The sequence below is a fragment of the Ursus americanus genome, chromosome 7 (genome assembly GCF_024610735.1).
Source record: "Ursus americanus isolate L20-20 chromosome 7, mUrsAme1.1.p, whole genome shotgun sequence".
Lineage (NCBI taxonomy): Eukaryota > Metazoa > Chordata > Mammalia > Carnivora > Ursidae > Ursus > Ursus americanus.
The window spans coordinates 48,680,122-48,892,391 of record NC_142133.1 but is presented as its reverse complement, the minus strand read 5'-3'; the positions used below and the strand labels follow the sequence as shown (position 1 = coordinate 48,892,391).

Sequence of the window (212,270 nt, the reverse complement as noted above, 5' to 3'; positions counted from 1 at the left end):
CTCATAGGTAGTATAGATATCTAAATGTGTCTTGGATTTCCTAGAGACCCGAGCCCCTAATAAGAGTGGATTTTGACGCTATTACATCTTATCCCCAGAGCTACCATAGAGGGAACTGCCATCACTACATGGAAGAAAGCTCAGACTCTGAGAATCACTCAAAGTAATTTGTCCGGGGTTACACTGGAACCCAGCCCTGTCTCCTTCCAGGCTTGAGGTTTGAACTCTAGCCCTGTAGGGAGCTGGGATAGAATCTGTGAGGAGGTGTGGTGGGTAGGGGTACCTGGCAGATGGGTACTGGCTGGACTTCACAGGATCTAGGGGCTTCCTGGAGGGGCCAAGAGTGAGGAAACAGGTTTACCATCCATAGACCTTGAAGGGAAACAGGGAGTCACCTGAGCGTGTATGAGAGAATACGCAGAGAAGGTGAGGGCACAGAAGGCCCTGGAGGGCTTTCGAAAGTGAGGTCAAAGTCTTGGTCTGATAGGAAAGGGGTGATGGGCTGTTTCTAGGCAGAAAAAGAGAGCACTGGACCAGGTGGTCTCAAAGGTCCGCCTCCAAATGGGGAGAATGGAGCCAAGCACCATGAAATTTCACCCTTTATCATTAGCTGTCTATCAAAAGATGCCACAGAGAGAATGAAAACACAAGGTAAAGAGTGGGAGATCTCACAACCAGCAAAGGGCTCATTGGCAGAATACAGGGAAAATGCAAACAAGGCAGCAGGAAAATGTCCAAGAGACCTCCACCAGAACTTCACAAGAGAGAAAAACCCGAAAAAGCCAGTAGATATGAGGAAAGGTACTTGGTATCCTTGGAAACTAGGAAATGCCTGTTTCTTGGTTTGGTTTGGTTTGGTTTTGGTTACTCTGAATTTTACTTCAACTATTACAATCAGAAACAGAATTTAAGGTCTGATAATTCCAAGCATTAGAAATCATGGGAAGCAATCAAACACTTCTGGGGGAGGATTTCAGTTGGTAGAACCTCTTTCAAAAACTATTTGGTGTTACCGTGTTTGACAAAGCTGAATATTTGATGCTGTGCTGCACAGAAATTCTGCTCTTAGGCAAACAGCTTCTAGAGATGCAGACTTACGGTATCAGAAGATATGTATCTGAACATTCATGACAGTGGTGTTTAAAATGGCCCTAGACTAGAAACATTCATAAGCCCATGAATGGATAGATGATCTGTGATTATGTATTTTTTTAACAGAATGGAATACTGTACAACCATGAAAAGGAACACATTGTGGAGACGTTCAGAAGTGTGTTGAACAAAAGAAGTGCACGCTGTGTGATTCCACCTATGTAAAGTTCAAACAGGAAAAACTAGGGGCGCCTGGGTGGCTCAGTTGGCTAAGCATCTGCCTTCGGCTCAGGTCATGATCCTGGGGTCCTGAGATTGAGTCCTGCCTCAGGCTCCCTGCTCCATGGAGAACCTGACTCTCCCTCTCCCCTCCCCGCCCCCCCCCCCAGTCCCCGCTCATGCTCTCTCTCTCTCTCTCTCTCAAATATATAAATAAATAAAATCTTATAAAAAATAAATAATTGAACAAACTAAACTAAATTATTTCGAGATGTCTTAAGGGATAAGCTCTACAGAAGGACGAGATTCCCACAGAAGTCAAGCTAGTGCCCCGCAGTTAACATGTGAAGGCAAAGGAGCCAGACTTCTGGGGTGTGGGCAATGTTCTATTTACTGACTTGAATGTGGTTTGATGGACATTTCCTTTGTGATAAATCATTGTGCTTTATATCTCTGCATGTGTGCCATACTTTAAGAGTGGTGGATTTTATTTAAAATTTTTTTCACAATAAACTTTAAACAAGCTATAAAAATGTTGATTAGGCTGAGAGATCGCATTCCAAGGTGATGAGGTTGGATGGCTTGGGTGTTCCTGAATCACCTTAAAAACTTGACAGGATTTGTTTCTCCCGATAGCCTGGATCTGTAGGATGGTGGGGTCTAAAACCCAAAAGCCTGAGACAAAGGAAGGGGCGTGGCTTGCTGCTTCCTGACTTCCAGGGGCCTGGCTGAGAAGTCTGAGCCAGGAGGAAGCTGGGATTCTTCCCCTGGAGCTCGGAGTGAAGCCCAGCTTCAGCTAGGGCTCCTTACTTCCTCTTGAGGTTCTAGCCTGGTGACCTCTGCTCTCTGTGGGCCCACAGGACTTCTTACATGACCTCAAAGACTTGTAAGCTGGAGGAGGGGAGGGTTCCATCTGTCTGTGGAAATTGCTCTCAGTAACTAGTAGATTCCAGATAAGAGGTGAACCAAACGTGTTTGTCTGTAGCTCTGTTTGGTGGCATTTGGAGTGCTAGTTGGGAGGGAAGGTGGCTGAGGTGTGAACCCGAGGAGGTGGGGGGGGGCAGGTAGGACTTCCTGGATCTGGGCTTCCCAGTGGGCCCGCACATTGAAGATGAAGTGTCAGGAGAGGTCAGGGCCTCTCTTCACTCACGTATTCATGGTCATCGGTCCTACTAAGCATCGGCTTTATGTCAAACACACTTTGATATGGTAAGGAACTTCTTTTCCAGGGTCAGAGATAGACCGGATTTCCAAGTTAAATTGTATTCAGATGCCTGCTACTCCGAGTGTGGCCTGGGTACGATCAGCATCAGCATCACTGGGGGTTTGGTAGAAATGCAGAATCTCAGGCCCCATCCCAGACCAACGATGCAGAATCAGCATCTTCACAATTATCTTGAAGCACTGTGTGAGGTCACAGAAAGTGCCGTGGAGAAAAAGTAGGGAAGGGGCCTAGGCTGTCCCAGGGGTTTGGGGGTCGGTCAACGCTGTGAGAAGGTGACATTCCAACTAGGACTAGGAAGGAGGAGTCTTCAGAAGGAGATTAAATAGATAAAAGAACTTTGCAGGCTTCAGATGGAGAAGGACAAAGGCCCTGAGGTCAGGGTGTGCCTGCTTGTTCCACTCCAGCCTGGAGAACAGTGTGGCGGAGAGACCTCTCGTCAGTCAGTGGGACCACCGGTAGTGTCAGGGCGTTCAGGCACTTGGGGGATCCGGGCTTCCTCCTGTGTGAGGTTGGACACCTGATGGACTTCGAGCGAAGGAGTGACTTTAGGCAGGATGTCACTGGAGTTAAAGGATTCTTCTGGCTGCCAGTTTGGAAACAGACTTGGTAAGCAGAAGCTAGGAGACAAGTCAGCGGGCGACCCGCCTGATTCGGCAGAGATGGGGTCTGGCCCGGGCAGGAGCCGTCTGAGTGGGGAGAAGTGGTCCGATTCTGATGTCCTTTGAGCGTAGAGCAGCAGGCAGGACCCCCCCCCCCCCGACGGTGCTGCGGGAGCCCCGGGAGAACAGCAGGGGAGCAGCACGTGTCTCCTGTGGTTCTAGTCTGAGCGTTGTAAGCAAGAACAGGAGTTGAAGGAGAGGAAGAGCCTTTAGGAAGAGCAAGCCCCCCACGCCTCCCACAGGCTGCCTCGGAGAAGCACGGTCTGCAGTCTCCCGGCTCTGGGGCGAGCCCGACGCAGAAGGAAATGCCTGAGCGAACTTGATTTCACCTGCACGTGAGTCTGCACATCCTGCTCTCCACGGTGTAGCGTAGCCACGTGTGTCTTAATAGGCGGCACCCCAACTGAGAAAACCAAGCCAGAGGGGCAGACACGAGGCAGAGAAGCAGGCAGGGCCGTGACAAACTAGCAGACGCTGGAGAAACATGGAGAAACGTAGCAGTTGAGGGAAGGACTCAGGAACGGCCTGAGGGAGCGTGGCTGTTAGAGGGAGGCTGGAAAAAATGGGGGACAGCAGTCGTGGCTTGTACTTGGAGACTGAGGAACAGGTCCAGGCCAGCCTGGGGGACTTACTAAGGACTATTTTAAAACAATAGGAAACACAAGGGGTTTGGCTGGAGGAGGCAGAATCAGACTGACTTCAAAAAAAAAAAAAAAAAGACTCTGAAAAAAAAAGTAATTCCTCTGGCTGCTCCCCAGAGCGTGAGTCGAGGGTGTGTTGAAGTGGACAAAGGCTGATCTGTAGCACAGGTGAGGGAAGACGGGGCTCAGACCGGGAGGGAGCAGCGGGGACGGAGGGAAGGCAGGGGGTAAATTCCAGGGGCCTTTCTTTGGTAAAATAGGCCAGACATGATGGATCCCACGATACAGACAGTTCTGCCAACACCTGAGAGCTTTCTAAGCAGGGCCTGCTTCAGTCTGCTCAGCACGCCTCCCCCCTGCTCAGGGGCCCTCCCGTCCACCTCCCAGGGCACAACCAGGACCTCGCTCTCCCTACCCGCATCTGTCTTGGCCCGTGTGCACTGGCTCTTGTGCGCTTCCCCGGGGCAGGGAACGCGTCTGTCTAGTTCACATACGTGCCCAATAGCACGCGTGCCACCGGGCTCAGAGCGCCTGCTCAGGCGAGCGTGCGTGCCGGCCGGGCAGAGAGCAGTTGCACACCTCACACCACCGGGGACCCTGCAGGGGAGGAAACGGCCCGGAGGGAGGAAGACAATGATGCAAGTCAACCCGTGCGGAAGCGGCCAGGCCGGCTCCAAATCCACGGCTGCCCACAGTGGTGGCCTGCCCCAAGGCACTTGCACCTGAAGTGAAACCCGGCCCCGCCTGGGCCTGCGGGGTGAGTCCTCCCAGGGGATGGGCCTCCCAGCGTGCACTCTGGCACCTTCCTCTCAGGCTAGGTGCCCTGGGCTCTTAACCACAGCCTGGACTAACAGGCCCTTCGCTGGAGTGTTCACTCTTCTTCCATTCTGAGGAAGTGACCGAAGGCCTGTCTTGAAATTATTATTTCACTAGGATCCAGAATCGATGAAAAAACCTCTACCAGACATTGAACCCCTCTCCTGGCTAATTCAGTCTCACTTTAGGTTCTATTTAAGGAAGGAGGTTTCCCTGCTGACCAATGACGTTTTAGGACCAGACCAGCCAGACCTTCCCCAGGCTGACAGTCCTGGCCCTGCAGCCCTCCCTCTGGGTGGGCCCCCAGAGTGGGCCCAGAGCTCTGGGTGTGTGCAAAACACTGCTGCCTTGCCGATCGGTTAAAAACTAGGAGCACCTACATTTGCAGGGACTTGATTTTTTTTTTTTTTAATCACAGTCCGCACCTGTCACAGCAAGCAGCCCTCTTAAAAAATGAAGTCAACCCTTTGTGCACTGAAATAGAAAACGGGTCTAGACAGATTGTTTGGGAAGAAAAGCAGAGTTGAGAACCAGAATGTACCCTCTGACCTCACACCTGTTGGATCAGAGTTTAGATAAAAGCCTGCAGGAATACCGTAGTTACCTCTGGAAAGGGAAACCAGGGAAATTTGGTTTTACAGTGTGTAATTGTCACTGTGATTTGGTTTTTTTGTTCATTTGTTTTGGGGTTTTTTGTGAGGTTTTTGTTTTTTGTTGTTTTTACTTCTAGCACAAACAAGTATTTATTTTGATTAAATGAAAAGACAAAAACAATAAGGTAGAATGGGTGCAAGTTCTCCAAATAGACCACCGGTAGCCCGTTTGCCGTTAACCTGATTCCATCATTCCAGCATCCCGCCGAGAGTGTTAATCACTAACGGCCGCTCTCTGTACCCAGCACCTTCCAAGCCCTTCATTTGTAATCGTTCTTTAAACCTCACAGCACCCATAAGGTTGGTACCAATGTTGGAGCGGTTAAGTGAGCAGGCCTTTGACCCTGTCTGCCTGGGTGCAAATCTTGGCTTTTCCACTTCCTAGCCGTGTGCCCTTAGGTTCTTTGAATCCTCTGTAACTCGGTTTCCTCATTTGTAAAAAAGGAATCATGATAGGTCTAGATCGTGCGACAATTAACATCTTCCTCTTCTTTCATGCCAGCTATGAAGATACACACACACACACAGAGACACGTGTGTGTGTGTGTGTGTGTGTGTACATACAAACATACAGTGTGTGTGAGAGAGAATGTTTGATGACCCCTATTATTTCTTGGTGCATAAGCATAGGGACAAGCCAGTTCTGTTTTTATAGAATTTATGAATGATTTTAGTTTAAATTAGTTGCTTGATATTTTTTTTGTTTTCTTATAAGTAACTTGATTTTTTTTTCATTACACAAGTAATAGTATTTATGGCAAAAAAAGTTATAACATACAATTAAGTAGAAAAGCTAAAAGTATCCATAATCCCCAGACCTAGGGATACCCACTGATAAATTTTACACATTAATTCTATATTTCTAACTCTCAAATTTACAGTGTTTTTAAGACTCATTTTCTTAGTCTATTATATTTTATGATTCTCAGCCTCTGTCAAAAATATACACTTTCAATATCACTGGCTACACAGTATTTTTAGTACATGAACATAATACAATCTCCACTAGAAAACTGAGAGCCTGATCTTTTCAACGACAAAGACCACATCTTGTAGCAAAATGATACATTTAACAGAAACTTTTTCCTCCGTCTTCCCTAGCAGAGATTCATCCCTAGTCAACATAATTGAAAATTCTAAGATTTATGACTCTTTTCAACATGAACTTGAGGATTATGTTAGAAAGCAGAAAGCCAGAGGATTACAACCAGAGGTTTGCTTTAGAAAGGTGACGGAAGACTCTGAGTACAGAGAAAGGGGCCACCCCGCACCCAGACCGCTAATGCTGGAGCAGGGACCCTCCTTCACGAGGACCCACACGTTCTCCAGCTCCCACACAAGGCCAAGAACAGCGGAAAACCAGTTACCCCCGTGGTCCAAACTTCAACACTCCAGACTGGAATCTCTAAACCACTGTCACAAAACGCACGACCATTTCTCCAAGCACCTGTGGCTTCCAAGCCCACCTCTGCAAGGAAAGACCCCTGACCCCCATGCGGCACGACGCGGGAAAGATACCAGCCGCATCCGGGAGGAGGGTCCCACCAGAGCCCATCAGGCCGGAGATCAAGATCAAGGCCAAGGGAGAAGGTCCAGGGAGGACACAACAAGGGGGAGCAGGGAGAGGGGAAGAGATAGCATTGCGAGGATGGAGATTCCCACAAAGAGGCCAAAAAAAAGGCCAAGGTACAGCCAGTCGGCACAGAGAAGCCCAAACTCAGGAAGAAGCACAACCAAGGCACCGCGAAGGAGGGAAGAAGGTTCCAGAGGGCAAAGAAGCGACCTGGCAAAGAAAGCACGCAGGAGAGGGACCTGTGGGATGAAGCTGTCCTTGGCAGTTGTTACTGATGGGGGGGGTTTGGGGTCGCCGATATTAAATTATTTGGATAACGTTGGAAAGGCTGGATTAAATGGCATTGAAGCAATTCTGTGGCCACCACTTGGAAGAAAATAAAATTTGATCCCCACCTCAGACTCTGTTCAAATATAAAACACAGGTGGCTTAATGATGTCAGTGTAAAAACTAAAATATAAAACCGTTATGAGAAAATATAGGAAAATCGTTTTTAATTTTGGAGTGTGAACAGCCTTCCTGAATGAGACACATTATTCAGGATCCATAAAGACAAAAAAATAATAAATGTAATTGCAGAAGCATTTAAAATCTGTCTAACAGAACATCTTTTTGCAAATTTTTTTAGAACAAATTAGAAGATAAGCATTGTATATATGCATAGAGCACCCCCAGAAAGATCACTGAACTGTTGACTCTGGGGGCAAAAACCAAGTGGGTGGGGGACAGACGTGGCAGGTAGACTAACTTTTCAAAGTGTTCATCTTTCTATTTTGAATTTGGTAATATCTACTACCTTTCTTTTTTTAAGATTTTTAAAATTTTTAAGTATTCTCTACACCCAACGTGGGGCTTGAACTCACAACCCTGAGATCAAGAGTCACCCACTCCACCCACTGAGCCAGCCAGGTGCCCCAAGATTATTACCTTTTAAATAAACAAATATTTTTTACAGGCAAGCAACACACAGGGAAAAATATTTGCAACACTCTATATTAATATCTCTTGTGTCAATTATCAAATTATTGCTTCTTATCTCCAAACAGCTTCTTTGCCCCTTTGTGAAACTGGATAGTGAAAACTGGTCTCCTTCGCCAGCTAGCTCGATGTTATTCTCAGCCAGTAGAGGGCGCCGGAGGGACATTGTAAACTGGGAGGAAGAGGGACTTTTTTTTCCTTTTCTTGAGGTTGCTGGTTTCCTGTAGCCACAAGTCCTTGCCTTTGTGTGTGTGATGTAGCTGCAGTCCATGCCCTGTGACAAATTTTTTGTCCCTGGTAGGCTGTGTGATCTGTGAGTTCCATATTCTCTCTGCAGCAGTCCAAATCTCAGCCCCTCTTCCAAGTTTCTCTCTTCCATGTTCACCTTCCTCAAGGTCAAGGGTAGGCAGTCCAAATCTCAGCCCCTCTTCCAAGTTTCTCTCTTCCATGTTCACCTTCCTCAAGGTCAAGGGTAGGCAAACTGCAGTCTGCAGTCCAAATCCAGCCCCCCGCCTGCTTTTTTATACTGCTCCTCATCTAAGAATAGTTCTTATATTTGAACCTCAACTAAGCAAAATGTTATCCCAACAAAGTGCATCCCATTCTTCTCACTAAAGAACTTTATTCCAAAGCTTGTACTCACTATTATATTTTTATTTATTATTTTAAAAAGATTTCACTGATTTATTAGAGAGTGTGTGAGTACAAGTGCAAATGGGGGAGGGGCTAAGGGAGAGGGAGAGGATCTTAAGCAGACTCACCCCCCCCCACCCCGACACCAGAACCTCACTCAGGGCTCCATGTCACAATCCTGAGATCATGACCTGAGCCCAAATGAAGAGTCAGGCACTTAACTGACTGAGCCACCCAGACACCCCTACTATTATATTTTTAATTTTATCAGTACAAAGGTTGTGGAGATTTGTATTCTGTATTATTATACATAAATATTCCACAGAGCCTATACTATTTACCACCCGGCCCTTTACAGAAAAAGTTTGCCAGGGGCGCCTGGGTGGCTCAGTTGTTAAGCGTCTGCCTTCGGCTCAGGGCGTGATCCCGGCGTTATGGGATCGAGCCCCACATCAGGCTCCACCGCTGGAAGCCTGCTTCTTCCTCTCCCACTCTTCCCTGCTTGTGTTCCCTCTCTCGCTGGCTGTCTCTCTCTCTTTGTCAAATGAATAAATAAAATCTTAAAAAAAAAAAAAAGGTCTTTACCAAAAAAAAGAAAAAAGAAAAAGTTTGCCAATCCCTGCCTCAGAGTTGCCTTGTACCACTTTTGGTAGTTAACATTTTATTAGTTTAAATTTTTTTATATTTAATTTTCTCTGTTTAAATTAGTGGAACAGTTTGTGTTCTGATGGAGCCCTAACTGATAATAGCCTTAATAGACAAATAGCATTTACCAATTAATAAGAAAGTATAAATAACTCAACAGGAAAACAGGCATTTACCTCTACATTTAGTTAACAAATATTAAATTCCAATTGTTGTTCCAGGTACTAAGATAAAAAAGAATGAGATACAAAGACAGAAAGAAGCAAGGAAGGCTTTGTTGATGTATAAAACGGAGCTCATTTCTGGGCTCGGGTCATGATGGACGAGTAACTCACCTGGATGTGGGCCTGGAAGGACTTTGAGAATCTTGGAGGTTGGGGAGTATTCACTGTTTGCTGATTGGTCCCATCCCACAGTTGTAGAACCTCTGGCACCCCTGCTCCCCACCTACGAAATGCCAGTGGCTCCTCCCCACCTAAATTTTGAGACAATCGACATAGTCCCCCGGGAACTGACAGAGTGTGCCCCCTGCCAGAGGTTCCTACTCACTCAGAAAGCTTGGCTTAGCTTCTGGAAGTTCAACTGACAGTTTAAAATCAGATCGCTGATTTCCTCTGTCTCTGATGACAACCCACTTACCAGCAAGGCTGGTATCTTAACCCCATTTAGCAGATGAGGTATTCAAGGCCTGGGGGCTAGAAGAACCAAGAAATTATTCTAATCAAGATGCTCTGGGACCTGACCCACTGTTCTTTCCGCCCGCCTTTGTTTCCAAATGTTACCTTAAGCAGTGCACAGCCATATTAAATGACACGAAGAGGTTGCTCACATTGTTCTCTTTCCCTCCATATGCTCTGCAAGGAGAAGTCTCCATTCAGTGCAAGGAGTGAGACCCCCCTCCAGGAACGCAAGGTTGGTTCAACATAAGACACTCGATCTACCACATTGATAGAACAAAGGGAAAAAAGCCTCAATCGAAGCAGAAAAAGCATTTGATGAAATCCAATGCCCTTTAATGGTAAAAAAAAATACTCAGAAAACTAACACTGGATGGGACTTCCTCAACATGATAAAATACACTTACGAAAAACCATAGCTACCATCATAGTCAATGATAGAAGACTAAAAACTTTTCTAAGATCAGTAATGAGATACAGATACCAACTCTCATCGCCCCTATTCAATATGATATTGCTAGTTTTACCAGAGCAATTAGAGAAGAAAAAGAATTAAAGCCATCCAAATTGGAAAGAAAAAAGTAAAACTATCTCTACTCTCAGATGGCATGATCCTATATATAGAAAAATCTCAATCCACAAAAAAACTGCTAGAGCTAATAAAATCAGCGAAGTTGCGGGGTACAAAAGCAGCCCACAAAAATCAGTTGTGTTTTTATACCCCAGCAATGAACAGTCTAAAAAGGAAAATTTTTAAAATTTTCATTTATAATAGAATCCCCCCAAAAATATCAAAGAATAAATTTAATGAAGAAAGTCAAAGATTATACATTGAAAACTAAAAAATACTGCCGAAGGAAATTAAAGACGATTCAAATAAATGGAAAGACATCCTGTGTTCATGGATTATAAAACTTAATATTGTTAAGATGGCAATACTATCCAAAGCAATCTACAAATTAAATGCAATCCCATCAAAATTCCAATAGGTTTTTTTGCAGAAATGGAAAAGATGATTTTCCAATTCATATGAAAATATTAGGGACCCTAGATGTTAAAGCAATATTTATTTTTATTTTTTTAAGATTTTATTTGTTTTATTTGAGAGAGAGAGAGTGTGTGTGAGAGAGAGAGAGAGATCAGAGTAGAGAGGAGGAGCAGAGGGAAAAGCAGACTCCCACTGAGCAGGGAGCCCTATGCAGGGCTCCATCCCAGGACCCTGGGATCATGACCTGAGCCGAAGACAGATGCTTAACTGCCTGAGCCACCCAGGTGCCCATAAAACAGCATTTAAAAAGAAGAACAAAGTTAAGTAACTCACACTTCCTGATTTTTTTTTCACACTTTCTGATTTTAAAACTTATTACAAAGCTACATGTAGTAGTAAGGGTTCTCCAGAGAGATAGAATCAATAGGATATATATAGATAGATTTATCTATCTATATATATCTCATAGGATACCTTATTATATATGATTTATTACAAGGTATTGGCTTATGCAATTATGGAGGCTGAGAAGTCCCATGAAACGCTGTCTATAAGTTGGATACCCAGGAGAGCAGGTGGTGTCATTTGAAGGCCTAAGAGCCTGAAGGCCAGTGATGTAAATTCCAGTCCAAGTTCAAAGGGCTGAGAACCAGGAGTGTGGAGGGCAAGAGAAGAAAGATGTCCCAGCTCAGGCAGACAGGCAGAGGGAGGGCAAATCTAACTTTCTTACACCTTTTTGTTTTATTCAGGTCCTCAGTGAATTGGAGGATACTCATCTATATGGGGAAAGGCCGTCTACCTTACTCAATACACCAATTCAAATGCTCATCTCTTCCAGAAACAACCTCACAGACACACCCTTACATAAAGTTTAATCAGATATCTGGGCATTCGTGGCCTAGCCAAGTTGATATAAAATTGACCCTCCCATTATAGCGATCAAAACAGCATGTTGCTGGCATAAAGACACATATAGATCAGTGGAATAGAACTGAGAATAGAACTGGAATAGAACTGGAATAGAACTGAGAATCTAGAAATAAGCCCATACATTTATGGTCAATTGACCTTCAACAGGGTGCAAAGACTTTAATGGGGAAAGAAGAGTCTCTTCAATAAATGATGCCACGACAACTTGCAAAGGAATGAAATTGGATTCCTACCTCACACCATATGCAAAAACAAACTCAAAATGGGTCAATAACTGAAATACAAAACCTAAAATTATAACACTCTTAGGAGAAAACATCAAAGTAAATATGGATTTAGCAATGGATGCTGAGATATGACACCAAAAGCACGAGCAACAAAAGAAAAATACATAAATTGAACTTCATCAAAATTAAAAAGTTTTGTTCATTAAAGGACATTAAAAGTGAAAAGACAACCAACAGTACAAGAGATAATATTTTCCAATCTTATATCAGAGAAGGGTAGAGTATTCAAAATACATAAAGAGGGTAGAGTATTCAAAATACATAAAGTAACAAAAAGGCACCCCAATTTTTAAAAAGAGGAAAGAATTTGAATAGACTTATTCAAAGAAGAGATACAAATGGCCAATAAGCATATGAAAAGATGTCTAACATTAATCATGTGGGAAATACAATTTAAAGCCACGATGAGATATTACATCACAGCCACTAAGACGGATATATTAAAAAAAAAAAAGTAACAAGTGTCGGTGAGGATGTGGGAAATTAGGGCCCTCATACATTATTGGTAGGAATGTAAAATGGTGCAGCTCCATGGAAAACAGTTGGGCAGTTCCTCAAAAAGTTAGACATAGAAATACCATACAACTGAGCAATTACACCCCTACCTATATACCTGAAAGAATGGAAAACAAGTACTCAAATACGTGTTTGTACAAGAATGTTTATAGCAGCCTTACTCACAATAGCCAAAAGTAGAAATAATCCAAACGCCCATTAATAGATGAATCTATAAACAGAGTGTCTTACAGACATACAACAGAATATTACTCAGCTGTAAAAAAGAATGAACCAACACACGCTACATGCAGCATGAATGAACCTCAAAGTGTTATGCTGGTAAAGGAAGCCAGACACAAGAGGCCACATACTGCTGGACTCCATTTAGATGAGATGTCCGAATAGGTAAATCTATACAGACCAGGGGACGATTTGGAGAGAGAGACAAATAGAAGGTGACTACATAATGGGTACAGGGATTTCTTTTGGGGAGATGAAGATGTTTTGGAGCTAGATGGAAGTAGGTGGTGGTTTCATGACCATGTGAATGTACTGAATACCCCAGGATTGTACAATTTAAAATAGTTAATTTTATGTTATGTGAATTTCACTTCAATTAAGAAAAAAAAAAAGCTCACACTAGTGTGGGTCTCCCCAGGGCTATCTGCCCTGTCTGTGCTCAGCCTCACAGTTGCTCATGGGAACAAGGGAAATATGGAGGGAGACTCTGGCCTCTGGCTGGGCCTCACAAGTGCGCACCGCTTAGGGCAAGGCCTGGGTCTTTTTTTTTTTTTTTAATTAGTTTCAGAGGTAGCATTTAGTGATTCATCAGTTGCATATAACACCCAGTGCTCATCACGTCACACGCCCTCCTTAATGCCCATCACCCAATCACCCCATCCCCCCACCCACCTCCCTTCCAGCAACCTTCGGTTCGTCTCCTAGAGTTCAGTGTCTCTTACTTATGGTTTGCCTCCCTCTCAATTTTCATCTTATTTTATTTTTCCTTCCCTTCCCCTATGTTCATCTGTTTTGTTTCTTAAATTCCGTGTATGAGTGAAATCATACAGTATTTGTCTTTCTCCGACTGACTTATTTCACTTAGCATAATACCCTCTAGTTCCATCGTTGCAAATGGCAAGATTTCATTTTTTGATGGCTGGGTAATATTCCATTGTGTATGTATGTGTGTGTGTGTGTGTGTGTGTGTGTGTACCACATCTTCTTTATTCATTCATCTGTCGATGGACATCTAGGCTCTTTCCATAGTTTGGCTACTGTGGACATTGCTGCTATAAACATTGGGGTGCAGGTGCCCTGTCAGAAAACCACATTTGTATCTTTGGGGTAAATACCTAGTAGTGCAATTGCTGTGTCATAGGGTAACTCTATTTTTAACTTTTTGAGGAACCTCCATACTGTTTTCCGGAGTGGCTGCACCAGCTCGCAGTCCCACCAACAGTGTAAGAGAGCTCCCCTTTCTCCACAGCCTCTCCAACATTTGTGGTTTCCTGACTTAGTAATTTTAGCCATTCTGACCAGTGTGAGGTGGTATCTCATTGTGGTTTTGATTTGTATTTCCCTGATGCCAAGTGAAGTGGAACATTTTTCCATGTGTCTGTTGACCATTTGTATGTCTTCTTTGGAGAAATGTCTGCTTATGTCTTCTGAGGGCAAAGCCTGGGTCTTGGTCACCCTAGGCCCCACTGAGCCGGAGGGCCTCTCGGAAAGAAAAGAAGTTTAAAAAAAAAAAAGAAAGAAAAGAAAAGAAAAGAAAAGAAAAGAAAAGAAAAGAAAAGAAAAAAGAAAAGAAAAGAAAAGAAAAAAGGAAGAGGGAGGAGGATGAGGAAGGAAGGAGAGAAAAGAGTGACCAGAATTAGAGTCCCGCTCTACCCTGCATTTCTGGGGTACCCTGAGTATCCTGACTTCTGTGAGCCTCAGTGGCCTCAAGTGTCACAGGGAGTCATGACCCTCCCAGGGCAGAAGGCGATCACACACCTGCAATTGCGTGGCGCAGGACAGCGGTGTCACCTCCTCATCGGAAAGCATGGGGTCCTAGCGGGTTCTTTGGAAACGCACCCAAGACCTTTGAAATGCCGGGAGGATGAGGGCGGAGACCTTGCCAAGCTCACACCGGACTCCTTCCCCCACCCCTCCGGGCCGGTCCTTCCCGTCCCTCCCCCCACAACCCGCCCCAGCTGCCCCGCTCCGCCCCGCTCCCCACCCACCGCCAGCCTGGACCGTCTCCGCCGCGTCCCGCTGGGACCAGGTGTCCCGGGCGCGCCAAGATGCAGCCGGGGCTCTGGCTCCTCCTGGCCGCGCAGCTCGCAGGTAAGACGGGGAGACTCGCGCGGCGTGCGGGCTGGAGCGGGTGGTCAGCCCTGGACCCGGGAAGAGCCTGAGCCGTAAAGTTTAGAAAAGGCTGTCCCGGTAGGATGCAGATCCCAGATGCTGTGGCCCCCGGGAGGCGGACGCGGTGGGCACAGACCCTGGGGGTGGAAAAGAAGTTCATCCTTCGACTTCATTATTCCAGGGATCCCTGAGCCCCAGGATTGAGGCTAATCTCCCCCAGAAGTCTGGAGGAGAGGGAGGGGGGGTAGGATTTAAGAAGGAAGAAAAGGGAAAGGGGAAGGAGGTACAGAGAGGAAAGAAAAAACTGCCTTTGACTAGGGTTCCCACAGGGACGTGCCCCCCAGGAAGGTTCCAGAGGCTCGGCTCTGGATTTGATGTCCCATACTTGGCCCAGGGTTCTGTATATACATTTGTAGTACTTCCGGGGAAGTACTTGGGGTACACTCTGCCAGACACCCGGCTACTGCCCGTTCTCAGACCCGTGTGGCAGAGGACTCCCTCGGGGTTCCCTCTGTCCCCAGCTCTCCCTGGCTTGTGTGTGCTGTGTGCTAAGGCTCCCAGAACCAGCCAGCCATGCGGGACTCGGAATGTTGCCATCGGAATGTAGCAGGGAGTCTGCACTGTCCCTCTCATAAGCCCAACCAGGCTGCCTTTTGGGAGAAGCTCCTCCACACTCCAGGCTCCCCACTAACCTGCGGTTGATTGCTCTCTTCCCCAAAAAGCCCAAAGCTAGTCATCCTGCCAACGGTGACAAGGTCTGCCAGCCCCCTGCTCTGACGCGGTGAGCTCAACCGCATCTCAAATAGAAGCTAGTCCAGGCCATTCAAAACCAGCTGCTGTTGCTGATCCTTTTAGAAACAGCAGGTCCTTCTGAGTGCGGGATCACTGGGAGAGGGTGAAATGAATCACATGAGACCGCATGGGTAGGGAGGCCTGGCTCTGCGTCCGGCACAGAGATAGACTTGCCCCTGCCGGGTGTTCAGCCTCCAGAGCCACGAGAGAGACCAGGGTGTGTCGCAGCTAGCAAGCCTGCAAGTCAGGACACAGGAAGGGGAACTTACACACAAAGCCCAGGGTGCTTTTGGGCCCCTTTATCCCTAGAAGAGTCGCTTCTGGGCTTTCTTGCAAGAACTTCAGGAGTCTGCATATTTGCAGACCCACTATGTGCACAGGGGGGCATGACGGCGATCCAGGAGGGAATCACAGGTCTCCTTGATTCAGGGAGTGGCTCAAAGCTCAGGTTCTGGGGCCCAGACCTGGATTTGAATCTGGGTCCACCACATACAGGCTGTGTGACCTTGAGCATGTCCTTAGCTTTCCTGGGCCTCTGTTTCCTCATGCGTAAAATGGGTGGAAAACAGGATCTGGTGAGGATTACGTGACATAATGCATGCACCGTGCTGGGCACAGTTCAGTGAAGATTGGCATCCTCGTCTCTTATTACCTCCCCCAAGATGTCAGTGACCCGGAAACAGCGAAGAAGCTGTACTCTGCTGAAAAGGCAGGACGGTGTTTAGGGAGAAAAGAGAAGGCCAGCAGGCATGTGGGCACCAGGCCCCTTGTCATTCGGGATGCACGCAGAAGCTCAGAGTGGCCTGTCAGTGGAGTGCAAAAGCTTACATTTATGGCCCACTATGGGGCCGTGAAGCCGAGACACAAGCATCGGCAGGATGGTGACTCTAGGCCGCTGCCTCAGTAGGCTAGCTCCCCTTAGGTACACACACACACACACACACACACACCCTCGGGACTCCTGTGCCCTCCCGTGCCTCGCAGTTCCTGAGTCTCTGCCCCGGGCTGTAGGATCTCCCTCTGCCCCACTGCTAACATGGAAGGCTCACCAGGTCAGATTCAGGGTGTTGGACTTGGCTGTGAAGGACCCGTTCACATCTGTCCTAAGATGTCATCTGGTGCCTGTAACAACCCCTGGTGTGTGAGCCACGTAGACAATGATGTACCCGTGTACAGCGCTTTACAGTTTGCAGTGGGTTTTTTGGACGTTCTAACCCTCGCAGGCAAGCAGGACAGTGCCCCCAAGCTGCCCTCCTCTTAAAGGGCAGAGACAGGCTCCTTGACTTCCTGCAGTCCCACCGCGGGTAGGGGGCAGAAGCTGGGTTCAAGGCCAGGTCTCCGCGTTCTGGTCTAGTTCTCCATGAACAATCCCCTACTCATCGATGCTTCCCACTGTGAGACTAAAATGAAATCCCCGGGCTGTTTCCGGGCTGTCTGTCCTTTCCTGCGGGAACGGGGAGCCAGCGACCTGTCACACTCTGACAGGCTGTAGTAGCACCTGTGACAATAGCGGTTCCTCTTGCTTGAGCGTGCTTGAGCATATCTTGCAGAAAGGGCGGCTGGCCCTCTTTTAGATTGGCCAGACCAGCCCCGGGCTCGGGCTCTGATTTGGGGCCCCTCCGGGCTGCTGAGTCTCCCGTACCTGCTTGGAGCCTGTTGAGGGTCTGTCCAGAGAGTGGCAGCAGGACAAGGTGAAAGGCAACCGGCTTTGACTTCAAGAATTTGAATCTTTTGAGTTTGAATCCCAGCTCACTTACTAGCTGTTGGTGGGACTTTGAACAAGTAACTTCAGGCCTCAGTTTCCTCATCTGTGTAATGGGGATAAATATCCCCAAATAAGTTTGAGATTGGATTAAGATCATTTACACGAAGAGCCGGGCATATAAGCAATCAATAAATGGCAGCTATGCCCCTGTGCCCTCTGTAAAGCCGGTCAGAGGAAACACCAGCCTTGCGGATGGTCTGCTGGGAGGTGGGGTGTTCGAGCTCTGAGTCGGGGAGCCACCCGAGGCAGGTCGCACAGCCCCTGGCCCTGCAACTGGACTGGTTCTTCCACGGCTCTCCTTCCATGCTTGACTCTGTGTCCCTGAAGCCCCACAACCGTGGCTGGGACAACGTGCTGATGATCTCTGCCCCTTCTGCTTCTCCCAGCGTTGCGTGGCAGCTCGGCGCTCCAGCAGGTGCCTGCGTCCATCATGATTCAGACCAAACAAATGGTGACAATGTCCTGTGAAGCCAAAACCTCCCCCACTAGCACGCGCATCTACTGGCTGAGACAGCGCCAGGCTCCGAGCTCGGACAGTCACCACGAGTTCCTGGCCTTCTGGGATTCCGTAAAAGGGATTGTGTATGGCCAAGAGGTGGACCAGGAGAAGCTCACTGTGTTTCCGGAAGCAACCCGCTCCATTCTCAATCTCACAAGCGTGAAGCCTGCAGACAGTGGCATCTACTTCTGCATGACCATTGGGACCCCTGAGCTGACCTTCGGGAAGGGAACTCAGCTGAGTGTGGGTAAGAATCTAGCTCGATGCTGTCCATGTGCTTGGAGCGCCTGCTCTATGCTGGGTGCGTGCCGGGCCCTGGAGCTTCTCCGCTCTCCACGAGCCCCGCGCTGCAGGACAGGATGCCAGCCAGGAGCAATAGCGCCATAGCTGGTAGGACCAGACTGACCCAGGGCCAGGCAGAGGCCAGCGTTTTATGTGGTCATTTCAGTTCCCGTGGCCATCTACCCTGGGAGGTAAGAAGTTGTTTCCTACTGCAGATGGGATGCTTGGAAGCATTGCTACTTGTTCTGGGGCCAAGGCAGTGCTGTCCTCCAGCCACATCAGGCCTACCTGAGGCTCTGCCCAGATTGGGCTGTATCCCCAGACCTGACAGTGGTCTCGGAAATTCCCACCAAGGAAAGAAGGTCCTCACTGCCTGGACATACCCAGTGAGAGCATTTCTAGGGCCGGCGGATGCCCTTACATTCTGAATGGGGGAGCCTGTGGCTCAACCCTACACCCAGAGGTACAAGGAGGAAGGAGACTGGACCCCAGGACTAGCTGCAAATTCTGCTGCATATTCACTGGGTGCCTTTGCCCCAGTCCCTCTGCTCCCTGGGCCTCAGTTTTCTCATCTGTTTCACGGGGCTGCCGTTGGCCTCCAGGGCCCCCTCCAACCCCGAGAAGCTGCAGTTAAGTCAGCCCGCCCCATAGAAATAGATGATAAGCCACAGATGGGATTTAAAAATTTCTAATGCCACGTTAAAAAAAGGTAAAAAGAAACAAGCAGAATTAATTTAAATACTATATTTGTAACCCAGTTTATCAACAATATCATCATTTTAACTCGTAATCAATATAAACATTATTACTGAAATATTTTGCATTCCCTTTCCATTCTAAGTGTTCGATGTGTTTCTTACACACCGTACACCTTGAGTGACACTGGCCAGGGGCACAGGGGGCAGGTGGCCGCACTCTTGGACAGTGAGGAGTAAGCTCTGAGAGGTGTGAAGGAATCATGGCAGAAGTTCTCAAAGGCCTGCAGCTGCCTTTTGCCCCCTCTGCACGTCAGCCAATGGCCGGCAGGCCCCCTGCGTTCCTCCCACTGTCCTGCTTGTCGCTCACCTGGGTTCTCCTCAGGCTGGGGGCTGAAGAATGACAAGGGGACCCCCTGCCCCAGGAACTGGACCACTCAGCATGGGAAGATACAGGGACCGCTGGGACAGCAGCACAATTAGGAAGACAGAAACAGAGGGGTGCTGCTGTCCCATCTCACCAGCTTTGGGTCTTCATCAGGAGGTAGGGGCGGGGGCGAGAATCTGGGCAAGAAGCGAGACATCCTCAGCAGGGCGTTGACTGATTCCTGTATTGAAAATCGGGCTTTGGGGGGTTGGGGTTTTGGTTTGGTTTATTGTTTTTGTCTCTACAAGCCCCACATTTTCCCACTCATGAGATTTTGGGGTCTGAGAAAGGTAGATGATGAAATAAACAAAACTGGTTTCTAGAAGCTTCCCTTCCACCTACACCACCACCCACTCGCTCCTGGCTTTGATATTTCCAAACCCCTCGTGCTGCTCAGCTCCCTGAGAATAGCGGACCCTTCCCAAAGCACGTGCCCGCACCTGCGTCACCTCGCCAGAGTCAGGGTATCCGGAGTCGCACCCCACCCCTCCTGCCAGAGGTCAGCACGTATCCAAGGAGGAAGCTCAGGTGTAAAGAAAGTATTTGGAGAGAGACGGGGCCTTTTGGGGGCCGCTTAACCACACCATGGGCTCAAAAGTCCTGTCCTTTTCAAAGAGGGGAGAAGTGGGGAGATTTGAATGGGGGGCAGGGGGAGTCAGGAGTCATCAACAGGACCCAGTTCTGGGCAAGAAGAAATTAAAATGGAACAAGCCTCCTGTCAAGCCCCTCATCAGACCCAGGCCACGGAGCCCAGCCAAGACACTTCAGGTCCTACAGAGCTGGCTCCCCTGCAGGCTTCCTGCTGACTGGCCGAGAGACCTCGGTGCCTCCTCGTGTATAAAGTAAAGGGAAGGGACTTCGGGGCCGTGAGGAGGACAGGAGGGAACACTGCTGGGGCCCCCAGGCAGAGGGCCAGGCTCCTGCACACTCTGGGAACACCATAGCTGGTGTCCTTTTCCCTTTTACACTAGTTTCCCTCAGCATTGCGACGGTCCAGGGCCTTGAACTGATGGGCCTAACTTGTCGTCAAGAAGCCTTTGCACCTGAGGCGGTGTGGCGTCGTGACAGCCTAGAATCAGGGTCTCTTGGCTCAGATCCTGGTAGAGCTGTTTGAGGCTTCCTGAACTTTGGACAAGCTATTCCAGTGCTCTGAGCCTAGGCCTCCTTGGGGCTCAGACGAGGGTCCTAGCGCTTGTCCCCAAGGTTGCCGGGCTCGATAAGCCGAGGCTGAAGCGCTTGGCTGTGCCTCCAGCACGTGGTGGGACTTCGTAGGTGTCTGTTCGAGTTAGTCGGTTCTTCCCAGAAACCTCGAAGCAGGCAGAGGAGAGCGTGTCATCTCCACTTCCAAGAGGACACTCAGGCCGGCAAGGGTCCAAGTGTCCGCTTTTTATGGGGAAGATTGGCCAGCCCCGAAATGACCATTTTGTTGGCTGCCCCTCCTTGTCCCCTTGACACTGGAGTTTCAATTTATGGTGTCACCATCTTCCCTCTCCTACGGTTTTGCAGGAAGTCATTGTAATGAAGTGTCTTTGCTCACCTCACCGACACAAGGGTTGGATTCGGCAGCACCCAGTGCTCACACCATTCTTAGCACCTCAAGCCTCCGGTGCCTCCCTTGGCTCCGTGTGCTTGTCCCCCTGCCCTGCCCCAGCCCATCAGAGTGTGACACTGGACTAGAACGAAAGAGAGGAGTGACCCGCCCAGGTGTCAGGAGAGGGGTTGGGGGGCCAGAGGGGCACTTTGCACTGTGGGGCCTTGGGCCAGCCCCTCATATCGCTGGTGTTCATCTTTGAAATTAAAGGTTCAGACTAGAGGTTCTTCCAGCTCTGATCGTATATGATTTGTCAAGACACTTGAGAAGGAAAGAAAATCCCCATTGCAACCTGCATGGTATTGTACATATGGTAAAGGGCACCCACCTCCTTTCTGCGAGCTTCCTCCAACCACTTAGGAATTGGCAGGTTGGCTGAGGGGCTGGTCTTGTCAAGGGCTTGGGGACTCTGGCTTCCGCTCAAGGTCTTTGGCCAGGGGGAACCTGCTGCGGCCAAGGGGAGCACAATTTGCTGGGCATGCTGTCCCCTTTAGTTTTCATGATGATCCCGAGAAGGAACTGGGAGTCATCTTTATTTCAGCAAATGGGGAAACTGAGGCACAGAACAATGATAGGACTTGCCCCAAGTCACACAGTGGCTAATTAGGGCGGCTGGGGCTCTGTTCAGGACCATGTGGGTGCAGAGCCCCTCTCTTTCCTGGACACCAGAGCAACCCCCTGCCTAGGCACTCAGATAGGTCTGAGAGTTGGGGAAACACCTAGAGAATTCTATTGCTGTGTAACCTTAGAGCCTGTAGCAGCCCAGGAAACAGTCATAGGGGCTTTTTAGTACCTGGATGGAAGTAATGAGATTTTAACTTTTGGCTGGAACTCCACCCACTGTTTACATGTGTCTTGCTTGCTTTCTGTAGTTGATGTTCTTCCCACCACTGCCCAGCCCACCAGGAAGCCCAGCACCAAGAAGAAAGTGTGCCGGTCCCCAAGCCCAGTGGCCCAGAAGGGTGAGTTCTTCCATCTTCCTGGACTCTCAGAAGCACAGCAAGCTGTCTTTCTTCCCTCCCTCTCTCCCTCCCTCGCTCCCTTCTTCCTTCCTTCCTTCCTTCCTTCCTTCCTTCCTTCCTTCCTTCCTTCCGCAAGCCCTTCCCATGTGTGGACTCTAGCCTGTTTCTCTGGCCCCGGCCAAGCTGGGGTCAGAAGGGAAGTTGAGTATGACCACAGTGCTGTCCTCCAGCAGCTCACAGTCTCGTGGGAGACACGCTTACAAATCATCACAGGGAAAACCTAATGGAGGCTATGGCCGCCCGAAAACCTGCACACCAGTGTTCCCAGCAGCATTATTCATAATCCCCGAAAAGTAGAGACTCAGAAGTCCACCAGCTGATGAATATGGAATATCCATACAATGGAATCTTATTTGGCCGTAATAAACAGTAAATTACTGATATAAGCTACAATATGGATGAACTTAGAAAATATCACACAGTGAAAGAAGCCAGACACAAAAGATCGTGTATTACGTGATCCCATTGATAAGAAATGTCCAAAATATGACATTTATAGAGACAGACTGTAGAGCAGTGGTTGCCTAAAACTGGGGAGCTGGGAAAGAATGGGGAGTGATTGTTAATGGGTACAGGATTTGGGGGGGGGTGAGATGAAAATGTTCTAAAATTAGATTGTGGTGATTGATGATTGCACAACTCTGTGAATATACCCAAAACCATTAAATTATACACTTGGAGCAGGTGAACTTTATAGGTAAAATCTATCTCAGTAAAACTATTAACAAACAAAAATACCAAACCCAAAGGACTGGAACTTCAAAGTTTCTCGGTTTGGACGCTTACCAGAGGACCTAACACACCGTATGTGCTGATATGTGTTTGTGAAGGAGTGAACACACTAGCCTGTCTGTGCTATACGCACCAGACACAGCAGCTGGAGCGCACACACACACACACACACACACACACACACACACACACGCTTCGTGTTTCTGGAAACATTCTGACCTCCGCTCCCCAGAAGATACTGGTGACAAACAAAGTGTCATCTGCTCCTACCCATAGGACGGACGGCAAGCCGCCACACTAGAGCTGCCTCGAGCCCCTGGGGTTGCTCGGTCTTAAACACATCAAGTAACAGAAAGAACCTGAGGGGAGGCATCTGATGTGATTCAGGGGATGAGAGCAGGAAGCTTCCCCATGGGGTCACAGCGATAAAGGAAATCAGAACCCATATGCAGGAGGGCAGGGTCTTGGGGAACATAAAGGTGGAGATAGAGTGACCTCATTTGATAAAATATCCATGCCCCGCAACTTCGCCTAAAGGATTTCAGGTAGGTTACAACAAAACAGCGACACAAAGGCAAATACAGCAGCGCCACGAAGTTGAGGGCGCCGAAACTGGGTCTAGACAAGCAGCAAAGCCAGCTTCACCAGAGGGAATACTCCAGATAACCAGGCACCAAACCCCTGCTCCCCACAGTGATACAAAGAAACAACCCCAGACGCCAGGCTTCAAAGCCTTTATCCCAGGGTTAAACTCTAGAAGAAATCTGCCCTGTTCATCCTTCTGGAAGGACTGCTAAACAATAATGAATTCACTAACATTTCTATAAGTGATGAGAGCAAAGGTCTTTGAAGTTCTTGCATCATTTCTTATATTGACCCTCAGTAAAATCCCAGGGCAGGTATGCAAATCCAACATTAATAGGTTATTAAGAATAACCAGGATGAGTGTGAAAGTGGCCAGGTGGGCACTGGGGAAGAAGCAGGTGGAGGTTGCTTTGGGGGTGGGGGCCATGGGACAGGGTACCAGGCTTAGGTCTGAATCCCTATCTACCGCCGCCTATACTGTGTGACCTTGGGCAGGTGATTCAGCCTCTCTGAACCTGTTTCCTCATCTGTAACATTGGGATGTTTGCCTGGCATGATGAAACGAGGTGCTATATATAAGGCACTCATCTTGGGGGGCACCCAGCTAGAGCTCAAAGCTTGTCATCGTGAATGAAACCGCATAGCCACCTTGGGGAAGGGCCTGCTCCCTAAGGCTTCAGGCTGTCCCTCGAGATGACACTGAGAGGAACAATGTGGTGACTGCTCGGCTTCAGGGGACCCCAAAACCCGGGCAAGGCAAGAAAGGCCAGGCCAGGTCGTACAAGTGGCTAACATATGAAAATACGCTGACACTGACACATCATCGGGGAATGAAAGTGACATATCGTGTTAAACCCACTACTCTGGCCAAAACGAAACACTTTGATAATATCGAGGGCCGGCGAGGTACAGAACAGGTGGTTAGGAATGAAGAGCAGTGCAGGCTCTTTGGAGGGCCCTTCACAGTGTCTGGCACAACTTTGAATGGACATAGTCGATGGTTTGGCGGATCCTGTTTTCAGTATCTGCCCCGAGCTGGCTTCTACATTAGGAAAAATGTACCAGGGTATTCTCTGCAGAGTAACTTGTAAAAGTAAAACACAAGGAGCAAACAAAATGCCCGTCCGCTGGCTAAATAATCCATGGGATGTCCAAACTGCAAATGCTACTCTGCAAAAACAATATCTTTGGGTGCTGAGATTTTTTAAAGATTTTATTTATTTATTTTAGAGAGAGGCGGGGGGACGGGCAGCGTGAGAGGGAGAGAGAGTCTCGGGCAGACTCTGCACTGAGCCTGGAGCCCGACTCGGGGCTCAATGTCATGACCCTGAGATCACGACCTGAGCTGAAACCAAGGGTCAGAGGCTCAACCAACTGTACCACCCAGGCACCCCCCTGATACATTTAAGTGAAGAAAAATGGTTTGCCAAATAATTTGTACAGTATAAGCCACTGTATGCTTAAAAAATCCTGTATGTGTCTGTTTAAATTATGTATGTGTAAATGCAAAGACAAAGGCACCAAATTACCATGGGATTTTTTTCCTGTGAAGGAACTAGCGTGCCAAGGAGCATTCTAACCATATACTTGAATCCTTTACAATGAAAATATATTCAGCTATCTCTTGAGTAATTAAAATAAAAGCTTTAAAAATAAATAGTAAAAATATCGTTACCAGGCATGAAAATGATCTCCTTTGAACATAAGTAGCTCCTGAGTTTAATTAGTTTTTAAAATGATGATGCGGGACAAAGCATTTTCTATGTAAAACTATGTCAGTGTGTTTAAAGTACCTAGAAAGAAAGACGAGAAAAATATGCAAACGGTGGTATTCTCTGGAAGGTGGGACTTCCGGGTGATTTTTCCCTCTTTGTATTTTCATGTGCATGCCTCAAATGTTCAGTAAGTGTGTCTTTTCCAGGCCTGTCCTGTGGCCCCCTCATCCTCGGCCTCCTGGTGGCCGGAGTCCTGCTTCTGCTGGTGTCCTTGGGAGTGGCCATCCACCTACACTGTAAGTTGTGCCCTCTTGGGCCACCGTGGCGACTCCTTTTGCTGCTGGAGCGTCCGTCCTTCTCTAGGGAAGCCGGACAGATAGCAGAAGTTTCTACCCGCCTCCAACCCATGGAAGCTGCAGAAGTGATTTTTAGCCTGAGGCCACACTGCAGGGGTCAGAGACCACCCTGTCTCTGGAGTCAGACAGACCTGGGTTTGAATCCAACCCCACTATGTGCTGATCTAGGGACCATGGCTTCTCTGAGCCAGGGCCGCCCCATCCAGGAGTAACGATATTACCTACCTCCTGGGGTTGCCGTTTATAAAGTCCTGCCCCGAGCCCTGGGCTCTACCCTTGGCCCTTCTGCTCTCCTGTGCCACCGGGAGCAAGTCACTGACCTTCTCTGGGCTTCTATAAAATAGGAAGGGGTGGCTCACAGGGGCATGGACTAGATCAGTGACTCTTTTATAGGTCACAGACCCCTTGAAACTTGTGACAGCAGTTGCAGACCCTGTCCCCCAGAAATACGTCATGAACATATTTTTGCATAACATTGCCATTCACAAAACGATCCTTTTGCCCCCATTAAAGTTTGGTGGTCTGCAAACTTTTTTGATCAAGGATCTCATCAGTAAAAAATTGTTAAATAATGAACCCCAACTGCAAAGAGATCTCATTAGTAAAAAATTGTTAAATAATGAACCCCAACTGCAAAGAGATCTCATTAGTAAAAAATTGTTAAATAATGAACCCCAACTGCAAAGAGATCTCATTAGTAAAAAAGAGTTTTTAAACTCAAACTGCAATTAGGTGTATTTATTGCATATATTAAGTATGCTATTCAAGGTGCTTCATAACTGAAAAGTAATAAAAGATGGGATAGACCTGTAAATCGGCATGCTCACACTTTCTTCCGCATCCCAGTGGGAACCCTTGCAATCCCCCCGAATGCACACACTCTAGCTTAAGACCACCTGTCTGCACACCTCTCGTTCCTGACCTGCTTCAAAGGGCAAACTGACCCAGTTAAGGACACACAGACCAGAGTAGATTCACTGAGTTCAAATTCTACCTTTACTGCTTACTAGCTGCATGACTTTGGGCAAGTTACTCTGTACCATGCATGCTCTGTGACTCAGTGTCCCCATATGCCCTGTTAAGAGTAGTAGTCATACGTTTGCTCTGAGCTTGAAGGGAGTTAAAGCACGTAAAGTTGGAGCACAGCCTGGCACTAGGGAAGTGGTCTGAGGTGCTGGCTGTCCCCGTCATCTCCCCCCTCGCTCTCTGGGGCTTGGTGTCAGCGGCCCACAGCCCACAGCAACCCACGTCCTTGTTTTCTTCTTCCAGGTCTGCAGAGAAAAGCCCGCCTTCGCCTCCTGAAACAGTAAGTGCCTGGGGCCTTGGAAAAGTGCCCGGGACGCGGCCCTGGGTGAGGTCCTGGCTTCCTCGGCCCCTGCGGCTGCCACAGCCTCTCCCAGCAGGGAGCCAAAGCCAGACCCCACCTGCAAAAAATCTTAGACTGTATAAATAGTTCAGGAGGAGAAATCGTCTAAACAAACGAAAATACTGGGTGGTGGTCGAGCGTATTTCAAGCACGGAGAGAAGCTCTTCGAGGTGGTCACAAAGAATTCTTGCAGGCGTAGAACACAGTAGGGCAGCCCGAACTCGTTTCCACCCAGCATTTCATCTGACCTGGTCCTGCAGGACATAGAGGGTTACTGTTACAGACCAGCTGAAAGACTTGCTCAAAGCATTTGGGATAACAAAGAGCAGGCCTGGACTGGAAGCCAAGTCAGTTCACTGCTTCCTTCCCCGCTGGTGTGGGCTGTTGGGCTGCCTCGGTCTGTCTTCCACCCTGGGCCCCACCTGGGTCGCAGGAGTTGGCAGATCAAAAGGCTGAGTCACACAGACATGGGAGCTAAAAAGCACTGGCTCTTCGGGCCCCTGAGCTGTGTAAGCGCGGGCAGACACCCGGAGGCCCTGAGAGGCCAGCGGCCAGAAGCTGCTCCCAGCCTCAGGGACTGCCAGGCCTCAGCCAGGCCATGCGCGGTGTTCTTGGATGCTTTCTCTTCCTCGAAATACTATTCCACATCTACCTCTCTCATTAATGACAATCTCCTCCATCTAGAGGTGTTTGGAAAAAAAGAAAGCCCATCAAGCCTCTAGATTGAAGAGGGCGACAGGGCCTGGTGGTTTGGAATCCTGTCTGCCACTCACCAACCATGTGACCGTAGGCGAGTCACTTCACCCCTCTGAGCCTCTGATTCCTCATCTGTAAAATAGGATCACAGTACCAACCTCATGGCTCTTGCGAGGACTTACTGGGTAATACCCATAAAGCGCTCAGCCCCGGTCCCACAGAATCAAAGCACAAACTCACATCACTTACGAAAGTCAGCTCTACCACCCAGACAACCAAGGCACAAAATGTACTCCCCAATACTTGGAATGTAAACTCCATATAAACTCTGTATTATATTCTCTACATTATTATATACACCATATTTGTATACACATTTGCTTGACTAGAGACAGTCACTGAAACATGCCTGCTGTTTTTTACGGGCGAGTTTCAGTGATCATTTTAGTTGTGTACAGTTTTCACAATTTTACGTGCTGGCCTTAGAAGTTATCCCCTACGTAAGAGACAGTAACCTGAGTGTATTTGTCTGAGCCTAGATCTGCAGAATGTTCTGTTCAACATCTTCCCCATGGTGACCTCTAATGGAGAATGAGTCCCCATCAGGGGACTGCCCCCACTCAGCCCTTCATTTTAACTTGTTCCGCAGTGATTTGATGCCAGTTTTAGGAGACCTCATGCGCTGGCAAAGTTAGGGGTTCTGAGAATCCACTGAGGTGGGGAAGGAGCTGGGGGGCGTCATGGGGGGCTGTGAGCTCCCTCATCCTCTGTTCACAGTACTGCTGTCATCGGCCACCTGTAGTTAGCTCGCCTGTGAGACATCATTTGAACAAAAGGGTTTGTGGCTAAAACAAAGTTTGAAACCACGTCTAGTTTTGCTACCATGATCCAGGTGTGGGCGAAAGAGTCCACAGGCCTCGCAGAGCAGCCATTCCAAACTCGAGTTGCGATTTCGGGCAGATGCTCCCCAGCCCGAAATTGAGCCTAGAAAATCTTCCCATCAGCAAGCCTCCTTCTTCTGGCCCCTTAGTGTACATTTGTGAATAGCTTCTCTTAGAAAGTACTGGAGGAAGTAACACTATTCAAAGCTAGACTTCTTTGGGCTTTGGTTTTTGAACTTCTTAAAATTTTTTTTTTTTAATGACTAAGTTGGGCCCTAAAAACCTACTAACAGAAAACTCCTGGCCCCGGGCTCCTTACTGGAAGTGCAGCCCTCCATCCTCATGTCATTTGTCTTTGTTACAAGAAATTCATATTATTTCCCTGAAAATAAGTGGTGTCTCAACTTGCTGTTGTTTTCAGGTTTTATAAATGAGCAAAAAATATGCTTTTGGGGTCCTGCTACAAAAATACATTGGTCAGTAATGAGCAAGATCTGGAAAAATGAGAGAGCAGGGCCATGCTCAACTCACTCCACTGTGGAAATTTCACTGACCTGCTGAAGTTGCCTGCTTTTAATTATTGCAAGTTCGTTCTGTGGGCGTCACACATGGGAGCAACTTGTTAGTTGGTCATCGGGAGTCACGGAGAGAAGGCTTCAGAGCCCCCGAACACTTCCTGCAACTCAGGGACACCGTGGAGGATGGAGTAGGAAATGCCGCCATGACACCACTTCCAGCCCCCCAACTCCCCCTGGGATGGGCTGGGACCTTTGTATTGGCCGTCCAGCCCCAGGCTCACAGGTTGTTTTGCCCTGGTACGGCAGTGACATGGAGTCCTGAGTCTCTCATGGGATGGCGCTGGGATGGCTCTTCCTTGGTCTTCCCAGACTGGGCTGACTGCCCTCACCCCAGAGACCAGACCCAGCTTGGAAACCAGCTTCTGTGAAGGGCTGACCTGACTCCCGTAGTTACTTCAGTCTCTGGGGACATCCTTTTGGGGCTGGGGACTTGTGACTTTGAGAATGGGAAGTCACTTTATCTCCTATTAGGAATTTCCCCCGGCTTTCACTTCTGCCCTCCCATGGCTTGTATATTTCTCTCTCACTTTCTGTTCTTTTTATGAAAATGTCTTGGTTGTAAAAATAAAGTCCTGAATAAAAGATGCAAATGGGTCCTGTGATGGAAAAGCACAAAGCCCATCTGTACAGCAAAGATGTTGATGCTCAGCTGAAAAGAAATACCAAGGATAAAATGCGCCTGTCCTCATTTGTCCCCACGACATGCTGTCGTCCGTGTTGTAGACATAGAGAGAGTCTCAGAGGTTGGGAGGCACCCCAGCGACCCAGCGCCAGGCAGCAGGAGCCCCAGGGGCTGACCTCCTCTGGCCACTCAAAACCACCTTCAGTAGCCTACAGACTGGAACCCCAGGGACTCCCAGCCACAGACGGGTGACCTTATGCTGAAGACAAGGTGAGAGGCATCAGGGTCTCTCTCTCTCTCAGCTTTGACAGGGGAAGAAGATGCAAGGGGAAAACGCTGAGCTGGAAGAGGGAGTTGAGATGAGGCTCTCGTGCCTTCTGAGAAAGCCCCGGGGGATCTGGTCTTAGCCCCCCACCCTGGGCTTTCACAGTATAAGAGCTACTGAGCCAAAAATGAGTGCAGCCTCAGGCTGCGTTCACAGAAGCACCAGGCGCAGGCCAACGAGCACAGAGCCCCACCTGCTTTTCCTGGCCGGCTGGGAGGTGCGCTTGAGGAAGGGCCGATGCAAACCAGGCTCTGCCCAGAGGCCACTGGCAGCTGCAGAAAACAGGAAAGGAAAGATGGCTCGAGGGGAGGGAGGGGGCACCGGAGATGCTGCCCGTGGAGTGAAGGGCGCAGAACTAGGTGCGGCGGGTGGGAGTTAGACGGGTGTGGGTGCAGGAGGTGCTTGAGAGAAGCAAGCGCTCTCTGTCCGTCAGCTCTGAGGACACCAGGACAGGCTGCCTCCCAGAGTCCCGGGGAGCAGGGAAGGAGCCAGGGCGGCCGGGGCCAGGTCCCCCTAGGGTTCATGTTTAAGGTGGGCTTCTTGCTCCGACACATCCTATTTCGTGATCAGAGACTAAAGCCCAGGGGCGCCTGGGTGGCTCCGTTGGTTTTAAGTGTCTGCCGTCAGCTCAGGTCATGATCCGGGATAACTGGGAGTCTCTCTCTGCCCCTCCCCCTCCCCCTGCTTGTGCTCGCTCCCTTTCTCCCTCTCTCACACTCTCTCTCTCAAATAAATAAATAAAATCTTAAAAAAAAAAAGAGAGAGGCTAAAGCCCAGCTGGGCGACCTGCCCTCGCTGCAGGCTCACACCCAGTCCACAGCGGAAGTCAGAGCAGGCCTCCAGGCCCCTCTTCCCGCTCTAGGCTCTGCTGTCTAACAGCATCTCCCCGTTGCTGTCTCTGCAATTGTGTTTAGTTGTTTGCAAATTCACACAGGGGTGAGGTTGGGGGACCAGGGCCGGGTGGCAGAGGGGCGAGGGGGGTGCACCTCCGTCTCTTTTCTGTGCAGCAGGCCCCCTGCTACGGCTCGGTCTGCCCAGAGAGCTGGAGCAGGCTTGGCTGCCAGCAGCAGGGGCTGCGGTGACGAGGTCTGCACCCAGCACCTGACTTTTGTTTTGAAGAAGGAACTGAGTGTTTACTACTTTCTGGAGGTCCGTTATGGAGAAATATTTTTTAAATTTTTTTTTAAATCTAGCTATCATTTGAACTAGCAATTCCACCTCTCTGCAATTATCTTTTTTTTAAAAAAACATACACATCTCAAAGTTATATGCACAAAGAAATACACATCAAATTGGCTTTTGTCGTGCTGCTTATCAGCCAAAAATTGAAAATAATCCAAATGTCCATCAGAAAAAGACAGATCAGTTATGATACAAGGGACTCCATGCAGCTGTTCGGGGATGAGTGAGACCCATACGTGCCGGCATCAAATGATGGCCACTACACCTGCATATATTTAATAACATCTGTATTGATTATCCTCGTTTTAAATGCAATATCTGGTCACTGTTAAAATTCAAGCACAATAAACACAGGCAGAGCAAATATACGTTAAAGTCAGGGTATGCTCACCCTTATTGCAGGGGTGCTCTGTAGGAGGGAGTATGAAATTGGGGGGTTGGCATGTCCTGTTCCCCCATCTCGGGCTGCTCCTATGGCTGTGTTCAGTGTGTGGAAATCACTGAGCTGTACTCATGAAATGCCAACTTTCGTATGTATATATGGAAATAGATATAGTTATACGCCAACAAAACCGTCTTTTGAATATCTAAGTACAGAACATTGCGGAAATATGTAAAATTGGCATTAAAAGTCTCTTTTCTCCCAGATTTTTCCTGCATGTACTCTTTTAAACAGAAAATTGAAATCTTATAAAGTGTAATATGTAATAACTAAGATACAGAATATAAAAAAATCGAATCTTATTATTCTGCAAATTTGATTTTTTTTCTCTAATAATATATCAGTGTCTCTGCACGTAACTGTGTGTGCACAGAAAAAGATCCCGAAGGATATACTCCAAGCTGTTAATGGTAATTACTCTGAGGAATTTCCACTTCTGCATTGTATGTTTCTGTGTTGTGTGAATTTTTACGACAATCGTGTGTGACTTTTATAATTGGGGGTAAAAAAAGTTTGGAAAAAAACAGCATTTTTTTAAAAAGAGGCTCTGATCATTGTAATATTAAAAAATTGGAATCCGTTTCAATAGCCATCGATAAAGAGATGTGTTCATAAGTCACGATTTTTAAAAATCCATGCAATGGAAATCATGTGATGCGTTCAGGGGCTGCCAGACAGCAGAGCCTGACCACCAGTTGCACAAACTTGGGCAAAGCCCCTGTAACTTCTGGGGGCCTCGGTTCCCTCTTTTGCAGTGGGGGCAGCCACGGTCTCTGTCTGCCTTGCCGTGGGGCTCGCCCGTAGCAGGGTCTGGGAACAGTGCTGGCTCCCTGGGCCGGCCCTCCTCTCAGCAGGAAGCAAGGGCAGCGAATTCTGGGCGCCAGCCTGCAGGTGTGGCACCTGGCAGCTTGAGTTCAAAGGAGGAAGGGGGCTCCTACACCACCCCTTCCCTTTCATCCTTACTCACCCCCACCCCTGCCCCCGCAGCTTGTGTCTCTCTATCTGTAGGAAGTGGGCAACTTGTTTTCACAAAGTGATCCCCGGTCCTGTGTGGGCTGCAGAGCTGATCGAATCTACCACCCAGTCAAAGGGAAAGAGAGAAAGAGCCCTGTCTTCAGAGGCCTTTCCAGTTCTGGAAGACCAAAGAGATTTCCTCCAGCGCTTCTTGGGAAACCTCCCCAGATACGTCACGGGCACTCCTTGGTGACTGTGACTCACTGGTTCCTGGAGTCCTGCGGGCTACATAGCTCGGTGCCTCAGCCCCAACAGAAGGACACTGCGTCCCCCAGCACCGCATCAGTTTGGGATTCACAGACATATGTCTGACCGGGTGATTCTCGTCCTGCTGAACACCCAAGTGCTGAAAAAGGATTCTATCCCTGCGCGGTGTCATTGGCTCTCCTGGATCCTGTTTTCTCCCATTCGTGTACTGCCTTTTATGTGCAAGTACCCTTCTTTAGCTTAGCTTGGGCTTCTGAATTTGAATAAATAAGTCTATGTTTCTTTTCATATATATATTTACACTTTTTTTTAAAGATTTTATTTATTTGAGTTAGAGAGTGAGAGAGAGAGAGAGCATGAACCAGGGCAGAGGGAGAGGGAGAAGCAGGATCCTCACTGAGCAAGGAGCCTGATGTGGGGCTCGACATGGGGCTCCATCCCAGGACCCCAAGGATCACGACCTGAGCTGAAGGCAGATGCTTAACCAACTGAGCTACCCAGGCGTCCCTTTTCATAATTTTTTTTTAAGATTTTTTTTTTTTAATTTATTCATTTGACAGACAGAGACAGCCAGCGAGAGAGGGAACACAGCAGGGGGAGTGGGAGAGGAAGAAGCAGGCTTCCCAGCAGAGCAGGGAGCCCGATGCAGGGCTCGATTCCAGGACCCTGGGATCACGCCCTGAGCTGAAGGCAGATGCTTAACCAACTGAGCCACCCAGGCGCCCCTTTTCCTATATTTTTAATTGCACACTATCTCCCTTCCTGTCCCCTTTGACAAGTGAGCTAATCACCGGCCCCCTCTCTGCAGTTAGTTCTCCTCTTCCTCAGGCTTCTCGATGCCAGTTCAAATGTATTTGTTTTGGGCACCTTCTGTGTGTCCGGCTGGCCCGCGCTGGGACAGGGGGAACCAGGACAGACACAGCCTGCCCCCCCCAGATCCCTCCTTACTGGCCAGTGCCTGATCTCCTGAGGAGACCAAGGCCTGTGGGAGCCCTCTGGCCCTGTCCTGCCACCCGCATACACAGTCAGCATTCCCGAGCCTCGAGGCCACAATTTATAGGAACAAATGAGCCAAGCAAGAAGCCCACTTACTGAGCAAGGAGCACAGCCCGCCCTAGGCACCCCCTCTGCCCTCTCTGCTGGCTCCCCAGCCCAGTCTGTCTGGGCTCCAAGGCTGCGAGGACTTGACCTAGCCACACTTCTCAGTGTTTGCTCTGACAGGTACAGTCAACAAACCCCTTGGAGAACATACGCTCAACAAACCAGTTCTTAACTGAGCACCTAAAGAGTTGCTAGCATTAACGACGCGTTCAACAGACACCATCCTAACCGCATAGGCTCACAGCATGTTGGGGACTCAGACACAGGCCCGGCTCCTGTGCGGCTCCAAGAGTGAGTGCCCCACCCTACTGCCCTGGACAGACGGTGGACAGGTGAGGACCCAGATGACATTAACGCCAGCCGAAGGCATGGGTCGGACCTCACAAAAAGGTGTGCTCTGCTGTTGAAAGAGTAGGATGCCTTTCACAGAAGATTTTGTGGAGGTCTCTGTGGTTGGGTGGGGACAAAGTTGAGGGGAAGATTTGAAGTGTTGGTGGGGAGGCGGAGGCCCACCTTCCCCAACACAGCCCTCCCCAGCCCCCCATCAGCATCCTGTGGGCCAAAAGCTGGCTGCTTGGCTAGACCTGCTGTCTAGGTCTAGATGCCGAAGGAGTCAGGCCAGGCAAAAGGGAGGCCGTGACTCCTGTTCCTCTCCCCTCACTCCCCCCCAGGCTTCTGCCACGCGTGGGGAGCCGGGGAGGCCGAGGGAGCAGATAGCAATGGGAGGCTCACCCAGCGCAAAAGATAAGACTGGCCTGAGATCACCGAGCCTCTGGGTCGGCAGGGCAGGAGAAGATGAATGTGAGCTGCGCCTTTTTCCCCACCGTTTTTCCCACAGCCACACTAACACTTCCGGTTTGGGAATAGGGACAGAAGGGCAACTTCCGCAAAGCAAACAGGCCTTTGTGGAAGCCCTTTCCTGGACCACACTCAGAGCCTCCCTGGCCAGAAACTCAGCATCCCATCTCCGGTGGCCCACCTTGAGGCATTGGGGTGGAAGGAGGTGAGAAGGAAGGCTCACTGGGGCTCAGACGGGAGCCAGTGCTTGCCTAGCAGTTCTCCTCATCTTATCCGGCACCTGCGGAGTTTAGCGATGGAAGAGGGAACACACTGTTGGGATTTAATTTATGTCACTTCAGAGGGAGTGTGCCCCTGCATGTTTGCCTCCTAAACTATTCCTGATTATTGTGACATACAGGGTCTTTCAGGGGACAGCTATCCCACAGTGGAGCCTGGACAGCCCCTACTGATGTTAACTCAAAACCTCCCCACCCACCTCCCTGCCCTGCATTTAGTATCCAAATACATGAAGACCTTTGAGTGTGTCTGAGTGTTTAAGAGAGGATGGTTGGTTCACATGGTCTCATCGCACCTGCCATGACCTCTACACCAAAGGTTCATCTTCAGAGAGCGAGTGGTGATTCAGTCAAGGTTCAGAACACATTTTCCAGGAAAATGGAAATCTGTCATTGGCATCCAAAGTCCCTGGGTAGGTGGAAATGTAAGCGTGACAGCCCTCACTGCTGGAGGGGACATGGACAAGGGCACTCACAGGGGTTGCTGATGGTATCATGAGACACTACAGCTGTTTTCCTTTCGGAAAGCTGGCTTGGTAGTTATCTAGTGATGTCTAATATAAATCACATACTTACCTCAGCAATCCGGGGAGTACGCCCCCAGAAAGTAAAAGCATTATTGCCAAAGATTAAGTATACAAAGATGATTCTTTCCATTTCGTTGGGACAAATAAGAACTGGAAACAACCCCAAGTTCATCGACAGGGAATAACTACATAAAACGTGATCTGTACAAGCCCTGAAATAATATCACGTAGCCATCAAAAGAATGACTCAAGAGAAGGACTTGGTGAGACTGCCAGGAATTCCTCGGGAGGAAAAGGTGGACCCAGGGAAGAATATAAAATATGATCCTATTTTTGTAAAGCAAGTAATCACGCGCAGAAAACCATACACATGTCTAGGGCTGAGGGTACACGACCGCATGGACGAGATGACGCCGCTGTAGGAGACACTCCTCCCCGCCCACGCTGGGCATGAGTGCTAAGAAGCCAACATTTCCCTGGAAAAGGAACTAGTTTTACTGAAGTAAGGAGAAATGGAAACAAAAGAATTCCTCCTTTTATTTTTTATTCACTTGACTATTAAAGTTCAATTTTATAATACAGTGGAAAGCACCTAAGAATAGATATTTTTTTTCATTCTTGCACTCCCGGGACGCCTGCGTGGCTCAGTCGGTTGAGTGTCTGCCTTCAGCTCAGGTCATGATCTCAGGGTCCTGGGATCGAGCTCCCCCTGGGGCTCCCTGCTCAGTGGGGAGTCTGCTTCTCCCTCTCCCTCCACCTGCCCCTCCCCACTGCTTGTGCACTCTTTCTCTCAAATAAATAAAATCTTAAAAAATATATATCCTTGCACTCGCTAATTTCAAAAAGGATTTGGGGGCAGGTGACACAGCTACATGCACAAAGGGAACAGTACAAAAGGGCGAAGCAGCAACGGAGTGGGAAGTGGGGACAACACAGCGGCACCCGGGTGGCTGCAGCACCTGTCAGCCTTCCACATACATTTATTTCCCCCTCGAGCTGAGTCGTTCGGTACTATGTCAAGACTTGGTGCTACTGTGGCTTTCGTCTTACTTGATGTGTTATCACCTCTTTCTATTTTTAGTTTTCCAGTCACTCCAGGTCATTTGTTTTCTCCTCTCTATTTGCCTGAAGTTGCCATTCACCACCCCAGAGCCACTGTGCTGCCGTGGCTGTGGGCTCATGGTGTGAGCGCCCAGGCTGCTCAGGAGGATGGCGACGTGAAAGTGTGAGTTTCCACTGGTTCAGACTTTTGTTCTCAGAAGTAGAATTTGTACAGTAGCTAGACATAGTATCAGTTCCTACACTTTAAAAGATGGCATTTCAAGCATAGGTACAATGAGGTTATTGACTTACTCAGGCATGACCCTATGGATCGTTTTGTTTGTTATGTAATTAATTTATTGAAAAGCATGAGAACAATACTCCCTTCTCCTCCCCAAACTCTTGGTTTTTTATTTTTTTCTCGGGGTCCCAGAACTTGGCTGGCTTCTCAAAGTGTCAGAATCCCAGAAGCTGATCTTCAGTTTTTACTGTGACCCCCTCCCACTGTCCCGCCCAGGGAAGGGGGGTGTGCAGTTTTCCCACAAGCTTTCTTCTTGGTCACCCAGGTTCTGAATTTTGCATTCCTGCGTCCTCACGGTGATGCCCTGTGTTCCCCATCCTTCGGTCCTAGCAGAGGGAAAAATTGCAGAGATGGAGGAATGTGACTCACCTATCTTTTTGGAATCAAGAAGGTTTTCTTTCTCAAAGGCAAGAAGCTCTTCCTCCCAATAGAGTTATCGGCTACTAGATACATTCCGGCCCATTTACAATTACTGATTCCAATAATTAAAATAAAGCGATAGGAGACTAGACCCCATTAGAATATTTGAAGTTCATGACACCAGTGACATTCACATACAAGGGGAAAGAATGGATTATATAATAAAGGTGCTGAGATCACTGGTCAGCTAGTTGGAAAAAAATTAAGTTTTTGCCTTTCACATCTTACATGGGAAGAAAGTCCAGGTGTCTTAAATAAGTGAATATTTTTAGAAATATACTGAAAGCAAGAAACCAGGAGGTCAGTAATTGAATGAATAATAAATTCTAATAAAAATTAAATAGGAACTGGTTTCTAATACAAATTGGAGTTGTTCAAACAACAAATTTAAAAAAGGAATGCATTTTTTTTAAAGATTTTATTTATTTATTTGACAGAGAGACAGCCAGCGAGAGAGGGAACACAGCAGGGGAGTGGGAGAGGAAGAAGCAGGCTCCCAGCCGAGGAACCTGATGTGGGGCTCGATCCCAGAACGCCGGGATCACGCCCTGAGCCGAAGGCAGACGCTTAACGACTGCGCTACCCAGGTGCCCCAAGGAATGCATTTTTTAAAAGGCAATAGACCTGATAGATAATACCAAATATAATATTTCAGATAGATAAGAGTGCTGATAAATAGTGCTACCATTGCCAAGGGCAATTTGGTAACAGGTTTCAAGAACCTGAGTTGTGTATATTTTTTGACCCAGCAAATCCACTTCTATCAATCTATCATGAAAAGGTTACTATGGATTATAACGGCAAAAACTCGGGGCTCAATCTCATGACCCGGAGGTCATGACCTGAGCCAAAGTCAAGAGTTGGACACTTAACAGACTGAGCCACCCAGGTGTCCCCATAACTTTTTTAAAATACTAATTCCTTTCTTATCATTATACATTCTCCTCATATATTTTTTTTTCCAAAATTGAAATTGCTTTATAGTTTTGTCTGGCTGTACGTGTAACACACAGATGTGTAATCCACACACATGGACAAGAGGGTAAACGTCACCTGTGATCTGCCACCAAATATCACAGGGTCATTATCTCCGGCTGCTCTGGGGGTTTCACTCTGAGCCCAGGGCCCTTCGAAAGGCATCTTCAGAGGCGAGATCATCCCGAGCATGTCCCGCAGCTGCAAAATCTCCTTTAAGATGAGAAAAATAATCATCAAATAACAACCGATAAACGTAAATTTTAAATTTCCAAACTATAAACGAGATGATCTACTTCGTACCCCTATTTTTAAAAGTTGTCTGTGGGTCTGACCATGCACATGCACACGTATGCACACGTTTCCACTTGTTTCCAGAGAAGGGTAGCCCACACCCAATCTCACTAAAAGTTTTAAGTGACCAGACGACCCATAGCTTCCCACATTGTTTATTGACATTTGCCCTCACTGGCCAGCCACCACCCCTATTTATCAAACACTTGTTATGTGCTTAGTGATCTGTGGTTTTACCTGCATTCTCTCAGTTATCCCCTTATGCACACATGCACTCTTACCATTGCACAAGCAGGATCAAGCCACCAGGCTATAAAGCGAATGGCAGAGATAGGACTTTCCTGAATCCCACCACCCAGTGACACCTAGTGAGCTGTCCTGTGCCCACACCCCAACCCGTGGGGACAAAAGAAAGAGCAATTTAATCTTAGGTCCTGCACAAGCTCACCTAGTCTCGTCACTATATGAAGGCCCAGAGTTCATGATCGCTATATAATAGCCATTCTGTGGGCTCTTTTCTACTCTGGTTGTGGCTGAATCTTCAGGACTGGTAAAATCGGATCCTTTAGGATTTAGACCTCTGTGTTGGGAAAAGGACTCAACTTCCAAAGTAGTACTTGAGGACCGTCTATGGCAGCCCTGCCAAGCGCTTGTCCTCCCCACACTTACATACCTGCTGTGACATGGAACCCACACTCTCTAATTCTACCACAAAGTGCTTTTCTCAAAGGAAGTCCCTGAGAGCTTCCAAGAACCCCTCCTAAAGCAAGTCTACTCAATGGCTTATACTTGACTGCAGTTTCGAATCACTAGGGCACCAAGATGAGATTTTGCTGCCACAAAATTCACATGGATGTCCACGCGTGACCATTTCCGTGGCCAGGTCCCAGCTGTCACTCCATCCCTTTCGAGCCCACTCAACGAAACCTACCTTGATACAAGTAAGCAAGTGACGCTATATTTTATAGGAATAGCCTTGAACCCGCTCTACTTACTTTAAGGAAGTGGGTATTTCTAGTTGCTGCATTTCAGAGCCAGCAGTGACAAGGTAAGCTACCCACACAGGGAAGGTTAAGAAAGTAAGCTGGGGTTCTTTCCAGGTGACAGGGCCCAGGCAATGCCTCACTTCCCGGGTCATCTGCTTTCCCAGAATGTCTGTTGGTGCCCCCTGGCCTAGAACTAATGCAGCTTTTAATGGTATCATTATGATCAGCGGTTCCTGTTTCCTCTTCATTTACAAACCCACAGGTATCACAGATCCTCCGACTATTTCATCGTTTGCAAGAAAGCCACTATTCTAGAATTGCCCCTTGTTCAGTTTTGCTTTGTTTATTGGAAGGAACAATTTGGCTTTCGAACTCCATCACCCTGCTCCATAACTGGGGAGGTATCGCTGGCTGACCAAGGGGATAGGTGTGACTTGCCTTCATTCCCATGGCCCAGATGGACTCCTCTGACAGCAAGGGGCAGAGCTAAGAAGACAACACGGGCCCTGGTGTTGCCTGCACAGCGCTCCCCCACAAGACCACACTTCCTTTCAGTCTTTCAAGGGTACATCAATATAACATAAACGAGACTTTCTAAAAAACCACCTAAAAATGCAGGTGTCTGAGTCGGCTTGGTCTACAGATTCATCAAAGCTTAGAGGAGCTGTTTTGGATGTTTTCCTCCAAAAACTCCAGGCGTCGTATCCACACATTCAGGTAGGTGCTCCCCTCCGTGACTGAATCGTGCCCGGTGTCCCTTCCTTGAGGACAGGGCCTGCAGCTGCTCACCAGGGGTGTGTGTCTTTGGGGGTGTCTGACACACACATGCTGAGTCATACAGCTTGATGGAGTCAGGTAAGGGCCATAAAGGGCAGGGGTGGATGGGCTGGAGGTGAGCCACTAGGAAGGGAGTGGCCTTTTCTAGGAAGCTCTGGCTCCTTGGGTTACGGTCTGCTGACCATGCAGACTCGGAGGAGGCAGGCACGAGTGGGTCACAGCACTTTTCTTCTCCTGCATTGCTTCTGCATGAATTTTGTTGGTTTCCTCCTAGAAGTGTTTGGGCCCTGGGAAATCAACCAATGGGAGGCCGAGTTGGCTGCTGCCCAGGCTTCCAGGGCTGGGGTCTCTCTCAGAGCCTCAGGACACCCACCTGGGGCAGGGCTCTTCCCACTTGGGATGTGCTCAGTGACTTCTGCCACGACAGTGGTTCTCTGACTCTGGTGTGATCACAGCAACCGCAAGCCAGCCACAAGCCTCTGTTTTTTGCGTGCCTGGGGTTTGCTGCGACAGTTACAGACGCTGGGGCTGTGCTTCAAATGGGGTCAGATTGAGATATGCAAAGAATCCCTGAATGTGGGACTCTTTCCTAAAGGAGTTAAAGGGAATAGACCAAGGAGGGGCTGGAGAGGAGCTGACGCAGTCGATCGCCCCCCCACAAGCAGGGGGAGTCGGGCAGAACTGCTATCACCCCAGGTCCCACCTGCACACCTGCCCTTTTATGTGGGGATGCTATGTAGGGCAGCCCCTCCCTGCTCCAGCAGTGCCCCCCACCGCACCCCTACACCACTGCTTGGGCCTGAAAGAACAAGTCCGTATACAAACACAGATGCAGTGCCGTCCCGGCTCTGTCCCCGGCCTCCTCGGCCTGCCCACAGCCGCTTAGGCACCGTGGGGAGTCAAAACTGACAGGGCCCAAAGAAACTACTCAGACCTTGGAAACCCAGTCTGGAGATTAATCCTCAGGAAATACGACTCTCGGTGATGTTAACACTATTCAATAACGTTATTTATGTATTTCAGAAATATCGAAAGCAACCTAAATGATTGACAGTAAGAGGCAATTTTAATAAACTGTGGTCCATTTACTTGGTAGACGATTATTCAAAGCTCAAAAATGGAGGTCATAAGGATTTTGTAAGAGACTCAGAATGTTTATGCAAATCATCGAGGAAAAACAGGACGGAACATTGCATTTGCTGGAAGTAAGGTCAATACAAGGCTCAGAAAGAAGCACAAGAAAGCATATTCGAGGGTGCTCTGGAGAGACTAGAATCTTCTTGTCATCTTCTGTGGCAGGCTCTGCTCCCCCCCTTTGCTCCTGCCTTTGCCTGCAGGCCTCCCTCTCTCTTCCCTGGGCCCAGTGGAGCCATGAAAAGCCCCTCCTTTGGGCCCCTAGCGGGGGATGTTGGGGGTAAGGATGGGGTCAGACATCTTCTCTCCCCATTTGCTCATTCAGTGGCAGGTTCACTCCTCATCCACTTACTTGCTCCTGGACCTTGGCCGGTGGCTTCTTGCCTCCAGGCCTCAGTTTCCACTTCTATGAACTGGAGATAACAATCGCCCTCCTGCTTTGACCAGACACTGCACGCACAGCTGTGCAGCAGCCTTGAGCAGAGACACACAACCAAGGGGTAGACCTGGGTGTGGGCCGTGTGCATTCGGCAGTCTGTGACCGTGTGAGAGGCTGCCCTGAGCATGGCATCCGAGGAATGCGGCCTCTCGGGGTCGCTGGCCCAGGAGGTCATGTGGGTGAAGAGTGTGGCCATCAGTGGCCAGCATGAGGTATTGGCGTGTTGGCTGTGTGCTCCCTTCCTCCTCTCAGGGTGGCGGGGGGTTCCCCCTGCAGTTCCCACTGCGCCTAGAACACACTCCGGCTCTCTCCCCAGTCACCACAGGCCCCTGCACACACACTGGGAGTCCCCTCCCCCTCTTTCTGCCTGGACCCCCAGGGCTCCTCCTCAGCCTTCCTCCCAGATCATTCCCCCATCCATCCAGAAGACCCCACGGGGTTCTCAGTCCCCACTCCTCACACTCTGCCATTCCTTCCTCTCTGTCTTCCCCGTTATCTCTGTCCCGCCACGCTGTCAGCCTCAGAGAGCACACGTGTCTCTTGAGCGTCGCTTAACCCTCCGCCTGGCACAGCACATGTGAAATAAATAAGCCAAGAAACATTACGTCTAAGGTGAAAACGAATCAGGGCTTGGTCCTTATCCTCAAGGAGCTTTACAAGTGGTTGTGGGAAAGGGGCAACGACTGTATGGTTCCACTCGGTGAGGTTCCGAGAGTCGGCCAGTTCACGGAGGCGGAAAGCAGAGCGGGGGATGCCCGCGCTCGGGGAGAGGCGGTAAGGGGGAGCTGGTGTTTAATGGGGACAGGGTTTCAGTTTGGGAAGATGAGAAAGTTCTGGAGACGGAGGGTGGTGAGCGTGGCACAGCATTTTGAACGTGCTTACTGCCACCCAGTTGGACACTTAAAAACGGTTAAAATGGCTAACTCAGCATTATATCTGTTTTGCCACAATTTAAAAATTTTTAAAATAATTATGGTGAAAGAGATAAACATAGTAACAATTGGAGCATGATAAGATGTCTGAATAAATGACACAGACAGTATCAGGCGAGGAGTGACACACACTGCTCGGTCCAGCCCCTAAAAAGAAAAACGTCCAGCCCTGAAGACTGTGCGGAGGGCCGAGGGCGGCTTTGCACTGAGCCTTGCTTCCCCAGAAGGCAAGTGAGTTCTTTTGAAGCCTTCCATTTGTAAAAGTAATAGAACCGCGGTATTATACGTTAGAGAAATTTAGACATTAGCAAAAAGAGCAAGGGAAAGGAATCTTGATGCATTTTCTTCTAATGTTTTTTAGATATTGCTTGCATAGCTGTAATCACATGGAATGTGTTTTTATAAAGTCTACTCTAAGCATTTTTCTTGTTCCCACATCGTCTTCATAATTTTAATACTTCAAAACTTTAATGTTTAAAATTGCTTTGCGTGGAATATCACACTTTACTTCAATAATCAGTTACTTCTAAATGTTTCGGTTGTTTCCAACATTTAACATCTCTGTCCATACCCTGTTGTACCAAATCAAAGGTTATATCTACTGGAGAAATGTTCCAGACCGGAATTACTGAGCACATGGGTATAAACATTTTATAGCTTTAAATGTTTTCCCGGCCACCAGCATGGGCCAGTTTCACCCCACGTTCACCCACATGTATCACCTTTTTTTTTTCTGCCGGGTTATAGGTGGGAAATATTTTCTCAGCATTGTATGATAATTCTGTATTGGAAGAGGATGACATTTTTTTAAAGACTTTCTTTTTTAGAGCAGTTTTGGGTTCGCAGCAATATGGAAAGGAAGGTACAGGGATTTCCCATGCACCTCCTGCCCCCACACGTGCACAGCCCCCCGTGATCAACACCCCCACCAGAGTGCTGCATCTGTTACAACCGACGACCCTCCGTTGGCACACCACTATCGCTCGGGGCCCATAGTTTAGGTTTGGGTTACTGTTGGTGTACGTGCTGTGGGTGTGGACGAGTGTGTGAGGACATGTCTCCATCATTACAGCATCACACAGAGTAGTTCGCGGCCCTCGGCTCCTCCGTGCTCCGCCTATTCCTTCCTCCCTGCCCCCTAAGCCCTGGCAGCCTGTACTCTTTACTCTCTCCAGAGTTTTGCCTTTGTTGAATGTCATAATTGGAATCAGGCAGCATCTGTCCTCTTCGGATGGGCTTCTTTCACTTCGTAATGTGCACGTAAGATTCCTCCACGCCTTTCCATGGCTTGACGGCTCATTTCTTTTTAGCGCTGAAGGACATCGCATGGCCTACACCTACCACAGCCTACTGATCCAGTGGCCTACTGGAAACACATCTTGGTTGCCTCCAAGTTCTGGCAAAGCTACTATAAATATCTACACAGGTTTTTGGGTAGACATAAGTTTTCGACTTCTCTGGGTACACACCAAGGCATGAGAGTATGTTTAGTTTTTTAGAAACTATCGAATTGTCTTCCACAGTGGCCATGCCATCTTGCGTCCCCAGCAGCAAAGGTTGAGAGTTCCTCTGGCTCCACATCCAGCATGTGGTGGTGTCAGTGTTCTGGACTCGGCCCATTCTAGTTGGTGTGGAGTGCTGTCTCGTTTTAATATGCATATGTCCCTGATGACACAGGACGTAGAGTGTTGTTTCTTCTGCTCCCTTGCCATCTGTATGTGTTCTTCGGTGAGGTGTTAGCTAAGATTTGGGCCCATTTTCTAACTGAGTTGTTTGTTTTCTTATTGTTGAATTTTACGAGGGCTTTGTAACAGCCTTTTCTCAGATGTGTCTTTGCAAATACTTTCTCCCAGGCCACAGCTTGTCTAATCACTCTCTTGACATCATCTTAGCTGAGCAGACGTGTTTAATTGTAATGAAGTCCGGCTTATCAATTCCTTCGTTCATGGGTCACATCTTGGAAGAATGTAGCATTTTAAAACTCTGTTTCCCAAGCGAAACATCTTCCCTTGTAGTGCACAGACCTGCCTGCTGTGTTATAGAGCTAAAGGAGAGAGCTTGTGCTGTAAACAGGGCAGGACTCAAAACCCTGAATAGGGTACCTGGTTCGTCTCCGTCTGTGCCTGGGGAAAATCAGGACAGGCTGCTCGGAGACAGTCATCTACGCACAGTGCCGTGCGGAGTTGTCCAGGGACACAGCAAGAGAGACTGCCCCAAGGCTGCTGGGGAGCGGGTCCTCACCAAGGCCACGGCAGACAGACCATCTAGAACCTGCGAGCAGAGCCAAGGCTCCACCAGCCCTCCAAAGTGAGAGAGGAGCGGGGCTGGAAGAGGCGAAAGGATAAAGGAGGCAGGACAGGACGGAGCGAAGGAATTCAACAGCGGGAAGGCAAGAGTGCAGTCAGCATGGCAAGCGTGCAGCCCCGCCAAGAGGAACCCCCTTTGGAGAGGACTGGTTGCTATGGGGGCTTCCCCCCACGGTGGCAGGGTCTTGCTAAAAGTGAAACTGTGATTTTCCAAGGGCTCTGAAGGGGTTTGCCCTGGGAGGGAAGATGTTCCACTTGAGGGTCCGCACTGGCTTAAAAATAATCCCTCCACCTGCTTTCTGTGACAAAGGCTCTGGGGCAGTGGCCCCAACACGTCCGTCATCGCAGCCTGGGCCAGGGTGTGAAGGATCCCTTGTGTCTTAACTCAAGTGTGCCCGACAGGACGAGACTCCGTCTGCCTCCTCAGCACAGGACAGACAAGAATAATAACACTCCCCCTGCTGAGCGCTTCCCGGGCGCCAGCACCGTGCGGTGAGAGGTGCGTTCCCTTTCTTGCTTTCTTTCCGGACAGGCTCACAGGGTGGATGGTAGTAACTAACCCCTTTAACAGATTAGGAAACTGAGTCCCAGAGGGGCTCAGCAGCATGATCGAAGTCCCACAGCATTTTTTACTAAATCAGAGAGCTAGGATTCAACCCGGGGCAGCCTGAGTCCAACGCCTTACCTCCTCCCCATACTCGCCAGCCATCGCGGAGCTGTTCCCGTAGACATGGAGCAACAGCGAGCCAGCCCGTTTGGAGAAACACTTGGGGCAAAAACGTGTGTAATCTGATAAAACGTCTGAGGTTTTGGATTATTTGAGAAAAAGAAAAAAAGTCAAGCTGGCCCTCTCAAATCAGGTAAACCCAGCTATACAGATGGTTCAGGAGAAGAGGTGAGGCTGGAGGGGGTGAAGCCCAGGCCCGAGTGACAGAGAGCATGGCTCGACACTTAGGCAGAGGCTGGCGTCCAGCAGAGCTGGGCTGCCTGTGTGATCCCAGGCAAGTGACCCTGGCTATTGTTTTTCCCGGTGTTGTTGAGAAATAATTGATATACAACATGATATTAATTTCAGGTGTACAACATAATGATTTGATATTTGTATATATTATGAAGGTTCAGCACGATAAGTCTAGTTAACATCCATCATCTCACGTAATTATAAATTATTTTCCTGTGATGAGAACTTCTAAGATCTATTCTCTTAACAACTTTCAAACATACAATACAGTATTGTTAATTATAACTAGAACTTATTTATCTTACAACTGGAAATTTGTGCCTTTTGATGTATGGGTTTATACCTTTTGAGAAGAGAAAGCATACCTCCAGCCCATTTCACCCACCTCATACAGTATTTGTCTTTCTCCGTTTGACTTATTTCACTTAGCATAATGCCTTCAAAGTCCATCCATGTTGTCTCAAATGGCAAGATTTCCTTCTTTTAAATGGCTGACTATTTCACTGTGATATCGATATATATATATATATATATTTATAATATATATATATGGGATATATAGATATAGATATGTCCATTCATCCATTGACACTTAGGTTGTTTCCATATCTTGGCTCTTTTAAACAATGCTGCATTGAACACGGGGATGCAGATACTATTTCAAAATAGTGATTTAATTTCCTTTGAGATATATATATATATATATGTAGATACACACACATGTACACACACACATACACGTATATATATACACACACAAATTTCCTTTGATATATATATACATATATATATATATACATATACACACACACACACATATATATATATATATATATATATATATATACCAATTTCAAAAGTGGAATTGTTGGATCACATGGTAGTTCTAGTTTTAATTTTTTGAGGAATCATTATATTGTTATCCATAATGGCTTCACTAATTTACATTCCCACCAACAGTACACAAGAGTCCCCTTTGTCCACATCTTCACTAGCATTTTTATCTTGTCTTTTTGATGATCGCCGTTCTAACAAGTGTGAGGTGATATTTCATTTTTGATTTGCATTTCTCTAATGATTAGTGATGTTGAGCACCTTTTCATGTGACTCTTGGCTATCCAAATGTCTTCTTTGGGAAAATGTCTATTCAGTTTCTCGGCCCATTTTTAAATAGGATTGGGTTTTTTTTACTTCTGAGTTGTGTGAGTTCTTCGTTTTTTTGGAAATTAACCCCTTCTCAGACAGATGATTTGCTTGCCTATTTTTTTAAAAAAGATTTTATTTATTTATTTGACAGAGAGAGACAGTGAAAGGGGAAACGCAAGCAAGGGGAGTGTGAGAGGGAGAAGCAGGCTTCCCGCTGAGCGGGGCTCGATCCCAGGACCCCGGGTCATGACCTGAGCTCGATCCCAGGACCCTGGGACCATGACCTGAGCTGAAGGCAGACAGTTAACGGCTGAGCCCCCCCTCCCCGGCACCCTGCCTGGCTATTTTTGAATAACCTGAAGTTTACCTTCACTCAAGGCGGGCAAAGCCTGTTTCATTAACCTTGGGAATTCTAGTACTTTCAACAGTGCCTCGAACACAGCAGATACTCATTCCGTGATTAGTCTATCAACCTTCTAAAGAGGACAGAATTTTAAAATATTTTGTTCTAAATGATTGGAATATTTGATATATAAATAAAAGTACTGAAAGTCATATAATAGATGCCCAGATGTCCACTGTCAGATTTGCACAATTTAACATTTCGCTAAATTTTCTTCAGTTTATTTCAAGATGTAAAATGTTAATACTTTCTTCACCCCATTCCACCCTCCACTACCATTCACCACCAAAGTAGTCCTCATCCCAAGTTTGTGGGTTCCGCCTGGCCCCATTCAGGCTCTTGTATTTTTATATTCACAGTATTTTTATTATATAAGTATGTATTTATAAATAATGATATAAGAAATAATACAGAGCATTATTTTGCATGTGATTTTGTGTGTGTTTTTTATAAGATTTTATTTATTTATTCGACAGAGATAGAGACAGCCAGCGAGAGAGGGAACACAAGCAGGGGGAGTGGGAGAGGAAGAAGCAGGCTCATAGCGGAGGAGCCTGATGTGGGGCTCGATCCCATAACGCCGGGATCACGCCCTAAGCCGAAGGCAGACGCTTAACTGCTGTGCCACCCAGGCGCCCCGATTTTATGTTTTATAAATGATGCCAGATTGTACGCACACTTTAGAAATCTGCTGCTTTCATTGAACGGCACATTTTTGAGATTTATCTGTGTTGATGCCTGTGGAGCTAGTTTGCTCACTTTGTTATTTAATTTAGCACCATTTGTCTAGCCATTCCTTTATTATTCGATATTTAACTTTTTTCCAATTTTTATTATTCCAAATTTCCAGTTTGTGTTCTTTGTTACCTCCGTGAACATTCTTATACTTCCAAGTTTCTCTGAGTGATAAACCTGAAACCCCAGGTCCTGGGGTCGGGGAGGGAGGTGGGTTGGGGGGAAATGGTGAGGAGCTTCATTTTTGCTAGTTATCGCCGATTGGTCTCCAAAGTGGACGTACCAATTCACATTCGCATCAACACTGCACAAGAGCTCTTTGGCCCTGTCCTCGTGCTTGATATGATTAGTCTTGTTAATTTGTGCTAATCTGGATATAAAGTGATTATCAGTTGTTTCAATTTGCATTTCCCTTATTCACTTAAGCTTTAGTGTCTTTTTATATGGATACCGGTTGGTGCGTGTCCTTCGTTCCTTTTGAATTGAGTCTCGTGTCTTTCTCTTTTTAATTTGTAACGGTCTCATATGTTATGCGTTATTATCCTCTGTTGTTTCTACGCATTGCAATTATCTTTCCTTAATCTGAGATCTGTCCGTGAAATTTGTGCTTAACTAGTTTTTGTCCCACCTTCTTTTTTAAAATTTTAATGTGGTAATATATTGTCAGATCTTTATGGTTTGTGTTTTTATGTCTTGATCAACATATCTTGCCCTTACGCTATGTCATAAAAAATATATTTCTTCAAAAGTTTTAAAGCAGTTATTTTCACATTTAGCCTCCATCCATCTGGGATCTACTTTTGCAAATGATTGGAGATAGAGGCCAAATTTTATATTTTTCCCATGGAAAGCCAATGGTCACAGCACCATGACTAAATCTTTTGCCCGCTGATGTGTCCAGCCACCTCCAACATTTTCATATGTATTTTTTCTGGGGCCTCTACTCTCTACTATCAGTTTATTACTATTAAAATTACTACAGTTTATAAATCCTGATATTTGAAAAAGCGGATTCTCCACTTACCCTTCAGTGAAATTATCTTAGGTTTTTTTGCTCCTTTAGACTTCCACGTGAATTTTTATAATCAGTCTGTTAAGGACATCTAGTTGACATTTAGAGCTCACGGACTCTATATTAACTGGGGAACACTGACATCTTGAAGTTGCATCTTCACGTCTAATATGGTGTATCTCTGAGAGGACGTTTCCCTCAGAACAAGCTCACTGACATCTGCGACAGACTGGCTTATCTTCCAACCTGAGACGACAAGACCAACCCACCTCACAACTCAGCTGGGAGAAATGTTAAAAGCATGAGGATGTCTCTTGCACGTACACACCTTTACACCCTCGATCCCAAATGTCAGGAACTAAACTGCGGGTCACACAGAACCGAAATTCCCCTTGACTAACCACGGGATGAAACCCACCATGACGCCCGGGGGGGGGGGGGTAAAACCCTCACCCACCTTTCCCAAATGACGTGAACTTGCTTCCTTTGGGGGCGTGATTACAATAAGTGATTCAGTGTGTGTGATTTCCTCCTTTTGAGGAGAATTCAGAAGAACAGAAACTGTGGTTCTGGCTTCGGGTCCTAAATTAAATGAGGGTGGATCGTCTTGTGCCCCTAGGCTTCTGGAGTGCCACAGTCCTCCCTCCTTCTGTGTAAGTTGACGCAACATCGAGCTGGTTCACTGTCTCAGATTAAATCATATGTCACCCACAGCAAGTAACTCACAGACTATTGCCAGTTTGGGGCGTGTCCTGAGCCCTCTTGTCCTTTGCAGGGCCTCGAGGGGAAGGCATGTCAGTCATCCCCGTCTCGTGATGCCTGCCTGCAAAATACAGCCATGCTGTGACCTCACCAAAGCGGCTTGGCCCCGGGGTCCCTGAGAATCAGGGGCAAGAAGCGCAGGTCCACATGAGTGGATCATTCACATTTTCACCAGATTCCCTCCCTTTCCCAACACGAAGTTCCAGCACCCCACCCCCACCCCAATCCTAGCAGACTCTAGCTCTGCCCTGGCGAGCCGTGAGCCCCGTCCTGGTGACCTACACAGTGTCCACCACTCATAAAGTGGCCCAAAGCCCTAGAGGATGGGGAACAGGGCAGTGCTGGAATTGGAAAGCTCTTGGGGACCTCTCTGTTCCTGCATCTCTGGCCCCGGGATCACCACGGGTATGGTTCACTCACTTCAGATAAGCAGCCCAAATGCTGAGGTTAGAGCAGGTGGCTTATGTCATGTGACCTCCTGAGGAACAGCCCTTGTACTCTCCTTTCATTGTTTTAAAGCTTAATAAAAATTTTATGGATCCGATTTTGTCAGAAAAACTAATAGTTTGCTACTAGTAACTAATAATTGTTTCCCAAATCCACCATCACCACATCAGTTGGCATAATATCACAGCATTTGCTGTGCATTTACACACGGGCACGCACACACACACACACGTGATTTTTATATAAAATATGAGTCATAACATATATATTGTTCTGCAACTCATTTTCCACTTAATATATGTTAGAATTTGCTTTATTCCAGAGCTTATGAATGTATTGACTTACTTTTAACTGTTACATGGTATTCCTTTAGGTCAGTGAACCATAATCTAAAGTCCCACTACCCCATTGATGAACAGTAGGTTTTCTCCAAAAATTCACTCTATAGGCAGGGCTGCATGAACATTTTTGTAACCGCCCCATTGTGTACAGCTGTGAAGAAGCACGTTTCGCTGCACACATAGCCAGTCACAATGTTGCTCACGCACGTGCTGGAAAAACGTTGAGAAACAGTTATTTATATGGACGCCACAGGGCAACAAATAAAAACAGTGATAAATATGATAGATATTAACCAACCACATCAACATTCACTTTCAATGGGAACAGTCTAAATACACTAACTAAAAGACAGATTGTCAGGATATAAAACACAAGATCCAACCATCTGTTATGCACAAGAAGCCTAAAGGTAAAGTCCCAGATGGGTTGCAAAAGGATGGGAAAAATTGTATTATGCTAATACTTACCAAAACATAGTTATATTAATTTCAGATGGGGCAGACTTCAGAATAAGAAAACTTACCAGGATTAAAAGGGGGCATTACATAACATTTCAAGAGGTCAGTTCTCTAAGAAGATTTAACAATCCAACAGGTATGCACCTAAAAACAGAGTGTCAAAATCTGTGAGACAAAAACTGGCCTGACTGCAAAGAGAAAGACGCAAATCCACTATTATTGTTGGATATTTCAAATCCTTCTCTAAGCAATTGATAGATCCAGCAGGCAGAAAGTCAGTAATGAGTTCACTGACATGAACAATACTATTAACAAACTTGATTTAGTTGACATTAATAGAATACCCCATCAAACAACAGCAGAATACAAATTTTTCCCAAACTCTCAGAGTATTTACCAAAACAGACCACATTCTGAGCCATAATACACACCTTAACAAATTTTTTTTTTAAGATTTTATTTATTTATTTGACAGAGAGAGACAGCCAGCGAGAGAGGGAACACAAGCAGGGGAGTGGGAGAGGAAGAAGCAGGCTCATAGCGGTGGAGCCTGATGTGGGGCTCGATCCCATAACGCCAGGATCACGCCCTGAGCCGAAGGCAGATGCTTAACGACTGTGCCACCCAGGCACCCCACACCTTAACAAATTTAAAAGACTAGAAATAATACAAAGTATGGTCTCAGATTACAATGAAATTAAACTAGAAATCAGTTAACGGAAAGATATCTGGAAAATCCCAAAATATTTGGAGCTTAAACAGCAAGCTTCTTAACAATATGTGGGTCAAAGAATAAATCTCCAGAGAAATTTAAAAATATTTTTGAACTAAATGAAAATGAAAACACAACTTACCAAAATGTGTGGGATGCAGCAAAAGCATGCTTTGAGGGAAATATACAGCACTAAACGCCTGTATTTAAAAGGAAGGAAGATCTAAAATCAATAACCTAAGTTTTCACCTTAAGAAATGAGAGAAAGAAGAGCAATTTAAGCCTAAAACAAAAAAGAAAAAAGAAACAAAAATGAGAGGAGAAATCAATGAAATGGAAAACAGGGAAACAATAGAGAAAATCAACTAAGCTAAAAGCTGGTCCTTAGGAAAGATCAATAAAATGGATAAATCGCTAGCCAGGCTAACCGAGAAAGAAAGGAAGAAGACACTAATTACTAATATCGAAATAAAAGAAGGTCATCTCTACTGTTCACATGGACCGTAAAAGGATACCGAAGGTATACTATAAAAGGATGGGGCCACTTGTGTATGACAGACTGGCCCATTCCCCATCTTCTTAGGCCTGGAAAAGAGCAAAAGACTCCAGCGTCCTACACCTTACTTTCCCCTCCCTCTCCACTGAACCCCCTTTATTTTAGGGACAATGAAACAGGAATCTATCAATACCAGGAAAATCATGTAATCTCACTGGACATTACTTTCTCCCATATTTCAGCCCAGTTATCCTAAAATCTCACCTCTCTAAAAAAATTTTTTAAAGCACCCCTCCCCCCATACACACCTGAGTTGCATAACCTTGAGGCTCCAGAGTACCCCCACCTGCTTTGTGGCCGCACCGAAAGGTCTGCTCATGACCAGGGGCAACAGAGTGAGAGGGAGAATTCGTGGTATCTGGTTTGATGGGCTGGATTTTTTTTTTCAATAAGGTGTTTTGCAGTAAGACAAACATAAGCACAATTCCTAGAACGTAAGACTTGAAAGAGATTAACCTCCTCACATTACAAGTCAGAAAACAGAAGTACAAAAGAACAACAACCCATATACAACAAAGAAAATTCAATGATCACCAGACTTGCAGGGGGGAAAAAGTCAACTTCAGTAAAAATCAAAGCAAATTTTTAAAACGTATCCCATTTCTTACCTCAAAAATAACCTGTCCTGCTTTTGGTTTTGTTACTTTGACACCTGCTATGGACCAGAGTTCAGTGAAGCAAGCACCCCCATGTGGCCGCCAACCGTGTACGTTTCTCAAGTCCTTAGGAAGCCAGTTTGGCTTTCAATGCCATTTCCCTCCAAATATCCAGACCAAGAAAATAATTTATTTTATTTTTTTAATGTTATTTATTCATTTGAGAGCGAGAGAGAACAGGCAGTGAGGAGGGGCCGAGGGAGAGAGAGAATCTCAAGCAGACTCCACACTGAGCAGGAAGCTTGACGCGGGGCTCGATCCCAGGACCCGGAGATCATGACCTGAGCTGAAGGCAGATTCTCCACCGACTAAGCCACCCAGGCGCCCCAAGAAAATAATTTAAAAGCCAAAAAAAGATATATGTGCCAATTTATTTATTTGTTTGTCATCGTAACAGCCATGTGGTTTTCACACTTCATAACATCACTTTAAAATACGGAAATAAAGTGGTCAAAAGATACAAACATCCAGTTCTAAGATGAATAAGTTCTGGGGATGTAATGTACAACATCGTGGCTATAATCAACAATACTGTTGTATGTTTGAAAGCTGCTAAGAGTAAATCTTAAATGTTCTCAACTCACACACACAGGGAAAAAATGTAACCATGTGAGGTGATAATCATTCCACAATACATCCATGTATCAAATCCTCATATTGTATACCTTCAACTTACACAATGTCACCTGTCGATTATATCTCAATAAAGCTGGAAAACATTTTAATAAATAAATAAAATACATAAAGCACAAACTGTTAGAAATATAAAAAGGAGGGGCGCCTGGGTGGCACAGCGGTTAAGCGTCTGCCTTCGGCTCAGGGCGTGATCCTGGCGTTATGGGATAGAGCCCCACATCAGGCTCCTCCGCTATGAGCCTGCTTCTTCCTCTCCCACTCCCCCTGCTTGTGTTCCCTCTCTCGCTGGCTGTCTCTCTCTGTCAAATAAATAAATAAAATCTTTAAAAAAAAAAGAAAAAAGAAATATAAAAAGGAAATGGTAAATCCACATAGTTTGAAAACTTAACAGTTCTTTCAGAATTAGCATATCAAATAGATAAAAATAAAGGACATAGTAGGTATGGATAACATATTTTACTAAACTTGATCTAATGTATAGAATTTTGTACTCAATCATTCATTCAACACTATGCCTAAAGTTATTTACAAAATCAATCACCAATCAAAAGCTCAAAAAATCCAGAAAACTTAAATACAGGCCACATTCTCAGACCTCAGGACAGTAAAATGAAAAACCAATCTATCCACTTAAAAAATTGTTAACCCCTTTTAAGAACTGTCGGGGTAATTAAGAAATAAAAATTGAAATTACATGCTACTTAGAAAAAATAAATAATTTAAAAAAGAAATTGCATGCTATTTAGAAATCACTGTATCATAACGAAAAAGTAGGCACAACCTAAATGTCCAACTAATTGGGGACTAATTGGGCAAAATATGAGCAGACTATTATGCAAATACCAGGTGAGATTCATGACAAATATGTTATAAAAGAAATGTGTATGGCATAAGAATTTTTAAAAGCAGCCTGGAAACCTGAATAGAAAATATGATGACAATGATGGGGGAAAAAATTGAAAAAATACATCATTATAGGCTTAGAACAAAAAAAGGACAAAAAGTAATTTTAAAAAACCCACAAAAAACTATTGAGAGTGATTATAGTTCCATATTGGCACCATGGGTGATTATTTTTCCTTTTCTTTTCTATTTTCTATTTTCCAAAATATTTTTAGCCTAAAAAAGAAGGCAAAACTTCTTAGGTTAAATATTGATTGTATACATCTGAGGCAGAGAGAGATTTAGGGATCTGTCCAGCCACAGTTCAGCGCAGCACCCCCCCCCCCCCCCACACACACACTGCACCCCCGGGCCATGGGTCTAATCAGCCCTGCATCCACGTGAATAACCAAAAACGAGGATTGCTGTTACCAAAAGAAAGAGACTGGGCCTAGCGACTTGTTAGTAGCTGAGAACGTGACGCATTTTGACCAAGGGACTCTGGTGGCAAGCACCGCCTTCCCAGTAACTAAAACCAAACGCAGAATGAAGTCGGTGAAAAGGCCAAAGCAACCTCCCACCTTAGTGCTCCGAGGCTGTCCCCTCTCCCAGACCCGCCGGAGCCCGGGACCCCTCTCCGCACAGCGACCTCCGCGTCCCGCGCGGGAGGCCGGGGACCGGATGCCCCACCTGCCCCCAGGACTCCTCGAGCCCCCCCCCCCCCGCCCACCTCCGCAGACCCCATCCGCTTCCTGCCCTCTGCTGCCCTCCTCCTACTCTTCCCCCCACAGCCCGGTCCAGGGCCCCCTCTTGGGGCTGCAGGTCCGAAGGAGCGAGTGAGAGGATCCCCGCCCGCGGCCCCTCCGCGCCTTGGGCGAGCCGTCCTCGCCAGGGGACCCCCGCACAGCAACCAGGTCACCCCCCGGCCGGGCCTCCCGGCTCTTGAAACGGCCCAGGATCTCCTGTCCGGCGCCCCAGGATCTTCAGCTGGTCCCTTTGCAGGATGGAGAATTGGGAGAAATCCTAGCCTGGCCCAAAGAAGAGGTGTTCTCAAATTGAGGATCTACCCACCGTTAAAGCGTTGGCATTCTAGCTATTTCTAGGGAGGAGGCATTGCACAAAGGGCTTAAGACTAAAGGTAGCTATTGAAGCATTGGGGACGATTAAGAGTCTACCCCAGGTATCCATCTCCCCGCCCAATACTGGGCCAGAATTCCACCTCTAACCAGGTATTTGATGCCCTGTAAAAAGGCAAATCCCGCCCTCCACCCCACCCCAGTCCCCTGTAGTAATCGCGGTCACCAAAGAAAAGTAGGACTGAAAGGAGCCTGTAAGAGGACTTGGGAGTCGGGGTGGCGACCCTGAGAAAGGCAGGGGCGGGAGCTACAGCCGGGGGACACGGGCTGGGTGGCGAGGTCCTGCTGGCCTGGACACCGGGTGGCTGGGCGGGAAATTGCCCCTGCCGCAGTTCTGCTTGTAGTCCAGCGCCGGCTGAATTCAGATTACCTCCCTCCCCCCACCCCCGCACCCCCAACAGGGTCAAAACTAGAGCAACATCGCTCCCTGCTGGACCGAGTGATGCGTTAGCTTTCATCCAAGGAGGGCGACGGGTGGGCCTCCTGGGGAGCTAGCGTCCTGGGCTGTTAGTCCCCGCCCAGTGAGGCCTTCCTGAGTGGCTTGTAGTAAAATGCTCACCCTCCTGGAACTTCTGTAACATAAATGTGTTCTACTGGGTCTTTTCTGAGTTCATCTCCAACTCTGGATTCTAGATCCCTCCTCTCTCTTCCCCTGCCAGAGGCCCTGAGGCCCACCTTCTTCTTTCCACCCCCATCTCGGGGTCCTGCCACCCCGCTATGGCACCTCAATTTCTGCCTCTGTGCTGCTCTGAGCTCTGCGCCCTATGGGGGCGGGGGCATAAGGCCAGGACCTGACCTTCTTCTTTTTTTTTTTTTTTACTTCAATTAATTAACATATAGTATATTACTAGTTTCAGAGGTAGAGTTCAGTGATTCATCAGTTGCATATAACACCCAGTGCTCATTATATCAAGTGCCCTCCTTAATGTCCATCACCCAATCACCCCATCCCCCCACCCACCTCCCCTCCAGCAACACTGTTTGTTTCCTATAGTGTAGAGTCTCTTACGGTTTTTCTCCCTCTCTGATTATGTCTTATTTTATTTTTGCCTCCCTTCCCCTACGATCCTTTGTTTTGTTTCTTAAATTCCACATATCAGTGAAATCATATGATAATTGTCTTTCTCTGACTGACTTATTTCGCTTGGCATAATACACTCTAGTTCCATCCATGTCATTGCAAATGGCAAGATTTCATTTTTTGATGGCTGAGTAGTATTCCATTGTGTATATATGTACCACATCTTCTTTATCGATTCATCTGTTGATGGATATCTGGGCTCTTTTCATAGTTTCGTGGACACTGCTGCTATAAACATTGGGGTGCAGGTGCCCCTTCGGATCACTACATCTGTATCTTTGGGGTAAACATCCAATGGTGCAATTGCTGGGTCATAGGGTAGCTCTATTTTCAACTTTTTGAGGAACCTCCATACTGTTTTCCAGAGTGGCTATACCAGCTTGCATTCCCACCAGCAGTGTAAGAGGGCTCCCCTTTCTCCGCGTCCGCACCAACATTTGTTTCCTGACTTGTTAATTTTAGCCATTCTGACTGGTGTGAGGCGGTATCTCATTGTGGTTTTGATTTGTATTTCCCCGATAAGTGATGGTTAGCATTTTTTTTATGTCTGTTGGCCATTTGTATGTCTTCTTTGGAGAAATGTCTTCTGCCCATTTCTTGACTAGATTATTTGTTTTTTGGGTGTTGAGTTTGATAAGTTCTTTCTAGATCTTGGATACTAACCCTTTATCTGATAAGACATTTGCAAATATCTTCTCCCATTCTGCCGGTTGTCTGTTTTTTCGACTGTTTCCTTTGCTGTGCAAAAGCATTTTATCTTGATGAAGACCCAATAGTTCATTTTCGCTTTTGTTTCCCTTGCCTTTGGAGACATGTCTAGCAAGAAGTTGCTGCGGCCGAGGTCACAGCGGTTGCTGCCTGTGTTCTGCTCTAGGATTTCGATGGATTCTTGTCTCACATTTAGGTCTTTCATCCATTTTGAGTTTATTTTTGTGTATGGTGTAAGAAAATGAGGCCCTGACTTTCTTTAGGGGCCACTGTTTCCTGGGGTAAGAGTGGAAAATATGCTGGCTGGCCTGTGAAGGGGCTTGCTATGCACAGAAAAAGGAATTCTGTGGGAAATGGTGGGAGGGCTTCAGGCTTTGGATCAACCAGGGTAGGTATTGTAGACTTCAGCCAGGGCTAGCCCAGAAAATGGTGCAGAATGAGCAACTGAGAAGGGAAGAGGGTTTGCACTCCTTCCAATGACTCCACTTCCTCTCCATCATCAACTCTGCCTCCAGGGGCCTGGAGCCGGTACCCCAAACACACTGTGCCCTTCTAGCCACCGTGCCTTTGCAACAATGTGCCCTCAGCCTGGCTCCCCAGCTCTGCACCTGGCCTCCTTTAAGTCTAGATTCAGGCACAGCTGCGCCCGTCGCCCTGGCCGCCCTCCCCCAGCCTCCCTCCGCCCTCCTGTTAAAGGGTGGTGACTTCAGCTGGGCTCCTGTCCTGGCTGCACCCACCACATCCTGGCACCCCCATCTGGCATCATGTGTTTCCTTGCCTGTCCCCGCTGCTGGCCTGTCTCTCAGCACAGAGACCTGCAGAACTCCAGGCGGTGCCCTGAAGCACGACACCAACTGCACACCCCACGCGCACCCCTGCTCCATGTGGCTCCTCTCCACTGCACAGCCCCCTGGGGGGCCAGGGACATGTTCTCCCCAGTCCAAGGGAGAGGCTGACCATGGGGCAGAGGAGAGTCCTATTTCACGGCTCGGCCTCTGGGCACATGGAGGAACATTCCTGGTGGACAGGTCACCTTGGTGTCTGAGGTGTGGACAGGCAGCTCGTTTCCCTCATCCCTGCACACTGAGAAGGCGCAGACCATCCTGAGAAGCCGTCTTCATCGCGCCCCCACCCACCAGACAGAGGCAGGAGAGGCTGGAGGCCTGCAGGAGGGAGGGAGGGCAAGGCCTGGGGGTTCTCGGTCGTCTCCCCCCTTCCCAAGCTCCGCCTTTACTGCCTTCCTCTCGGGGCGGCGTTCCCAAGCCCCGTCCTCCCCTTCCCTTCCTGGAGGAGGGACTTCTGAACCGGGCAGCGCGCTGCGGGCCCAGGTCGAGCCTTTTCCGCCGGCGCTGTGGTGAGTCGTGGAAACAACCGCCCTCGTCTCTCGAGATGTTTCCATTGCCGCGTCCTCCCGCTTCCACCGCTCGCCCCAGGGGTACCTGAAGAGCACCGCGGAGAGCCCCTCAGAAGGTTGCGCAGGGGGCTTCCCACGGGCAAGGTCACTGTTTGTAGAACGTGGGAGTGAGAGCTTTATGGTTGAGTTGAGGTTTCTTCATGGATCGTCCACCAGCGCCCGAAGAAAGAATGAACCGTCTGTGTAAGAAGAAAAAATTCCACTGACTTTTTAAAGTTTCTGTTTTGGATACACTGTATCAAGAGAATGAAAGGAAGGAAGGAAGGAAGGAAGGAAGGAAGGAAGGAAGGAAGGGAGGGAGGGAGGGAGGGAGGGAGGGAGGGAGGAAGGAAGGAAGGAAGGAAGGAAGGAAGGAAGGGAGGGAGGGAGGGAGGGAGGGAGGGAGGGAGGGAGGGAGGAAGGAAGGAAGGAAGGAAGGAAGGAAGGAAGGAAGGAAGGAAGGAAGGAAGGAAAACAGAGGAAGGAAGGAAGGAAGGAAGGAAGGAAGGAAGGAAGGAAGGAAGGAAGGAAGGAAGGAAGGAGATGGGGGAAGGAAGAGAAAAGAGAGGGATGGAGGGAGAGAGGGAAGGAGCAAGGGAGGAAGGAAGGAAGGAGAAATGAGCCTTTTTATTGGTTTATTTTGTGACTGGGTGTTTTTTGCGGAGACTTAACTGCGAGTACTCAGGACAGCCCAGAATCAAAAAGAGGAGCTGAAGCCTCATTTATTGTAGAAATCAGTGCCCGACAATTGGTCAGAAATAAGTCAGGTTCTCTAAGCACCAACAAAATGACATTCAGAGTGACAAATTGAAAAGACTGACAAAACTAAGAATTATAAAGCATGTGGGTAAATGGAAACTCATCCACAGCTGGTGTGAAGACAAACCGGTACCACCACTTTGGAGAGAAAATTGCCAATAGCTACGTAGGGTGGAGAGACGCTCGTGTTCCAAGTTAGTCACTGCTCTCAAGGTCGATATCCTCTTGCAGTTGTTCCTCTTCCACGCTGACAACCTAGGGAAAACCTTGTACACAGACTGTAGGAAGGGTTTACCAGGACGTTCACGGCAGCATCGTTTATAACAGCAGAGACCGAAAACAGCCACAAGTAGAGATCCATTCACAGAAGAACAGATAAACAGTGGCAGCTCTCATCACCTCTTAACTGCTCTTGCATCCCCCCTCTCAAATATGAAAGACTGTGTACTCCTTCACTCATTTTTTTGAAGTTTTTATTGTGGTAAAAATGCATATAACATATTTACCATTTTAACCACTTCTAAGTGTAGAGTTCAGTGGTCTGAAGCGCATTCACACTGTTGTACAAACACCACCACCATCCACCTCCAGAACTCTTATTTTGCAAAACTGAAACCCTGCACCTCTCAAATAATAACTCTCCATCCCCCTGGCCCTCAGCTCCCGGCAACTCCCAATCTACTTTCTGTCCTGTGAATCTGAGTACTCGATGTGTCTCCTGTCAGTGACATCATACAGTACTTGTCTTTTTGTCACTGGCTTATCTCACTCAACATCAAGGTTCTCAGCATTCATCCATGTTGTAGTATAGGTCAAAGTTTCCTTCCTTCCTTTTTTAAAGTTGAATAGTATTCCATTTGTGGATATACCACATTTGCTCATCCTTTCGTCTGTTGCGGGGGGCGGGGGGGGACACTGGGTGGCTTCCACCCAGTGTAGCTATGGCGAATAAGACTGCTATGGACATAGGTGTCCTCCTTCACTCAGTTTTAACTTGACAGCGAGCATTTTTCATCCTACAGAGTTGTGAAATACATAGTGTCCAATATGTTGTAAATATGGATGTTTTAAAATAAAACCTTTACGTCACTCTTTTCAATTGTTTCTGATACAATGTAAATAAATATCAATCTTATTTCAGCCATCACCTGTTTTTAAAAGCAAGAACAAGTTCTTCAGCTTTTGGAAATTTTTCATCATTCCTTTTCCCCCTCTAATTTATGAATTCTATCCATCTTCCTGTCTGGAAGTTTATCCTAATGTAATATGTATTTATGCTTGAAGATCTTTTATTGATCATACTTCTCTGCCAGAAAAACATTTAAATTGAAATTTTAATTTCCTATAACCATGAATTTCCAAGTATTAAAATTTTGTTTAGATTATGGCATCATTACAGCTCTGAGTAGTGTCGATGGTTCAAAGATAACATAAATTATGAATAGTGAAAATTAAGGGTTAAACATAAAAAGTAGCCTTTGGTGATAGTGTATTGCAGTGGCAAGATGTTACCATTGGGGGATACTGCGTAAAGAGTATAGGAGATCTCTGTATTATTTCTTTTAACTGCAGTATCAACCTACAATTATCTCAAAATAAGAATTTTTGTAAAACAAAAAATAACTCTGAGGGAAAATTCGGCTCTTAAAGAGATGGATAAGGCCCATTTAGTTAATGAACTAATAGAAAGTTATTACTTCTTCCTAAAACAGACAGGGTACAACACCAATTACCTTCCTACTTTTTTTTTAATACAATGTAAGCACTGAGAAATCTTGTCCCTATAAATAAATAGTTGGTTTTGTTATAGCAGAGTCGCTAAATCTTCTTTTTCCAAAAAATTTTTATTTATTTGTATGGCAAAACAGAAAACCATCATAGTGAGCCACCATCAGGAGTTCATCTGAATGATCTATTAGTTGCTCTCTTAGTTTTCTAGGGCTGCGGTGACAAAGCACCACAAACTAGGAGGGTCAACAACAGAAATGTATCGTCTCACAGTCTGGAAGCTAGAAGTCTGAGACAGGGGCTGAGTTAGTTCCCTCCGAGGGCTGTGAGGAAGAATCTTCGCCGTCCCTCGCCCCTAGCTTCTGGCTTCTTGCCGCCATCTTTGGGTTTCTTGGCTTGTAGAAGCATCACCCTGATCTCTGGCTTTATTTTCACATGACATTCTCCCAGGATATGTGTCTGTGTCCACATTTCCCCTTTTTATAAGGATGCCAGTTATACTGGATTACGATCCACCCTAATGACCTCATTTTAACTTGACTTTACCTCGGATAAAACCCAATCTCCAAATAAAGATTTCAACATATGATTTTTGGGGGGACACACACAATTCAGACCATAACAGTTGCCAAGTCTAGTAGGTCTTCTTTCAATTGTGTTGAAAGCAAACACTTGGGAACCACTGACCTGTAAGTGGATTGATTACCATCTTTAGAATTATCCACTTCTCAGTTTCTGGAAGCAGACTCAAATAGGCTTTACCAGTGTCCATTCGGTAGCTATGAACTGTACCATTCTTATCTCACCTAGAAGCCATTGCCTTCACTGATGAACTTAGAAGAGGTTGGGGAAATAGAAATATTTTTAATTTCGACACAAATTTGCCAAGACAGCATTTTAATTTAATATTTGTTTTTTATCATAGACTTTAAACTTTGTTTTCATCAAAACTTTGGAGCTAAGGATTTACCTCATTTGATTCATTGCAAATAAAAATGCTGCCAATTAACCTCGTTGGCAAAGTCAGTCTTCAATGTCAAACCAATTAACAAATCAGACTTCGTGTTAAAAAAGAAAGTGAGGGGCGTCTGGGTGGCTGGGCCACCTGGGTGTCTCAGTTGTTAAGCGTCTGCCTTCGGCTCAGGGCGTGATCCCGGTGTTCTGGGATCGAGCCCAGTATCGGGCTCTTCTGCTGGGACCCTGCTTCTTCCTCTCCCACTCCCCCTGCTTGTGTTCCCTCTCTTGTTGGCTGTCTGTCTTTCTGTCAAATAAATAAATAAATAAAAACAAAAATTTTAAAAAATTTAAAAAAAGAAAAAAAGAAAGTGAGGTTCTTTTTGCAATGCTGATGAACGTGCCAGGAATGAGCACACATCCCATAACAACCATCTGGCTCCTGCATCTAGCTCCACACAGAGAGGTGAGTCAAGGGATGAGGGCCAGGAGTTGGACAGAAGGTGGTCCAGCTCCAGCATTTCGCCCAGACACCCTCCTTGCCAGGTTCTCGGGAACTTTCCTCAGGAGAAATGCTTACTCATAACTAAGGGAATGGGCACGAAATGAAAAATGCCTGGGTGTTTCCCTTTGATTGTTGCCCCAGAGAGTTTTGCACCTCCTGGGCATTGCACCACAGTAACATACAGGACGGGCCTTTTTGTTCTAAAGCAAGAAAAGAGTGATAATGAAAGAGGAGGTGGGGAAAGAGAATCAGCACGAAGACTAGATACAGACATTTGAGATCTGTCGAAAGAGAACGAATGGGAGCTGAAGATCTGGGAAATGAGCCCTTTAAAATAACGTGTATCCCCAAAGACAGCCAGCTTCTTGTCCCCCAAGGGTATGAGTACTCTGGTTTGAGGACCACTGCACTGTGGAATATTCACAAGATAATACTACCATACAGCATTTGAAATAAATGACCTAAATCTATAGGTATCAACACAACTCAAAGTCATACAGTATGACAATGTTTCTATATATTGAAACATTCTCCAGAAAAAGTGGGAGTGGCACAAGTGGGTGAAATTGACAGGTATTTGTCATGGAGATGAAGCAAGGCCCTGTTAACTCTAGAACTCAAAGGCCTTTCTAGGCCCAAACAAGCTAACTTTTTCCAAGGAGACAGTATCGTCTCTACAGTCCAGGATTGGCAATTGGAGGCAGCAGGCCGTTGATTCCAGGTTGCCCCTACAGTCAGTGTCTTAGGAGCTGCGGTACAGAGCCCTGAGGAATCTCATACCATTGTCCTGCCTGGGTACGTGTTCCAGAATGGCTTCAATTCATGTAAATTAAGATTACTTTATTTCCATGCTTTAAGAACAAACACCTTCAGAAAAACAAAGACTTGCTTAAATTTGGCACAGAAACTGGTTACTCTCTTACCTTCTCTCTCTCTGGATGTTTTTTAAAAATAAGGGACTTGCTTGACAGAATACAAGTTGTTGCAGTTGGTCCCATGCCTTCAGGCCATCCCACGTGAGTGCCGCAGCTTGGGGTATGAGCTCACCTGGCAGTGAGGAGCAGGCCCCGCCCAGCCCTCTGCACACCTGACCCTACTGCAAGCAAGCATCTCCAGAATTTTCGCAAATTGCATCTGCTCTCCCACCTGCTGCAAGGCGGATGTCGTTGTGGTTGCTCTGAGAATCCGCCACATTCTGTAAAAAATATCATTGGGGTCACAAAGCCTCCTAGGTAGGTTTCACATGTTGCCTTGGCATCCCCCCACCCTCTGTCACGCTCTGTACAAAGGGGCTGCCAGCCCCATGGCTGACACTTTTCTTAGTTGCAAGGCTGGAAGGCCTCCAAGCCAGCTGCAGCTCTCTTTTAGGAGACCAAGATGGCCGGCCTGGACTTGACTGTTTCCTTGTCACCCTCAGTCATGTGGGTTAACGGACAGCACTTTGTCTACACAGCCAGGGGCACACACACACATGCATACATCTATATGCCAGGGGATGCCCTTCTGTGAGTCACGGTCATCGTTACAAAGGGTTTTCTCTCCCCAGCCTCCCTCACCTTCCATTTGGAAATGTAACATGTACCGGGCAAGTCTTCAGTAATACAGATACATTGTATCTACTACAGCCCACTTCCATGTCCGTTAACAGGAAAACTAAATTATGGAACACCCATAGAAAATGCACCCATCTGGAAGAATGAGGTAGATCCCCATGTGCTGATATGAAAACTTTCCTTCTTCTGCTATTAGCTAAGAAAGGGCGGTTGTAAAAAAAATACGTGTGTGGTACAACCCATGTGCCTGACGTGACATATAGAGGCGCCTGGGTGGCTCAGCTGGGTGAGCAGCCAACTCTTGATTTCAGCTCAGGTCATGATCTCAGGGTCGTGAGATGAAGCCTCACATCGGGCTCCACACTCAGCGGGGAGTCTGCTGGAGATTCTCTCTCTCCCTCTCTCTCTGCCAGCCCCCCATACTCGTTCTCGCTCACTCCTTCTCTCTGTCTCTCAAAACACATACATCTATACGTACGTGCATACATACATATACATAAAATAAAATAAACGACGTATTAACATCTGTTTATGCACAGACCACAGCTGAGGGACACACTCCATTGTCACAGTGGTTTTCTCTGGAGAATGGATGACAGTGAGGAAAGCCAAGACAGGGAATTTTCCTGTATAAGTTTTTGTATAGTTTGAAGTTTTTCAAGAATATGTAACTCTTGTAATGTAAAAGACACTTTAAAAAACATTTCTAAATATATAAATGTTAAATGTTCCCCTCTTGCACTGTTATTGGGAATGCAAACTCGTACGGCCACTGTGCAAAACAGTATGGAGGTTCCTCAAAAAGTTAAAAATAGAACTATCCTATGATCCAGTAATCGAACTACTGGGTATTTATAAAAACAAACAAACAAACAAAAAAACACACACAAAAAAACAACTACAAAAACAGAGGCAACTGGGTGGTTCAGTCGGTTGAGCCTCTGACTCTTGATTTTGGCTCAGGTCAGGTCATGGTCTTGGGGTCCTGGGATCAAGCCCCAAGTGGGGCCCCGGGCTCAGTGGGGAGTCTGTTTAGGATTCTCTCTCTCCTTCTCCTTCAGCTCCTCCCCCTGCTTCTGCTCTTTCTTTCTCTCTCAAATAAATAAATAATATCTTAAAAAAAAAAATGCAGGGGTGCCTGGGTAGCTCAGTCAGTTGAGTGACCCACTCTTGATTTCAGTTCAGGTCATGATCTCAAGGTTAGGAGATTATGCCCTGTGTCAGGCTCTGTGCTCAGTGGGGAGTCTGCTTGAGATTCTCTCTCTCCTTCTCCCTCAGCCCCTCCCCCATCATGTGCTTCCTCTCTCCCTCTAAAATAAATAAAATCTTCTATAAAAAAATACAAAAACAGTAATTCAAACAGATACATGCACCCCTAATTTTATAGCAACATTATTAATAATAGTCAAATTATGGAAGCAGCTCAAGTGTCCATCAATAGATGAATGGATAAAAAAGACGTGGTATATTTATATATGGAATATTATTCAGCCATAAAAAGGAATGAAATCTTACCATTTGCAATGACATGGATGGAGCTAGAGAGTATAATGCTGAGGGAAATAAGTCAGTCAGAGAAAGACAAACACCATATGATTTCACTCATACGTGGAATTTAAGATACAAAACAAATAAGCAAAGGAAAAAGAGAGAGAGAGACAAACCAAGAAACAGACTCTTAACTACAGAGTATACATTGGTGGTTACAGGAGCGGAGGTGGGTGGAGGGATGGGTGAGATAAGTGATGGGGATGAAGGAGGGCACTTGTGATGAGCACTGCATGATGGATGCCGGTGCTGAATCACCATATTGTGCACCTGAAACTAGTAAAACACTGCATGCTAACCACGCTGGAATTAAAATAAAATAAATAAATGTGTTAAATGTTCCATGTAGGGGTAAGCACCTTGGATGATTTGAGAAGGGTGGGGAGCACACACTGAAATCAAAGTAATTGTAATACTTAAAAAAAAAAAACAACCATTCAACACTCAAGTTCTACAAGCACAGCTCAGCCCAAGCTATGATATGACATGGTGGGGAGGGGTGTCTGCAACACAGTCCTCACCGGGCAAAACCCACAGGTAGGGCAGACACATGGAACAGATAATGCCACGTGGCTTGACTCTAGAATCAAGGAGCAACAGTGTGAGGTATATGCATTATGGGATTCAAAGTGGGAAGGCTCGGGCACCCTGAAGAAATGAGAGGAGGGCATCCACTGGGGCTGGAAGGTTCCAGGACAGCAATAGGCAAGAAGGAAGGGGATATGATGCGCCAGGGCCTGAGAGGGAAAACTGCCTCCGGCCAGGCATTCACCCAGGCTTCACAAGTGTCCCTGCCAAGCGCCTAAAGCCAGGGATACAGAAGAACGAGGTCCACATCCTACACCCCTGGAGCTGGCCCCCAGGGCTTAAACAGAATGGTATTTCAGGCAAAGGAAACAGCAAAGACAAGGAGCCCAGAGTTTAGACAACCTCAAGTTCAGTGAGAATGCAGGGCCAGGGAACTGGGCAGAGGCTAGAAGGTGCCGGCATCCAGAGGCTCTGAGCCGAGCCATGTTTTAGCTTCCATCCAGTCCTACAGGTCATAGGAGGCTGCAAGAGTGACACTGACAGATCCTCTCCATGAGAATAATGATCATGGCAGGGTGCTGAAGGTCTGGGCGAGGGAGGTACTTTTGTGGAAGCTGTTGCAGTGGCCCCAAGAAAAATACTGAGGCTGTACGGTGATGTCTAGCAGCAGGGAGGAATCGCCAAGGGTGTGGTCAGCAGAGGACCTCCCCCCACACAAGGCAGGTGGCTGCGGCCCCATGGCATTCTCCTTCCTGCTAACCATGCAGACCACCCTGCGGGACAAGGGTGCAAGTCACCACTGCCTCGCCCTCCTCGGCCCTCAGTGCCCACCTTGCTAGAGCCATTCTGAGTGACTACAAAGGAAGTGGACACCCTGCTTTCCTGCTTACTCTCACCTTCCTCACCTCTTGTAATCTCTCTTTACTCTCTGTCTCTGCCGCCCCCGCAAGAGAGCCTTTGCCAAGGGCCATTTGCCAGCCTTTTACTTCACCGTCAAGCCCGCAGTTCTTAACCGTCCCCAGCTGCCCTGCGAGCCCGCTTCGACGGCCCCGATCATGGACCCCAGCCTCCTCACCCGGCTGGAAGGTGGCAACCGCGAAAAAGAGGGCGACTCTCCTCCGCGGGGCTTCGGGGCTTCGGGTGACATCACATCCTCCGAACGTGCAATCTGGTTCCTCGGCTGGCCGAAGGGCGCAACTTCCCGGCTCGGCGTCCCACCGGCTCCAGCGCGCGTCCGCACGCGTCGCGCAGCGCCGAGCACGCCATGGCCTCTCGGGTGACCGCCCTGCTCCTGCCGCTGGCCCTGCTGCTCCGTGAGTTGGCGACCCTCGGGGAGGACGGGGGGCGGGGCAGACGAGGAGCGCGGGGCTCCGGACTCAGCCTCCACGTCTGCCGCCCGCAGGTGCCGCCGCGGCCGGCGAGCCGAGCCAGTTCCGCATGACGCCGCGGAAGGTGGTCGGACAGCTGGGCAGCAAGGTGGAGCTGCAGTGCGAGGTGCTGCTGTCCAGCGCGGCGCCGGGCTGTTCGTGGCTCTACCAGAAGAATGAACCCGCCGCCCGCCCCGTCTTCCTCATGTACCTCTCCCAAACCCGGGCCAAGGTGGCCCAAGGGCTGGACCCCAATCAGATCTCGGGCAAGAAAGTCAATGACACCCTCTACAGCCTCACCCTGCAACGCTTCCGCAAGGAGGACGAAGGCTACTATTTCTGCTCTATCCTGAGCAACTCCATGCTGTACTTGGGCCCCTTCGTGCCGGTCTTCCTGCCAGGTCCGGGCGCCCGGGGCGTGGTACCTCGCGGTGTGGGGTTTAGGGCTCGCCTCTGAACCCGTTTTTTCACACGGACGCCCCGCTTTTGAGCCTCTTAGCGCCCTTGGGGGTAGGGGCTACTTAATACTGCTTCCATTTCACAGACGAGGAAACTGAGGCTAAGGTGCGGCTGGGTCGGGACTGAAGACGGCTTCCTAGGTCCGGCAGATCTGGGCTCGAGTTCGGGTGCTTGTCTGCTCCTGGGCAGTTACTTAAATTCTGGGAACCTGCGTTTGCTTGTCAATAAAATACGGCTATCAACCCAAGCCCACAAGCTTGCAGGTTGAGCCCTGGAGAGAGGCTGGGTGACCGGGAGGGCGCGGAGGGGTGAGCGCGAATCCTAGAGGTCCCCAGTCCATCTCCCCTCCCCGAGTGCAGAGGTCGCACGGGCAGAGGAGGCGCCCCCTTGGGCAAAGGCGAGCCAAGCAGTGGGGAGGGTTAGTGTCGATGTCCCCTGCCCGACTCCAACCACGCTGTTTCTCCCGCAGTCAAGCCCACCCCTACTCCGGCGCCGCGACCACCCACGCGGGCGCCCACCAACGCGTCGCAGCTGGTATCTCTGAGCCCGGGGATCTGCCGGCCTGCGGCGGGCAGCGCAGGTGAGACGGGCGCAGGGGTCCCGGGACGGGGACCGGCCAGGGGCAGTGCGGACCGCGGGGAGCGTCCCTGCCAGGCTCAGCCCTGATCCTGGAGGTGGAGCCGAAAGCTGCCCAAGTGGTGGGGAAACCGACACCCGACGGAGGGACAGGCCTGAGCTGGTGGTGTGGATTGGAGGATCCGGGGCCAGCTCTTAAATGTCGGCGTCTTCGGTGTCTTCAGGGGAAAAAAGTGGGCTGGACTTCGCCTGTGAAATCTACATCTGGGCACCCCTGGGTGGCATCTGCGCCGTCCTTCTCCTGTCACTGGTCATCACTGTCATCTGCAACCACAGTAAGTTCAAAGGGAGCACAGAGTGGGGGGAAACAGTTTGCCCTACTTTCTTCTCCTGCGCTGCTTGCTCCAAGCAGCCCTTGCCCGGAGATAGGATGGAGAGTTCTGGGACCGGAGCTGCACTGTAGGGTCAGGCACAGCCCATTTCTTTCCTGGAGGCAGAACTCGAGAAACCCCTTCCCATTCCTCTTTCCACTCTCTGGGACGGTTTTGGGAAGACAGAGCCCTTATCCCAGGAGCCGCAGCAGCGTTGTGTTCCATTGGCGAAGGCGAAACCTGTAGCAAGTGCAGTTTCTGGCTTATTACAAACGCCCCTGGGAGAGGGTGTGCCCCTGTGGCCCTGGGACTAGCGCCCAGGAAGACTGGGTCAAAACCATGACCGGTTGAGATTTACTCTGGGCCACCCCCTGGTGAACCCCTTACTACTTTGGGTCCTACGGTGGGTGAGTGTACTAACCCATCTTAACCCACATCTGTATTTGCAATGCTTTTAAAATTGATGAGAAAAGGGATGGAAAAGCAGCTCTTACCTGACTCTCAAGAGTTATAATCCTAAAGAAATAGGAAAAAGGAAGGAGGAAATCTGTTTGAGGACTATTGATGGTGGTGAGGCAGTCACTTTACTCCTCTTTTTTTCTTATCCAGGGAACCGAAGACGTGTTTGCAAATGTCCCAGGTGAGTCTTTTATAACCCCTGGGCCTCCTAACCCTGGGCAGCCCTATGCACAGGTCCTAGCTTCCCAAGCAGCAGTTGGTGGGAACCTTTCCCAGAGAGAGACCATGGCAGTAGAATTCTGGGGGCAGGGAGTCAGCATAGTTCCTGAGCAAAGAGAGGCACAAGGCTGGTAAGGTGAGGACATGGGAGGCACTGTTTGGGCTAATGGGGAGAGCAGACCTGAGGTCTTTTTATCTGGATGATTCTAACTGGGTTTTGTTGTTTTCTTAAGAAACTTTTTTTTCCTATTTACTTGTTCTAGATTTTTTTATAAGTATTCTTTTTTTTAAAGAGCTTATTTATTCATTTGACACAGAGACAGCCAGTGAGAGAGACAGCCAGTGAGAGAGAGACAAGCAGGGGGAGTGGGAGAGGAAGAAGCAGGCTCCCAGCAGAGGAGCCTGATGTGGGGCTCGATCCCAGAACACTGGGATCATGCCCTGAGCTGAAGGCAGACGCTTAATGACTGAGCCACCCGGGCGCCCCTACTTGTTACAGATTTTTGAGAGACTAGTGTTTTGAGAGCCCATCTTTTATCAGGGAAACAAATAAACAATGGCCTAGGCTCCTAATTTCCCCGTGCCAATGTAGTGCCTAGATTTACCACCAAAGACTAGAATGCGACAGCAGTTAGCTATCTGGCAGCTCAAGTGACTCCCCGATCCAATTCCAGCCCATGATCATTCTGAGCCGATCAGGAAAACAAAGAAACAAACAAAAACAAAGACCAATGCCTGGAAGAGGACTCTCAATCTCCTCTGTCCTTTGAACTTAGGCCGAGGCAGCCTGTGCTACCATCTAACTAGCCCCCCTCTAGCCCTGCACCATGATGGGGGTTCCACTCAGGATCTCTCTTTCTCCACACAGCAACCCCTTGTGGTAGATACTATGGTCCCATCTCACAGATAGCAGCTCAGATCAGGAAACCTACCCAAGATGGCAGAGCCAGGATGCCTCTCAGATTACCAAAATAATACACCATTTAATAAAAGCCTGCAGAGTACCGGTTCCTTGTTGTATATAGATTTCTTTTTAAATATCAAGTTTCATAACAATCTTTCAAGTAGTTACCATGACCACCACTTTTCAGATGAGAAAACTGAGGGTTAGGACATTTAGTGACTTGTCCAAGACCACACTGCAAATAGCAGAACTGAAACTTCTATCCAAGCTCAGGCTCCTTCCTGCTTGGGGGATGGGGATGTTTAAGGATAACCAGTTCCTTTCACTAGATGAAAATATTTTAAATTTTATACCTCGGGTTTGCATTTCACACTCCTTGGTATTTCTCTGCAGGAATCCAATTTCAATATCTCATATAACATTATTTTTTTTTAGTAAATATCATGATTTTTAACAGTGGAAATGTAATGAATTTCTGAGGGGATAAAGACCCTTTAACAACAGAGAAAGATTTGTAGCATTTGCAAGTATTTGGGGTGCAGTTGGGAGCTTTGGAGGAGAAGCATCCCTTGTCTTTATCTTCTCTGAAGAGTCTCATTTTGAAATGAACCGAGAAGAAAACCCTGCCCTAGCACACGAAGGACGCAGAGCAAACGTATCCGGGGGATGCACGTGCCTGAGTTAACGTGCTCTGTGATGACAGAGGGCAGCTCAGCTTCCAGACAGGTTTGGAGGACGGTGTGCACAGACATAGCATGCATGATGAATCAGCCCATTTAGGAGGTGCTAGTCCAGGTCTGAACTAACACACATTTTTAGTGGGACATCAAATTTGGGTTGTTTGTGCGAGATAAAGTAGCTCTGCTTGGCTGATGGTGGTGGTTTGCTCACATCCTCCTCTCCGGGGCTGAGAATCAGCTCCACAGAGGACTTTGGTTATCAGCCTCCCTCTCTCACCTCCATGGGTACCCTGACAAAGGCTCCCAGCCTGGCTCCATCACCTCCTAGTTATGTGACCCTGGGCAAGTTCTTTCATCTCTCTTTCCCAGTGCCCCCCACCCTCAAGTTGCTGTGACAACAAGATGGCAAGCGTAAGGCACTCGACAGGGTTGCTGTCGTCATTTGCCCAGTCCCACGCTGGTGTTCCAGGGCCAAGTGCGCAGACCCCGTAGGGGCGGGGAGGCTGGGGCAGGCGGAGAGGCATGGCTGGATGCAGTAGGACGCTGTGGCAGCCCTTGCTGCAATCATGGTCGGTCGTCTGCCTCTCTTTCAGGCCCATGGTCAGACCAGGAGGCAAGCCCAGCCCTTCGGAGAAATACGTCTAACATGGAGATGGGCCCTGTGCAGCAGCCACTACAAGACCAAACAGAACTCTCTCTGTGAGAACAGCAACAGTCCTTCCCATTTGGTTTTTCTAGCCTTTCTTCCTTATATACCCATGCTCATTATTATTTTTGTGGGGGTGGGGCGGGAAGGGTGACTTTTTCTTTATGTGTTTTCCTTAGTTGACACAAAACAAGACTTGTACATCTGCAATACACCACAAGGGTTACAACACCATTGTGGGCACGCGTTGGGGTAAAGGGTGAGCAGGCGAGAGCTACCACGAGCCATGTTCTCAGAATCTGGCAGTTAGAGCTGGGAGGTGGGGTGCTCAGCATGACTTGGTCCAAACCTCTTCAGTTGACATCCAGGGATGGGGAGCAGCTTGATCAGAGTCACAGCAAGTCTCAGCGCTCTTCCTCCAGCCATTCAGGTCTTTCTTCTGCAGGCATCTGTCTCAGCGCCGGGGTGCTGTGTCTCAAACCGTAAGGGCGCAAGTGATTTCTTGAGCAGCGTGATAGACCCACGACTGCACCCTCAGCCCCGAGGAGGTTATAAGAGAACTTCTGCCTTTCACAGAGTTCTGTAATGCCATTGAATACTATCAGACTTTTTATAATCAAATGTGGAACTGCATGGCATAGGAAGTCCTCAAATAAAGGGGAAGGGGTACACTGAATACTGGAAAAGGAAAAACTCAATCTCTAAAGACCATCTCTGGGAAATCCCCAAGTGGAGGCAAAATTGCTCTCCCCGCCCCTGCAGTGCCGAGGGGCCTGTGAAAGAGGCGAGACCACCCCTTGACAAGCATGATCTGAGCATCAGTGCAGTTGAGCAGAGGTCCTCTGGAGCCTCTAAACTTGCGTACCCTCTCTGATCATGCTCCTGGAACATCGATGACTTCTGACAGTGTGCAAAGGCAGAATCGTTCCAGAGCTGCCGCCCCGGCCCCAGCCTCCCCTCGACCAGCAGATGTGGGGCTGAGACAGAACAGACTCCGGTGAGGCGGCCGAGAGCCAAACCTGCTGCCCTACACACGCATTTCCTCTCATACGGAGTTGAACAAGCAGCGAGTGCTCACTGGAAGAGAAAACTCCGATGAGGAAGTAAGAATGACCCGTTATTCTTTACCTCAGGTGTAATCCGTTGTTAATATTGTGGCGTACATTCTTCCTGATGATTTTCTATGCATATATGTGAGGTATATACTTCCGATTTTTAACAATGGGATTGTGCTCTGCTCTTTATAAATGGCTTTAATAAACATCGATGGCATCCTTTTTAATGACAAAATAGCACGCCATTTTTTATTGTGTCAACTTTTGTTCAGTTATTATTCAGCATTTCATTTTCCAGTTTCCAGTTTTTCACTACTATAAGACCACTGCCAAAACTTTGCACACATCTTTGTTTCTTTAGGACAAAACCCTAAAAGTAGAATTATTGGGCCGGTCCCCACTTTCACTGTGGACTCCCCATGTTCCCATCAGTTAAAACTGATGAGCCTCTTCTGGCATCACCGTGTCTTGTTCTTTCATGGTGACAGATGAGCTGATACTCCTCTCATAATAAACCATAAAATCTTCACTCTTGTTGAGGTAAAATATACACACTGGCAAGTGCCCGAATCCTACGTGTACAGCAGCTCCAAGACAGCATCAAGTGAATACACGCACATAGGCAGCACCAGGGCAACAGAGACCTTTCCCTGCCCTCCTGAAACTGCCTTTGCAACCTCAATTTTTAAAACCAAGACACTCCTAAAGAACAGAAATCAAGAGGAAGAAGTGCCTCAAGTGTGAGAAAGCAGAAGTGAAAGCTAAGAAAGTTCCCATGAGACAAAGTCTTGCCCTCGTCCCCTTCCTCCCCAAACCAATCCAGCCACGAGAACCAGGAGCCACTCCAGGGACTGAGACCCTGTTCAGAGTGGGCTCCAGGCTCTAAGGCTGCCTGTGGAAGCTGTCCCTAGGTTCCCTGGAAAGGGGGACAAGGAACATCCTGTCTCCTCATGGGAGACACTTCAGAGGATGGCTGTGGAGGGCTGATCTCAAAGAACCTGAGCCAGGGCGAAGACAGGAAAAGGGCTTTTCCTCTCTAACTTGCAGCACAGGTGATGAGTGGCTGGGAAGCCACCCTGGGCAGGCTCGGAGAGGGTTCACTACTTACTGATTTTTTCATACCCCCTAAAAAGTTTCACTTACCATGACTAAAATGGTAAACACTATTTTGAAGATTAAAAATATCAACATGGGGCTGGGGGCGCCTGGGTGGCTCAGTCGGTTGGGCGTCCGACTCTTGATCTCAGCTCGGGGTTGTGAGTTCAACCCCTGCGTTGGGCTCCATGCTGAGCTTGGAGGCTACTTAAAAAAAAAAAAAATCAACATAGGAAAAGGTATTCATTAGAATTGGCCCTCAGAACCAGGGAGAAAAGAGAAAAACAAGCTGCAGGCCAAGGCGGAAAGCATGCTAAAGGGGGGCTGTGAATTTAGGGTCGGGGCTTGCTGGTGACCACAAACGCCCAACCGTTCATTCTGCACACGCAGAAGGAGCACCTGACAGTTCAAGGCTGGCAGCCTCAGCCCCAAGTCATATTTCACTTTCCAGCTTCTAACCCGAAGCATTGGTTCTACACATGGCCCCAAGTGGAAGATGCCCATGTTTTTTTGGACCCTGAGAAACAGAAAGTAGAGAAATGACTTCTCTATTATGCAGTTAGCTTGGTGGTTCATTGAACAAATATTCATTCATTTAACAAAAAACATATTCCATTTGTGGAAGAAAGAAACCAGAGGACGTTGTCATTTGTTTCTCCAGTTGTGCAACTGCCCTTCAGAGAACCCATGCTACACTTGACCAGCCCCCATGACTCTTCAGCCAGTGGGACAGGGAGAAGTCTTTCTTTTTCACCAGCAAGAAGCCGCCCCTCCATCCTACCCGGGCCCGTGTGCAAATCTCCACCTCCACCCCCCTCCCACCTTCCGCCACCCCGATATTGTGACCACCAGGGGCAGGCAACACTTACTCTGCTCCTAAAAGCAGGCTTGAGCTGTGTCTCTCCACCGGAGGAACTGACGGAGGCCACAACTGCCTTAATTTAGGTTAAACGCAAAGTTCTGAAAGCAGCTTCCTGGCTCTGCTACTTGGCCTGTGACTTAAGGTCTCAAAACCTCGGTTTCCCCACTTGTAAAATGAGGGTAATGACAGTTCCTACCTCAAAAGGTTGTTGGGAAGAATATATGAGTTTACATGTATTTTTATTAAGTGCCTAGAAGAGTTCCTGGAACACAGTCACAAAATGTATACTGAAAACAACGCACCGCGTTTTTCCAAACCAGTGTAGTACCTGTTACACTTCGAATGCAGCCCTCTGTCTGATTCTCCCAATCTCTCTTCTCTAAAAGGGTAACCATTTCTGACGGAACACATTCATGTATAAACCAGGGATCTCAGCATCCCCGTGCTGAGGAGGACGGTCACCCTTCATACACATACACATACACATCTCGTTTTGAGAGAGCTCGGTCCCAGATACACACAGCCTCTGCTCTGTCATTGAAGCTCTCCTCGGCCTCACATCCTGAGGGCCCCCCCAGAGCCTCCCACCCCCTACCGTCCTTAGAGCCATTGGATAAGCATGCGCTCTACTATTTGTCATCTCAGCACCTACGAAAGTCCCCATCCCTTTGGACAACCTCACTTCTGCATGCCCATTGCTAGTTCCCCTCTTCCACTGTCCCTTAGGCGGTTGTGATCTGTTTCCCTGACTTAAATAAAATAATAGCCACCGGTTAGTTAGCACTCACCATGGGCCCAGTACCTCATTTGGGCTTCCTCCGAACTATGATGTAGGAACGATTACCATTCTTCTTTACAGATGAGAAAACGAAGGTACCGGAAGTTTCAAACGTTTGCCCAAGATCACACTAGAGCCTGGTGGGAGCAAGATTTGAACTCAAGTCTAATCCTACAGCCCAGATGCTTCATCTGCTCTTTTCTGTAACTGAAGTACAGTGGACACGTAATGTTAGTTTCAAGTGTACGACACAGTGACTCAACAGCTGTGTATGTTATGCTGTGACACCACAAGGGTAAGCACCTCAAAACCATTGTTTTACACCTATGCAGCCCATGGTACCAAACAAAGCTCACCACCTGCTCCGGATTCAAACAAATGGGGTCCTATTTGAAATCAGGGTAAGGGCCCTGCTTCTAACACAAATACCACTAGGGGCCAAGGAATTCAGCTCAAGGAGATGGTTCCATGACCGCGAACTCTTCATCTGTCTAGTTATCTCAGGGCAGTGGAAGGCTGCACCAGCTGCTGGTGCCAATGGCTTAATTCCTTTAAGTGAACGAAATTTCATCTGTTTCCTAGCTCCGAGGGATAGGCACATGTGGTGGAGACCGCAGGCTGCTTTTCAAACAACCGTTCGCCCTTTCTTCCTCACCAGCAGAACCCTCATGGTACGACAAGTGGTGACATGCTCAGACATTCCCCAGACTTCCCTGCAGCCAAGTGTGGCTAAGAAGTCATTGGATGGAGCTTCCAGGAAAGACTGTTCGAAGGGGCAAACTCAACTGGAGGCTGCTTCTTTTCCCACTCTCTTCCTCCTCTTCCTGCCTGGAGCACAGTTATAAAGAGGTGAAACTGAGGCCACGTGTGAAGGCTGTGGAGAATGACAGGAGCCTGGGCCCCTGACGGCATGAAGCCACCCGACAAACCCTGGACTGCCTACTCCTCACAGGCAGCTAACTGGTACACACTAGTAAAGTCAGGTCATCTGCCCAGATTTCCTGATCTACTTCTCCAAGCTTTCAGGACAATTTAATAATTTCCTGTGAAATTCCTCTTTAAGGCTGATTAGCTCACTGATCTAAAACAGCTAAAGGCAACACGGTCTGAAGAATGAAAAAAAACCTAAAATGCATTTCTAAACTGTTCAGAAGGGGAGAAAGCTCCTGAAATGATTAGTCTTGAACACTGACAAATAAGACGCTTCCTTTTAAAGAACACTTTTTAGAGGGGAAACGACATCAAAGCCCTTTACTTGCATGGCGGCCCTTGCATGGTGGCTGAATGCAGTCCCCAAATGGAGTTAAAAAGATCCCTCCTGACTAGAAATTGGCAGAAAATCACACAACCCACATAGTGTAGAGACCAAGAGAAGGAGAGCGTGAACTTAGAAATTCACCCTTCTAGGAGCGCATAGGTGGTTCAGTTGGTTAAGCGTCTGCCTTCAGCTCACATCATGACCCCAAGGTCCTGGGATCAAGCCCTGCATGGGGCTCCCTGCTCAGCGGGGAGTCTGCTTCTCCCTCTCCCTCTGCCCCCACTTGTGCTCTCTTTCTCAAATTAATAAAATCTTAAAAAAATAAAAAAATTCACCTTTCTAGAAAATGAAGACAACAGAAAGACTTGGGAATATATTTTAGAACACCAGAGCAAGAAAGCCCATCATTTAAGAGACCCCACCTTATTGCTTCTCTGAATTACAGAAGGGTTCGGAGCACTGACATTTTATGACAAAAACATCTTTTTGCTAGATTTTCATTATATTTCTCATATCTTACGTTATCTTGGTCCTTACTGAGTAGAGACAAAGTCTGTCTTGTTCACAATACTATACAGGACCTACAACATTCAACATTCACTTTAATTACGCACTGTACCGGGCTCCCCTGCTCTAACCCCATCCCCTCCCCAACCACCTCTCATGCTACTGTAGCCAGAGTGGACCTTAAAAATACACAACTTAATGCATGTCTCCCTTCTCTTCCCTCCCATTGTCGTTCGATAGTTAGGTCACTGGTGGGAACTAACCTCACTACAAGGGCCTTCGTGCTTGGTGCTCTGCTTTTCTCTATCTACTGGCAGTCCCTAAGCTTCAGGACACCAAGTATCCTGTTTTCTCTCACTGCCTGGCACTTAAAAAAAAAAAAATCCCACGTTGAATGACGGAAGGTGCCATACCAAGGTATGTTCAATGTTTTCTGCATTTAACGTACACACATCTGTTTGAGTTATTAAACGAAAGGATTCTAAGCCAGTATTACGCATGAAGCACTTTGACGTTCTCAAGGAAACTCAAAATTCTCTGACACACAGGACTCTTGCTTAGACAATACTTAATAATGTTTAGGTGTATTTGTTAGCATGGAAGACTCACAGGAGTGTAAGAAACACTCCACAACAAGGAAAGGTTTTTGGAAATTTTTTTTTTAAAGAATGAATAAAATACTTTTTCTCATACATATTTTTTAATAATTTTTATTTTGTTATATTAGTCACCATACAGTACATCCCCAGTTTTTGATGCAATGTTCCATGATTCATTTTGCATAGAACACCCAGCGCACCATGCCACATGTGCCCTCCTTACTACCCATCACCGGCCTATCCCAATCCCCCACCCCCCTCCCCTCTGAAGCCCTCAGTTTGTTTCTCAGAGTCCACAGTCTCTCATGGTTCATTCCCCCTTCTGTTTACCCCCCCTTCATTCTTCCATTCCTTCTCCTATCGATCATCCTAGTTCTTATGTTCCATAAATGAGTGAAACCATATGATAATTGTCTTTCTCCGCTTGACTTATTTCACTTAGCATAATCTCCTCCAGTCCCGTCCATGTTACTGCAAATGTTGGGTAATCGTTCTTTCTGATGGCTGAGTAATATTCCATTGTATATATGGACCACATCTTCTTAATCCAGTCATCTGTCGAAGGGCATCTTGGCTACTTCCACAATTTAGCTATTGTGGACAATGCTGCTATGAACATTGGGGCGCATATGGCCCTTCTCTTCACTCTGTCTGTATCTTTGGGGTAAATACCCAGTAGTGCAATTGCTGGATCATAGGGTAGCTCAATTTTTAACTTTTTAAGGGATCTCCACACTGTTTTCCAGAGTGGCTGTACCAACTTGCATTCCCACCAACAGTGTAAGAGGGATCCCCTTTCTCCACATCCTCTCCAACATTTGTTGTTTCCTGCCTTGTCAATTTTTGCCATTCTAACTGGTGTAAGGTGGTATCTCAAGGTGGTTTTGAATTGAATTTCCCTGATGGCTAATGATTTTGAACATTTTTTCATGTGTCTGTTAGCCATTTGTATGTCTTCACTGGAAAAGTGTCTGTTCATATCTTCTGCCCATTTTTTGATTTGATTATTTGTTTCTTGTAAATTGAGTTTGAGAAGTTCTTTGTAGATCTTGGATACCAGTCCTTTATCTGTAGTGTCATTTGCAAATATCTTCTCCCATTCCGTGGGCTGCCTCGTAGTTTTTTTGACTGTTTCCTTGGCTGTGCAGAAGCTTTTTATCTTGATGAAGCCCACAAGTTCATTTTTTCTTTTGTTTCTCTTGCCTTTGGAGATGTGTCATGAAAAAAGTTGCTGTGGCCGATGTCAAAGAGGTTGCAGCCTATGTTCTCTAGGATTTTGATGGATTCCTGTCTCACATCGAGGTCTTCCATCCATTTGGAGTTTATCTTTGTGGATGGTGTGAGAGAGTGGTCAAGTTTCATTCTTTTGCATGTAGCTGTCCAATTTTCCCAGCACCATTTATTAAAGAGGCTGTCTTTTTTCCACTGGATGTTTTTTCCTGCTTTGTCAAAGATTAGTTGCCCAAAGAGCTGAGGGTCCATTTCTGGGTTCTCTATTCTGTTCCATTGGTCTATGTGTCTGTTTTTGTTCCAGTACCGTGCTGTCTTTGTGATCACGGCTTCGTAGTATAGCTTGAAATCCGGCAACATGATGCCCCCAGCTTTGTTTTTCCTTTTCAACAATTCCTTGGTGATTCGGGGCCTTTTCTGGTTCCACACAAATTTAAGGGCTGTTTGTTCCAGTTCTTTGAAAAATGTCATTGGTATTTTGATCGGGATGGCATTGAAAGTGTAGATTGCTCTGGGTAGCATAAACATTTTAACTGTGTTTATTCTTCCAATCCATGAGCATGGAGTATTTTTCCATCTTTTTGTGTCTTCTTCAATGTCTTTCAAGAGTGATTTGTAGATTCTAGAATGCAGATTCTTTATGTTTCTGGTTAATTCCGAGATAACGTATGATTTTGCTGCTATTGTAAATGGAATGGATTCCCTAATTTCTCTTTCTTCAGTCTCATTGTTCGTGTATAGAAATGCAACTGATTTCTGAGCATTGATTTTGTATCCCGCTACATTACTGAATTGCTCTATAACTTCTAAGAGTTTGGGAGTGGATTCTTTTGGGTTTTCCATATAGAGTATCATGTCATCTTTGAAGAGAGACAGTTTGACTTCTTTGCCAATTTGAATACCTTTTATCCCTTTTTGTTGTCTGATTGCTGTTGCAAGGACTTCTAGTACTATGTTGAATAATAATGGTGAGAGTGGGCATCCTTGTGTTCCTGATCTTAAGGGAAAGGCTTTCAGCTTTTCCCCACTGACAATGATATTCACTGTAGACTTTTCATAGATGGTTTTTATGAAATTGAGGAATGTACCCTCTATCCCTACACTCTGAAGGGTTTTAATCAGGAAAGGATGCTGTATTTTGTCAAATGCTTTTTCTGCATCAATTGAGAGGATCATATGGTTCTTGACTCTTTTCTTGTTGATATGATCTATCACACTGATCGATTTGTGAATGTTGAACCACCCTTGCATCCCAGGGATGAATCCCACTTGGTCTTGATGGGTAATCCTTTTAATGTACTGTTGGATCCTATTAGCTAGGATCTTGTTGAGAATTTTGGCGTCCAAATTGCATCGGGGAAATCGGTCTGTAATTCTCCTTTTTGATGGGGTCTTTGCCTGGTTTGGGAATCGAGGTAATACTGGCCTCATAGAATGAGTTTGGTAGTTTTCCTTCTGTTTATATTTTTTGAAACAGCTTCAGGAGAATAGGTATTATTTCTTCTTTGAATGTTTGGTAGAATTCCCTGGGGAATCCGTCAGGCCCTGGACTCTTGTTTTTCGGGAGGTTTTTGATCACTGCTTCAATCTCTTCATAATTAATCGGTCTGTTTAAATAATCAATTTCTTCCTGTTTCAGTCTTGGTAGTTTATAGGTTTTCAGGAAGGCATCCATTTCTTCCAGGTTGTTTAATTTATTGGCATAAAGCTGTTGATAAAAGTTTCTAATGATCCTTCCTATTTCATTGGTGTTGGTTGTGATCTTTCCCCTTTCATTCATAATTTTATTAATTTGGGTCCTTTCTCTATTCTTTTGAATAAGTCTGGCCAGTGGCTTATTGACCTTATTTATTCTTTCAAAGAACCAGCTTCTAGTTCTGTTGATCTGCTCTGCTGTGCTCCTGGTTTCTAATTCATTGATCTCTGCTCTAATCTTTTTTTTTTTTTTTAAGATTTTATTTATTTATGTGACAGACAGCCAGCGAGAGAGGGAACACAGCAGGGGAGTGGGAGAGGAAGCAGCAGGCTCCCAATGGAGGAGCCTGATGTGGGACTCGATCCCGGAACGCCAGGATCACGCCCTGAGCTGAAGGCAGACGCTTTAACGACTGCGCTACCCAGGCACCCCAGATCTCTGCTCTAATCTTGATCACCTGCCTTCTTGTGCTGGGCTAGGCCTGTTCTTCTGTTCCAGCTCCAGCTTCCTGAAGTGAGAATATAAAACTGCATTTTAGATTTTTCTATTCTTTTGAGTGAGGCTTGGATGGCTATGTATTTTCCCCTTAGGACCACCTTTGCAGTGTCCCATAGGTTTTGGACCTATGTGTTTTCATTCTCGTTGGTCTCCATAAATTGTTTAAACTGATTTTTAATTTCCTGGTTTACCCAATCACTCTTGAGCAGGATGGTTCTTAGTTTCCAAGTGTTTGAGTTTCTTCCAAATTTTTCCTTGTGATTGAGTTACAGTTTCAAAGCATTGTGGTCTGAGAATATGCAGGGAATAATCTCAGTCTTTGGTATTGGTTGAGACCTGTTTTGTGACCCAGTATACATCCTTTAAGAGAATTGCTACCCCAACTTTCTTTTGAGGTCCATTGGCATGCAAAATGGTTTTCCATCCCTTCACTTTCAGTCTGGATGTATCTTTAGGTTCAAAATGAGTCTCTTGTAGACAGCAAATGGATGGGTCATGTCTTTTTATCCAATCTGCAACCCTGTGGTGTTTTATGGGAGCATTTAGGCCATTCACATTGAGAGTGATTATTGAGAGATATGATTTTAATGATGTCATGTTGCCTGTGAAGTCTTTGTTTCTATAGATTGTAAATTTCTGTTCTGTATCACTCTTGGGGCCTTTTTACTTTTATAGAACCCCCCTTAATATCTCATGTAGGGCTGGTTTGGTGGTTACGAATTCCTTCAGTTTCTGCCGATCCTGGAAGGTCCTTATCTCTCCATCAATTCTGAATGACAGCCTTGCTGGATAAAGGATCCTTGGCTGCATGTTCTTCTCAGATAGAGCTTTGAAAATACTCTGCCAACCTTCCTAGCCTGCCAGGTCTCTGTAGACAGGTCTGATGTTATTCTGATATTTTTCCCTCTGTACGTAAGGATTTTCTTCCCCCTGGCCGCTTTCAATACTGTATCCTTGGATCTAATATTTGCAAATTGCACTATGACGTAACGTGGTGTAGGTCTGTTCTCATTGACCTTGGGAGGGGTCCTTTCTGCTTCTTGGACATGAATGCTTGTTTCCTTTGCCAGATTAGGGAAGTTCTCAGCTACAGTTTGTTCAAATATCTCTTCTAGACCTCTCTCTTTCTCCACCCCCTCGGGGATGCCGATGATTCTGACATTGGAACGTTTCATTGAGTCAGTAATCTCCTGTAATCTACATTCTTGAGATTGGATTTTTTTGAGCCAAGTTTCTGTTTTAACTTTCTCTTCTACCACCCCATCCACCAATTCACTAATTCATTCTTCTGCCTCATTTACCCTGGCCATCAGAGGGTCTAGTTTAGACTGCATTTGATTCATAGCATTTTTAATTTCTGCCAGACTCGCTCTCATTTCTGCCCTTAGAGATTCTATATTCTTGTTAATATTTTCATTAATAGTTTTTTCAAGCCTACACATCATCTTGACCGTTGTTACTCTGAACTCCATTTCTGACGATTTGGTTATATCCAATATCCATCAGTTCTGTGGCAGAGGCCACAGACTCATTATCTTTTCTTTGCTGGGGGGGGGGGATTTCTCCTCCTTGTCATTCTGATGAGGAGAGGTTGTGGGGATGCCCAGAGCCCAAATTATTGACCAGGACCCAGGCAGTGTGCACTTGTTTTATAGGGACCTTAGGGATGTTGGCTTCTTGATTTTTCAGCCTGCCTTCTGGGGTAGGGGCCTGCCACACTGATATTCAGGCAACCCTGTTTGGGTAGAGTTGCCCCGTCCCCTGCGAGGGGGGATGGGGATGGGCACAATGTGAGCTGGTATTTCTGGGCTTTTGCTCTCTGGTGGCTTTTCCTGGTGGTTTTCTGTGCCTCTTCTGAGAGACAGAGCAGCAGTGGCCAAATCCCAGCCTCTGTCTCAGAACAGAGAGATCGCAGTCCACTCTCCTGGCCACTTTAACTCTGTTTCTGTTGGTGCTGCCAAAAACCCTGCAGCGTCCCGGGATGTGCGCTCCACAGCTGGTGTCCCAGCCCTCACTTCCATGGCCGGCACGTCTCTGTCCTTTGTGTTTCTAACACCGCCAGCCGCCCCCAGTTCCTGTGCACACTCCCAAGCTCCCTGTTTCAGTGTGGTTCACGCGCACTCTGGAGCGCTGGTTTTCAGTCTGGTCACGTGCGTTCCCCGGTTCATGGTCTCAGTCTGCTCTCTCGCGGGTGCCGTCCGCGAGTCCGCCCACTCCCCAGTGCAGGTGGCTACTGCTTCCCAGCGCCCGAGCACATCGGCTCCCTCCCCCTTCCTTTTATCTTCTGGTATCTGTGCACGGATTCACGGCTCCCCGCTTCGTACCTCAATATTCAGCGCTGGAGATATTCATTTGTAGAGATCCAGATGTATCTTCCCGTGTCTCAGGCTGATTCCATGGGTTTTCAGGATGGTCTGGTACCTATCCAGCTTGACTCAGGGCAGCTGAAAAAGGTGTCCCCTACTCCTCCACCATCTTTCCTCCTCCTTGCAGAAAGTGGTCGCTTTTCTGTTCATAGAGTTTCTGCTACTCTTTTCTTCATTATCCAGTTGCATTCATGGGTATTCAGAAGGGTTTGGTAGCTCTCTAGCTGAATTCCTGGGACCAGATGAACTTTAGGGCTCCTGCTCCTCTGCCATCTTGGAACGCCCCTCCTCTCATACATATCTTGACAGAGATTTCAAAGTAGCCTTGTGAATGGATCATCATTCTACCATTGTCCCTTAATGCAAGGCTTTTTAAAACTGTGGATCTCGACCCATTAGCAGGTCATAAAATTAACTCAGAGTCTTGATGAACATTAACAAATAAATTGAAAATATCAGTGTTATGACACATTAGAAGCATTCATTTTGTAAAACGTGTTTCAAGAACTATAAACTTCGTGTATATAGGGTTATGAGATTTTCTTACTGGGTGCCGGAAAACAAAGTCAGGTGGGTCCTCTGAAGTGACATTTCTATTTGCTAGGGTACTATCACCAAGCCTCTACCAGGGGTGAGGGGCACCAAGCTACTGTTGGGTTTAAAGGTGTATTTTAAGTCTCTTATCTTGCCATTACAAAAATCCATTATTTTACATCTTTGGTGATCATCCTTGCCCATTTTGGTGGGGAGGGGATGGGAAATGTATTTTGCCATGCTGTGAATACAACATCCCCTTCAAATGCCTGAATGCTTGAAGAAATGCACTGATTTTTAAAATCACTGTACTAAAACAGAGTTCAAAGCACACTAAATTTAACTTTTCTTGATGACTCAGAACTTAGTCATCAAGGGTAAATTTTGTTAGTTAGATGTGATCCTCACCTGTCATTGAAGAGGGAGGATACTTCACAAAATACGGAGCATCCAAGAGGCCCCTTGTAAGGGAAGCCAGTTTTCTCACAAGCGTGCAGGTTCTGATTCGGTAGGTCTGGGCTGGGGCCTGAGATTCTGCATTTCTCACAAGGCTTCAGGTGATGCCGCTGCTGCTGGAGATCACACTTTGAGTCCTAGAGAGCCCCAAATGCTGCAGGATAGGTGGGGAGATCTTTGGCCAGGCCTGCCAGGCCTCACCTCTACCACCTGAGCCACCTGCTCCAAGTGCAATTGGGTGGGACCCACACTTGTTTCCAAGTAGAAAACATTCTAAAATCTCAGATAAGAATGAGTCTAAAAAAATCTACAAAAGCAGCACAAATAGATTCTTGGTCTCCACCACGTTAGCTTGTCACTAAATAGGACAGACAGCTCAGCCCGGTTTTCTCCCTGGCAATGCTGACCGTGTATGCCCCACTCCACCAGCAGCCTGAGGGCAGCGGCTCCAGGGCTCCTCCTCCCAGTCATACGCCACCGCTCCAGCCAAAGGGTCCCAGCCATCCACAGGACGCAGCGCGCACAGGATGCAGGAGCCTGTAAACCCGAGCGCAATCCCCTCCTAGAAACTGCGATGGTGCCCAGCCACCTCCTCTTCCACTGCTGGGGGCACAGACACAGGAGGGAGACAAAGATACTTTCTCAAATTCTTTAGCAATTGCAGGCAAAGTTCTTCTTACAACCGGCACCTCCATACTCCCTCCCTCACACCTCTGTGACCTGGCACATTTATACAGACTGGTTCCACAAAACACTTTTTAAATGTGCATCTCTTTAATTTTTAAAAATATACACAGGAGAAGCCATGTGTTTTACATAGGAATACACACATTAACAAAGCATTTGTTATAGTTTTCCAAAACTCTATTATATCAGTCTGAAATTTATAAATTAGGTATATCAGAAGTTTTTAAATCAAAATGAAATCCCTGAAACTACTGGATATGGTGGACTTTGTCCAAAATCAAATGAACAGAGAATATGAATATGGTTTGTGTTAAATAAGGTTTATTGTTAGCTTTATTGCCTATAGTCTATAAGATGCAACTTTATTGTGCCTTTGCAAACAAGATACATTTCTTAAAAAACTGATCAAAATTTTCCATACATATAGCTCTATATGATAGATTACAGTGCAACACTATTCTTGTTACATAATTATAGAAATACTATAGAACCCAAGAGCACAGCGTAAGCAAAAGAAATACAATCCTGAGCCATCTGAACAAGATGATTTGATGAATCCTTTTAGTCTAAGTTTAGAAAACACGGAGGAGGAAAAAAAAATACATGCACGCTGCAGTCGTGAGCAAAATACATTAAATGCCTGTTCCTTGCTGGACACAGGTGGGGGGGAACGGTGAGTCTTGGACACATGCACGCTCACTCACACTCCCATTTTCTTCTCCTGCTTCCCTCCCAACCCCGCTACATTCACTCCCACCCCTTCCCAAAAGAAAAGATCAGGCACTAAGTCCTAGTGAACCCCACATCTGCCTTGCTGGAGAACGTGAAGTGACTGCTAAAATAAGAGTGTAAATCCTTACCCACAACATGAAACAAAGCGTGTGCTGTAAGCCAGTTCCAGCTGCTGCTGCCTCTTTGGAAGTAAACGAAGCATATATTCACTATAGTTTAGCACTGTAGAGGGAAACGTGTTGAAAACAAATCTTTGTTTTCTCTCCCTATCTCTTGAAGTAAAATCAACAGCGGAAAACTCACCCTAAAACTAATTGCCTCATCTGCTATTAAAATACATTTGTCATTCTATTTTTGGTATCTATTCAATTATAGTTCAATAAGAACAGTTCATGAAGTTTGTACCTGCTCATGGTAAACACTATTGTACCACATAAAACCCACCACAGCTGGACAGGCTTATGGAGCACCAAACCTTCTACGTTTGTGTTCCTTGCCAACGTTCCCTCAAGACCACAGCATTCTAGTGTTACCAAGGATAATGTACGTAGAGTTAAGTAATGAAAGGTATTTGGTTTGTGTCTTCACCTTACACATCCTAGTGATGAAACTAACCAAACCATGCCTTCCCTGAAAATAACCTGAGTCTGCTGACTAAGCAAACTGACCAGCTAGACTGTCAGTCCGCTAATCAGAGTTGAGCTGGAAAACCAGAGGGCTAATGTCTACCAGCAGCTTGTCTTGTGCGAATAACCAAGAGTCCTTGGTTTTTGCAATATCTGTTGTCCCAAAGGCTGAACCACTGAAGTGGAAATAACTCACAGCATAAATACTGAACGAACTACATACCTGTGGGACTACCTGGAGAGAAAAAGGATCCTCATTCCCCACATAATTTGGTGTGGGTTTTAGTGTCTCTGTATACATCAGCTGCTACAGAAAAAAATCAAAAGATTAACTTCATACCTTTCTTATTTTCAATTAAATGCTCATACACTCACAAAATACTCACACGCCCTATGAATATGAGGTGGCTCTTCTCTTCAACATTTTTAAAATCAAGAGGCACCAATACCCGTTCATTTATGTATTAGAAGTCTCACATAATCACCACCAAAACAACAGAAATGGTATTTGTGATGATCACACGAAGGAGAAAAAAGATTGAAAGACAAACTTAGCCACTGTACTTCAGACTGTACTTGAAAGCACAGACGCTCTGGCTAAATCAGAATCTAAGGTTCGAATAAGGTTTTATTGGTTTAGCATAGTCCCATGGCCTTTGTCCATGACTGATAAATGGAATGGTTCCTAAGGAAATCGAGGAAACCACTCTGGAACTCTGTTTGCAATGTATGTTATTATAATGAGTCGGACTCTAAAAAACCGTGGCTCTATCATGACCTTTTGCAAATGGAGGCAGAACGCGACAGAGCATCCTCCTGCACTGTGACACACAACAGCCTCCGCGATAAGGTCCTGACACCACTGCTGCAGGTGTTTCTAGAGTAGAAAGGACAACATGTTGTATTTCAGCATCTTTGGTTAAGGTCTGGCCTTTTCAAATCCACCTTTCCTTCACCTTTAGTCACCAATATTTTAAGTCCATGCATTTAGTTAAAGGTCACAAGATATAATTTTCATGTTCAATTGTCAAATCAAGAGTTTCAAATTTCTGGCCCTCCCCTGCCCAGTAGGACTACAAGGACCTTACATAGGAAACTGTAAAATCAAATGCTTTAGTTAAAAGCACGCTCTCTTTAAAGTTTCGTGAGCTGACTGTCAACAAGATTCCCAGCACTGGGAGAGGGACAAAGCAGAGTTCTGGCTTTTGTCCTTAAAAGTGGCCTGAGCCAACTCTGTGAAGTGTCTGGCCCCCAAAATATTTACCACCAGCCTCTTGCACGACATATACATTGTACAAATCTTATATGAAGCCTAAATGTTTTGTAAGTGTTTGAGATTGAAAGGTGAGAATAAGTTGTGAGTAAAGCTAAATCTGGCCTAGTGAGAAAAAAGGAGTAAAAACAAAAAACAAAAAACATACTCTGGATTGTAACTCAAAGGTAAATATAAGTCATAAACCAGGTTTACATCCTCAGCCAGAGTTGCCTGGAATTCTCTACCTTCTCTTTCGGAGTCCAAGGAGCTTCTCTCTGCTCTCTGCCTTCACTGCTTTAGTGGAGAGAAGGGAAAACTTTAGAGAGGGTTCCAACAGGAAAGCAGAAACACAGAGCTAGAGTCCCACTGGGGCCAAGAAGACGGAGGTCGGACAAAGCAAGCACTCTGAGCAGGCCAGCCGCCATTCCTGGCTAACCTAGCCAGCACACAGTAGTGCTCAGAGGAAGCCTGACCACACACAGCAGTCACACAGGGCTTTCCTGCAGTACCCCTTTCCTTTTAGACAAATCCCTGCTCTCCGAGATAAACACTTCAGGACAAACCAGGCGGGCTGGTATTCGACTCTGCACATGCTGACACTTTCTAGGGAACTCAGCACCAAACCTGTTTTCTCCCTCCCTGCAAAAGAAACCAATCTGCAGTTTCAAATGCAAAGTGTCACGGTCCTCTTTCCTTCTGTATTTTCTTCTTTCTTTGTTTTCTCATCAAAGTTTTCCTATAGTGATGTTCAGTTCCATGTCAGATGAAATAAAGTTGCAAAATATTTGGTGATTTCCATATAACATTCTTCTCATAATGAAGTGACTTAATGGGTATAAGTCAGAAGTATGTCCGCAGAAGTCCTTTCCATGTAGTTCGTTCATCATACAGAGAAAGACTCTTACACATGGCTATTTCTGGACAGTGCATTAAATGAAGATACCTCACAAGAGAAAAGATCATCATCTGTATCCATTAGAGTAATATACAGATTCACAATGAGATGATACACTTTGCAGAAGAGAGGCATTGAACAGTATACTATTCAAATACAAAAACAGCAATAAACATATTCTGCGCTACAGAAAATCTGCTAACTTCTAACTTTAAGGATTTAAAGTAACGAGTCTGGTAACTGCATTTTAGGACTGGAACATGCTTCTTCCCTTCCAGATACACAATGTTTGATGCTGGTGCACGTATATACACACACAAACAACACTGTGCCTGCAATGATATACAAATGAAACAGACAGCCAAGTCCTGAAGGCAGATTTCAGAGAATAGGGCTACCAAGACCAAGAGAGCAAATAGTAACTTAAGAACACCTCTAACTTCAGAATTTCATTTTATTGAACACGCTTTTAAAACAAGCACCTCTTGGCAATAAAAGCAAAGAAACAATAGTACTCCTTCCACTCTGTTCTAGTGGAAGACTTCTCACACCAACCTGCTAAATTCATGATGGAATTTGAAATAGGCAGCCCGCTGGGGCTATAAGCAGAGCTCAAATGCAGGTCTGCTGACTTCTCGGTGAGAGCTGGAGCAGAGGAAAACATCAAAAAGCAAATTGGGAATCTATCACAGCTTTCTTCCTTAAGCAAAAAAAATGCAAATTAGTTGTATAACCACAATTCAGTTTTTCAAACTTTTTCTGAAGAATTTTCATTTAATTATGTATACATAACAGGAAGTAAAACTTTCACAAACATTCTCAAACCTCACAATTATCAAGAAATGACAAAAGTAAAAGCAGGAGAAATATTAAACACATGGCAGGGAGGTTGATTTCTGTTTCTGCTCTTAAAAAGTAAAAAAATCACCATATAATTAAGTACAAAAACCTGCATTGAATGACAACTGCTGGTGTATTTACTTGATCAAAAATGAAGACCAAGAATATAATAAAGCCCTATGATAATATTCATCTGGAGCACTCCCCTCAGTGTGTGCACACTAAATGTTGGCGAAGTTTCTGGAGCATTAGCTTATATAAACACGGGAGTCCTCAGTTAGCTGCATTAAATGGAACGTTCTCTTCTGAAATGCGCCACAATTCAGTCTCACTTACAAATTGCAAATTAAAGTTATTTCTTCAGAAAAATATCTGTTTGGCATCTCCTGGACTTTGTTCCATTGGACAATATGGACATTTTAATCTAAAGACAAGAAAGAAAATACTGAATCAAGGAACAGGATCAGTACTAAGCATTCAATTTCATCTATAAAATGTCTCTAACAATTACACACACACACACATCTGTATTTTGTTTGAAGGGTTAACTGTGCTTTCCCTTCATGTAACAGCCAGGCTCTAGCTCTGAAGGGTCACAAATACACACCGATCAAGCCAGACACTAAACTGAAGGCTCCTCTGCAGTAGAAATTAGTGAAAACTGTTTTGTAAACAAGACAAAGACAACGGTTTTGAAAACTGCTTTTGCGGTTTTAAAAGTCAATCCAATTCTTCTCCAAAGTTTAGGTTTTTCCTGTCTTTACACGAGTTTCCAATGTACCGGCCACACAATGCAGTCCCGTGCAGCAAACGTGACACGAGCTGCCGAGCCGTGCAGCACACAGAGCGGCAGGCCCTAGGCACCATCGGTGGCACCAGCAGGACTGCGGCACCGTCTGGGAAGGGCACAAAGAGCTGCATCACACGCCAGGACCTTCTTTCAAAAGAAAGACTTCACCATAATGGGTCTGAAATGAACTCCAATGAAAAATGTTCTAACTGCCTAAGCTAGAGATAGGCTTTTGAGACTTTTTTTTTTAAATAAGGAAGGCCCATTATAGGTATAAAACTTATAAATGTAGATACTCTTCCAATTAGCAAATCCAATTCTACAATTTACGTATCACATGTAGATAAAATAATTCACTTTAAAACAACAAAAGTTAAGTGCTCATTGATAAGGAACCGGTTAAATAAATTATCACATTTCCATATGCTAGAATACTCTGCAGCTTTAAAAAAGAATGAGGGCTCTCTCTGTAGCATATAAAAGACCTCCAAGATATACCATTAAGTGAAAAAAGCAAATTTAGAACCGTAAGAAGTGTATTACCATTCATATAAAGGCAGGGGAACAACGATAATGTACTGCCTACCCCAAAGTTAAGATTAAAGAACATGCTTATAAATCTAATCACCAAGTTTACGAATAAAAAGACTGGCAAAAAAAATCAGATACCACCCTCCCACTAAGTTACGAATGAAAAACGTTTTTACCAACAGTTAAAAAGTCAGACACTTACTTGCTACCATTAAACATTTTATTCAGGGCATCCCTTGATATAATATGACCACAGACCAATTTCATGGGTGGATTGTTATCTGTTGTTTGCTGACGAAGAATGGGACAGGCAAATATAGAGTGATACCAGCACTTTTTACCAAGGTCCACTTCAATCTTAAAAACAGTAAAAAAGGTTCAAGTTATATTTCAGAAAAGCATCTGCATGTTAATATGCATGGGCAGCAAAAACATTCATCAGTCTACTCATGTGAATTTAACTTTTTACAGCACTATCACCTCAAAGACGCGTAGTCTCAGGGATCCACGTGTTACTTCTGAATTCTAATTAACCTTCAAAAGTATTTGTAACACTATTTTTCAAACCAAATTCTGATCTTTGAAGAGTCAAAGGCAATGCTCTAGAAGTCAGACACTCCTGAAAATTTGTCGGGATACACCCTAACACCAAAACCAGAAACCCTGTTCTGTAGCACATTTAGGTAGGTGGTTAAGATTCAGTGTAATAATAATTCCTTTAAAGGCAGACTAAACAAGGTTTACTTTTGTGCAAGCTTCAGATCTGAGTTTCCCATGTTTTGTGTATAATGGCCAGAGAAACCACCTGAAACAAGGACTTGAAGCTCAAGTTCAGCAAGACCTTTCATAATCTGTACGTCAGACCCACGGCAGGTGTATCAATTGTTTCTCTTCACAGTGAACGAAACAAACAAAAGCTATGAGATCACCTAGCATGGTGGCTGGCACCCGACAGTGGCTCCAACAAATGTCTGTCCTTTCTGTTTTCTTTTTTCTTTCTTTTTTTTTATAATAAGAAATGGTTATATCAATATAAAGTCTATTACCCAGACTCTTCCAAGAATGTTGACAAAGTGTAACAGAATAATCCTGAGAAAAAAATGGCCAGATCATCACCTCCTATTGCTTTGCTACCCTACACACAGGCTTTCTAGGCGAATTCAGATTTCAGTATGCTCTATGCTAGTGCCAAATGTCAGAGATGCTCGTAACATAGCTGGGAAACTGCCACATTCTTAGAGGCACCTGCCTCAGCACAGCAAGTGAAGGCTCAAGTTCTTGTCACTTGTTCCAGTGAGCAGCAATGAAGCAGGGCTGCTGCCTGTATCCTGACCACACCCAGCACTGGGAATGCACCTGTGCCTTTCATCAAAACGGATCTCTGAGGAGAAGCTGGGGCAACCAACTGACAGTTACCAGCGGGAAGGGAACTGCAGATAAACCTGTGCACAAGTGTGGCAAAAAACCAGCAAAAACCCAAATGCATAATTAGCCTTTTAGGATCTATGACACAACCACGACAGGAATGATAATTCTAGTCAAAGTTTTAGTGCCTACTGTCAGAGGTCTGGTGGAAACTCAAATACAATGACCTTTGTCACCCCATGTCATGACGACTATGGCAGCAAAACTGGAGTACCTACTGTGCGTCCCATCCCATGTTATTCTAACCATACCAAAGTTATCCTAGACTTTAACAGTCCCATAAAGAGAAGGATGATCCCCATTTTAGAGATGGACCAACTACTGCTTAGAGAAGTAACAGAGTTGGCAAGTGACTGGAGCTGATGTTTAAAATCATGGTCTGCTCCATGACAGCAGTGGACACACAGCACTGGAAGGCCACTGATGACTGCAGGTGTCTCAGGCACAACCTTTATTTTAACAGCTATATGCTTATTTTAATAAGTACAAATCCATAATCTCATGAATACCAATGCTTAAGACAAAACTAAATTTAACCAACTGACCTCACTACTTTTGTATTTTAAAAGAATCACTGTATTCTTGAGTTGAGTGGCTTGTCAACTACGTGCAGGACACAATGCGTGCTACAGTGTATACGCCACACACCTGTGAGGTCCTCCTTCATGAGCTTTCGCCGCCATTCTAAGTCAAATTTTATTATTTTTTTTCTAAGTCAAAATTAAAACAAAAAACAACAACAATTCAGTGCCTCCAAAATGTACTGGCTTCCCATTTCTATTGTTTAATCACGTCTACACATAACATAAAAGAATCCTGGCTGAACGGCTACAATAATGTTCTCTGGTTAAAAGGCAAAACAGGCATTTTAAACCCTTAACATCCATGTTCTTCTAATGGCAGGAAAAAAATAAAGAACCAATAGAAAGTGGAACTCACGGGTAATTCATCTTTCTGGTTCCAAACTCCAGTGCACTGCCTCTGTTCAATCACAGCTTTGATATTAATTAAAGCTGGCAGCGCCACACAACCTGCTGAGAAACTGGGAGAGCAGAAGAGGAAATGTCAGTGCCAGGCCAGGTGTCAGACAGCCTGGTCCTAGGAAATGTCAGTTCCTCCAGACTCCAAGTGCCGAGAGCCCTGGCCATTGGAGAGGGCACAGAACCCTCTGCTTTGCTGAATTAGCACCCAAAAACAGCTTTAAATTTTACAAAACCACCAGATTCAACAGGCTCTGCTTATGACATTCTGAAACAGTTTTTGCACATAGACCAGGATACCCCTGTCCAGGGCAGAAGTGCTCATTTCTCAGCTCTGGAAGTGCTGGCAGTCAACTCTCAGCTGAGTCCCTCTTCAGGACTGTCCTCACTTGAAGCAAATCACCTGATCAATGTCACATGTGATGACTGCTCTCTGTGAGGATACAGAAGCCCACCTCTGTTGCCCCAGTTCGGGACAATTCCACAGGCCCATCATATAGCTCCAGAGCTCCTCGGGGAAAGGCTGAGGTCTCTGATAAGATATCGCCGTCCAACTTACCCTCTGCCAATCCTGCTGCTTTCATTTCCCAACAAACTTCCTGCATGTCAATTTCCACCATTTCACAATCTCTTCCCCCCAGAGAACCTGACCTGCAGCCTGGTCATGCATTCTAAGTGTCTCCTATGCTCGGGTGGAACACCCTATGGAAAGCAGATTATACCTTATTTGTGTCCCACACAATGCCTGGTACATAGCAGGGATTCAAAACACTTGAGGAATTAAATAAATAGGAGAGAGCTGAAGAAGTTATTTTCTTAAAACAGGTTCATAAACTTCTTGGTTTCAGGACTCACCTACATGCTTAGATATTAAGAATCTCAAAAGACATTTGTTTTTGTGGGTTATATCTATCATTATTATACTAGAAATTAAAACTGAGAAATTTTTAAAATATCAATTCATTTAAAATCATAAATATATTACATGTTATCAGTAACATTCTTACCCCAAAAAACCTCTATATTTTCCAAACCAAAAATAAATTTGTGAGAAGACTGGCATTGCTTTACATTTTTAACAAATCTCTTTAATGCCTAGCTTGATAGAAGACAGATGGATTCTTATATCTTCTGCATTCAATCTGTTGCAGTGTGTTCTTTTGATTGAAGTAAATGGGGGGAAAATCTAGCTTTAAACAGATATGTGGTAATTTAATTGCCTTTTCAGATAATTGTGGTATTTCTCTTTAATGCCACACCAAAACTCAACAAGGAATAGTTTATAAGGTTAGTTGCAAAGTGGAATCTGAATCCTTTTGACTCTTTTTGTACCCTGCTCCATTAAAATCCGTCTGTCTCATACTGTGAATGAATCTTTTTCTCACGCATGGTTTTGTAAGATTAGTGAATTAAGATCTTCTGTTAACACATTTCATTATACAAATATCAAAAAACTCAAATTCATCAATATCACCAATCTCATCAGAAGAGTATGGGGAAGCTGTCAAGCCCACAGTGGCAGATACAAGTTTCCCAAAATGTCTATTTTAGCTTAAACTCATGAATTTAAAAGATACAAAAAGATAGTTGTTTTCCTTAACATGGCAGACTCACTTCATACATGCGAAAAAACATCTGACAAAAACCTAAGTGTAATTAACTGTAGTATCTTTTTAACTGTGTATCTTTTAGTGATTCTTTCAAGTAAGAACTGTTTCATGAGGGGCGCCTGGGTGGCTCAGTCATTAAGCGTCTGCCTTTACCTCAGGTCAGGATCCCAGGCCCCTGGGATCAAGCCCCGCATTGGGCTCCCTGCTTGGCGGGAAGCCTGCTTCTCCCTCTCCCACTCCCACAACACCCTGCTTGTGTTCCCTCTCTTGCTGTCTCTCTCTGTCAAAGAAATAAATAAAATCTTAGGAAAAAAAAAAAAGTTTCATGAAAAAAAAAAACCACTAGTTTATTGGCTCATAAAACTCAAACAACATACAGGTATTGTTTGAGACAAGCATGATACTCTGGCTTGAAGCTGAAGTGCTTTATGAGAACTTCCCACCTTGTCACGTAGAATATTAAAAAGATGTGTACTTAAGGGTCAGGATGTAATAAAACTAGGAAGTTTTAAAGAACAGTCTGGAGTAGAGCCAGTGTGTGTTAAACTGCAAGTGTGTGGTGGGTTCAGTGTGTGAGTAATGCAGCGAGTCCTGTCAGGGTCCGGGACCGCTGCACTGACCTGTGCTAAGGCTCAAGCCGTTTAACCCACTACTAGTTATGCACCATCTGTGCAAAAATCAACACAGCGGGAAAGGTTCTCAGGGACACCCAGAGGTTCACAGGTCACACTGCCCTAAAACTGGTTTCACTGCCAATTGTGATGACCTCTTGAAATACCAACTATACTCATCCTCAGAAAGACAAATGTTCTCTTCAGGTTTAACATCAAGAACTAGACAAGAAATTAAGAAAAATCGAAAAAAAAAAACACAGTGCCTATTTTAACAGCACGACCAATCTCCATACCTGACGCTGAGAGGGGACTCCACCGAGAGCCCCAGGAGGGCACAGGCATCCCGTGTAAAGATGTCACAGATGTCAGCCCACTGGTTTGCATCAAGTAGGTGAACATATGGTGAGTTCTCAATCCCTTGTCTCAGGTACACAAGGCTTCCCATCAAAACCTGAATGTCTACACAAAAACGGCAGCAATTTTTAAGTGTGAATGGTCACACCTGAAATAGGGCTGGCTTAGGGGTAGGAGGCTGAGAAAGGCAAAAATTCCCCCAACTGACATAGCCTAAATTATTAACTAAGTCTTTTAAAATTCTCGTCCTTGAGCTTGGTTTCTCCCTTCAACCTAAATTAGAGAGATGGCATAGAGAGAAAGGGGAAGAAAAGGAAAGCACTAAATATGAACTTCAACTTATTCTTATACACAGCATAGTATGACTACCATTGCCAGAGCAGTGAAGACGATGTCATAAATGAGTCCACCACAGATCTCTGGCCGTAGAACTGGCCAGTACACGGACGCTCAGTGTCACTGCTGCCACCCTGGCGTGCCCTCAGACACTTTGTGGGGGCAGTAATAGCAGCATGAGGGGTGGCCTCGCTCTTTCTTATATCTCTTACGTATGGAATCCCAAAAATGCAATGTCTCTTTCATCCAAGAGGCTTCAATGTTTTACTTTTATTCTAGGTCCAGACTTTTTTCCTAGGTGATTATCATCTACCGTTGTTTCAGTTCATTAGCAAATATGTATTACATCTCTTTAAGATAAACTTAAATCCCAGTGGTCACTATAGGTCTGTTCCAAATATCAAAAACATTCGGGGCGCCTCAGTGGCTCAGTTGGTTAAGTGCCTGACTCTTGATTTCAGCTCAGGTCTTGATCTCAGGGTCGTGAGTTCAAGCCCCATGTTGAGCTCCACGCTCAAACAAACAAACAGAAAAGCAAATATCAAAAACACTTGGCTCCAGACTCACCTTTCTGATGATTTAGGGCAAATGGCTGAAAATTTTTAGCATATTGTAATGCCTCTCGCTGATTTGTAGTCCCACCCATTAATAAGCTAATAAAATACAGTCTGTGTAGTTTAAATTCCAAGGAGCTGTTTTGGGCTATGAGCATTTCTCGGTTTGACACTGCCCATCTAAAGAAAAAGCAGAAAAGATTTTAATGCAATTCAGAGCATAGGAGAGCGTCAAAAATTCTTTGAAACCTAGCAATATAATAAAAGGGTTTGGTCTGCCATCTTGTGGAAATCAGTGGTAACATCAATCCCCTGGCCCAGAGACTTCTGTGAAGAAAATAAACGTAACAACTACACCCAAAGAGGCACTTCAGCCAGTGAAAGAAAAAAATATTAAGTCAGATGACAGTTACATATTTAGTAAGGTTTTACACCAAGACAAAATTGACTCTGATGAGTCACATGATATTTTTGGAACTATACAAGGCCACACTTTGAAGCAGGTGTCAGCCATGAGATTCACTCTCAATTGCCCATAACCACTACTCTTTTCCTGTTAAACTGGCATATTTATAAATGAATCACAAGATTCTGAATGAGAACCATCTATTTTTAGATTTTTGTTGGGTGCAACATTTTGTGTTACACACTCTGAAATTTAAAACAGCAAACGTCAAGGTGCTTTCAGTCCAATCAGGCAGATAAAGCCACATATATATGTGCCAAAACGATTTGTACAAACAGTGCTAATGAGGGAAAGAATAGTATTCAATTCTGAGTGATCCAAAGTACAGGGACTCATGCCTTTACAGTGCAAACAGTTGGGATAACCAGCCTTGAGCTGGGACTGCCACTTCAGGTGGGCGCTAAAGCAGAAACGTATACCAGGCCAGCTGTTAAAATCAACTTTGCAATCAAGTGGTAAGGAAACATTACTTTATTTCCGTAAACATATTAAGATGTAGAAGCTGTTCACTATTATATTCTCCTTTAATTTGACCTTTAGCTGGACAATTAGTCCCCACCTAAGCCATTTCACCAAGGACCACTGGAACCTGAACTGGGTATGAATATAAACTTGGAGTAGCTCCAGAAACTACAGAAGTAAAACGTCTCAGGTTATTCATAATGGATTGGCTGACTGAGATTAGACCTCAAAGAACTGTACTTTTACAGGATCCTACCCTAAGGGTTGCACACACACATGAATATTCTAATCAACTTGTGGATGCATCCACGTCTTAGAGTCCAATCATGAAGCTTCTCTGACCTAAAAAGTGATTGTTAATATTAATCACCTGGACTTTGGAAATATTTACTTAAATGTGAGTAAGCGCTGAATCATTGCCTGGCGCTAACACAAATGCAGTCGAGCTGCAACACCAAGTCTGGGATAAATCCCGCTGACACCAACAAGGTACTTTTGGCAGCAATCTTTCATGAATGCCCAACACCAACCATCAGTACCAAAAGTATCGTGCTTTTGGCAATCTCGACTTTGTCAGGCACCTTCTTCTTGATTTCCAATTCCAAGGAGTACCTTTTATAAAAATTTAATTCCAGTACAGTTAACACACAGTGTTATATTAGTTTTGCGTGTACAATATAATGATTCAACAATCACATACATCACCCAGTGCTCCTCAATCCCCATCACCTATTTCACCCATCCCCCCACCCACCTCCCCTCTGGTAACCATCAGCTTGTTCTCTATAATTAAGAGTCTGGTTTTTGGTTTATCTCTCTTTTTTCCTTTGCCTATTTTCTTAAATTCCACATCAGTGAAAACACATGGTATTTGTCTTTCTCTGACTGACTTACTTCACTTAGCATTATACCCTCTAGCTCCATCTATGTCGTTGCAAATGACAAGATTTCATTCACTATTTTTTATGGCTGAATAATATTCCACTATGAATATATACCACATCTCCTTTATCCTTTCATCTATTGATAGACACTTGGGGCAAGGAGTACATTTAAATCAAGTTACTTACCAAAGGTTTATCCTGCACCCTCTCACTCATAAAAGCATGAGTATGTTTTCCTACTAACAAGTAAGGAAAGGCAGCAAGCTTTTTCTTTTTTCTGCTTCTGATATGAGGTATATGTGTAAGAGTTTGTAGAGTCAAAGAAGGGAGCTAATAGAAAGTAACTACAAATTTTAATAAAGAAAGCCAGCAGAGAAAGGGCAAAGTTCTTAAGTAGGCAATTCACAAAGGAAAAAAATCTATTTCATCTTCCCAGGCAGATGTTCAGGATATAGTATTACAGGGGGGAAAAGTTGTGATAGGTAGAAAAAATTAACTTCCAGTTGCCAGAATTTTTAACAGTAATGACTGCAGAGAAGCTGGATTGCACACATTATTTACCAACTGCTATGGCATGGGCTATGACAACCCAGAACAGGGCACCAACTATCAGAGCAGCACCAGGAGGCTACAAACAATGGGAGGACACACCACCAAGTAGTAGCTAATGGCAGTTAACTTTTCTATAAGTTATAATTATAAATTTTCTATAATGAACATATATTACTTTTATAGTTGAGAAGGTAATAACTTTTTAAGCGAATGCAAAAGTAAACAGAATTTAACTTCCTTTTTTCATCAAAGTGCTTACAGAGTAATTGCAAATTACATTTCCTAAAAGTAATTCAAGCCATGAATTATGAATTTAAGCTCTGCAAACTCTAAATATATGTAACCCATTTAATAATAAATACCTTGGAGAAGTATTTACCTAGACAGTGTAGTTCCTAATTTACCACTTCTTTTTACCCACCTTCAAATTTAGCTATAAACAAGGCCACAAAATAATCAGAAAAAACTAACATTGCTAGTTCCTGACCGTAAATAGATATTCCATTACAAAAAGAAGTTGGAGGGGTATGGGGAGAATGGAAAATCCAAATTCAAAGAATATAAGTTATCACGTGTTTCTTAAATCATATTTCTTGACATTCTATCCTTAAACAGTGTATTATCTTCATTTAACTTCTGAATATTATATTAAGCCTAAATCTCACAAAGCAAGGGATTAGATTAACCATTTCTAAGCTTCTCCCTTTCTGGCAAAATGTTATTTTCTAAACTGCCCTCAAACATGTAAGCACATTTAAGGACTAAAATGAAAACCTTGCCCTATGGCACCTCTCCCTCATACTCCAAGACTGTACCCCCAGGTACCCACATTTGTATTTTCCTGACGCTAATTCCTTGGCCACAATTAACTGGCCAGGTAAACATGGGTTTTAAATTCACGCTCTTGTGTTGTCTCCTATAAGCGAGTTCATCTATCCCTTATATCCTTCATGATCACTTCACGATCCTGTATCTTCTGTTAAGTTCTTGATGGTTGCCTTCCTTGAAAATCAGACCACCTGCCTTAACTCATCTTTGGAATCTGAGTACAAATTTCACAGCAGCATTTTTATCCACACTAGCAGCCTCCCCAGAGAGCTCAACATTAGTCAATTCATCATGACTTCTGAATTGATGAAACCATCTTTGACTGGCAATGAAGTTCTTCAACATCCTTGTAATCAAGGTTTTCTTTCAAGGAGGCAACTAACTTCAACACAACCTGAATGCTAGCCAAACTGATGGACGCTTTTTTTTTTCCTTAATCTTCAAACTGAACTACAAGTAAATGCTCCATTTAAACAATAGGCAGCTTTCTGTTCCTCATGCAATTTAAATTAAAAGATGTCAAAGTACCTCTACCTTGGTTTTTATATTCATTGGGCTTTTTCAGTATGGCTTGTATCATAACTTCATGTAGGCCGACGTCTCATCCTAGTTTCACCCTGCCATTGTCATTTTTCAAACCTTTCCAATCACATTCAGTTTCACTTCTAGCAATTCACCTTTGTTGACCAAGCTCCTCTTTCAACTATCCATTTCTGTAACATGTTGTGGGTTCACCTCTAGGAGATGAGCAGACAGCAGCAAGACAAATACACACTTGCTACGCGAGGGTAACAGATGCGCAGTGACCAGTCACTGACAGACCTGGAGAAAAGTGGTGTGGTCGGCTGTGATCATGATGCACATCTGTTATGTACGTAGTCACTGTGGGCCGAAGAGCTGGGAGGACACTTCGCAGTCTATGCAATTACTTACAGTTAATATGCTGTGGTAACTGAGATCTGAACCTTGTTGTTGGGGGGAACTGGTATTATTTACCTCAACAGTGGTAAATGCAATCTGGGCATACTGAAATTGTACAGAGAAGACAGCCCATAGGCTCAATAGAGAAGACAGAGAGGGGAGAAAGAACATCTCACAGGGAGAAGGTTACTGTATATAGACACCAGGAAGGCCCAAAGTGGCACAATGGGGACAGATGCAACGTCTGAGGACCTGAGCAAGTCCACATTGTCTATGGCACAACTCTTCGAGAATTAGAAAGAAAATTCTCACCAAGATCCTGTCCCTCCGCTTTTCTTTTCTGAGAGGAAGAGAGCTCAGATGGAAAACCAAGAGGTTTATGCCAGGAGGGGAAGTTATGCAACACAGGGGTGGGTGTCGAGGGAGAAAGCAATGGTTGGCCAACAGGATGAACTAGAGGCGTTTGTCATGTGGTGTGAAGAATGAAAGGAGGAAAATAGCCATGCTGAGAATAGAATGGAGATAGAGGTGCAGGCCAAGAAAAACACACAAACATATTCAGATAACCTGATCTAGCAACTTTCGTTACCATCGAGTGACATGTCCAGGTGAATTAAAGCTGGTCTAGATAGGAGACCTGTTTGCTTTATGACATTAGAAGCTATGATCCTACCTCCCAACGTAGGTGCTGGTTAATTTTTACAAAAGTAAAATCAAACAGAAAGTGAGCAGATGAGAAAAAAGTTGAAAACCTCAAGGCCCAGGCTCAATTACCCCATTTTCTATAACTTTCCTAAATAATCTCTCCATCCACAGAACTCTAGATGTCCTTTACCTGAACTTCTCACAGGCTCATCTCACAATCTATTTGGTAGAACAGTTTGTGGTCTTTCATATGGCAGGAACTCTGTCTTGCTCATCTTGGCACACCCCCTTACTTTGAAGGGGGAATACTGATAAAGGGTACAGGTTAGTAGAGTCTACTACGCATGGACTTCAATCTTAGCTCTGCAGTGTGAATTTGGGCAATCTGTTACGCAATTCTCTAAAATCTGTTTCCTTACTGTAAACTGGGGGTAACCTCAAAGGGCTGTGGGAATCAAATAAGGGGGCGAGTTAAAGCACTGAGCACAGAGAGAGGCACAAACAGATACTCAATAATAAGCTTCTTAATTTGTATTTACTGAATGGATGAACTCTAATGGTTCTTTAAAGTCATTATTTTTAATAAGAAAATTATACTTAAAAAACAAGAGTTATCTGGGCACTTCCATGTAACACTCAGTGCTGTTTTGATTTTTATAGCACCAACTGTGTGGGAATACAATGACACGCATGTATCATTTAATCCTCTTCAAAAACTGTCAAGGTATGTATGTATGTATATATGTATTTATTTATTTATTTGACAGAGAGGGAGGGAGGGAGAGAGAGAGCACAAGCAGGAGAAGCGGCAGGCAGAGGGAGAAGCAGGCTCCTCGCTGAGCAAGGAGTCCGATGTGGGTCTCGATTCCAGGACCCTGGGATCATGACCTGAGCTGAAGGCAGACACAACCAACGGAGCCACCCAGGCGTCCCAAAACTTGTCAAGTTTTTGTAGCTAGAAGTTCACACTGAATATTTGGGTAATTGATTTGCTGAGCAGGAATAAAGGGTAGAAGACAATCACAGCCTTAATTAACCTAGTAATAACCAAATCCAAATACTACGAAGCATAGGAAACTACAAAAGCATGAAATATAATTGGCCCCCAAAACTTAACTGTCTATAAGCAACAGAAGACGCATGACCCAAGACACATAAAAAACCAGTGGAAATATTAAGGAACAGAGTGCTGTATTCTCAATAATGGCATTTCTAGCAGAAAACTTTTGATTTTAAATTTTAAAAAGAAAACAACTACCATGATACCACAACCAAAAAGCTAACTATTCTATTAAATTACAATTTCACTGTTTTTCGTTGTTTTTTTTAAATCCTGCTCCCAAATCTCGAATGTGTCCAATGTGGGCCATGAGAGCGCTGTCAGCTTTAGAACTATTCCTTGTTTAAACAAACACTGTAGGAGAACAGCCCCCCACCGCAAGGCACCAGTAAGGTCACTGATGTCACAATTATCACTGTTCGCTGCCATTGCATTCTCTGATAAAGAGATCTTTTGTGCCTCTTCCATAAAAAGACCTCAAAACAATACTACTGACTTAGGTGACTAAGTTAGAAGCAACCCACATCCACACAATTATCCCACAAAGCATTAAGCATTAATTATCCTAACTGCCAGGCCTCTGAAAAGACTTGGCACATTGTTAGCTCCATATTTAGAATTTCCATGTTATTCCAAAAATAATTAAAACAAGATCCCACCTCCACAGTTAGCTGTTGTCCCGCAGGAACCTAGCTGACAGCCTCATCTATTTACCCCTCTCCTCTCATAATTTTGCCAATCTGGGTCGGTGTCTATTTCTGGTAATAATGAAATAAAAATACCTCTTGCCAATTCGCACAGACACTCCACTACAACCTTTCACTGCATTTTTAAAGGCTTACAAATATATTATTTTTCTGGTCTCCTTCCGGGGTATGTTCTTGGGGGGGTAAAAGCTGAAATTCTGGGAAATGAAGGATGTTTCTTTACTCCACAGGTGTGGACTTGGATGAATATTACTGGTGACCAAGTAAAGTACTTAAAAAATTCAGAGAATGGCAGAAATGACAAAAATCAAAGTTCAGCCAAAAGAGTTAGAATCCTGTAACTTTGCTTTTGAGACCAAAAAGAATGGCTAACATTTCATTTCTGAGATATTTTTAAATGGCAGTTTCTCAGGTATGGATTGAGTCCAGCACTGGGACTACAAACATTTTACTCACCTCAGAACCGGTGTGAATCTTTGTCCTTCTTACATGGTATTTTAAAAACAACACAAACTACAGTATTACACATTTGGATCTACTTAAGAAAACGACACACGCATTTTTAACTTGAGCCTCTCAGTAATGCAGCGTCTGGTAAGAGGGCCCGACAGCTACACGTGGCAAGTGGTCACTATACAGGACAGCACAATTCTACAGATTAGTGATTTTTTTTTTTTAAGTACTTAAATATGGAGCGTCTGGGTGGCTCAGTCGGTTAAGTATCCAATTCTTGGTATAGGCTCACGTCATGATCTCAGGGTCGTGGGATCGAGCCCCGCTTCAGGCTCTATGCTGGGTGCAGAGCTGACTTGGGATTCTCTCTCTCCCTCTGCCCCTCCCCCCGACTCACACTCTCTAAAAGAAAATCATTAAGAAAAAAAAAGGTACTTAAATATGACATGTTTTATTTACTGCTAATTTCCTACCACAAACCCAAAAGATTTTACAACCTAAATCAACCTAAATAAGAGATCAGCATTTTATAAACATAAACTCCAGAGTTTTTCTTCTTGGTTCCCATTCCTGGCCTAGTTTAGCTCCTTATTCTTTTAAACACTTAATCTCAAGGACAGTTTGTTTCAGTTTTGTCCTTCTTTTTAAGAAGATTCCCAATTCCTCTATAGTCATGGTTCACCCCATTCATTTCCAACATGCTCAAGTCCTTGGTGAGGATATACCCAAATAAGAGACGGTCAAGTCTACTCTTCCTCCTGAAGAATACCTACTGTGCTGGAACTACATATAAACTTTGTGGAGCAACAAACAGAAAACAGATAACAGAAAATGATGTTACCACCCTAAGTATTTCTTCCCTTTTGGCCTTTATAGCCCACTACACTATCTTCTGTATCCTTTCCACTGGGTACCTCTATTTTCAATTAGCTTCTTTTAAGTAGAGTAGTTCCTTCTCCACCAGACTTAGTGCATGGGCCCAGGGAGTTAAAAATGTATCCCTTAACTTACCTCTTCTGCCTTTTCAGAATCAGAACCACCCTGAACAAAACAAAATAAAACAAAATGAACAAAAATAAAAATAAAAACTCAAGCTCTGGAAAAAAATCCAACTTGTTCAAACTTTCTTTTTTTCCAATGGCCTATCTATCAGAGCCTTCCTTCTTCTGTGGTTCTATGTGGCTATTAAAAAAAATATACCTGAATCAGCAAGACTGCCCACCTATAGGAAGCCAAAACTAAAAACAAGAAAACAGACACCAGAAACTGCTTGATCACTGTCACCTTCATTTCCAGTGGTAGTCAAGGCTCTCTGATCAGGTACTGCAGCTTGCTCCCTTCATTTTCATTTTCTAAAACCTTTCGCCATGTAGAAACTGTGTTTTCTTCACTGATACTACAATTTCTCTTCAGTCTGGCAAGCACTTTCTTCTCCTAAGATCCACCATTCACACCACAAAGACCACAATGGCAAGCTCATCCCACGTCCCTGGTGGTTTTTATTTCTAGCCCCACCTAATCACTAGGCTTGGAGATGGGAGTCCTCTCACTTTTCAACAGCCTGCCTGATACTGTTCCTGGCCCGTCCAATCTAAAATCCTTCTGCGGTCTAAACTAACAAAATCTTTCTCTCTCTTCTGTGAAAAATTCGTTAACTTCACTCTCTCTCTTTCTCATAACCATTCGGTCACCTTCTGTTCCCTCATAGCATTCTACTGAGGCTTTCCAAACAGAACCGCAAATTCTTCTAAAGGAGTGCTAGGAGGCCCCTGGGCCTGCATCTCAGTGTTGAAAAACCAGGTTTCCAAGTCTGCAAGGTTGTAAAGTCAGACCCTAGGCTGTGGCAAATCCACCAAGGTAATACTACTCTTTGAAACACCCTTAGAAAGGCAACCAACTGGTTTCTCCTGAAGATAGCACTTTCAAAGTGTCAGTAACTGGCACATACCTACAAGGACAGTTTCTATTCTTCTAGTATTTCTCCATCTCTTTGTATTAAGTTACTATTATTCTCTCGCTGACACGAGTTACTTTTGGCTTTACCTCTATCTACCCACATGAAGGAGAGGGTCATGTCTGTTCAAAGTTCTCCTTCAAACTATTCCACCATTTACTGAAGTATGGAATAAGCTATCTAAGTAAGTACCACGTTAGGTGCCAAGAAGAACTTAAAAAATAGATAAAGCAATCTGGATGAGAAGAAAAATCTGTACACAAACTCAGAAATATAAGGGGCAGGAACAAAAGAGTAGGCTGTGTCCTAACTAGATCTGTGTATATAATTAGCTGTTTTGCCACTTCTCTCTGTCATAGCACCATTCTTTTCTGCCTTCTTTCCATTGTTCATTATTTGTAAATGATAGCTAATGCTCTCCAAAGCTCCTTCCATGGCTTCTATTCATACTAATTTCTGTGGTTGGCCTCTGCCCCCTCAACTGCCTCGCCTGCCTGGAGGACTGGCTGCAGCCCCTCATGGGGGTTCCAGGACACTGCCTCCCAGCAGGTGCAAACAGAAGCTGCCACATGACCGAAAGATACTCTCTGCCTTGTACCTGAACCACAATTCTCCAAACTCATGTCCCATATTTTTCAACTTTTACTACAAGCTGAATGAAGTAAATTCTCTGCACCTTGCACACAAAGGATGCTGAGGAAATACCTGCTTTGTATCTACCAGTAATAGGCAAGAACTGGAAAAGTCTGAGTTGCTGTAACAGACATCTCTATTAAACTACCATTTCAAAATTTCTGTTCTGTAGAACTCAATTTTGTGGGTTTTAGTGTTTTGCGGGGATGGGGAAAAGAACAAGGACTCTTTGATCAAATATACATGGAAACAAGAGTTTGGCAAAGTTAAATGAGTTTCTTTAGGATTGTTGATGGCCCCTGGAATGTGCTAAAGTGAGTCTCTTGAAGAAGCGTATTTCGGGGGACATCACGTGAAGCGTTTCTCATGTGACCTTTTGACTCAATATCCTTTTCTTCCACAAAGCACTTCCAGGCCGTGATTCCTCCTCTATAAAACGAGTACTTATTTCATAGGGTTATTTATGAGGATTTAATAAGTTAATACACATAAAATGCTAAGAACAATGCTAGGTATATAATAAGCACTCAAGAAGAGTTAACTATAATTGCCGCTACATTCCCCTATGCTGATACTATTTAATATGGCAATATTCCCAGAAGAGTGAAGTTTTGAAAAAAATTTTCACTGTGTAGTAATTTCCACTGTTACTACCAAGTGGACAGAATGAACCCTCCCTTTGCCTGAGAAGCACTGTTTGAGGCTCCAAATAACGGAAAACATTTATAGAAAAAATTGATATATATGATATAGTTATCAGTAAGAAACATCTTACAGAAAAAGCACAAAGTGAAAAGGGTGTTATAAATTTTCTTCATTCCTAAAGGAAAAAGCCTTGAGCACTTTGAGAGCGGAGGGGATCTAACCGCTCACCAGTCTCTGGCACACAGTAAGCACTCAATAAAGTCTGATGAGAAGCCTGAGAAATTAATGGATTACTATTACCTTGAACAGCTCAAATATTATTTCCAAATCACTATAAAACAACTGGGAAACCCATTCATTTCTCTGTTTAGGCCCCCTCATTCTTCTCTATAGACGTTTAATCACGTAGGTGAAATACGAAAGTAGACAGAACAGTGGTTGCCATATTCTGTTTAAGAGCGATCAGTGGTACTTGGCAGAATTTAATCTCCCAACTGTGTCAAAATCTAACATCTGCTTAAAAAAAAAAAAAAAAAAATTAAAAAAACTGTAAAGGTAATGTGCACCATACACAATAGTACTATTTGACGTCTTTTAAAGATACAGTACCTACCTACCTCATAATTATAATTTATACAGGAATTTATCATTCATAAACTTACACAGGAATCTCTCTCCACATGTTCATCTGAGCTAGTTTCAGAACTCTGAAAATTTTTTAAGACCTGATAAATGATCAGAAACAAAACTATGAAGAATTAAATGGGTTAAAGGAAGAAAAACTGGTGCATTTTACAAGAATCTTCCCAGTTATTTTTTTTCTGAAAACAATGATCTCAAATACTTCCAATTTTAAAATACCAGAATTCTATGGCTAGAACCTCACACCCGTACCACTGCTTCTATCATCTAGGTTCTTTCCTTTATTTTATGGGCTTTTCTTTTTTAAACCTGGTAATCCTCACATTAAAAAATTCTCAGACAGGAGTCAGCAAATTATGGCCAAGGTCCAAATATGGCTTGCTGTCCATTCTGTACACCAGATGGCCAAGATGGGTTTTTTGCTTGCTTGGTTTTTTACATTTTTAAAGATTTTTAAAATAAATTGAAGAAGAATATGCGACAGAGACCTTATGTGGCTTGCAAAACCTAAAATATTTACTCTGGCCCTTTACAAAAAACTTTGCTGATCCTGCTCTAGGGTATTATTCATCACAGCTTACTCAGTAATTCAAGGTAATTTGTATCAAAGACAAGTTCACAGTGAATCATTACATTTTACAGTGATAATTAGCACAGAACTCCTTCATAACAATATCTGCAGTCTTCATGCACACCATTTAGTTCCAATAATCAATTAAGTTGGCTTTTTTTAGAATGCTAGCACAGAACCCCACACAACAGTATGGAAGTTCCAATATCAAACTCAGACCACCCAAACAATAGTACTTCAGTTATAATGCTAGTCTAAAGTAGTGGAATAGCTTGGATATAGGAAATCCTTTTTCCCTCTTGCGAATTCAGATCAATTGATAAGCAAAGAAAGCTCAAACCATTTTCTCCTATTTGTACACCCCCCATTCTTACTTAGTTAAAAGAAAGAAAATAATTCTTCCTTGCTTTCTCTGAAGTCTACCCCAGGTGAGATGTATAGATATATGTATATATATAGATATGAAAATCTTAAATGTGCTTTCTACTTAGGTTTCCTTATAGAGAGCTCTCCCCAAGTATTCAAAAGAAAACAAACACAGAAACTTACTCCAGAGCAGGTCTCAGAACTCTGACTTTTAATGCTTCTAAAATTCGATTTAACTCCACAAATGGTTCTTTCTGACTTGGGTCTACAGAAAGACCAGATTCCTGAAAAAAAAAAAAAAGAACAAACTTTTGTTAGCAGTAATCAGGTAAAGAGATATGGTAAAAACATATTCTAAATTATAAAATATGGGGCAAGCCATTAAAAATAATTTTTTAACATGTATTTATATGGTACAGACTGATGACTGAGCCCTACTATCATTCTTTCCAATAGTAGTAGAATTCCTATGTATTCCATACAGAGCCGAGTACATACAGTTATGTATGGCATAAAGCTGGGTATGACTTTGTAAGACATAAGTTCTGGCCAGTGAAACATAACATGTACTCTTTGCTGGAACACCAAAAGCTGCAGCTAGAGTTCTGGCTGTTATCCTGGACCACAGGACAAGGGACACCTTAGAAACAGCAGAGCTACAAAAAGACTAGGTCCCTAAAACCCTCATGGAGCACAGCTCCTATATATGCTGTGGATGGCTTACCAACTTCTATTTCTGTGCAAGAGAAAAAAACTTCATTTTTTTTAAAAGCCACTGGTATTTTGGGTCTTATGTTACTTATAAATAAGCTTAATCCTAAATGACACAACTCCCTTTAGGAAATTTATATGGTCACACACAAAATTCCCATAAGGTACAGGGAAAAACCTCAGTTACTATTTTTCTCTATTGTTTAAAATAGAAGGGGTGAATGGCTGGTTCAGTAGGTAGAGTATACAATTCTTGATCTTGGGGTTTTGAGTTTGAGACCCACATTGGGTGTAGAGATTACCAAAAAATAAAATCTTTAAAAAAAATACAATACAATAAAATAGAAAAGGCTTAGAGATTTGGTTTACAGACTGGCTTTACACTATTTAATCTTTGTAGTCCTTCATTTTTCTAAACAGAAAATACAGGGGCGCCCGGGTGGCACAGCGGTTAAGTGTCTGCCTTCGGCTCAGGGCGTGATCCCGGCGTGATGGGATCGAGCCCCACATCAGGCTCCTCCGCTATGAGCCTGCTTCTTCCTCTCCCACTCCCCCTGCTTGTGTTCCCTCTCTCGCTGGCTGTCTCTATCTCTGTCAAATAAACAAATAAAATCTTTAAAAATATATATATATATAATAGCACATGGTGGCTTAGAACAGAGTTTGAAGACGTGAATTTGGGACTGAATCCTAGTTTCTTCACTAAGGAACCTGTATGGCCTCGGGCAAGCCACTTCTCCAGACCTCAGCTTCCTTAGCTGTAGAATGGAAGCAATTTCTACCTCACAGGATTGCGGTGAGGAATAAAGGCAGGGGGTTGGCTTGTGGACTCAATACATGGCAGCTGCCACCATTACGATTAGGTGATACTGATACTGGTAAACTATTCTGAGATCCCTAAGCTCATGTCTACTAGCAATAAAAGACAAAAGCTGCTCACCAAAAGTAAATTTTAGCTTTAAACTCATTTGATAAACAAAACGCTACAAGTTGTGCCAGATTCTTCTTCTCTGCTATCCTACCTTCCCTTTTAAAAGAGGAAATGGAGATAGCAGCACTTTTGACCCCTTGGTTGATGACCTGGGACCAATGTGATGGGGAAGGGATAAGGAAAAAACAACTCAATAAGAAGTTCTAGGACTGTAGTTTTCACACACACACAAAAAATCTCCTAGTAAAATGAGGCCAGCCCTGACACTTAAAATATTAAAAATCCATCAAAAAGAACGATTTCTCAACATTTGCTGCAACATGGACGGCACTGGAGAAGATAATGCTAAGTGAAATAAGTCAAGCAGAGAAAGACAATTATCATATGGTTTCTCTCATCTATGGAACGTAAGAACTAGGAAGATCGGTAGGAGAAGAAAGAGATAAAGGGGGGTAATCAGAAGGGGGAATGAAGCATGAGAGACTGTGGACTCTGAGAAACAAACTGAGGGCTTCAGAGGGGAGGGGGTGGGGGAATGGGATGGACTGGTGATGGGTAGTGAGGAGGGCACGTGTTGCATGGAGCACTGGGTGTTATACACAACTAATGAAGCATCGAACTTTACATCAAAAACCAGGGACGTACTATATGGTGACTAACATAATACAATAAAAAAAATATTAAAGATCTATCCACGGACAGAAGAAGGTTCAAAAACTCCAAGGAGCCCTCTCGTTTCTGTTTCATCTCCTCACACACCGGCACACTGTTAGCAGGCACACTGTTACCTGGCAGAGCTCTTCAGCTACATCCAGCATTCCTTGTCGGAAGAAGTGCTCCACCATCACCTCATTGAGAAGCCTCTGACTGTCCGCCTGCCAGCAGCCATCTATTCCCACACTGCTGATGTCAGAATCAAAATTCTGGAAAAAAGAAAACAAATCGTGAATTGACTAGGATTTTTCACTTTACATGATTTTCACCCCACCTAACAGAAAGAGTGTCCTTCGTTTCATTCAAATATCCATAGTAAGGATCCAATTCAAATCAACTGCAGCCTATGAAAGAAAGTCGTTTCTCACTGCTCCTGCTCCTTCCTAAAACTTGTCACTCTCATTGACTGATTACTGCTAGAAGAGAAATAAGTACATTTTCAAGAGGGTATTTTGGGAAAATACATACATTCAATAATTTCTGTGAATAAACTGATTTCTACGCAATATAGCATTTTCAGGTGTACAGTGCTACCTATAAAAACATATTCAAAGCAGCACTGTCTAAATTGGAAAAAAGAGAAAACCCATATGCCCAACATAGAATTAATCATGGCACAGCCCAACAACTGCTGTGCCAAGGTAGGGGTTGGGAGAATGGCCAGGTAATTAAGAGAGCAGGCTCTGAGGCCAATCTACCTGGGTCTGAATCCTGGTTCTTTTACTAGCTGTGTGATCTTGGCCCAATCAGTCAAGGTCTTTGAGCCTTAGCGTCCTTATCTTACATGGAGAAAATAACAGTACCTTTCTATTATGGGCTGCATCTTCTTACAATTCCCACGTTGAAGTCCTAATTCCTAGCACCTCATTAAATTAAGATGATGTCATTATGGTGGGCCCTAATCCAACAGGGCTGATATCTTTATAAAAAGAGGAAATTAGGACACAGGTAAATAGAGAGGAAAGACCCATGTGTTATGGACTGAATGTCTGTGTGTAACCAGTCCCCACCCCTCCCAAATTCGTACATTGAAGCCCTGACCACCAATGTGGCTGTATCTGGGGACGGTCTGTGAGGAGGAGATAAAGGTTTAATGAAGTCATAAAGGTGGGGCCCTAATCCGATAGCGCTGGTGCTCTTATAAGACAAGGGGAAAACACCAAAGTGTTCTCTGTCTCTCCACCCTGTGAGGACACAGTGAGAAGGCAGTCATCTATAAGCCAGGAAGGAGGCTGTCTGCCCTCAATAGGAAATGAATTGGCCAGCACCTTGATCCTGGACTTCCCAGTCTCCAGAACTGTGAGAAAAATAAGCTTCTGTTGTTTAAACAGCCTAGTCTGTGGTATTTTGTTTTGGCAGTTCAAACAGACTAAGACACCACGTGAAGACCAGGAGAAGACGGCTATCTACCAGCCAAGAAGACAAGCCTCAGAAGAAACCAACCCTGCCAGCACTAGGATCTTGAACTTCTCGTCTCCAGAAATGTGGAAAAATAAAGGTCTGTTTAAGCCACCCAGTCTGTAGCATTTTGTCGTAGCAGCCCTCGCAAATTAATATACTCCCTTTTGGTTAAATGAAAAGGTAGTTGCTACTATTCTAGTACTACTATTCATAATGAAAAAGTGAGGTTCATTACTATGTATCTACTAACATGGAAAAATGGCCATTACACTTGAGTGAAAAAAGCAAGTTTTACAAAATTATGACCCCGTTTTTGTTTTTTAAAAAAGGAATACTTGCAAATGCTTAGGAAAAAATCCAAAAGAATTAAGTATTAGCAGAGATTATCACTTTTAAAAAAACTTTTAGTTTATTATAAAAGAATATTTGCTCCACACAAAGAGCAAATATTCCTTTTATAATAAACAAAAAGATTTTTTTAAAGCACATGTTAAGAGTTCCAATTCTGGATAAGACCATGTAAGCACATTCCACCCTGTCCACTGAATGCAGATATAAAATCAGGACAGAATGAAGGCAGCAGCCATTTGAGGACACTAAAAGGTTAACTATAGATCTTCCTCCACTGATGACGGGGTTACATCCTGATAAACCCATCATAAGTTGAAAATAATGTAAACTGAAAATGCATTTAATACACCTAATCTACCAAACATCATAGCTTAGCCAAGCCTATCTTAAACATGCTCAGAATGCTTACATTAGCCTACAGTTGGGCAAAATCACCTACCACCAAGCCTATTTTATAACAAAGTACTGAATATCTCATGTAATTTATTCAATACTGTAATGAAAGTGAAAACCAGAACGGTGATCCGAGTATAAAACGGCTGTGAGTGTATTGGTTGTTTACCCTCGTGATCGCGTGGCTGACCGGGAGCTGCAGCTCACTGCCGCTGCCCAGCATTCACAAGAGTAACATACTGCATAGCATTGCCAGCCCTGGAAAAGATCAAAACTCAAAATTCCAAGTAGAGTTTCTACCAAATGCATATCACTTTCACACCACCATGAAGTAAAAAAACTGTAAGTCGAATCATTCTGTGTTGGGAACCATCTATAGTAGTAAGTGGATTGGGAAGAGGCTCACAGAACTAGTGGTGAGTTTACTACTTTTCTCCCTCCAAAACCTCTCAGCCCAGATACAATACAGCCAAAACACAGAACCAGGTACCCAGAATGTGGACACAGAGTTCCAGGAGAAGCCCTCTAGTACTCGCATGAGAAACAGGAATGGGTTTCTCCTACCACCCAGAGAGGAAGGGAAATCACATGTTTCCCCCCCCCCCTCCATTTTCTTGCACCTCTAGCTCAAGGCAGTCTGATGGTACATTAGTTTTCTATTGCAACTTAAATCAACACAATTTTATTATCTCACAGCTTGACAGATCAGAAGTCCAACAGACTCACACATTTTCTCTGCTCCAGGTCCCACAAAGTTAAAATCAAGATATCAGTGACCTAGGCTCTTATCTGGAGAATACAAGATCTGCTTCCAGGCTCGTTCAGGTTGTTGCAGAACGCAGTTCCATGCAGTTTTAAGATCAGGGTCCTTGTTTCCTAACTGGCTGTAGGGGTTGTTCTCAGCTTCTAGAAGCCACTCACATTCCCTAGCTCATGGCCCCCTCTATCTTCAAAAGCCAACAACAGAGGTGACATCCCTCACACTTTGAATCTGCTTTTTCTCTTTCTACCAACCTCTCCTGCTTTTAAGAGCTCTTGTAAATTATACCTGGCTCACCTAGATAATCTCCCTATTTTAAGGTCAACTGCTTAGTAACCTTAATTATACCTACAAAGTCCTTTCACAGCAGTGCCTAGATAAATATCTGAATAACCAGGGATCAAGAATCTTGGGAGGATAGCTTTAGAATTCTGCCTACTACAGCAGGCAATCCAAAACTCTGGCAGAGGGGGTCCTTTCTCTTCAATCAGAGGAGCTGTGGTCCCAAGAAGGGGTGAAAACCTCTACTGCATCTTTGCTTTCTGTCCTTCCACCACCTAGCCCCAGATACAGGCATAGTCATAGTAAATGTACAGAAGAGTAGGGTAAACAAAGCCCCAGCTTTCTGGCCAAATGACCAAAAAGGTGGCCCCCGAGAACCATGAACTCCCAGTGAGATCACAGAGAGGGAAGAATTCAGAAAACTGACCCCTTAAAGTTAAAGTTGTTTATGAACTCCTGGGCTCACTCTCCAGTTGCACATACATAGGCTGACCCTAAGCAACATACCAGACTTTAAAAACTGAACTAGGGACAGAACTAGATTCCAGGTCCCAGCATGGCCACTGGTTGGCACACAAATAAGACCTATCTGAATAGCTCTGACATTGAAACCACAACTCAGAGAAGACTGAACAACTTGCAGCCTGAACTCAACCAGGCTGGTTGTCTGCTAAAACGGAAACATCAACATTCTCCATAGAATTTAAACAAGACCCACAGTCTTGTAACATAATAGAGTTGACCATTGAACAACATGGGTTTGAACTGCACAGATCCACTTACACATGAATTTTTTTTCTAATAATTACACTACAGTACTATACATATATTTTCTTTTCTGTATGATTTCTTAATAACATTTTCTTTTCTCTAGCTTACTGTAAGAATATATATAGAACATATACGAAATATGTGTTTATCAACTCTTTACGTTATCAGTAGGGCTTCCACCCAACAGTAAGTAGTTAAGTTTTGGGGGAGTCAAAAGTTATATGCAGATTTTCAACTGTGCAGGGTGTTGTTCCAGGGTCAACTGTATTAAAAATGTCCAGGATACAATTCAAAATCATCTGGCATACAAAGAACCAAGAAAATCTAAACTCACATGGAAATAAATGGTTCAACAGACATCAATGCCAAGATGACAAAGATACTGAAATCATCAAAGACTTTCGATATAAAGTTATAAAACTGCTTTATAAAAGAAGAGCAAACACTTTCAAATAAAAGAAAGTCTTAGCAAAGAAACAGAAGACACAGTAATCAAAATAAAAAACTCATTGAATGAACTCAGTATCAGAATGGAGGTGACAACACAAAAAGTCAGTGAAGATCAACAGAAATTATCTAATCTAAACAACAATAAAAAAGACTGGAAAAAAATGAACAGAGCCTCAGAGACCTGTGGGACAAGACATCTAACATGCACATCATCCGAGGACCAGGAGAAGAGAGAGTAATGTAGAAAAAATATTTAAAGAATATTTCCCAAACTTAGCAAAAGACATAAGCCTAGAGATTCAAGAAGCTCAGCAAAGTCATAAAAGGATAAACTCAAAGAAATCCACACCCAGACACCTCACAATCAAACTGCTGAAATCTAAAGACAAAGAAAAAAAATCTTCAAAGTGGCTAGAGAAAAGTGATGCATTGCTTACGGAATTCTCCAAGGAAAGCACAGAGGCTAAAAAGAAGTGACTCAACATTTTTCAAGTACTAAAAGAAAAGAATGGTCATCCCAGAATTTTATGTCAAGTAAAAATATCCTGTGCAAATGAAGATGAAATAAAAAATTCTCAAATGAAGGAAAGCTGAATATGTTGCCAGAAGACCTGCTCTAAAAGAACTGTTGTAGTAAATTCTTCAGATAGAAAGGAAATGATACCAGAAGTAAAAGCTGAACATCAAGAGTGAAGAAAGAACAAGTCTTCCTTGTGGTCTAAAAGCTTTCCCTAACCAGATACCACCTCACACTTGTCAGAATGGCTAAAATTAACACAGGAAATAAAAGGTGTTGGCAAGGACCTGGAGAAACGGGAACCCTCTTACAATGCTGGTGGGAATGCAAACTGGTGCAGCCACTCTGGAGAAGAGTTTGGAGGTTTCTCAAAAAAAAGTTAAAAACAGAACTACCCTACAATCCAGCAATTGTACTACTAGGTATCTACCCTAAGGATACAAAAATACAGATTCAAAGGGATACATGCACCCTGATGTTTATAGTAGCATTATCAACAACAGCCGAACTATGGAGAGAGCCCAACTGTCCATAACTGATGAATGGATAAAGATGTGGTATATATACACAATAGAATATTACTCAGCCACCAAAAAGAATGAAATCTTGCCATTTGCAACAACATGGATGGAGCTAGACTGTATTATGCTTAGTGAAATACGTCAGTCAGAAAAAGACAAATACCATATGATCTCACTCATATGTGGACTTTAAGAAAGAAAACAGATGAACATACGGGAAGGGGGAAAAGAAAAAAAGGAGAGAGGGAGACAAGTCATAAGTGACTCTTAATGACAGAGAACAAAGTGACAGTTGATGGAGGTGAGTGGGGGATGGGCTAGATAGGTGATGGGTATTAACAAGGGCACTTGTGATGAGCATTGGGTGTTGTATGTAAGTGATGAATCACTGAATTCTACTCAAGAAGTCAATAATGCACACTACATGATAACTAATAAAATTTAAATAAAATAAAAAATAAAATAAAATAAAAGCTTTCCGTAACCAATTTTACTTTCACTCCCTAAATCTTTCATAGGCATTACCCCCAATAAACTTCTTGCATTTTTTTAAGCACATAAATTTACTTAGACAAGATCATTTAGATTTAACTGAAATTAAAATCCTAGGCAATCACCGCTTAACTCAGACCAAGAAACACAGGATTACTTTATAGCACATACAAGAACAGTCAGAAACTGCTAAGCACCCACCATTTACAATTACCACAATGCAGGAGAGTTCTCCTCTCCAAAATTGAGCACATTTTTCTTTAAAGGGCTATCTACCCTATTTCTGGATGCCAATTCAGTAGCCTAAAACAAAAAACATATATTAAGACTCGGAATTACTCTAAAACCAAAAATGAACAAGCAAAATTACGGTCAGAATCTTAATTTTTACTTACTTGCTTTTTATAGACCTCTTTCTTGGTCTAGGACTTAACCTAAAGAACATTAATAATACAAAGTACCTAAATGCTAAAGCAATAGCTTCCACACACATACTAAGGCTGTCCCTAGCACTGAAGAAAAAGCTACCACTGCTTGCAATAAGGCTAATTTCAAATCAGTTTATCAGATTCTGCCTGTTAAGAGATGACTTTGTAACAGTTCACCAATGCTTTTGAGTAGATTATTATATCTTTACACCATCTATGACCACTAGAGCGCTGAAGTGGAGATCGTGCTACTCTTTTTCTCTTCCAGACTAGAGCAGAGGCCATAAGGGTGACTGATGTCATAGATACTGTCCCATATTTTCTGCCCCAGACAAATGGCCATTCAAATGAATAAAGGAATGGGTATCTGAAGATGACACAAGTTATAACAAACTCCAGAATCTGCCTGTACTTCTCTAAATGTCTACATGTACCCTATAAGCAAGAATCATCGAGACTACGTAAGAAAGATTCTTCACTGACCTAGCAACCTCATTCAATCCAAACATAGCCTTCAGATTTCTATTTATTCATTTAGTAATTATTCTCCAATCCCATAACCCCCAACACATTTATAAGGTGTCTGTTCTGCAGGAAATAAATGAAACAACTTTGGAAGACACAATGGTCACCTCAAAGGACAGACCATGTTAAAAGAGACTATTTTATTTGGCAGTATAGATTAAGCCCAAATTTTAATAGCTACCATCAGCTAATAACTGCTCAAGAAAAGAATTCCTTCAAATTTCCCTTAATAGACATAAAAAAGTTAATGCTGACCATGTAAGACTTTAATATTTAAACAAATTTAAGCAATTTTACTATGCTCCTTACGTATCTTTATTTCCGTAAGGTATACCCTGGTCACAGCTATATGGGTAAGAAAAAAATCAAACACCCTTACACTCAGGATATCTTTACTACATTCAAATTCTATAACTTATTCAATAGTCTTGGAAAATATAACTAAACATGAATAAGCAATGCATTAGATGAAATTTTCTGAGCTCCCTTATACCCTCCTGACTTTCCAGTTTAAACTATCAAGGTAGAAAAATAAACTTACTTTCACAGCTTATTTTCTGCTCACATGTAGTAAAAATTAAAGTTAAAATTGTATAAAGAGGTTGAGGAAATGTAGCATAGTGTTAGAACTCCTTTTGTTATAACTGTATGTTCTTACTGTTGCATCAGTGCTAGAATCAGTTCCAGCTTCTGTTGCTAGGTGACCAAACTCGTTTGCATGGCTGCAGGAAATCAGTAGCATTGCAAACAAGCCAAGAAGTGGCTAATAAAAAGAAATATCTCTTATTAGTACTTCTGTTATACTATACTTCTTCCTTTTACATTTTTAAAGAAAAAACTCGAAAAGATGTTCTTAAATGTGAAAGCAGGATTCAAACAAGAATCAAAAGCAAAAAAGCACACATTCAAGGGTGTGTCTGCCTGGCAAGGATGTTATGGCTTAGAAAGAAATTCAAGGATACATTAATTCATATACTATCTCATGTATGTATTTTCAGTGCTATTCACATTTTTGATGATTTTAAGTTTGAAAATCTGGAAGCTGAGGGGTGCCTGGGTGGCTCAGCTGGTTAAGTGTCTGACTCTTGGTTTCGGCTCAGGTCGTAATCTCAGAGTCATGAGATCAAGCCCCGCATCCGTCTGTGCTCAGTGTGGAGTCTACGTGAGATTCTCCGCCTCTCCCATCTCCCGTGCCCATGCACCTGCTCTCTCTCTCTCTCTCTCTCAAATAAACAAATAAATAAAACCTTTTAAAATACATATATAAATAAACAATTACATAAGTAAAATCTGGAAGCTGAGACAGAGGAGGAGTAAATAACTTTAATAAAACATTATGAAACTATGAAATCTAAACAGAGCATCCTATCTCCTTGGCCACATAATGAACATGCTTACAAACTGGTTAGACTTTGAGGACTGGCTTTGATTGTTCACCATCCAAAACCAATACATTTCTGAAATACAGTTTATGAAATTATAATTTTATTTTTTTATGTTTTATTTTTTTAAGATTTTATTTATTTATTCGACAGAGATAGAGACAGCCAGCGAGAGAAGGAACACAAGCAGGGGGAGTGGTAGAGAAAGAAGCAGGCTCATAGCAGAAGAGCCTGACGTGGGGCTCGATCCCATATCGCCGGGATCATGCCCTGAGCCGAAGGCAGACGCTTAACCGCTGTGCCACCCAGGCGCCCCTATAATTTTTTTTAAAGTAGGCTCTATGCTCAGCAACCTTAAGATCAAGACAGGAGCTGAGATCAAGAGTCAGATGCTTAACTGACCGAGCCAGTGAGGCACCCCTGAAATTACAATTACTGAGCACAGACAACAGTAACGATACATGATAAAACTCAGTGTTTGTTTTAATTCTTAAGTGCCAATTCTTTAATACTGTTAATAATTTTTTAAAAAACCAAAAACTCCCCACCTACTTTTGAAGAAAAATTGTGTATGAACCTAACAATGTGCTATTGTTACACCTACCAGGAATCATTTCCCTTCTAAGCATCCAGTTAATCTGGTTTAGCAGTGAGGGACAGAGATAGACCACAATGGATACTTAACAGGGAATTAAGAAGACCTGTATTCTGGTTCCACTCAGTCTGGGAAAAGATAGCTACTTTACATACATACATACTTTACATGCATCAAAAAGAGGTGTGGTTTTTTTTTTTAAATTCCTCCCAATATGAGATAACAATCAAAATTCCTCCCAAACAATAATAAAGACAAACAACCTAACTGAAAAAAAAAATGGACAAAAGATGAGCAAGAAATACACAAAAGGGAGAAATTCTGATAGTCAAAAACATGAAAAGATGCACAACCCCAAAGATGATGATGGAAATGCAAATTTATACAACTAGATAAATTAATCAGATGGATGTGAAATAGCCAGAAAATTTAAAGTCTGATAATACCAAGTGTAGCTGAGAACGAAGAAAACAGAACTGTTGTTTAATACATGTTTGGTACGGGGCGCCTGGGTGGCACAGCGGTTAAGCGTCTGCCTTTGGCTCAGGGCGTGATCCCAGCGTTATGGGATCGAGCCCCACGTCAGGCTCCTCTGCTATGAGCCTGCTTCTTCCTCTTCCACTCCCCCTCCTTGTGTTCCCTCTCTCGCTGGCTGTCTCTGTCTCTGTCAAATAAATAAAATCTTTAAAAAAAAAAAAAAAACATGTTTGGTAGGACGGTAATTTAGTATAAGACCTTCAGGGAAAAAATTTAGCAAACCTAGTAAAGTTGATGATGAGGCACATGGTCTCAGATGAAATAATCCATATTTGGGCACATACCAGCCAGCGGTGCCTTGCAAACTATGGCTAGAAAATAAATTCAGTAGTGTGTCATAATCAGCATTTGTAGATGCATTTCTAGATGGAGAGGCAACCTTCTTAAACATTCCATTCTGTCCTCTGTATGATATTCATTCTTCTATTTCAGTTTTCAAAGTTAAGAGAGAGGCAGGTTGTGCCTGATCAAGGAAGGAGCTGGGTGGGGGGCGGCGGGAGGGTGGGGGAGCATACTGGTAAATTCTTACTTTATAAACAAAGGGGAGAGTAATGTGATATGGTCAGAGATATGCCAAACTAGTGCACTGCACTTTTAAAATCCTTAAAATGCTCCAAAGTCTAACCATCTGTCACATTTGCAGCCTTACCCCACACAATTATTTTACATATTATTTTACACACCTTTCTGCTCTGGTCAATCTGCTTTCCCAACTGCCTCCTTATCTGAACAAATGACAGAAATCTGAGGAACTATTTTACTAATTCTCCCAAAGATGGCGCATACCTCTTACTAATCTCTTACTAATCTAGATGCATAAGAGAGAAATTCATACATACAGGGGATGCCCAAGGGCACTCACCAGGAGTTAATTCTCTCCAGGAACTCCAGTTGAGGAAGTTTCCTCAAAGTCATAAAATCTGAATATTTACCCAGTTCCTGCATCTGTTTTCTAGTTCTTTGATCAAAGCTTTCTGTATCTGTGGACAATAATCCCTATCTTACAAAGTGTTGGTAAAGACTAACTAAATAATGTACACCAAAATATCTACCAGGACCTAGCCCACAGTAAGCCTTCAATACAACAGTAGCTGAACTGGAGAACCAGGCCTTGCCACCAAATCTTCTGATTCTACATTAAAAAGAGTCTTCACTTTAGAAAACACAAATAAAAACAAAAAACACATTAACAGAGGCATTAATAACAAATCCATTAATTTAAAAATCACTTGAAAACAATTACACACTGCATTAGGTGGCACAACTTCATGGGTGTAAGGTCCCTTTTCCCTCTCAACCCAAACTGACTTGGATGCTAGACCAAATAAGCTATTTCATCTTCTAGCCTCGGGCAAAAGTGGGTCCATATCTCCAGGCCCAGTGGGATTCTCTGATCCTGCATCCTAATATGAGACCTGATTGCAAAGGTCTAGGCTTTCTTCTGTGGACTGGACTATAATGCAAGCAATTATCATTATCAACTAAAGAATGTAGTTTCATTCTGCTCAGAGCAGAGTAAGAACAAGATAGGCCCAGAGCTTAGATCTAATGATGTTGTATAACAGATGGCAAAGAAAAGAGAACTTATCTTCTCTTTTGAGAATGATCTTCAGACTGAAAAAGACAAAACCAATACTGTTTCACAGAAAATGGAGTCCAATATAGGTGAAGAGACCCAGAGAGCATCTAGCTGCTTGTATGAGTCAGGACTCTTGGTTCCTACAAACAGAAATCTCCTTTGCCCAAACAAGCTGGATTTGAAGAAAGGCTCAGGTACCCAGAGGTAGGTCAGAGGGTAGCTGAATCTCAAAAGATGTCCCCTCCCCACCTCTTGCCTCTATTTCTCTCCGAAGAAGAATTTTGTTTCCCACAACAGACCAGATTCTTTCAGGGGCTACTAATCACTTCTAGGCGCACATATTACCAGCCCTTCTTTCTGTAAGAGTTCTAAAGAGAAAGATCCTAGGAGAGGACTTTGAGGTACCCACCCTGGAGCAAACAACTGTGGCCAAGCCTGGGTAGGTCAGATCTATCCTCAGACCATGTAACTGTGGCAAAACCCAACAAGATATCAGAATGTACCTGCTCCTAGTCCAAATCACATAATTTAAAAAGAAACGCCTTGACCACAAAGACATGACATTTTTATTAAATGCCTTGCAAAAATTTAGACACATAGTCTACTGCATTTTCTTGAATTACTCACTAGTAGTTCAGGGAGAAGAGTTAGTTTGACATGTTTTATTTTATTTTTAGGGAATATGTTCCTGACTTTTTTTCATTGTTGTCTTTTTATAACTTTGTTGACCATTTCTTTTCAGTAATTCTAAAAATTCAATACTCAAAATACATTATCAAATTATCTGTCTGTATTTCAGAGCTCAACTTAGCTCTTTTTCTTAATCAGAGTGTATTTTTCTATTTCTAGTCATTTTAATTTCCTTTTTCCTCCATTAACAGTAACATCTCTCTACTATATAAAGATTTGTCCATTACATAATAACAGAACTTTAGAGCTAGTACATACCTGATCTCACCCACTCTGTATCTCAGCTACTATTTAAGGCCAAATCCAACACCCTTTCTCCCATTGGTATCTTTTTCTCCTCTCACACCCCAGTCATACCTACATAAAAGGCAGTCCCAGATGGCTCACCCAGAACTATCTTAAATATTCTGTATTTTGCTTTTTATGGCATTACTCCATTTCTTAACACTCAGCATTCTGCCTCACCCATGTAGATGCTCCATCTACTGGCAGAAGATCAGCTTAGGCTGATGCTTTTTAGAAACTATTTTTAACCCTTATTTCCCCCCTTAAAACGCTATCAGCTCTGCAATGGCCTGATTTCCTAGCATAGCACTAGCGCGTGAGATCTTCTTCCAAACCCTGATTCGCCACTTCCAAGCTGTACACCTGGGGTATGTTACTTAATATCTGAGTCTTAAAATGGGAATAATGTACCTATATCATGGGATATACATATATGTACAGCACCCGGCTCAACAGCTGGAACATGGTCAACACTCAATAAGTGACAGCTATTATCTTCCTACTCCTGACATCTCCTTGGTCTAATTTCATCCTATTTAATGAGGGCAAGCAAATCCTCAACTGCTTATATCATTCGCTCCCTTTTTCCCTATCTCCTTGAATCAAACCCTTAGGCATTCCATCAACCCTGTTCCGGATAAGGCAGCCATTCCAATAGAGTCAGTCCCTGAGAGTCTTTCACAGGAGTCCAGCATTTCTCAGTTGTTTAGCCACTTTCTCAGCCCTACACACCTCACTCTGCTGTTTGAAATCTTACCTGTTCTTCCAAGTCAAATTTTTAAAAAGATTTTATTTATTTATTCATTTACTTATTTATTTAGAGAGAGCATGCATGCGAGCAGGGGGAGGGGCAGAGGGGGAGAGAGATGGAGAGAGAAGCAGATTCCACAATGAGCACGGAGCCTGATATGGGGGCTCAATCCCACGACCCTGAGGATCACAACCTGAGCCAAAAGCAAGAGTCGGACACTTAACCAACTGAGCCACCCAGGCGTCCCCCAAGTCAAACTTAAGATACCAACTCCACAAAACTTAGATTCAATAAGAGCACAATGATCTTCCCTTTGCTTTACAGTAAACAGAGTGTATCCCATGCAAATTTATCTTACGGTGCCTCAGAATTTTGCCAGCTCCTTCATGTGGACAAGGAGCACTCTTACATGACCAAACTAGACCATAATCTTCTAAAGAACATTACTGTGTATTTTGCTTTCAACTCTCCCACAACAATGTCTAGATTTAGACAATTTAAAATCTTAGCACTATTTATTTTAACATACACACACACATAGCTAAAGCAGTAATGGTTTTATTGACTTTTCTTACTTAGGAAGTAAACTCAAAAAAAAAGTCAAAAGACTTAAAACACTGAAGTAAAAGCCCTAAGCAGGAGAGAATTCTCAATGTTCTTAAAACGGGAGAGGAAATTAAAAATAGGCCAACACATTGTTTTTACTAAAAGTAATTTGCCACAGAACCCAACAGCTGATATTATTTATTTTAAATAGTGATCATACTATGGGCACCTGAAAATAGTCAACACATTAAGGCAGAAATCTTCAAAGTTTTTTATGTTCACAATAATTAAAAGCCAGAAAGTGCCTTGGCTAACACCACGAACTTCTTTTCTGCTTATATTAAGCGATGACTAAAGAACTTTAAAACAAGTATTAAAACATTAAAGGGAAAAAAATCATTAAGCACGTCAAAAATTTACTAATGTTCCTCACTCAAAACCAGCCTGCTCATAAAGGAGTCACCAGCTTCTCTGTCCTCCTCTTGGCAGGGTGGGAACATGTGTCCATAACAGGGTACACTCACAGGCTGCTGGACAGCATTCCGGTTTATTGCTCAAGTCTGTTTGTGGTACTTAAAGGCCTGCGCCATAATGGCTTCAGCTTCATCCTGTTTGCTCACCACCAGCCCATAGGAGTCCACCCAGCCTTGTTACAATGGGAGGCCCTAGAAGCTTGTACAAATTTACCAGGTCCAAACTACAAGTCAGTGGAATCTTATACGACAACAGCTTACACAGAATTCCTCAAGTATGTGAGAAGCACAGTGTCTAGGTAGTTCTAGTCGGGTAACTGCTTCTAGTTACAGCTCAGGCCAAACAGATGCTCCCACCCCAAAAAAGAGGGAGAGAGGGAGAAAATGCACTGAAAGATGGTAGAGAACTGGGTTAAAAGATCCAGGCTTTCTTCTGTGCCCCAGGACCATAATTCAACAAACGCTTAACAGTACCAACTTAACAATATAGTTTCATAGGATGGATCAGAAGAATCTGGAATCCAGGTCACTTAGAACCTAAACTACTTTCACAGCAACATAAATCCACACAAAAATATTTTTTTTACCTGAAAAAGCCCTTATAACCTCCATGTGCATGACAAAAATGTCCTCAAAAGAGAAATGAATAAATTAAAATATATAATTAGGAACATTCACCTCAAACACATCCCCACCAAAAAAGCCAGAATATAGATTACTCACTATGCATTTCCTTGGTATCCATTCTAAAAGGGATTCTTTTGTTTCTAAGACCAAATACACTTAAATGTTTTATCTCAAAGATTAGCCAAAATATCTGACAATAATTATGAATATTTGTAAAGACTTGCTAGCTAAGGAAGACATGCTCTGCAAGTCACCATTAGCTAGGGGGACAAGAGTAAAAAGAAGGTTCTAATAATATGACAGGACAACGGGCACAATCTAGGAAATGGGGACACACAGTCACCCTATGAGTGGTAGAATACAAAGCTGGTGAATTACTGGCCCAAATGCTCTAGATCCCAGTGGCCAGCAGTCTACACACTTGAGATATGGCTGCTAAGGCCATCCTCACCTATCTCAAATCTGGGATCTCTTCTCAAATACTTTCTCTGATTGGCTGCTATGAAAACTTCAGCTCTTCCCACTACGATGACATCTTCTGGTCTTGCTGTCCCCACCCTCTGTCAAAACTACAAGCAGCCTGGTGGTCAAGCAGATGCCTCCTGTTACCTCCAAGGGTTTGAACCATCAGAATCACTAGATTGCCTTGGTCACTGTCAGCCACCAAACTTGAAGCTTCCTAAACACCACCTAGAGAACCCGAAAGTCCCTCACCCACAGTGACTTAAGACCCTCTCTAAAGTGCCCCGCCACCATTTTAGTGAGCCCTTAAGATAGTACATACCAACTGAAGATTTCCAATGCCATAGCCCCCAAAAAGTCTGATGCCAAAGCCACTTCCAAAGCTGTGCACATTCTCACACCAAACAGGCATCACAGCCTAAAAGTTATTTCAGAGAATACTCACTGCCTTCCCAGCCTTTGCTAGCAAATGCCGTCACTAATCCAAATATGGTGTTGCTGCTGCCAAGACTACTTCTCAGGCCTCTTTTGCCAAGTTGAAACCCTCAGCACTATGGCAGTGGTGAAAGCTCTCTGAAAGGCCACTAACACTTCTGTAAACCACAGCTAACCAAACAATCCTTAGAGCCCCTGCCACACACAGTCCAGTCACACTGTACCTACCAGTTAACAATATCTCCTTAGAAGCAAACAGTTCTGCCTTAGACTGCCTCGAGTCTAACCCTTCAATACTACTGCTCTACAGGATAATTTCTAACAAGTAGGCTTATCCATGAGTTAGACAAAGTCACCCTCTGGATTCCATGAGTTTCTATCTACATCATAGCTACTAGCTCTCCTACATTCAGACTAAGCAGCAACTCATAGGACTGGGTTTTGCTACAAAGAGCTCTCCCAAAAGTTCTTCCTACCTTCCCACAAGTTTACAATGTGTCAGAAAAAAATCCATAAACAGTTATAAATTCCCCAATTGCTGATGTAGTCAGAGGTATCATACAGTAACCTTAGGCCCTGTGTCTTAGGCCCCACTATGAACTCCAAGGGCAAAACTGCCCCAGTGCTAAAAATTACCGCTTATAAGTAAATCACTAAGTCAAAGATTCAAGAGATGTCACTGGAATGATCGCCCAACAGAAGTGGACTGGCCTTGCTAGCTAGCAACCAAACCACTCACTCACACAGAAAGCAATACTGGAGAAAAGCGACTGGCGTGCACAAAGGAAGGGAACTACTCAGGAAGTAGGAAGTTACTTCTGTAAACATACTCTCTCATAGGAGTTAAAATTCTTTGGAAATTTAGTCATCATGATACCAGGAACTGTAGTCATATAAACAAATGTTTTTATTTTTGTTTTTTTAAATAGCAACAGAAAACTTTTAAGAATAACATAGTAAAACCAACTCTGAAAAAGCTAATAAAAGCCAGGATGAAAGGAATAGCATAAAAGAACTGAGGAAAGCAAATGTTATCAGAGCAATGATAGGAGATGGAGGATGATGTTTAAAAATCCCAGACACTTCCCTCAACACCATACCTTATCAATGGCTTTTCCAACCCGAGAAACACTGCTGTGGATGTCTTTGTGGTCTGAGGCCAATTTTTGAACAGTGTCCTTTATTCTCTTACAGCACTGTGTCAAAACAAGTGAAAGTGTCCCTGATAATTCAGCATCTTGGCCTATAAAAAAAGAAGGAAAGAAAGATTGGTTACTCAGGAAAGCAAACCCAAAGATGGCAAATTTCAAATAGGCCCTTTAGAACATGAAAGTTGGAAGAAAAGTGAAGAAAAACAAATATCTGCTTTGAAGCAGATGGTCACATTCATAGATAACATTTTTCAAGTGAATGTTAAAGTTATCTTAATTTATTTTTTGGAATAAATAAGAAAACTTTACTATGAAATAAGCCACTTTTGTAATTACTAAAATAGCACAGACTGTGAATGATACTGCCAAGGCATTTTTCAGAAAATATGTCTAACTGAATAAACTCAGTTATTCAATCCACTTAAAGTAAACTGTTCAAATTATTCTCAAAACATTTTCATTGTTACTCAATTTCCTAAAAGAGAGATTCAGTCTAAATGCTTTATATTCTTTTTTTTTTTTTTTAAGATTTTATTTATTTATTCGACAGAGATAGAGACAGCCAGCGAGAGAGGGAACACAAGCAGGGGGAGTGGGAGAGGAAGAAGCAGGCTCATAGCGGAGGAGCCTGACGTGGGGCTCGATCCCATAACGCCGGGATCACGCCCTGAGCCGAAGGCAGACGCTTAACCGCTGTGCCACCCAGGCGCCCCTAAATGCTTTATATTCTATATAAAGAAATAGAAAACCCAACAAATTTCTTTGGATACCATGTTGAAAAGAGTGAACACAGCAGAAAAAGAGTTAACATATCCCCATCTATAAGGCACAGTGAGCCATTCTTATCAGGGTTCCCATCACCCTAACCGATAAGAGTGGCTCACTATGCCTAAACTGTACAATGAGGTTTATGCTGAACTCCTGCTTTCCTTCTGAGAGTCTGGAATTTTGGTATGTGCTACGCAGAGGGTGTCTATAATGACCAGTTCCCAGTGAACACCCTGAGCACTATGTCTCTAGTGAGTTTCCTTGGTAGACAACACTTCACACTTGCTACAATTTGATGCTGGAGGAATTAAATGTGTCCTGCTTGTGTGACACCCCACTGAGAGAGGACTCTTGGAAATTTTCTCCTGGTTTCCTCTGGACTTTGCCCCATAAGACTTTTCCCTTGGCTAATTTTGCTTTGTGTCCTTTTTGCTGTAATAAATCTTAGCCATGAGTGTGACTACATGCGAATTCCTATGTGTTCTCCTAATGATCACTGGAACCTAAAAGTGGTCTTGGGGACCTTGATACACACGATAAATCAACTAAAAGTTACTACAGTTTATATCATCTTTCCCAGTGGTACCTCCTCAGGAAAAAGGGAGGAGGAGAAGATGGGAGGAAGAGCAAACATTTGTCAATTACTTCATACATCTACATATCCCCACGTGTGAGAAAGAGGCCTGGCTTCTGAACTACTCACTATGATATAGCAGTGGTTCTTAAACTTGAATTTACATCTGAATCACCTGAAGGTTTAGTTAAAACAAAGGAGTTGGACCTCTATCCCCTGTATCTAATTCAAGAGGTCTGGGATGGGGCTCAAGAACCTGAACAACCCCAAAAGTACAGCAGCCCTACGATGTTCATTCATTCAACAAATATTTACTGGGCAAGATACCTTCTGGTGAGCAAGATAAACAACACAAAATAAGTCAATTATAGTACATAGTATGACAAAAGAGAATATAATCTACTGGGGAGAAAAAGCAGAGTAAAAGAGATGGGGAGTGTATGTGAGCTGAACAATCTTTAAACAGAGTGGACATGATAGGCCTCACTGAGAAAGTGATATCAGAGCAAAGACTTGAAAGAAATGAGAGAACCAGCCATGGGGCTACTGTGGGGATAAAGGGTAGCAGAATTTGCCACCCCAAAATATGCTTCTTTGGCATAAGGATTATTTTGATCATAGTATTGTGAGAAACAGCAGATACAGGAAAAGTTCTAAAAACAGAGAAGTCACCCTTTTGTAAGGGAAATTTACATTTACGAGGGAAATCTCAATTAGTAAGAGTGTCTCCCTCTCTACACCAGGAAGAGAAGCTCTAAATCATAAGAAATGTATCAATGAAGAAGGTTCAGACAAAAATCTGCATAATAAATCTTACTTTTGTTTACTGTGCTTCTGCTTACTGTGTAAACTGGCCTCCCCTTTCTTTTCATCTTTAGCTGAAGATGGTACTTAAGCCTGAATTCTAGACCACCTCTTTGAGTTACTCATTTTTCTCTGAGACCCTCCCATGTATACATAAGGTATATATGTTAATAAACTGTTTTTCTCTTGTTAGTCTGCCCTTTATTACAGGGTCTCAGCCAAGAACTCACAAGGCTAAAGGAAAAATTATTTCTCCTCCCCTTCAGGGGAAAGCATTCCAAGCTGAGAAGACAAAAGCCCTTACAGAAATACACCAAGATTATTTAAGGAATAGCCAAAAAGCCAGTGTGGCTAAAGCAGATGTCTGGCAAAGAAAAACAGGAGGAGAAAAAGTTTAAGAGATAATGGGAGTCCAGATCTTGCAAGACCTTTCTGGCATTGTAGACTTTAGCTTTTATTTTGCGTGAAAGGGTATCCACTGCAAAGCTTTGAGCAGAGCAGGTACACAAACTGACAAATTTTAGTATGGTCATTCTGGCTCAAGACAGGAGTACAAGAACAGAAACAGGAAGAGAAGTTAGGAGGCTGTGGCAGCAATCCAGAAAAGAGGGCAATGGCTCAGCCCAGGGTGTTAGATGTGGAGGTGGTGAGAGGTGGCTGGATTCTGCAATATATTCTGAGGGTAAAGCCACAGGATTTCCTGAGTATGAGGGGAAAAAAGGACTCACAGATGACTCTAAACTTTTTAGCTTAAGTCAACTAGAAAGATGGAATTGTCTTCAATTAGAATGATAAAGATTAAAAGCTGAGCAGCTATGAAAGGAAGGAAGAGATAAAGAGCTCAACCTTGGGCTTGTTAAATTTGATATATGAGTAGTCACTCTAGCGCACATGTGGAGTGAGTTAGATTTATAAACCTGGAGTTCAAGAGCAAACACAGGGCTGGATATACAAATTTGTGAGTCACTGGCATGTGGATGATACTTAAAGCCATGAGGCTAGAGGCGCCTGGGTGGCTCAGTCGGTTGAGCATCCAACTCTTGGTTTCGACTCAGGTCATGATCTTCTGAGTCCTGGAATCAAGCCTCGTGTTGGGCTCTGTGCTCAGTGGTGAGTCTGCTTGAAAATCTCTTTCCCTGTCCCTTTGCCACCCTCCCTGCATTCTCTTGCACTCTCTCTCTAAAATAAATAAATCTTTTAAAAAACTAATAAAGCCATGAGGCTAAATGAAATCATCAAAAGAGTCAGTACAGACAAAAAGAAGTGATAAAAGATGGAAGTCCTAGAAACTCCAAGTTTATAAGACCAAGATGAAGTGAAATTGGAAAAGGAGACTAACAGACTACTGAAAACACTGTGATGTAGGAGGAAAATCAAGAATGGTGCTGGGGAAGCCAAGTAAAGAAATGTGCCAAAGAGGAAGAAGTAAACAACGTGTTAAATGCTCTGCTACGTCAAGTACGACACAGACTGAGAACTGACCCTTGGATTTACAATGTGGAAATTATCAGTGATCATGACAAAATAGTTTCTCTAAAGTTTCAAGAAAAGAAACTAGAAGGTTGTAAGGACTGTGAAGAGGGAATATAAGTCTAGTTCAGTGACAACCACTGAAAGAAGTAAAAAGATAAGCAAACAGAAGATAGTACCCATAAGATACTCAATCCAATATGACGTAACCAAAATGAAAACTGCCCTCTTCTCTAGATACAATTGCACAAAGTAAGTATGAGGTGCTTCCAATTCCTAATAACATAATTTAGGCTAAGAGAAGACTTGATAATTCAGGAAAATTTCAAAATCTGTCAAAAGGTATTCCATACATACCTTGAGCCAAATGAATCTAACGGCTTCAGGTAGTTCTACTCTGGTCATTTCTGTATCTAAACCTTACCTAACCTCAGTACCTTCATCTCCTCTATGAACCTCTCTGTTCATAGATTTACTCAGTCTTCTCAATTCCTAATGAATTCTGTTCTTTCCACCATTCCTCTAGCACTGAATTGTATCCCACTCAACAATTTCATGTATAATTCCATCATCAATCTCAACTAGATATACGTAAGTCCTGAAGGGAAGACAGATTCTTATTGTAAACTACATATTTCAGTCTTACCACATGCCTTGCACAGTTCCATGCACTATAATATAAGTATTTGGATTGATGGTATATAAAGCAAGGAAAGAACAGTTAAAAAGAATGTCATATTCAACAAACAGTGCTGGAATAAGCAGATATCCACACGTAAAAGAATCATACCATATACAAAAATTAACTCAAAATGGAATGAACACCTAAATTTGAGAGCCAAAACTATCAAATTCTTAGAAGAACATGGGTGTATTCTTGACTTGTATTGGACAATGGTTTCTTAGGTATGATACCAAAAGCACAAGTAGCAAAAATAAATAAATAAACAAGTAGATAGATAAATAACCCCTTTATTCATTCAATTGGACTTTATCAAAACTAAAAACTCTTGTGCTTCAAATACTACCAATAAAGTGAAAAGGCAATCCAAAGAATGATAGAAAATATTTAAAACCCATATGTCAAATAAGGGTCTAGTATCCAGAATGTACAAGACCTGTTACAATCCAACAAGACAACCCCATTTAAAAATGGGCAGGGGCACCTGGGTGGCTCAGTAGGTTAAGTGTCTGACTCTTGATCTGATTTCAGCTCAGGTCATGATCTCAGGGTCCTGGGATTAAGCCCCATGCTGGACTCTGTGCTCAGCATGGAAGTCTGCTTGTCCCTCTCCCTCTGCTCTTCCCCCTGCTTGCTCGCTCTCTCGCTCAAATAAATAAATAAATAAATAAATAACTTAAACAATAAAAATGGACAAAGAATTTGAATAGACATTTTTTTCCCCAAAGAGGATAAGACAAATAACCAATAAACACAGGAAAAGATGTTCAACATCATTAGTCAAAAGAGAAATGCAAATCAAAACTACAATGAGAAACTACTACTTCACACCCACTGGGATAGGTATAATGAAAAAGATGGACAACAAAAAGAGTTGGGGAGGACTGGAGAATTTAGAACCCTCACATATTGCTGGTGGGATGTAAAATGGTGCAGTGGCTGAAGAAAACAATTTGACAGTTCCTCAGAAAGTTAAACAGAATAACCATATGACACAGAAATTCCATTGCTAGGTACATACCTGAGAGAAATGAAAACATATGTCCACAAACAAACTTGTGTAAGAATGTTCACAGCAGCATTATTCATACTAGCCAAAAAGTAGAAACAATCCAAACGTCCGAATGATGACTGGATAAATGTGGCATATCCATATAATGGAATATTATTCAGCCATAAGAAGGAATGAAGCACTGATACAGACTACAACGTAGACAAAACTTGAAAACACTGTGTTGACTGAAATAAGCCAGAAACAAAAGGCCATACATTGTATAATTCATTTATATGAAATCTCCAAATCCACTGCCAGAAGTAGATTCATGGGGGCCAGAGGATGGTGAAGGGTAGAATGGAGAGTGACTGTTAACAAGTATGAGATTTCTTTGGGAGTGATGAAAATGTTCTGGGATTAGATAATGGTTATGGCTGCACATCTCTGAATACACTAAAAGCTACTGACTCACACCCTTTAAAAGGATGACTTCTATGGTATGTGAACTATTTCTCAATTTAAAAAATCTTAAAAATGCAAGCCATACGACTTATCCATTCTAGCATGTTTGTTTCTACAGTCGGTAGACAACAAAGTAAACAAAAGGTTAAAGGACAAAAAAGCAGAGACCAAGCTGGAGGACAGAGATCATCTGGAATTTACCAACTGAACTTCCATGCCCCAACCTTGAAATTTATTGATATTTTCAAATCTCAGCAACTTAAATGTCTGAAGTTTGGTGCTGCTGTCATTTCTTCTTTTTCTTTTACCATCTACAAGACCCTTCACTTTTTGCTTTTCAAGTTTATAAATGACAGATACTAGTAGTATAAGGTCAATTAATTAACATTGAGAGTTCTCAGTATGCCCCAAGGAAAAATAATTTCTACAATGTATTTGGAAGCATAAGAAAAGTATAATGGAATAATCTGAAAGAGAACCCTGGGAAAGCCCTGTTCAAAGAGAAAGATTCCACTAATGCATTTTCAAATGGATTTAGTGGAAAGCGGCCAAAGGTAAAAACAGGTTTAGAAATCGCTATAATAATCAAACTGACTGGGACCAAACCTCTGAGTCCTAAAGGAAGAGAGTTCTAATGTTCTTCTGATTTCTCTGTCTGAAAACAAACCCTGCTTCTAGAAGAACCTTTCTGTGAAAGAAATCTAAATGGATTCAATTCCTAGAAATAAAGCTGGGGAATTACTAACAGCCACCTCTACCATAACTAAACTAGATGTGAGGTAAATGTTAGAATCCCAGTTGACCACTGTGCTAGTCACTTTTTACCCACGATAAAGTCCTATGCCAACTATCTTTTTTCTTTCTTTTCCTTTCTTTTCTTTTCCTTTTTTTTTTTTTTTTTAAGAGGGAGACAGAGCAAAACAGAGTTGGGGGTGGGGGGGTGGAATCCCAAACAGGCTCCAATTCCCCGCGTGGAGCCCAACACAGGGCTGGATCTCACAACCCTGAGATCATGATGAGATCATGACCTGAGCTGAAATCAAGAGCCTGAGCCACCCAGGTGCCCCCAACTGAATCTTTCAATGCAATAAACCTCCCTGGATTCGTGACCCATACCTAAGCATGAAAGAAATAGTTCTGAGGCAGTGCTCATCACTTACAGTGACCACATGCACTTTTAAGATTTTTTTAAGATTATTTATTGATTTTATTTGAGAGAGAGAGAGTAAGAAAGAGCGCAAGCCAGGGGAAAAGGCAGAGAGAGAGGGAGAAGCAGACTGCTGAGCAGGGAGCCTGATATGGGCTCAATCCCAGGACCCTGGGATCATGATCTGAGCTGAAGGCAGACGCTTAACGACTGAGCCACCCAGGTGCCCCAAAGTTTGTTTGTTTGTTTGTTTGTTTTAAGAGTAGTTTTAGGTTTACAACAAAATTGAGTGAGATACGGAGATTCCCCATATTCCTGCTACTACCCCCCCAACAACTACAGCCTCTCCCATTATCAATATCACCCATCAGAATGGTTTTGTTTTGTTTTTTTAACAAGGAGGAACCTACATGGACACATCATTATCACCCAAAGTCCACAGTTACCTGAGGGTTCACCCTTGGTGTTACACCCATGGATTCTGACAAATGTACAACGGCATATATCCATCACTATAGTATCATACAAAGTATTTTCACTGCCTTAAAAATCCTCTGTGCTCTTCCTGTTCATCTTTCTCCTCCCCCCACCCCTGGCAACCACAGATCCTTTTGTCTCCACAGTTTTGTCTTTCTCAGAATGCTGGATAGTTGGAATCATATAGCATGTAGCATTTTCAGATTGGCTTCTTTCATCTGAGTTAACTCCTAAACCATTTTTTAGAGAGCCCAGCTAAGACTTCAAGCTCTGCCCTTGGGCTTCACTGCCTAGCCATTTCAGGAGTTATGTCCATTAGTTTCAAAGAAACAGTAAATTGTTTCCATAGCATCCTGTACTTCTCTATCAGAGTTTCACACTTCATTGTAAATATTTGTCTATCACCCTCATGAAATTACTTGAAGTTAGGAAATATGATTGTTGAATCTTTAGTGCTTAGCTCCACACCCAGTGTGGGGCTTGAACTCATGACCCCCAGATTGAGAGTCACATGCTCTACTGACTGAGCCAGCCAAGGGCCCCTAGTAAATTACATATTCTTATTTTCAAGCCCAGCATTGGAGACTCTGGCACGACTAACACACTAAACCAATACCCTCTGAACTGCCAGCAGTTTCACACTCAGCAGCTCACTGATCTTCTACTCCCTTCCAGAATATTTAGTGTGTACTATGCAAAGCATTATGGCCTAAATTTTCCAAATACCAAATAAATAATACACACACACACACACACACACACACACACACACACACCAATGTCCAAATAAAAACACACTCATAGAATAGAGACCCCCAGTTGTAAGTTCCTTTCCTTTTCCAAATAATGACCATTCCCTTCCCTCAAAAACCTTAAATATGCAGGTAAAGACTTGGGAAAAAAATTAAGAGGCCTGTGTTTTGAGCCATAGTTTCTATGTTTGTAAAAGAAAACTATGCCAAGGTGTGTCCAAAAAATGAAATATATTTCAACTTCAGCACATAATGTGTTTCTATAAAATTATACCCCAAGTCAGAATGTAGGAAGGTAGAACAAACTTTTACACAATAAAAAGAGTGCCCAATTCCCACACGGGGAAAAATTACAAAATTCCTAATTATATCTTGGTTTTATAAATAACTTTCAATACAGTTCATTTTGTACATTTATTTGTTCAATTATTTTCCTTTATTACTAATCACATGGCTTAAGATGACCATAAGTCCAATTATGTGACAAGATTTACTCATCATTTTGGCTCATCTAACAACAAGGCAAAGATATTAAGACTGAAAACTATGTTCTCATCCCTACTCAGTGTTTGCATTTGCTATTTTGTTTGCCACTTATTTTTAGGACATCAGAAGGGAAGATAACCCTCAAACAATTGTATACACTATTAAAGAAAAATAATATTGCTCAAACTAAACAGCTGGTTGGTAGGCAGCACTATAATGGTGTAGCTTGATATATCTGCTCATGGACAGATAATCAAAAGTTCTAATCTGGCATAAAAGGCAGTTTAAAGGTGTCAATTAGACCATGAAGTGCATGCTGCCTAAGAGTCAACCACATGAGAGATGAGACCCCCTATAATTAAGAGCACCCTATAAAAAATGGTGAGGCACAACACGGAAAGGTGATTACTATGATTATTATTCAGATGTCCAAAATAGCTGAAAACATCACCACCTAGGACTAGAATATTTTGGTAGAAGCAAATAGTAGCATTCCCCAGAAATCACTAAGACCTGACTTAACAATCTTATGAATATTATTGAGGCAGAAAAAATTTTAAATATCCAAGTTTATAAATATTACACATATTGCATTTGAGCTCTTTTGCATTATTAAAAGTTAACTCCACTTCATAAAATGGACAGAGAGCTTAAATTTGGAATCAAGTGGAAAACAAAACGGCATACAAGTTTTGATGTGAATACAAAAAAATTCATTTAGTAAACATAATCCTAATTATACCTAAATGAAAACTGAGACCTAATAGAGCTATACTCCAGAATTCATTCTAGATTAATTCCTAAAAAAAAAAAAAAATTAGGGGCGCCTGGGTGGCACAGTGGTTAAGCGCCTGCCTTCGGCTCAGTGCGTGATCCCAGCGTTCTGGGATCGAGCCCCACATCAGGCTCCTCCGCTATGAGCCTGCTGCTTCCTCTCCCACTCCCCCTGCTTGTGTTCCCTCTCTCGCTAGCTGTCTCTATCTCTGTCAAATAAATAAATAAAATCTTTTAAAAAAAATTAAAATAGAAAAAATCAAAAGAAGGCTGTAAGGGGGAAAAAATTCTACATTATTCCACTCTTTTTAAGGGGAGGAGGGGCAGAAGGAGACAGAGAATCTTAAGCAGGCTCCTTGCCCAACCCCCACTCAGACAGGGCTTGATCTCACCAAGCTGAAATCAGGACCCGAGATGAAATCAAGAGTCGGACACTTAACCAACTGAGCCACCCTGGTCTTAAAATAAACAAAATGAGATTAGACAAAGACAAAACAGGAGGGAAAAAGACTAAAGTCAAAAGGAAGGGAGAACCCTGACATGTAGAGTCAATTTACTGAATGCTAAATGCCTGTTGGCAGTGTTCAGGGTACAGATCAAGTATTTAAGACAGATTAAGAAATTTAGGATGGGAATAAAAGAAGACAAAGAATAAAAGGGTCTAAGATTGATTCTGAAGAAGTCACTGTCAAGGTGAACATGGAAAAGATTGCAAAACTGTAAAACAGAAAAACTTGAAACTTGAAAAGGTAAGGTTGGTATTTAAAAAAAATAATAATAAAAGGACTGCTTCATACTGTGAGTAGCAAACTAAATTGTGGCCTATTGGAGTTTGAGGCTTCTTATGAGCTACCTCAGCACCTAGGACACAGCAGCTGCTCAACAGAGAGATTCACTCAGAGGAAGAAGAAAAAGGCACAAATAAAAGACACTCGTTTTTTTTCTAGGGGCAATATACACTGAAAACAAAAACTTTTTTCAGTATATTAAAAGGTGGCAAATCTACAAAGTACAGTATTTTGGGGGTCAACCCCTGACCTTCCAGAACAGAACGTAGATTCAGATAGGTGTGTTCTGATCCAGTGCACTAGTGTGCTGCAAAACACATGAGGGGGGGAAAAGTTTATATTTAAAAGCTAAATTACGTGGTACAGACTAATAGTGATCCTAGAGCAGAGAGCTAGACCAAAATGACTAGCACAGGGAAGAAAGGAAGGCTTCAAAAATACACGATGAGGCAAGAACTGACAGAGATGACAGAAGAAAAAGAGGACACAGGGCATCGTTTTTCAAATGTCTGCTAGACAGTCCCACTTTAGAAAGCCTATTCATTCCCTTCAAGTTCAAAATATAGAGAATTAATCTCTAGCTACCTCCTTCTATATCTCTGAAATGAATGGCTAAATCAGATAAGGTTTCTTTTAGTCTTTAAATATAAATTTCATACTTAAAAATTAAACTCGAATTTCTATCTTCCCCTCTCATAAACTTATTTTCTTCCTGGTTCCATAACTGTCTACCTGTCAGTCATGCTCAAACCTTAGGTTAAGCTTTGATTTTTCCAACCCCTCTCTTCCATCCTGCCAGACAATATCCACACACCAAGTCCTGGTAATTCCTTCCCTGAGGAGATCCCATGCATGAGTCCCTGTACATCTCTACCATGACCACCCAAAGAGAAGTCCCTCTTTCATTGGGTCTAAGTTGACACTTAACTAGTCATCTTGCCTCTAGCCAAACGGCACTCCCAACTCCAATCAACCTAAATGCTGCTAATTGGTCTCAAGGTAAAGTCCCTGTCCAGTCCCTGTTCAAAGTGTACTCCCCACCCAAGTCATTCAAAAGCTTCCCAGTCTACTATTTTCCCTGGTATCTGTGACTCTATAAACCCTGATTCTAATTTAATTTTAATTCTCCTACCCTATTTCTCCCTGCTCTGGTCCTTCCCTGCTCCCAGAATGCCTCTTGTACTCTCACTCCACTGCACCTTTGTTCTTGCCAACCACCACTTCTGGCACCCCATCCTGAATGTCCACATTCAATCTCTGTTATTGAAACTTGACAGGTTAGAGGACTCGGTCTCAAATCCTACCTCTTCTTGCGTGTACCACTCACTCAGCACTGGCCTATATACATGGCCTTGCACTACCGGGCACTAATGGTTAAAAACACACCAGTGTCATCTCCTTTACCAGACAAAGTTCTTAGAGCATAAGAACGATTACTTGCCCTTTGTTAACTCCCACAGGATTTAGCCAGTTCTACATTTAACTGACGATTAATAACTATTAACCAGGTGCTCTGAAGTTCAATTAAAATAACACACACACACACACACACACACACACACACACACACACACACCAGCAATTCTTTCTAAGGGCTTCTTCTCTCCTATTTCTCTGAACTGCTAGTATTTGTACTAACCAGAAGCACTGCTATTTATACTGTGTCATGGCCATGGTTTTTTCCCCTCTCGAATGTAAAAGTCAGGTCTCATTATGCAACTAAAGTTCCTTGAAGACTGTATCTTATGCCTTTTGAATATTTCTTATGGTGTTAGGCAGACCACTGGGCACAGAATGGTAGCTAACATACACCAGTATGAAAAATACCTAATAGTCAAAGTGTCTCCATAGTGCTTAACACTGATTAAAGGCACAGACCTTAAAAATAATAAAAACAAACAAAAAAGGTACAGACATTAAAAACAAATATACCTTGTTTTCAGATTTTAAAGCCAGTTTACATCTATTACCTATTTAATTCTCATAACTCTGTGATATAAGTTACCAGTTTACTGAAGAGGAAATAGGGTAAGCAAGATTATAGAACCAGTAAACTGGCAGAGCAATAACTCAAACTCAGATCTCATGAGCTCAAGGACAAAATTTTGTGGTCTACTCTCCCAAGTGGCAGACTCATCTTCATATCTCCCTAACTAGCCTCCAAATTCCTGGAGGGCTGAAGCCATGTATAATGTTTCTTTTAAGTCACTCCTTATCTCCTCCTGAATACCTTCATATAATCAATAATGAGATATTAAATCTAGATGGATCCCACAGATATAGCAAACTCATCAAAGATAACACATAGCCAGATGCTATACCTCAAAATGAGAAGAAAGTATTCAGGCTCAATCTTAAGTGTTAAAGACTTTGCAGTATAGCCTATGGATCCCAGAACAATGCTCCCAAAGAACCATTCTCAGCTGAGCCACACAGTCACCAAAGCCAAATAAGGTGAAAGCATATTTCTAAAAGTCTCAAACCCTGCTGGAGATTCTAGTCTGTTATTTGAGGGATTAGAAGGCCAGACGTTTCTGCCATTCTTCTACAAACTCTTGAAGCTTTCAAAAAAAATCCCCAGTTTAGAGAGCAACACGTCCCTGGTATATATCAACTTCTAGGGATTACATGGAGCACCATGAGGCTCCAGTACATAGCTCAGGACTAGAGCCCTCTATATTTCTCCTCTATACTGCATTTTGGGGTCATTTTCAAAGATTTTACAGATGAAGAAGCAGGACCCCAAATGAAAACAAGTCAGTTTTAACATCCCAAGCATCCCAAGTGAACAGTTTACCAAAACACCATTTTCACTATCCTAACAACTAAGAGACTAAAACATGGAAAGAATGGAAATTTCTCTACATACCCTAGTATCATATCACAGAAGTGTTAACATTGGTGAGGGAGAAACTTGCCATTATCCAGAGTTAGGAACTACTTAAAAGATAAAATAACCTTAGTAAAATGATTTTACTATGCCAAGCATACAAGCAATTTCAAATAAATTCCCAAAGGTAACAACGAACCAAATTGCATTTTTTTAGTCTATAAATTAAGTTGCACTAGCAAGTCAGTATTTGAATTGTATGAATGTTACAGTTAGGAGGCAAGGCAAAAACTGAGAAATAAAGGTTGGGTTAGTCAAGAAAAGACCTCAAAGAACACTGTTATTGGTGTAACTTGTAGCTGCTCAACTATAATAGACATCAATCACTTTCATCTGGGTACAAGTTTTTCTTTCTAGAACTCTCTCCTGTGATCACATGGCCATACATCTCCTGACACGGGGTAAGTACAGCCCAAGGTAGCCAACGGACTCCATGTCCTAGCCCCAGTTACTGATTCAGGGAGAGGGTTATGACCCAAACCAAGATAGCACCGATACTCCCTGGTAATTTTATGTTTGAAAATGTTGGAAAAAAAGGCATGTTCCTGTCTTGGGGATCACTAGCAATATAAGAATGATATGAACTCCACTGGCCATCTTTACCTCCATGTGGAGAAAGCTCCTCTGAGAATGAAGCCACGAAAAGCACAGTTGAGTGAGGAAGAGAAAAAGATCAGTCCTGTGACATCCTCTGTGCTTCTGGAGCCAGCTGGCCTTACCTCAGCCTATTTAGTTATGAGTCAACAAAGTCCATTTTAATTAAAACTATACTGCCACCTGCAATCAAAAGAATCCTGAGTAATATACTAGTCTGAATAAATAAGGCGCCAAATAACAAAGAATTATCTCCTAAAAAGAGCCTGGAAAGGAAGGGCCCACAAAGTTAAATCAGCTTCTAAACCTAACTGGAAATGCCCACACTAACCTATTATTCTCACCAGCTAAAACAGCCCAAGTAGCTTGCTAACTCGTCTATTCTTCTCTTAGAGTATTTGAACAATGACTACTGTTATCCACCCAAACTTTTCTGACCTACCTACCTGCTACTTTTCAGACTAGATATTAAATGTAGATATCAAATTTAATTCATTCAAAATTTAAAGTCCTTTTTCTAAAAATAATGATGTACTATACAATGGCTAACTGAACATAATTTTTAAAAGAGCAAAAAAAATAAAGTCCTTCTTTTCTCAATGGTGTCTTGTTAATATTTAGCAAAAAGTTTCACTGACGGGGCACCTGGGTGGCGCAGTCATTAAGCGTCTGCCTTCGGCTCAGGGCTTGATCCCGGCATTATGGGATCGAGCCCTACATCGGGCTCCTCCCCTAGAAGCCTGCTTCTTCGTCTCCCACTCCCCCTGCTTGTGTTCCTTCTCTCTCGCTGGCTGTCTCTACCTCTGTCAAATAAATAAATAAATAAATAAATAAATAAATAAATAAATAAATAAATAAATCTTTTAAAAAAAAAACCAAAAACCGTTTCACTGAAAGCTGAGAGACCAGATATTGTAGCCTACTCCAAGTACACCAAACAATAAGGCTGAATAAAGGCTCATCTACCAAACCCTGATCCTTTAGTATTCATTCAACATAATACATTCAACCCTGGTAGGCTCTGAAAAGCACAGGGATTTATATGTATAAATATGCATACTTTTCAGTAAGTATATGTAATATATACAACTCAAATTCTAGAATGAAAAGGTATACGTACCATATGACCCTGAATCTCTGTTTTCTGTCTACTGATAAAAACGATACCAAAGAAATTAGTTTAAAATGTGGCCACAATCTGCTTTCTCTTCCATGCTTAATTGCCTATTTACCTTCTCATTTGTTACCTTCGAGTTTTAAAAACTGGAAGCAGTTCTGCAACTAGTAACTAAATTCTCTTTGATTCACCAAAGAAAGATGGAGGATTATGGTTTAAATGAGTTTTACTACTGGGAGTCAGACCACATATGCACACAAAAAAGGGAGTTTTAGAAGCTAATATATGTGTTGTACCACTCCTACAAATTAAGTTGTCTTTACCAACTTGTAAATTGCAATAGTACTAAGCCTAAATCACAGTAAGTAGAACTGCATGCCCAATGCCTCAAAGTAAAAATGAATAGTGACAAATTATTATTTCCCTGATTTTTCTTAAAAAATTTCCTGGACGTTAGCATCTCTGTGAAGTGGGCAACTAAGTGGCCCACAAATAAGAAAGAGTAGGTGGGAGACTTCTTACTGGGTATCCTTTTTTTATCATTTGCATTTATACCATTTGAACGAATTATCTATTCAAAACAAAATTTAAATTTAGAAAATTCATTTTAAAAAAGTCACTGAGAATCATTTTCAGAAACTACAATACAACTCCCTAGAATAGCCTAAAAAAAATTTTTTTTAAATAGGCTCCACACCCAGCGTGGACCTTGAACTTACCACCCTGAGATCAAGACCTGAGCTGAGATCAAGAGTTGGACACTTAAACTGACTGAGCCACCCAGGTGCCCCCAGCCTAGCAATAACTTTTAAAAATACTGGATACCCTTGACTCTTACAAAGACTGTAATTTTCCCAGTACACTTCAAACATGTCATAAATGCTACCCTATTGTTTCAGTCTAATCTCCATTTACCAAATGTGAAATCAGCATATCAGCAATACATGATATATAGTTCTCTTCTGTTCTCCCTTCCACCACAGAAGTGCTAATGGGAAACAAAATATATTTGCCAATAGAAAAAAAAAATGCTAAAAAGCATATAAATAATCACAAAATCACCAACATTTATCCGTACTATCTCCCTGTTAATCCAGGGTTGTCCGAAGTGTGGTTCCCACACCACTGATGTGAATAGTGATTTTAGCTGTATGTGAAATGATATTTTAATAATTATGAATTTGCTTTTAATAGTTTATTATACCTAATACACCAAACCTATGATTTCACAAATATCAGTGCCTACAGTGAGGATAAATCTACTTAAGTGAAATCATGAATCCACCTGAAAAATAAGAGTGCACATGTGTGAGTGAAGTTTGAGAAGCACTAGTGCATTACCCAAATTAGATCAACAGCACACTGGGAATGATCACCAAACAGCATCAACCGTACAGAATCTTAAATGAGACCAAACTTCATGTGCACAGGGAAACTCACTGAAAAGCTGGTACAAGTACATGACAACAGTGCTCTCCTCCTTCCTAAGAGTTGAGGAAATTAAGTGAACCTGAAGTTTAATCAAAGTAACTAAGGGTAAGACTCGGAGCTTGGTATAATCCTTAACTTCTGGCAAATTAAGCTTAAAAATGGTATTCCTTTCCCAGCCCAAACACCGCAACATTGACCTTTCATTTGCTGTGAACAGTCATCTCTAATCCCTTTTTCCTCAGATACCTCACTCAATAGGCTCGGGATCGCTCTCCCATCATCCAATCTACCACGCTAAGGTTTCCCAGGCAGTTTTTGGACCTGAAGAAAGCCTTTAAGTCAGTCCTCAGAGGAGGAATGAATCAGGCTTCAACAGAACTTCTTTTTAGTATTCTCTGTGATCCTTTACTGCCCCTTTGCTCTTCTGTTACTGCTATGTTGCCCCTCAACCACCAAAACTCCGTGGCTGGCTATGACCTAGTCAAAGCCTATACCTACCAATCAGAGCCTTATACTCTGAAAGTACTCCTCTGCCTTAGGCCTCACACTCCCATTAAAAAAAATTAATTAATTAATTAAAAAAGATTTTCCTCTTCCTAGGCTGGACTTGGTTAGGGGTGGATTAAATGGCAGAGTACAAACTAATCCACCAGGTGCGAGTGACCATCCACAACACCCTTATTCTCCCAAAGGTACCTGAATTAAGAAAAATGCATTTTAAATGAAATAATTAGGGAAAGTTTATATGAAAGAATTTCAGGCCATACAGAGGCAATTTAAAGCTGATGAAGGAAATGTTAGGGCTCAATGCAGGACTGCTTCCAGGCCAGCTGCCAGGTGAGCCCCCTTTGGGCAGTTGCATAATCTGGAATAAAAGTGGTGAGAGTGGATATGGGGTGTCAAGGGCTTACTAACTAATCTTCATTTACGTATGTTTCTACCACAAACTATGCTAACCGTCCTCATTTGGTGTAGTTGCTTGCTCACTTTAGAAAAAAGATATTTAAACATAAGAAAATGTAAATCATCCTCAAAAACTGAACTTATCCCCTGACCCTAGCTAAAAAGATACTTCTGAATCAGGCAGTTACTCACCATCAGTATGATGCCATGTTGGGGGATCTACAGGGTTCCCAAGATTCTACTTTAATCACATCACATTCTTACAAGAATATTACCACAAATAACTCCACCAAATGAGATCCAAAGCCCTGACAGATGGTCCCAATTGGAGCCCCTCTCTCAAGTCACAGGAGCCCACAAAATCAATTGCCCAAACATTCAAACTTGAAAATGGAGTTCCAAACTCAGATTTCAGTAGACATAACTTTAGGAAGGGTATATTTAAGATACAAATTTAATAACCACCACATCGCTGGCAAAGAACATTAGAAATTATCTTCTTTGAAAATTACCATAACCTAGATACCAAAGCATGATGTTTGCCTCCATACGTAAGAACACCATAAGAAAAAAGAGTTTACTTTGGAAACTAGACCTGACACTTGCGGTATTTATTTTTCTTTCATGTTTCATAACTGCCTTTAGTCACGTAATCCTATTATTATAGAATTAAAGAAAATCAAAGAAACACCACCATCAAACTGCAATTTGGTAGACAAGAAAGTAAAAAATAGGAGCCTGAGAACGGAATATATGCAATTCACCAAGTGAGACCATTTGAATAGCATGGCATTATCTGTGGCTAATACCCTCACACCATATACTCCTTGCAAAGTTCCCTGATACCAAGCAAAAACAATCTGTCTAAAGCAAACTCGTGCTTAAGCAATTTCTGGCAATTATTTTATCCATCTGAGATGGGCCCCAAATTCCCTAAAATGAGCCTTGCAATCACACTTCCCCTGTCAACTAATACCCCCTCTCTCTTATAGGAAGCTATTTTACTTTCCATCTATTCTCTCCAATTCTGCCTACCCAACCCCTCAACCTCTGACCTGGTCCCTAAAAGGGAAATGCTCCTTCCACCTCTCCAAGTCTAGACTCTTCACTCATTCTTTTCCTTTCAGCCTTGAACAAGACATAGATTTCCTGGAACGGATGGGCAGGTGGGCAGGCAGACAGACACAGAGGGATACAGACACACAACCCACACCCACACTCCCCCACCACATACACCTCCCACCCCTGTACTTAAACAGCTTTGGGCCTCCTTACACTTCAGTGTGCATATTTTTCTTAATTCCCACTAATCTAGTTTAACTCCCAATAGCCAAATACCAGCTGACCAACTTCTGTTTTTCTAAGCTCCTGCCCTTTATGTTTCTGCTGGCTCCTCCATGGCCCTCCACCTTCCAGGAGGAGTTCAAGGTGTGGTTGGACCCTACAGTCTTCCTTCCCTGCAGCCTACATGATCTTCACTCTCCTAGGTAGAAATGATAGTAGGAAACCATCTGAGACCTTACTTTCCCCCCCAAGTCTAACTGCATCTTTAGCCACCAGGACACATAAGCCCTTGACTGTCTTCATCAGCCCTTCAGGTTTATCTCCCATGTCCAAAAACCAAATTCACCAGAGCCTTCCCAGGATTCTCACCCAACTCCACCTCCGCTTCCCCTTCACCAGCAGCCATCTAGGTCTGCTTATTTTTCCATATTAATATTCTAACTCCTGGGGCGCCTGGGTGGCACAGCGGTGAAGCGTCTGCCTTCGGCTCAGGGCGTGATCCCGGCGTTATGGGATCGAGCCCCACATCAGGCTCCTCCGCTATGAGCCTGCTTCTTCCTCTCCCACTCCCCCTGCTTGTGTTCCCTCTCTCGCTGGCTGTCTCTATCTCTGTCGAATAAATAAATAAAAAATCTTTAAAAAAAAAAAATATTCTAACTCCTATCCCCACTATGGTTGCAGGCTTGCTTCTTCCCCGGAGTTCAAAAGTGACTGCCATGTTCAGAATAAGATGTTTTAAGACTCCCTTACCATGGGCTAGCACTTACTCCCCTCTGAAAGAAGTCTGGAAAGAAAGATGCAGGAGGAGAAAGGGGGGAGGTGGGAGAGACTCGCCAGTGCCTTCACCTCACCTGCCCAAGTACCCGTGTCTCACCCCAGCTACCAAACTTTCCTTTCCATAAACTGCTGCTCCACCTAGGAGTTGAGAGGGCTCCCCCAAACTCTTGAATGAATCTATTAAAGTCCTTTCTTTCTTGATCAGAAGGAATCACCACTATGAATATGTTATTCTAAGGATATCAGACCTTTAATCTCACTCAAAAACCAAAACCAAAACCCCTTCCCAACCAGCTTCCACAAGTTAACTTCAGCAAAGTATCTGCCCCCAGGTCCTAGAGGAATAATGAAATAATCTAGGTAAGACACCTTCTACAGAAAATCTGTCTTCTGAAAAGAAAACAAGTAAAAACTTGGCCAGGTGAGGCAAGGAACTAACTACTTGTGCCACAATTTGCTTCAGGGAAGTTGCCTGTACTTCCTCAGGCTACACTAGGAGAGCTGAACAGTCTCATTTAGCTCGTTTCCTAGGAATCACGTCCGTGCTGCTGCGGAGTTGAAGAGCTGCTTCCACACAGCAGTCAAATCGTGAAGTTGCAGCAGCGGCTGTTCTGTTAACCCACAGCTAAGAATAACACTCGACTTTCTAATTTAAAAAAAGAACAGAAAGAAGAAAGAAAGACTTGGAAAGTAAGTCCCCGGGCCAAGGATCTGGGGCAGGAGAGGAAGAAGGGGCTTCCTGTACTGACCCTCTTATCACCCAGACCCTCCGGTCCAACGCAATCAGCGCACCTTCAGCCCAGGGGAACCAAAAAGCACCCGGGCGGGCGGGGGCAAGGGGCGCCCACCGCGGGACGGCGGCAGTCTGCAGGTGCCACGGACCGGCCGCCACACACGTTTAACCCGGCTGGAACCCGTGGTTCCGGGCTGGGTTTCCGGGTGGATCGCGCTCACTCTTAATTGACAACGAAGTCGGGGCAGGTTCGAGACAAATAGGAAGGAGGAAAAGTCACAGGGGGTTGGGGCGCGGGTAGCGGATGGGGGGGCCTCCGCGCCTTGGGGGAGGCGCGGGGACACCCCTCCTGGCCCGCCGTGGCCCGAGGGACCGGGCCCTGCCCCGCGCGCCCACCCGGGCCGCCCTACCGTGGCTCTGCAGGATCTCGTGCTTGAGGCCGCCCGTATAGTCGATGAGCTCCTCCAGGCCGCGCTCGCACAGCTGCCCGTAGCCCGAGAACTTATGCAGCACCTTCTCCAGCTCGCGCTCCACCGTCACGCACTGATCCATTCCGGAGGCGGCGGCGGCGCTCAGCTCCCTGGCGCCCGGGTGTCCGCAGCCGTTCGGCCCGGGCCCGGCCGAGGCCGCGTCTTGCTCCTCGTCCCCCAGGCGGGCGGCGCGGGCGGCTGAGGCGGCCGAGGCAGCGGGCGCGCTAGCCGCGGCGCCGGGGGAGCCCCGCACAGCCCGTGCCCGCCTGCCCCATGCCCCCCCGGCCCCCGAATAGTCGCCGCCGCTCTCGCTCGCTCTCCCCACCCAGCCCCGAGCCCCTGGTCCTCACTCGCCGCGTTCGGCTGCCCGCGGCGGCGCCGCCGATTGTTTTTGTTTTCACGGGAACCGACCGATGACCTGGTTCTCCCGGGCGGCACCAAGCGCCGCCGACCCGAGGGGGGGCAGCCACCCCAGCAAGGGAAAGAGGCGGCGCGGGCCGTACCAAGCGCACCCTCGAGGGGGAGCAGCCTGGCGAGCGCGGGCGGAGGAACGCGACGGGCGCCCGCTCGCGCCGCCGCTCTAAAGGTGTGGGCAGTACCACGCGGGAAGCGTGCAAGGGAGAGGGCGAGGGTGGAGCAAGAACCCAATTGGTCGGACGAGCTAAATAGGGAACTTTAGAGACAGCCCGACGCTCGGAGAGCGCTACAACTACGCACTCCGTAAACAAGAGGGTGGAAACCGTCCCTAACCACTCCGCCCAGAAACGGGGAAAAAGAACCAATGGGCGCGGGGAATACGTAAGGAACGCACGTTCTCCAATCCCTGATCGAGGCGTAAACCTTCAGCCAATCGGAGTCGAGGGGTCAAACCAATAGTCTCGCTGTTGGCGGGGGTGATTTAGAGTGCATACTGGGAAGCAAGTTATTTCTGGAAAGCCATGAGGGAAACAAGACGGAGAATAAAAGGTCTGTTTTCTATAGGAGTTCGTCCTGGTCCTGATTTATGTCATCTCCCCATTACTTTTGGGACTACTGTCATTCCGAAGTTTTGGAAGACGGACTCGCCGCCCCGGACGAAAAACCAAGCCGAGAGGGGCGGGTAGTGCGGCGGGCGAGGGTCGCTGACAAGAATTCCAGGCGGAGGTGATGCTGGAGGGCGGGGGGCGGAGGGCTGCTCGGTAGCAGCGAGGGACCTGACTCGGCCGTCGGTGCCTCCGGGGACGCTGGTGCCACGGGGAGGTCACACTCCCCACCCCCCGCGGGCCTCAGCCCCTTGGCTCCGGGGCTTGGAACCTCTCCCGACCGGTAGCTCCTGTCTGCGCCGTGTGCGGGCAGCTTCACGCAGTTGGAACCCGCGTGGGAGAGCGGCACAGTCTGCCCCCTGCTCTCGGGCGCCTTAGTCCGTTGATACGAATTGAGTTACCTCTTTTGCGTAAATTCTTCCCGGACTGCCATGGTACCTCCAACCTTGGCCCGTATCCCCTTGCTCACTAAGCTTCCGTTGCGCTAGTGTTAGTTTTCCTCCAAAAGCCACATGAGCAATTGCCTCAGGGCCTCTGCACTTAGCTTTTCGTTGGCCTGGAAAACCTGTCCACCTTTCTCATCCTGAAGTTCTCAGCTCATTTGTCCCCTGAAAGGGCCCTCCCATGACGACACTAATAGAGCCTCTACCTTCCCGCACTCCTCCAGTGTTGTGTCGTATTTATTATAATATCAACCGTATCACCAGTTTTATTATTTTCACACCATTAAAAGCTGAAGTCATCTGTTTCATTCATTCGTTTACTTTTCTGCATGCACCTCTTCAGTAAATCTCCATAAAGGCAAGCCCTTTGCCTGTCTCAAGAACGGTGCTGGCAATTTTTTTTTTTAATTAAGGTGAAATCTTTATGAGTCTCAGTTTATTTTTTTATAATTTGGAAATAATTGCAATTAATAGTACTTCATTGGCTTCTTCGGAAATTAAGTGAGATAATATATGTAAACACTCGTAGTAAGCAGGGAATAGCCACATGATAAATGGTGGTGGTGGTTGTTAGTATTGTCTGTTCCCAGAAGTAAATCTGAGATGGCAGCCTAAAATGGAATCACGTTGGTCTAGTCCCCAATCCTTCCATTCAGGTGATTCTCAAGGGCTGCCCTAACTGTTGCTGTTAAAAATCTCTTTTCTCCTTCCCACCTAACCCATTTTCCTTTCTCCTCTTTCTTGGCAGATGGCCCTGGTGGCTTTTTCCCTGAGAAGATAAAAAAAACATCCAGCTCCAGCATCCTCTGCCGCACTTCTCAAAGTATTTCTGTCCGTACCATCCATTTTTGTGACTGTTGTCAAGTGTCTGAGGGAACAAGAGTCTCCTCTCCCTTCTAAGTTGCCAACCCTTGGCTTGCTGGCTCCATCTCACCTCCCTCCAGGCCTTCTTCCCCTCCTTTGTACTAGGTTCCTCCTTTCTGCTTTCAGACTGAATGGGATTAATCTACCTGGGGAATTGGGGGAGAGATGATCTTTATTTATCGCTTCTCAAGCAGTTTCCCTTTTCCTCTCAGTCCCTGCACTGCCAAACTGCCCAGACAAATTCTTTACACTTTTTCCTCCTGGATCTCCTTGATAAGCTCATTCTTTTCTCAGTCTTTTTTTTTTTCCTTGACCTCACTGCCACACAAGAAAATTCTGACTTTCACCTGTAAAATTCTCCCTTGACATTGCCCTAGGATGGTACAATCACTCCTCCCTTGCTGGCTCTTCTTTCTCATTTAGCCCTCTATGTGGGTGGGCATTTGCCCCAGGTTTTATCCTCAACCTCTCTTTCTCTTTACCTGCTGTGCTGGGGCAGCACTTTACACTCAGCCCTCTCCAGCCTTGATCTGCCTCATAAGCTCTAGCTTCATATTGTCTCCAACCAGTAAGACATTATCATCCAGGGGACTTACTACCTCTAATCAACATGTCAAAAAAAAAGTTCGTATTTCCTTTCAATATTGACTTTCCTCCCTTTGACTCCTCTGTTTTTGTCAGCATTACCTTAACTCCCAACCACAGCTGCCACTTCTCCACCTTATTTTTTTTAAGATTTTTATTTTTGCATAATCTCTACACGCAACATGGGGCTCTAACTCACAACCCTAAGATCAAGAGTCAAATGCTCCACCAACTAAAGCCAGATGCCCCTTCATCCTCATCTTTAACTTACTTATAGGACTTTCAAAAACCCTTTATCAAATTCCTCGACTCTACTAACTTATTTCCATTGCCACCCAACTACATCCTTCTCAAGCTCCCTTTGCTAATACAACTGCCTTCATTCACCCCAGAATCATTGGTGTTCCACAGGATTTTGTTCTCATCAGTATCCCTAGGAATGCAGATTGTCTCATCCCTTTTTCATCCATCCTCCACATGTAGTCAGACATGAAGGTCTATTGAGTCTAACTTCCTCATGTCCTAATGAGGCTTTCTAACTTCTGCATCCTCATCATCAGTACCTTGAGATATTTCAAGATTATAAATTGCTTCTCTTACCCCTATAGTGCCACCAAATGACTCTTCATTCCCCTCAAAAGGTTGTTATAATTAAATGAGATAATACATCTAAAGCACTCAACATAATGCCTGACACATGGTAAGAGCTATTATCCACTGATCAGAAATAATCATAAAAATATCAAATCATATTGTACACCTGAAAATAATGTTATATATCAATTATACTGCAATTAAGAAAAAAGAAAGAACTAATTACTCCCCATTACAGACAGCTTCAAATCATAACTCTCAGCTGCATGGTCTGCCCAGTGTAGCAACCCATGACAATCACCCATCCAAACACCAGACGCTTTCACATTTTCAGTGTGAAGTAAGCACAGTTCATATGTGCTTTTTCCTCTCCTGGAATGCCTTTCTTTGTCCAAAGCCATTCAAATCCTCCCCTTTCTTCAAGTAACAAGACAAGTTCTACTTTTTTGATACCTTCTAGATCCTGGCCTGCATTCTTCAATATGGTAAGTCACCAACTGTATGTAGCTTTTTTAATTAAATAAAATTAAAAATTCAGATCCTCGGGGCGCCTGGGTGGCACAGCGGTTAAGCGCCTGCCTTCGGCTCAGGGCGTGATCCTGGTGTTCCAGGATCGAGCCCCACATCAGGCTCCTTCGCTATGAGCCTGCTTCTTCCTCTCCCACTCCCCCTGCTTGTGTTCCCTCTCTCGCTGGCTGTCTCTATCTCTGTGAAATAGATAAATAAAATCTTTAAAAAAAAAAAATTCAGATCCTCAGTTGTACAGACCATATTTCAAGTGCTCATTAGCCACACGTGGCTAGTGGCTACTGTGCTAATTCATCACTGTAGAAAGTTATATTGAACAGTGCTGATCTAGACCATGACCACAGTACAGTTACCAGCCATTCCTTGACCTGCTATAGGACTTCTCTGTGTTAAGTTGTTTAATTCTAAGTGCATAGTGCTCTTCTCTTGGTTAACTTTTCCAGTTTGTTTACTCAGTTAGATTATTAGCTCCTAGGTTAGGGCTGACTTTTCTTTTTCTCTCATGTGATTTAATCAGCATAGAAAAAGTTCTTTGGGTATTTATTAAAGGAAAGAGCATAATAAGAGAAGAGACTTCAGGGCACCTGGCTGACTCAGTCGGTAGAATGTGGGACTCTTGATCTCAGGGTTGTGGGTTTGAGCCCCATGTTGAGTGTAGAAAATACTTAAAATCTTAAAAAAAAAAGAGAGAGAGAGAGAGAGAAGAGATTTCAAATTTAACCAAGGAGAGAAAAATAGTACTAGTAAGGGCAGAGATCTTTATGTTCCCTCTTTAGTTTGTATTGGTCCTTCCTACCCAGTGCATAATTGCCTTAAGCCTATGCCTTGACTTCTCAGAGGAGGGTCTGTAGAAGCTAGAGGGGGAAAACTCAGTATTCAGAACAACTGCAGGTTATTTTTCCGTGTTTGCATTTTCACCACACAACAAAGAATTTGCACATGAACACAAACAAACAAAACCACACTCCAGTATCAAATGGACTCCTGCCCCCATATTCTGTTCAGTCTGGAGAACCTCTCAATTTGCAATCATTCTGGACTTTGCTCTGGTCCTTCCTTCACTTTAAATTAGATTCTCTGTAACATTTAACTAATATTAATCAAAAGAAAGGAGAGGAAACCCTTTCTCTGCTGACTAAAATACATATTCATCATAAGGAAATTAGAAAAAAAAAAGGTACATAAACAGTAATCTCATGAAATCCCAGAAGCCAGAAAAAAAAAGAATTTTAACATTTGGGGTGAATTTCCAGAGTTTTTCCTGTGTATACACATAAACCCATATGTGCATTTTCGTGAAAGATAGCTCTTTTTATATACATTTTGTAAACTGCTTTTGTTGTCCACTTAACAACTTTTCTCTAACACACACACACAAAAATCTTTAGAACTGCTTTTTTTTTTTTTTTAAGTAATCTCTACACCCAACGTGGGGCTTGAACTCACAACCCCAAGATCAAGAATCACACGCTCTTCTAACTGAGCCAGCCAGACACCCCTAGAATTGCTTTTAACATTTTTTGAAATGCTTAATAGCTGTTGCACATTACTAGAACTTTGCACTCACCCTTATTCAATTATCTCATATATTTTTCACTTTCATTTATTTTTAGAAATCTGAAACTACAGAGGCAAGATAGAAAAAGTCAAAATTTCATCTTTCTGATTTGAGAATCTGTTTTTCAAAACTGCCTTAAAATATACTTTTATGCAAAATACACTTTTTTTTTTTTTTTAAAGATTCTATCTATTCATTTGACAGAGAGAGAGACAACCAGTGAGAGAGGGAACACAAGCAGGGGGAGTGGGAGAGGAAGAAGCAGGCTCCCAGCGGAAGAGCCTGACGTGGGGCTCGATCCCAGAACGCCAGGATCATGCCCTGAGCCGAAGGCAGATGCCCAACAACTGAGCCACCCAGGCGCCCCCAAAATACACTTTTGATAAGGGTAAGAAAGACTTTATAAGAAGACCTTGTGGAAAAGAGCTTTTTAATTTACTGACTGTTCTAGCTCACAGCTAATATAAAAGTAAGAGTAAACTGACAAAATGTGTAATGAAAAATATATTCCTTCTCATCACTTAAAAAAAGTCAGTTTTCATCATTTTCAAACCAAAAAAAAAATCTCCATACTTATCTGGAGATTGTTACTAAGACCAGTTTAACAAACGAGTAAAAGTACAACTACAAACAAAAAAATATTGTTGTGAATGTTTTCCACTTTGTTGATGTCTCCTGTGTGGTTTGGGGCAGATTGCCACTTTTTGTGGAATGCAATCCACATTTAAGTGGCAATCAAGCTACCCCTGTAGAGATTTCTATGAGGATGGTATGCAGGCATTGCCCTCATATATGGTGCCCAACCTATAGGGAAGTATTTATACCTTTTGGACCTGTTCCCCACCTCCCCAGGTTTTATTGACCCAAATTGTTTCCTTTCTGGAATCTGGGATGTCTTTCTATACTTTATTTCCTGCTCACTCTTTTGTGTGTTTTACCAGGTGTAGCAAGAAGGGTGCTAACACTGAAGTAATTCATTCAACCCCTCCCAACCTAAGCTTCCTTATCTATAAAATGAGAAGCTTGAAATAGATGACCTTTTAGGTCCTTCCAGTTTTGAAATTATAGAGATGCCAATGTTTATTAAGCAACATGTGAAGTGTGACACAACCAAACAGGAATGAACAGATGCACCCTCTCTGCTTTTGAAAGCTTTGAGTCTGAATCATTATTTCCCTGTGGAAATGCAGTGTATTTTGCTTTATTTATCCCTAATTATAATAATAGCTACCTACCATTTATTGAGTGCTTACAATGTGCCAGGCACTTTGCTTTAAATGTATGATTATCCAAAGCAACTTTTTAAAGTAAATATTACTATAGTTGTCCCCATTTTACAGATGAAGAAACTGAGGTATGGAGGGGTTAAGTAATTTCTCCAGGATTACACAAATAAGACATGGTGGAGCTGGAATTTGAGTTTGAATCTGACTGTATAACCCACAAGCCACTACACCTCAAAAAGGCAAAATTATGCTTTGTGATTACTTGTTAAGCACAGGATTTCTATTAGAATGGAGGGTTGTTTACCCTAGCTAGCGTGGTTTGGTATCAGGAGCTCAGGGCTAAGATTCACAAAAATTGTAACACTTGTACTTACCAGATTTTCAACATTATTCAAGAACCTTAACCAAACAGCCTCAATTTTTTTAAATAACAATATCTGCTCCACCTACCTTGTGACATTGCTAACAGTAATATGTACATATATATTTATAAACTTATATGAATATACTTTATGTAGTAAATGTATACATTTAATTAATAAATATATAAGAGCATTGTGTATATACATTAAATATGTAAAGTGCTCTGTAAACCATTAAGCCCTATAAAAACTTAGTGTTATTATTTCCTCTTATTATGTATGCATTTGATTCATCTGTTTATGGATTTTTCTGTGCATCTGTTCAGCGCAGAGTCTAGGTTGTAAATTGCTAAAATACAAGATTTATGACTTTTGACAACCTGGGGAAATTCCAGGTATTAAACTAAGCTAATGTTTAAAAATGGACTTTTAAGGAGACTTCCAGTTAAATTAACATGAAGTAATCCCATTCCTTTAGGTTGTCCCTAAAAGCTCTAGACACAGTAGAAAAAACAAGCATAGTAATATTTTGGAAGATAGAAAGAAGTTGGGCTACATAGGAATCTGGAGACTTGAATGATACGATGGTAAGTTGCCAGGTTTCCTTACTTCCTGTCATATCTCAGACGGGGCAATGCAGAATCCTCCAACCCAGCACTAGGAACAGGCACAGACAATAAAAGCTCCAAGAAAAGTCTGTTTTCCCTACACAAAGGATGGAAAAAAGAATGGCTTAATAATGGAAAGCTTATTGGCAATTCTGTCCTACTCCAGCCAAATACAGAAAAACTGCACCCTCTAATCACAGCATGGTTTCAGCAGAGCTGAGCAAGGAGTTAATTTTTTATTCAACCTTCCCTAATCCATGGACGTGAGAGGCAGCATTCCAGTTCCCCTGCAGGATGATTTTGGCAGGGCTGGAGTAGGGAGCTGACCTTCCATCTCCTGCCTGGCGAAAGCAGGTGGTGCTCCAGTTCCCCCAGCAAGTGGTATCAGCAGATTGAAAGGGGAGCTGAGTTTACCCCCCCACACTCAGATGCAACAAGACAGAGTTGGTGCCCCACTTTCACTGTGAAGTTGTTAGTGGAGTAAGGGGGGAGCCGAACTTCCACCCCACCCATTTGCAACAAGGCAGTGTGAGTCAGTGCTCCACTTTTGCCAAGGTGGTGTTGGCAGGGCTCAGAAAGAAGTTAAACATACACACCCAGCAGCCCATGTGCTAAATCTCAACAGGAGACTTCCTGCTTTAAAAATAAATAAATGATTGATTGATTGACTAAATAAGATCCAGAGCTTCATGATCTAATATCTAAAATGTCCAAGATACATGCACACACACACACACGAACAATTACTCATCCAAGAACCAAGAAAATCACAACATGAATGAGAAAAGACAACAGATAACCAATAATGAGATGAATCAAATGTTGGAATTGTCTGATAATTATGTTAAAGCAGCTATCATAAAAATACTTCAATCATTTACAAATACTCTTGAAAAAAGTTGAAAATAAATAGTACAGCAAAGAAATAGAAATATCAAAAAAACTAAATGGAAATTATAGAACTAAAAAATACATAAGTAAAATTTAAAAACTTACTATAAGGGCTCAATAGTAGAGTGAAGATAACAGATGATAGAATCAGCAAACTTGAGGAATAGACCTCAAGCTGAACTTACTCAAGGTGAACAACCGGGGAAAATTGGAATAAAATGCGTGGAATCTCAGAGACTATGGGATATTAAAAACAAAAAAAAAAAGGTAACAATCATATCATTGTAGTCATTGGAGGAGAATGAGAGGAGAACTGAAAAAATATTCAAAGAAATAATAGCTGAAAACTTCCGTAACTTGGCAAAAGACATAACCTGCAAATTCAAAAAGTTAAATTGCAAAAAAGACAAACCCAAAGGAATCCACTCCAAAACATACAACAATTAAACTTCTGAAAACTAACCACAAAGAAAACATTTTGAAAGCAGCCAGCAAGAAATGACTTTACTTATAGGGGAACACCAATATGAATCACCTAATGTCCTGTGGAGGCCTGAAGGAAGTGGCACAATATTTTCAAGTATTAAAAAGATTGTCAACCCAGAATCCTATGTCCAGTGAAATATTCTTCAATGATAAAAGGGAAATCAAGAAATTCTCAGATGAAGGAAAACTAAGAGAATTTGTCACACCAAAAATTTTTTTTAAGTGGACTCCACACCCAGCTTTTTTAAAGTGGGCTCCACGGGTCTTGCACTCATAACCCCTGAGATCAAGACTTGAGCTGAGATCAATAGTCAGATACTTAAACAGCTGAGCCACACAGGTGTGCCAAGCATATTTTCTAAACAGAAAATGATAAAAGAAGGAAACTTGGAACATCAGGAAGAAAGAAAGAACACATAAGCAAAAATATTGGTATATACAACAGACTCTTTTTCTTCTTGAGTTTTATAAATTTCTAAAATGATAGTTGAAGCAAAAATTATAACACTATATTGTTCTAAATGTATGTAGAGTAAATATTTAAGACAATTATACTATAAACAGGGCAAAGACATAAAGGGAGTTAAAGTTTCTATACTTAACTTGAACTGGTAAAATAATGACACCAGTAGACTGTGATATGTATACATGGTGTAATACCTAGAGCAACCACTAAAAAACCTATACAACAGGTAAAATTAAAAAGTACTACAGATAAGGGGGGGATGTGAGGAGTTATTGTTTCAAGTGGTTCCACATTTCTGTTTGAGATGAAAGATTATAGAAATCAATAGTGGTTATGTTTGCACAACATTGTGAACGTACTTAATGCTCCTGACTTATATACTTAGAAATGTTTAAAAATGGTAAATTTTATGTTACGCTTATTTTTACCAAAATGGAAAATAGGTAAATTAAAAAAACATTATAGAAATGGTAATCAATTTTGTAATATATAAGTGTATCAAGTCAGTACATTGTACACCTTAAACTTACAGTGTTATATGTCAATTATAGCTCAATAAAGTTGGGGGGAACACACTGTAGATCAAATAAAATTTTCAAAGTAAAATTTTCAAAAATGCTCACGTAATTCACAGGATGGCAGGAAAAAAGAAACTACAGATGGAAAACAGAGTACACAAAAAATAAATAAAATGGCACACTTAGTTGTAACATATCAATAATTACATTAAATGTTAACAGCCTAAATACACCAATTAAAAGATAAAATTGGCAGAATGGATTTTAAAACATGGCCTAATTATATGATGTCTACAATAAGCTCATTTCAAATACAATGATATAGGCAATGAAAGGTATTTAAAAAGAAATATCATACAAACATTAATCAAAGGAAAACATGAGTGGCTGATAGTATATTAATATCACATATAGAAGACTTAAGAGCAAAGAAAATTATCAAAGATAAAGATGGCCAAATTGTGGTAAAAGGGTTAAACCACCAAGATGGCATGGCAATTCAAAATAGGTATGCACTAGACAACAGAGCTGCAAACAAAATATGAAACAAAAACTAAAAGAAATAGAAGAAATAGAAATTGACAATAATAGCTGGAGACTTCAACACCCCCTCTCAACAACTGATGGAACAACTAGCCAGAATATCAGCAACAATATAGAAGAGCTCAACACCAACAACCAAAAGGATCTGGTCAACATTTATAGAATACTTCACCCAGTAACAGCAAAATACACATGCTTATCAAGTGCTCATTGACATTTACCAAGATAGATCATTTCCTGAGCCATAAAACAATTCTTACTCAAAAGAAATAAAATCATACTGAGTATGCTGTCCAAGCACAATGGAATCAAACTAGAAATAAATAACAGAAAGATAATAGGAAAATTTCCAAACACTTGGAACAACACATTTCTAAATAATGCATGGGTCAAAGAGAAAGTCTCACTTCAAGGAACTCAGAAAATAAGTGCAAAACAGACTCAAAGCAAGCATAGTAAAGAAATAATAAATATAAAAGCAGAGAGCAATTAAAATTGAAAATAGGAAAACAATAGAGAAAATCTATAAAAGAAAATAACCTCTAGCAAGATGGACAAAGAATAAAAGAAGATACTAATTAGAAATACCAGGAATGAAACAGGGAATATCACTACAGACCCTGCAGACATCAGAAAGATAACAAGGAAATACTATAATGACTCTATACGTATAAATTCAACAACTTAGATGAATGAACTAGTTCCTCAAAACACCCAACTACTACAACTTGCTCAATATGAAATAGATTATTTTGAATGGTCCTAAGGCTATTAAGGAAATTGAATTCATAATTTTGAAACTCTCAAAAAAGAAATCTCTAGACCACATAGTTTCCCTGGAGAATTCTGCCAAACCTTTCAAGAGTAATTAACACCAATTCTATACAGTCTCTTCCAGTTTAAAATATGAGAGAATACTCTCCAGTTCATTCTCTGAAGCTAGTCTTACCCTGACACCAAAACCAGATAATGACAGTAAGGCAAAAGAAAACTACGGGCCAATATCTCTCATGAACTTAGTTGCAAAAATACAAAATTATAAATTGATCCCAGCAATATATGAAAAGATTTCTATATCATAATATAGAGGGGTTTATTTCAGGAATACAAGGCTGGCTCATGTTCAAAAGTCAACTAATGTAATCGACCATATCTACAGACTAAAGAAGAAAAGTCATACAATCATATCAGTTGTTGCAGAAAAGGCATTTGATAACATCCAACATCCATTCATGATTAAAAAGTCTTAGTAAGCTAGGAATAAAGGAGAACTCCTCGACTTGTTAAGAATATCTACAAAAACCTACAGTTAATATCATAACTATTGGTGCCAGCCTAAATGCTTTTCCCTACAATGTCCTAGAATGTCTACTCTCACCCTAGTGAAGTGGCAGGAAGTTTTAGCCAGTTCAGTAAAGCAAGAAAAAGAAAGAAAAGGCATGGCCTACAGATTGGAAAGGAGGAAATAATATTGTCCCTATTTGCCAATGACATTAGTGTCTATGTAGAAAATTCCAAAGAATCTATACATACACACACATACACACACACACACACACACACACACACACACAATCACACAATCCCAGAACTTAATAAATGAGTTCAGCAAGATCACAAGATGCAAGATTAACACACAAAAACCAATTGTATTTTTATATGCTAACAACATTTGTTGAGGAAACTGAAATTTAAAACACAATGTCATTTATAATTGCTTCAAAGAAAAATGCGTAGGTATAAATCTTATGAAACATACACAGGATCTGTATTCTGAAAAATCACAAAATAATGAAAGAAAGAAAAGAATACCTAAATAAATGGATAAATACACTGTGTTCATGAATTGGAAGACTCAGTGTAGTAAATATGTCAATTGTCCCCAAATTGATTGCTATAGATTTAATGCGATTCTGATCAAAATCAGAACAAAAACAAAAGCAAGGTATTTTGTAACATAGGCAATTTTACTGTAAAATTTCTATGTATAGGTGCAGGAATTGTAATAACTAAAACAACTTTGAAAAGGAAGAATAAAATAGGAAGAATCACACTATCCAGTTAAATCTCAATATATATGACAGTGGTCAAGACTGTATGGTACTGGCCCAGGGATATACACATAGATCAATGGAATAGAATAGAGAACCCAGAAATAGGCTGGCACAAATATACCTAAGTGATTTTAACAAAGGTGCAAAAGAAATCAATGAGGAAGGATAGCCTTTTCAGGAAATAGGGTCATAAAGTAATTGGACATTCATGGGCAAAAAAAAAGAATCTTAACATAAGTCTCATACTTTTTACAAAAATTATCTCAAAATAGATTACTGACTTAGATGTCAAACAGGTAAGTAAAATGTAAAACTTTTAAAAATAAGCAAAAATTGGGGTGCCTGGGTGGCGCAGTTGGTTAAGCGTCTGCCTTCAGCTCAGGTCATGATACCAGGGTCCTGGGATTGAGTCCTCCCATCGGGCTCTCTGCTCAGCAGGAGTCTGCTTTTCCCTCTCCCTGCCACTCCCCCTGCTTGTACTCTCTCTCTTTCTCTGTCAAATAAATAAATAAAATCTTTAAAAAAAACTTTAAAAAAAATAGGCAAAAATCATTGGGACTTAACGCTAAGCAAAGAATTTTTAGATTTAACACCAAAAGCACAATCGAATCCATAAAATGAAAAATTGGTAAGTTGAACCTCATCAAAACTGAGAATTTTGCTCTGTGAAAGATCCGGTAAAGAGAATGAAAAAGACAAACTATAGACCAAAATTTGCAAACTGTAAATCTGCCAAAGGACTTGAATCTAGAATATATAAAGAACTCTCAAAACTCAACAGTAAAAAAACAAACAATCTAATCAGAAAAAGGCAAAGGATGTGAACATACTTATCACTGAAGATGGTATACAGATGGCAAATAAGCACATAAAAAGCTGCCCAAGAGTCGTTAGCAAAATAAGATTTTAAATAACAATGAGGTATCACTACATACCTTCAGGATGGCTCCAATAAAATATAGTGATATACCAAATGCAGGTAGGGATGCAGAGAAACTGGATCACTCATACATTGCTGGTAGGGATGTAAAAAGATACTGCCATTTTGGAGAAGAATCTGGCAGTTTCATACAAAACTACACTTGCACTTGCCATATAACCCAGAAATTGCACTTTTGGGCATTTATCCCAGAGAAATGAGAACTTATATTCACACAAAAACCTGTACACAAATGCTCACAGGCATTTTATTTGTGATAGCTCCAAACGAAACAACACCAATGTCCTTCAACAGGTGACTAGTTAAAAAAAAACTGTGGTACAGTCATACCAGAGAGTACTACTCAGCAATAAAAAGGAATGAACTATTAATACACACAGTGCCCTGGATGAATCTCAGGGGAATTATACTGAGTGGAGGAAAAAAACCAGTCTCAAAACTTTCCTTTTATATCACATTCTTGAATAATGAAATCATAGAGATGGAGAAGAGATTGAAGGTTGCCAGGGATTGGGTATAGTAGGAGGGACAGGCTGGCTGTGACTGCAAAAGAGTAACATGAGGGATCTCTGTGATGGAATTCTTCTGTATCTTGATTGTGGTGGCCATGCAATTCTACATATGAAATAAAATTGCATCAGAGTTTGCATGAACCCACACACAAGTGCATGTGAAACTCGTGAAAACTGAATAAATTCAATGGATTCTACCAATGTTAGTTTTCTGGTTGCAGTATTGCATAATACAGGATCTCTCTGCAGGGGAATCTATAATTATCTCAAAAAAAAGTTTTTTTAATTGGTCTTTTGAGAATAATTATGATATTGAAGGGGGAAAGGCAACCACTCCTTTTATGTCCATAAATATTTTATCTACAGCCACTTCTCTTTGTTTTTAGGGTTACCTGGTTTACTTTTTCTAGTGATTAATTCTGAGTTATGTTTAATCCCCCTTTTTCTCTCCTCTCCATTTTTCCTGACAAATAATCAATAGGTTATTTGGATCTGATGCAAGATTATTTAGAGTTACATTCCAGTATAGAGACTTGTGGTTCTCAAACCTATGACTGATCTTCCTCATCATCCCAAGGGCAGGGAGAGCATTATGGATGTTGGGTACTGTCTGGTAGACAGCGCATATTAGTGTGTAAAGAGCGTGCTTTTGTTGCTACAAAAGACAAATGCCTCCATTACTGATCCTCTAAATCACCTTGGATGTTGAAATGAGTGGGGAGATTTTTCTGCTCAATTCATTCTAAGCTGCCTTCTCCCTTGGTTGAGAATCAGGCATTACTCTTTTCTAAAAAGAGTTGTGGCTTATTAGAATTCAGAGAGCACAGTGTTTACCAATAGAAATAAAGGTCAGAATATGAAGACCACATAATTGATTACAAACATTTGAAAGAATAGTAGCATATGTCCTTGGCAAGTAAAATGTTGTTTTGTGCTCCCATACCTTAGCATATGCTATTCCATCTGTCTGGAATGCCTTCTTTACATGTTTCAAATTTTGCTTAGGTGTCTGCGAATCCTTCAGAGTCCTTTATCCTACAGATATAATCATTCCCTATGCTGTACTATTTCTATAAAGAGTGCATAATTCCATTACAGTATGTAAGATGGAAAGAAGCAGTACAATATAGTGATTAAGAACTTTAAAAGAAATAAAATAAAAAGAACTTGAACTCTAACACCAAACTGAGTTTGAATCCCAGCTCCACGAGCTGTGTGACAGTGAGCAAGTTATTTAACCTCTTACTGCCTTAATTTCCTCATCTATAAAATGGCAATAGTACTAATACTTCATTTATTTATTGTAAGGTTTAAATTAATATATGTAAAATGCTTAGAAAAGTACCTGGCATATAATAAGCACTACTAAGTATTAACTGTTATCTTTATTTTTATATTTATTTCACTTAATTAGACCATAAGGTACTTGAGGGCAATATAAATTATCTATTACTGTGTTCAAATTATTACAAAACTTAATGACTAAAACAGCAAACATTATCTCATGGTTTTTGTGGGTCAGGAATCCAGGAACACTTGGTTGAGTCCTCCGGTTCAGGGGTCTTACAAGACCCTAATTAAGGTGTTACGTAGGCTGGTAGTTATCTGAAGGCTCAGCTAGGGAAGGATCGTGGGATGAAATTCCTCATGGATGTTGGACTGAGGCCTCAGTTCCTCAGGGGCCACCCTCAGTTTCTTGCCACTGGGCCTCTCCATAGGGTAGCTCACAACATGGCAGCTGGCTTCCATTGAATGAACAAGCGGGAGAGGTTGAGCAGGACAGAAGTCATCCTATTTTTATAACCTGATCTCAGAGGTGACATCTCTCACGTTTCCTGCATTCTGTTTGTTAGAAATGAGTCACTAGGTGCAGCCCACATTCGAGATGAAGGGATTACACAAGAGCAAGAATAAGAGGCAGGATCATTAGGAGTCATGTTAGAGGCTGCCTCCCAATTATTCCCATTCCTCCCACATGCAAAATATACTCACTGCCTCCCAAAGTTCCCAAAAGTCTCATCCCAGTATAGGCAGGGACTATATCTTCTTCATATTTGTAACTATAGCCACTTTTTTTTTTTACTGATTTGATCAAAAGAAAAAGGATAATCTTTGTAATGAAAGAAAAGAAGATAATCTCATGTCACTAAAACTTAAGCTATATGAATAAAATTCTGTAAGTAAAAATGTAATGAACAAGATTTTGGGAGGCACCTGGGTGACTCAGTTGGTTAAGCATCTGACTCTTGATTTTGGTTCAGGTCGTGATCTCATGGGTCATGATATTGAGCTCTGCATTGGGCTCCACACTCAGTGGGGCATCTTCTTGAGATTCTCTCTCTCCCTCTCTCCCTCTCTCTTTGCCCCTTCTCCCCAGCTCGCTCTCTCTCTTTCCCTCTTTCTCTCTCTCTCAAATAAATTAATTTAAAAAAAAGAACACGATTTCTCTTAACTAATATTTGGAATGCCCTGAAATTTTTGGAGAATTTAATAACTACACAGATTTTAAGCATTCATCATTTTATTTCATTTCCATGTTTGGCTTGAGTGTGAAGATATTTCAAGAAATCATAAAAAAATCAGAAGGCAAAACCTAATCTTGCATCTTAAATTTCTATAAGCTCATCCATATATTGTTTTTCTTCTCTCTTTACAGTTGGATTCATGATAGCGAGGAATATAGATATTTTAAACTCCCTTTTCCAAATCAACTCCTGATCATGGATATCCAATAAAGTACAACCAACTAAAACACATCATTACATTGAAATAGAACTTTCCTAATCCAGCCATATCTAGGGCATTTCTCCAATCTCAGACTATAGGTGCATTCACATGTGATATGGAAGGAACACAGTAGGTATATGCCATACCATGTGACTCTCTGTCTCTATCCCTCTTCTCTTCATGCACATTTTTCTGAGGCATAAGCAAAAGCCACAGAACCAACTGCTTTGTCCTGGAGCCTCTCCTTTGACCTTCAGCAGCCTGTTGGAGAAGGGCATTCAGAGAAGGGAGAGGGAAAGGGGATTTTTTTGTGTGTGTATGTGAAGAGCTGGATTCAATGCCATGAGGAAAACCAAAGGAATTGAACCTGGAGGGAACAAGGTGTATGTTTTGATGGCAAAATAATTAAAATCTATTTTTCTTCTTCCCAGTCCAGTGGGCCAGAAAACATATTTTTCTCTTTAAAAACTATGGGATTTTAACTTAAGTTTTTAGATTTAAATTATCTAAACAACAGGAGATTTTCAAACTACTTCATTTATCAGGCTAAAAATCCTGGTACCCTGTTCTTATTTATTCCTGCCCCAAAAAAGTTATTTAAAAAAAAAAAAACCTGTAGGGATCATTAGGGTCCTAGTGTTATTTTTCATGAGAAACTATGAAGGATATTATTCACAAAAAAAATTAAACAACATATTATAGAAAAAATAGTTCTGTCCGTGGACCACCAGTCTCCTGAAATAGCACTTCTAGGGATCTCCTTGCACTGCCCACTTATTAAATCCAGTAATCTTTCTTGTGCTGCTCACTACTGACCCGTTTATTCTCAAAACTACTTCCTAGCATGAACTTTCAGTTCAAATCTAAATCAGTCTCCTTTCCTCTGTTCACACTATTGTTGCTCCCTGTCCCCATCCCTCTGCTAATCTAATGCCCTTCTCTCAATCCCCTGAAATCTGATCCTTTGCCTCAGACCCCAGATGATTTTTTCTCAGAGCCTCCCCAGATCATGAGAGCTGTCCTGGATCTCCCTTCTGTGGATTTCTCTTACAGATGGAATTTTCAGTGCTTAATTTGTTTCCTAACCAAATATCCTTTTTTAGTTATCATATAACCTTTTCATGAGTGAGCATCTATCATAAAGCTGTACTCAGAATATTTATTTTGCAGTTTTAGACCTTTGGAGATTAGTGGGTTATGAAGTGTCAGTTATTTCTACAGATGCTGTACAATGCTACCAAATGGTGATAAACAGTGCTGCATATTCTTGAAATTGAAAGGTACAGGAGCAGAAGAATGTGTTTTTCCCAAATTAAATAGTGGGTTTCTGCATGACCTTATATCAAACGCAGACTTTTAAATCAGCGTACCTAAATGAACTAAAACAATTTGCAATTACACAGTCACCTGAAGGCGATATATCTTTAGAGTGTCATACGAAAAAACGTGTGTGTGCGTGCACATGCATCTGTATGTTTGTATTCTAGGATATGTATGGATTCCTTTCCTCGCGGTTTCTTATTTCTAAACCTCTTTAATTTTCAAATTTTCCTGAATATTTACTAAAACTAAGTCCTTTTGGGTCACTTTGTCAAGTTTGCTACTTTCCCTGGCAAGAATTTTATGCAGCTCCTCCTGAGGCCGGGAGGTAAACATCTCCGTGCTTCTGAACTAAATTGCGCTGAGAGTGACAGGTTTTTTCACCCTTCCTTCAGCGGTTTCTCACATAATTTTCCGATCTCTCTTACTTTGCTCTCCATCCATTTCTCCATATAAAACACACAAAACACATTTATAGTCAGCAGCCAAAATTGCTTGTCTATTTTCCACCAAACAGAAGATAGTACTAAGCCACTTAGGAAAATCCATCTTAATTTTACCCTCTCATGTGGCCATCTCAGGCAGGGAGCCAGTCTGGCAATTTTTATTTACTGACCTAAGTTACCAATTTAACAACTTTTGCCAGTTTCTCCTGGCAAATTATAGTGTGTGTGTGCGTGTGTGAGTCTTGGTTCAGTAGTTTGCTTCATATTAAATTTAAAGTGACAGTCTCCCTTTCAGGGGAAGAGGAAAAATAGCTGGTTTTATCACACTCCATGGTTAAATTATAGGTTTCTTTTTAATTTTCTCTTTCCTGCATCTGTCCCAACCTAGCACAAGTGTTTAAGTAGTACAGTAGTGCTGAATTAATATTCTGTCTATAATACAAAAATTGTAATATGTCAGGCTGCTGACTTACAAAAAGTTCTAGGGGCGCCTGGCTGGCTCAGTTGGTGGAGCATGCAACTCTTGATCTCAGGGCTGTAAGTTCGAGCCCCAAACTTCTAAACAAAATCTTCTTAAAAAAAAAAGTTTTTAGGTGTCTTCCCCTATATTAATTATCATTAATATTAACCATAATTTTATAAATTTCATTTGCTGGAAATGAAATTTTTAATTTTAAGACTAATGCATAATTAGCAGTTTGACAAATTACATCTTAAATATCTGATAATGAGGGTTTAAGACAGTGAAACTCCTTAATTTCTTAATACATTGCCCTATACAGACACAAAAAGAGAAAAAGGCTGTCTCAGACAATCCATGTTCTTTCTATGATCTGAGCCCCAGTTCTTTCTTTAGAATTAATGGAGTGCCTAAAAATAAAAATTAATTAATGGACTGCCTAAAATCTATGACTCAACATACTATAGAGGAAGTGATAAAGCATTGATCCAACAACTCCCAAGAATGAAAACTCCCAACAATTTCCTGGACTGGTCTTCCTCTCTAAATATTCAGCCCTCTGGACCCGGAATTACTTGAGAGTAAATGTCATTATAGAGTTGTTATATTGGTTTTCTATTGCTACATAGCAAATTATCCCAAAACTTAGCAGCTTAAAACAACAAACATTAATTATCTCACATAGTTTCTAAGGTTTAGAAATCCAGGAGTGGCTTACCTGTGTGGCTCTGGCTCAGCATCTGAAAAACATGATTCTTTTAAATATATACATAGAATTGCAAACAAATGGGTTGCCTGAGTGTCTCAGTCAGTTAAGCTTCTTGCCCTCACCTCAGGTCATGATCCCCTGGTCTTGGGATTGAGGCCCGCATCTCAGGCTCCCTGCTCAGTGGGGAGCCTATTTCTCCCTCTCCTGGCTTTGTGCTCTCTCTCACTATCTCTGTCTCTCTCTCTCTCTCATATGAATAAATAAAATCTTTTTTTAAAAGATTTTTTATGTATTCGTTTGAAAGAGAGAGAGCACAAGCAGGGGAAAAGGCTGAGGGAGAGGGAGAAGCAGACTCCCTGCTGGTTGGGAGCACAAAATGGGACTTGATCCCAGGACCTGGAGATCATGACCTGAGCCAAAGCAGATGCTTAACCATCTGAGCCGCCCAGGCGCCCCTCCAATAAATAAATAAAATCTTAAAAAAAAAAAAAAAAAAAAAAAAAGAATTGCAGGGGCGCCTGGGTAGCGCAGTCGTTAGGCGTCTGCCTTCGGCTCAGGGCATGATCCCGGCGTTCTGAGATCAAGTCCCACATCGGGCTCCTCCGCTGGGAGCCTGCTTCTTCCTCTCCCACTCCCCCTGCTTGTGTTCCCTCTCTGCTGCCTGTCTCTCTCTCTGTCAAATAAATAAATAAATCTTTAAAAAAAAAAAAAGAATTGCAAACAAGTAAGCATATTTTATTTTACAAGAATGTTTCACTCAATTAGAATGTATCATGCGTTTCATTATCATTTCAATTGATTTCTGATCTTTTTAAATTGAAGTATAATTAACATACAATGTTATATTAGTTTCAGGTGTACAACATATTGATTCAACAATTCTATACATTATTCAGTGCTCACCATGATAAGTGTAGTTACTATCTGTCACTACACATTATTATGAAATTATTAACTATACTCGCTGGGCTATACTTTTCATCTCTGTGACTTATTTTATAACTGGAAGTTTGTACCTCTTAATCTCCTTTGTCTATCTCACCCATCTCCCACCTACTTCCATTCTGGCAAACACCAGTTTGTTCTGTGCATTAAAGAGGTTTTTTTGTTTGTTCATTTCTGTTTTTTAGATTCCACATATAAGTGAAATCTTATGGAATTTGGCTTTCTCTGACTTATTTCGCTTAGCATAATACCTTCTAGGTCTATCCATGTTGTCACAAATGGCAAGATCTCATTCTTTTTTATGGCTGAGTAATACTCCAATGTATATATATTCCACATCTTATTTATCCATTCATCTAACAATGGACACTTGGGTTGCCTCCATATCTTGGCTATTGTAAAGAATGCTGTGATAAATGGTACATATATCTTTTTGAATTAATTTTTTTCATTTTCTTTGGGTAAGTACCCAGTAGTGGAATTACTGGATGGTATAATATTTCTATTTTTAATTTTTTTGAGGAACCTGCATTCTGTTTTCCACAGTAGCTGCACAAATTTACATTCTCACCAGCATCTTATTCTCCAGATCCTTCCCAACACTTGTTATTTCTTATCTTTTTGATACTAGCCATTCTGACAGGTGTGAGGCGATAATCTCATTGTGGTTTTGATTTGCTTTTCCCTAATGATTAGTGTGTCATGCATCCTTTGAAGTGTCTTGTGTATGTTGTATGTATATCATCATCTCTGCAAAAATATCTATTCAGGTCCTCTGCCCGTTTTAAAAATCAGATTGGGGATTTTTGGTGTTGAGTTGTATAGTATATATTATATATGATATTAACCCTTTCTCGGATATATCATTTGCAACTATCTTAACTAAGTTGACCTATTAACTAGGTTGCCTTTTTGGTTTGTTTAAGGAAACCTCATATATAATGGAGTCAGGAAGCCCTGAAGGGGGAGCTTTCACCCATGTATGCCTTAACAAGGTTTCCTTAATCTTCACAGCATCAACGTAGCAAATAATAAAGGAAAAAAAATTAAAACATCAGTGACAAATCATGGAAAGATTAAGCAGAGAGCCATTAAAAAGAAATTGAAGATCCATTATAGAAAGGTGAAGATGGTGTATTTCAACGGGCAAGAAACAAAGAATCAAAAGTTTGGGGTTCTAGCCCAGTTCTCTTGGTTATTTGACTTTAGGTAAAACATTTACTTCTCTGTGACTTTGTTTCTTCATCTATAAATTGAAGAGGTTGGAAAATCATGGTATCTGAGATCTCTTTCTAAAATGATGTGGCTCTGTGCATCTAAGTTCTAATCGGCAAGACATAGAGGTATACAATAAGGTAAAGTCAAGCAAAATTCACAATTTAAGGAAATAATTGAAGAAAAAATTCTGAAGCAAAAACAAAACTTAATTTACAGGTAAAATTTAAGTTGTCTCTAAGAATAATCCTCAGAGAAAGACTCCCACCACTCTCCATCGCTAGTCAAGCAAATATGAAAGAATAACCCATCATAAGTGAAGCAATAAACAAAACCATAATTGTAATTAAAGATATTAAATCTGCATTTTCAAAAGATTATGATAATAAAGTTAATAAAGACAGAGTAGAGTTGAATGATACAAGGAATAAAATGTAACTGATATAAAGTCTGTAAATGTACTTCCTTTCAAATGAAAAGATTCAAATGATTCTTTTATAAAAACTACACAATAAGCATAAATAGCCTCACTCTATAAATGACTTTATCTAATTTCAAATAAATTTTTAAACTACCCAACCATAAGGAAAATGGTAAAACATTTTTAAAAAGATTCAGAGAGGAAATACAGATTATAATGATGGAATTTTTAATTAGCTTTATTGAGGCATAGTTAAAATATAATAAACTATACATAAAGTGTACACTGGTAAGTTTTGGCATATGTATATACCCATGAAACCCTCACCACAATGCACACAATGAGCACAGTCATCACCCCCAAAAGGTTCCTTGTGCCCCTTGATAATCTCTCTCTCCTACACTGCCCTGCCTTCTGCCTGTCTACGTGATCTACTTTCTGCTATTATAAATTACTTTGCATATTCTAGAGCTTCATGTAGATGGAAAAACACAGTATGTACTCTTTTTTTGTCTGGCCTCTTAGCATAATTATTTTGAGATTCATCCATGTTATAGCATATATGAATAGTTCAACAATTTTCATTGCTCAGTAGTATTCCATTGTATGGATATACCACAATTTGTTTTTCCATTCATCCATTGACAGACATTTGGGTCATTTCTAGTTTGACACTATTACAAATAAAGCTGATATGAATATGTGTGTAAAAGTTATTGTATGGACATATACTTTAATTTCTCTTGGTTAAATACCTAGAAATAGAATGGATGGGTTATGCAGTAAGTGTATGCTTAAATTTTAAGAAAAGTGCCAAACTTTTTCAAAGTGGTTGTACCATTTTTCATTCTTATCTCCACATCCTTCCTCTACATCCTTACAAACACTTGCTGTGAACAGTTTTCTAAATTTAAGACATTCTGGGGTGCCTGGGTGGCACACTCGTTAATCATCTGCCTTTGGCTCAGGGCATGATCCCAGTGTTCTGGGATCAAGCCCCACATCAGGCTTCTCCGCTAGGAGCCTGCTTCTTCCTCTCCCACTTCCCCTGCTTGCGTTCCCTCTCTCGCTGGCTGTCTCTCTCTGTCAAATAAATAAATAAAATCTTAAAAAAAAAATTTAAGACATTCTAATTGGGGTATAGCAGTATCTCACTGTGGTTTTTGATTTGCATTTCCTTAATGGCTAATGATTTTGAGCATCTTTTCATATGCTTATTTGCCATCTGTGGATCTTTGGTAGTGAAGTATCTTCTTTTGGCCATTTCTATGACAGATTGTCAGATTTTTTTAAAGACTATGTATTTATTTGAGAGAGAGCAAGAGTGGGAGGGGGAGAGGGAGAAGCAGACTCCCTGCTAAGCAGGGAGCCCAACATGGGACTGGATCCCAAGACTCCGAGATCATGACCTAAGCCAAAGGCAGATGCTTAACCACCTGAGCCACCCAGGCACTCCTCAGATTGTCAGATTTTTTTTTAAATTTAATGGTTTTGAGATTATTTATAAATCCTAGACCCAAGTCCCTAGCAATTATAGTGCCTATCTCATTTCTTTTTTTATCTCTCAGGAATCACTTTCCTTCATTGCCCAAGGTGTAGTGTTGAAAACTATTGTTTCAAATATTTTGTCTGATTCTGTTGTTGTTTCAGGTGGGAGGATAAATCCATTTGCCATAGCTTCATGTTGGCCAAAAGCTCAAGTCCATTAATCTTTCATAAAAGCTACACAAAAATCTTAAATAAGCTTAAATTTCACAGAGAATTCTATGTAATTTTACAACAATTAGTAATTTGACAGTACCAGTTTATGGGAGGAAATGGTAAAAATTATCTTTAAAAGAATTCTCTTCAGGGAGAAAGTCCAGAAATAATAATGGAATGTTTTTAAGCAATGAAAATCCTAGACAAAATATTTAAAAATCTTTGGGATAGGGGCGCCTGGGTAGCACAGTCATTAAGCATCTGCCTTCAGCTCAGGGTGATCCTGGGGTTCCGGGATCGAGTCCCACATCAGGCTCCTCCGCTGGGAGCCTGCTTCTTCCTCTCCCACTCCCCCTGCTGTGTTCCCTCTCTTGCTGGCTGTCTCTCTGTCACATAAATAAATAAAATCTTAAAAAAAAAAAATCTTTGGGGTAGAGCCAAAAACAAATATAAGTATTGCTTGAAAAGCTTACATTGACCAAAAAAAGAGAACAGAGAAACCCAATTAGTCAAATTTATACTTTAGAAAAATGAAAAGGAAACTGAGAAGGTATAATAATAAATTTAACAGTACAAGTATAGTATTAGAAAGTGATAACTGGGGCGCCTGGGTGGCTCAGTTGGTTAAGCCTCTGCTTTTGGCTCAGGTCATGATCCCAGAGTCCTGGAGTCAAGCGCCAAGTCCGGCTCTCTGCTCACCAGAGAGCCTGCTTCTCCCTTTCCCTCTGCCTGCCGCTCCCCCTGCTTGTGCAGTCTCTCTCTCTCTGTCTCTCTGTCAAGTAAATGAATAAAATCTTTAAAAAAAAAAAGTGATAACTTAGTATGAAAAATAAAACTACAAATTAACTCTGATTGAAATGCAAGTAAACCACCAGCCCAACTAATTTTTTTAAAGATTTTATTTATTTATTCATGAAAGACAGAGAGAGAGAGGCATAGGCAGAGGAAGAAGCAGGCTCCCTGCAGGGCTCCGGCATCATGACCTGAGCCAAAGGCAGACGCTTAACCAACTGAGCCACCCAGGCACCCCAGCCCAACTAATTTTTAAAAGGTACAGAAAGTACATAAATTAAGAAGACCCAAATGAGAAAGAAGATATTGCACTGATAAATATATATATTAGGAAATGATGTAGCCAAAATATTACTTAATACTTATCATTGGGGGATGGGATTACAGGTAACTTTTATTTATCTCTTTCTCTGTGGGGTGAGTGTTTTTACATTTTCTGCAAAGAACACATGGTACTTTGTAATAGAACCAGTATTTGGGGAAAAAATATGCAACCAAATTTAGAAAACTTAAAGAAGGAAAGAAAAAAAATTTATCCAGTTTATTGACAAAAGGAAAAATTGGAGTGGCCAATAAAGGGATGAAGAGTTGTTCTACTTCACTAGTAATCAGAAGAGCACAAAATAAAACAATGTGAGACCATGTTACATCTTTGGGTTTGCATAAGTTGGTAAATCTGATAATGCCCTGTGTTGGCAAGGATGTGAAACCCAAGAATTCTCATATTCTGCTAGCAACAGTGTAAACTGGTAACGATATACCTTGATTCTCTGGGAAACAGGCTCTGAGACAGAAATCTGTATAAGGGGTTATTGGGGAGTGTGCTTGGGAACAACTCTTATAAAGAGGGAGAAAAGTAGCATTCAGCAGAGGCTGAATTGCAACAGAGGCCTCAGCTAAAACCGCTGGGGACTTTGGCAGCTAGAATGGCCCCAAAGCAAGGGGGCCAGGACTTTGTATCTTTGTGTGGACTGGTTATTAGATATGGGCTATCCCTGAAGAGGGGACATAATCCTGGGTGAGGTGGCTCCTTTCAGTCAAGGATAATTTTTAGAGAGAGACTCAACTATGAGCCATTAGCATGAAACAGTAGCTGAGGCAACGAGCACCTTGGTCCTCCAGGGGTTCTGGGCCAAACCCCACAGCGTCCACAATAGGTACTATGTTACCCTAGATAATAGCCTCCCAGATATGTCCACACCCTAATCTCTGGAACCTGTGAATGAATATATTGCTTTATGTGGTAAAAGGGAATTTGCAGATTTGATTAATTTCAGGATTTTGAGGTGGGGAGATTATACCAGTTTTTTTTTTAAGATTTTATTTATTTATTTGACAGAGAGACAGCCAGCGAGAGAGGGAACACAAGCAGGGGGAGTGAGAGGAAGAAGCAGGCTCCCAGTGGAGGAGCCTGATGCGGGGTTCGATCCCAGGACCCTGGGATCACGCCCTGAGCAGACACTTAACGACTGAGCCACCCAGGTGCCACTATACCAGGTTATTTGAACGAGCCCTATATAATCATGAGGGTCCTTATAAGAAGAGGCCAGAGAATCAGGGTGAGTAGTAGGATATGTGACAATGGAAGCAAGAGGCTGTAGAGGTGTAAGGAAGGAGCCGCAAGCTGAGGAACACAAGCAACCTCTAAAAGCTGAAAAAGGCAGGGAAACATATTCTCCCCTGAAGCCTCCAGAAGGAACACAGCCCTGCCAACACCTTGACTCCAGACTTCTGGCTTCCAGTACTGTAAGAGAATAAATTTGTGTTTTAACCTACTTAATTGTAGTAATTTGTTACAGAGGCAATGGGAAAATAATACAATTACCATCATTCAGACACCAATTGAGCAGTATCTAATGGAGCTTAAACATACACATATTCTATGATTAGAAATTCTTTTTCCTTCTCCATTTCTCTCTCCTGCTCCATCCTTCAAAATGCCACCAAAAGTATATTTCTAAAATACATCTTATCCCTTTCTGCAAACATCTGTGCTTCCCCACCTCCTGTTGCCACACCTGCCCTGGCATTGGATTCTCTGTCATTGTCTGCAACCAAATCCTTTTAGGTACTCTGTTCTCCAGCTATATCCTGAGAGTGCTCGTTCCTGAATAGCACACTTTCATGATTTCAAGTCACACTGGGGCTTCAACACTACCTGAGAGGAGCAGGAGGAGGAGAATACAGGGATAGGATTGGTGACACCAAAGCAGCTGCCGTCCTGTGAGTGTGGCCCACGAGGCGTGTTTGTCAGTTGTCCTTGTCTGACACTGAGACACTTCTGGATGAGGGTGTGGCCATGTACAAGAATTCAGTAAAGCACATTAGTGTGCAGGCCTAAATCTAGTCCCAACCGAGACCTTGTGCTCAGAGCAGGAGCCTGGCTAGGACACAGGAGATGTTTTCATTCCCTGGAGCCCACGAGCTAGCACTACATCCAGGGCCTGCCTCTCTGCTCCCTCTCTGAGCTCATCTACCCCTACACCTTCTACACTTACACCTTTCCCACCTTGCTGGCTTTCATGCACTGCCTTCAATATGCCACGTTTATTACTGGCTCAGGACCTTGGCACCTGCCATGTCCTCTGCCTAGAATGTGCTTCTCCCATGTAATTCTAAAATACACATAATATAGAAGTCCCATTTTAACAGCTTTAAAGTGTACAAATCAGGAGCATTTGGTACGTTCATAGTGTTGTACAACCATCACCACTATAGAATTCCAGACAATTTCCTCACTGTAAAAAGAAATCCTACACCCACCAAGCAGCGATTCCCTATTTCTCTTCTCCACAGATCCTGGCAACCATAAATACGCTTTCTGTCTCTATGGATTTTAGTTCATACAAATGTAATCATATGATACATGGCCTTTTGTAAATGACTTCGTTCACTTAGCAAAATGTTTTCAGAGTTCATCCATGTTGCAACATGTATTAATACTTCATTCCTTTTGATGGCTGAATTGTATTCCATTGTATAGATATATCACATTTTGTTTATTCATTCATCAGTTGATGAATAGTTGGATTGCTTCTATCTTTTGGCTATCATGTATAGTACTGCTATGAAGGTTCATGTGCAAGTTTCTGAGTGAACATCTATTTTCAGTTCTTTTGGGTATATACCCAGGAGTGGAGTTGCTGGGTCATATAGCAATTCTATTTTTAACTTATTGAAGAACTTGTGAACTCTTTTTCATAGCAGCTGCATCATTTTATATTCCACCAGCAATGTATAAGGATTCCCATATCCTTGGCCACCACTTGTTATTTTCCCAATACTTGTTATTTTCTTGTTGTTTTTTGTTGTTTCTTTTTTAATTATTGTTATTGTTTTTATAATTATTGTTATAGCCATCCTACTATGTGTGAAGTGGTATCACATTGTGGTTTTAATTTGCATTTCCCCAATGACTAATGACATTAAGCATCTTTACATGTGCTTGTCGGCCATTTGTATATCTTTTTTGGAAAAACGTCCGTTCTGGAGTGTTTTTCAACACCATCAAACAATTCGATACTCAGCAGATGCTCACAGAGTGTCCTACAAATTTAACTCAATTCTGACACTATCTTCCTGGATATATCATCAGATCTCACAGGTTAAGGGCTCAGTCGCACAAGACTGCTCCCACATCAGATACCAATTGCAAGTCCAGAGGTTCCCACGACCTCCACCTCCAGTTCAGTCATTTGCTAGAACAGCTCACAGAGCTCAGGGAAACATTAATTTAGGTCTATCAGATTATTATAAGGATATTATGAAGAATAAAGATCAATAGCCAGATGAAGAGATTCATAGAGCAAAGTACTGAGGGGTCCCATGCACAGGAGCTTTTGTCCCTGTGGAAGTGGCATGTGGCACCCTCCAGCATGTGGATCCTTCCACATGCCCAGAAGCTCCTCAAATCATATGTTCAAGAGTTTTTATGGAGCTTTATCTGCAGATCCTCCCCTCTTCACACTCACATGCCCTGATGCTGTCCCTTCCCCGAGGTTAGTAGATGGAGTTGAAAGTTCCAACCTTCTAAACACCTGATCTTTCTGGTGAGCTGGTCCTCAGTAACCTGAGGCTATCTAGGGGCTCCACCCTAATTACCTCATTAGCATAAACTCCAGTGTGCTTTAAAAGGATGCTTTATGAATAACAAAAGACATTCCTATTACTCAGGAAATTCCCAGGGTTTTAGGTGTTTCATACCTGGAACCCAGGACAAACTTCAAATATATTTCTTATTATACCACTATTTATGCACTTCGCCCATTTTTCAATCAGGTTGTTTATCTATTTTGTTAAGTTGTAAGTGTTCTTTATATATTCTGAACACTAGATCTTTATCAGATATATGATTTGCAAATATTTTCTCCCTTTCTATGGGTTTTTTTCACTCTCTTGATAGTGTTCTTTGAGGTACAAAAGTTTTTAATTTTGATGAAATCTACTTTATTTTTTTCTTTTGTTGCTTATGCCTTTGGTGTCATATCTAGAATCCATTGACAAATAGAGGTCATGAAAATTTGCCCCTATGTTTTCTTCTAATAGTTTTATAGGCTTATCTCTTATATTTAGGTCTTTGGTACATTTTGAGTTAGTTTTTGCGTATGGTGTGATTCAAGGGTTCGACTTTCGCATGTGGATATCTAGTTTTCTCAGCACCATTTGTTGAAGATGATGCTGGCAGGCTGGGTCCAAGGATGGGGTGGGAGCAGAGGGTGTCCTGTAGGACTGGCCAAGAGAGTCTTCGGCTTCATGCAAGATGGAAATAAAATGTGAGCCAGCAGAAGGTGAAAGCAGAGTTTATTGAAGATATAGACAGAACAGATAACATACAGAGCGTCCAGGAGACTCAGAAAGGAAAGGAGCACAAGTCTTGTCTTTGTTCAGGGTCCGGGTTTTTTTAATTGAGAATGGTAGTCTGGTTTGGTGATCCAGTGTACATGTCCACTCAGGCATCCAGGAACTGGTTAGAACAAAGACAGGGCCCAGGAGCCAGGAGGCCTTGGCATCAAGTTAGCTAGTGCTGGTGGTCTGGAATATGCATATGATTTCTTTATCTTGTCATTCTCACCTGGTACTGCCTTAGATGTTATCTATTCTAGAGAAATCATTAATTCCTTGTCCCTTACAAGGAGGACAGATGCTATTTGCATTGAAAAGGCATGTGTAGAGTGCAGTGGGATACAGGTTCTAGCAAGAATAGAAGCAGGAAAAGGAGCAAAAAGATTTTTATGGAGTCCTTCAGTTTCCCTGTCTCAAAGAAACTATTCTTTTCCCTGTTGTGAATTGTCTTGTCACCTTTGTTGAAAAACAATTGACCATAGATGTATGGGTTTTGACTAGAATTCTATGATTAGAATAGTAGCTTCTAAAGTGGTTGTATGCACACCTGAAAGTATTCAAAATGACCTATTGGGTTATAGGAAGAAATAATTAAAACTATATTTTTATTTAATATGTAATATGTAACTTATATAATACATAATTTGATTAAATACATATCCATAAAACAACAAATTAAGCTCCTTAATATTTACCTTATAATTTAACACTGGATATACTTTAACTTTCTACATATCATGAAATATCACAGTGTATTTACTATAGGATATCATGAACATGAATAATTTTATTTAAAAAATGTTAAAGGATAAGGCCTATACAATACTTTGTATTGATATGGGAAGACACAATGCAACTTTTTGGTACCACACAGAGGGTTCACTAGCAGTCTCTCTCAATCTTTTCTCTCTGGAGGAACTCTTGAAATAATTTTCAGGTCTCAGAGGACCTCTGTATAAAAATTATTTTACCTACAGTTCATAGTACATTGGCATGATCAGTAAATTATAGATATAACAATTCAATGATAATATCCAATGTTCGTCTGAGTAGAGAATGATATATTTTTGAGGATCTGTTTATTTTGGTGAACTAAATTAGCCTACCATTTTTGTGTGGTTCCTCCTCCCGATAAAAGGTATTAACTCATAATACCTACTTGATTTTTTTACCTTGTCTATGTAGATCCAAAATTCTTATCACAAATTCCTACTAAACGAGAGACTAATGAAGTTGGTATGTGGTATATGATGTATGCAAGAGGAGATATTTTCCTTATTTACAATTAAAATATCTTTTTAACCATCTCTTCTTGAAGAAGAATCAGTTAAGATTAGCTTACTTTTCTTAACATTTATCTCTTTATTGCCTTGTCATAAATATTTAAAACTCACAAAGCAAATATAATACATTTTTGTTAAATAATGGGCTGAAGACAAAATGAAATTTAATTTTTTTTAAAGGTAAGGGGGTAGATTTAATTTACACAAAGGCTGTAAATTGATTTTAATTAATGTTATTTATAATGTGAAATTTATTGACAAATTTGAAAAGAAAAGCTACTAAAACTATAAAACAAGGAATATGAATAAAAATATGACCTAAGACAGTTTTATTCAAGGGGCGCCTGGGTGGCACAGCGGTTAAGCGTCTGCCTTCGGCTCAGGGCGTGATCCCGGCGTTATGGGATCGAGCCCCACATCAGGCTCCTCTGCTATGAGCCTGCTTCTTCCTCTCCCACTCCTCCTGCTTGTGTTCCCTCTCTCGCTGGCTGTCTCTATCTCTGTCGAATAAATAAATAAAATCTTAAAAAAAAAAAGTTTTATTCAAGACAGTGTAAAAGCATTTCCTCACTGACCAACATGATCAGGCTCCTGTTACAAAATTGCAAAATTATTATAGACATGTGTTACTTCTTGATCTCTTTTATCAGACTACATAAAAGTATTAAAAGTATTCTTATTGAAACTAAAACTAAAGAATGGAATTTACCTTTTCATTAAAACCTGTACTTGTTTTTTTGTTGGTCCAACACAAAGATTTCATTTTTAACTGAAATAGACAATTTCTGACGCTTGTTAAATAAGAAAAAAGCTTATTTACATATTTTAAAAAGTTAAACACTTCAGCAAAATGTCTGTTGTTTTCCCTTGAATAGCAGGATCCCACTTTTGCACAGAAATCCAGAACTTGTCTAGAGGCAGATCAGTAAATCTCATCTTGAGTATACTATCAGACTGCAGCTTACAAAGTCCTTCTCTCAAAGTCATATTTTCAGGCTGACCGGAAGATTCAGTGAGTGTCATTACCCAAGTCATTCCCTTGTGGTGACGGGGAAGGAACATACCATCACGGTGGTTATCTGGTTCTCCCAGGTGGTGTTCAATAGGATGTGAGACTTGAAAAAGCCCTTCTCACCTTCAAACCCAATCAACAGTGGAGACATGTCAAGATTTCCTTTGGCAACATAATTTAACAAAAGATTCCATTTCTTTTAAATCCAGGAATCTTGCCAGTTGTAGTCAAAACATTTTCTCCGAGCTTTTTGTTCATTTTTTTAGCCCAAAACTCCTGCTGAGAACTATTCCTCTGCTAAGGCAGCAGATTTCTCTTTGCAGCAGATTTATGTGCCCTTTAACCAGGTGTTCACACAGTTTAAAAAACATCCTCCAGTGAATTGTTCTGTCCTTAATAAAGTTGGCCATTTGACATTGTCCAGACTTTTAAAATTTCTTCATTAACAGGCTTCAACAGCAGCACCTCTCTGTGAAGAAAACAGTGTGTTGTGAACAAAATCATATTTTCTTTGTTCATTAGAGGTAAAGCCTCTTCTGGAGCCAATCTTCGGTGGGCCCTGTCAGTAGGGATGCCCACACAGTTCCTCCAGGACATATCTTTTGATTCCAAATGAAGACTAAATATTCAATGTTATCTTGGTTTTACTTTGTTTGCACAGCTCTGCCGCAGAAAAGAAAAAAATGTTCTCAATTTTCACTATTTTTACAAATCTTAACAAATGTTATGATATGACATTTAATGGTAAAGTTTGTTGACCCATCAACCTCCAATGAAAAGCAATTGTTCAACTTATTACATAAAACTTCTTTGGTATAATGTTACATGCCAATAGTATGTTGACTGACTGGGCTGCTGGAGAGTAACATTTTCATTGTCATACTGCATCTTATCCTAGCATTTTACTCACTCTAATTTTACACACTGATATTATTAGGTTCCCACCAACTGAGTGCCTTTTACTTTCTGGATAATAAATAAATGGCTCCTAAGTAATTTGCTTCTTGAGACTTTACACTGATATGACTTTTTTAAAAACAAGAACTTTGCTCTGCTTTGAGATTCCAATAGCCATTTAAAATACTTGTCAAATGACTCTGATTTGGAGTTGTCTTTGCAATTTGGGGGAGACATTGATTAATGTGTAAGTTGTTTAACACAGACAAGGGATGAAATGGAATGCAAAAGAGTATAACATTTCTGGCACTTCAGGTGTTACAGAGCAAATTCTTACCCTTCCATGAAGATTTTATTGCGTCAATCTTATGTTTAAAATTCTGTAGTAAAAAAAAAAAATCTGTAGCAATTCTCCATTACCAGGAAGCTAAATACAAACCCTGTAGTAAAGCATTCAAGGTTTTGTGTAATCTAACAGCACCCTAGTCCTGCTGTCCACTAAATTGTCTCTCCAGTCCCAGTACCAATTCTTCCACCCACTCCTGTCCCCCCTCCACTCAGATTCCATTCCCAACTCCAAATAGTCAATCACTGATATTAGTTTCTTGTGAGTATACAGAAACCTTACACATTTATACAAAAACAACATGTATTTTGTTTCCCTTTCTTACACAAAAGATAGCATAGTGGACTCACAGTTTTATTCATCCTTTTACTTATGCTACCGTCTTTGGTCTGGGATATGTTTCTGAAGCATCCCCATTACTAAGCCAAGCAGTCTTTGACACCCATTGCAAACACCTCTTCTTGAAGCTTTCCCAAATCTCACAAATTGCAATGAAAGATTATGTTCTTGGGAAATTAAACAGGCACTTTAAAATTAAACTGTAATTAGCTGTTTAATATGTCAGAAAGTGTCTTGGTTCTTACTCAACATAGCAAAAGACAGAGTCTATATATTAGGGAAAAATCATTTGGAATAGCAGTTATTTGACAGTTTTGACTTAAAAATGGCATTTCAGGGGTGCCTGGGTGGCTCAGTCGGTTAAGTGTCCAACTCTTGATTTCTACTCAGGTCATGATTTCAGGGTCATAGGATCGAGCCCTATGTCAGGGTCCACACTCAGGGTGGAGTCTGCTCCAGATTTTCTCCCTCTCTCTCTGTTCCCTCCCCAACTTGCTCACTTGCTAGCACTCTCTCTCTCTCTCAAATAAATAAATAAAATCTTAAAAATGGCATTTCATGTGGGTAATCTAATAGATCTGAATTTAAATAAAACTTTCCCCTACCTCTTTCGTTTCCTATAGGATTCTTTCTTTAATAACCAACAAGCACAGCATTTAGTGACCTATATTCTTTTATTCCAATACTTCCCATCATTATATTAACCTTGTATGAATCTAAAGCTTTCTAGTTTTATAATTTTTTTACATATTATATATGGCTCTTACTCAACAGTAGTGACCCTTCTTCTACTCTCTATCTCCACCATCACTATTATTAACACAATCTGTACATATTATTATCAACTTTACAACCTACTGCTTTGATGAGCAAAGCATGAAATCACTCAGACATTGCAGGTGGTGTCCCTTCCAACAATGCTTTTCCTGCTCTGCTTGCTAGTTCTAAATGAGGCTATAACAACAGTAGTTGGTGCATATCAAAGATTGCGCTCTCTAATTAATCGGTCACCTCATAACTAATTCAGGTTAGAAAAATTTGTGCTGAAGTTCTCTTCTTGCAGATGGACTCTCCATCCCCGCAGGGAGCATGCCCTCAAACATCTTTGGGCCCACAGCCAAAAAATTCAGTGACCAAACAGAAGAAAAGAAGACCAGCCCAGTTAGAAAATGTTTGCGCAAGGATTCTAATTGTTCTGGCTAAGGTCATATGCCTGTCCCTGAACCAGTCATTGTGGTCAGAGGTATGGAATTAATATTATTGCCCAAGCACCAGGTTATTAACAGAAGAAAGTGGGAAGGCAAAGGTATCCTGAATAGATAAGAACACTAAATACTACTCCATGTTGAATTGGAAGATTCTCCTATCGCTTCTTTATCTTCTGGGTTTTGTTTTACATCTTCTGTTATATAAATACTTGTTATATAAATAAGTGTAATCTCTTTTTCGTAAGAAAACCTTCAAATATGTTAACAGTGCATGTGTTCTTCTTGTTTCTTCCCTTCTCCAGCCAGTGACCCTACTGCTGGTTTCCCCCTGGGTATCTAGCCGTTCCTTCTTCCCCCTCTGGACTTTCTTCCCTGGCCCTCCCCTCCCCCAAGATGTTAGCCCTTTTCTTCACTATGCGTATTCTCTCTGAGTTAATTAGCATTGCCCACTGCTCTATCATTAGCACACACCAGCATTCCCTATGCTTCGGACTCCTTCTGATTCTCTTCTAATAGAATTCACCCAAGTTTCATTTAAAATCTTGCAACACCCACCCTTAGGAATTGTTTAATCATTTGTATAAGTTAGGATTGTATTTGCCTACATGTAAAAGATAACTGGTATCTTAGTCCATCCAGGTTGCTATAACAAAAAATATTATAAATGAGGTGTCTTAAACAACAAACATTTATTTCTCACAGCTCTGGAAGCTGAGAAGTCCAAGGTTAAAGTGGGGACAGACCTCCCTGAAGCCCCTTTGTTCTTTTGTAAAAAATATATTGATAAAAGCAATTTTACAAGATCAACAGCAAAAATACATTATTGATTTCTTTGCCTTTCCTTGAGTAGGATTTCCTTTTTTTCTATTTCTTCTATTTTTATCCATCGTTCAATGTTTCAAGCTCCCCAACCCTGGAGATATCCATCTGCCTAGCCCTGATTACCATGAGCTGCCTACTCAAATCCCAATCGAAAGCAACTCCATTTGCATTGTATGTGGCTATTCACAGGTAAAAAAAGACATACTGATAATACTTGAGTCTTCTCGTATGGAGCTTGTCTTAAAGTGACAGTATGTGGGGCGCCTGGGTGGCACAGCGGTTAAGCGTCTGCCTTTGGCTCAGGGCGTGATCCTGGCGTTATGGGATCGAGCCCCACATCAGGCTCTTCCGCTATGAGCCTGCTTCTTCCTCTCCCACTCCCCCTGCTTGTGTTCCCTCTCTCGCTGGCTGTCTCTATCTCTGTCACATAAATAAATAAAATCTTAAAAAAAATAAATAAATAAAGTGACAGTATGTGCACAAATAGTGGGAGTTGTAAATTGGTACTATTTCTTTGAAGGGCAATTTGGAAAATATATCAAAACATCTTCTAAATGTTCATCTCCTTTGAAAAGTCAATTTTTTTCAGAGAATTTCTCCTAATTTGTAGAACCATGTGGTAGAATCAAAGAGGTCAGCAAAGTCTTGTTTGGAGTCTCAAATAATTGGAAATCTCTAAAATTAGGGAATTGATTAAATAGATAATTGCATATCCATACAAAAATTGATGTTGCAGAAATGCACCAACTGAAATGAAAAAAAATTCAGAACATATTGCTAAGTGAAGAAAACAATTTATTAAAAAAAGTATGTGTGGATCTGTTACCCTGTTTTTGTTTCTTTTAACAATGTATAGAAAAAGTTCTTGAAGGATTTCCACTAAGGCATTAATAAATAGATGGGATTATGAAAGTATGATTATGAAAGTATGATTATGATATTCTCTGCATACTTGCTCATGTTTACTCTGAAGATCACGAAATACTTGGGCAATCAATGACAACAATAAATGATGTTTTGACTGCTGGAAGCATTATGTGAAAAGTTAATGACCCCGCCAAGAGGTCAGGCATCACCTGCTCCTCCCAAGCCAGCTAAAGTAAGAGTATTCCACTGTAGGTCAGGCCTTCTGGCAAAGGCAGATATGTCTTCAAAAACCAGTCTTCTCATTTCACACCCTGACCATCAAGCAACTGCAGAACTATCAAGGATTACAGGTTTCACAACTGGAGGCTCTGACACAGACAATTTGGCCCAAATTTCAACAGATTTGCCTGTTGGCTAAAGGAACGAAGGCTTCAAACCTCATTCACTGTCTCCAGAATTAACTAGTATTTTATCAAAATTTGATACTGTTTCCTTAAAAAAAAGATCTTTCTATATTTAACTTCTCTAAGACACATGGCAAAATTGACAAAACATCCCACACATCTTAGATTCTCTCAATTATAGCTCTGTCTACATGGTGTTTGGATTATCATTACCCTACTATAAAATTATTATCATTATCAATCACATTATTGAGTACATACAACACAATAGGCACCACACTATGTACATTATTTATATTATTTAAGTTGACTTACCAACCTACTTTAAAGCAGGTGCTTTTATTACCATATATAATATATATAACAATATATATGTGTATAATTTGTAATTATTAGCCCTTGTGGTAGACAAGGATAAATGGATAACCCAGGATTTCTCTTCCCCGTTTTCTAACAATATCCTGGAAAATGGGGATGATGAGAGTATCTTTTCATAGGATGGTAGTGAGCTTTCTATAAGTGAATACATGACTATCACAAATAAAGCTACTATACACATTCATTTCCAAGGCTTTGTATGGTTATGTCTTCTTTTCTCTTGGGAAAATAAATGAGTGGTATGGCTGGTTCATATGGTTGGTATATGTTTAACTTTTACAAATAATCTGCCAGATGCTTTTTCCAAAGTTGACATACCACTTTATATCCTCATCAACAATGTGTGAGTTCTAATTCCTTTATATTGTCATCAACTCTTGGAATAGTGATTTTAGCCATTCTAATGTGTGTAGTAATATCTCATTGGTTTTAATTTATATTTTCCTAGTAGCTAATGATGTTGAGCACCTTTTTATATGTTTATTTGCCAGCTATATATCTTCTTTAAATAAGTGTCTAGTCAAATCTTTTGCCAATTTATCATGGGTTATTGGTTTGCTTATAATTGAGTTTTTAAAATTTTTATATTCTGGATCTAAGACTTCTATCAGATATATGATTTGAAAGTATTTGCTTTGCCTGTGGATACTCCTTTTATTCTCTTAACAGTGTCTTTTGAAGAATAGAAATGTTTAATTTTGATTAAATCAAATCTATTAATTTTTTAATGAATTATACTTTTGGTAGCATATCTAAGAAATCTTTATCTAATAACCACTGCCACAAACATCATCTCTTATGTTTTCTTCTAAAAGTGTTTTAGTTTCAGGGGGCACCTAGGTGGCTCATTCCTCTTGATTTTGACTCCAATCATGTTCTTAGGGTCATGGGATCGAGCCCTGTGTCGGGCTCCGCACTTAGCAGGGAGTCTGCTTGGGATTCTCCCTCTTCCTTTCCCTCTGCCCCTCCCCCTGCTCAGTCTCTCTCTCTCTTGCTCTCAAAAATAATAACTAAATAAATCTTTAAAACTTTTTTTATATGTTCTTATAAACATTTTAGCAATATTTTTTCTTCCAATCCATGAGCATGGGATATTTTTCCATTTCTTTGTGTCCTCTTCCATTTCTTTCATAAGCGTTCTTTAGTTTTCAGAGTACAGATCTTTTTCCTCTTTGGTTAGGTTTATTTCTAGGTATCTTACAATGGTTTTTGGTGTGGTTGTGAATGGGATCAATTCCTTGGTTTCTTTCTGTTGCTTCATTATTGGTATATAGAAATGCAACAGATTTCTATACATTCATTTTTTTTTTTATCCTGCACCATTACTGAATTTGTGCATCAGTTCTAGCAATTTTTTGGTGGAGTCTTTCAGGTTTTCTACATACAGTATCATGTCATCCACAAGTAGTGAAAGTTTGACTTCTTCCTTGCCAGTTTGGATGCATTTTATTTCTTTCTGTTGTCTGATTGCTGAAGCTAGAACTTCCAGTACTATGTTAAATAACAATGGTGACAATAGACATCCCTGTCTTGTTCTTGACCATAGAGGAAAAGCTCTCAGTTCTTCCCCATTGAGGATGATATTAGCTGTGGGTCTTCCCTATATAGCCTTTATGATTTGAGGTATGTACTCTCTATCCCTACTTTGTTAAGGGCTTTTTTTTTTTTTTTAAGATGTTATTTATTTGAGAGTGAGTGAGAGAGAAAGAGAGAGCATGAGCTGGGAGAGGAGCAAAGGGAGAGGGAGAAGCAGACTCCTGCTGAGCAGGGAGACCAATGTGGGACTCAATCTCAGGACCCCGGGTTCATGACCTGAGCCAAAGGCAGACACTTAACCAACTGAGCCACCCAGGCGCCCCTAGGGTTTTTATTAAGAATGGATGCTATACTTTGTCAAGTGCTTTTTCTAGACCTATTGAGAGGATCATATGGTTCTTAGCCTTTCTTTTATTAATGTGATGTAGAATGTTGATTGATTTGCAAGTATTGAGCTACCCTTGTAACCCAGGAATAAATCTCACTTGATTGTGGAGAATAATTTTTTTTAACGTACTGTTGGATTCGATTCACTAGTATTTTGTTGAGAATTTTTGCATCCATGTTCATCAAGAATATTGGCCTGTAATTCTCTTTTTTAGTGGGGTCTTTGTCTGGTTTTGGAATCAAGGTAATGCTGGCTTTGTAGAATGAGTTTGGAAGTTTTCCTTCCATTTCTGTTTTTTGGAACAGTTTGAGAGGAATAGGTATTAACCCTTCTTTAAATGTTTGGTACAAGTCCACTGTGAAGCCATTTGGCCCTGGACTTCTGTTTGTTGGGAGATTTTTGATTACTGATTAAACTTCTTTGCTGGTTATCAGTCTATTCAACTTTTCTATTTCTTCTTGTTTCAGTTTTGGTAGTTTATATGTTTCTAGGAATTTATCCATTTCTTCCAGATTGCCCAATTCGTTAGCATATAATTTTTCATAATATTCTCTTATAATTGTTTGTATTTCTGTGGTGTTGCTTGTAATCTCTCCTCTCTCATTTGTAATTTTATTTATTTGGGTCCTTCCTCTTTTCTTTTTGATAAGTCTGGCTAGGGGTTTATCAATTTTATTAATTTTTTCAAAGAACCAGCTTCCTGGTTTCATTGATCAGTTCTACTAGGTGTTTCTTTTTTGTTTTTTGTTTTGTTTTGTTTTTAGTTTCTGTATCATTTCTTTCTGCTCTAATCTTTATTATTTCCCTTCTTCTGCTGGCTTTAGGCTTCATTTGTTGTTCTTTTTCTAGCTCCCTTTAGGTGTAAGGTTAGGTTGCATAGTATTTGAGATCTTTCTTGCCTCTTGAAGTAGGCCTGTATTGCCATATACCTCCCTCTTAGAACTGCCTTTGCTGCATCTGAAAGGTTTTGGACAGTCGTTTTTCATTTTCATTTGTGTCCATGGATTTTTAAAAATTTCTTCTTTAATTTCCAGGTTGACCCATTCATTCTTTAGTAGGATGTTCTTTTTTTTTTTTTCAAGATTTTGTTTATTTATTTATTTGAGAATGAGAGAGAGCACAACAGAGGGGAGGGTCAGAGGGAGAAGCAGGCTCCCCACTGACCAGGGAGCCCAATGTGGGACTCTATCCTGGGACTCCAGGATCATGACCTGAGCCAAAGGCAGTTGCTTAACTAACTGAGACAACCAGGCATCCCAGTAGGATGTTTTTTAACCTCCATGTATTTGTGGTCTTTCCAAATGTTTTCTTGTCATGGACTTCAAATTTCATAGCATTGTGGTCTGAAAAACTGCATGGTCGAATCTCAATCTTTTTGTACTTGTTGAGGCCTGATTTGTGACCTACTATGTGTTCTGTTCTGAAGAATGCCCTATGTGCACTCAAAAAGAATATGTATTCTGCCACTTTAGGATGAAATGTTCTGAATATATCTATTAAGTCCATCTGGTCCAGTGTGTCATTGAAAGTCATTGTTTCCTTGTTGATTTTCTGCTTCAATGATCTGTCCATTGCTGTAAGTGGGGTGTTAAAGTCCCTTACTATTATTGTATTATTATCAATGAGTTCTTTTATGTTTGTTACTAATTGTTTTATATATTTGGGTGCTCCCAAGTTGGGGGCATAAATATTTACAATTGTTAGATCTTCTTGTTGGATAGACCCATTTATTATGTATGATATAGTGCCCTTCTTCATCTCTTGCTATAGTCTTTGGTTTAAAATCTTGTTTGTCGGGGTCCCTGGGTGGCTCAGTCATTAAGTGTCTGCCTTTGGCTCAGGGCGTGATCCCAGATCCCTGGGATCGAGCCCCGCATCAGGCTCCTCTGCTGGGAGCCTGCTTCTTCCTCTCCCTCTCCCCCTGCTTGTGTTCCCTCTCTTGCTGGCTGTCTTTCTCTCTGTCAAATAAATAAATAAAATCTTTTAAAAATAAAAATAAAAATAAAATCTAGTTTGTCTGATATAAGTATGGCTACTCTGGCTTTCTTTTGATGTCCATTTGCATGATAAACAGTTCTCCATCCCCTCACTTTCAATCTGCAGTTGTCTTTAGGTCTAAAATGAATTTCTTGTATGCAGCATATAGATGGATCTTGTTTTCTTTTGCTTTGTTTTGTTTTTATCCGTTCTGACACCATATGTCTTTTGTTTGGTGCATTTAGTCCATTTACATTCAGAGTAATTATTGATAGATATTAATTTAGTGCCATTTCTTTTGTCATTGTTTCTAGGGATTTTCCCTGTTCCTTTCCAGTCTTTGTCGCTTTTGGTCTTTCCCACTCAAAGAGTCCACTTTAATATTTCCTGCTAGGCTGGTTTAGTCATCATGAACTCCTTTAGGTTTTGTTTGTCTGGGAAACTCTTTATCTCTCCTTCTATTCTGAATGACAGCCTTGCTGTATAGAGTATTCTTGGCTGCATATTTTTCTCATTCAACACATTGAATATATCATGCGACTTTCTTCTGGCCTACCAAGTTTCTGTGGAGAGATCTACTGCCAACCTTATTTGTCTTCCCTTGTAAGCTAGGGACTTCTTTTGTCTTGCTGCTTTTAGGATTTTTTCTATATCTCTATATTTTGGAAATTTAACTACAATATGTCTGAGTGTTGGCCTGCTTTTGTTGATTTTGATGGACATACTCTGTGCCTCCTGGATTTGGATGTCTGTTTCCCTTGCCAGATTAGGTAAGTTTTCAGCTGTAATTTCCTCAGATAAACCTTCTGCCCCCTTTCCCCTCTTTTCTTCTTCTGGAACTCCTAAGACACAAATGTTATTATGCTTTATGGAGTCACTAAGTTCCCTAAGTCTACATTTGTGATCTAATATTTTTCTTTCCCTCTTCTTTTCAGCTTCATTATTTTCCATAATTTTATCTTCTGTATCACTTATTCATTCCTCTGTTTCTTCCATCTTTGTGGTCATTACATCCAGTTGGTTTCAAATCTTGGTTATTGTATTTTTCATTTCAGCCTGCCTAGTTCTTAGGTATTTTATCTCTGTGGTAAGAGACTCCCTAGTGTCTTCTGTGTTTTTCTCAAGGCCAGCTAGTATCCTTATGATTGTTGCTTTAAATTCTGGATCAGGCATATTACACATTATATGTATAATATTACATATCATATCTGTTTCAATTAGATATCTGGCTGTGTGACCTTTTCTTGTTCTTTCTTTTGGGATGAATTCTTCTGTCTTGGCATTTTGTCTAGGTCTCTGTCTTCTTCTGTGTGTTAGGAAAGCCTGTTATGTTTCCAGCTCCTGAGCATAATAGTTTTATGAAGAAGAGGTCGTATACTGTCCAGGGCCTGGCACTGCAGGAAGTGTCTCTGGTGTATGCTGTATGCACTCTACTGCTGTGTTTTGGCTGCTCTTTCCCTCAGATCAGTGCTCTGCAGAGTTTCTACTTGACTGCAGTGGGGAGTGTTTGGACCTTGGCCATAATGTTGAAAGTTTTAACTAGGTGTGCTCTGGTCTGCTTGTTAAGAGAGACCTGATGCTATTTCCACTGCACCTGAAACATTGCAGAAGTCTATGGTCAGTGGATGTGGTGTGTGTGGGTGTTTGTGCTGCTCTTCTGGGGGTGGGGCCTTCTGCACTGGTTCTCAGGCACACTTGCCAGAGAAAAGCAGTACCATGGAGCACAAAGGGGCAGTCTTGGTGTAAGCGGTTTAGGCCACCACTGTTGGCGCTGTGCTATGTACTCAAGCTAGTTTATGCTGAGGGGCGAGGGAGAGAACTGGAACCAACCAGCTCCCTCATTCCTGGAGAGGGGAGTTTGCACTGGCTGCTGTCTGGGAAACCCTCTCAGAAGAGTGAACAGTCTCTCCTCATGTGTCCCAGGTGTTCCTCAGAACACCGCCTTCACCCTGTCTGTATCCAGGCCATCTGCCAGTCTGGCAGCATAGGATGCCTTGGGCTCTATCCTAGGCAGGCCAGATGAGTTTTAAAACTCCAAACTAGGGACCTGATGTGGTAGGGACCCACCCTGGTCCTCTGGGGGTGGGTCTTGCCATGCTGAAACTGATGTAGGTTTGTCCAAGAAGGGCAGTTGCACTAAAGCACGGGGGTGTGGAATTTAGAGTAAAGCACAGCAAAGAGCCAGTGTCCAGGTTAGCTGCCCTCAGCAGATATCTCTGCACCTACACTTTGGGCCAGGGAGGGAAATGGCACCCACCAGCTCTTTTGTTCCTGGAGAGGCAATGCCACTTCTTCCAGATGTACTCCAAGAAGGGGAAACTGTCTCTTCCAGTGCATCCCAGGGGATCATTGGATTGAACCATCTGCCCTCCTTCTCCATAGGAGCGCTGCTCCTGTGGAGAAAGAAGTCCCCTCAGGGCTCCATACTGGCCACCAGGGACTTCTAAAACTCTAGTCTTTGAGCCCTGCTGCTTATAAAACTCGCAAAAATCAGCCCCTCTGGTTTTCCCAGTCAGTGGCTTTGGGAAAGTGTTTTTTGGGTGATCCCCTGTGCATTCCTCTCCCTCTCTCTCTCTGCCTCCATCTGTTTCTCCCCCGCCCCCGCCACGAGCAGGACTCCCTCCCCTCCATAGCGCCCACAATCCTGTTTCTCCCCCAAACCATGTCTCTGCACCTTCTACCTTCCACCTCTTACCTCCCTCTTGTTGTGCAGTTTGTTCTGTCAGTCTTCAGATTGATTTCTTGGGTATTCAGAATGATCTGATATTTATCTAGCTGTGTTCAAGTCATGAGGCAAGCTTAGGGTCCTCCTACTACTCTGTCATCTTAGCTCCTCCTCCTCTTTAACATTTCTTAAAATGCAGATTGGCTCATGATAAATTCTTTCATCTGGTATGTCTGAAAAAGTCTTTATGATTTTTCCTTTTTCCTTCCCTTTTTTAGTTTTTAAAAAAGTGAGATATAATTCACATACCATAAAATTCAGTATGGTATAAAATTCAGTGGCTTTTCAAAGTCATATATTGACAAAGTACACAAAATTATTACCACTATCTAACTCCAGAACATTTCATCACCACCACCCCCAAATCCATACCCATTAGTAGTCACTCCCCATTCTTCCTTCCTCCTTCCTCCCAGACCCTACTAAGCACTACTACCCTATTGTCAACTTTCTGTCTCCCTGTCCTCATTTTTGAAAGACATTTTTACTAGGTAAACAATTCTAAGCTGACAGTTTGTTGTATGTTTGTTTTTACAGTTCTTTAAAGACATTTTTCGTTATTGTCTCATCTTATTTTTGACAAGAAAACTGCTATTTTCCTTTTATGTTTTCCCCTGTGATGTAATTTTCCCTCTGGCTGCTTTTCAGATTTTCTCTTTATCACTGTTTCTGAGCAATTTGATTATGGTGTGCTGGTATAGTTTTCTTCATATTTCTTGTTTTGGAGGTCCATTGAGTATCTTGGATCTGTGGGCTTATGGTTTTCATCAAATTTGGGGGGAAAATTGGTCATTATTTCTTCAGATATTTTTGAGCTCCCCTAGTTCCCCTTCCACCTCATCTGAGGACTCCAGTGACATATGTATTAGGTTTGAAGCTGTCCCACAGCTTACTGATGCTCTTTCCTTTTTCTTTTCTTTTTAAATTTTAATTCCAGTATAGTTAACATACAATGCTGTATTAGTTTCAGGTGTACAATGCAGTGATTCAACAAATCTATACTTTACTCAGTGCTCATCGTGGTAAGTGTATTCTTAATCCCCTTCACCTATTTTACCAATCCTCCACCCACCTCCCCTCTGGTAACCATCAGTTTCTTCTCTATAGTTAAGAGTCTGTTTCTTGGATTGTCTCTTTTTTTCATTGTTTGTTTTGTTTCTTAAATTCCACATGTGAGTGACATCATATGGTATTTGTCTTCCCCAGACTTATTTCACTTAACATTACACCCTCTAGATCCATCCATACTGTTGCAAATGGCAAATTTTCATTCTTTTTAATGGCTGAGTAGTATTCCATTATATATATCTCACATCTTCTTTATCCATTCATCTATTGATGGACACTTGGGCTACTTCCATATATTAGCTATTGTAAATAATGCTGCAATAAACATAGTGGTGCATGTATCTTTTTGAATTAGTGTTTTCATTTTCTTAGGGTAAATACCCAGTAGTAGAATAACTGGATTATGTGGTCTTTCTAGTTTTAATTTTTTGAGGAACCTCTGTACTATTTTCCACAGTGGATGCACCAGTTTGCATTTCCACCAGTAGTGCATGAGGGTTCCTTTCTCTCTACATCCTTGCCAACAACTGTTTCTTGTGTTTTTTATTTTAGCCATTCTGAAAAGGTGTGAAGTTCTATCTCATTGTCCTTTTGATTTACATTTCTCTGACAATTTGTAATGTTGAGCATCTTTTCATGTGTCTGTTGGCTATCTGTATATCTTTGTGGAGAAATGTCTGTTCATGTCTTCTGCCTTTTTTAAAATTTGGCTTATTTGGGGGTTTTTTGGTGTTGAATTGCATAATTTCTTTAGGTATTTTGGATACTAACCTTTTATCAGATATGTCATTTGCAAATATTATCTCCCACTCAATAGGTTGTCTTTTACTTTTGTTTCCTTTGCTGTGCAGAAGCTTTTTATTTTTATGTAATCCCAATAGTTTATTTTTGCTTTTGTTTCCCTAGCCTCAAAACATATCTAGAAAAATGTTGCTATGGTCAATGTCAAAGAAAGAGCACTGCTTGTGCTCTCTTCTAGCATTTTTATGGTTTTAGGTCTCACATTTAGGTCCTCAATCCTTTTTGAGTTTGTTTTTGTGTATGATGTAAGAAAGTGGTACAGTTTCATTCTTTTGCATATAGCTGTCCAGTTTTCCCAACACCATTTGTTGAAGAGACATCTTTTCCCCCATTGCTTTTTCTTGCCTCCTTCGTCAAAGATTAATTGACTAAATAATCATGGGTTTATTTCTGGGCTTTCTATTCTGTTCTATTGACCTATACGGCTATTTCTGTGCCAGTGCCAAATTGTTATGATTACTACAGCTTCATAGTGTATCTTGAAATCTGGGATTTTGATACCTCCAGTTTTTGGGTTGTTTTTTTTTTTTTTTTCATTTCTGCTTTGGCTATTCAGGGTCTTTTGTAATTCCATATAAATTTTAGTATTATTTGTTTTAGTTCTGTGAAAAATGCTGTCAGTGTTTTGATAGGGATTGCATTAAATCTGTAGATTGCTTTGGGTAGTATGGACATTTTAACAATATTTTTTCTTCCAATCCATGAGCATGGAATGTCTTTCCATTTGTTTACATCGTCTTCAATTTCTTTCATAAATGTTTTATAGTCTCGGAGTACAGGTCTTTCATCTCCTTGGTTAAGTGTGTCCCTAGGTATTTTATTATTTTTGGTGCTATTGGAAATGGGATCATTTTCTTAACTTCTTTTTCTGCTACTTCATTATTAGTGTATAGCAATGCAACAGATTTCTGTATGTTGATTGTAGCCTGCAACCTTGTTGAATTCATTTATCAGTTCTCATAGTTTTTTGGTGGAGTCTTTAGAGACTTTGGTATGTATTTTCATGTCATCTGCAAATAGTGAAAGTTTTACTTCTTCCTTACCAATTTGAATGCCTTTTATTTCTTTTTGTTGTCTGATTGCTGTGGTTAGGACTTCCAGTACTATGTTGAATAAAAGTGGTGGAAATGGACATCTTTGTCTTGTTCCTGATCTTAGGGGGAACACTCTTGGTTTTTCCCCATTGAATGTGAGGTTAGCTGTGAGGTTTTCAATCTTTTTAAATTTGTTGAAACTTGTTTTGTGGCCTAATATGTGATGTATTCTGGAGAATGTTCCATGTGGACTTGAAAAGAATGTGTATTCTGTTGTTTCAGGATAGAACGTTCTGAATATATCTGTTAGATGCATTTGATCCCATGTGTCACTCAAAGCCACTGTTTCCTTGTTTATTTTCTGTTTGGATGATCTACCCACCGATATATGTGGGCTGTTAAAGTCCCCTACTATTATAGTACTACTATCAATTAGTTCTTTAATGTTTGTTTTTAGCTGCTTTATGTACTTTGGTGCTCACATGTTGGATGCATAAATATTTACAATTGTTATATTTTTTGTTGGATTGTTCCCTTTATGATTTACAGTGTTCTTTGTCTCTTCTTACAGACTTTGTTTTAAAGTTTATTTTGTCTGATATAAGTACTGGTACCCTGGCTTACTTTTCAATTTCATTTGTATGATAAGTGCTCTTCCATCCATTCACTTTCAATCTGCATGTATCTTTAGGCCTAAAATGAGTCTCTTGAAGGCAGCATATAGATGAGTCTTACTTTTTCATCCATTCTGTCTCTCCATGTCTTTTGATTGGAGAGTTCAGACCATTTACACTTACATTATTGATAGGTATGTACTTATTGGCATTTTGTTGATTGTTTTGTGTTTTTTTTCCCCCTAGTTTTTCTGTTTCTTTCTTCCCTTGCTATCTTATCTCAGTTTGCTGGCTTTCTTTAGTGATATACTTGAATTCCTTTCTCTTTATTTTTTGCCTATATATTACTGCTTTTTTATTGGTGGTTACCATTAAGTTTGTGTTTAACATCTTCTGCATATAGCAGTCTATATTGAGTTGACTCCACTCTTTACTTCTCACCCTCCACACACAAACACACATGTTTTAGGTATATGATGTCCTACTTTACATCCTTTTATTTTGTCAATCCCTTGACTGATTTTTATAGATTTACTTATTTTTATTGCTTTTGTGCTTCCTACTTTTCTTACTCCCACTTATGGTCTTTCCTTTCCACCCTTTCCTTATGGAGTTTCCCTTGTATGTAACTTTTCTTTTCTTTTACACTTTTACAATTCTCTCCTTATCACTACTTTTTGTCATTTAAATTACTATTTGTCTTGGCATGAACCTCCTTGGATTGATTTTGTTTGGGGCTCTCTGTGTCTCTTGGATCTAGATTCTGTTTCCTTCCCTGGTTTGGGGAAGTTTTCAGCTATTATTTCTTCAAATAAGTTTTCTGCCCCCTTTTCTCTCTCTTCTCCTTCTAGGATCCCGATAATGCAAATGTTATTATGCTCCTTGGTGTCATTGAGTTCTATAAGTCTCTTTTCATTCTTTATTACTATTTTTTTCTCTCTCCTATTCAGCTTAATTGCTTTCCATTACTCTGTCCTCCAGACTGTTGATCCATTCTTCTGCTTCCTCTGGTCTACTATTTGTTCTATCTAGTGTATTTTTAATTTCATTTATTGAGTTCTTCATCTCTGATTGTTTTTTTTTTCTTATGTGTTCTATCTCTTTGTTAAGGGTCTCACTGAAGTCCTCCACTCTTTTCTCAAGTCCGATGAGTATCTTTACGACCATTACTTTAAAATTTCTATCAAGCATATTATTTATATCCATTTCGTTTAGATTTCTTGCTGTGATTTTTTTCCTGTTCTTTCATTTGGGACGTATTCCTCTGTCTCATCATTTTGTCTAACTCCCTGTGTCTGTTTCTATATGTTAGGAAAGTCAGCTACATATCCTGATCTTGAAACTAGTGGCTTTACAAAGAAGAGATCTTGTAGTGCCCTGCAGTGCAGTTTCCCCTGTTCCCTAGAACCTGGTACTTCAGGGGTATCTCCTATGTGTGTTGTGTGCACCCTACTGTTGTGACTGCGCTGCTGCTTTTGCTCAGCCCAGTCATCTACAATGGCTCTCTTTGCCTGTTGTGGTCAGGATTTGGTCACTTTGTTGTTAGTGGGCCAGTCTGAGGCTGCCTTGTGTTTGAGTTGAGTAGATCAAATGTTTGCCAGAGATGCAATAGCATCAAACTCCAGGGCACTTTCTCTTGATAAGCTTTCATTGGTGAGTAGGGCCTCCAGTCAGACCAGATATCTGCCCCCAGCCCACTGCAGGGACCTCAGTGGGACTGGGGTGTGTGGTTATCTTTCCCTCTGCCTGGTATAGAAGTCACTTTGGAGTGGTGCTGGCGCCATTGGGGCTGCTTGCACACTGCCAGGCTTGTGGCACCATTTTGGATGGGCTTAGTCCATATAGGAGAGGGCAGGTCCACAGGAGAACATGATGGGCATGGCCAGCAGTGCCAGCAAAGTTTGTGCTGGCCTGCCCAAAACTCCTGTCAAGGCCACCAGGTTGGAGTTGGCAAATCCACAGAAGCACATGGGCAAAGCAAGCAATGTTAGCAGTTAGGTGGAGAGTGTTGTCCCTGGGCTTATTCTTGCAAGTGTCCACTTGTCCAGGCTGGGAGTTGGGGGAGGGAAATCGTGCCCCCAGCTCCTTTGTTCCCGAAGAGGTCTCCCAACAATCCCTGCTCTTCTAGCACACCTCTGAGATTAGTAAACAAATCCCCCCCCATACATCCCAGGAGTTTTTTGAACTGCTGCCTGCATTGTATCTCCCCAGGGCTGTTTGTTGTGCTCTCTCTTCAAGGGCAGGGACTCAGTTTCCTATCAGCCTCCAGCTCTCTCAGAGTTCATTGTGTTGATTTTTAAAGTTCTGGGTGGTAAGCCCTGCTAATAGTAAGAACTTGCAAATTTTGGCCCTTCTGGTTTTCAAAAGCAAATCTTATGGGGGTTCATATTTCCCATGCAGGATGCCTGGGGTGTATATTTCTTCCCCTTCATCTTCCCAACTACGTCTCTGCCCTTCCTACCCTCTTCAATGTGAGTTCTCTGCATTTAGCTGTGGAGTCTGTCTGCCAGTCTTCGGGTCATTTTCTGGGTTATTTACACTGATGTGGGTGTTATCTAGTTATATCCATGGAATGAGGTGAGCTTAGGGTGCTCCCTACTCTGCCACCTTCTCTGGAACCCTGCTTTTTCTTTTTAAAATTCAACTTTTCTCTGTGTATTTCATTTGAATAGTGTCTAGTGCTAGGTCTTCACATTTGCTAGTCTTTTTTCAGTCATGTCTAATCTGCCATTAATCACATCCAAGTATTTTTTCATCCTAGACGTAGTTTTCATCTCTTTAATTTCAGTTTGGATGGTTTTCTATCTTCGTGTTTCTACTTAACTTTTTGAACATGTAGAATACAGTTATAATAACTTTTAATTTAGTTCATTGCTTGTTCTAACAGCTGTGTCAGTTCCAGTTCATTTTTGATTGATTGATTTTTCTCCTCATTATGGGACACATTTTCCTGCTTTTTTACATGTCTGGCAATATTTGATTGGAATACAAACATTGGAAATTTCACCTTGTTGCGAGATAGATTTTTCTTAAGACTTTATCTTTTTAGAGCAGTTTTAAGTTTACAACAAAATTGGAAGGTACCAAGATCTCATATACTCCCTGTTCCCTCACAGGCATAGATTCCTTCATTTTCAACATCACTCACCAAAATGGTACATTTACCAAGGATGGATCTACATTGACACATCATAATCACCCCAAGTCCATAGTTTACCTTAAGATTCACTTTTCGTGTACATTTTATGGGTTTGGATAGAAGTATAATGAAGCACATCCATCATCATATAATATAGAGTATTTTCACTGCCCTAAAAATCTTTGCTCTGCTTACTCATTTCCCCTCCTCAGTCCCTTTTGCAGGTGAATATTTTTGATCCCTACAAATATTTTAGGTCTTATTCTGAGATGCAGTTACATTACTCAAAAACAATTTAATATTTTTGGGTCTTACTTTCATGATTTATCAGGTGGGACCAGACCACTGCTTAGTTTGGAGTTAAGTATTCCCCTATTGAAGTAACATCCTTCTTTGTATGCTACCCAATGCCCTGTAAATCATGACATTTTTCAGTCTGGCTGGTGGAAAGAGGAAAGTCCTTGGTGGAAAATGCCAGTCACTGTTACCAGTAATCTTTATGGGTGGTTCTTCACCTGACTTTGGGTACTTCCCTAACACACATGTGCTGATCAATAATCAAGGGGATTATTCTGAAAATCTCAGAGTAGTCTTTCTGTGAAACTTCCTCCTCTCTGATACTCTATCCTACAAACTCTAGCCCATTTGGGTCTTCATGAACTTAGCTCCATCTCCTCAATTCAGCCAGACCACTGGCATTTCCCTGGGCTCCTCCTCCCTGTAATTGCCTTGAAATTCTCCCCACACAGCAAGTTGAGACAAGGAGCATCCCATATATACACAATTGTATAACAAAATGTTTAAGGATAGATAAATAGTTTAGAGGTATGGATTTAGCCTAGAATGGGTGTTGAGAAAAGGGGATTGTCAGCATGGACTGAATCAGCTGCTTGTGGCTTGCATGGCACGGGGCTTGAGCAAGTCTCAGTAGAGGAAGAAGCAGGCCTGGGAGCAAGTTCAGGAAAGGCTATCTCTGAGTGGGTGATACCATTAGCTGAGATTCTAGTAGCAGAAGAAGCAGCAAGATGGGGACTTGAAGTAGCTTCATGGAGAGGAAAAGAGCTGAAAATTTAAAAATGGTTCTGAACTGGGCAAATAGAGAATAGAGGAAGATATTCCAAGGAAATAGTTTGAAGAAATGCTAAGATGTGGGAAAGTAAAGGTGAATGTAAAGAGCAAATCAGTTATGGGAGACATTTCCAAAGAAGGCACTGTGGAAGTGGGTATTGTATTTGAGCTCAGATAGATCATGGTTTGAATCCCAGCTTTACTTCTTACTACCTCTGGGTTTCTGGCAAGTTACTTTCCTGATCTGTAAAATAAAAGCAGATCTTGTTCTAAAACCTGAAAACAGCCCCAGGCCTTGCTGGCTGTTAAAAGTTCTTATCAACACAGATTATGCTCAGTTCACAGGATTTGGCTCTGTTAAGCACCAGGAAATTTCTGCAGTAAATAATATAGAGCTATTAACCCCTAGCATTTATTCAACAGGTATTTGAACCAGGTATCATTCTAGCTTTTGGAGATAGAGCGGAGAACAAGTCAGGCAATAGCTCTACCCTTTAAGAGTTTACATTCTAGTTGTGGGATGTCAGATAATGTGTTAGTAAATGAATAAATTAGTGATGATAATGAGCCACATGGCAGAAAGAAAATAGTTCACTATATTAGAAAGTGACTTGAGGAAGAGGCAGAGCAGGAAGAAAGTTACTTTAGCCAGGATGGTTAGGAAAGGGCTCACTAGGGAAGTAACACTTGAGCTGATCATGAAGGATGAGACTGAGCCAGCTATATGTATTAGTTACCTATTGCTGCATAACAAACTACCTCAAAACTTAGCAGCTTTAAACAATAAACGTTTATTACCACATGATTTCTTTGGGTTGATGATCAAGGTGTGGCTTGGATGGGTGTCTCTGACTTGGCCTCTCACAAGACTAAAATCCAGATATTAACCAGGCGTGCAGTCAACTCAAGACTCTACCGGCGATGGATCAGCTTACAACCTCACCCACATGGCTGTTGGCAGGCCTTAGGTCCTTGATGACTATTGGCCTGAGATATCAGTTGCTTGCCACATGGGTCTGTCTTTAGGGTAGCTCACAATAGGCATCTGGCTTCCTTCAGAGCAAGCCAGTGACAGAATGAGAAAGAGTCCACCCCAAACGGGAACCACCTTCTCTTTGTAACCCATAACCTCTACTGCATTCTACTTGCCAAAAGCAAGTCACTAAATCCAACCCATACTCTAGGGGAGGGGATTACAAAAAGGTATGAATACCAGGAGGAAGGAATGGTCAGGGCCATCTCAGAGGCTGCCTACCACACATGCAAAGAGCTGGGAAAGAGTGTTTAAGGCAGAAGGAAGAGAAAATGCAATGGTCTGGTGGGAGACATCCTACTTGTGTTTGAGGAAGCCAATGGAGATAGAATGGACTAAATCGAGTTAAAACAAAAAAGTAGTAGGAGATTAGGTAGTCAGAAGGCAGACATGCAGGGATGAAAAGAAGTTTTGATTTTATTCTGAGTGCAGTGGGGAGCCAGTGAAGTGTTTTAAGTAAGGGAGTCAGTGATATATTCCAACTACTCAACATTTTCCAGAGCTCTATGGTAGATGTAGCCCCAACAGGATTTGATGGAGCAAATGTGGTGGGTGGAGGAAAAGGTCTCTTTTGCTAAAAAAAAAAAAAAAAAGTCTTAGTGGCACCTAAATACCTATTCAACTAAGTATAAAGACTTTAGGATCCTAATAAAATATTCTCAAGCTATCCTTCCAGCCTAACCTCCCACCACTCCCCTAACCTCCAGTCAAAGTGAAGTTTCTTGAGCATACACTATGTCTTCCTGTCTTGAGCTTATGCCATTTCCTCTGCCTGGAGGTCTGTCTCTACCATCTCTATCTGTCAAACTTAAACACTTTTTGTCAAGTCCCTTCTTAAGTGCCACCTCCTATGTGAAACCTTTCCTGATTCTTTTTTTTTTTTTTTTTTAAAGATTTTATTTATTTATACGACAGAGATAGAGACAGCCAGCGAGAGAGGGAACACAAGCAGGGGGAGTGGGAGAGGAAGAAGCAGGCTCATAGCAGAGGAGCCTGATGTGGGGCTCGATCCCATAATGCCGGGATCACGCCCTGAGCCGAAGGCAGACGCTTAACCGCTGTGCCACCCAGGCGCCCCGAAACCTTTCCTGATTCTTTTCTTCTTTGCATCCCCTCTGTTCTTTGTTTAATCCACTTTGGGATTTTACCATATCTTTCCTACTATCAGTATTTCATGTCTAACTTGTAAGTTCCTTGAGCTCAAGAGCTCTGCTTTCTTTATTTCTGTAGCCTGCACTACCCAGAGCTTTAGCATATATAGTCAGTATTCAACAAATGTTTGTCAACTTGAATTAAACTGGGAACTAGATGATTACAGCACCTTTAGTTCGCTGAGAGGGCTTCCTGAGAAATAAGAATTTCTCTTTGGTTGATATTAAGTTATAATTTTCCTATTACAACTCACAAGTCCTACATGCTATGTTCTTTGATTATAATAGAATTATTATAGATTATTATAATTATTATTAATTATTAGATATTAATAAAGAAATTTTTCTTAGAGAAACCTCCAAATATTTGGAAACTAAATAACACACTTCTAAACAACACATGGATGAAAGAAAGAATTAAAGGAGTAATTAAAACATATTTTGAACTGATAAAAACAAAAGCACAGCAAGTGAGAATTTGTAGGATACTACTAAGGTAGCTCTGAGGGAGAAATTTACAGCATCAAACACCTGTATTAGAATAGAAGAAAGGTTTTAAATCAATAATCTTAAGACACACACACACGCATGCACACACACACAGCAAATTAAACCAAAAGTAAGCAAAAAGAAGAAAAGAAAATAATAAATATCAAAATATAAATCAATAAAATAGAAAATAATAAAGTAATCAATAGAAATAAAAGCTGCCTCTTTGAGAAAATCAATAAAGATAAAACACTGTGAGACTTATAAGAGAAAAAAGAAAATATATAAATGACAAATAACAAGATAGGTGACATCACTTCAAATTCTACACATATAAAAGGACAATAAGGATTATTTTAGACAACTTTATGTCAATAAATATGACAACTTAGATAAAATAAACAGTTTCCTTGAATTATAAAAATTACCAAAGCTCACTCAAGAAGAGTTAAATGTCTATATCTATATTCTGTATATCTATTTAGGAAAATGGGATGGTTAAAAACCTCCTCCAAAATAACTCTAGGTGGAGATGACTTCATGAGTACATTCTATCAAACATTAAAGGAAGCAACAATACCAATGTACACAAACTCTTCCAAAAATAGCAAAGAGAAGAGAATAGTTCGCAACTCATTCTAGGAAGCCAGGATAAGGTAGTACCTTTAAAATGTAACAAGACAAAGACATTACAAGAAAAAAACACCGTAAACCAAAATCCCTCATGAGCAAAAATTCCATATAAAATGTATAGCAAATTGAATTCCACACTATAGATATAGATAAAGATCTATACATATACATATATATTTTTAACACTATATTAAAGAGATAAAATATCAGGTGACCAAATGAAGTTTATCCCCAGAATGCAAGGTTGGTTTGACATTTGAAAATCAATCAATATACTTTAGCACACAAATTAAAAATCATGTGCTTATCTAAATAAATGTCAAAAAGTACTTAATAAAATCTAACATTCATTCCTGATAAATACTCTCAGTAAACTAAAATTGCAAGGGAGTTTCTTCAACGTCATAAAGGTCATCAAAAGAAACCTACAGCTACCATCATACTTGATGGTTAAAACTTAAATACTTCCTCTGTAAGATCAGGAACCAGAAATAATGTCTGCTATTATTACTTTAATTCAACACTATACTAGTGGTTCTAGCCAGTGCAATCAGGAAAGAAAAAAAAGGCATTCAGATTGAAAAGGAAGAACTCAAACTGTTTTTGTTTGCAAGTGACATGATCATTTATGTAGAAAATGTGATGGAATCTTTTTTAAAAAGCTGTTAGAACTAATAACTGAGGGGTACCTGGGTGGCTTAGTCGGTTAAGCATCTGCCTTTGGCTCAGGTCATGATCTCAGGGTCCTGGGATCCAGCCCCATATTGGGCTCCCTGCTTGGTGGGGAGTCTGCTTTGCCCTCTCCCTCTGCCCATCCCCCCATTCATGCTCTCTCCTTCTCTCTCTTTCTCTCCTTCTCTCTCTCTTTCAAATAAATAAATAAAAATCTTTAAAAAAAGAACTAATAACTGAGATCAGTAATTACAAGATCAAAATAAAAAATCAATTCCATTTCTTTGTACTAGTGGCAAATAATCAGAAACTTTGAATAGAAAAACATTACCATATATAATAACATAAAAATATGTACCACTTAGACATAAATTTAACAAAGAAGTGAAAGACTTGTACACTAAAACTATAAAAAATGGTTGAAAGAAATTAAAGAAAACCTAAATAAAGGGAAGGGTATACCTTGTTCATAGATCAGAAAACTCAATATTATAAAGATGTCAACTGTCTTCAAATGAATCTATAGATTCAATACACTGCCAATCAAACTCCTAGTTGGATTTTTTTTAGAAGTTGACCATCCGATTCTAAAATTCTTATGGAAATGCAAAGAATCTAGAATAGCCAAACCACTCTGAAAAAGACAAACATATTTGGAGGTATAACACTACCTGATTTCAAGAATTATTATGGGGGCACCTGGGTGGCTCAGTCAGTTGAGTATCCAACTCTTGATTTTGGCTTAGGTCATGATCTCATGTTCGTGGGATTGAGCCCCACATTGGGCTCCATGCTCAGCAGGGAGTCTCCTTCTCTCTCTCTCTCCCTCTGCACCTGCCCCCACTCCCACACTCTCTCTAAAATAAATAAATAAATCCTTTAAAAAAGAATTATTACAAAGTTACACTAATACAAACAGTGCAGTAGGGACACCTGGGTGGCTCAGTTGGTTAAGCATCTGTCTTCGGCTGAGGTCATGATCCCAGGGTTCTGGGGTTGAGTCCCTCATTGGGCTCCTTGCTTAGGGGAGAGCCTGCTTCTCTCTCTGCCTGCTTCTCCCTCTACCTGCCACTCCTCCTGCTTGTGTACGCATGCTCTCTCTCTCTCTCTCTGACAAATAAGTAAATAAAATCTTTTTGTAAGTGCAGTATTAGCATAAATTTAGAAAAATAAATCAATGGAACAATATGGAAAGTCCAGAAATAAGTTCACACATATACCTGGATAACTGATTTTTGACAAAGGTGCAATGATAATGCAGTGGAGAAAGAAGAGTCTTTTCAACAACTTGTGCAGGAACAAGTGCATATACATATGAAAAGTAAGAACTTAGATCTCTATCTCATTTCATATGTAAGATTTAACTCAAAATGGACCTAAATGTAAAAATATAAATCGGTGAAACTTGTGGAAGAAAATAGGAGCAAATCTTTGTGACCTTGGGTTAGGCAAGGATTTCTTAGACACAACATCAAAAGCATAATTCATAAAAGAACAAAGCGATTAATTGGACTTGGTTAAATTAATAACTTCTACTCTTTAAAAGACACTCTAATGATAATGAAAAGACAAGACACAGACTGGGAAAAAAATCTTTGCCGAACCTACATCTGGGGACACCTGGGTGGCTCAGTTGGTTATGTGTCTGCCTTCGGCTCAGGTCCCAGGGTGCTGGGAGCCAGTCCCACATTGGGCTCCTTGCTCAGCGGGGAGCCTGCTTCTCCCTCTGCCTTCTGCTCCCCCTGCTTGTGCACTTTCTTTCTCTCTGACAAATAAATAAATAAAATCTTTAAACAAAACAACCTACATCTGATAAAAGATTTGTTTCCAGAGTATATATTTTCAAAATTCAACAATAAGATAAACAAACCAATAAAAAAATTGAGTAAAACAGTTGAACTGACAATTTAAGATACATAGATGGCAAATAAACATAAGAAAAAGATGCTCAATGTTTTTAGTCATTAGGGAAATGCAAATTAAAACCTCAATTAGAAAAACCCATAATGAGGGGCGTCTGGGTAGCGCAGTCGTTAAGCGTCTGCCTTCTGCTCAGGGCGTGATCCTGGCGTTCCGGGATCGAGTCCCACATCGGGCTCCTTGGCTAGGAGCCTGCTTCTTCCTCTCCCACTCCCCCTGCTTGTGTTCCCTCTCTCGCTGGCTGTCTCTCTGTCACATAAATAAATAAAAAATCTTAAAAAAAAAAAAAGAAAAAAGAAAAACCCATAATGAATAACACTACATAGCTATTAGAATGGCTAAAATTAAAAAAACTTACCATACCAAGTGTGATGAGGATGTGAAAGAGCTGAAACTCTTGTGCACTTCTGGTGACAATGTCAATGTTACACCCACTCTGGAAGACAATTTGGCGGTTTCTTAAGAAGTTGAACATACATGGACCATATGATCTGCCCAATCTATTCACAGGCATTTACTCAAGAGAAAAATAAATTTATGACCACACAAAGACTCACACACAAATGTTTACAGAAGCTTTATTTGTAATAGCCAAGATCTCAAAACAGCTCAACTGCTTATCAGTAGGTGAATAGGTAAACAATGACATAGCCATAAAGTGGAATACTATTCAGCATTAAAAAAGAATGAACTGTTGCTACGTATAACAGCCTGGATGAATCTTAAAACCATCATGCACAATGAAAGAAGCCAACCAAAAAAATGTACATATTATATGATTAAACTATAGAAAATTTAAAACTAATCAATAGTGACAGAAAAGAGATTGGCGACTGCTGGGAGAGAGGGGACAAGTAGGTGGGGGAAGGAGGAATTACAAAAGTACAAGCAGAAACTTTTGGAGATGATCGATATCTTCACTGTCTTGATTGTAGTGATGATTTTCACAGGTATATACATGTGTAAAAATTATGTACTTTATTTTTTAAGGTTTTATTAATTTATTTGAGAGAGAGCAAGTGAGAGAAAGAGTGAGCATGAGCAGAGGAGAGGCAGAGGGAGAATCAGACTCCCCGCTGAGCAGAGAGCCTGATACAAGAACCCTAGGATCATGATCTGAGCCAAAGGCAGACGCTTAAGCGACTGAGCCACCAAGGCACCCCAAAATTATGTACTTTAAACATGTAGTTTAAACTGAGGGCTACAGAGGGGAGGGAGGTGGGGGAATGGGATAGGCCGGTGATGGGTAGTAAGGAGGGCACATATTGCATGGTGCACTGGGTGTTATACACAACTAATGAATCATCGAGCCTTACATTGAAAACCGGGGATGTACTGTATGGTGACTAACATAATATAATAAAAAATCATTATAAAAAAAAATAAAATAAAATAAACATGTAGTTTATCATGGACTCTCTATATAAACTTCAGTAAAAAATATATATGAATAAACTTTATCTGTATATAAAATACTTCTTTACTGAGTATACCTGACATATAATAAACTATATATAAAACCTTTTTTAAAACTTGGACCCAGAAATGAATATGTCACTTCCTGTCACATTTCACTGGCCAGTGAAAGTCATATGTCCGCTCCTAACTCCAAGGGGCCAGGAAAGTGTATTCTGACCATGTGCCTGGAAGGAGAGAGTTGACTATTTGTGTATATTCCTAATGACTACCATACTCAGCCATAAGCTTGCTGTTTTTTTATAAATAGTATATGTGCTGTCTAAGCGAGCACTGGTTTTTTATAAATAGAACACTTGTCCCAGTTGTTACCTAATATAATTCACATTCATTTGCAGAACCACCAAACAATAGTAGACTTAGTAGCCCTTACTCAAAAGTCCTGCAAAGATTCAGCTGGTTTGTTTATAATGGTGAGGAACACAATTTAAATCAAATTGGCCAAGTAACCTAGACCTATTCTGAAATAAGTGCTTCTTAGAATCTAAGAAAATAAATAGATCTAGGAGAAAACATGTACAACCATTTGGTCTAGCTTCTGTTTCCTAGTCAATTAAGTGTAATATAAGTCCTACAGGAGAAATGGAGGGTCAGAGATTCCATAATGACAAATTCCTTTTCTTGCATTTATTCTCTTCACAGTTAAGAAATTGTTTCTCAGGGGCACTTGGGTGGCTCAGTTGTTAAGCGTCTGCCTTCGCCTCAGGGCGTGGTCCCAGAGTCCTGGGATCGAGTCCCACATCAGGCTCCTCCGCTGGGAGCCTGCTTCTTCCTCTCCAACTCCCCATGCTTGTGTTCCCTCTCTCGCTGGCTGTCTCTCTCTCTCTCTGTCAAATAAATAAATAAAATATTAAAAAAAAATTTTTCTCATGTCCAACTAAAAAAAAGTTTTTTATTTAAGCTAATTTCATTTTGTTCTGTTCTTATCAGTCACTTTAATGGACTGATCTGACATATTAAAACAAAAGCTCTATGGCATAGAAAAAGGTTAACATGCTTAAAGTACTAAAAACTCTTGCACATCAGTGTGCACAAAAGACAAATATTTGTCTTATTTTTCTAACAACGTGGCAGATTATATTAATAGAGTTCCTATCTCACCTCAGCAGGCCTTCTTTCTGAAAAACACATTGAAATGCTGTGTCTGCTGTATTATCTTCTGTACTTTTTATTCGTACTTTAAATATTTCTTAATTTTAAAAGAAAAAAACATTCTATTAAAAATGGTCGAAGGGAAGGGGCGCCTGGGTGGCACAGCGGTTAAGCGTCTGCCTTCCGCTCAGGGCGTGATCCCGGCGTTATGGGATCGAGCCCCACATCAGGCTCCTCCGCTATGAGCCTGCTTCTTCCTCTCCCACTCCCCCTGCTTGTGTTCCCTCTCTCGCTGGCTGTCTCTCTCTCTGTCAAATAAATAAATAAAATCTTTAAAAAAAAAATGGTCGAAGGGTACAGGCAATTCACAAAAGAAAAAAATATGTATATGAACAATAAATATAAGAGGTAAGGAAAGAGGGGCGCCTGGGTAGTGCAGTGGTTAAGCATCTGCCTTCGGCTCAGAGCGTGATCCCAGCGTTCTGGGTTCGAGCCCCACATCAGGTTCCTCCACTAAGAGCCTGCTTCTTCTTCTCCCACTCCCCCTGCTTGTGTTCCCTCTCTTGCTGGCTGTCTCTACCTCTGTCAAATAAATAAATAAAATCTTAAAAAAAAAAAGAGGTAAGGAAAGAAGTAATTTATTATTCAAAAGAAGTAATCAAGTCAAAATAGAAATTAGATGCCATTTCAGGTGTACAATTGGAAAATATTTTTTAAAATGAAAATGTCCAGTATTATCAAGGGTATTCCACCTATCTTCACAGTAGGAAATTCAATTAGTATAAACTTGTTCGTTGTGTGAGAGTGGTGGAATTGGGCATATTTTCAGTTTTCTTCTTTTCGCTAAGATACACCTAAGTTTTCTTTAATAACCACATACCACTTTAGTAACAAAATAAACACTTTTAATTGAAAGCAATATTGCTTTTTTAAAGTTCTTTCTTATCCTTCTCTTCTCCATGATAACCAATTCCAATTTCTTTCATCTTTTCATAAAGGCCTTTTTTCGTTCTGAAATTGTATTTATCAAGATTTTCAAAACTTTCTTCATTTTCTCTATGTCCTTAATTCAATTGAGCTTACTTTCTAAAGTATTCTACCATAACTGGTTTGAATTTTTGAAAAATGCTTTCTGGTTTCTCTTTTAAATAATAGAGGTAGTCAGGCTGACAGTTCAGCTGGTTAGAGCGTGGTGCTAATAATAAAGTTATATTTGCATTGCATTTCACCAAAAGCATCCATTAGCCAGACTGACATTTAAGAACATGCTATGCTGTGTACTTTTATCCAAAAAAATAGACTTATTAAGTACATTTGAGGTATTCTGATACTGTTACAGAAGAGATGTATGGGTATCAGTATATGTGAGTAAATATATATATGTGTGTATGTCCATTTGTATAAAACATGTGCCAGTCACTGGGCCTTGTGCCGTATAAACTTGACTTCACTAAGTACTCACAACAATCTTATGAGATTACTGTTATTATTTCTATTTAACAGATAAGCCTTAGAGAGGGGCTGTAATGTGCCAGAGAAGAGCTGGTAAGCTAAGCCATGCAGATGGCATCCAGGAAGGGAAGCAGTTTATGTACAGAAATAAAACTATGTACAGGCAGCCTATGAGAAATGCCACAAATGTGATAAAAATGTGGAATTTTCTGGACCTTTATTGAATTCAATAAGTCTGCCCCACACAATTGGCTTCATGGGTGTGTGAACAAAGCAGTTGCACTGGACCCCAAGTGCAGAAGGACCCTGAACACTTGGGAGTTTAATGTTCTGCAGTTGTCATCTTAAAATTCTAAGTAATTTTTCCTTTGAATTTGTGTTTTATAAGTGAAATCTGATGAACATCAAAGCATGTGCCAAGACCTTGGAGGCTTCAGCTCACACGCGGTCTGCCTGCTGTCAGCTCCCCACCTCCTGGCAGCCAGCTCCCCATCTCCTTGGCAGTCTGCTTTCTGTCACCTGGTGCCTGCGGCCCTGCCCACACTCGCCCACCACCCCCCACTCCCTCCCCAGCTCGGCCCTTCCCTCTGTGAAGGGGGCGGCAACAGAGCTGTTTCCACAATGAGGAAGGGGGTGTGGGGGTATCCATGTTCTGCTGTGCCCTGTGCACCCACTGGAGCTCTGGACTCAGGCCCGGGGAGGATTGGGGTCAGGCATGCTCACCTGGGGTGCTCTGAGGCAAGGCTTGGCAGCAGCCATCCTTACCCAGGGCTGGCAGCGCCACAACTGTTTGGAGGGTGACTCTCAGGCGACAGGCCTCTTGCCCACCTCCAGTCCAGGTACTGAGCAAGTCCCGGTGCTGAGGTTGCAATCCTTTCTCGGCCCACTGTCAGCTATAAGGTCTAGGGCTGGAGGGAGAGAGTCTGGGTGCCTGTGAGGACCTGCACTCATCCTGTGAGTAGCCCCTGACCAAGGGAGAGTTACATTAAATGGCAAATCAAAAACACCATGACAGGTCATGAAAGCTACCAGAAAAGAAAGGAAAAACTGTATATAGTACCCTTTTTTAAAGATTTATTTCAGTGACAGATAGAGAGAGCACCCCCACCCCACCCAGGGAGGGGCAGAGGGAGAAGGAGAGACATTCCTCAAGCAGACTTCTCGCTGAGTGCAGAGCTGGAGGGGGGACTTGATCCCAGGACCCTGAGATCATGACCTGGAAATCAAGAGTCAGCCCCTTAACCGACCAAGCCATCCAGGTGCCCCTCTATAGTACCTTTTAAGGGTGCCTTTTTCCTGCACTTTGAACAAGGAGCATGCACTTTCATTTTGTACTCTGCGGGGCATGCGGTGGGGGGGGGGGGCGGTAGGTGGGGGGGGGGTGGTACTTATGTAGCCAGCCGTGCTGTGTTGTGGTCAGACCCTGTGAGCTTCAGGTGATCAGAGGAGGAACAGTTTACTCCAGGAGGAAAGGTGACTTTCTGTTTGCTTACTCCACCCTTATTTGCCTTTGTCTTGCCAGTGTTTGCAGAGTTGTACTGCTTGCTGTTCCTGGGTTGGAAGATGAGAGCTCGGGTGACTCCGGCTGGCTGGCGGGCCCGCCAGTGGAGAAAGGCAGTTTATCATATGGATGGCAGTGTACATAGCAGCGCTCCCCCAGGGTGCATTCATTTTAGCTTTATTGAAAGCCATTTTCTGCAGGTATCTCTCTGGTGAAAAGAAGTTTCTTTTTTTTGACGATTCCAGCTTGAGTGCCAAATAGGTCTCTGAATATTGCTTTGGGACATCTTTTATTCCAGCAAATAATGGCCTTAATGCACTGGAAAACACAACTTGGTAGCATTGCTGTGGTGATAGTCAATAAGGTCATCTCCACACAGAAAGGGCAGGCTGTACAGTTCTCACAATCACAGCAGGGGATGTTACTGGTGAAGGCATTTGGGAAACTGCTTTTCTCAAGGTAGCTACATGCCTAAAACCTTAATCTTAATGCCTCTCTTTTAATGAACATAAATGCCATATTCAAATCAGCTAGAAATTATATAATTGTACTCTGTCCATAGTAAGCTTTCAAAATATGAATCAATTGGCCTGGCAATAAAGAAATAGATCATTTCTGTTATCTTTGTTTGGTTGTTCGACAATTGTTAGCTATGGGCAGAGAGGGGGAAAGCCAGCAGACAGTAGCTTCATTGGGTGGTATGTATGCACTGCTTGGCATCATCTCCTAACAGAGCAAAGAACTCCCAGAAGACGTAGCTGAAAGGTGAGCTGATCTAAGTCAAGGGCTACCCATATCATCATTTTATTGTTTGTTATGAATGAAATTAACATTTATGTGCCGAAAT

At 42.4% G+C, this 212,270-nt stretch overlaps 3 protein-coding genes, 1 long non-coding RNA gene and 1 pseudogene across 8 annotated transcripts; 4 read left to right on the top strand and 1 right to left on the bottom strand.

Moving 5' to 3' along the window:
- The first annotated feature begins 6,365 nt into the window (after positions 1–6,365).
- Positions 6,366–7,349, top strand: LOC148109684 (uncharacterized; annotated as a pseudogene).
- Positions 7,350–14,743: 7,394 nt separating this feature from the next.
- Positions 14,744–29,452, top strand: CD8B (CD8 subunit beta). The gene is made up of 6 exons (XM_045808791.2): positions 14,744–14,845; positions 17,810–18,169; positions 21,790–21,879; positions 25,178–25,267; positions 26,597–26,633; positions 28,692–29,452. Exons 1-6 carry the CDS (start codon positions 14,803–14,805, stop codon positions 28,702–28,704), a joined length of 633 nt encoding a protein of 210 aa, XP_045664747.2. The 5' UTR covers positions 14,744–14,802; the 3' UTR covers positions 28,705–29,452.
- A 38,282-nt stretch (positions 29,453–67,734) lies between these two features.
- CD8A (CD8 subunit alpha) lies at positions 67,735–73,521 on the top strand. The gene is made up of 6 exons (XM_045808879.2): positions 67,735–67,863; positions 67,953–68,318; positions 68,846–68,956; positions 69,177–69,287; positions 69,933–69,963; positions 72,179–73,521. Exons 1-6 carry the CDS (start codon positions 67,815–67,817, stop codon positions 72,228–72,230), a joined length of 720 nt encoding a protein of 239 aa, XP_045664835.2. The 5' UTR covers positions 67,735–67,814; the 3' UTR covers positions 72,231–73,521.
- A 12,630-nt stretch (positions 73,522–86,151) lies between these two features.
- RMND5A (required for meiotic nuclear division 5 homolog A) lies at positions 86,152–148,912 on the bottom strand. Of its 2 annotated transcripts, XM_045808877.2 has the most exons (10): positions 148,261–148,912; positions 127,893–128,035; positions 111,614–111,748; positions 109,367–109,467; positions 105,384–105,413; positions 97,408–97,574; positions 96,444–96,609; positions 93,886–93,988; positions 91,724–91,878; positions 86,152–90,624 (listed from the first exon to the last, which is right to left on the bottom strand). In XM_045808877.2, exons 1-10 carry the CDS (start codon positions 148,400–148,402, stop codon positions 90,561–90,563), a joined length of 1,206 nt encoding a protein of 401 aa, XP_045664833.1. In that variant the 5' UTR covers positions 148,403–148,912; the 3' UTR covers positions 86,152–90,560. The 2 variants fall into 2 exon arrangements, with proteins under 2 accessions (XP_045664833.1, XP_045664834.1); XM_045808878.2 differs by lacking the exon at positions 105,384–105,413 and having other exon boundaries at positions 148,261–148,908.
- A 265-nt stretch (positions 148,913–149,177) lies between these two features.
- On the top strand, positions 149,178–212,037 carry LOC123799709 (uncharacterized). 4 transcript variants are annotated; one of them, XR_015725238.1, is made up of 4 exons: positions 149,178–149,286; positions 150,534–152,313; positions 154,119–156,089; positions 211,445–212,037. It is a non-coding gene; the product is annotated as an uncharacterized LOC123799709 (long non-coding RNA). The 4 variants fall into 4 exon arrangements; XR_015725239.1 differs by lacking the exon at positions 211,445–212,037 and having other exon boundaries at positions 154,119–154,302; positions 155,981–171,881; XR_006781676.2 differs by lacking the exon at positions 211,445–212,037 and having other exon boundaries at positions 154,119–171,881.
- The last annotated feature ends 233 nt before the right edge of the window (positions 212,038–212,270 follow it).

What these genes read in the sequence shown, in the direction of transcription:
- CD8B (XM_045808791.2), top strand. Translation starts at nt 14,803, where the DNA reads ATGCAGCCGGGGCTCTGGCTCCTCCTGGCCGCGCAGCTCGCAG. An exon ending in GGGAACTCAGCTGAGTGTGG is followed by an intron (nt 18,170 to 21,789) that starts GTAAGAATCTAG and finishes TGCTTTCTGTAG; the next exon opens with TTGATGTTCTTCCCACCACT. An exon ending in AAGCCCAGTGGCCCAGAAGG is followed by an intron (nt 21,880 to 25,177) that starts GTGAGTTCTTCC and finishes TGTCTTTTCCAG; the next exon opens with GCCTGTCCTGTGGCCCCCTC.
- CD8A (XM_045808879.2), top strand. Translation starts at nt 67,815, where the DNA reads ATGGCCTCTCGGGTGACCGCCCTGCTCCTGCCGCTGGCCCTGCTGCTC. An exon ending in CGTGCCGGTCTTCCTGCCAG is followed by an intron (nt 68,319 to 68,845) that starts GTCCGGGCGCCC and finishes TTTCTCCCGCAG; the next exon opens with TCAAGCCCACCCCTACTCCG. An exon ending in GCCTGCGGCGGGCAGCGCAG is followed by an intron (nt 68,957 to 69,176) that starts GTGAGACGGGCG and finishes CGGTGTCTTCAG; the next exon opens with GGGAAAAAAGTGGGCTGGAC.
- RMND5A (XM_045808877.2), bottom strand. Translation starts at nt 148,402, where the DNA reads ATGGATCAGTGCGTGACGGTGGAGCGCGAGCTGGAGAAGGTGCTGCAT. An exon ending in CGAGATCCTGCAGAGCCACG is followed by an intron (nt 128,036 to 148,260) that starts GTAGGGCGGCCC and finishes CTTTTTTTATAG; the next exon opens with GCCAAGATGCTGAATTATCA. An exon ending in GAGTCCCCTCTCAGCGTCAG is followed by an intron (nt 93,989 to 96,443) that starts GTATGGAGATTG and finishes CTGCTCTCCCAG; the next exon opens with TTTCTCAGCAGGTTGTGTGG.